The sequence below is a fragment of the Acartia tonsa genome, chromosome 10 (assembly GCF_053477335.1).
Source record: "Acartia tonsa isolate MP-2025a chromosome 10, ASM5347733v1, whole genome shotgun sequence".
Lineage (NCBI taxonomy): Eukaryota > Metazoa > Arthropoda > Copepoda > Calanoida > Acartiidae > Acartia > Acartia tonsa.
In genome coordinates, this window is record NC_137269.1 from 41,954,126 (window position 1) to 42,242,483 (window position 288,358).

Below are 288,358 nucleotides of genomic sequence, written 5' to 3' on the forward strand. Positions count from 1 at the left end.
TTAAAAACGAAAGATCCACCCTTGCTTTTTTATAATTAGTGTCTGATCGTACATCCGTCCGTCCGTCCGTACTAACGGTTAGCTCTTATTGTTAATTTAAACACGTTAGAATTGTCCTATCGCCTCAAATGAAAAAATAAGTTTAAAAAACGTAATTAAAACAGACACATTAGAGTGTAGAACAGAGGATACAGAAGATATATCCACCCCTGCTCAAAGTATTGTAGTAACGAGGTAATAATTGTCCTATTATTTTCAAACTTTTCATGATGAATCCTGTAACAGTTAGGTTGGATTTAGAAAGCGTAGCAACTCTGTAATCGTTACCAGAAAGTCTGTACGTCCATTTAAAACATGCTGATATTTAAAACTTTTTTCATAATATGATTTGTGGAACAACGATACCTAAGATACCTTACCTTACCGGCCTTATTACTCCGCTTAGGTGGAGCTTAGGCCACTGACGATCTTCCTCCATCCACGTCTATCCATAGCTGCGGTTTCAGCATCTGCAAAACCTCCTATCTCCTTCTCGGTCTCTCTTCTCCATGTATTTTTCGGTCTGCCTCTCTTTCGCTGGCCTTGGGGGTTCCATGCATCATCATCATCATTAGGCTTTCAGCTCCGTCAGAGCTCCGCCTCTCTTGCTAGTTGGCAACTATTTTGGTGTCTTGACATATTTGTTAGTGAGAGAATTTTTCTGCAGTATCTACAGGGTCCAAATTTAGGCACATATATTCTGGCCGCTGTGTTTTCTTGTGCTGGCTCTGGTTCGAGTCCCTGTCTTACCCTACATGTTCTTTGGTGTCGTTTAAAATTACTTTTTGTTACAGTTTTATGACACAAAGAACATTTCCTTGTGTCTGATGATTCCGTCCGTGTTCCTTGGCAAATTTTGGTATGGTTGACTAGGTTCGCTTCTTGCGTGAACGTCTCGTTGCACTTATCACAGGTAAAGTTTACTTTCTGACTTGATGCTTCATGTATGCGTTTAATATGAACTGTTAGGCCTCCTTTACTTTTGCATATTTTCCCGCATGCTTCACATCTGTTGACTAGGTCTTGTCTGACAATATTGTTCCTATTTATGGGTTCTGAAGTGTTCTTGTTTCCTTTCTTCTTGTCATATTTGTGTATGTACCTAATTCTTTTCTTGACTGTCTTTCTCCATCCTTTCCTGTCTCTTGTCATGGCTCCGATTTTGGTGTAATCTAGTCCTGCCTCCTTCACTAATTTTTTGTAGAATAATACTGTTTTCCTTTTCTTTCCAGGTACTTTTCCAACTGACTCCAGGTCTTCAAGCCATCCAAAAGTGACTGATTTTACTAGTCTGTCGTCTTCCATCCTCATTAAGTGTCCCAGCCTTTCTAGACACCTTTTCTCTATCTTCAATCTTATTGTTCCTATTCCAAACTCCGTCCTTATGTCTTGCATGTTCACCCCATTTTCTTGCATTTGTATTAATGGGGGTTTTGTTTTACTGCTCCAGACATATCTGTACATTTTATCCACACAGCTCTGGAGCTTTCTTATCTCTCCTACTTGCCACGTTCTAACTTGGCAATCAAATAACATGGCACTCTCTACACAAGCTTGGACAATTTTTGCTTGTGTTCTTTTTGACATTCTTGAGCCTTTCAGTTGGGCTTTAACCTTTACCCAGGCTGCTCCAGCTCTCTTTTTCCTCTGTTTTATGTCTTCCTCTGGTCCAATCCAACTTCCCAACATCCTTATCTTGTTACTGTCAGCTGTTCCAAAAATCACCTCCTCTTCTTTGTCGTCGTTGTTCTTTTCCTCAAACTTACTCATCACCTCCTTGATGGCTCTCAAACCTTGCTCTATCTCCTCTTTTCTTCCTATTACTGAAGTGTCATCGGCAAATAACTCCTTGTCAACTTTAACTCTCTTGGCCTCTGAGTTTCTCTTTTCCCAGGTATTATTTGCTGGAAAAGAGGATCCAGGTACAACTTTGAAGCTGATACCCATCTCAAGCCCTGCCTCTTCGGCCTTTCTCTTTCTCTGTTTTGTCCCCACCCTCATCACCACCTGGTGGAAGACATTAAACAGTACGGGGGATGATGGGTCCCCCTCTCTCAGTCCTCTGGCTGGAACCCATGGCTCGCTCTCGCCTTCTCTGCTCTTTATTCTGTACTCCGTCGCTTCGTGTAAGCCCTTTAAAACTCTCAGTGCTTTCTCCTTCATACCGTATTTCTGCAGGATTCCCCACAGGGCAGGTTTGTTCACCCTGGGGTAGGCCTTTCTCAGATCTAGTAATCTGGCTACTGGTGTCTTTCTGTCCTCTAACGTTTCTCCTCTGGCCTCTAGTCTTTTCTTCAGGTCATTCACATCCTCCTGGATCCGGATCATCACCTGTGTAGCATCAGCAGTTGATCTTTCCTTCCTGAATCCAGCTTGGTCGTCATCAAGTATCTCTAGTTTTTCGGCCCATATCCTTAGTCTGTTTGCCATAATTCTGGCCAGGATTCTACTTCCCATAGCTAGCAAGCATACTCCTCGATAGTTGTCTCGTCTGTTTCTGTCACCCTTTTTGTGTAAAGGAATGACCAGTCCAACCTTCAGGCATCCTTCCCATTTCTCCGGACCGTTGTTAAACATAAATTGTACTAGTGTCACAACTCTCCTTATTATCTCTTCACCTCCTTTTAACAGCATTCCTAATCTTACACCATCTCTTCCTGGAGCCGAGTCTCTCATTTTTTTCATTTCTTTTATAATCTCCTCTCTTTGTGGGGTTTCTTCTAACATCTCATTCCACATCTCCGCCTCCTCAGTGTTATACATTGTCTCGTCAATCTCATTTACAGCTTCCTCAATCTCTTCAGGTAAATTTTCAAATCTGTGTTCTGACACACTCTTGAAATGTTCCCGAAACTCCTCTTTAGTTATTGTTGTCGAGTCTGTGTTTCCTTTCCATCCTCTCCGTCCAAGCTCTTTCATTATTTTGTACATTCTACCATGGTCTCCTCTTCCTTCTGCAATGGTACACTCGCTAATTTTCTCCTCCCACCATTCCTTCTCCCATCTCCTGATTTCTCGTTTCATTTCTCGTCTAGCATCTTTAAGATTTTCTCTGGCTTCATCTATTTCTCCATCCAAATTTTGTTGCAGTGTTCTTGCCCTTTCACTGAGATTGTTTCTCAGAGATACTGCTCCGGATATTCTGCTTTTTAGTCTCTGAATCTCCTCCTCCTTTCCTGTCATCCATGGATTTTCTACTCTCTTTTCCTCTTCACCACAGACTTCCTTGGCTGCTTTGGTGACTAGGTCAATTATTTCTTGATAGTTGGTTGTGTCTGGTGTCTGTTGTTCTATATCTTCTCTGTCATTTTCTTCAATCATGTCATTTATCTTCTGTCTGTATAGCATGGCTGTCTCCGGCTCCTTTAGTTTCTCCCATCTTATTTTAGGTATTCTTTTCCTCTTGACTGTTGGCCAATGCCATTTCTTAATCTGTATCACAAGTTTCTTAGGCTTGTGGTCCGACAGTGTCATTTCTCCTATTGTATTGACCTTTCTCGCATATCTGTGTCTCTCTTCGCTTTTCATCACAAAACCGTCCAGTTCGTACCACCTTCCTATCATTCTATTAAACCACGTTCCTCTATTCTTGTGATTGTAAAAACTGTTTACATATGCAAGGCTGTTTTCCTCACACCATCTTATTAAATCTCGTCCTCTGTTGTTTGACTCTCGTAATCCAAATTTTCCTTTGATTCCATCCATTTCTTCTCCTCCTCCGACATGTGCGTTGAAATCTCCGCCTCCGATAAATATATCCCTTCCTGCCCATTCTTTGTGTTCTGTGAGTATGTCCATTTCCACCTCAATCTCTTCCTCGTTGTTTCCAATGTATACAGGTAGGTATGTAGCTGTTAAAGATAGACCTCTTGTTTTCACAGATACATGTCTCTTACTTATTTTCTTGGCTTGACCTCCTTGACACCATCCGTCTAGTAGTTCTCCTCTGAGTAGGACACCTGCCTTTTCCGAAAAAATTATTGCTGTCAAGTCTTTGCCTTCCCCAATCCATGCTACTCCTTCTTTCTCCGCTCTAACTTCACTTAATAACACTGAGTCCCAATTTTCTTTTCTCGCTTTTTCCGCCACCTGTCCTGCTTTCCGTTTGTTAAAAGTCCCCAGAGACATTCTTTGGACATTCCAGGTTATGATGTTGTATTTGTCCTTTTTCTGTTGTTGTTGTTGTTTCTTCTTCTCCTTTCTCCTTGTTTTTCTCCTTTCTCTTCTGTTGGCCCTTCCCTCCTCTGTCTTATCCCTCCCCGGTCCTGGGTTTGGGTGAATTGTTTGCAGCAATTTCTTCACCCATTGTCCTATCTTTCTCTCATCTTCAACACCAAAATAGTTGCGGCCCAGCTTGAGCCTTCGCCAATATGTTTTTATAGAGAGAGGTGTTGTGGCTGGTAACACCCCCCTCTGCTGCCTAAAAAAGCGCCGTGGGTCGTCCTCCTTTGCAGGTCTCCTCCCGGGCTTGCTCCTCCGGCCTCCTGGATTCTTTGCCGCTGAGTTTCTTCCAAAACCCGTCGTTCCCGCTGGTCCTGCGGGGAAGGGATCCATTTGCACCAGCCAAGAGTATTTCGTGATGTCGTCGTTATCCTTCCTAAGGGTATGTCCCAGCCACCTAAACTACCTAAATACCTAGGATAACATGGTACAATATATTTAGTGGAGCATCTCTATAATCAAGTGCTAAAAATGTAATTAAAGGGTGTTAAAATAAAAACCAATTGCTTCACTTTTTTCAATATAAACCTTACAGTTTTGATCCAAAACCAATAAAAAAAAACAATATAATTCATGCCCAAGCAATAACAATGAGAAAACAATATAGAATTTTGAATCTACTCACCCTTCCAGAGCCCTAGGGATTAAGACCTAGCCCTTGCAGAGAAATGTGCCCTACGCCGAAAGTGCATATTTTATTACAAATTTGTCTTTTTAAAAACCAATCGCTCACAATTTGAACCACCATAAGTACTTAAAATCTTGTAGATAGACCCCATAATGTTTAGAGTTTTGATGGGGCATGTAAAGACCTTTCTTTAGACACCTTAACAAGGTTTCTAACAAAATCTTAGCCAATTTGGCATAAAAAAGAAATACCTGGCAATCATCAAGAACTAGGAATAGACAAAGCCGTCATGCCTCAAAGTTGTATGGGAAAGTCTTTTTTATGTCAAATTGGCATAGATTGAGTTAGAAACCTTGTTAAGGTGTCTAAAGAAAGGTCTTTACATGCCCCATCAAAAACTCTGGACATTATGGGGTCTATCTCCAAGATTTGAAGTACTTATGGTGGTTCAAATTGTGAGTGATCGGTTATTTTTTTAACACCCTTTATGCTTTTAAACATAATCCAATAATGATACAATTTTGTATAAAATTTTTTTTAACTGCTTATTTTCTAAGTTCTGGACACAATTGCAAATGTTCGTTTGTCCCATATTGTCTGATTTAGGAGCTATGCTTTTTGAAAGCGAGGCCTTTCTATAATTAGGGTCGGTCCGTCCGTCCGTAACGGATAGCTTTTTCGTTAATTTAGGCATGTTATAATTGTCCCATCGATTTCAAATTTTGCATGGTGATTCCTGTAGTAGTTAGGTACAATTTAGAAAGCGTAGCAACTCTATAATCATTACCAAAATTTTCGTACGTCCATTTTAAACATTTTTTTTACTTTTTTAACAACAAATTTTTATGTGATCTAATCATCCGATTGATCTGATTTTTGGTATATTGATTCCTGGGACAAAAAGTATAATGTTATAAGCGAAGCAACTCTATAATCAAGTCCTAAATATGTAAGTATGTCCATAAACATTATCCTGTATAAAGCAGTTTTTCAACAAAGTTACTTACAATTTTGCTTCGTCTCTTATACATTTATATTCTGATTATTCAGTTCTGACACTATATAAGTGTTCATGTTCGTTTGTCCTACAGTTTTAGTGCTTCGCTTTTATGGGTGTTGTCATCCTTGTTTAATCCTGCTTGTTTAGATATACAGATGATGGATATAGTGAGAAAGTGCTATCTCAAACAATTGCCTCGAGAATTCAAGAGTTAGAAACAGTTCTGTGATTTTATCATTAGTTTTTTAGTATTGTTTGAAATTCAATTATCGGTACTTTCCAGCAAAGTGACTATCGAGCACTAACACCACTTCCCTTAAGTTTTAAATTGATTTTAAATATTTTTTTGGGGGGGGGGATTTTTATTCCTATGCCTAACCCCTGCGAGGCTATGCAAAAAACTTTGGGAGGAGGGGGGTTTATGTGCTCGACTAGGCACTTTGAGGAAAACTGCCTGATTTTCATATTTCGTTTGGTGATTTACAGTAATAACGGTTAAAAAATTTATTGTTACAAGGTTATAAAAAATTTATTTAAGAATTGTAAAATAAATATATAGTGTGTTATATACAATTTTTAGCAGCTACTCCACTAGAGGCCTCTGTTTTAAATTTATGTTAAGATGAGCTGTTTACCAAAAAATATTTAAAAATATCGTAGAACATGATTTCTCTTGGGAGGGTGGTGGTATCCTACCACAAAATAAATAGTTACGAACCTGCCAATGATCTAAGAGAAACTATAATGTAAAGGAGAACTGTATTGGTTCAGCGGTTAGCGAGATCCTTTGGTACTGACAGACACTTGATTACAGAGATAATAGGTGCAATGATAGAATGAATGACAACAAAATCTGCTATGTGACGTCATAAAAATGAGGGAGATAAGAGGAGAAGTAAGAAAGAAAAACAATAAAAAAAGAGATGGATAATCCCTCATTTTTATGCCGTCACATAGCTGATTTTTCAGACACTTTAGTCTTTGTCTGAGAGAATTATCATTTGATTAGTTTTGATAGTTAAATTAAAGTTGTTTTTTAAATTTCTGTTTCAGATAATGTTTGAAAATTTAAATAAAAAAAACTTATTAATATTGTATTATAGTATAAATTTTATTAATTTTTAAATGCTCAAAAATATTATTAAGTTGTATATTAACATTTTTATTAAATAATGGCTTCGCGCAATATTTAGCTTATAAATAATTTAAGATGTTATAATTATCGAAAATAAAAAATAAAATGTGTATAGTATATTGAATATGTAACAATAAATATTCTATTTTCCTTAATTTTGTGTCTCATCTTAATTTATTTATTGTTGGTAGAGCAAAGCTACTCTGAATTATGGTCTTTCTGTTTATCTGTAAATTTATATGTTTTGTCAATAGAGATAATTTAGAGACACACTCTCAAAATCAGCCAATAGAAAACCAGTAGAAAAACAATACGGCCATATTATTGATTGATATATGTACAGATTTTGGTATGAAAAGGCGTATTTTTTTTACATTTCGTTACTTGAATGGATCGTAATAAAAAAATTTTGTCAGTTAGAATTTCTTTTTTTAAGTTTTACGATTTTGCGGGCAGTTTGATCATCTAGTTGAATTATATCTATGGTTTGGTCTTTCTAAACTTATCTTTTAATCTTGCTTACAGAAAACGACTTAAATTACATTTGTTTACAAAGTACAAATCTCATTTCTCAACTTAATTATTTTTTTTGTTTTTGCTCCGTTATTATTATGTTTATTCTATGTTTGACTTTATAGATGCATTTGATTAATCATTATGTAATAGAAACAATGATACTGTACAGTATTGGACTGTTTTAAAAATTTGTTTCAGAATAGATCTGACAGGCAATAAAATTTATTTACTGAATGCTTTGATAATAAAAAAGTTTCGCAATTTCTACGAAGAAATAAATAAAGATTATAGAATTACCCCTTCAGCCATTTTTATTAAATATAACATTAAATAATCAAGATTCCTTCCAAATATTCTAACATATATAAATCATATAGCAGATTCGCTACTAAAAATAGACGCTGCCTAATGTAATTATTATAAACTTGTTAATAAGAGAGAAATCCCTGTGGGACTTCATTACATTTATACCAATGCATATAGAATATGCGTGGATATATTGACAGGGGAAAATTTGTCCTCAAGTTAGCTTAAAAATATAGACTTCATTACATTTATACCAATGGATATAGGATACCCTTGGATATATTCACAGGGGAAAATTTGTCCTCAAGTTAGCTTGAAAATATAGACTTCATTATCATTACATTTATACCATGCAATGGATATAGCATATGCGTGGATATATTGACAGGGGAAAATTTGTCCTCATGTTAGCTTGAAAATAGGGACTTCATTACATTTATATTAATGATATAGGATAATGGTAATGGGAATGCATGCAGAAACAGAGGGGAAATGGACTGTTTATTACACTAGTCCCCAAAGTTTATACTAATGTTTTCTTATTCGTTGGCCTAACAACATTGCAGACTTTGATTGGTGGATTTATTAAGTTGAGTGTTCGAACGTTTTTAATCACTAATTTTAATCTAAAGAAAGGGGAATTTTGTGTAACATTATTAGGGATGTACATCAATTTATTATTGGCAATTGTCTAATCCCTGGGATGAATGGGAGGTGTCTTTATTTTAGCCAACTGCGAGTATCACTTTATACTGTTTCTAAACTGTTTAAATAGGGTATGTTGGTATTTCTGTATGCCCTACTATTTAAAAATATAAAACAAGGAAGACTAATACTGTAGTATTATATAAGAAAAGTACTCTGCCAAAAACAAAATAAAGAACAAATGATTTGATTCCTAAAAACTTAAATTTGCATAATTTTGTACAATAAATGTATCGATGTATAATCCAGACAATTACCTGTATCCAGTGTTGGGGACCAATTCCGTCTACTTGCAAATGCTTTCTGCTCTTTTGTAACGACTTTGCTGTGTTAATATTTCCCATGCTATTCAAAAGTCGGATCAGGGTCCACGGGGGGTAGGGACATTCAGTTATTTAACCCCTTCCCTCCTATTGTTTTAATTAATCTATAATACAAAGTAGTACGATGTCTGACTGTCTGTCTGTCTGAAGCTTAAGATCTCAGTAACCACTGAATCGATTGGGCTCTACTCTTCAGGGAATATACCTACTGGTCCTGTAATGGTTTTGAGCTATTTTTGGGGGAGGTTGGGACACCCCCAACTCCCCCAAAAGTTGAAAAATAACCCCCCTAAAAAAAAATATTTTTTTAAAAATAAAATTTAACAAGAGGAGTCGACTACCCCCCTCCCCTAAAATAAAATTCCCCCCCCCCATTTTTTTTTTAGTTTTATTTTTAATTTTAAATGGCACAAAAATATGTCAAACCTCTTGGGGCAAAGCCCTTAGAGGCTAGGGGCGAAGCAGCTAGTTTAGGTACAAAGTAAGTAGAGTATATACTTATTTTATTCATTTATTTTTTCCTCTTGAAAGTTTTTTATGTTGCAGAAAAGGGCTGGAGAACGAGGAGGGGAGATACAGAAAGATGTGAGGTAAGGAAGGGGAATGGGAAGATAGGTTAAGAGAAGTTAAGGATAGTAATAAAAATCGCAACCTATTAAATTAAATTAAGGAAACCCTAACTCCGCGGCTAGCCTCGGAAAATTGTATATTGGCCCATTATGACCAATTTTTTAAAACAATTTAATATCTAAGTTTAGGATAAACAGGGAAAATGCTTATTTTTTAATATATATTGTGTTTGTTGTAAGCTAAATAAAGAGAAGGAATAGAGAAAGCAACATAACAACATCCACAGGTAGTAAGGTTTTTTTGCCTGTAACTTAAGATTTCGATGACTGCCCAACTAATATGGTTCTCCTTTACAGTAAAGCTTCTTAAAGTCCAGGGAAGATTATTTTCTATTTTTACTTTTACTTTTAAAAAGCTAAATTGATAATGGGGGGTAGGGTTAAATCCTAAGCCCCCCCCCCCCCCCACACACACACAAACTTAAGTGCCCCTAGAGGCTTTAGTAGTGTATCCGCAAGTAAATATAAAAGTAGGAATAACACTAAATCAAATTATTCAAACAGTTTTTGCTCATTGTGTTTGAAAATCTTTACACGTGAATATATTTTTTTCTTTACCCGAACACAGCAGCATAAAATTCAAACAGAAAGTTGTGAATTAGATGCTTATTAGTCATATGAATCTCCATACAAAATTTCAGCCGACTATCTGTTATAACAGTGAAGAAAAACAGTTTCATATAATCCAGAGCATTGCAGACAGACTTATGCACGAAGTGAATTATAGAGTAGATGATTTATTATTAGTCTGTGAAATCTTTGCAAAAAATCAGACGTCTATCTCTTACTTCAGCTAATAAAAACACTTTTTTCCGTTTATGACGTAGGGACGGACTGACAATGTTAGTTAAAGATATTCACTACTACAAATACTAAACAATGTAAAAATCAGGGATCTCAAGGGATAAGACAATGGTCGATTATTTGATGATAAAATGATAAAATACAAAATTACCTATTATGTAAATTACAAAAAGTGGTTAAAACGTTTGGACACTCAATTAATTAACCAACCAATTGAAATTTTCAAAAGTCCCCAAGGTTGTTAAGCCAACAAATATGAAAAAAATTATCATAAGACTTTGTGGACTAGTGTAATAAACAGCCCAATATCCCCCCCCCCCTTCCTGGTATGAAAATAGAAATAATGAGTCCCTTGACAATTTGTTAACTTTTATCTAAACTTTGGACCTGGAAAGATCTTTGTAAATAAAATTAAAAGCGTGTATGGGGAGGGGGGGGTGGTAATCGTAATTGGAAAGGCCTGCTTTCCCCTTTTTTATCCGATCAAGGTTCCCCACCTCCCGTATGAATCGCTGTGCACGGCACGTGTTAAAACATAGTATATTAAAAATAAAAACTTTTTAATATATCTTTAAATAAAAAGTTACGTCTTCTATCTGTCTGTCAGTCTGCTCTGCTTGTCTGTCATTTTGTCTTTATGTATGAGTGTCTGTCTGTGTATGTAAAAAAGAATCTCTCTTATCGCTAAACCAATATGATTCTCCTTTACAGTGTAACTTCTTACAGGTTTAGGAAAGGTTTAAAACTCCCCTAGGCAAAAATTTAACCCCTTGATAATGTTTATTTACATTTCTTTAAAACTTAAAGGATAAGAAAATGAATTATAAAGTGATGTACACCCTCAATTATTATAAATTAAATTATCCCATAAGTAGACAAAAAAAATTTTAAAAAATCTCTTACAAATTTCTAGTTTATACCAACCAATCGAGAATTTTTATCTAAGAATGAGAAAACGAGTCGGATACTTGAATAATTTACATTCAAATGTCCTCTCCCTACCGGAGAAATAGAAAAATAATTTGCCAACCAAATAAACAGTTTTAAAATTCTAATGAATACAGAAAACAAGAAAGTTTTTGTCCAGAGGTTGCACAACTGACAAGCTGACAATCATATTTGATGTCGAATGTCCTCTCCCTACCTGAGTAATAGAAAAAAAATTTGCCAAAAAATAAACAGTATTTAAAATCCAATGAATACAGAAAACAAGATAGTTGATGTCCAGAGGTTACATAACAAGCTGACAATCAGACGAACCCCAAACTGTCCTACTTTGAGAAAGACGATTCTAGTGACGTCATATACGTTTAGGGAAGGCGGGAAGAAAATCTCTTCCCTTTTCCCCCATATCTTTTGAAGAGATTTTCTTCCCCCCTTCCCTTTTTCTTTCCCGAAACGTATATAACGTCACTGGAATCGTCTTTCTCAAAGTGGGACAGTTTGGGGTTCGTCTGACAATTATATGTGATGACTAAAAAAGCAGCAAATATTGTCAATAAATATCTTATATGGCGTAAGCATTAGTGTGCTCGAGAAACTCAAAGTGTCATGTGTGACGTCATAGAAATACGTCTATAAAGGTGAGATGAGAGGAGAAGTGGGAAAGGACACCCCTAAAAAAGAGAATGATTTTTATGACGTCACACATGACACTATGAGCTTTATCGTGTGCTCACTTCATATAATGACCTCTTAGGGGTAGGTGACGCTTCGAGGACTCTCCATTTGCAATTTAACGCGCTCAATCGCCCATTAAGTAAGGTAACACCCAACAGTCAACCAACCCTTTCATTGCACGACCTTTGTCTTAGAAGTCCTAGCTAACTGTGCATGCTGATGAGTTGCGCATATTTTAACTATCAATGTCGTGCATTTGACATAGCAGCAGTAGGAACCATCTATATTTTTGACACGGTGTTGAGCCGAGACTCGATTTAATCACGTACCCGACAACGAGCGGATGGGCTACGTGTTAAGCCACGGTCTCTTGATTCAGTTATAAATTATCAAATTATAAAGTCTCTAAACAAACAGAAAAGTTATATTAATTTTAGGTCAGTGTCAAACGGACGTAAAGCTATAGGTATAAAGAGTAGCTACGCTAAGAGTATTCGTAGAAATTGTGTCAGAATTCATAGTACAACTAAGAATTCATAAATAAAAAGTAAACGTTAAAATTTTATTTAAACAAGGATGACAACATCCATAAAAGCGAAGCTCTAAAACGGTAGGACGAAAGGGCATTAACTCTTGTAGAGTGTCAGAACTGTATAATCAGAATATAAATGTAATAGAGTCGAAGCAAAATTCCAAGTAAATTTGTTAAAAAATTGCTTGATGCAGGATAATTATTAAGGACATACTTACATTTTTATGACTTGATTATTGAGTTGTTTCGTTTATAATATTGTACTTTGTTGTCACAGGAATCAGTATACCAAAAATCAGATCAATTGGATAATAAGATCATATAGAAATTTGTTGATAAAAAAGTGAAAAAATCAACATGTTAAAAAAGGACGTACGGACATTCTGGTAACGATTTTTGTTCTATAATTTCTAAATTGTAAACAGAGTTGGGTGTTTTCAAACTAATTCCGCGGGTGTTGGGACAATAAAAGCAAAAAGTTAAAGAAAGAGAGATAACAAATACAGCTGGTGCAACCCCTCGAGACTAGGGGCGAAGCTTTTAAATTATTACCAATATCAAGAAAATCTTCGAAAGCAAAACATCTCATAAAAAAATTAAAAATTTTGTCAGTTTTTCATTATAATTTCTTCTAAATTTATTCCGTCTGAGAAATCAGATTTTCCATTTGTAAATTAGATGTATAAATTTAAATCAAACTTCATTCACTTTTAAAAGTGAGCTGTTCTATAATTGGGATCGGTCCGTCCGTTCGGAACAGATTGTTTTTTTTTCTTTAATTTAGGCATGTTAGAATTGTAGATTTTAAATTTTGCATGGTGGTTCATGTTTATGTAAGCGTTTTCACAAATTAATTACAATTTTGTTTCGACTTTTATACATTTATATTTTGATTATTCAGTTCTGACACTCTACAAGTGTTGATGTTCAATAATATTGTCATGTTTGATAAGCTTTAGATTTTCTTAAATTTTGTGTCAGGGAGAGAGTGGAGATTGGGCTGTTTATTACAGAACAAATTCTTAAAGTGGACCCTTCCCCCTCCCCCCCAAAAAAATTCCTTGACCCGCACCCCCATCCCCGTATAAAATTCACAACATCCTGAAAATACTCATTATCAGAATAGCTGATTATTTTTTATCTTTCTGGGTTTGATTTGTACACTTATTGACAAATTATATTTATTTACCTAAATAATTACATAAACAATAATTATGTAAATTATATAAAATGATAACTTTTTAGTAGCAAAGCTACTCTATAATTCGCTTTGTCTGCAGTGAAGTCTGTAACGCTGTGGGGGGAAATACTATTTTCTCGGCTGCTATTTAAAATAGACGACTGAAATTTTTTATGCAGATTTCCTATGACACTGGGCATCAAGGATATAATTTACCAGCCTTGACCGTCAGACTTCGTTCATGAACAAAATAATTAAAATATTTCTTTATTATTTTTTTTCAGAAAGATTTCTTGATTTCTATTAATTATTTCATATCTATCAACTGAACATCTTCAATATAATTCATTTTGTCTGTTTGTCCTTCCAAAAATATTTTTTTGCCTTGCTACTTATAGATAAGAAAATAAAAGATAAGAAAACAAAATGAAAACAGTGCAGTATAGTTTTCATTCACAATGAGGGTTATTCTTTATTTACTTGTTATATTTAAATTTACAGGTATTTCAATGAATTTAATAATGGTAGCTTTAAAATTTATGTTTAATGGCGTGAAATCCCAACGTTTTTGATATTTTAAGTGAATTACTAATCAACATACAAACATAAATATGTAATACTTAAAATAAAACTATATATGAATGCGACTGCAAATTTTTCAAAGTTTGACCCGACTGCTGAAAAGAAAGTGGCAGGTTTATAAAACTTAAAACCTGTTAAAACAGTAAAATTTTCTTCTTTTAGTTTGAACTTGATTTTTAGTACAGTTTTCGCCATGTGGGGGGGGGTGAAGAGGTATTTACCTCCCTCAAACGTTGAAAGCCATTTTTAACCCTCCTCAAAAAGTTTTGACGTCATTGTGTGTGTACATATACTTATTAAATATATGTATTTATGTATTTTCAAATGCATATTACGGATTGGTTTTTACTCGAAAATGCTCAAAAGAAAATTTTCCATTGTGATTACAAAATGATACAAGAAACATAAATTCAGGGGCCGTGTTTCATCAATTTAATTCCATTTCAAATTGCAAAAAAATTGGAATATTTTTATGGGATAATTTTGATGTAAAACTTGTTTTGTGCTTTGAAACCCGCGACCGTGGCTTAACACTTAGCTAATTGGCTCGTTTTCGGGAAGGTGATAGGTTCGAATTTCGGTTCAACACGGCGTCATAACTAAAGACATTAAAATTGTTCCTACTGCTTCTATGTTAGATGCGCGAGATAAATAGTAGGGTGAATGCATTGGCCCAAAACAGGCGCAACTCTTTACCATGCACAGTTAGGACTTCCAGACAAAGGTCGTAAAATCAAAGGGCTGGTTGTCTGATGGGTTTAGCGCGTTACAAGGTAACGGGGAGAGAACTTGTACGCGAATCAACTAAAGAAAGGGGGTGCGTAGGGGGGAAGGATGAATTGGGTGGTGGGGAAATTTTCATTGTCAGAATTGTTTGTCAGAATCCTGGTCCCTTGTCCCTGCACATAAATGCAATTCAAAAGCAGTGTATTTTCTTGTATATATATTCGTATACAGTAAGTAGATCTGCTAATACAGAAATAGTTATTTATCGCATCGTATTATTGACAGCTTTCCGCTGATATTAAGATTCAAAATTATTAGATTAAAACCAGTTTTGTTAGCCCCGAGGAACCAAAGAACAGAGCTAACAAAACTGGTTAATTAGTGCAAAATCGTCTGTAATAGGATGTTATACATAATTTTCAAGTATGGCTGAGAACCGATTCTTATCCACTGGATATTAATCGGTTTCGAAACCTTACTGGAAAAATAATTTAGACCCTGTTGTGAGCTATGAAACAGAGACCGTTTCAACCCCTTTGGGTGAAGTAATAGGAAGTTTGAGGGCTACAGCGGCTGGCACACACTATCTATCTGTTCAGGGAATTGATATATTATTACTTGGATATTAAACAAGATTTTTATGTTCTCTTATGAAGTAAAACTCGCAGTGGGTTAAACTAAGAATATCCCAAATCCACCCCCTTTACCCCATCACATCCCCTCCTACTGGATGAACGAACTGACCAATAAATGATTTTTCATTTTAGCAACTTAAATTGACGACTATTTTTCCGTGATAATATCCATGTATAATATATTCTATATCCATTGTACAGGGGCTGCCATTCGCACAACCACCAGTTAACAATCTAAGGTATTTTTGATACATAATTACAATCAAAGATATTCCAAAATATAGGGTTTGTCTGTCCGTACGTAACTGATAGTTCTGTTTGATAATGAGGCATGTTAAAATGGTTCAATTGATTTTAAACTTGGAATGAAAATAACTGAAAAAATGACATCATACTGGCCAACCATTGGTCAAATAAAATGTATACTGGCCTGCCATTGGAAATTTAGTCTGTGTATTGGCATGACATTGGTCATTTGTACTGTATGTCATTTTTATAACTTTAAAGAGCTTCTCATCTAGGTTTTAATCTCCGCAACCTGTAGAGGGATGGACAGAATTATAGGTACTATAATGAGCTTCTGATCTAGGTTTCAATCTCCGCAACCTATAGAGGGATGGACAGAGACATATGTACTATAAAGAGCTTCTCATCTAGGTTTCAATCTCCGCAACCTATAGAGCCAAAGCCATAGGTACTATAAAGAGCTTCTTGTTTCAATCTCCTCAACCTATAGAGGGATGGACAGAGCTATAGGTACTATAAAAAGCTTCTCATCTAGGTTTCAATCTCCGCAACCTATAGAGGGATGGATAGAGCCACTATAAAGACCTTCTCATCTAGGTTTTAATCTCCTCAACCTATAGAGGGATGGACAGAGCCATAGGCACTATAAAGAGCTTCTCATCTAGGTTTCAATCTCCGCAACCCGTAGAGCCAAAGCCATAGGTACTATAAAGAGATTCTCATCTAGGTTTCAATCCCCGCAACCTATAGAGGGATGGACAGAGCCACTGGATTTATCCCAGGATCTTCTCATTGCTTGCCCCCAGGTAGCTAGTCATTAAAGAAGTCAAATGAAAAAAAAAATTGCCACCAAATATTCCCCTGTAAAACTTTTTGCTCAAGTGTAAAATTCTTTTTAAATTTCTCTTCTTATACAGATCAAGATGATGGGGGGAAAACCTTTTGCTGACAAAATTGTTAATATTCTTTGTCTTTTTTTTCATTAAACTTGGTTTCCTGTTCCGTTGAAAACAGTCTATAGTACCTCACATTTTTATTTATTTTTTTTGTCATTACCCTTAAAGTGTCTAATCGAGTACAGATCACCCACCCAAAATAAATTGAAATTAAAGAGATCATTTTGTGGTGTTCATATATTTTACTAAAAGTTAGGTTAGGTTTTATTATAGGGTTGGGTCGGATATCCGGCCGGATATCCGGTCATTTTTAATATCCGGCCGGATACCGGATATTAAAACTATCCGGTAATATGGTATCCGGCTGATTTTTGACGCCGGATATCCGGTCATTTCCCGGATATCGAACGTTGGCCAGATATCCGGCCGAAACCGGATATCCGGCATTATAAATCTGCCGGATATTCGGTATCCAGCCAAAAAAGTATCCGGCCCAACCCTATTTTATTCGAATAGAAACAACTCACCCCCCCAACTTTATCTTCAATTTATTTTTAAAATAAGACGAGGGTTCTGTGCATATAGGCACTTTGAGGGAGAGCACCTCTTTTATTAACAGAAACTACGTGGTGAATTGATTGGCGAAGAAGACTGCCTATACATGAATATCTATGTTCCTCAGAATGTTTCAACACCAATTCCAGGTGAGTAACCCAGGGAGGGACAGGTCATTGGACTGTTTATTAAACTAGTCCCCAAAGTTTTACAGTAATGTTTTTTTTTTTTATTTGTTGGTCTTAAAACTTTTGGGACTTTTTTTGAATTTTGATTTGTTGGTTCATTAAGATCAGTGTCCAAACATTTCAACAATTAATTGTAATTATGTGCATAATTACTGGGGATGTACATCAATTGATCGGCCATTGTCTTATCCTTTTAGATCCCTAAGGGTGGCTCCTCTTATAGTAAGTTAAGATAGCCAGATTGTAGATAAAACACAATTATGTTCAAAAGTTTTATATTGCCTGCAGATATTGTTTCTTAAAATAGGGATCCTAAAGGATGAGAATATAAATAGATGTACACCTCCAGTGATACAAAACAAAATTACCCATTTTCTAGATTAAAATTTTAGGTGGAAAAGTTTGGGTATTTTACAAACAAATCATTTTTACTAAACAGTTTTTTAGCCAATGATGAGAGGCGTGTGTCTAAAACTTTGGGTACTATTTTATCTAGCAGTGCAGTGTCCCCATCCTAACTTGTTAAAATTATTTAAGGCATTGAATAATTAGTCAATTGTAATCTTAAAAGCTCAAATTATAACGAATCTGTCAAAATAATCTGTCAATATAAAAAGGGTTCTTATGTGTACATATACAATAACAAGGATGACAACAACCATAAAAGCGAAGCTCTGGATGGAAGGACAAACGAATGTTAACACTTGTAGAATGTCAGAACTGAATAAACTGAATATTAATGCATATGTCTATACAATACTGTAATTAAATTTGTTGTAAAACTGATTAAATACAAGTTACTGTTTAAGGACGTTTTTAGGACATGATTATAGTGATCCTTCGCTTATAACACTATACCTGGTTGTAATAGGAATCAGTATTAAAAAAAATCAGATGAATAGGATAATTTTAACATTCAAAATTTGTTGTCAAAAAAATAAAAATCAGCTTGTTTTAAATGGACGTTAGGACTTTCTGGTAATGATTATAGAGTTACTGTTGAACACAGTAATAGTGTCTGACTGATTATGACGTAACAAAAAAAAATTAGCCAATGAGAGGCCGTTATTGACCAATGGTAAAATTTATAGTGGCCTCTCATTGGCTAATTTTTTTGTTACGTCATAATCAGTCAGACACTATTACCCAGCCAGAAAGTAGCGTCACTATTGCGCTACTATAGCGCACGATATCGTGTAGCAATCGAGCATGAGTTCTTACGATATCGCTAAATAGTCGTCCAATGCACATTGACGATATGTTACGATAAATGGTCGAAAAGGTACTTAGAGCTGCGCGATACACCCACGAAATCGTAAGCGATATCGTGCCAAAAAAGTTCATTTAAAAAATATTTAACATCATGTAGTTTTTTTTTGTAAATATTGTATGTAAGTAAGAGGTTGCATAAAGAATCCATTTCATACTGTGCATGCAGAGAGAGAAAGAGAGAGTGAGAGACAGAGAGAGACATGGTGTAAAGAGAAACCATTCTCTGTGCCCTTCTACTTAATGTGTACTCTCAAAAGTTTTCAATGAACTTTGATAGAGTATTTTTATGTTTATCATACTGAATGGCAATGATTTAAGGAATATTAAGACACACATTTAAAAATGTTGCCATTTAGAAAAAAAAACTTTTTAAAAATACTTTTATTTGTAATATTAAACATAAACACATTATGACAATTTTAGTTATCAGTTTTATATTTATTTTGTTTGACAACAGAAAAAATACAATATTTTTTTAAAAATAATGTGAACTTCTAGCGGCCAATTTATAAACTATATTTCTCACAGAATGATGTTGATTATATGTTGGTTGTGTGTCTGTTTGTAAGTGTGTGTTGACACACATAAAATGCTATTGTTTACGATTTCTTAGGGAAATCGTGGTTGCCGCGATTTTTACTACAAAATCGAATTAATCCCAAGCGATTTTTTAAAATTTTGGCTATAAAATCTTAAATAAGATTTTGGCGATAATATACTACATATCGGATGCGAGTTTCCTTACGACGTTTCTAGCTGGGTACTGTGTTCTTACTGTTCTTTCTAAGTTGTACCTAACAGCATGCAAACCTATTTGAAACGAGCAGTAATGTATATTGACACATTGTTTTCATACAGGCCCTAACTGAATATTTGTTTTAGTGTTTGTGTATCTGTACGGGGGTGGATTTATCAATGGCAACAATATGATTACTGAGTATGGACCTGACTATTATATTGATCAAGGAGTCATAGTTGTTATTCCAAATTATAGGTAATAGTATATCATATCATCAAATTTAGTATTTGTCATCCATAAAAACATCATTGTTAAAAAAAATCAAAAGCTTTTATTGAAATCTTCTTCTAAGATCTGTTAAGACATTTTAATACTACTCTTGGAAGTTTTTTTTTGTCAGAGCTCAAAGGGGTATAAAAATGACCGATAAATTGATGTACATCCCCAATGATGACACTCAAATTCACCCAATCTATGATTCAATTAGTGGTTAAAAAGGTTGAACTCAACTTCATGATCCAAAATTAAAAAAATGTCCCAAAAGTTAACAATTGAATTATGCACATAAATAGCGAAGCCATCATAATCAGGGATCTAAGGGGATAAGACAATGGCCGATAAATTGATGTACAACTCCCATGATGATACAAAAATACCCCTTCTGTAGATTACTAGCAGTGGTTAAAACGTTTGGACACTTCATGAACCAACCAATCAAAGTTTTAAAAAATCCCAAAAGTTAAGCCAGCGAATAATCAAACGATATGATATAAAACTAGGGACTAGTTAATAAACAGTTCAATGCCCTAAATCCATCCCCACTATCGATGTTTAGCAATTGGAAGGTTTGTGTCATTTTATTATAAAGACTAAATATTAATAATGTAATTCTAAAATGGATGTATGATATGATGACAGGGGAAATTTGGTCGTCAATTTAGCTTGCTAATATGGACCTCAGTTATTCATATCGTTTATCCAGTATAAGGAAATTGGGTAAATAGGTGGTTGTTGGGTATCGTTAATTTAGCCACCCGCGACCGTGGCTCAACACGTAGCGCATCTGCTAGTCGTAGGGAAGGTGATAGGTTCGAATCTCGGTCCGACACCGCGTCATAACTAAAGACGTTAAAAATGGTTCCCACTGCTACTATGTCAGATGCGCGACGTAAATAGTTCGAGTGGGGGGAATGCCTTGTCCCAAAACAGGCGCAACTCGTTACCATGCACAGTTGGGACTTTTCAGACAAAGGTCGTGCATTTTAGAGAATTGGTTGTCTGATGGGCGATTGGACGCTTTACACCGCATTCATAAGCGGAGTATGTTTCAAGGTGCGTGGAGTGATGTCTAGTTACCTAGTACCCGAAGCGTCACCAAGCCCCCTAGAGTCTTAACATATTAACATCGTTAATTTAGCCAGCTGCGAGCATCACTTTATCAGAGCACATGAAAATCAGGTGCAAGTCATAATATATTGATACTGTACTTTGAGAACTTTGAGAAAAAATAACAAAATCTTGTCGCGTATTTCAAAATTTAAAAGGATTCGAATACAACTTGAAATCTAATTTATTTTTTGTATCTCCTTTCTATTTGAACTCTTTACAAAAACATCTTTTCAGTTTCTGTTAAAACGAAGAACTATTTTGCTGAAACAAGGACGATTTATTCAATGGCTCGGCAGCCTTATCGTTCAGCCCCGCGGCCACCTTTAAGTTTTGACCGTTAAAAAAATTATACAAAGCCACAGCCTAAGTCTAAAAACAAAATTACTAAAACCATCCCAGGTCCTTCTCTTTAAAGTAGAACTCAATCAGAACTGAGTTAGTTATTGAAATCTTAAGCTTCAGGCAAAAAACCTTGGCCCTTTTTTATAATAGTAATATATTTAAAAATGCTTAAACAATTCTAACATTTTTAGATCTATATATCTCAGAACGTCCGATTGTCGTTTAATCCATTAGATATATTTATTTATATATTTATTTACTTATAAGGCTAAAGAAACCCTAACGCCTAGGCTTACAGAGAAAATATTACAATGAACAAAATTTACAGTAAAAATAATGCTCAATGATTATAAGTATATTTTCTAGCTACTGACTATGTTGATATTCCCGACGCTATTGGTTGATTTTCAAAGACCCAATTGAAAGTCGGCACAGAGTCTACGGGGCGAGGACATACAGTTACTTAACCCCTTCCCCCTATATTTTTAACTCTAATATTTTTTTCTAAATTTAAGGACTGGAATTTTTGGAAACTTTCATTTAGTTCCTGATGTAACACCAGGTGAGTTTTTAAAAGCAAAGCTATTCTTTAATTAGGGTCGGTTACAGTTAGCTTTTTTTGTTAATTTAAACATGTTCGTACGTCCATTTAAAACAAGCTAATTTTTTACTTTTTTGACAACAAATTTTTGTATGCTAAAATTATATTATTCATCTGATTCTTTAAATACTGATTTATGTTACAACAAGGTACAAATTGATAAGCGAAGCCTCTCTATAATCAAGTCCTAAAACATCAGTATGCCCTTTAACAGTATCATGTATTTAATCAATTTTGCAACAAATTTACTTACAATTTTTTACATATAAACTTATTCATTAATATTCAGCCTATTCAGTTCTGACACTCTACTAGTGTTAATGTTTGTTTGTCCTTGCAATGGTATAAAAATTATACTGATAACCAAAGCTTTATAAACACATTCTGTCAATAGTTGGATTAAAAACTTTGGGTTGTTCAATGGGGGAGGGTCCAACATTCCCAACAATAATTCTAATCAATAGAACGGGTGATTGTGATGTGTGAATTTTTCAATTGGATTAAAAAGGTTTCGTGAATTTTTATCTTAAATTCAGTATTTGTATTTATAATCAATAGTGGCAAATTAAAGTTTGAGGTGGGGGGGGGGGGGGGGGGGGAATATTTTTCTTTGAGGGGGAACGGTGCTTTTTTTCTTTGGGATATTTCTCCTAGGAGTGGATACAAATCATTACTTTAAAGAAGATCCATATCGGTCCAGTGATTTTCAAGATCTTTCAATTCTCAAAGACAGAGATACATAATTCACCAAAACATATTTCTAAATAAAATTAATCTAAAGTGCGAGACTTTTTATAATTCAATATTTTGGCGCAGGTAACCAGGGTTTGTTAGATCAAGTAGAAGCTCTGATTGTCACCAACAACATTATTCAATCTTTTGGAGGGGATGGCAATAGGTAAAAATGTATATTTTTTATTAGTTGACCGCGGATACTTATTTAAAAGGTTCCAGGACAAACGCAGGAGTGCCAAACGTCGGAGAGGACAAACGGAGGAGTGTTAAAATATTGATTTACTTAAGTATTTCTATACAGGTAAGGTTAGGTTAAGATATGAAATATACAAATAAGACCCCTGCAGGGGTTAGCTATTTAATAACCTGTAAGTTAGTTTAAAATAGGTTAGGTTATTTTTCAACTCCGACGATTGGGACCTAGTCCCATTTAAAAATGTAGTCCTCTTTTATTTTTGTAACCATGGAACATTTTTTTAAAACTGAAGCCTTTTATTTACTATTGTATCAAGCAGATTCTGTGAAAAAAAATGTTTATTTAAGAAGCATAATTAAAGGAAAAAAAACGCCATACTTATTTTTTTAAAATTTTAAAACTAGGGGGATCTTTTTTTCAAATCAACCCCTACAGGGCTACTCTGTACAAAAAAAACACAAGAAAACTACACCCCTCCCCCCTTTAATATAAATGTATCAAAAAATTAGTTTGTATTTACTTTAAGGGAAACCCATTAATTAGATAATTCTATTAATTAATTTCCAAATATTTATGAGACCTACAAACAGAATTGCTGTTTTGATTACAGAGTATATAGATTTACCATTAAAAGTTATGTTGAGTTTTTTTTTTATTTTAGGATAACATTGGGTGGACAGAGCGCTGGGAGTGGTTCTGTTCTATATCATCTTATGTCACCAAGATCTACAGGTAAGGTTTTTAATCTGAGGTGGATTCTTTAAAAAATTAGGGTCACTTAGTGAGGCAAAATTATTTTTGTGAAAAATCCTCTAAAATCGTATAAAAAATCTACAAAAATAAAATAAAATCATAAAAGGGTTAATAACATAAGATTTTGTTTGATTTTGGTAGATTTTTATGTGATTTTGGAGGATTTTTTACAAAAACATTTGTGCCTCTCTAAGTGACCCTAATTTTTTTGATGATCCACCTCGGGGCTTTGCAGCAGCCACGCGCCAACCGCGTTTTGGTCTCAACTTTAATGACGTTTGGATGCTTTTAAATTATTTTTTTGAAAGAGGAATTGCAATATTTAGGTCATTTTAAAAACTGATTTTTAAAATTGTTAAAAGTTGATTTCCCTGACGCGCGGCTGCCGAGCCCTGGTTGTCATCAACGGAAAACTATTATATCCTAAAGTAGCGAATCAATTTGAATTTCCCTGAGCAACATGCAGTTTCAACATTTATTGTCAACTAAGTAGCCATGAGTGATACATTATCGTCATGACTTGTTTAAATGGTATTAAAGTTAGAATAGTTATTTAACGTATTGTAGATAGTAGGGATGGCAATCCGTCTAATTTTTGGACCGGATTCGGATTCTTACAAGAATCCGTCCAAAAAATGGCGGATTTCCGTTGATTCCGGATTCTTATTTTTGGCGGATTCCGTATTCGGATTCCGGATTCTAGCAATATTTTAAATGGCTTTTTTATCTAAAAATTTAAGTGCTACATATGTCCTCAAAAGTAATGTTCTTGGTGTTCTCTATAATTCACTTCCAAGAATTGAACCAGATTTTAAAAGATTTTATATATAATGATGATAATCTTTGCCTTCAAAAAGGGGGAGTTGAAAGAAAAACTCAAGACGCCAATTTTAGCCTACCAATTAAGAATCCGAATCCGCTATTAAAAAACGGGGTCCGGATTGCCAACCCTAGTAAAGGGTGTGCAAAAAAATGCGGACATTTTTAAAATTGAAATTGCGCGGCTTGTGTTAATAGTAGAAAATTCTTATGCATATCGTTAGAACCGTTATAGTTTTTGGAAATATAAGAACGGATCCTGTGCTACGTATAGTTAGGGAGCTACGTTGTGAAATGTTCCTATTGCCTTAAAACTTGAATTGCGAGTAAACCAGAAAATTAAAAAAAATATTGAGAAAAAAAAAACCTATTTTTAAAGCTTTTTAATTATTTGTATTTATTTGTCATACAAATCTTCTAATTGAATATAAAAAAATCTATGAATATTTGTACTGAAATCATTCTTTTACAATGGATCCTTCAACAAGGTATCAAATAAAAGTTGAGATTAAAACTTTTATGAATAAGTACCCTGGAGCAAGCATAAGAGAGGTTAGACAATTTTTGAAAAGTGGATATGCATCCCAGGTATGGAATAATCTTACAAGACAAACAAGATCTTCATTCCTGGTGAAAAATTACACTTAATGCCAAGAAACAGGTTCGTCGTTAAAGCATAGAGGATTTAATGGGCGGAAGAAAACACCAGAAAGTGTACAGAAAAGAGTGAAAAAAATGTTATTGAATAAAAAAACACCTGGATTAAGAAAAGTTGCTGCCACTACAGGTGTTTGTGTTTCTACTGCTAGAAATATTCTAAAATCATCAAAGGCTAAACCGTACCACAAATATAGAACACAAAAAATAAATGATGCCCAAAAAGAACAGAGGGTTAAGTTTTCTAAATATTTACTTCAACGTTTTGGTTCTTGTCCCAGAATTGGAGGGAGGTGATATTTGATAATTTACTCGCAAGTTAAGTTTTAAGGCAATAGGAACATTTCACCACGTAGCTCCCTAACTATACGTATCACAGAATTCGTTCTTATATTTTCAAAAACTAGAGTTCATAACGGTTCTAACGCACAAGGACTCTGGCAGGAAATTGACAACTTATTCATACGTACTGTACTAAATCAATCTTTACGTGGACTAATTTAACCAAATTAGGTTTTTTTTAGGTTTTTTATAATTCATACAACCCCCTTAAGTTATTCATTACAATAGAATACAATTTTAAAATTTATTTACTGTGTAAATATGCATAAATATGACGTTTTTACTGACAATTAGGTTGATTTTTACTCAAAGCATTTTTCTTGTAGACAATAAAATGATTATAACTTTCGTTCTATTTAAGATAAATTGATGAAATAAAAAGTATTTTCAATTTTATTATGCTGAGAAGTCACCTATTGGTTTTAAGAAATAATAAACCCCTTTGAGTTGGGGAGGGGGGGGGGCGTTGAGTATCGAAATAATGAAACTAATGTAAATTTCTTTTTATGGTGGGTTTTAATGATTCATATAGCAGCCAATTTGTTTTTAGGCAATACCCCTTTGTCTGTCTGTCCCTCTGTCTGTCTTTTTTTTGTCTGTCTGTCACTCCACTTGTCAGTCTATCTGTCTAACTGCCTCTTTTTCGGATTTCAATGAATCATCTAGCATAGCCTAATTCTAATTTGTTAATGCCTCAAAAACTGTCTGTCTGTCTATCCCTCCATCTGTCTGATCATTCACAGGTTCTCTATTGGATTTTATTTAATGAATTGTCTATTATGGTCAAACTGTAATTTGATCATTCTTCTTGCCTGTCTGTCTGTCTCGTCTATCTGCTGAGTTTCTACCATTGGTCTAACAGACTGATTCACTTAATTAACCCCTTACGGTCGGGCCCCTTACCGCACCTTAATCAGTCGGGGGGGGGGGGGGGGGGGGGTCACCCTATAAATGAACCTAACCTTATTTTTCTCAGACACCATTTGACCAATAGGGATGATTTCTTAAACTTAAGCTTTTATGATTATAAACTAACTCCTAGATTATAAGTCACCCCCTGCCGCCAACCCCTAGCCCTCCAGGGCTCCAAAAACCCTAAAAATGAACCTACCTTTATTTTTCTCAGAAACCATTTGACCAATAGGGATGATTTCTTAAACTTAAGCTTTTATGGTTATAAACTAACTTTTAGATTTTAAGTCACCCCCTGCCGCCAACCCCTAGCCCTCCGGGGCTCCAAAAAATCCTAAAAATGAACCTAACCTTAATTTTCTCAGAAACCATTTGACTAATAGGGATGATTTCTTAAACTTAAGCTTTTATGATTATAAGCTAACTCCTAGATTATAAGTCACCCCCTTGAAAATAAAGGTTAGGTTCATTTTTATGGGTTTTTTTGATCCCCGGAGGACTAGGGGTTAGCAGCAGGGGGGTGACTTCTATACCAAAAGCTAGTTTATAACCATAAAGGCTTAAGTTTAAGAATTCATCTCTATTGGTCAAATGGTTTCTGAGAAAATTAAGGTTAGGTTCATTTTTAGGGTTTTTTTGAGCCCCGGAGGGCTAGGAGTAGGCGGCAGGGGGGTGACTTCTAAACTAGAAGTTAGTTTATAACCATAAAAGCTTAAGTTTAAGAAATCATCCCTATTGGTCAAATGGTTTCTGAGAAAATTAAGGTTATGTTCATTTTTAGGGGGGTTTTGAGCCCCAGGGGGCTAGGGGATGGGGGTAGGGGGTTGACTTTGAAACCATAAGATGTTCATACCCCTAAAAGCTTAAGTCCAAAAAATTTGCATGGTTCATCAAGTGGTTCCGGAGAACCCCCCCCCCCCCCCCCAGCATCAAAAAAGCTTCAGTTACGTCCCCCTTTTAAACGTAAGCTTTTCTTATATGTCAACATAACATATCTAAATTTCATAGAGATCCGCAGCCGTTTTCCCTGCTGACCGCCTGCTGCGGCCGCTGAAATTTATATTTGATATTTCTAATACAAAATTTACTTAAAGATAAACATTTTCTGTAAAAAAATTGTTCTTCTAGCTTCAAAAATAAGAAAATTACAGCCGTTTAAAATTTTTAAGTAAAAAAGGTTGTTAAATAAAAAGGTGAACTAAGCAAAAATTGACTTTGACTTATAAAAGGTCGGAAATTTATTATCAAACAGGGGACTTGCACAAAAAAGATTTAGCCCTCTAGGTCTAATAGGAACTGAGATAATAGGGGGGGAGCGTTGAACGCCCACCCCATCACCAACCGATTAAGGTGCGGCAAGGGGCCCGACTGTTAAGGGTTAATAATACATATTTAATAATTCATATTAAAATCGATAATACTGTAAAAATGGTTGAATGCTTGTTTCAATAGAAAATTAGATTTAACTAATAATAATGTTGAATCTTGTACCAGGAGATAAACAAATAACCTTGTGTTGCAATAAAAAATAAAAAAAATTATCCAATTTACTTATGAAAAAAAGTGTAATACTGTATCTATAATCTTTTTGTACATAAATGATAATAATATCAGGTTATATTCCATTAATTTATAACCACCTAAATTTTTTGACACTTACAACTTTTAACAGCTCCCTTTAACCAAAATCAAGGATAGTTTATTTAAGTATGTCACCAAAACTTCATTACATAAGTAATACATTTTTACAAACTTTAAAAAGAGGATTGGGAAATATCTCCCTCCCCAACATTAACTTTAATCACTATTGTAAACAATATTAAAAGTTATAAATATATATCAATCAAGATCTTTAGAGGTATTAACTGTGGTTTAATTACATATGTATGAGAGCTCCTTCTTGTGTCAATCACTTTTATTTACTGATTAAAATTTGTACAGTTGTACAGAATATTGCAAGATTTTTTTAGTTAAGTCTGGAAATTAATGATTAATTTATCTAAAAATAGATAGCATAGAATTATCTTAATCAGTGGCTTAATTTTATACACCCGCCTTAAACACCCCCCCCCCCCTCACTCTTTATTTTAAGGGGTGTAAATTTATTTCCTTTACACCCCCTTGGAATTTATAGAGGGGTGTATCTGAGGGTGTAGGCTCTTGTCAAGAGGGTGGACATGGGTGGACACCTAGGGAGGTGTATCCATCCCCCTTAATTTTACAAGGGTGGTGTAAACAACCCCTACACCAACCTTTTGCACGCCTTTGATCTTAACTATACTTTTAGTGTACATAAAGTTGTAAATTCAGTAACTATTCTACAAAAATTACCTTCCTAAATTGATATATGATTTTCAGGGTAATCTCCGGTGGACTAAACATTAAAATTTTATGGAAAAAAAGATATCTTTGGAACATGCATGACTTGAAATTATCCCCCCTTTGTACTCAATACGCATTTTTTATTCTAAGTGCGTCAATTTTGCGTTTAAAGATACCCTTAGTTTAAGCATTAATTTCTCCAAAAAATGATGAAAAAAGATAAATTTTTTTTTGATAAAATGATAAAAGTATATGTAAAATGAAATAACCAGCAAAAAAAATTACAAAATTACGTTAAATAGAACGAAAATTAGAGCGTTTTGTAAGCCTTATAAAATGCGTATTTCTCATGAAAATTGTAACGATTTAGTGTCTTGAGTAAAATATTTACAAACTTCCCGCTTTTATAAGAAGCTAGAGTCTTTGTGTTAACGATATGCATCTAAGAATTTTCTACTATTAACACAAGGCGCGCAATTTCAATTTTAAAAATGTCCGCATTTTTTTGCACACCCTTTAGATAGCTACCCGCGGTTAGTAAATAGAAAAATTATATGACTAATTCCAGTTTTGTTGGCCCCGAGGGTAATAGTATTATTATTTTTCATGGTACGATACATGATTTGTTATAATCCAGCAAATATTAATTAGTTTCGAAGTCATAATGGAATATAACTTATATTGACTACGTGGTATTCATTAAAAAGTCATCCTTATAAACCAAAACTTATTTTATTCGATTCAGATTAGAAAAGACATTATATAATCCAGCGAATATTAATCAGTTTCGAAGTCATACTGGAATAAACTTTATTATGACTACGTGGTCATGGTTGACATATTATCAACATAAATATGCTCTTATAATAAGAACATTAAAAAAAAGCTGATTCACTTTTTGAGAAGTTGGATGAAATTATTTATCTTAAATAGAAGTTTTTTTGTGGGGGGGAGGGAATGTCCCTCTAACCCAAACCTCTTTCATTCTATGCAATTCAGAAAAGACATCAAAAATTTAAAATCTGTTCCAACAAATATTTTGCAAGATTTTCTAATGAGTTCTTACTGAGATTATTTTTGTCCTTGTAAACAATGCCAGCTTTGATATATTACATATTAACTTGTGATTACTTAGTTAATTTGTTTGTTAACATATTGGATCTAATATTGAAGAAGTAGGTCTTATGAATTACATATTAATCTATGATTACTTATTTTATTTGTATAAGATATGGGTTTTAAAATTAATAAAGTAAATATTATAAGTTACATATTAACTTATCATTGCTTAGTTTATTTGTTATAAGTTTTTGTTTTTAAAATCAATGGAGTAGATCTTATAATTTATATATTAACTTATGATTACTTAGTTTATTTGTTTGTTAACATATTGGTTCTAATATTGATGGAGTAGGTCTTATGAATTACATTTTAACTTATGATCACTTAATTTATTTGTTGTAAGATATTGGATTTGATATTAAAGGAGTAGGTCTTATGATTTACATATTAGCTTTTAATTACTTAGTTTATGACCTGATTAAGATATTGGATATAATATTAAAGGAGTAGGATAAAATATTAGATTGAATAATCATGGAAATATGCAACATAAACTTGTAAATCAGCATATTAACCTACTCCATTAATGCATTATCCATTGTAAAGATGTTTATTATTATATGATTAGGTACTTTTCTAAGTATTGTCAATATTTATTTTCTTAAAATATAGCCACCAAAAATAAGTATACTTGACAAATGAAATTAATAAATAACAAGGATGACAACATCCATAAGTAGCGAAGCACAAAAAATCGTGGATGGAAATACGTAAAAGTAGATTTAAAGTGTATTTATCCCAAAAAAGTTTGAAAATTGGACCAAAAACACCAAATATATGGGGAAATATTTAAAACATATAAAAATAGCCAAAAACCTGATAAAAGGCAGTCTGACCGCCATGGTTGTTTTCTTTAAACGACGGGAAATTTAATTTTGATATCTATAACTGAAAAATTTTTGAAAATCGGACCATAAACACTGAAGATATGGAGAATAATGTGATAAATACAAAAATAGCCTAAAACCTGCAAAAAGGCAGGCTGGCCGTCGTGGATGTTTTCTTTAAACGACGGGAAATTTAATTCTCATATCTATAACTGAAAAAATTTTGAAAATTGGACCATAAACACTGAAGATATGGTGGAAATGTGAAAAATACAAAAATAGCCTAAAACCTGCAAAAAGGCAGTCTGGCCATCATGGATGTTTTCTTTAAACGACGGGAAATTTAATTCTCATATCTATAACTGAAAAAATTTTGAAAATCGGACCATAAACACTGAAGATATGGAGAAAAATGTGAAACATACAAAAATAGCCTAAAACCTGCTAAAAGGGGTCCGACCGCCCTTGATGTTTTATAGTTAATTGTGCTCCTTAATAATGGGAATATTGTCAAAAAATTTCAGCTGTCTATCTTTAATAGGAGCCGAGAAAATCACGTTTCCCCTATTCTGTCTTACACGGACGGACAGACGGACAGACGGACGGACGGACGGGCGGACGGACGGACGGACGGACATTTCGAATTATAGAGTAGCTTCGCTACTAAAAATAACAATATAGGGGCAGTCAGCCTTTTGAGGACGAACAACTGATCAGATATGGTTATCCTTTTAGTGCAGATTCTTAAAGATCGTAGAAATATTTTTAGCTTTTAAGGGAGGGTACCAACACCCTCCCAAGAAAAATCACTCCTAGAGTAAAACCACACATATCTCTTGTGCCTGTTGAGGCCTCTAGGGTCGTTGTTGGTTGTTTAGAAGATGCTATAATTGTAACCTGACTTAATCCAACACATACACATAACAAATCAAGCACAGTTGCACGAGAATAATATTCATAACCACTAAAACCTGAAAACCTTCAAATTGCAGGACTATTCCAGCAAGTAATAGCACAGAGTGGCTCCAACTTCAGCCCTAGCTTACACTCAGTGACAGCTGCTGAAATAAGACAGTATAGCGAACTATCAGCTGATTTGTATGGCTGCCTTTGGCCTGATGACCAGGTAAGAAATCAGCTGATTTGTATTGCTGCCTCTGGCCAAATGACCAGGTAAGAATCAGCTGATTTGTATGGCAGCCTCTGGCATAATGACCAGGTAGGAAATCAGCTGTTTTTCAATTTATATCAGATGATCTTTATACCTGTTGATGGTCATGACACTAGCCATTGATTGTTTTTACACTGATCAAAATAGAAATAATCTAGAGACACACTCAAAATCAGCCAGTAGGATGACAGTAGAAGAAGAACAGACTAACCTTGTTTTTGGTTTAAATATGTACAGATTTTTGTAATGCAAGGGCAATTTTTTTAATTTTTTTGCATAACAAGTCAGCTAAAAACTTTCTAGAAATCTTTCCTTTGTTATTGAAAAATTTCATTACTTGTATTACTTGAATTGATTGTAATCAAGAAAAATAAACAAATGTGTTGCTTGCTAGAATTTCTTTTTTTGAGTATTCTTATCTGCAAGTATAAATAGCATTAATGTACCTAATAATTATAGTCAGGCACCTGCTTCATGTAGAAGATTGTCTCATTTGTTAGTATACCTGTATGTTAAAAGCATTATACTTATTTTTAGATTTTTCTCAGATAAAAATATTGAAATTATCTTTTATTTAGGCTAAGCTTGACTGTATGTTGGAAGTGTCTACTGATAGTTTAGCAAATATAAATGATGCTATTCTGGTTAATCTTAAGCCAAATGAAGATTTTGAAACTAACTCTAACCCTTTTATGCCAATGTCTGCTATGGATGCTTTACTCTCAGGTAAAAACTTCTTTTCAACTTATAAGTCAGTCAAACTGTGCTACTTTTAAATCCTTATATAAAAGTAACATGAGGTCTATTTGTTTGTACCGCTCTAACCAATGAACCAATATGGTTCTATCTTAGTGTTTCTCTTAGGTCTAGGGAAGGCATATGACTATTTAGGGGGATGGTATCACCACCCTTTTTCCTGAAATGAAAATGGGAAAGGTTCAAATTTCCCTCTCAAGTACCCCTAGAGGCAAAGTCACTAAAAAAAATTAAATAACATAAACAAAAGTTAATAATTTTTAGGCTATGTTCGGAATTTTCACTAAAGGTCGTGCATTTTGTTTATCTGAAATGGTTCTTTCAAAAATATATGCTATTACACCTACAGTATAAGATATAACTATTACATACTGACATCTATATTATGTTCAGGAAACTATAATCAAGATGTAAATGTAATGGCTGGCTCAACAAGAGATGACGGCATTATTCTCACCTCAATTCTTGTTAGCAATCCTATCATGTACTTTGTGTACAAAAATTTCTGGACATCAATTGCACCAGGTTAGTCTTTTCCAGTATATCTTCAAAACCGATTAATATTCGCTAGATTAGAACCAGTTCTCAGCCATATTGAAAAATCATGTACAGCATCATATTACTTACAATTTTTCATGAATATTTTAATAAAAATCTTAAAATTAATACCAGTTTTAATTTTAAAATATTTTTATATTTGCGGAAAACTGTCTATAATATGCTGCGGAAAATAACTATTATCATTAAATGGAAAAGTTGATAATTTTCATCACCGGATATATGTCCAATTTCTTTCTTAAAATACATACATTTTACATAAGAATTTATTGAAATGCATCTAAATTTGATAACATTTTAATTTTTTGTATTCTTAATTGATTGATTAGTTTTCTTTAAGTGGATTAACTTAGTTCAATACACAAAATATAATTGTATAACTTTTATTTCTACAGGTATCCTGTTCCATATTCCAATTGATGCAACAACTACAGCTGATGGAGATAAAGCTATGGAGCTTGCCCAGTTCTACCTGGATGGACTCCAGAATATGAATGAGGAGCATTTCACAAACATCACTCAGATGTTTACTGATGCCTTCGCTACTTACCCTACTGAATGCTTTGTTAGGTAAAATAATTATATTTCATTAGTCACAGAACTATGAAACAGTGGCAATGTTACTTGTATAATTATCAAAATTTTTATTAGTGTATTTTCTATCTTTAAACGTATTTTGAATGATCTCCAACTATATAGGTGAACACCTAAGTAATAAGACATGTGTTTAATTCTTATTTTAAATCAGGTTAAGTTTAGTAAGGGGAACTGTGGGTGAGATATTCCTGCAGAAAAAGTTAACGTAGTGGGTCATTTTTGCAAAGGTTTATCATATTCAACTTTTTCAATGGACCAAAATATATTTTAATAGTTATTTTGTTACACATATCAAAAGTAAAGCAAATGAAATTATGTTTGATATAAATTTTGATGGAAATTAAAAGATAAAATTGAATTATTTAGCCATGCCAAGACAACCCAGAAGGTGTATCAGTATGTCTACAATTATAATGGGGAGTATGGTTTGACTCAGGACGAAGGTAATCATATTTTAACAGGATATAGAAGAGGTGGGCAACTGCAGGGAAAACTAGTTTTAATGAAATTACAATCATAATAATTATGCCATTTAAATAAATTTAAAAGGTTATGACCTATTTGTGAAAATTCAATAAAAAAGATGTATATAACAAATCAGGTAAAATGTCCTAGGATTATTGCAAGGTTCCTAGATCTAGCATTATGAAAAATTATCCTGAAAACACCAGCTGGTACCAGCAACTATTTTACAATCCTGGGAACAGCCAAAAAGATCGGGTTCCTTTGAGGCATTTTTGACCTAATGTAAATTTTTTTACTGGAAACTGCTATATATTCTGCGACTTATTTTAGGAAGTATAGAATGCCCTTGTTAGAATTAAACCTTTTTAGGTCTGCCAAACTTAGGAGTAGATCATGCAGATGAATTATACCTCCAGTGGGCAAATGTCTTTGGACAGGAGCGCCCTCTAAATCAGGTAAAAATTCCAACAAGGATGATTATTTGAAGAGATGATATGTCATGGCTTTTGCAAATTAGTTATATTTGTAACATATTAATATTCCTAAAATATATACATTCCTTGTATAAAAGTACCAGGATCTGTATCTGTCTGTACCAAAAACCTCGCTAACTGCATGGTTATCCTTTTCAGGTCCTGGGAAGGTTTATAACTATTTTGAGGGAGGGTTGCGTCATCCACCTAAGAGAAGTACCACTAAAGGTCTCTATGAGCTTAGCTGCTAATTGCTAATAATGTGAAAGATGGTGTTCAATCTAAATTGGTTCTTATATCTTTTGTTAATATATAGAGAGCAAAATATCATACACGCAAAGTTCAAATGGGATAAAAAAAAGAAAATATAAAAAAATAAATTTAATACATAATATTAAACATAAATCAATTTATCATGCCTTTTTCTCACAATTATGATCTAGATAATTTTGTTTAGGATGATCAGGGAATGAGCCTTGTACTGATGGAGATGTGGACAAACTTTATCAAAATTGGAAACCCTGGAGATTTCTGGCAGACCCTGGATACTGCTGGACAATATCTCAGGTATGATATATATTCAGGTCTAGGTAGATTGATAATTACAGAATGCCCTGTTTAAAAAAAGTTAAGATATTAAACTGTTTTTAACCTATTTTTTTATCATATATCAAAAATATACTATGACACCAGTAGAATCAGACTGCAGAGCCCAAATTTGAATTAAGTCCCCAATAAACTTTTTTTGGGGGATTTAAAAATCAATTTTATATGTTGCTGTGATCATTTTGATGGAAGCAAAAGCATTTTTTAGTTTGGGGTTAAATTGTTTCTTACAGAACAATTTGATGTGATTCAGATTATATCAATACAATAATAAAAACTCTACTTTGTTCGATGCAAATATTTTTTTTCTAAAACAATAATTTATATAGAAGAAATTTAACATTAAAATAAAACATATTATTCTGAAGTCTGAACCAATTAGAAGTCTCGTTTCATTTCAGTTTTTTACAATTCAAAAAAGAGTGTTTTCACAAAGTGACTTATTTCCAATGTAGTTAAATAATTTTTATTTAATTAAAATGAATAGAATGAAAACTATACACATAAAAGATACATGCTTTTTAAAAATATTTAAAAAAATAAGTTTGAATAATCTTATATTTTATCATATTTGTATATGTGACAAAAAATTTTTGTTGTATTGCGTAAACGTTTGTTGTCATCTTTCACTATTTAACCCTTTACAGCCAATTTTTTTTGTGTTTTAAATAAGTGATGGAAAACAAGCACGATAAAGTTAATTCATTGATATATTGTAAAGAATTAAGTTTTTAATGAATTAATTTAGATGAAATCAAAAGGCCTAATTTTACTCTATACCAGAATACTATATATATGAAGCAAAACACTCTCAAAGCTACGAATTTTACCCAAATAAAAAAAGACCTTTTGCTCTGATCAAAAAAGACCACAGCAACAGTAAAATTAATTTTTAAATCCCCTCAAAAAAGTTTATTGGGGACTTAATTCAAATTTAGGCTCTGCAGTTTAATTCTACTGGTGTCATAGTATATTTTTTATATATGTTTTAAAAATAGGTTAAAAACAGTTTAAGATTTACAACTTAATGATTATTTTGTCAAAAAGCAGATATAGATGACTAAAATTTCAAAATAAGATTATAATTGACTGATCTTAAGGTGAAGCATTCTCTTTTTTCACTTGGCCAATTGTACCCTTTGAATAAAAATAAAAAAAAAAACAATTCATAAACTAGATATTTTTCAGCATAAGTGGACCAGACAGCCTAATAATGGAAAGATCTGAACATTATACAAAAAGAATGAAATTCTGGAAATATTTATTTCCTTGTTAGTCAATTGTTTGTCAAGGATGAAGGGAAAGGAAATTCAAATATAAATAAATTTTTCACTAATTTGCATGTATTATTTATTGTCTTTTCTCTCTCCTATTTTCAAATTAAATAAATTTTGTTTTTGAAACATTTATTAAAATACACACATTATATACATAAATACAAATAAATTTTATCATTAAGATCATTCATAAAATATTACTAATTCATATAAAAGGATAGGTTCATAATAGTAGACTTAATATTAATCAAAATTCATGTCATGGTCACTTCTATAAAATCTTAAAGTCAACATTTAATTATTAACACAATGATTTATTTTGTCTTTGTTTAAACAAACTGAACAATTCTCAATAATTTGTTTGTTTTTGTTTTGATGTAAAGAATCACTTTCTCATCCACACACATCCAAACAACTAGAAATAAAAAAGTCAAGGATTTTAAGGGATGGGCCATTGGATGATAAATAAATCTTTTCCACCATAGTCTATCTTTAAAATTTTGCCTTTAGAAGCTAATAAACTTGGTGAGGGGGGGGGATGAAGAGGAATTGTAAATTAATCAAAGCAGCATTATCCCTCTCCTCTCTAAATAAAGCAAAGGAATTAAATAATGGAGCTTAAAAACATCTCCAACCTACACATAAATATTAAGAAGAGGATTAGCTGCCTATATCTTCTTCTCTACATTAATTAACATTAAAAATAACATTGAGAGAAAAAGATTAAGTCATTTAAAGAGGGTTTTAAAAATCATTAAACATAATCCTAGATTTAAAAAATCAATAATTAAAATTTCTTTATTTTCTACTACTTACAATTCAATAATTAATTTGATTGGAATAAACTACCTTGCCTATATTATAAAACAGTACCTGGAAAGAAGAAAGCTTCAAGCCTGATAAAAATCCTCAAAAATTGTAATGTTTTCTCATTGGGGCCAAGAGCAATGACCAACACTAAAACCAGAACCAGGATAATAAAACTAAATTTCTTGATGATAAGAGTCTTTATAAACTCAACAAGAGAAGTTGCAATTATTCTGAATCCATTTGTTAATATCACTCTTGTTGCTGTATATCCATTCAACCTGAAAAATAAACAGGCTTCTTTAGATTAAAAGGTCTTATATCTTGCTTTCTCTTTCCCCAAAAAGCATGCCTTCATAATCATAAATGTATAGTAAAGTAAGTTCAAAAACTGAAAATTACTTATATTTTTTTTTTTATTAAAGTTGTAAAAACTGCTTCAATTAAAGAAATTACACTTGTTCAAATCTTTTAAGTTTTATAAGTAATGTTTTTTATTGTATCAATATAAAGTAGATTATATAAAATTGTTCTGTAAGCAACAATATTACCCCAAATAAAGAAAAAGACCTTTTGCTCTGGACAAAATGTCCCAAGCAACAGTAAATATTAATTTTTAAATTCCCCCAAAAAAGTAAATCAGGGGCTTGATTAAAATTTAGGCTCTGCAGTCTTATTCTACAGGTGACCTAGTATAGTTTTGACCCCCCATTCAAGTTTTCTACAATAAACATACCTTATACTATCTTGGACAATTTCTTTATTAGTTGCAATATCTGTCACAGTTTCAGATGGTTTTTCATCAATTTCATCATTAGATGTAGCACATGATATAACTTGGATTTTTGTTGGTTCAGGATTTGGTTTCATTTCCTCTGGATTTTCTTCTCTTTTATCAGTATTGGCTTCTAGATCAGATTGAGCTTTGACTGTTTTAAGATCATCTATTTTATTCACATCTTCTTTAATATCATTATCATTGGTACAATTTGAATTGATAATCTTTAACTTTTTTGATATAATGATTATAATCTTGATAAAAGCCACAATAAATTTAACTGACTCAAGAACAAGAATGATTATGATCATAACTGATATGACAGGATAAGAAGGACATGATGGTTCTTTATCAATTATAGATATATTTGTAATTGTATTGGTGTGATTATGAGCATCAAAAGGTCCACAAAGATCTTTTCTAAATATCTCATACAGCAAACCATCAAATTCACAATTATCAATTAAATAAAGTTTTAGTCTTAGGGAACAATCAATGAAAGTAACTAAAATGATGAATATAGTTGCAAAGTTTACAGTTAATACTGAGTTTAATGCAATGTACACATCTGGTCTGAGCACCACTAAAATCTTAGTCAAGGACATGCAGGTAAAGGCAGATAGCTCAACTACTCCAGCACATCTAAGTGATATCAGAAAGACAAGGTACAGGCCGAAGTTTGGAGTATCGTTGCAGTCGGTGAACAGAGAAAACATTGTTTGTACATAGGTTACTCCAGTAAATAATATCTTGCCAATAAAGTTCAATAAGATAACTCTGGTAAATTTTATTGGTTAGCTTTGATGAAACTTAAAGCAAAACATTTAAAACAATGGAAAAGTGATCAAAAGGAGCTTGAGGTTCCATGAAAATATCCATAAGGAAAGGATAAATAAAACTGAGATAAGGAAACTGCAAACAATTAGTATAATTCAAAACTATGTTTTTTAACTTTTTTAAATTGATTTTTATGGGCTCAAATTTCAAGACAAAATAATAAAGATATTAAAAGTTTATAATAGTTTGTCAATTTATCAAAAGAATCAACATTGGGAAAAGAAAAACTAGATCATTTTTTGAATTTAATAAAATAAACTTTTGTTTAAAAACAAAGCTAACTAAACCTATCCAAAAGAGTCACTTCAAACACACTCCTTGTCTTGAGATATATTATATAAAATATTGATACAGCCCAGGAATTTAAAAAGAAAACACCATCCAACATCCAAGAAAAATTATCAGTATAGATAATACAACAGGCATATAGAAAGAGAAAAATATCAATCAAAATTGATTCATACAATTTCATCTCTTTTTGATTAAGTAGTGCTAGATTATAAAATAGTGTTTTAGATGTTTTAAATCTTCTTATCAACTGGTTAAATTATACTGTTTTTTTTAGTTTTATAATCTTTTTAGATACTTCAAGTAGTCGGAGAGAAACTCTATAATTCTAAGGATAGAGAAAATGAAAATAATTCTCATTTGTATTTTTTATTGATATATATCCAAATGACATGTGTTGTAGGGCAAGCAATTGTACATATTTAAAAAGATTTTAGTCTTTCTTGTGACTGCAAGTTTAATTGCTTTCAAGTCATAGTAGCATGATTCTACGTGAGTCTGTAGGGTTATGTTAAAAGTTAAACAATTGAGGGAAAAAGAAAATATTTGATAACATAATTTCCAAATATGAATTTTAAATTCTTAATCCATGCTATACATGTATGTAGATGTTTTTTGATTAGAGATAAAAAACTAATCCTTCTTAACTTTAAATAAAAAACAAATCTAGCTCTTACTAAAATGAAACCATATTTAGCAGTTAATCTACAAATATGTGTCTCATGTATGTCTGACTGACTGTACCTCATGCCTCATATAGGCATGGATGCTGTCCATGACACTCTAATGTCAGGTCCAACAATCCATGATAACTAAGGGATCCAAATCTCTCCTTTTCTGTCCAAACTCCCAGGGTATTGGATTGCACGACCTTTGTCTTAGAAGCCCCAATAATGTGATGAGTTGCACCTTTTTGGGCCAAGGCATTCCCCCTAATCTAACTATTGATGTTGTGCACCTGACATAGCAGCAGTAGGTTCTGTTTTTAATGCGTTAAGCTGCTATTCAAAACTGTTCCCTCCCCGACAACAATCAGCTGGTGCAGCATGCTGGTGTGTCAAGCTTAATACCTTACCCTAATTCAAATTGATAGGTTTAGTTGTAATTGTTCTCAATTACTATGTCAAGCGAAATTAGGTAATTAATGTAGCTTAGACTATATTAAAGTGTTCAACATACACAAAAAATATGGTGTTAGTTTTTTTATGTTGGTCAAATAGTCAACGTAAATATCAGAATAAATAGATCCTGAGACAGCGTGTCATTTGTAAGTCAGTAATAAACGACTAATTTTATTCAATCGACAAAATAACATCCAAAACTTTTGTCAACAAAATACATCCAGGTTGACAGTAAAAAATATCTCCTTTAATTTTAATTCACAGCCATAAAAGATTTCTTAATAGTTATTTCTCGCATCGTATTATAAACGGCTTTCCTCGGATATAGAATGTACAATTATGGTTTTAATCTTATGATTGTACATTTTTATATTCGTAGAAAGCTGGATATAATACGATGCTAGACATATTTTTTTTTGTATAGATGAGAACCGGTTCCTATCCACCGGATTCGAATGAATACAAGAAATTAAATTATTATTTTTAAAGATATTCTGATACTGCACATATTCGTTCTAGTATAAATTATATAACATATAATCTCCCCAAATTTTATTATTTTTACCTTCTAAAATAATATTTTTAAAAGCCAGGCTTTTCTATAATTATTAATTAAGGTCAGTCCGACCGCACGTCCGTCCGTCCGGGACGGATAGCTTTTTTAGTTAATTTAGGCATGTTAGAATTGTCCTATCGATTTAAAACTTTGCATGGGATTCCTGTAGTAGTTAGGTACGATTTAGAAAGCGTAACAACTCTACAATCTTTACCAGAATGTCCGTACGTCCATTTTAAACATGACGTTTGTTTGTCCTACTGTTTCAGAGCTCCGCTTTTATGGATGTTGTCATCCTTGTTACTTTGTATATACAACTAATATTTATTTAGTTTAGAATATACGCAAAAAAAATTTAAATAATATTCTTATACAAAAGTAACAATATGTCTGTATCAAAAGATCTAATCACATTCAAAGTAACAAATAGAACGCGAAAACCAAATCTTTATAGAAGATGCTTTGCAGTTTTAAAAACAATTAGATAATTAGGAGATTTAAAATAGATAATCTTAGGAATCTAAAGAAATGTATTAAAGATAAATATAACTTAAAAATAACAAACACGCACACTTACCAGGGATCTAAAGGGATAAGACAATTGCCGATAAATTGATGTACTGTACATCCCCTGTGATGATACACAAAATTATCACTTCTGTATATCACAATTAGTGGTTGAAACGTTTTAACACTTAACTTAAAGAACCAAGCAATCAAAATTATAAAAAAAGTCCCCAAATATGTTAAGCCCAAGAAAAAGAAAACATTATAAACTTTTGGGACTAGTTTAAAAATATCCCCATGTCCCCTTCCTCCCTGCTTACTAACCTTGCTACAATCACAACTGTAATAGAAAGATACCAGAGAGACAGGGATAGAACAATGGACCATAAATTGATCTTTCACATTAGGGTACTTCATCTGCATTGGAGGTAAGATTCATTATTTATCGCATTGTATTGTAAACAGCATTCCGCAGATATTATAATAAAAGATTTATTAGAATTATATCAGTTTTGTTGATCAGAGGCTAACAAAACTGGTGTTAATTTTATATTTTTAATCTTACTACTCGTGGAAAATTGTCAGTAATACAATACAATACATGATTTTTCAGGTTGTAATACACAGGATATTAATCGGTTTTGAGGCTATATTGAAAGAGTTTTCCCTTCCATCAAATATATCGGCCAAACATATTTGATATCTTAGTTCAGTTTAACTGCAAGAACTTAGGGGTAAATATACATACAGGGTGTGCCACATAAATCCGGACTTTTTCTTATTTTTAAACAAATAAACATAAAATCGTCAATTTTAAAGATTTTATTGAATTTTAAAAACTGGTAAGCAAACTAGGTATATGACTATTAGATTATTCAATAAAATCGACGCCAGCCTCAATCACCGCCTCTACCTGCCCCCTGAACCGCACGCCGACCCTGGTCACCAAGTCCCTCTCCAAGCAGGCAAAGTTCTCCTAAATAGGAGCAATGAGAGAAGTCTTTTTGTTATGGGCGCGTCTATTAGTTCATGCTTTAATGGCGCTCCATGCCCAAAAGTCCAGTGGATTAAGATTGGGGCTGCTGGGAGGCCACATCTCCTTAAGGACGTGAGTAACCGCAGGATCCAAATTAACCTATCTTCCAAGCTACCCTTTGACACGGCGGCTTTCATTTGAGCCACAGTTGAGCTAGAATAACGTTTTATACATTTTTAAAAATGGCATGAAGATTAAGATAGGGTTGTCAGCGCAACACATAGTCTAAAACGTGTTTCAAGGTTCCATATGGACCCCTGAAGTCAAGAACCGAGAAATTTTCAAGATTTTTGACGTATTGGACATCTTAAAATCTACCACGATTCACTTTGTCGGAGTATTACAGCTAAGTCAGCTGGGATAGAGAGCTCTAGTCTTTTCTAGTGTTTTCACTAGGTATCTGATAGTATCTCCAGCAAGTTTCATAATTATATCTCACCTACAGATGGGCTGAGGTCAGATTTAGTAGGCCCAAGTAATCCACGGTAAACTCTGCGCGCTTCGAATCTGCCTTGTTGAACATATGCGCGTCCAGCTCGGCGTACACGTCCTCCATCGTCCAAAGATTTTCATGGGCAAAAAGGTCATTACCTAAGCTTTTTATAGTGGGGTCAAATGTCCTGATAGGTCAAGTAGTTTTGGCGCTATGGCCGTTTAAAAAAAGTCCGGATTTATGTGGCGCACCCTGCATTAGCCACCCTAGAAAATTTGACATTTTAATATTAACAGTTTGTTTCTAGATAAAGTTGGATTTAATTACCTTCAGAAAATCTAATGACATTTGGTTTTATTAGCCTTTAAAATAGAATTCAAAAAAAATTTAATCAGGATAAATAACGGAAATACTTTTTATAGTTAAAACTATAAAATACAAAGATAAATAATTATTTTTAACCTTTTTTAATACCAAAGATATTCTATTTTTTAGTAATCCCTTCTTTGGACGTTGTCATCCTTGTTGATTATTCATTTCTTTTGTATTCTTTTGAATGACTTTTCAATTGAAGAATAGATTCGCACCAACAAAAAATCTTTTCATAATCTCTAAAATAAAGTTTTGGTTAATTAAAAAAGTTAAGAGTCTTATTTTAAAACATTTGTAATTTTGTAATTGTAAGAATCAATTCAAAATTTTTTTGTTGTTTTATCTCAAATAAAATCTGGTTAAGTCTACTAAGTTACTTGTTTACAGAAAAACATTTTTTAACCAGCTATTTTACAGGGACAAATGGGGTGTTTATTACACAAGCCTTAACAGTTATATAATAACGTTTTCTTATATATTACCTTAACAACTTTAGAGACTTTTATTTAATTCTAATTGGTTGGTTTAATAAGTTGAGTCTCCAAACGTCTCAACCCCTTGTTGTAATCTACTAATTTTGTGTATCATCATTAGAGATGTACATTAATTTATCGGCCATGTCTTATCCCTTTAGCTCCCTGAGTTATATTATAGCAGCGCTTTTAAATAAAAACGAATTATTATAAGTAAGTTGCATCAATAAGAACACAATGTAAGCATGCATTTATCTACCTTTTTACTCTTTTCTTAGTTTTATTAACAGATCTTTAGTATAGATGTATATACAGACAACTACCTCCCTTTCTTTTTCAATGACCCAATAGAAAGGTTGCACAAGTTATTTGACCCTTTCTCCCTCTAGTGTTTTACTCTAATGTTTTATCCTTCAGTACGATGTTGGTCAACAATGTAAAACCATTTTATAAATGTTTACTTATACTATTAGCTTAAACAGTTGGGGATAATAACACTAGGAAAATAATCTTTAAGGCCTCAATCTTTAAATAAATCCTCTTTTTGGGTGTGCTATATTTTCAGATATTTTACAATGATAGGAAAAAATGTTAATTATTATTTTCTTAATCATTATAAAAAAGCCTCTGCTAATAATATAATCTTTTTAAGACATCCATGTTAAAGTATAATGTTGGTTTTAAGCAATTGAATATGGGTGAGAAAAGGCACATTTTGTTCAAAATAAACGTTCAGTTTTGGATAAGCTTTCATCCTGTGTTTTATTTTGCCTGAGAGTTTAATAAAAGGAGTTATTTTTGTTAATATCTCTATCTATACAAAGTAGCTTGATGTCTGTCCGTCTGAAGCTTAAGATCTCGGTAACCACTGAACCAATCGGATTCTACTCTTCAGGGAAAACAAAAAAATCCCCCCCTATTTTTTTTTTTTTTTTTGTAGGAGATATCCTTGGTCCTTTTTTTGTAGAAGATTTCCTTGGTCCTTCTTATTTTTTTTAACGAATTTCACCTTAACTTTTTTTATCATCTCTTGGGGCAAAGCCCCTAGAGGCTAGGGGCGAAGCCGCTAGTATTCTATATAGAAGGGGGACTCCCCATTACCTCTTGGGGTGAAACCCCTAGAAGGTAAGAGCGACGCCACAAGTTATGTTAATAGCTGGTAGATGTACAAATGGTCAAAGTGAGTTATACATTTTTCTACATGAATGACAGACCAACAGAAAGAGTAAATTATATATTGGATGCTTATTGGTATAGGAAATCTTCACAAAAAATAATCAATCTTATAAAGCAGCGTTACGTCTGACAAAGTGAATTTTATAGTAAAAAAACCCAGAAAATCTTACTTCATTTACCCAACTGAATAAATGTTTACTTATATGATGTAGGCAAATATTAACATTTTCTTTACATTATACCTTTCACACTTTTTAGTTGTGAAGCTTCTCTACATCACAACACTATTATTGGTCTGTATGTCCTTTAATTTTGTATGATTTTATATTTTAACCCTTAATTTACTTAAAGATTATACATTTTATAATGAAAAAAAAGAATTGCAATTAAATTATTGGGATGTATTGTTAGTTATGTGTATTCCAGTATGGCTTCAATACTGATTAACATTAATGGATTGGAAACAGTTCTAAGCAATACTGAAAAATCATGTATAGAATTGTATTACAGCTAATTTTCCATGAATTTAAAAATAAAAAACATAAAACTAATACCAGTTTTGTTTTCTTAGTCATATGGCCACTCAGGGTTAGCAAAATTGAAATTAATCTCATATTTTTTCCGGGAAAACTGTCTATAATACGATGCAAAAAATAACTATTCTTTAGACAGTTTAAATGAAGGGATAATACTAAATGTGAGGGCTAAGAAGGTCTTTAAGTTTCTTTTCAGAAAATAATGAAAACACCCTTTTTATTATTATTTTCATCCTCAATGATTTATTTGAAGCTTGATATTTCCTATATGTTAGAAGTTGCATGTTATGTGACAAAATTAACTGAAATATTATAGAATTCACGAAATATTTGTTAATGCCTAAAACCATCCTAAATCCTTAAACATACATAAACAATTGATACTCTGTCAAAAAAAATTAATTTAGTCATTAAATAATAAAAAATTAATTTTTTTCGTTTTGACTTTAGCAACGCCATCAACTTTAACACATTGAAGAGGAGTTACTAAAGGAAAAGTTTAAGGTATAAAACTCATGTCAACTCTGGAATTGTTCAAATGAGAACAAAAACACGGTTTTAACATTTTTTTGTGTTGGCAGCCATGGCTTCATCTAAGATGATAAAAAAAAATTAAAATTTTCTTTATATTTATAAAAAAGGTTTGTTAAAACAGAATATCAATTGTTAATGTATTTTTAACAATTTAGGATAACTTTAAGACCTTTTCCTTTGATGCGTGATTTTTCTGTATTAACATGTATTTTCCTCTCTTTATATAAGAAGTGTAAAGTTTTATCAGGATTGAAGTAATATGGCAATTAAATTAATCTACATACCTTTCTCCATCTAAAAATTGTATGGGCTTTATAGGCATAATATGAAAAGAAATTAATTAATTATCATTTGACCTATCTCCGCATCCCTGAAAGTTTTTGGTTTATAATTTATGGTTCTTAACTTTGATCAGTTAGGCTATTCATATTTATGCTCCTTCCTAATCCTTCTCTCTCTCTCTCCATATTTCTCCCTTACTCTCTCTCTTTTTTTACTCTCTTACTCTCTCTCTCTCTCTCTAAGACACAAAGAAAACACTTCACAGGCGAAGCTTCTATATAAGTACTGGTCCCCAAAGTTTTATAAACACATTATCTCAATTGTTGGCCTAAATACTTTGATTTTTATTGGTAAAAACAAGCAGTGTCCAAACTTTTCCATTATTCATTTAACATACATAAATAGGAGTGATTTTAATACCTTATTGGGGGTGTACAATTCACATCATTTTATCATTTATTATCTCGTCCCTTAAGATAACATATCTTCATGGAACACCCAATAATAAATCAATTTTCATAGAAATTTTAAAATTTAACAATCAATATTTGGTAGCCTATAACTGTTTGGAAAAAGAAAGAGGTGTAGATTAATTTTGGCGCCAATACCTTCAAACTTTTAAACAGTAAAGAAATATTACCAATTACTTTATTTGCTTAGAAAAGCAGAGCACCTTTTTGAAAAAAAGTTGTTCTTGTTTTTTTTCGTACAAAGTTTACTAATAAATCATGGTATAGTGAGAGGGAGAAAACAACAACATCAAAATAACAAAATATCATGTTTACATAAACTGCTTAAGATATGCAAAATATTTCTTAAGATTTATTGAAAATTATACTTCAAGTGTATTATATGAAACAAGATTGACAACAACCAAAAGTAGCAAAGCACAAAAAATTATGGATAAGAATACGTACAAGTAGAGAAAATAAACACGAAACCTTGTTTTATTTTGTATGATGAAGACGGTAAAAGTAAATTACATACTAGATGCACACAACAAGGGGAAAAAATATTTTGAAACTGTTAATGCTAAAAAAGTTTTAAAATTGGACACAAATGCCAAAAATATGGGGAAATATGTCAAACATATAAAAATAGCCAAAAACCTGCTAAAAGGCAGTCTGGCCGCCTTTGTTTCTTTTCTTAAAACGCCAGAAATTTAATTTTAATATCTTATAGGAGCCGAGAAAATCACGTTTCCCCCAATTTATTAATTACAGACATACGGACAATTATAGAGTAGCTTCGCTACTAACAAGAATGACAACAACCATAAGTAGTGATGCACAAAAAAAATCATGGATGGAATCAAATTAGGATGACAACATGTAAAATATTAATGCATTAACAAAAATTTTGGAGGGACAAACCAACAGTACCAATAATAAAAACAGAGTAAGAAGGATTTGATAAATATTTGGGCGTTTCTTCGTATTTTCTCACTAGCTTTTCTCCTATTTCTAGCCCCTGCAGAGGGCTCTAACCCTGCGGGGCAATCACCTAACCAAATATAACCTAACCTAACCTAAAGCCAATTTTTAAATACGACGAATCGCCCCTTAAGGGGCGTTGCCACGAAAGGGACTATTACCAATATTTGTAGAAAATTGCAAAACCTTTATATCATGAGAGACAGACCAGCGGACAAAGTGCATTGTATCTTTGATGCTCTTTGTAAAAGGGGATCTTCAACAAAAATCACATTTCCCTATAGCATTACCGACTGACAGACATACTAAATCATAGAAAAGAAATTTAAGACCAATTTAAGTTTCGCTTTTTAACAAACAAATATTTTAGATTGAAGCTTTTACAAAAAATATTGACTACTGCGGGGGGGGGGGAGTTTCATATTGTTGTTGAGGGTCCGCCATTCCCCTTATCAGTTTTGTTTAGAAGTAATAAAAATTTGGGGGTTAGGGTGTCCCTGTAGAGTAAAGCCCAATCGTTACCGAGATCTTAAGCTTCAGACGGACAGACAGACATATTTTTACTTTGTATTACAGAAACTATAACTTGTAAGTATGCACCAGCAGCTAGTAATTTGTTGTCCAATTCAGTCTGTTGTTAGAACTACAATTGTTATTCTAAAGCTGCAATTCAAATTAGGGGAAAACAGCATTACTTTAAATATCAAAGTTTTGATGTATCCACTCTAAAACTTTATATTTTTTTTAATGAAATAAAATATTTGAAGCAAAACATAACATTTTACTGTACTATAATTCATAGTTTTATTTTGAAATAATAAATTAAATATGCAAATTTACAAATTATCAATATAATACTGGTATAAATGGCAATGAACAAAATAGATAATAAATAAAATTAGTATTAAACCAAAAATTAAAGAGGGTAACAGCACAATATTATTTTACAAGATTACTTTGTTAATTCCTTGCAAATTTGACATGCAAAATATTCATGTCACTCCGATTTTACTCTGTTATGAGTATTCATGTGTTCTCGCAGATTTTCTTTTCTTGAAAAAAATTTCTCACATAATTCACATTGATATGGCCGGACTCCTGTGTGGACTCGTATGTGCCTGGATTTGTTTATTTATGTATACTATAATAAAATTTAAACATTTATTAAATTTATAATAAAAACAAGAATAACAACATCCATGAAAGGAAGCTCTAAAATTAGACATTGTGACAAACAAACATTAACACTTGTAGAGTGTCAGAACTAAATAAGCAGAATATTAATTTTGAGTTTAAACAAAATAGTAATACAAATTAATGCTTAAATACAGGATACTGTTTAAGGATAAACTTATATTTTTAAGACTTTATTGAGATTCTTTGCTTTTTTGTCCTAGGAATCATTAATCCAAAAATCAGTTAAGAATAAAAATAGCATACATAAAAATTTTGTCATAAAGTGAAAAAAAAGCTTGTTTTAAATTTACAAACAGACATTCTGGTGACGATTATAGAATTGCTATGTTTCTTAAATTATATCTGACTGTAACAATAGTAATTCATCATGGAAATTTTAAAATGGATATGATAACAACCATTATCTGTGGACTGACGGACATACCCTAATTATAGAAAGCTTTTTATTAAGTCGATACAAGTCAGAGAGAAATAGTATCTTCCTCATGGTGTGTTTCTGTCATTTGTTATGCTCAAAATATTGGATTTGTAACAAGTGTTCAAACTTTTTAACAACTAATTCAAAGTAATATAAAATTTGTTATAATTGGCTCTAATTTCAAATATTTTTCAAAAGTGTTATTAAAAGTTTGTCTAACAGTATACATTCCTGCCCAAATGACCAGATCTTCTAAAGGCTTTCTGGCAAAATTTACACTTGTATGGTTTGTCTCCTGTATGTATTCTATAATGGTCTTTCAACCCACCTAAAAATGAAAAAAAAACATTACTTCATGTTAGGTCAAATGGATCTAGAATATACATGGATATTATGACAGGAGAAAAATTGTCATAAATTTAGGTTGCTTACATTGAACTCATTTATTGATCAGTTTGTTCATCCAGTAGGAGGGAAGTGGGGGAGGCTGCGATTTTCACTTTTTATAAGAGAACATGAAAATCTTGTGTAATATATCCATTTTATGGTTATCACATTAGTTTGGCATGGAATTTTGAAGTGACAAGGAACATTGAAAAAAATGGCAGAGGTACCACCGCGGAAAATGGCGGCGGGACCGCCGCTCCCGCCGTTTTCCGCCGCCACCGCCGTTTTCCGCCGCTACCAAAAAGAATTTTTTTATTGCATTTCTCGCCGAATTAGGCAATTTAAAATCATTTGGGACCATGTTATTTTTTTCAAAAATTTTTCTCCTTACAAGCAACCCTGCGGGGGGACTTAGTCATTTTTTCAAGGTATATCTTAAAATCAGTGGTACTCCTGTGCTTTAAAAGATATTTAAACAAAATATTTTTAGGTAGGTTAGTTACAAATGGCAGAGGTACGGCCGCGGAAAACGGCGGCGGGACCGCCGCTCCCGCCGTTCGCCGCCGTTTCCCGCCGCCACCCAAAATTGTTTTATTGTATTTCTCGCCGAATTAGGCGATTTAGAATCATTTGAGACCATGTTTTTTTTCAAAATTTTTCCCCTTATAACTAACCCTGCGGGGGGACTTTTTTTCAAATTCTCGTTTATCATGGCATATCTTAAAATAATATTAACATAAAAAAACAGCCACCTCCACCTTTCACCGCCGTTTTCCGCCGCTGCCCAAAATTTTTCCTTCAAATCTATGTAATTTTTTTCTAAATTTTTAGGCCTTATATATAACCTGTCATCAATCATCATGTTTTAAAATTCTTGTTTTTTTTAGGTAAATCTTTTTTCAGTGCTTCCACTGTGCTTTTGAAGATATTGGAACAAAATCTTTTGTAGGTGGATCAGTAAAATAGATTAACCTAAGAACGGCAGTTAGACCGCCGCTCCCATTTAAAAATAACATGGTCTCAAATGATTCTAAATTGCCTAATTCGGCGAGAAATGCAAAAAAAAAATTTTTTTGTTGGCGGCGGAAATCGGCGGCGGACAGCGGGAGCGGCGGTTCCGCCGGTCCCGCCGCCGTTTTCTTAATTCAAATATTTTTTACTTACCAACCTAAAAAGATTTTGTTTCAATATCTTCAAAATCACAGGAGAATTACTGTATTTAAGATATACCTTGATAAACGATAATTTGAAAAAAATGACTAAGTTGCTTGAAAGGGGAAAAATTTTTGAAAAAAATAACATGGTCTCAAATGATTCCAAATTGCCTAATTCGGCGAGAAATGCAATAAAAATTTTTTTTTGGTGGTGGCGGAAAACGGCGGCGGACGGCGGGAGCGGCGGTCCCGCCGCCGTTTTCTTAATTCAAATATTTTAAACTTACCAACCTAAAAAGATTTTGTTTCAATATTTTCAAAATCACAGGAGAATTACTGTATTTAAGATATACCTTGATAAACGATAATTTGAAAAAAAGTCCCCCCGCAGGGTTGCTTGTAAGGGGAAAAATTTTTGAAAAAAATAACATGGTCTCAAATGATTCCAAATTGCCTAATTCGGCGAGAAATGCAATAAAAAATTTTTTTTGGTGGCGGCGGAAAACGGCGGCGGACGGCGGGAGCGGCGGTCCCGCCGCCGTTTTTTTTTAAAGATACCACTAGTTGGGGTAATTAGTGACCCAGCCCAAAAGATTTCATCCAATTATCTCTAAAACTAAGGGAGTAGCATCCAAAATAAAATTGCTGGTATGTCGTGTGACGAGTCACCACATTTCCCCCCCCCCCCCCTTTAGTGCTTTTGATTTTTGGCCAAATCCTTGGCTATTTAGAATACTAACGGCTGCGCCCCTTGGCATCTAGGGGCTCTGTATTTCAAGAGCTAGGAAATGGCAAAAATGGCCTAAAACCATTCCAAGACATAAATACAGAAATAAAATAGCCTAAAGCCATCCTGGGACATAATTGAAGATTCCTTGAAAAGGATAACTAAATCGGTGATCCTTCGTTACGGACAAAAAAGCTTATCATTTTATATAATACTTTGTATTGTAGAGGATATTTACATTTTACACTCTTAAAAGAAATTAATTTTATCATAAAAGCTTTTCTTTATGAGAGGTAACTTGATTTACCTGAAGAAATAAATGCTTTCTGGCAAACATCACAGCTGAATGGTTTCTCCCCTGTATGTGATCTCACGTGCTTAATAAGGTTAGAGCTAGTTGTGAAATCCATCGCACAAAACTCACACTAAAATAAACATGAAATTTAGAAATTAAAAATAGGTAGTTGCACGAAATGCATTTAAACTTAAATTTAGCTAACTGCATAATTTTTTATTTAAATTTAAATTTTCTACCATGTAGTTCAGAAAATTTCAAGACTGCATGTACAGACTTTCAGGTAGCGAATTTAGAATTACTAGGCTTTCTAAATTATACCTAACAGTTGAAGTAATCATCATCCAAAGTTTGAAATCAATAGAGCAATTATGAATAAAATTTACAAAAAAAGCTAGCTTGTAAAATTGTAGAAAAGCATAACTTTTAACAATGTACCTTAAAAGGTTTTTCGCCGCTGTGAATCAACTTATGTCTGTCCAGATCTGTTTTTCTGTAGAAACTTCGGGGACAAAGATGACAGGTGAATGGTTTATCCCCCTCGTGAACCATTTCCACATGAGCCTTTAGGGTTCCTTTAGTTGTGAAGGCTTTCACACATTGATCACACTGAATTAAAATTGAATTTTAGAATTAAAAAAAAATTTGGTTGGATTTATTAACAAGGATGTTAGCATGCGAAGAAAAACAGTTAAATATTAGGTATATAGAAGACTAGCGGCTACGCCCCCTAGAGGCCTCTAGGGGCACTTGAGGAGGGGGAAGTTAAATCCAACACATATTACTTTTACTTTAGATTTTTTAAAAGTAAAAATTAAAAAAAATGAATGTTTAATTTTTTTCCAGGGGCGAATTCTCTTTGTGTGGTGGTGGTACCATCTATATACCCCATACCCCAAAAATAGTTATAAACCTCCGGGACCTATGAGAAGCTACCCTGTTAAGGAGAACCTGAAGGGTTCAGAGGTTAGCGAAATCCTTCGGTACAAACATACATCCTGTTACTTTAGTATACCTCAGGATACCTCATAAAATAATAAATTTTAATATTTAATGAATCTTACAAATCGCAGAACCTTTTTTAAAAAAGTAATAAAAATTTTAATGTCTATTTATGCATGGCCAGCAAACTGACAGTTCAAGTAAATTATATACTTGATACTCATTGATACAGGGAATCATTACCTTAAATTCAGATGCCTATCTTCAATAGCAGTTGAGATAATCACATTACTTCTATACCATTACAGGCTTATGGTCAGACTGACTGACAGACAAAATTAATATTAGAGTAGCTTCGCGTACTAATAAGATGGTGCAATAAAATTTAGGCCCTAATGAACAATTAAATTACAGTAAAAGAGTTCCCACCTTGAATGGACGCTCGCCCGAATGTCGTCTTACATGTTCTACATAAAGAGAGCGGCAGGTGAACTGTCGGTCACAGTGCTCACAAGGTATTGTAACACCTTTCTTTCGATTTCTTTTTCTCTTACTCTAAAGCAAAAATGTTATAGAGTTTTGTGAAACAAAATAATTTAATTTATGTGGTTTAGACCTCAGAAAAGTGTTATCACGCAAATTATTTGATTTTTAAAATAAAGTGATTACCTATCTAATCTTGTCAAACTTAAAGATAAAGAGGGGGGGGGGGGAGGGATATCAGAATAATCTGAAATTCATATGAACTAGTTTCTGCTTTTGTGGCCAAATTTTGTTTGGGAAAAAGAACAGGAAGGGGCCACTAGTGCATTCATAAAATATATATTATTATTCAAGTGTCTCTTCTCCAATGATTTTTTACCAAAGAAAGAATATTTTTTATCAAAATAAAGGGGGAAGATTAATGTCTTATCCCTGTATCCAGGTGATAGGTTCGAATCTCGGTCCGACACGGCGTCATAACTTAAGACATTAAAAATGGTTCCCACTGCTACTATGTCAGATGCGCAACGTAAATAGTTAGAGTGGGGGGAATGCCTTGGCCCAAAACAGGCGCAACTCGCTACCATGCACAAATGGGACTTCTCAGACAAAGGTCGTGCAACTCAGAAAGTTGGTTGTCTGATGGGTGAATGGACGCTTTACAACGCATTCATAAGTATTGCATGTATGTTTCAAGGTGCGTGGAGAAAGATCTAGTACCCGAAGCGACACCTAGAGTCTTAACTCTTATCCCTGTATCCATAATCAATCAGTTTGAATATTTTGTGACAAAACAATATAATCTAAACCGCACCTTTCCTGTTTTATCATTTTCAGGATTAACATCATTATCCTCTTCCTCAATCTCTTCTTTAGTGATAGTTGAGCATTTCTTGTCGACAGAAGAAATTTCAGCATTTTCATCAGGATCAACTATTTCTGAATTTTCAAGCTTAATGTCAAGTACTTCATTTTTGACAGAGTCTGGATAAGTTTCATTGTCATGAGATTCGTCATATTTTTTATCTTCATTCAAAATGTCTTCATTGTCATTGAGATTAAACTTGGCAGTTTCTGTTATATCTTTGGATTCTGTGAATTCTTGTTTTAACAAATTGACTGGGTCTGAACTATCATCAGTTGACAATAAAAATTCCTAATAAAAAATATTTATGAAAAATAAGATATTATTATGTTAGAATTTGCCCAGGCCAAAAATAACTTTTTTCATGTTTAAGGCCCAAATGCTTTGCACTTGAGGGCTTCAATAAAGGGGGCATTTTTCCAGTTAACTAGCCAAAAACCACACACATACATACTAGAAATTCTTATCAAAAGAACCTGTTAGAACCAACTAAATAAAAGATAATTTGCTCCTTGCAAATTAAATGATACTTGATATGATAAAACTAGTGGCAAATAGTTAAAAACGTCCAGTGAGCTATAAAAAAAGTTTCTCTTTAAATCAATTCAGTTTTTTATTAATGGACAAAAAAATATTATGCATTAAATTAGGGTTCAGCCAGATACTTTTTTTTCTCGGATACTGGATATCCGGCTGATTTCTTATGTCATTTATCCGGTTCCAGCCGGATATCTGGCCAATGTTTGATATCCGGCATTAAAAATCAGCCAGTTATCCGGTGTCCAGATAGTTTCAATGTCCAGTATCCAGCTGGATATTGAAAATGGCCGGATATCCGGCCCAGCCCTACATATAATATATTAAGGGTAGGTAGACAGGTTGCTTATTTTAAATTAAACCCCACGGCATTACTTAAAAGGCTTTATCAAAAACCATTTGTTTTGTAAACTTTATCAGAAAAATTCATTACCTGAAGATTTATATTAATTTTCAATCCTTTAAGTAGACTGATTGTGGCTTGTTTAATTAAATGTATGATTGGCGAAGAAGCATCAGCAGGCACATTTTTCAACAATTGTATCCCCTCTTCAGATAATTCTTTTATTTCCTGAAATATCAAAATAATGATAGAACAAGAACGTCCAATCTTTTTTTGAGGCTTGTAAATTGTGGGGGAGGGTGTTCAAAGGTTTGAGGGGGAGGGGTTAAACACCTTTTTAACCCCCCCCCCCTCTGGACATCAATGTTATAGGGAGATATCTAAGAAAAATTACAATTCATTATCTTACTTTTTAAAGTGTAGAATAGCACATAAATTATTAGATTAAGTTTATTGGATTTAACGTGAAAGACCAAAATTCTTACAAACAATTATATGCGAAAATTTCCCCACAACCCATTACCTTCTCCTTCCTCACTCATACCTTCTTCCCTAGTAACAACAAAAAAAAAGTTTTATGCCAACATTAGGATACAAAAATTCAAATTTTCATCAATTTTAAGTAGAATAAATTTTCTGAATCCTGATTGAATTGTTTTGTAATAGAATTATCAATGAAAATATCTTCTCTTTTTGAAAATGCAATTAATGGATGATAAATTTATGTACATCCAAACTTTACTTTTATGCAGATTAAAATTATGGGATGAATTGTTTAGACCAACCCCTCAAAATTAAAAAAAGAATCAAACTATAAATAGTGTGATATAAGACCATAATAATTTACAGTTTAGTATCCGCCTCTCTTCCTGTAAAAACCTGGACAACCCAATCGAAAATTTTACAACAAGACAAGAACATAAGTCACCTGTAAAAACCTGGACAACCCAATCGAAAATTTTACAACCAGACAAGAACATGAGTCACCTGAAGTTTTTCTAAAACGTTGATTACCGGGACCAGCCTGTCAGGATGCACTTGATTAAGCCTCTTCCTGGTTGTCTGATGGCCAGCCTCTAGAGAGCTGCAGGACAGCCAGAGGTACTCCAGATTTTCTTCCCCCAAATCATCTTCCATTCTTATATATGAAATTAAGAGTATATTTCATCACAGGACTTTGTACGTAAATTATTCAGGCAAATAACACTAGATAACAAATAAAGCTTAGGAGCAAACCTATTCTGATAAAGATGTTTATTTTTGGCAAGTGAAAACATTTTACAAAATAATAAAAGATAAACTTTTTGTTAATATTTGAAAAAAACACTTGTTGCTGTATTCGCATTAGTCAGCTGATCTTTTAGTTTGTTTTAAATTTCTTAAACATGACCAACAAAAAGGTTAAAGTAGAGCATTAGATATATTATAGCAGAAGTGCCGTCAAATAACTATGAAAAAAATATGATAAATATTCATTATTCTACTATATGACGCATGTATTTAATGAAACATTTGATAGGTACCTTAAATTGATGAAAATAATACCGTAGTTACTTATTTTTTTTACATTTAAAAACAAAGATGACAACATTCATAAGTAGCATAGCAGAATAAAATCAAACAATGACAAACGGACAATAGGGTAGAAATAAGTGATCATCAATAAGAGAGGGGTAGGTTTCTGCTAGAATCCGTAAAGGTGTGTGTTTTAAGTCTTAAAAATAGTAGTACAATTATAATATTCACTAAATATGTGTAATTCTTATTGAAAAGAACTATAGACAAAAAATCTTCTTAAAAAGTTAACATAAATTTTTATCGTTCTACTAGGTACTATTTAAAACTTATAACACATAACCTCTATCATGACAGAAAAACTAAAGTGCAAAGGAAATTATATACTGGGTGCTCTTAGTATAAGGAATCTATCTTCAAACAAAAAAACTGCCATCTATCTTTAATAACAACCTAAACAAACATTTCCTACTTAGCTTTTCGGACTGACAATTTAGATTATAGAGTAGCTTCGGTCATAATACAAAATATCAAATATTGTACAATTGATTAACTAAAACAATCTTGATGTAAATTAATTGTGAAATTTCATTCAGCTTTAACTCTATTGTGAGTATTCATATGACCTTTCAAGTTCTCTTTTCGTGTGAAAGATTTCTCACATATTTCACATTGAAATGGCTTAACGCCAGTGTGTATCTGCATGTGTCTCTGTAAGTGTTTTGTTCTAGAGAATGCTTTTTGACAAATATCACATGAATATGGTTTGTCGCCGGTATGTCCTCGTTTATGCTCTACCATACCAACTAAAATAAACAAATTAATAAATAGCACAGCTTCCTTAAATCTTAGAAACATAAAAAGTTTCATGTACTTGTTAATATTTAACTGAATTTTACATTTACATTAATCTAATGCAACAATACTTTCCAAACTTACTAAAATCAATAATACCTACCATTTTTCTTTGCATAATTATAAATTAAAAATGAATCAGTTAATAACATTGAAATGTTACCTTTCGATGAAAATGCTTTCTGGCAAATATTGCAAGAGTAAGGTTTCTCCCCTGTATGAGTTCTCACATGTTTTACCATGTTGCTGTTTGTAGTAAACTCCATAAAGCAGTGTTCACATTTGAATGGTTTCTCGCCTGTGTGTGTCATTATGTGGCGCTCTAAGTCCAATTTTCTGACACATTTTTTAGTGCAAAAGTTGCACTGGAATGATTTCTCGCCTGTATGGATCTTCATGTGTTCCTTTAGGTTGCCTTTTGTTAAGAAATCTTTGAAGCACTGGTCACATTTAAATGGTTTCTCGCCTAAATGCCTGCGTAGGTGTTCCTTAATAAAAAGGAAACTATCAAAAACACATCAAAAAAATTAAACATGTTTACTTTAATGAAAACTTTGCATTGAATAATGCTGACTGTTAACTTATTGATATGTTTTCCTGTAGGACAGGCAAAATGTAGGGACAACTTTAAAAATCTTTAGCTTTGTGTGCATTACCAACAAACAAAATGATGACCTCAACCAAAGAAAAATTAAGGGAGGGGGCGGAAGTGACACTTTTGAAACTAAAAGTTGAAGGAACTCAACTAAATAAAGAGTTACAGCTCTGAGATTTGACATGGCAGTTGCTTTAAAAATGTACAATATGGAACTGTGAAGAAAAGGCGGCGGAACCGCCTCTCCCGCAGAAAACCGAAAATTTTCAATCACATAAGATGATATTTTTTTGTCATAATTTTCCTTATGTATATTTTCACTTCACACTTTTTTGGGTAAAGTTTGAATATTCCGAACATATAAATTTTCTTAAAAATCTAAAGTGTCAAGTGCAAATATAAGGGAAATTTTATGAAAAAAAGTTTATCTCTGATGATTGAAAATTGTCTAATTTGGCGAGAAAAGGCAAAACAGATATCGACAGGAAATGGCAGTTTTCGGCGGGAGCGGCAAATCTGCCACAACTTTTTTTCACAGTTCCATTTTGTACCTCTTTAAAGCAACTGCCATGCCAACTCTTTATTTAGTTGAGTTCATTTGCCTTTTAGTTTTGGTTTCAAAAAGTGTCACTTCCGCCTCCTCCCTTTATTCTAACCTGAAAAATAGATTGAGCGCTGAACTTTCTATCACAATGTGGACAAGGTAGTAGGGGTCCTTTCTTACGTTTTCGCTTCTTTTTTCCCTTTTCAGAGGCAAGATTTGAATCTAAATAGTCGTCCACTTCCTCTTTTGTCTTCTTCTCTGGCAATTCTAAATAATGATTAACTAATATAAGAAACATAGCAATGAGAATCCAACAATCTTTACATTTAAACAAAGCTTTGCTTAGGTCTTGGGAAGGTTCTAGTATTTCGTTTTGCCTTTTTCTGTCCTTTCAATGATATGGACACAACTGCTAGTATTTAAAATAAAATAATGAGAACAATATTGAATACCTTTTATTTTATAATATTAAAAATATAAAAAAATAATACTTAATGAACTTTTTCCAGCTAAAATTTGAGTTCTTATTCAATAAAATGGAATCATAAATAGTGTGGTCATATTAAAATTATTACGAGTAAATGGATGTCATTCTAACCTGTTTCAAGTTTTATATCAGAATCAGGAATACAGTTATTGTCAATATCAACAAAATTATCATCATCTAAAAAAACAGTAAAATCTTTACAGTATACACAAAAAATGTAACAAATTAAAATTTTTCTTATTTTAATTTGATGATCATATTGACAGATTAATTTGAAAACCTATTCCTGTATGTGCTTTATTTCAAACATATGTTACATAATTTTTTTTTCATCTATGAGAAAATGTATCAATACATTATTACTTTTTAGTAGCGATTCTACTCTATAATTCACTTTGTCCGTCAGTCCGTCCGTCCGTCAGTCCATAATGCTATGGGGGAAATGGGATTTACTCAGCTCCTATAAAAGATAGAATGCTGAAATTTTTTGACAACATTCCCATCACTAAGGAGCACAATTAAGTGTAAAACCATCGATGGCGGTAGGATCGCTTTTTAGCAGGTTTTAGGCTATTTTTGTATTTTTCACATTTTTCTCCATATCTTCAGTGTTTATGGTGCAATTTTCAAAATTTTTTCAGTTATAGATATCAAAATTAGATTTTCAGTCGTTTTAAGAAAACAACTATGACAGTCATACTGCATTTAAGCAGGTTTTAGGCTATTTTTGTATTTTTCACATTTTTCTCCATATAATCAGTGTTTATAGTGCGATTTTCAAAATTTTTTCAGTTATAAATATCAAAATTAGATTTCCAGTCATTTTAAGAAAACAACTTTGACGGTCAGACTGCCTTTAAGCAGGTTTTAGGCTATTTTTGTATTTTTCACATTTTCTCCATATCTTTGTTGTTTATGGTCCGATTTCCAAATTTTTCTTAGTTATACATATCAAAATTAAATTTCCTGTTGTTTAAAGAAAACAACCATGACGGTCAGACTTACTCTGCAGGTTTTTGGCTATTTTTAAATTTTTCCATATCTCTGATGTATATAGTCCGATTTTCCAATTTTTTTTAAGTTAAGGATTTAAAAATCAAAGGGATAGTTTCACGAAGTGCATTTAAAAAAATAGTGAACTGTAAGTTTTTTCTATTTTAAATAACGTAGTAGTGCATAATATAAAGTTATTGATTAAAATTAAGAGATTTTACCAGGGATTTTCCTTAAAAAATGAGTTTTTCATTTTTATTTTCAACTTCGTTGCGTGTTATATATGGCAAAAACTTTTTTGTCATAAATACAACTTTAGATAGCATTTACTAGTTAATAGAACTTTTAAACTTTTTATACAACAAAATACACATAACAACAAAGAATGACCAATAAAATATTCAGTATGGTACTTAGAGTAGTGATCTTTTTATATGTCTTAGTAGAATATATTAGGCATTTGATGATTGTGATAAAGAATTTTAACATTGACCTGACCAAACTTGTTTTATTTGACAATATCTAAAAGAGGTAGTGATTTGCAACATAAATTACATGAGAATGGTCATTTTAGTAGCGAAGCTACTCTATAATTTGAAATGTCCGTCTGTCTGTATGTCCGTCTGTCTTAGTTTGGGGGAAACGTGATTTTCTCGGCTCCTATAAAAGATAAAAGGCTGAAATTTTTTTGACAACATTCCCATTATTAAGGAGCCCAATTTACTATAAAACAATAATGGCGGTTGGACCGCTTTTTAACAGGTTTTAGGCTATTTTTGTATTTTTCACATTTTTCTCCATATATTTGGTGTTTATGGTCCAATTTCCAAATTTTTTTCAGTTTTTGATATCAAAATAAAATTTCCTGTCTTTTCATAAAAAAATGACGGTTAGACTGCCTTTAAGCAGGTTTTAGGCTATTTTTGTATTATTCACATTTTTATCCATACTTTTGGTGTTTATGGTCCGATTTCCAAAATTTTGTCAGTTATAGATATCAAAATTAAATTTCCTGTCTTTTCAAGGAAACATCAATGGCGGTCAGACTGCCTTTAAGCAGGTTTTAGGCTATTTTTGTATTTTTCACATTTTTATCCATACTTTTGGTGTTTATGGTCCAATTTCAAATTTTTTTAGATAAAAATATCAAAATTAAATTTCCCGTTGTTTTGATCATCCAATTTACTTTGACCGTCAGTCTGTTAGTCATATATATAAGTATTAAAAAATTAAAAGCAAATATTGAAAAGGTTTCGTGATTTTTCCCTAATATACATGTTTTTGACAACTAATCTTTAAAATCTTATACATAATTTTTGTGCTTCGCTACTTATGGATGTTGTCATCCTTGTTATATATATATATGTTGTATGGTTAGTTGGTATTTCCGCTTGAGATAATGTGTATATTGTAAGGAAACCGGACAGTTTTCTTTATTTTTTAAAAAGAATCTATAGAAAACCTGTCCTATAGTGAACCAGACGTTATTTTTTATGTTTTTTAAGTAACTTGTCCCAAGGGGAACCCCTGTTCAATTTTTTTATAACTCTTGTGAAATATGTGGAAAAAGATTATCTAAAATTGGTGTTTTGGCTATACACATTTGGAAAAAAATAGACCATTCTCATGTAATTTATGTGGCAAATCTCTTTAACTTTTTTTGATATTTTCAAATAAAAAAAGTTTGGTCTGGTCAATGTTAAAAATTCTTTAACATATAATCATATCTATCCAATGCCTAATATATTCTACTAAGACATATAAAAGTTCACTACTCTAAGTACCTTAACTCTTTAAATACACTTCATAGAACTATCCCTTTCCTGTCGTTTTAAGAAAACAAGCATGGCAGTCAGACTGCCCTTTACCCAGCGAAACTTTAGAAAAAAAAGGTAGCATGCTACCTTTTTCGATTTCTATAAGAGTAGCATTTTGGTGAACTTTTTTGAGCTCGTATGATGGTAGCCAGCTAGTATTTGCGAGCTCCTACACTAGTAGCTTAATACCTCATAATTTATTAGCATTTCTGCTAACATTGGCGATCTCGTAAATACTAGCTGAAGAAAAAAATGTAGCATTTTATATAGTTAACAAACATTTACAAACAAACACATAATCAACCAATGATCAAAATTGAGTAACTTGCATAAAATGTAAAGAGTTTTAAATGGGTGACGATTCACGAAGGAAAGACAATTCTGGTATACTCTCTCTATATATCTCTATTCCCCTCTCTCTGTCTCCTACCCCCTTCTCTCTCTATATCTCTATTCCCCTCTCTCTTTCTCTCCCTCCCCCTCTCTATATCTCTCTTCCCCTCTCTCACTCCACAAACAATATTATGAAAACATTAATTTCTCCGCTTAACTTGCCCCTTCCTATATGTGCTTTGATTCAAGCATTTAAGAATTCGTATAAGAAATGTTTCGAGTCGCCGTCGATATCTCCTTTGACGCATTTTAATTTGTGCTACTATTGTGCGACTTCGCTTCATACTCTGCTACGATATCGATGGCGAACTCGCATGCTACCTTTTGCTTGAAAGGACGATTTTCCAACGTTGTTCGCCAAAAAATTAGGTGTTAATTCATGGCGAATGGGTTTGAGGTAGCATAGTACTACGTACATATATTGCACGAGCTCGTAGGCGACTCTACGGAGAAATGTCTCGCTGGGTAGCAGGTTTTTGGCTATTTTCAAATTTTTAAGAAAACAACAATGACCGTCAGCCCCATTCACCAATTTCTGTGCTTTGCTACTTATGGATGTTGTCATCCTTGTTAATTATACATTATCGTTTAAAAAACAAAAATCGTCCTAAAAGTTACCTTTAATAGCACTGACAAAGTCTGTAATAATATAATCATTTTCATCCTTCAATTTGATGCTAGTTGTATTTGTATTTGTTTGCTGATTTTCAGATGATTCCAACAGCTCTTGCTTTAGAATACTAGAAGGTTCCACTGGATTTGTTTTATTTTCTGTTAACTCAAAAAGTCTTTCCTGAAGAAAAAAATATTATGCATATTTTTAATGTTTAATAGATTATCAGGTAAATGTTTAGTAAGAATTAAGAAGTTCTTAAGTTTGAAAATATTAGGAATTGGATAATTGAAATCAATTATTTAGACCGACCAACATTTGTTAGAACTTTTATAATAAACCCCCTTGGATCCTTTGGAAGAATAAAAAAACTAACTGTATGTAAATTTTATCATATGTGCATTCATCTTAATTACCTACTAAATGATATGTTTATTAAAAAGCTTACTTGTAAAGACGCTTGGCTTGCGAGGCCTTTTAATAGTATTTCAATACTCCTCTGTACAATAGCAATAATTTGTGCAGGACTGTTCATCTCTACATCAAGACTGGTGGATGTTGCTATGGAGTTTAATAAAAGGATTCCATCCTCTAACATTTCTTTCACGTTGTTTAAATCTGTTAATATACTGCCAGCAGGTATATTCTGAATTAAAAATTTTCTTTTAGATACAATATTGGGAATGACTTATACATAGGCAGATGTGCCTATTGAGTAGTTTTACTATCTTGTTAATTACCTCAATGGGTGAGAGGGCCAAAAATAAGAAATGTCTCCTTTTTTGACAAAAATCCGTGATATCAAAGGAAGGACTTACTGTTCTTAGCATTGAAATAGGCCGAGGCATTCCCAACTACTTATACTATTAATGTCTAAGAAACTCAACTAAATAAAGAGTTACAGCTTTGAGATTTGACATGGCAGTTGCTTTAAAGAGGTACAATATGGAACTGTGAAGAAACGCGCTCCCGCCGAAAACTGCCGTTTCCCGCCAAATTTTTTTTGCCCTTTCTCGCCAAATTAGACAATTTTTAAACATCTGAGATAAACTATTTTTTCATAAAAATTTCCCATATATTTTCACTTGACACTTGTATTATTTCAAATATTTCAATGTTTAAAAAAATCAAGTGTCAAGAGCAAATATATTGAACGGCATCATAATTATAGTGAAACCATACTTCTCTTCTCCTGCATTAGCAGCCTTCAACTTTCCTGTCGTTTCTTATATTTGAATTTGGCGAGAAAAGGCAAAATAAAAATCGACGGGAAACGGCGGTTCCAACGCCATTTCTTTAGAGTTCCACATTGCACCTCTTAAAACCAACTGCCATGCCAAATCTTAGAGCTGTGACTCTTTATTTAGTTAAGTTCCTTTGACTTTTAGTTTGGTTTTAAAAAGTGTCACTTTCGCCTCCCCCCTTTATTAATTTTTTTTTATAAAAAAAATTACTGATCTTTATACAAACAAAAAAATGAGTAAAACCTTACCTTTATATTTTGACATCCTACAGAATCAACTTGATATTTTCTTCTTATTCGAAGATGTTTTAATTCATCAGAGGAAATAATAAGGAATTTTGTATGTCTTGATTCAGTTTCCATTTTGATTTAGAAAAAGTAATCTAAGGTAACGCTACTAAATGTTTCACATTTTTAAACATAGTGACATTAAGATCTGAAATAAATAAAATAGGATTTTAAAAAAAACTTTATTAAACAGACAACTAGTCAGTATATTTACCAAAAAAAACCTACACAACATTACTGCTGGAAGGTGCCAAGCATGCTTTCTCATGTTCGTGCATTTTAAAAGTCCACTTTGTTTTAATTTTGATGTTTGATATGTGATCTTGTATGTACTTTCATTGTACTTGAATCTCTGAATCCTTTGGAGCATACTGTACATTTGTACGGTCGTTCACCTAAACAAATATTAATTTAATAACAAGTATCAGTAACATTAATCCTTATATAATAGTAACAGGATCTGTGTGTGTGTCTGTCTGTCTGTACCAAAGAGTCTTGTTAACTGATGAACCGATAAGGTTCTATTTACAATGTAGCTTATCATAGGTCCAAAAAAAAGTTTTTGGGAGCGTATCACCACGCTCTCACGAGAAATTGTCCCACAAAATTACCTCCCCCCCCACAAATTTTAAAATTTTCTTTTTAAAACTTAATTTAAAAATGGGGGTGTGGTCGATTAACCCACCCACCAACTCAAGTGCTACTTGAGGCCTTGAGGGGGCGTAGCAGATAGTATATTAAAAACATAAAAAAATATAAAACTAAAAAAAAAACCTGTATGTTGTCTCATGTGATAGATTAGTTGTCCACTTTGTGCAAATTCTTTATCACATTGATCACATTTGTATGGTTTCTCTCCTGTTTTAGGACATTTATAACAACTTTTTGGGGAAAAAAACTTTGTGATTGTTTTTAGTATTTGGAACGTCTTTGATTTTATTTAGTGATTGAAAAATAGTATAGGTACCTAGCTCAATCCTACACCAAGCACGTGTGTAACTCTGCTTTCGAGTTTGCTTCCAAACTGCTAACTAGCAAAGATATGACCAAGGGTGTATACCTATTCTGCACAAGATTCATTTTTCCCCATCTGCAAAATTTTTTCTTTTTTTTGCTAGTCAAAATAAATTTCCAATCATTCGAATGAATTTTTTTGTCTGTAGATGAGAGGACAAGTAGCTTTATGGTGATTTTTAAATATTTACACATATCTTTGATGTGTCTGTTTTGATCTAAAATAAATAATATTATTAGCTTCCCCCATCTTCCATCATTTCCCCCCCCCCCGCCCCTTTGCAGAGGATCCCATGCAGAATATAATACACCTCTAGATTTGACTTGTTCAGACACAATATACAATTCTATAAAAAAAATTATTGATAGTTATTAATATTTGCCTGTGTGTATTCTTTTATGATGGATCATTCCAGCTCTGTGTGCAAACTCCTTTTAGTATAACATTCAAATTATCAATTATTTGCATGCATTGTCAATGGATCAATCAAATTGCTAAAAAAAATATGGTGGTTTAACAGTATGATACTATTTATTTCGCCCCTAGAAGTTGTGTCCCATGAAGTGGGTGGACATACCAATTCGTCTCAATCAAATTTTTACATTTCTCTTATTATTTTCAAATAAGTTCTTGGAGGGAAGGACCATTCTTTTATAGGACTAGAGCGTTTTCGATATCTTGATGGTTTCTTGTAAAAAGCTAATTTAAGATATTTTTTACTTTTTCCCTTGTATGCATGTTTTAAAATTAAAATTTTGAATGAATTCCTTATTGCAGAAATCACATTTATATGGTTTTTCTCCGGTATGGGTTCTTAGATGAGATTTTAATGTATTTTCATGTGCAAAAGCCTAAAAGAATATGTTTGTTATTAAATATTCAAAATTGTTTTTTTTTCATCCAACTGCAAAATTTTATATTTTCTTAGTAGAATACAAGCTCATTTCCATATCATTCTTAACAATTGCAGGCCATTTAATGTTTGAAAGAAAAATCTTATTTTGTAACTGATATTTGGTCAAAGACACCACTCCTTCCTATTGTATTGTAATAACAGTGAAATTATAAATGATATCCTACCTTAAAACATTGATCACATTTGAAAGGTTTCACTCCAGAATGTGTCTTCAAATGATCTGTTAAACTTGACTAAAATAATATCTTTATTCATTTAAATTGAAACATTAAAATTGAAAAGCTTTTAAAGAAAAATTACTCAATATATAAAAGCAATAGGATTTTTGTGTGTCCGTCTGTCTTTACTAAAACATCTTATATAGTTTTCCTTTACAATTAAGCTTCTTGTAGGTTAAGGAAATAACTAATTTAGGGGAGCATTTTTGGTGACTCAATTTTGAAATTTGATTTGTTGCAAGAGAAAAATATTTTAAAAAATTTTATCCCAGAGGCAAATTAATGGTACCAAGATATTCGCAAATGTCTTATATACAGTTTAATACACTTTTAAGTCCATTATTTTATGTCTTTGAGTGAACGTCTAATAAGATTGGATTCATCTCTAATGTTTTTTACTTTTTCTTTGTAGACTAAAATTAAAATGTAAACATGCTCCCCCCCTACGCTCAAGTGACCCCAGAGGCCGCTTGTTTGGATTAAAATGTACACATTAAGAAGCTTTTAAATTATCATATTATGCATCATAAAAAAAAATAATCTATTTACCTGTTGTGTAAAAGTTTTGGTACATTGGTGACAGCTGTATGGTTTTTCTCCTAAAATGAAATTCAATTCTCAGATATTATGTAAGGGGGGGGGGGGGGGAAGTTTTGCCACTTTCGCGTAAACAGTGTGCTGTGGACTAGGTATTGATTTTAGATTATAGGTTATTTAGGATAAAAGTCTACTTTTGGGTATTAGTTCACGTATATTTAATCATTTTTTGAATAGGTCTCCAGGTTCAGGTGCTGCAGGCTGGAAGGTCGTTTCTGGACAGGTAAAAAAATTAAAATTTTTTTTGTTTGAAGAGTTAGAGAGCAACTTATAAAACAAAATATGCTTCTTTTTGAATGTTATTAACATATCTGCAGAAAAAATTAAATTCGGCCTCCAAATTAAAATTTCTTATTTGAAGAGTTTGATGTACACTTATAAAACAAAGTATGCATCTTTTTGGATGTTATTACCATATTTGAAGAAAAAATGACAATCGGCCTCCAGATTCAGGTGCTGCAGGCCTCCAGGTACACTCTGGACAGGTAAAAATTAAAAAAATTTATTTGAAGAGTTAGAGGTACACTTATTAAACCAAATATGCATCTTTTTGGATGTTATTACCATATTAGAAGAAAATATGACAATCGGCCTCCAGGTTCAGGTGCTGCAGGCCTCCAGGTACACTCTGGACAGGTAAAAATTAAGTTTTCTTATTTGAAGAGTTAGAGGTACACTTATTTAACCAAATATGCATCTTTATGGATGTCACATCATATTTGCAGAAAAATTTAAAATCGGCCTCCAGGTTCAGGTGCTGCAGGCCTCCAGGTACACTCTGGACAGGTAAAAATTAAAATTTCTTATTTGAAGAGTTAGATGTACACTTATAAAACAAAATATGCATCTTTTTGGATGTTATTACCACATTTGAAGAAAAAATGACAATCGGCCTCCAGGTTCAGGTGCTGCAGGCCTCCAGGTACACTCTAGACAGGTAAAAATTAAAATTTCTTATTTGAAGAGTTAGAGGTACACTTATAAAACAAAATATGCATCTTTTTGGATGTTATTACCATATTTGAAGGTAAATTGACAATCGGCCTCCAGGTTCAGGTGCTGCAGGCCTCCAGGTACATTCTGGACAGGTAAAAATTTTAAAAAATTTATTTAAAGAGTTAGAGGTAAACTAATTAAACCAAATATGCGTATTTTTGGATGTTATTATCATATTTGAAGGTAAATTGATATTCGGCCTCCAGGTACAGGTGCTGCAGGCCTCCAGATCCATTCTAGACAGGTAAAAATTAAAAAAAATTATTTAAAGGGTTACAGGTACACTTATAAAACCAAATATGCATCTTTCTGGATGTTATTATCATATTTACAGAAAAAATTCAAATTGGACTCTAGTTTCAGGTGCTGCATGCCTCCAGGTACACTCTGGACAGGTAAAAATTAAAATTTCTTATTTGAAGAGTTAGAGGTACACTTATTAATCCAAATATGCGTGTTTTTGGATGTTATTATCATATTTGAAGATAAATTGACAATCAGCCTCCAGGTTCAGGTACTGGAGGCCTCCAGGTCAACTCTGGACAGGCAGTTAAAATATCTTTAAATACTTTTTGATTTGGACACCTTACCTGGATCCTGTTGACTGCTGGTTGTTGGTAGCCAGTTAAAAAATCCTAAATGGTTATTTTTGAATTTATAGGAATGGTTTCTAAAAAGAAAATGGCTAAATTATGATAATTTAGTATAATATAGCATTTAAGGCTCAAGACAGGCTGTAGGCGGCCTCCATGAGCCTGCTGGACAGGTAAATTAAATGTGTAATCTTTTATTTAAAAGGAAGGTATACTATGTAGAAATAGAAAAGAAACTTTATATAAAAAATTAGAGCATAAAATTTGCAATGTTATCCTAAATAATATTAACATAACTTTCGTCATATACTTATTTCCAGTGAACAATAAATTTTTCTTCATTTTAGAACTCTGGAGGCTACCAAGAGCCTGCCTGGAACAAAAATAGAAGACTTACTTAATAAATTTTGTCATATTATTATATTTTAATAATTTTCTATTTAGAAAAATTTCCTCTAATATCAAATATTACCTGTATTGGAATTTATTTTGCCAGCGGCCACAAGCAGTCACCAGTGGTCACCAGGATCCAGGTAAGGTGTACAAATCAAAAAGTATCAAAAAATATTATAACTGCCTGTCCAGAGTGTACCTGGAGGCCTGCAGCACCTGAACCTGGAGGCCGATTGTCAATTTACCTTCAAATATGGTAATAACATCCAAAAAGTTGCATATTTGGTTTAATAAGTGTATCTCTAACTCTTCAAATAAGAAATTTAAATTTTTACCTGTCCAGAGTGTACCTGGAGGCCTGCAGCACCTGAACCTGGAGGCTGATTGTCAATTTACCTTCAAATATGGTAATAACATCCAAAAAGATGCATATTTTGTTTTATAAGTGTACCTCTAACTCTTCAAATAAGAAATTTTAATTTTTACCTGTCCAGAGTGTACCTGGAGGCCTGCAGCACCTGAACCTGGAGGCCGATTGTCAATTTACCTTCAAATATGGTAATAACATCCAAAAAGATGCATATTTTGTTTTATAAGTGTACCTCTAACTCTTCAAATAAGAAATTTTAATTTCTACCTGTCCAGAGTGTACCTGGAGGCCTGCAGCACCTGAACCAGGAGGCCGATTGTCATTTTTTCTTCAAATATGGTAATAACATCCAAAAAGATGCATATTTGGTTAAATAAGTGTACATCAAACTCTTCAAATAAGAAATTTTAATTTTTACCTGTCCAGAGTGTACCTGGAGGCCTGCAGCACCTGAACCTGGAGGCCGATTGTCATTTTTTCTTCAAATATGGTAATAACATCCAAAAAGATGTATATTTGGTTAAATAAGTGTACCTCTAACTCTTCAAATAAATGTTTTTAATTTTTACCTGTCCAGAGTGGACCTGGAGGCCTGCAGCACCTGAACCTGGAGGCCGAATTAAATTTTTTCTGCAGATATGTTAATAACATTCAAAAAGAAGCATATTTTGTTTTATAAGTTGCTCTCTAACTCTTCAAACAAAAAAATTTTGATTTTTTTACCTGTCCAGAAACGACCTTCCAGCCTGCAGCACCTGAACCTGGAGACCTATTCAAAAAATGATTAAATATACATGAACTAATACCCAAAATTAAACTTTTATCCTAAATAACCTATAATCTAAAATCAATACCTAGTCCACAGCACACTGTTTACGCGAAAGTGGCAAAACTTCCCCCCCCCCCCCTCCCCCCCTTAAATCCAAGTTAAATTGGTGGGAAAAGGAAAGTTTAACAAAGTGCGTTAGATAATAATAAACAATTATCTCTACAATATTTGATTTGAGAAACCTGTATATGTGTATATTCTGCATAAGATTATGTTTTTCCCCAACCCCCCCCTTGATCAGGATATCCGATACAGAAAATAAACCCCTGGTTTATGTTCACTTTCTAGTAATAAGCTTTAAGATATAGTCACTTTTGTGGCAACACCCCTTAAGGGGCGATTCTTTGTATTTTCACAGTAACTTTTCTCCTGCGGGGGCTCTAACCCTAAGGGGCAATCACCTAACCTATTAAAATTTATTTTTAAAAATAGGACGAATCGCCCCTTAAGGGACTTTGCCAGGAAAGGGACTATTCCCAAACTTTGTGTTTTAAAGGAAAACTTTAAACCTGTATGCTTTCTCATGTGTACACGTAGAACATGCAATGCTACAAATCCATTCCCACAAACATCGCATTTAAATGGCTTGTCCTAAAAAAAAATTTTTGATCATAATAAAATAAAACTTTAAAAATATTTCTTGTAACAGCTGCTTAAAATACAGAACGACTGGTAGAAGCTATAAGATGCCAAGAGTTGAATCCTATGTAATTACTGCTTTATTTGCCCTGAAAATAGCCAAAAACCGGCTAAATGGCTGAGCCGCCAGCTAATACTTTTAAAACTTTTTATTTGATTTAGGGAAGATAGACTTACCATGGATTACTCATACCAAATGTCATCCTGAAATTCGGATTCTAAGTACCATTTGCACATTGATTACGAGATGGTTGCATTACCCCCCCCCCCCTCCTTTAATTATGAAATTGTCTGAAATATTTCTTTTAAAAGAATTTAAAACCAACTTTTTTACTAAAAACACAACACCATGATAAGAATGTTGGTCATATTTATAAAAAATCAAACTTTTTAATAGGTAGGTACCAACCTTTGAATGAGACTTCATGTGATTTTTCAGAGTGTTCTTAACTCCAAAAGTTTTGTTGCACAAATCACATGAATATGGCTTGTCATTTGTATGCGTTGTTTCATAGCATTTTTTGGAAAAGAGTCGGGAAAATTTTTTGTCACAAAAACTGCAAGAATATTCTTTGGATTCGCTGTGTGTTAACATGTGATCATTGAGATGACTTTTCGCAAAGAATGCTTTATCGCATTCCTCACATTGGAATGACTTCTTATTTGCATTGTTAACAGTGTCATTTTCTATTACAGTGTAAATAATGTCTTTTTCTTCTTTATAAAATTCTAAAGTATTGACTGGTGATATTTCTCTATTTGCCTGTAAGAAAGGAATAAATTATGTGTAAAAAATGATATTTTTATCAAATAATCTTAAGTAGAATGATATTAGTTCATGTTCTATTTGTCCTACCTTTTAAAGAAGATATCTACAAATTTAAGGAAGTTTTGTTATGATCCTGTAAAGGAATTTAGTAATTCTATATATCATTGAGGGGGGGGGGGGGGGGTTGCAGGGATATGCACTACTTCTGTATTAAATTTACATATGTGATAAAAAGACACATATTTGTTTATTAGAGTAAAACACTAGAGGGAGAAATGTTAAATATCTGTATCTTCTCATCGCAAACGCATTGTGCAATTTTTATATTGGGTCATTAAAAATCAACCAATGGTGTTACTTATATTAATACAGCCATGTAGCAGAAAATAATTTAGAAGTAGACGAAAGAGGTTTTTGAAAAAGGAAGGGAGGTAGTTGTCTGTATATACAATATACATCTATACTATAGATCTGTTATTTGTTTATATAAAAAAAGTTGCCATAAAAAAAAATTTCTTCTCTTTATTATAGTCTATTGTAATACTTTCAGCATTTTATTCCCTTCCTCTTTGAAAGCAGTTGACTCATCACAAACTGACACCAAATCTTCATCTTTAATATAAACGTTATCTTTAAATTCTACTATATTCTCTAATACTTTCCAACCTTTATCTTGATTAGTTTGAATGGTTTCATTAATGTTGATCTCATTTAATAATTTCTCTAAATTATAACTTTCTTCTTGTGCAGTAGATAAGTGCTTCACACACCTAAAACAAATAAATGTTTGATTGAGCTCTGGTGAGCGACATGAAAATCTGATAATGCTTAAATGATTAATTGCAAATAAAAATTTGGCAAAATGTGGTGATTTCTTTTTTTTCACTTAAATAACTCAAATTTGACATGACAAGATTAATTTTGATTAAAACGTACATGTTTGGAGAAAAAACAATATCAGTCAAGTCATTACATTACTTTTAGTTATCATACAGGGTGTTTTTTTAGTAGAACAAAATATTTTATAAATAAATAATTTAACCCACTTGCCATTGACAGAAGTTAAAAATCTACATCTTAATTTCTTCATTGGTTTTTGGGGAGTTTTGTACAAAAAAATTAGCGCTTTTCAAAAAATTATGCCTTAAAAAAGTTTCCGGTTTTTCCAAAGTTCCTATAAAATGAAGATGTTTGGATCATGACCAATTTAAAGAGTGTGCAAAAATGCATACATTTTTAAAATTCAAATTGCACAGCTTGTGTTAATAGTAGAAAAATGTTATGCATACTGTTAGAATCGTCATAAACTCTAGTTTGTGGACATATAAGAATAATTCCTGTGCTACATACAGTTTAGGAGCTATGTGTTAAAATCTCTCAACTTCTCAAACTTTTCAACCATTCTTACATTTTCCAACGTAGCTACTAGAGGCTAGGGATGAAGCCACTAGTAATTTATAAAATTAAAGTATGTGTTAGTGTGTTAAATTCAATTTTATTTGTCAATAGTAATATGTAAGATTTTAACTCTGTTTTTATAAAACATCAGACTTTTACAAAAAGCTAAATAAGTCTGACCTTTGTACCACTCTGTTGTTTGTATAGTCTGACCTTTGTACCACTCTGTTGTTTGTATAGTCTGACGTTTGTCTCTCTGACGTTTGTCGCTCTGACGTTTGTCGCTCTGACGTTTGTTGCTATGATGTTTGTCCTTCTGACGTTTGTACTAGTACCTTGTTAGTTTATCTTTGACTAGCAGCTACGCCCCCTAGAGGCCTCTAGGGGCACTTGAGGAGGGTTTAATCCCAAGACTTAATTTTTAGACTTATATAAAAGTAAAAAAATTTGGGGGGGGAAGTAATTTTTTTTCTAGGGGCGATTTCTCTTCGTAGGGTGGTGGTACCCTCCCCCAAAATAGTTATAAACCTTCCCGGGACCTATGAGAAGCTACGCTGTTAAGGAGAACCCGATCGGTTCAGCGGTTAGCAAGATCCTTCGCTACAGACAAAAAAAGCTTACTACTTTATATAATAGGATTTCTATCCTAACTTAATGATTGTAGGATGTTTCTTAACATAGTGTTACGGTTGAACAGACAGAAGGACAGACCAAAAGAGGGTAATATGCAGATATTCATTAGTCAAAAAATATCAGCATTCTATCTGTAATAGCGGCAGACTAAATTACAGGTTTGCACTGATATACCGATCCATTATTTAGAAATTAATCCTTGTGTGTAAGAGTGTATATGAGGGAGGGGGGGTAGTTTAAAGTTTGTTTGTTTATTACTTCATGTCAGGTTATGTTAGGTTAAATTGGGTACTGGGTAGCCCTGCTTGGCTCAGGTATAGGACTACCAGTGATCAACTTAATCGGGCACTTTGTTTGAAGGCACCAAATTACATTCTCCACGTAGCATTACAGACACTGACCAAAGAGGTTATAAATATTGGTTTCAAAAATTTAAGCCGTCATGAAATCTAAAAAAACTATATTTATCTATCCCATTTCTTAATACCACTGAAATCTGTAATCATAGAGGAGCTGCTTATACATACCTTATGCATATGTCACCTTAAATGGATCAAACAAGACAGTTTGTTAGTATATATCTACAGTTGACAATGTCAGGAAATCTTCCAACTGTGAAAAAACTGGCTGCTATTACAGTTGTGGACATCATATGATACTATGTGTTATTGTCCAAACATTATATATTTTTGAACTTGATCTTGCCTTTGGCGTTTTAATCAACGGTTTGCATCTATTTCCAATATGCATAAGGAATGGTGGTTTTCAATATATAAAAAATATGGAAAACTGTATTTTATGTTTTATATAGTTATGTTTTTTGCTTCACAATTTCTATCTTATTTCAACGGACGGAAAGTAATCAGATTCAAAGCCGTGATTGAAAAATGTCCACAAAAGTTAAGACTTAAAATGTAGCACAAATATGTACTGGACAATATTACATAATTCCTTTACTAGTGATGGGAATCCGGATCCGGAATCCGGAATCCGCCCAATTTTCGGCCAATTTTGGAATCCGAATCCGGATCCGGAATCCGTTTTTTATAGCGGATTCCGGATTCTAAATTGGTAGGCTAAATTTAATTTAAATAGGTTAGAAAATACCAAGCACATTTTTAGGACATACGTAGCACTTAAATTTTTAAATTTACTAATGTGATGTAAATGTTTTAGTTATGCTGGAAGTCACTTTAAACAAATCAAGGCTTCAACCAAATAACATAGTGATAAATTAACGAAAAAAGCTATCCCTCTGTGACGGACGGCCTTTTAAAATACTGCTAGAATCCGGAATCCGCCAAAAATAAGAATCCGGAATCCGCAAGAATCCGTCACTTTTTTTGACGGATTCCTTCAGAATCCGGAATCCGAATCCGGCCCAAAAATTCGACGGATTCCCATCCCTATCCTTTACACAATGTTCTACAAGTTGCATAATCTCTCACTTTTTATATATATGTCTGTCTGTCTCTCTGTATGCTTTGTTTTATTAGAATTTATCTATTTTAAGATTAAAGTAATAATATACACCAAATGAAAAGCTTTGACGGATAAATATAAATATAATCATCGTAAGAAAAATCTTTTTGAAATTTATGTGCCGTACAACTTTATGGCAAAAGAAATTTAAGTATAAAGATTTTTACAATTCTTTTTGCTAATTGATTTTAATAATAGTTACTTTATTCTGTGGATATTAAAATAAAAAAAATCATAAGACTTAAACCAGTTCTATTAACCTTGAAGGGCTCGAAGGGCTGGAAGGTAGGGCAAACCAAACTGGTGTTAATTTTATTTTTTTATTTATTATTTGTGGAAAATTGTACCTTGAAGTTAAAGATATGAGATTTACCAAAATGAAAGCCTTTGAACATAATTATAATTCAATTCTAAATACCTTACATTAATAAAATGATTCTCATTTGTAAACCACCATTAATCAAAGGCCGACACCAAATATGTGTCTTTGGTTGCCTGTAACAGGTTTGTTATTAACAGTATGCCTCATAATTGTGCCTGTCAGTTTTGATAGACAATTAATGCTCAACTTCATTACTTATAGGGTCAACATATTATTGAGCTTAATTTTTGGATTGAGTTTTGTAAGTATATTTTTGCAAAGAAAAACTAATATTTACCAACTTTTCTCCCACCCTGTTAAAAATTGAGATTGTGTTAATTATTCCTAGAGGATAATACCAAAGTGACGTTTAGCACCTTCCAGTGGTGATGTAAAACATTTATTAGGTGAATATATTTGGTTTCTCCAGATTAACATTAAGCTGGAATGTGCTAAACTTCACTCGTGCATAGTCCCCTTTTTTTTACAATTAATAGAATAAAAATAAGGATGACAACATCCATAAAAGCAAATCTATGAGACGCTAGGACAAATGCACATTAACACTTGTAAAGTGTCAGAACTGAATAATCAGAACATGAACATAAAAAAGCATAAATGTATAAAGGTCGAAACAAAATTGTTGAAAAACTGCTGAAATACAGGATAATGTTTAAGAACATACTTACATTTTTAGGACTTAATCATAAAAATTTGATAAAAATCAACATGTTTAAAATGGACATACAGGCATTCTGGTAACAATTATAGAGTTGCTACCCTTTCTAAATCATACCTAAATATTATAGGAATCATCATGCAATGGTTGAACAAATCTAACATGTCTGAATTAACAAATAAAGCTATCCATTCCAGACAGACATGCTGACGGACTGACCCTAATTATGGAAAAGCTTCAGTTTAAAAATGGATTTTGGTCATCACACATTCTATATTCTAGCAATATTCTAGCAACCTTAGCACTAATAATATCTTTATATTAAGTGTGTTCTAAGTGTGTCTATATTTAGCTATAATATCATTTTTTATAGGTTTTTTAGAGAAAGATAGTTAAACCTTAAATGCGTTTGGAATTTCGCTTTTAGAGACTAAAGTGACATTTTATTATTTGTAATCAAATCTTCCAAAAATAGGTACTTTAGAAAAACCGGTTTTTAAGGCATAATTTGTTGCAAATCGCTAAAAATGTTTTCCTTATACAAAACTCCCCAACCCAATGAAGAAATTGAGATATATATTATTAACTTCTGGCAATGGCAAGTGGGTTAAATTAAGTAATATCTATGAAAAAAAAATACCCTGTATAAATAAATGGTGAGCGGCAGATAAGACACTTTTTGTAATCATAACTAAAACACAAATGTAATCAACTAAAAAAGAAGAGTTTCAACACTGAAATTTGGCATGGCAGATACTTTAAGGAGGTACATTGTGGAACTGTGAAGAAATGGCGGAAACAGCAGCTCCTTCTGAAAACGCAGTTTTCCGCTGACTTTATTTATGGCTCACCAAATTTGACAATTTTTAATCATACAAGGTAAAAATTCCTTTATTTGCATTTGCAGCCGAAAAAAAATTCAGAGGATATTTTGTAATAAAAATAAGTTTGACAACTGAAAGATTCAAATTGTCAAATGTGTCGAGAAAAAGCTTAAAAAACTCAATGGTTTCCGTTGGCAGCGGCGGTTCCGCTGCTGTTTCTTCACATTGTACCCTTTCAGTACCCTTTCAGAATAATGCAACAATCATGCCAAATTTTAGTGCTGTAACTCTTTATTTAGTTGAGTTCCTTGTAGTTTGGTTACAAAAACTGCCTCATCCGTCCCCAACCCCTTTAAATTGTACCTTTTTATTTGCAGGTCAAATTCATTTGTGACAAGATTTTTTAAATCATGTAATCCCGCCTCTAGTTCTGTTTGTATAGCATGCACTGTCTTTAAGATCTGAAAATAATAAGAAAATTGTTATATTAATGCAAGAAACTGTATTGTATAAAGTAGTATGATCTTTTTTGTCTGTAGCTTATGATTTCCATAACTATTTAACCATTTAGTTCTCCATTTAAGGAGAGCTTAATTCATGTCCTAGGATGGTTTTAGGCTATTTTTCTGTCTTTCTCATTTATAAAGTATTAAAAGTAATAAGTCTATATTTGTTTGAAGTCTAAGATTTCAAAAACTACTGAACTGATTGAGTACTCGATTTAAGGAAAGCTTTACTAAGGTCCTAGGATGGTTTTAAACTATTTTGTTCTTTTGATTTAAGGCCTAGGATGGTTTCAAGCTATTTGTATTTAAACCGCTTTCACTGGGTATAGTCCTTTCCACGACATCCCTCCATAAGGAGCGATTCTTCGTATTTTTAAAATGGCTATTTATAGGTTATTTTAGGTTAGGTTAGGTTATATTGTGTTAGGTGATTGCCCCCACAGGGTTAGATAATTGGCCCCGCAGGGTTAGAGCTCCCCGCAGGGGCTAGAAATAGGAGAAAAGCTACTGTGAAAAATACGAAGAATCGCTCCTTATAGAGGGATGTCGTGGAAAGGACCATACCCCTTCCACTTCAAATAAAGAGAGTCTCTAGATGCTAAGGGCGCAGCTAATAGAATAAGAATAAATAAATTTACCATTAAAAATAACTGTTCTACTGTCAAACTCATTTTAAAACTCAAACTTAAATTATTATTTGAGCAACATTTGATCAACTCATTCGTTTTAATCTAAACATTCTTAGTTTCTGAAATACAACAATTTTCAACAGAGTCAATAGGTATACAACAAAGAGAACTATTTTATGTTTTGTTTTTATAATATTTTTGTAACATATTTCACAGTAAACAGTCAAAGGTAAACATTATTTGAGTAAAAATGCAGTGTGATTTTTTTATTAAATACTCAACCTATTTTAATATTTAAGGTGTATTTTTTTTCATTCCGTTGAAGAGTTTTAGAATCCGGAGTTCAAATAAACAAAGACCCTTAAGTTTTTTCCTCGTTTGCTCATTATTTAAAAAATTATTTTTTGCCTTTTAGATGGATAATTTAATAATTTTGTTTTCAAAGCTTTCAAACCTTTAGAGGCGGAACCTGTGTTACTTTATACTTATGTATTTAATTATAATAATTCATGATAATAAAACACACAGTATATTTCAAATAGAAATAGTGGGCTCTATATTTAGTTTTGGTGTGTTTTTTTAAATTTTCATATACAACGTCAAAATGAACACAGGACAAAGATAGTTCACCTAAAGAATGTTATCATGTCCCCAAATATTCATAATTTAAACAATCTTGTATTAAAACAAAGAAAAATTTCTAGACAAAACAACATTTCTTCAAGTAATATATCCCTGTCCAACAAAATAACTGCTTTTAACATCAAAGGTAACGAATAACACGAAAAAGAATATTTTCTTTAAAATTGAGTATAATATTTTGGTTTAAGATATGTTAAAGGTTTATATATATTATATATAAAGATGTAATAGTTTAAATTAATAAATGCTATTTTTTATCATATCACATTTTTAAAAGCTTAGGTTTTGGGGTTTGTGTAGGGTATAGTTTTGATGTGCATTTACTTTCGCTTATTTATAACATCTTAAAATCATCAAAACTCAGGGATCTAAAGGGATAAGACATAAGACAATGGCTAATAAATTGATGTACATCCCCAATGATTATACACAAAATTATCCCTTCTGTAAATTATTACAATTAGTAGTTGAAACATTTGAACAAACCAATCAAAATTCAAGTCCCAAAGGTTGTTAAGCCAATGAATGAGAAAATTATAATACTTTTAAGACTATGGTGTAATAAACAGCCCAATGTCCCCTCCCTTCCTGTGATTTCATGTAAAGTGAATGCACATCATAGCTTTATAAGAAACATTAACTAGTGTATTAAGTAATATGCAATTGCACTATTTCAAAAACTGGATCAGGTGCAGTTCATGTATTCAGGTATCGATTATCACCAAAAGTCATTTAGATCTAAAGGCTGCTAACGGCCAAACAGCTAAACTTCTATATTATTTTAGCACAAAAAATAAACCAACAAAGGGAGACCTTTAAATAATTGAGAATAGTCATTATTAAATAATGCAGTTATCTCGCAATGCACATAAATGCACAAAAAATACTTATTTTATCTTCAGACAAGCTTTCTCTATCTATGCATCATTGGATCGTGGATATTCCAGATCATGATTCCTATGCCGCGCATTACGATGCGCGAGCATAACATTACATTCAGCCGTTTGGGAGCTAGCTAGGGACTAAGGTTTTTCAAGATAATCGCTCCCAGAAACATTTTACCATGAAGTGCACCAGATCCTAAAAATTACACCATTAAAGACAAATAAACTTTTGAGTGCTAACATTTTTCATCACCCTATTATTTGACTAGAACAATATCTTAGTTTTAGGAAGCTCAATGTCCTCGCCATCCCCTGCAGGGTTGGCCGCCATCAAGGTTAGGCATATCTCCTCACCCTCGTTCACGCCCCCCTTCTTGACAAGGTGGCTGATGGGGGTGGACAACTTATCTGCCTTGTTGAATGGAAACATGGGCATATACATGATCTTGGATTTGTGGAATACTGAAGTTACCTTCACCTAAATTGATATTTTTGGTTAACAGCGAATAATCTCTAAGTTAGGGCCATTTGATTTATATATAACTAGCGGCTGTGCCCCTAGCATCTATTGGTTCTATATTCGAAGAGGAAAGGGCAGAAAAATACCCTAAAACCATACCCAGACTTATTTATAAACTTTCAGGACCTATGAAAAGCTTCACTGTAAATGAAAACTATATCCGTTCAGCAAAAAAAAGATTACTACTTTATATAAAAGGGTAGATGCATATATTATTCAATTTATAGTTAAGGGTTAAGTAATAATTAGAGTATAGTTATTCATCGCATCGTATTATAAACAGCTCAATGCGGATATAAAATGTACAATTATAAGATTCAAACAAGTTTGTTTAGCCTCATATGGCTGATAACCGGTTCTAATCCAACGGATATTAATTAGTTTCGAAGCAATACTAAAAATTACTTTACCTTGTAGTTTTTGAGGATATAATCTAGAAGGTCCTGTAATGTCATACCGGAATCCGCCTTCAGGTTCCAGGCATCCCAGATGCTAGTACGTAGGCCATCTGGACCAGGTATCAACTATTCAGGACAATTACATTTTAAGTGAAACATTCTTTTCCAAAACAACCATTTTATCTTTACTTTAAAAAGAGCTTGCTTTTCGCCACTGCATTAATAAATCATTAAGGGGAATATTTTTTTGCGGATTTTCCATCACGGTATGTGTTGTAAGATTTGAGTAAGTCTATAAAACTTGGCATGGTAGTTGATTTAATGGGATATAAATTGGATTTGTGAAGAAAAAAAAACGTCGGCCGAACCGCCACTCCCGCCAAAATTTCTTTGCTTTTTCTCATTAGAATTTAATAATTTAAAATAAATTATTTTTTTTTTATATTTTTGCTGTACACGGTTGGTTTTTTATTAAATGAATAAGTTAGGGTATAATGTTTGGCACTTTCAATATAAGTAAATGATAATAAAAAAACCATAGAATGCGATAATAACTTCAGAAAAATCGAAGAAAATAGTTTTCATACTTAATTAACGTTTTTAAGTTTTTCTTCAAAAAGTTTAGATAAGATGCCTTTAAAAGTCGTCTATGATTTTGTCAGGGATAAAAATATAACTTTAAAATAAGAATTATAACATATTTTTTCAATTAGTACAAAGTAAAATTTTGAACATTTTATTGATCAGTATATTTTTTAAAATGTGAAGTAGAAACCTGAATATTTTATCATGAAAATTGTGTTATGATTTGATTGTCTGCTAGATTACAAGAAAAAAGATACTGACAGTACTTGTTGGTTCTTTAAAAAAAATTAGGTAGATTACTTTCAGAACCCCTCTTTTTGCAACGTTATTTCAATAGAACAGAGCCGTAGTCTTAGTGTACTCAATATCTAGACAGCCAACCATTGTTTTAGAATTGTTCAATTTTTTTAACTTCTGATAAAAACAGAATTAATGGTATTTTTGTAAATATTATACCTCCAAGAAATGGCTATACTTCCCAATCATATGTTGTGTGATATTTAAGAGGAATTATTTTGATATAATGTCATTAAAATATTCGTTGAAAAAAGTGCTATTCTAGCTTATACTTTACATTTTAATGTGTATGATAATTCAAATAAAAGATAATGAAGATTTATATTATATTTAATTGTTATAATTATAAAGAAAAACCTGGAAACAGTAAAAAACTGACTTTATTTTATTGACGTAGGGAAAATTTTGTCAAATATTTGAATAAAAAAACAATATAAAACAAAATAAATTATTTTTAATATAGTCACAAAAAGGCTTAATGAGTTTAGGAAATATTTCATTCACTAATCATGTCATTTAAACTCTATTACACAGAATACAGTGTAAAAAGATGTTCTCGTTTTAATTTTAAGTAGTTTCAAATGCATTTTAATACCTTTTAATGATTTATTTTTTGAAACATCTTTTTATAAAATGTTATTGATTTTTGAAGTAATATGTTAAAATGTTTTTAGATTTTGTTAACATTTTGTTTTAAATGTAGAAAATTGGTAATTCTAAACATTCAAAAAATGATTTTATTAAATTTTCATCACTTAAATTGTATGTTTGATGAAATTTTCAACTGATAATTCAAGAAAAATCGTTTAAGTTTTATTATATTTAACTTTGAAATGTTAAAAAAATATAATTATTGTCAAAAATGTGGAAGTTATACTTTCTTCAAAAAAAGATCTAAAACATGCAAATTAACACGTGTAATGAGATTTTTTTTCTTTCAGGTTTAATTTTAAGTAATTATTGATATTTTTTGTAAAAAGGATTTTATATAAAAAGTTTTAAAACTCGAGTTATGTAGTGGTTCTAAAAAAGGTTGCGAATTTATGCAATTTTCTTGCAAAAAAATTTTTCTAGGATTTTAAAAATAGCAAAGGGTGTTATTAGACGTACTTACAGATACAATTGCTAAGGCATTTTGGCCAAACACTAAAATAAAGTTTTGACATCTGAGGGTCCAACCGTGTGTAGAGGTGGGAGTTAGTATTCCGCGAGAAAGAAAAAGAAAAATTTTTTGTAGGATATACCGTTCTTCGGCGGCAGTGGCGGTTTTGCCACCATTTCTTCACAGTTTCACATTGTACAATATTTCAGCAACTGCAATGTAATTTTTTAGCATTCTGTTTTTGTCTTACAACACACACTATGGAAATCCGCGGAAAATGTCTTCCTTTGTCACATATCCAATATAATTATGCCTGAGTGTAAAGAGGTGCAGGATTCTCAGCCACAGTGAGGTGTCCATCTCTGGAAATCCAAGCACTCCAGCCTCCACCTCCAGAAACAATATCACCAAGCAACTAGCAAGTGTGTTTCAAAGGGGGTCATTTTTTTCACGTATTTTCCATAAAATTGAGTGTAGCCCTTTAGGTCAAGAAATGCTCTTAAGAACAGTTTGACTTAATAAGGGCATTTGACTAAATGTTACACCCTATTTTACGGAAAATACGCGAAAAATGAACCCCTTTATCATGACAAATAACATGATCAGTTTTTATAAGAAAAAAATTATCCAAGAATTTGAAAATTTTCGAATAAAAATATTTTGATATTTATTGCTAACTAGCCGCTATGCAACTAGAGGCCTCTGAAGGCACTGTAAGTATGGGGAAGGGGAAGTCAACCCCCCACTTCAAATTTTAGTTTTAAAATGAAAATAGAAGAAAAAAACTAGCACTATTCCTATTTATGAGAAGCTACATTGTAAAGGAGAACCAAATCATTGCAGCAGTTAGCATGATCCTTTGGCACACACGGACATTCTGCTATTTTTATTTAAGGATAGAAAAAAAATGAGGATTTTACCTGTTTAGTTAGACTAGCCAGCTGTAAACTAACAGCAGGATTGCAGGCTGGAGATCCTTAAATTAACCTTACAGTATAACAACAAGGATGACAACGTCCATAAGTGGTGAAGCACAAAGAAATCATGGATGGGATCATGGATAAGAAGAGCATTTGTTGAAATCAATGATGGATTTATTTGTTATGATCAAGAATCACGAAACCTTTCTCACATATTTTTAGATAATTGCATTTTGAAGCCTTACTGGCAGACCAACAGACAAAGTAAATTACATAATCGATGCTCCTTGTTCATTGGAGACTCTTCACGATAAAAACAGCCCTCTATCTTGAGTAATCACATTTCCCCCATAGCGTTACGGACTGACTCACGAACGGACAGACGACAGACAAAGTTAATTAAGTGTAACTTTACCACTAAAAAAGTCAAGAATGACAGCATTTATAAGTAATTAATAACAAAATATTAGCAACAGCAAAAGAGTAGTGGGTAGCTAAGCAACAATTTGGAACAAGATTAGTTTTCATGAAATCTCAGGCCTTTCTTAAAATGAAAAAAAGCTTTCTCACCGCCAAACTCTTTAGAGACTGGTGTTTTAGAGGTTCCTTCTTAATTGGTGGAAGAAGTAAAATCTATATGCTATCATTACAAAAGGCATAAACAACCTATTTCAACCACAGTGTTATAAATGATGGACTATACATACCAAAAATATCTCAATGAGCACTAACCTGTGATCATGCTAACAGCCTTCTCCCGTAGGGGTCTTGGTATACCATACATATCACACCGAAGATTGCCTAACCCAATACACAGCTCATTGTATAGAGATTCATCAACTAATCCAAAGGATTCATCAGTATTTGAAGCTTTACTAACATAATCACACAGGCCAGTTAGGTCCAGATTACCTAAATTATTGACAAAAACATAATATTATTCAAAAGTCTCAAAAAATTTGCCAAAAAAAATTAAGTTGCATACTTTCTGTCTAAGTATATAAACTGATAGCTAAGTACCTTTGTCTGCTTTGGTTTCTTCTTTGGTAACAGATTCATCGGTAACTATGTCCTTATTCTGCTTTGGCTCAAATTTTGACACTTCTATTAATGATACATCAATAGTTTCATTAGATTCTAACAATTTGGAGATTTCTTTTGGCCGTTCAATTCCTGTTTCAAAGAGATATAAATATTATTGAATTCTTAACAGTTAAAAGGGTTTAAAGATTTTTCTCTTATGCTTTGAGTTGAGTAGCTGATACATATTTGGGGTAAGGAAGAATGTTCATCAATTAAATTGTTCTTGAAAATTAGTTTAAAAATTAGGGCAAAAAGGGAACCTGTGATATTTTAGCAAATATTTATATCCCTCCCTATTAGATCAGCAAACATAGCAGCCAAAAGGAGCACTACTTTTGTATGCTGTGAGTCAGTGGACCAATCCCAGGCCACAGGGGAGGGTGACAGTTTAGGCCAGGACCAGAACTTTGTTCCATCACTATTCAGTGCTGTCTTGCTGTCTGTTTCATCACCTACGTACATTTGTATAAAAAATTATAATGTAATGAACTATAATTACCTATAACATTTTTTGGACAAATTTTATACCTATAAAAGAAAACCTTCAGTCAGGAAATTAAAACATAAAAAGTAACAAAATTATTAATTTACGCTATTAACAATAAAGGGACATAACCCTACTATTTCAGTGAAAATCAGTAAGAAAAATGTTATTTTTGAAAATGAATAGGTATTTCTATTCCAGCTACTAACAGATCTAAGTGTAGAAATTTTAGATTATTTTTTAAGGGGGGGGGGGGGGAAGTTCTGACACTTTTGCGTAAACAGTGATTATTGGCTTTGTCTTTGGACTGAGAGGATAGGCTATTAGGGATAAAATCATTCTTATATGATGAATTTCCCCCAGTTTTAAGATTTTTTGGATAGGCCTCCAGGTTCCGGAGCTCCAGGCCTCCAGGTGGTCTCTGTACAGGTAAAAATTAAAAATAAGATTTTTTTTTTGAAGAGTTAGAAGTTAACTTATAAAACAAATTATACTTCTTTTTGATTGTTATTCACATATTTGAAGAAAAAACATACATATTTTGTCTCATAAGCTGACATCTAACTCTTAAAAAAAATTTTTTTTTTTCATTTTTACCTGTAGAGAGACAACCTGGAGGCCTGGAGCTCCGGAACCTGGAGGCCTATCCAAAAAATCTTAAATCTGGGGGAAATTCATCATATAAGAATGATTTTATCCCTAATAACCTATCCTCTCAGTCCAAAGACAAAGCCTATAATCACCGTTTACGCAAAAGTGTCAGAACTTCCCCCCCCCCTTAATCAGGGGTGTATATACTGAAAAATATTAATTCTTTTCCCCCTGCTCCAAATACACCCCCCCCCTCTCCCCTGATGTAAAAATCAATGAAATAGCTAAGACTCTCCCCTAAATGAATTCATATAATACAAGTTTTCTTCATAATTTGATTATAAACATTAAAAAATATTGCTCAATGAAAACATCAGCCTGTCTACTGGATGTTTTCAGTACTTAACTTTTTTTATTTATATCCCCCCCCCCCTATCAAAATATTTTCATCCCCCCCCCCAAAAAAAAAACTTGACAGGGGATCCAATGTAGAATATACACCCCTGATATTAATCTACCTGGCGGGAATACAGTGGTCAATTGTAGTGCCTTGTGAACAAAATATTTCTCCATCTTACACCTGTATGTGCAGTACAGTGGGATTCACGGAATTTTAAAATATCTTAATTGCAGGATAATTTATCATAATGGCAAAAGTGTCTATATATAAAGCTCAAATCTTGCCAACATTTTTACATATTCTTTATACTAGCATCAAGGGACTACATATTCGAAGAGGTTGAGAATTGGCTAGAAAACAGCCAAAAACCATTCCAAGACTTTTATACTGGAAAACTCAATCAGTTCAGTAGTTATCAAAATCTGATAATACAGACAAATAACCCTTGTTAGCATATTATAGGATAAGAGAAATTTTTTTTCTTTTTTAGCATTAAAAATCTGCAAATAATCCACTGTAACCTGGCAACTCTAACACAATCACCCCAAGAAGGTGAAAAGCCGCCAAAGTTTAGATTGAAAAACTGGGTAGCTTTGGCCCCATCAGGAATAGAACCCGCGGCAAGCAGACTCCCCAACTCTGACAGATTGTCTTTATGTTCCTTAACAAAACACATTAGGTATATGATTATTTATCAATTTAGAAAAGCTACCCATTATTTTTACACAGTTTGAAGAAAAAAATATACAAAAATATCTTTTACCTGAACAAACTCATTTCTAGCTCTCCATTTGTCCTGGAATGACTGGAGCTTGTTGACCGCCCAGAGAGTGGCCTGGTGTGGGGTGTGAGGGAATGATTTCATTACACAGTGTGGATATTCCTTGTCCGCAGGATCAGGTAGACAGGTATAGGATATACTCAGGTCAGGTATATAACTTTCCAAGCACCCTACACAAAATAAAGATGAGTCAATTTTAAATTGATGACTGAATTATAAAGAAGCTTAAAATTTTGTACCTTTTAGTACTAGGAATATATGATTAAAAAAACAGATGAATACGATAAATATATTACATAAAACGATTTTATTAAAAAAGATAAAAATCAGTATGTTTCAAATTGACCTGCGGAACTTCTGGTAAAGATTACAAAGTTGTTATTCTTTCTAAATCGTATCTAGTTGTTATAGGAATCATCAGGTAAAATTGTAAATCAATAAGACAATTCTAACATGCCTAAATTTACAAAAAGAGCTAAATGTGATGTACAGAATACTGACGGACGTACATACCCTAGTTATAGAAAAGCTTCACATTAATACCTGTCAATCCTTCTTGTGATATAACTACTAGCGACTTTCTATTGGCACGACATTGGCTGCCTAATTTTTGTCTATATTCAAAAGAACTCCCAATACAGACAATACAATTGTAGGCCTTGTAATCCAATTCATTTTCATCCTAAAGTAACAATATTATAAATATAATTTTAATGCCTTTAAATGGTTTTAAACTGGTTTAAAAATTCTAATAAATTTTTTTTATGCCTTTGCCTGTGTAAAAAGGAATTAATTTAGTTTGTAAAAAAATATGGACTTATTTTTACTCTTTTTATTCAACTAATTAATTGTCTAAATTACCTTCTGACTAAAACAATCAAAATGACAATTGATTTCTTGTTTAATATACTGTGCTAAGTTGCTTGAGATGTCTCCACATAAAGCTACCTTAGTCGTATCTATAAAAAAACACAATTTAAACATAGAAAAGAAATAATTCTGACAAAATTTAAAAATGTGTCATATAGAAAAGAACACAATTATGAAGAGAAGTACATAACATATTTTTTATTTTTTTTACCGAACCCCCCCCTCATCCAGATCAAATTTGCAGAATATACACCCCTGATCCATTTTAAAAGGAAAATTACAGTTAAGATTGTGTCAATGGTTTCAATGTATAGTGCTGTAACTATTTTTAATGAGTTCATTTGTATTTAGGTGTGGTTACAAAAAATGTTTCATCCACCTCCCCCCTTTATTACAATTCTGTAAAATACTTACCTTCTATTTTAACAACTGATTTAATGACTCTTCTATTTTCTTGACTACTTAACAAACCAGGATTTTTGAGTATGGTTAATATTTGTTGAGCTAGCATTCCACAAAACTCCACACTCTCATAATCTGTTTTTGATAACTTGTTCAAACCTTAATTGATAAAAAAATCTAAGATTTCAATATTTTAAAGAGTTGCTAGGTATGCTTTCTAAATTGTTGATAATTGTTAGGAATACCTAATCAAGCATTAAACATAAAAAAAAATTAGCACAATTTGCTTGGGAATTTTACTTAAAGTGTCAGTAAATATTAGGTATAAATATCTTTTAACAAAATGCTTTGCTTTCTTTTATTGCACAATGAAAATTAGAAAGAATTTAATACCTGAAAGATCAATCTTCTGGTGTTCCAGAGGCCAGGACGGTTTCCTCAGTAACAGGACTTCAGAACCTACAGGGGACAGTATACAAAGGAGAGCAAGTGATTTTAAGCAACTTCCAGCAGTGATGTCAAGGTTTTTTTGTTAAATAAATAATATAAGTTTGAGTTTAGTATACAAAATTAACAAAACAAATAAAGTTTTACCTACCATGTCCTATGAATCTTTTTTAAATGTAGAAATAAATGACATGTGACTTTATATCATAAAATGCTGAGTCTCAAAAGAAACTTAAGCATCATATATTGATCAAATAGGATGGTAATTCTAAGATTTGGAGTAATAAGGCTTTTTCTCTGAAGCTAAAGATCTCGGAAAATACTAGTCTGAATTTGTTGTACTTTTCAAGGAAGCTTTAAAAATGTGATGGGTTGGTTTTAAACTATTTTTTAACGCCTGTCCCACTTTTCCCTAGAGGGTAATATAACAGTGTAATTAATATACTTTTCCCTTTTATAGCACTCTATAATATATTTTGTGATTTTTACACAACAAAACATTTGATACCCAGTTTACTATCCTTGGATATACAATATTTGACCTTGTGGTATCAGCTTAGTTGATTGAATGGTAAAAACATGATCAGAAAGTACACTCAGAACATCAAACTGGGTAGAGTCCATAATAACTTGACATTCTGACTCTAGATTATGTACGCCATCTGTTGTTACTGAAAACAAAGAAAATTTATTAAGTATGTACGTAGTGTTAGGTAAGTTAGTAAGTATCTATATGACTGTCTGTCCGTCTTTCTGAGTATAAGATCTCATGCACTGCTGGTTTACCATGGAGGGTAAATACATAGAAAAAAAATTTAGCATTATTTTTTCTATAAAAATTACTTTGTTAAAGACTAAACAACAAGAGTCAGTTGGTATTTCTTTATCTTTTTAAAGGTGTCTTGAGGTGTTTTGACAGGCTCTTTTCTTAAGTTGCATTATCTTGTTAATTTTCAAATTGATAGTAATTTTTTGTGGTTACTTTCAGTTATAATAAAACATAGCTACAAAACAAAGACATTACATTACCCATAACAGATCCTAAAAATGAAAGTCCCCTCAGGCCAGCAGATTTTTACCTGTACAGAGCTGTCCAGATAGTACAGAGGAGCCAACATGAACAGGACATTCATCTAAAGAAAGTTCTCCACAGTTTCAGGGTGGCCACAGACTTTTTTTCAAAATAGTATAAAATAGTATGCAAAAAAAAAGTAAATAGTATGCAATAGTATGTAAAATTTTTAAAAATAGTATGCAAATTTTTAAAAAATAGTATGAAATAGTATGCATTTTAAACAAAATAGTATGAAATAGCAGGCATTTAAAACACTATAGGGCCTTAAAATGTTGGTTAGCTATCAGTAATTTGAAATGTACGTCTGTCCGTATGTCTTAGTTTGGGGGAAACGTGATTTTCTCGGCTCCTATAAAAGATAAAAGGCTGAAATTTTTAGACAACATTCCCATTATTAAGGAGCACAATTAACTATACAACATCAATGGTGGTAGGACCGCTTTTTAGCAGGTTTTAGGCTATTTTTGTATTTTTCACATTTTTCTCCATATCTTTGGTGTTTATGGTCCGATTTCCAAAAATTTTTCAGTTATAGTATCAAAATTAAATTTCCTGTCGTTTCAAGAAAACAACTATGACGGTCAGACTGCCTTTAAGCAGGTTGTAGGCTATTTTTGTATTTTTCACATTTTTCTCCATACCTTTGGTGTTTATGGCCCGATTTCCGAAGTTTTTCAGTTATATATATCAAAATTAAATTTCCTGTCGTTTCAAGAAAACATCAATAGCGGTCAGACTGCCTTTTTGAAGGTTTTTGGCTATTTTTATATTTTTCCTCCTATCTTTGGTGTTTATGGTCCGCTTTTAAAAATTTTTGTAGTTAAATATATCAAAATTAAATTTCCCGTTGGTTTAAGCATCCAGTGTGTAATTTACTTTGACCGTCAGTCTGTTAGTCATAGTACTGAAATATAAATATTAAGAAATTAAAAACATATGTTGAAAAGGTTTCGTGATTTTTTCCTAATATACATGCTTTAAACAACTAATATCTAAATTCTTATTTATTTGTTTGTGCTTCGCTACTTATGGATGTTGTCATCCTTGTTGTTCATATATAGGACAATCCGGTCCAAAAGTATGTAGCGCAGCGATAACACTAAATACTGAAAAAAAACTGATATACTAGATATGGCATATTTATTTAAAGTAGATCGACACATTCCAATAGTATACAATTGTTTCTAAATTCTTAAAACCAGCCTATCTATGATTAGAAAGTACGTAGCATTTTTAACATTTTTCATATAGACAGTAGCTGCGCTATTTCAAGTTGTGTATGTTCAATTTATACATTTTACGTCAATATATTGTCGCGACAGGTTATGTTCAGTATATTGTTTACCTTTACTACAGCTGGGAGTTTTTTTAAGTGCTGCTTTTCTATAAATAGGTTCTCATGTATGTCCGTCTGTACGTAACGGATAGCTCTTGACGATAATTTAGGTATGTTAAAGTTGTCCTATTGTTTTCAAACTGCATTATATGATGTCCGAAACCGTTAGATACTTTATAATTATTGTCAGTATGATTTAATTATGATTCAAAGGAAGATTAGCCACAATTTTATGAACGATTATTTTTAGTTTAATTTTTATCCTATAATATAAGTAGTAGGTAAGTTTGTTTTTCTAAAGCCAAAAGTATGTTGGTCCTAATCGGTTATATTTTTCAGCTAAGCTCATAAAAAATTTGGTTGGTTTTAAGCTATTTTCCTGAGGCGAGGGGCGAAGCAACAAGTGTTATGTAATTGATAAATCAATCCTATCATCTAATTGCAAAAGGGGGGGGGGGGAGAAATGTGGTGACTCGTCACACGTGACACGACATACCAGCAATTTTATTTTGGGTGCTACTCCCTTAGTTTTAGAGATAATTGGGTGAAATCTTTTTGGTTGTGTCACTAACTACCCCAAGTTTTGGTATCTTTCAAAAAAAAATCTTTACATTGAATGTAGAAATACCAATAACTTTCAATAAAGGTACAACAATCTGAACTGAAAGACTACTTTCTTCTGGAAACATTTCTAAAAAAAAATAAAGAAGCGATTTTGCCGTATTTTCACAGTAGCATTTGATAGATTATTTTAGGTTAGGTAAGTGTTAATGATTGCCCCGCAGGGTTAGAGCCCCCCGCAGGGACTAGAAATAGGAGAAAAGATACTGTGAAAATGCGATAAAACCTGCTACTTGGCTTTCTTTTCATGATCAAAAAAATCAGTTTGTTTTAGTTACCTAAAAATTGAAGATTTATCTGAAATCCAAAGAAATAGTGGAAATAGTATGCAATTTTGGACAATAGTGGAAATAGCATATTTTTTTGGAATAGTTTGCATAGTATGCAAAAATAGTGGAAATAGTGGATATAGTGGAAATAGTATGTTTGTGGCCAGCCTGCAGTTTATTCCTTCATAGTTTAATTTTCCTATGTTTGTTCTCATTATCCATTCAGTTTCATTCTTACCTAAACATTTTTTTATCTGTATACAAAATTTCAAAAATAAAAATATTTTTAGTTTGCTTAAAAATCAATGCCATGCCGTAGGGCAGGGCACACACAAAGAAAATAAAAAATATTTGGGGAAACATTGAATTATTATAAAGAATAAAAGGGTTGTTATGTAATATATACACTGATATACTCTAATACCATGACTTTATGACACTCTAGTAGTTTATACTCTAATAGAGTCTACAAATTTACTGTTGAATTGAGTCAGTAAGTGAGGAAAGCAGAAATACATACATCTAACAAAAAAAGACTTACCACATACAATGAGAGGAACATTTTCTTTTTGAGTAAAATCTTGTATTGCTCTAAAATCATTAATGTCAATATCAACCTCATCCCCAAGAATGGCAAGAATAACTGATTCTCTAATTATTTTCTGTGCAGTCTCTGGCACTTGATGATTAACTATCAACTCTTCTATTTTCTTTTCATCATAATCTATTCCAAAGTGTGGAATAATATTGGAGAGCTTAATTAGTTGAGAATTACAAAGAACCAAGACACCTCTCCTCTTTGCTTGGCCTTAAAAAGAGTATCAAGATTTTTTCAACTGATTTATAATTAGAAAGCATCTCAGATTCTTATCTAGCAGGATTTTTATTGCTTATATCAAAGGAAAAAAATATTAGACTCAAAAATTTAAATCTATAAACAGTTAATGTTTGCATATAAATTGAAATAAAAATATATAATTTATAAAAATGACTTCTTCTCTTTTGAGAAGCTTTTAACAATTGACAACAACATTGTAATATTTTTTCTTTAATACCTTAAGTTCAAGTTGCATGATTTAGCATTTAAATAATAGATTATTACTTTTTAATCCACTACGCCATTAGTATTCTCTTTTAACTAGAGAAATAGACTTACAAAGGTGTCCCTATATAATTTCAATAAAATATGACAAATTGACTTCTTTTTACTATCTATTAAAAGTAGAGCTCTTCTACATTTAAATCTTAATATCTTTTAACCTGAAAGTGACTCCATTTTCATTTAAATCATTTTATACATTCTGAAATAATCACAATTAGTTTTCATACATGGTCTAATTTTCCAACTTTATATTGCATGGAATAACAATTTACTAAGCTCATAATCTACTAATAATAAAATACTGTGGTATAGAAAAACTTTACTGGTTATTTTTCAATTTACTCAAGAAACTAGAATACAGTGGTGTATATTTTCCATGAGAAAATCAAAATAAGGAAATTCCCTGTATTTTTCCTAAATAAATAGAGGGAAGAATTTCAACTAGGTTGGAAAACATACACTTCTGACTTTAAAAATAGTAGACATTTTTTATAGGAAAGGACTATTTTGTTTTTTTCTGAGCTAAATTCATCAAACACAGTGAACATAATATACTATCCGAAATAGGCTAGAATAATAAAATAAGAGACTTGCTAGCTTTATGTCAAGTATTTACTATATACATACCTAGTAGGATTACTAAACATTTATATTTCCTATAATTTTTTAAAAACGACTGAAGGCCTAATCTGATTTGTTAACAGTAGTAAAATTTTTATTAGAGTTGATTGTACAAAAATACAAAAATAAAGATTTCCAGGTAAATAGTAGTCACAATCTCAATAGGACAAAATAAAAGATTATTTAAGTATCTAAGTAAGTATTTTAACATTTCTTGCTAGAAAAATTACAAAATATAAAAAATAAACTTTAAATTTTCAAACTTTTTAATAAAGGTAAAATAAAACCTTAACAAAAATATTTCTCAACTCTTTCAAAGTAAGCAAATGTTTATAATTTTAATCATTCTTATCTCAAACAAAATTAATGCAAGTTGTCAAAATAAAAGTAAATTTTATACCTACTTTTATTCCAAAATAGTACTTTGTCAGAATTTTGCTTAAGCTATTAATATTTTGTTATTTTTTATAGAAAAAAAATAAATTAGATCTTTATTACCTAACCAATATTTAGTCAAACATTATTCTAAAGTCAAGTAAGAAAGAAATGCGCATATTTTAATCCTAATGGTAGCTGTGACGAGGCGAGCGGCTCCTCTCCCCAGACCTCCTTCTTGAAGAGTAGCTATAATGAGGTGATCCACTCCTTCTTTCTCCTGACCTCCTGCTGGAAGAGTCACCATAAGAAGATCCACTCCTTTCTCCTGACCTCCTGCTGGAAGAGTCACCATAAGAAGATCCACTCCTTTCTCCTGACCTCCTGCTGGTAGAGCCACCATAAGGAGATCCACTCCTTTCTCCTGACCATCTGCTGGAAGAGCCACCATGAGGAGATTCACTCCTTCTTTCTCCTGACCTCCTGCTAGAAGAGTATCTATCTGATGAGTCTCTGTATTCTCTGTGTCTACTCTGCCCAGGTGATCTTCTCTCCTCTGAAACTCTGTTGCTAAAATTTAAATGATAATTTACTTTCAGGCCTAATTTTTTTTTGAAGATGAGAAACATTTTCCTACAATTACCCCAAACCTGGGTAACTTGAACAAAAAAAACTATGCAAATACCTAGGTACAAGTTATACATAAACGAATATTTTTTTTAAATGACAATTTCACTAGCTAAAAGTTAAAAAATAGTATTTACCATCCAACTGTTTTCACCAGATTTGAAGGAACAAATTAAATAATTTTACACCTTAGGTAATCTGTTCCCAAAAATTTTCGAGCAACAAAAAAAAAGAATTTTTTGCAATAACTATAAATCATCATTCCTGTAGCTGTGCCTGGAATAGGATCTTTCATGTTGTGGTGACCGACTTCTAGTTGAGGAATATCTTCTCTCAGGAGAATACCTACAAAAATCAATGGAGGTAAAATGATGAAAGGGATAGTTGGCTGAAGTGCATTTAACAAGTTTGGGTACTTGGAGAAGTGAAACTTTAAATGTTTTTGTACAATATAAATTAGGGTTGGAAATCTGCCTAATTTTTGGGTCAGATTTGGATTCTTACAAAAATCCTCAAAAATTGTGGATTAATCCGTGGATTGCCAATTCTTGTTTTATTGGCGGATTAGGTATGGGTTTTCAAATTGTAAATTGCGTATTCTCGCAATATTTTAAAAGATATGTTTGTACCTATATAAAAGAAAATTCTAGCCCTACAGCAGCAAGTGCTAAAAATGTCAAAAAATTAACAATCCGAATCTGCAATTGAAATTACAGATTTGGGGTCCTAAAAACATCTATAAATTAAGTGGATTGCACATTTCGGATTAGGATTGTCAACCCTAAAACCCTAATATAAATTAAGGTTAACTATGAAGATGAGTAGTTATTGTTTTACGTCTAAAAATGTCTAATTTGTGCTGAGAAAAGTTACATTTTCAGAAAACTTTTTGCAAGCATAAGTTGCATGAATAACATCTAACATATATCATTTTGTATTACAATACATACAAACAAATTAGTCACCAATAAAATAGCTGTCATGCTGTTTTTGTTAGAATAAGACTTCTACTAAGATGCAATTATCACAAGAGCATGAATGTCTTGATATTATTATTTATAAAACTACAAGGTTGTAAAATTTAAATGTTTTCAAATATATGCTCTAATGATGTAGTTTAAACCATTCAACAATAATAAATATGCAGTTCACTTACTTTAATTTTAAATGCATTTTTGTAAAACTACCCCTTTAGAGTCATATGTAAGACAATACAATTAAACTTAATTTCACATTAATAAGATAAATTTTCCATGTTCAATTCCACCTTGCGGGTTGCTCAGATAAGTATTACCTTGCTCTCTGGCCTCCTGTGTCTCCTGGTGACCTGGACCTAGGTCTCTTCTGGGATACACGTGGCTCTTCATACCTGTAAATTTTTTTTTTAAAGAACAGACAGGAAACATGGGCAAGTCTGCTAAAAAGTTTGAGTCTGTAAAATCCTTTTAATAAAATATTTCTTCAAATACTAACGCTAGGTATTTAAACTAATATCTTTTATTTAGACTTGCAAGTAATGTAAAGTGATAGAAACTTAATTAGTAGGTATAAGATTTGGCATATTTTAAAATACTAAAATTAAATGAATCAAAAACAATAAAAGATTGCGTCAACATAAAAATATAAGTCAAATTATAAAAAAAAATATCAAACCTACACATGTAAATTAAAATAAACAACAAAACCAGCCATTTATCTTATACAGCAGCTAAGAAAATCAATGGGGTAGTTGCACAAAGTGCATTTAAACTTAAATTTATTGAACTGAGTATTTATTTCAGTTTAATATTCTAAACTATATCTATAGGACATATATTTGAAATCATTTCAATTTTCCACCAGGTATTTTAAAATATCAGGACTTGAAAGTCATATTTTTTTTGATATATGCAACATAAATGGCTGTCCTGTTTCACAAAAACAGCATTATGACTATTTTGGTGGGGCCAAATTGAATGCTATTTATTATAATACAAAATTATATATGTTAGATGGTATTCTCCTAACTTATGCTTGCAATCCAACTTGTTAAATGTACTTCATGCAACTATCCCTTTCCTTGAGAGCAATACAGAAGAACTGACTAACAGATGAACAGACAAAGTAAATTATAGAGTAGATTTGCTACTAATGGTGGTTTAAAGTTTGATACCTGCCAGTATGTTTATTAAATACTCTAGTATCTCCTGAAGGTCTTCTAGTGGCATCCCTGAAATATTTGGCAAAATATTAGACTAAGATTTTAAAAATAACTATTTAATAAAACACAAAGCTTTTCTATAATTAGGGTCTGTGCATCCATTCGTCTCGCCATCTATCCATCTGTGTGTCAATTAGCCTTTTTTTTGTTAATTTAGACCTATCAGAATTGTCTTTTCAATTTCAAACTATGGTTGATGATTCCTCTAACAATAAGCCACAACTTAGAAAACTAGATAACTCTATATTCATCACCAATAAGTCTGTACATCCATTTAACACGTGTTAAATCAGATTTTTATATCATATGATATAATTATCTTATTTATCTAATTTTTAGAACAATAAAGGTACAATATTTTAGCAAATCATCTCTGTAATCAAGTTCTAAAAATGTATGTATGTCCTGATACAGAATCCTGCATTTAAGCAATTTTGTAACAAGTTTATATACAACTTTTAAAGCTTATAAAGTAATAGTCTGCTTTTCAAGTTCTGACACTCTGACTACTGTTCATATTGTAAAAATTTAAATTTTGATTTCAGAGATCGGTTTTTCTGGGTGTTGTCATCTTTGTTTTAATTTAATTTCTATTTTCTTGGCATGTACAATACATTGACTAGAGCAAATATGAAAAAATAGAGCAAAGTAAATGTTATACAAAAAAACTGTTTTCATCAACAACAAATATATTAAAACATACCTATCATAGTCTTCTCTCTCTCTTTTAATTGATCTATTACCGCTCCTGTCAGGACTGTTGGACATTGATCTAAATTACATAAAATGCCAAGATTAGTTTAATGAAAACTGATGCCCTTTTTGAAGTTTTTTGCCATATGATTTAGCATAAATAAATATATATTCCAGTATGGCCTTAAAGCCGATTAAATCCGCTGGTTTAGAACCAGTTCTAAGCCACACTGAATAATCATATCATATTTTAGCCAGTTTTCTACAAGCAATGACATAAAAATCATTAACCTTTTTTGTTAACCAAGCCTTAAGGCTCTCTGAGCTAACAAAACGGTTTTTATTCTTTTTCATTTTAATATCCGTAGAAAGCTGTCTATAACACAAAGCTATAAATAACTACTATACATGATAAAGAGAGGAGAGAGAGAGAGATATTGACTTAATTTTCGTTGTCCTCGCCCTACTGGCAAATTTTAAGAAATTAAAAATGTTTTTGTGTACTAGGTATTCTATAAAAGTACAAATAGTTATTTATTCTGTCTGAACCAAAATAGGAATTTTAAAATATTGACCAAAAAAAAACTTATACTCCAATATACTTAAAATATACTTAATTCTAAATACTTTAATAGCTGTATAGAACTTTACTGTTAGAAGCAGTGAGTCATTCAGTGGGGAAACGGATACTTATAGAGATACTACATATCAAAATATATGATTGGTAAATCAAACAAACTGACATTAATGAACATAGAAAAAAACCTAAGCAAAAATTATCAGAGAGTGAGGAGCTTAAAATGGACTTATTAACATTTCAAAAATAGAAGCAATGTGTATTACCTACACAATTCCTTATACCTCTAGAAATAATTTCAATATTCAAAAACTTGTCTTTAAACAATTAGAAGAAAGAACCCTAAATGTCAAAAACTGCTTTTGAAAATAAAAGGACAATAATTATAATTTTTAATTTGACCTGGAGGAACGATTAAACTTTTGGCTGTCTTCCTTTCTATAGTTCTGGAACGGGTTCCTGCCACTTCCTCGGATTATTCCAGATGGTCCAGGTCTGGGATCTTGTGATGCTCTTGGAGGACTTATAGGTTTCCTGAAGAGAAAAATTTTTTTTTTAAATCTTATATTGGAAGATAAAAGCTTCTTTGAAAGTGTCTCTTGACAAGATTAGATTTAATGAAATCTGATGCCTTTTTGAAATGAAAAAAGATTAATGCCCATTTTTGTACAGATATACCAGCCCACTAGAACATAAAGAAATTTTTCTAAAAATAAATTGGAAATCATAATGAAAAAAAGGAGAAAATACGCAAAATTTCAATTATTCAGTCACTTAAATACATCCATATGCATATAAGAAAAAGAAGTTATTTTAAGAAAATATATTTGTTTAAGAATTTAAAAAGCACACAGAAACAGAGGATCATAAACACAGACTAACTTTTTGTAAATATCTTTGCTTTGAACTTATTTTTTTTAAACTGGAGAGTAGATTAATTTTTGCCTTCCATTTCCCTATCCCTTCTAAGTCAAAACAAAGCCTGATTCTCTCTAAAAATTTGGTATCATTCTTACTTTAGTTACCCTATTATCCAGGGAGGGAGTGGACATTTAGCTGTTTTATACTAGTCCCGAATGTCTCTTAATAATGTTTTCTAATTCATTAGCTATACAACTTTGGGGACTTTCATTTAATTTTGAATGGTTAGTTCATTAAGTTGAGAGTCCAAATGTTTAAACCTTTAATTGTAATCTACATAAGAACTAATTTTGTACATCAATTTATCAGGCATTGTATTATCCCTTTAGATCCCGGCAATTATCAGATTAAGTTTTCTAAATAAATTTTGGCACTAAAGGATCATAAAAAATTTTACCTTTTTTTAGCCTCCAAAATAGCCAAATTTGCTCTTCTAGCAGTTCTGGCATTTTCGCCTAAATAAAATATTATTAGATAAAATTAATTTCTAGTTTCTTTTTCATACTGTAAATCATTCACCTAAGCCTAAAATACAACAAATTCTGTATTGTATTTTTATAGTCTTTAACATACAGGAATAGGTTTACAATATTTTGCGGAAAACGGCGGTTTTTGACGAGATAGTTCTTGGTTTCTAAAAGTGTCACACCCCCCTCTCTAGAATATTTTTCGCATCTACCAAAAAATAATCAAAATAAAATTGAGTATTTTTGGGGTTGCCAGGCAAAACCGCTCAAGTAACTTGACAATTTCTAAGTCTATCTGAAAAATCTGTGTATTATTTAATTACCTAACAAATTCATGATTTCCATAGCTAGTGCAATGTATCTTGATGCTTCTTCATCACATTTGATATCAGCTATCTCACCAGGATTGGGAATAATCTCTAAAGCAAGATGATCAATAAATAAAAATGCCAACATCCTTAAAAGCAAAGCTCTATAATGAGAAGGAAAGACAAATTCACAATAACTCTTGTAGAGTGCCAGAACATAATTTGTAACTCTATACAAAATTGTACTTAAATTTGTTACAAAATTGTTCAAATACAAAAGAGAGATAAAAGACATACTTAAATTTTTAGGATTTAATAATAGAGATGTCTCGCTTATAATATTAGAACTTGTTGATCTTATCAGTTGAATAGGATGATTTCATATGCTTTAGGATGCTATGCTTCCTAAATCGAACCTAACTTTTATAGGAATCATCAATTCTAGCAAGTTCAATTAACAAGCACTGTTATGGACCAACCCTAACTATAGAGATGCTTTGCTTTTAAAAATTACAAAATTTGATAGAAAAAAAAGTCAGTTGTACCTAACCAAAGGAACGACAGGAATTCTATTCGGCCAAAAAGGTAGATAAAAATACCAAGATATGCTATATTTTATACATATGGACAAACCATGGATATAAGGGAGGAAACTTCATTTTTTTTACTGTCTTGGGCCCTAACAACCTTTCTTGTCTGAAATTATTGTACCATTAAGTATTGTGGGTTAAGATTTCATCATAATCCATTGTTATATCCCTGGAAACTATAAATTACTCACCTCTGTTTGTGTTTAACTTTGATATGGCAGGTTTACTTTCAGTTTTTATTTTTGGGGTGGCTCCGACAGTTGAGGGGTGTATTCCTGTTCCACCTCGCTCCAAGGACCACGGAGCTTGACCTGGCGGCCACGGGTATTTTAAATCATCTCTTACTGTCCTGAAAATAAAAGATATATATGTTAAATTTTTAGGGTTGGCAATCCGAATCCAAATCTGGAATCCAATATCCGTCCAAATTTGGACAATTTTTAAATCCAGAATCCGAATCCGCAATTCGTTATTTTAATAGCGGATTCGGATTGTTAATTGTTAGGCTAAAATTAGCTTCTTGAGTTTTCTTATTGCCCTGAAAATAAAATATATGTATGTCATATATTTTTCATGGGAGAAGTTAAACTAAAATAGGATTGTGATATCTAATAATTTAAAATATACATAGATTCAGATTAGGATTCTCCAAGTTGGTCCAGAAATAAGCGGATTAATCGGTACACCGACAAACCTCCTAAAGGGACAAACGTCCTAAAACGCCTAAAGGGACAAACCTCGTAATGCGACAAACGTCCTAAAGGACAAACCTCCTAAAGGGACAAACATCCTAATGCGACAAACCTCCTAATGTGACATATCTTAAGTAAAACCTCCTAAAAAAATTAATTTTTAAATCTTCCAAAATAAAAAGAAAAAAATCTTCCAAAAATTATGTACTAACTGTGAAACAATGTAAAAATCCAATCCATTGGTCCAATATAGCGATAAAACACACAGGGACGAAATTCAAAACCGAAATTTCTTTCTTGAATAACTTTGTGCACATGGGTAAATTTAAAAATCCGTCCGACAGTTTTCCCAGAGTCTGTGTTGGCTATCAAGCAGCATGGTTTCGAACCCGACACAACCTTGCATTACAAAAATCGACCCATACCTCACACCTAATAAATGTGATATCACTTGAAAAGTTTTTAGGAGGTTTTACTTAAGAGATGTTGCATTAGGAGGTTTGTCGTTTAGGACGTCTGTCGCATTAGGACGTTTGTCGCATTAGGACGTTTGTCGCATTAGGACGTTTGTCGTAGTAGGACGTTTGTCGGTGTACAGATTAATCTGAATGCAGATATCTAGATTACAAACTCAACATTTATGTCTTCATTTAAATTTTCCAGATCCCAACAAAAAAAAAGATAACATGTGTAATTTTTTATGCATTTTATGTGCTTTTGGAGATGACTGTGTGTGCATTATTGAGATTTTACTATCCCAGATTATCTGTAAGCATTTTATTTTCGACATTTTCGACATCAGCATAAAAAACTAAAGGAAAAATAGACAGACGTGATATCTTGTAAAGTAGTTTCACCTCCATGGCGCTCACCAGGAGACAAGGGGCGCAGCTACAATAATAAAATAACTTACCTTATTGCCTTTTCTAAGTCATCATGGTTTTCAGCACGTTCTTTAGCATATTTGTTAGCATCTGCTGATAGTCACAAGGCTCATTTTATGCCACTTTTTAAAAGCAAAGCTTTTCTCTTATTAATCAAAGTCTGTCCATAACTCATAGCTCTTTTTGTTAATTTAGCTATGTTAGAATTGTTCTTTTGATTTCAAACTTTTCATGATGATTTCAAGGCAATTTAAAACCTGTTGGTCTTTAACTTTTCGGACAACAATTTTTAATATGTTATTATTACCTATCCTATTCATTAATATTAAAAATCATTATTTTACTAGTAAATTGGTATAAAATAAGCCTCCCTCCATGGCGCAAATGTCCTCTCATCTTCATAACATTGTGCCTGTGTTGCTGGCCCGTCAAATGAGAGAAAATACCGTTGGCATTGCTCCCCTGTAAAAGATAAGGTTTGAAAGTAAATAAAAAAAACTTCTATTTCTTTACTTTATTAAAAAATTTAATTGAATACATGAGATTTGCAGTGTACTATACACCCTTATCCCTTTTTTTCACAGAACTTAATAATTAATCAAGAAAAAATACCGGAGAAATAAAGCCCAAACAGAGAGAGAGAGAGGGGAACAATGAGCTGTTTGGTACACTAGTCTACAAAGTTTTATAATAACGTTTTCTTATTTGTTTGCTTTACAACTTTGGGGAATTTAGTGAATTTTGATTGGTTTATTCATTAAGGTTAGTATTCAAACGTTTCAACCAATAATTTAATTATAGTCAACAGAAGGGGTAATTTTGTGTATCATCATTAGGGGTGTACATTAATTTATTGGCCACTGTCTTTTCCCTTTAGATCCCTGTATTCTGAGCCTATAAAATGATTACCCTATTTCCACATACAGTACATTCATACATAGGCTCCTGCTCTGGGTCTGATGTTGGCAGAGTTTCTATCACACAATCTAAACAAAATAAAGTTAAAGGAATAAAATCTGTGAACAAAAACAAGGCAACTTTTATTTAACACATAAACTAAGTTTCTGTAAATATTGTGATATGAACAGAAAACTTCAGTTCTACCCAGGGTTGTCATTTTGGGCAGTTTTGGACACCCCAAGGATTTCACTAACTGCTGAACCGATATGGTTCTCCTTTCCAGTGGAGCTTTTATAGGTCCTGAGATGGTTTTAGGCTATTTTATTTCTAATAATAAGTCTCGGTATGGTTTTAGGCTATATCCTTTTTATATGCTTTTTACGATATTTGCCCAAAAAGGGTGCCCAAAACCACTTTTGGGCGCCCCAAACCCTTTTTGGCAATTGAGCCGCCCAATATAAAAAAAAGTGCTCAATATGATACCTTTATTGTGCTTAAGACAGCTATCTGCGGATATTAAAATAAAAAATTTAAAGATTAAAACAGTTTTTTTTAATATTCATGAAGTATTATCTGTAATGCGATGGTAAATATGATTTTTCAGTATGGCTGCGAACCAATTTTATTCCTTCAAATATTAATCAGTTTAAAATCCATACTGTAAAGAATTTTTTATTTGTTCAAGATTTTTTCATAGTTCAATGTTTTGCAAGGATGAAATGCAATCATGACAAAGGATTATTAATGTTGTGACAAATCACTACCACTTTTATTAAAAACATTTATTGTAACATATAAATAAAGTATCAAGCATTTTTTTATTTACAGTATCAAAACTTGTTTAAGAATTGTTAAAAAATAATAATCATTAGGTAGCAGTATAACTTTTCCAAAAAAAATCTGTAATAGCATTCTAAAATGAATAATGGAAAGAGAGAAAACCCTAAAAAATATGCTTCAAATATGATTTTACCCAGATTTTCTCTATACCTTATCTTGTCTAAGTCTAATAGTTTTTAAATTTGATGAACTAAATGTGGAAACAAAAAGAGATTAGATATTTTCTTAATGTAATAATAATTACCTAACCCAATGACTGGCACCTCAGATTCTCGAATTTTTGTGTGTACTCTGACTGGAATTTTCTTCTTTGCAGGGGGTGGGTTGGCAACAGGATGTATCCAAACTCTGTCTACATCTAAAAAAAAACAATTAGAATTTTAGTGAGTTCATTAAGTGAATGATTGGGGCATTCATAAAAAATGGGAAGGGTAGAAATTTAATTCTACACCCAGCATAAAAGGTAAACTTATGAGACAAAAACAACAGTAGAGTATCTATGCTTCTAAGTTTTTCAGCTTTCAAAGCTTTACAATACCTTTGTTTCTCTTTCTATTTTCAAACTCTCTAAAAGTGAGGGGGGGGGGGAAGTAGGAATACTAAATAGCTTAAAAACTGTCTTCAGACTTATGAATAACCTATTCAAACCTGGTTTGGGTCCAGACACAAAAGCCAATCACGTGAAATTATTACTTTTTCCCAATATAATCAAATAATATGATCATCTGATTTCTTAAGAGTGTTTTTGCGTACCTCTCCAGAGCACCACAGCTCAAGAAGACAATGTCCTTATAGAGAATTTTGCTCTACACAGGGAGTGCATGTTTTAATACAAATATGCAAAAATCAATGTTCAATGTAAAAAAGAATTATGATATAAATAAATGTTGCAAAAATACATTTTTTAAAATCTAGTTAATATGTAATATTTAGGTTTTTGATTGTATAAAGAAATAGAATATTTGGTGAAAAAAAATACCTAAATTGATTTTAAACAATGAAATTCAGAAAATCTTCCAAATGCCAATTTCGTCATGATTGCTATTTTTCATACTTAACAGTTTTGCTTATTAAAGTCAAAATATCTGCATATTTTAACTACCTCATTTATTAAACTGCAGGTAGATATTAAAGTTTCTTTTTAAATTACAGCTTATACCTTTAATACATTAGCTAAAGCATTGATCTAAGGGGGGGGGGGGGATATGCAACCATTTCATAATCAATGTATAAATGGCTCTTAGAATTCGAATTCCGAGCTGAAATTTTGCATTAGTAATTTATTTTCCCTAAATCAGACAAAAAGTTGGAAAAGTAACGACTAACGGCTCAGTCGTTTAGCCGTTTTTTAGCTATATTTAGGGCAAATCTGTCATAAATTACGTAGAAATCAACTTTTTAAAACATATTTTTGCTTTAAATAATGTGAAATGATACAAAAAACATTTTTGAAAAATTTCTAGTACCAGCAACTACCGGCTAGAATCGTTTGAAAACGTTTTGGAGCAGAAAAGACTATTATGTGGAGATAGATTTCGTGATGGATTTGCATTGAGAATACCAAAAAAATGGCTAAACGGCTGAGCCGCCAGCCATTAGCCGTTACTTTTCCAACTTTTTGTTTGATTTAGGGAATAAAGACCTACCAAGGATTACTCATGCAAAATGTCAGATCGAAAATCGAATTCTAAGTGCCATTTATACATTGATTACGAGATGGTTGCATTAACCCCCCCCCCCCCCCCCCCCCTTAATATATTAATTAATTTTTTTTTTGTTTGTTGAGCATCTTTTTAAGCTTTTGGGACTTGAGCTGTAGTGCCCAGTAGTAGTAAATAAATTCATTAGTTAATTTTTATAAAACACCTTTTGATAAGAAATTTTTAGCTATTGATAAGGAAACTTACCTTGAGGATAATCTAAGATATGATTTTGCCTCTTCTGGATATGTTTTGTTCCTAAAATGTAAAGTGTGTTACCTTTTTTTATGTTTTATTATTATTTGGCCACAACTTGGTCAAAAATGCTCACAAATCAGATCTTTTTCGACCGAAGATGCTCAAATGGTTCTTTTACAAGCCCAATCAATCAGTTTTAAGATATCTTTATATTTCAAGGAAAATTGATGAAAATACTAAAAAACAGCAAATTTGGGTGTTACCTTTTATATGCACAGATACCATAAAATCAACAGAAAAAATACTTACATTTACTTTTCTAGCATTTTTAAAGTTTGATTCTGTTAAATTGGCTTTTCTTGAAGGGATTTATGCATTAATTATACTATACATAATATTGGACAGAAATTAATGTATTTCAAAGAAAGAAATTTTGGAACATAAGAAATTCGACCTCCATCACTTCAGAGGACAGCTGCCAACCTCCAGTTGACAGGATATAGTTAAATTCTTGTTAGCAATAATAATTAGCCCAAAAAGTAAAACAAAAAGTTTTTTAATATGGTAAAAAAATGATAATCTAAATCTTAATTTTGGGGATAATGATCTGAAGGACGCTCTTACTGGTGGTGATGATGACCCAGATCGTATCCAAGTACATGAGCATTATGACAACTCATCTATTGAACTATGGTCCAATTTTTGTATTTGTAGCAGACTCTAATTAAAAGTTGTAACAAGAAATATAACCATCTTTTAAAAACTACTATATTTACCTTATGAATTGGAGAATTTAAAAACCATGATTGTATGTTTTGGGATTTCTCTTGATTGGAGAATGCTACAAATACAAAAATCGGACCATAGTTTAAGAGATAAGTTGTCATAATGCTCATGTATTTGGATACCATCTGGATCATCATCACCAACAGCAAGAGCGTCTTTAAGATCATCATCCCCAAAATCAAGATTTAGATTATCATTTTTTTACCATATTAAAAAAATGTTTCTTTTACTTTTTTGGCTAATTATTAAACAAGTATTTAACTATATCCTGTCAACTGGAGGTTGGCAGCTGTCTTCTGAAGTGATAGAGGTCGAATTTCTTATTTTTAAAATTTTCTTTCTTTGAAATACATTAATTTCTGCCCAATATTATGTTTCAGTATATTTCAATGCATAAATCCCTTCAAGAATAGCCAATTTAATAGAATTAAACTTTAAAAATGAGAGAAAAGTAAAAATAAGTATTTTTTCTGTTGATTTTATGGTATTTGTGCATATAAAACACGGTTGGACCCTCAGATGTCAAAACTTTATTTTAGTGTTTGGCCAAAATGACTTTGCAATTGTATCTGTAAGTACGTCTAATAACACCCTTTGCTATTTTTAAAATCCTAGAAAATTTTTTTTGCAAGAAAATTGCATAAATTCGCAACCTTTTTTAGAACCACTACATAACTCGAGTTTTAAAACTTTTTATATAAAATCCTTTTTACAAAAAATATCAATAATTACTTAAAATTAAACCTGAAAGAAAAAAAATCTCATTACACGTGTTAATTTGCATGTTTTAGGTCTTTTTTTGAGGAAAGTATAACTTCCACATTTTTGACAATAATTATATTTTTTTAACATTTCAAAGTAAAATATAATAAAACTTAAACGATTTTTCTTGAATTATCAGTTGAAAATTTCATCAAACATGCAATTTAAGTGATGAAAATTTAATAAAATCATTTTTTGAATGTTTAGAATTACCAATTTTCTACATTTAAAACAAAATGTTAACAAAATTTAAAAACATTTTAACATATAACTTCAAAAATCAATAACATTTTATAAAAAGATGTTTCAAAAAATAAATCATTAAAAGGTATTAAAATGCATTTCAAATTACTTAAAATTAAAACGAGAACATCTTTTTACAATGTATTCTGTGTAATAGAGTTTAAATGACATGATTAGTGAATGAAATATTTCCTAAACTCATTAAGCCTTTTTGTGACTATATTAAAAATAATTTATTTTGTTTTATAGTGTTTTTTTATTCAAATATTTGACAAAATTTTCCCTACGTCAATAAAATAAAGTCAGTTTTTTACTGTTTCCAGGTTTTTCTTTATAATTATAACAATTAAATATAATATAAATCTTCATTATCTTTTATTTGAATTATCATACACATTAAAATGTAAAGTATAAGCTAGAATAGCACTTTTTTTAACGAATATTTTAATGACATTATATCAAAATAATTCCTCTTAAATATCACACAACATATGATTGGGAAGTATAGCCATTTCTTGGAGGTATAATATTTACAAAAATACCATTAATTCTGTTTTTATCAGAAGTTAAAAAAATTGAACAATTCTAAAACAATGGTTGGCTGTCTAGATATTGAGTACACTAAGACTACGGCTCTGTTCTATTGAAATAACGTTGCAAAAAGAGGGGTTCTGAAAGTAATCTACCTAATTATTTTTAAAGAACCAACAAGTACTGTCAGTATCTTTTTTCTTGTAATCTAGCAGACAATCAAATCATAACACAATTTTCATGATAAAATATTCAGGTTTCTACTTCACATTTTAAAAAATATACTGATCAATAAAATGTTCAAAATTTTACTTTGTACTAATTGAAAAAATATGTTGTAATTCTTATTTTAAAGTTACATTTTTATCCCTGACAAAATCATAGACGACTTTTAAAGGCATCTTATCTAAACTTTTTGAAGAAAAACTTAAAAACGTTAATTAAGTATTAAAACTATTTTCTTCGATTTTTCTGAAGTTATTATCGCATTCTATGGGTTTTTTATTATCATTTACTTATATCGAAAGTGCCAAACATTGTACCCTAACTTATTCATTTAATAAAAAACCAAGCGTGAAAAGGTAACACCCAAATTTGCTGTTTTTTAGTATTTTCATAAATTTTTCTTAAAATATAAAGATATCTTAAAACTGATTGATTGGGCTGGTAAAGGAACCATTTAAGTATCTTTGGTCGAAAAAGGTCTTATTTGTGAGCATTTTTGACCAAGTTGTGGCCAAATAATAATAAAACATAAAATAAAGTAACACACTTTATATAAAACTTAAAAATTTGTTTCTTAAGCAAAGGAAAGCTTTTCTATAATTAAGGTCAGTCTGCCTGTCGTCAGTCCGCAAATAATGTATAGCACTTGCAATTGGGCATCTTAGAGTTGTCCTATTGATTTCAAACTTAGGCATGGTGATTACTGCAGTAGTTAGGTACAATTTAAAAAGCACAGCAAATCTATAATTATTATCAGAATGTCCATACATCCATTTAAAACACTATGATTTTTAACTGTTTTGACAACAATTTTTTAAGTGATCTAATTATCCTTTTCATCTGATTTTCAAATTACTGATTACTAGGATAAGTATAATGTTAAAAGTGAAGCATCTGTACAATAAAGTTCTAAAGATGTAAGTAAGTCCTTAAAAAGTATCCTGCATTTAAGCAGTTTTACAACAATTTTTGTTTAGACTTATACATTCATATTCTGTTCAGACATTCTAAAAGTGTTTATGTATGATTGTTCTACTGTTTCAAAGCTTTGTTTTTATGTGGGTTGTCATCCTTGTTTTAAAGCGAATAGCTGTTATTGATAATTAAGGCATATAGTCCAATCAATTCCAATTGTCTATTAAAAAGACAAAACAAACCATAGGATAAATGAAATCCCAGTATTGTTGTACTATCAATATATTACTGATCTTAAACTTACCATTTTGATGTGAAGCCTTTGTTGGTTCAGAACTGAGGTCAACCTTACAAAGCTCACACCAGTATGTTCTTCTATCTCCTGTTAACATATACTATACTTATTTACCTAACAACTCTAACGGATAGGCAACTGAAATAGATGACCAAATTATCTAGCTGCAATACTTACATACATCAGTTCATTATAAGTGTTCTTTGCCAAGATAAAAACAAAGAAGGAGGTAGGTTGTGTTGAAAATCTGTAAAAGTGTGAGTAAGCTTTCAGTCAAAAGGGATAATTAAGTCTAACTGTTGTTAATATTGACAAAACTCATATTTAATAACAGTTAATAATCGCTTTTGATGGAAGCTTACTCACACTTTTACGGTTTTTTAACACAACCTACCTACCACTTTATACCAATATTTCTGAAAAAAATTTGCTGCACAGTATGAATTATTAAAAATATTTAAAAAGACTGTATTGTTGTAGAGTTGTTTGGACAACTTATCTGAAGTCACTTATAAGGAAAGTGGGTGGGGGGAGCCAATGTACCAATGTTTTAAAATGAACTAAAAACATGATTGAGTATTGGCCTGTCTAAAACATTGTAGGATTTTTGGGGAAAAGAACCCAATATACTGTGCAACTGTAAAATTTCAGATGTGTAACTCAATTTTGGGTTAAGTTCCTTGGTGTTTAGGGTTTGGTAACAAAAAAAACATTCACCCTACCCCCCCTTTAATTATTTCACTGAGTGACTGAAGGTCGTCTTGTTATTTCTTAGTTATAAACATTAGAAGAATAAAAATACTCTATGATCTGTTAGGTAATTAATTTAACAATAGTATTCCTTTGATGATTATGGGTTGTGTAGCAGTACTAGAACTAAATGTGATCATGATTTTTAAACAATTTAAAGTTTATCAGATCTCTCATACTTGTAACCAAGGAGGGAGGGGACAACAGGCTGTTTATTACAGAGAATTTTATAATAACACTTTATTATTTGTTGACTTAACAACTTTAGGGAATTTTATTAAATTTTGATTTATTAAATCATTATGATGAGTGTCCAATCTTTTCTACCACGTTTTGTAACTACAGAAGGGGCAATTTTGTGTATCATCATTGGGTATGTACATCAATTTATTGGCCATTGTCTTATCCCTTTAGATCCCTGCTTAAAACATTTTACTTTTTAGTCTCAATTTTATCTATTATTGGACAAGGATAACTGTGTGTATAGAAATACAGTAAACAAGCTATATAAATAAGAGAAAAAATAGTTTATTTAAATTAAGGGGGGGGGGCACATCTGACACTTTTGCGTAAACAGGGATTATAGGCTTTGTCTTAGGAGTTATAGGATAGGTTATTTGGGGAAAAAGTTTAGTTTTTGGGTGTATTTTTCTTATATTTAAAAAAAATTTTGATAGGTCTCCAGGTTCAGGTGCTGCAGGCTGGAAGGTCACTTCTGGACAGGTATAAATGAAAAAAAAATTTTGTTTGAAGAGTTAGAGATCAACTTATTAAACCAAATATGCATCTTTTGGGATGTTATGAGCATATATGAAGAAAAAATAAAAATCAGCCTCCAGGTTCAGGTCCTGCAGGCCTCCAGGTGAATTCTGGACAGGTAAAAACTGAAAATTTTAAATTTTATAGTTAGAACAAAACTTATTTTACAAAAGTTGCTACTTTATGGATGGTATGAACTAATTTCAAGAAAAATTTGAAATCGGGCTCCAGGTACAGGTATTGCAGGCCTCCAGGTAAATTCTGGACAGGTAAAAACTAAAATTTTTTACTTTTGAAGTTAGAACAAAACTTATTTAACAAAAGTTGCTAATTTATGAATGGTATTAACATATTTGAAGAAAAATTTGAAATCGGGCTCCAGGATCAGGTACTGCAGGCTTCCAGGTAAATTCTGGACAGATAAAAATTGAAAAATTTCAATTTTATAGTTAGAACAAAACTTATTTTACAAAAGTTGCTACTTTATGTATAGTATGAACTAATTTGAAGAAAAAATTGAAATCGGGCTTCAGGATCAGGTACTGCAGGCCTCCAGGTAAATTCTGGACAGGTAAAAACTGAAATTTTTTACTTTTGAAGTTAGAACAAAACTTATTTAACAAAAGTTGCTACTTTATGGATGGTATTAACATATTTAAAGAAAAATTTGAAATCGGGCTCCAGGATCAGGTACTGCAGGCCTCCAAGTGGATCATGGACAGGTAAGAACTAAAAATTTTTTACTTTTTAAAATAGAGCATAACTTCTATAGCAAAAGTTGCTACTTTATGGATAGTATGAACTCATTTAAAGATAAATTTGAAATCAGGCTCCAGGTTCAGGTACTGCAGGCCTCCAGGTGGATCCTGGACAGGTAAAAACTAAAAATTTTTACTTTTTAAAATAGAGCATAACTTCTTTAGCAAAAGTTGCTACTTTATGGATAGTATGAACTCATTTAAAGAAAAATCTGAAATCGGGCTCCAGCTTCAGGTACTGCAGGCCTCCAGGTGGATCCTGGATAGGTAAAAACTAAAAATTTTCACTTTTAAAGTTAGAGCATAACTTATTTAACAAAAGTTGCTACTTTTTGGATAGTATTGACCAATTTGAAGATAAATTTGAAATTGGGCTCCAGGATCAGGTACTGCAGGTCTCCAGGGGAATTCTGGACATGTAAAAATTAAAATATTTAACTTAAGAGTTAGAACTATATCTATTTAACTAATACAAAGAAAAATTTGAAATCGGGCTCAAGGTTCAAGTTAAATCCAAACATTTTGTTAAATTTTGATTTATTAAAAAAAATATTAAGCATTGACTAGAATATATATAAAAAAAAACGTACTGTCAACAGGTCAGTCACTAAAGGAAGCCTGCAGGAAATGCACTGCTCTAACTGCGGTAAAAATCCAACCAAAATCCAACACAATACCCTCAATTTGATACAAAAAAGTTATTGAAGCTGCAGGCTTCAAATTTGGGGTATTAAGCCTTATTGTGGCAGTCTTTCAGCAATTAGAGCGGCATATTTCCTGCAGGCTTTCTTCAACTATCAAGTATAAAAAAGGGATATGAAAACTTTCTGACAAAATTAACTTAAAAGTAACAAACAAACCAAACAAATTTTGTTAAAATAGACAATTAGAACTAAGATACCAAGTTAGACATCATCTATTTACCTGGAGGCCTGCAGTACCTGTACCTGGAGCCCAATTTCAAATTTATCTTCAAATTGGCCAATACTATCCAAAAAGTAGCAACTTTTGTTAAATAAGTTATGCTCTAACTTTAAAAGTAAAAATTTTTAGTTTTTACCTATCTAGGATCCACCTGGAGGCCTGCAGTACCTGAAGCTGGAGCCCGATTTCAAATTTTTCTTTAAATGAGTTAATACTATCCATAAAGTAGCAACTTTTGCTAAAGAAGTTATGCCCTATTTTAAAAAGTAAAAATTTTTAGTTTTTACCTGTCCAGGATCCACCTGGAGGCCTGCAGTACCTGAACCTGGAGCCCGATTTCAAATTTATCTTCAAATGAGTTAATACTATCCAAAAAGTAGCAACTTTTGCTAAATAAGTTTTGTTCCAACTATAAAAGTAAAATTTTTTTGTTTTTACCTGTCCAGGATCCACCTGGAGGCCTGCAGTACCTGATCCTGGAGCCCGATTTCAAATTTTTCTTCAAATATGTTAATACCAATCATAAAGTAGCAACTTTTGTTAAATAAGTTTTGTTCTAACTTCAAAAGTAAAAAAATTCAGTTTTTACCTGTCCAGAATTTACCTGGAGGCCTGCAGTACCTGTACCTGGAGCCCGATTTCAAATTTTTCTTCAAATTAGTTCATACTATACATAAAGTAGCAACTTTTGTAAAATAAGTTTTGTTCTAACTATAAAATTGAAATTTTTCAATTTTTACCTGTCTAGAATTTACCTGGAAGCCTGCAGTACCTGATCCTGGAGCCCGATTTCAAATTTTTCTTCAAATATGTTAATACCATCCATAAAGTAGCAACTTTTGTTAAATAAGTTTTGTTCTAACTTCAAAAGTAAAAAATTTTAGTTTTAACCTGTCCAGAATTTACCTGGAGGCCTGCAGTACCTGTACCTGGAGCCCGATTTCAAATTTTTCTTCAAATTAGTTCATACCATCCATAAAGTAGCAACTTTTGTAAAATAAGTTTTGTTCTAACTATAAAATTTAAAATTTTCAGTTTTTACCTGTCCAGAATTCACCTGGAGGCCTGCAGGACCTGAACCTGGAGGCTGATTTTTATTTTTTCTTCATATATGCTCATAACATCCCAAAAGATGCATATTTGGTTTAATAAGTTGATCTCTAACTCTTCAAACAAATTTTTTTTTTCATTTATACCTGTCCAGAAGTGACCTTCCAGCCTGCAGCACCTGAACCTGGAGACCTATCAAAATTTTTTTTAAATATAAGGAAAATACACCCAAAAACTAAACTTTTTCCCCAAATAACCTATCCTATAACTCCTAAGACAAAGCCTATAATCCCTGTTTACGCAAAAGTGTCAGATGTGCCCCCCCCTTGATGTTAAGCAGTTTCAATAAATAACTAATTGTGATATTTTGTTGATTTTTCTTTTTATGATTAAAACAATTTTAACAGGGAAGTTGGCATTAATTTAATTTTGCTAACCAAAAAGAAGTAAAAATACATATTATCAGCGAATTGAGAAAAGATTCATGATTCCTTGGAATGACTTGTTCTGGTTGTCCTGAAAAAAAATAACATTAGGTAGTGAATGATAGTTTTAATATAATTTCAATTAATAGACATAGACACAAAATAAAAAATATTTAAAGTGCCACTAGAGGCCCCTAGGGGCGTAGCCACCAGTTATGTATATTTGAATTTAAACAAATTTTTTGTAACACTAAACCACATTTTTTTATTAAAACACTTACTGGCCATCTGTTCTGTAATAACTCTTTCTTCCTCCTCTGTGGCGGCAATATCATCAATTTCACTGGCGGCAGCAGCAACAGGGGCGCTGCCATTTAAGAAACCAGCTCTGGCAGCAGCTAACAGCATATCTCCAGCATCATCTAAGTTTAATATAATAGCTAAAACCATAAGAATTATCAGGGATCTAAAGAAATGAGACATTAGCTGATAAATTGATGTACATCCCCAATAATTATACTCAAAATTACCCCTTCTGTGGCCTAAAATTATTGGTTGAAGCATTTGAACACTCAACTTAATTAACCAACCAATCAAAATTCACTAATTTCCCAATGCTGTCAAAGCCAATGAATAAAAAATGTTATTATAAAATTTCAGGGACTAGTGTAATAAATAGCCTATTGTCCCCTCTCTCTCTCTCTCTCTGAGAATTAAAGTAGGAGTATTGAGAAATAAAAAGAAAATTACTGTGAAGTTATCAAAGAAACACAGTTAAAAAATAAAAAAAAATAAAAATCCTCTTTGAATGAACAGATGACAATTAAAGACATATACAGGGCAGTTACAGAAATATATTAGAAGAAAACTTTAATGATAAAGCATAATTTGTTCATAGGCAGCAGAGCAGTAGAAGCATTGAAAAAAATATTCTTGTTAGCCAAATAATTTAAACTGCTCTCTTACCAATTCCATTGCTGTGAGGAAGACCGTTAACAACTCCATTTTCAGCTTTTACTTCAGACTTTGGGTCACCCCGCAGAGTACCTAAAACAAGGTATTTTTCTAATTTTATACTCTTTGGAGTTTCTTAATAGTAATCAGTTGTGGAGGTAAAAGTTTTAAAAATATGACTCATAGAAGAGCTAACTGTTAAATTAGGGTTTTTATAAACATGATAATTAACACTTACTCAGTAACCCTAATTTAAAAACCGCGGCATTAATATAGATGATAGCATTCCTCCTTGCTGCCTGAAAGGTAAATGGTTCGAGTTTGAACCACACCACGTCATACTATAGACGTTAAAAATGTTACATACTCCTGCTATGTCTGGCATGTGTTACTTATAGTAAGAGAATGCCTTGACCTGTAAACAAGCACAACTCATTACCATACACAATTAAATTAGGACTTCCAGACAAAGAACTTGCAATCCAAGGGTTAGTTGTATGTTACTTAATATCATACAGACGGCGTCAGAGAATTGCATCCCATTACAAGCATTAACTAGGTAATAAACATAATTTGTTATTATTGTTCTTTTTATTCAAACTACATACCCCAAACTTGCAGTCAAACCCTGAGTTGTCTCAGCTCAATAAACGTTCCTTTACTTAAAATTCCTTAAATTAGGATCATGAAATGAAAAATTAAATATATTCAATAAAGAGGGGGTGGTATATTAATACTTCAATGGTGATTCTAAAGAAACCTACCTCTATCAACAGTAGGCTCTGGCGGTTCGTACATCTCAATATCACTGTCGTCTGATTCCTAAAAAAAAATTACAATTATACACAAAACAAGGATGACAAAATCCATAAGTAGCAAAGCACAAAAGCATAAAAAAGTGCAGAGAGAGATGGGACAATGGGCTGTTTATTACACTAGAACCCAAAGTTTTATAAAACCGTTTTTATATTTGTTTGATTGAAAGCTCTGGGGACTTTTTTGTATTTTGATTGGTTGGTATAAGTGTTCAAATAATTTACCCACTAATTCTAATCTACAGAAGAGGTAAGTTTGTGTATCATCATTGGGGATTTACATCCATTCATCGGAAATTACCTTATTCCTTTAGATCCCTGAATAAATGCCTTTATGGTGCTTCCACCATTGATTTCAAATAAAAAATATATTTATTTGAACAAGTTATTTTATATAGGTATATATTGACTAAAACAAAACATGAATAAATACATAAACATCAGAGCAAAATGCCCCCCCCCCCGCATTCACCTGTTCATCTTCTCCATTTTCATGAGCTGAAACTTCTTGATCTTTATTGGCAAAAGATGCTATTTTTAACATTTTATAAATCTAAAAAAGTTTATGTGAAATGTTCTAGGTAGGTGTTAAATAAAGCAATCTTATGTCTATTAAAACCAGGAAAATGCTAAAAGATTATAATGTATTTTAACTGCTCTTCAAGTAATGGACTTCTTAGTGCCTCTTGCTGGTGGCATGTAGCACACTTTACTGAATAAGTCTTTGATCATATGTACAGTCTTGTTGGTCGCTGCTGATGATGAATTATGTACCCCTTCCCTCTCCTATCGGACCAACAACTCCCCTCCTTCCTACCTTATGTATGTTCTCTCTCCTATAAGTGGGCATCATTTTCCCACCTGTATACGTGTATAGTTTTCCCGCCACATGCAATTTTACCGACAGAATTTGCGTCCATTGTTATTCCGGCAAAAGTTCCCCGCCAGATTTTACATATTTTTTGTTTTGCAATCAGAAGAGGTTTAGTACTTTATTAGCAGGATGTAGAACCTCTTTTAAATGACCATTTCATGCCCATTGAGCCAGGTACATTTTTTAAATAACAAGGCATCCTTTAGACTTCATAACAATTAAAAACGCTGACAGTAGTAAACCACGTTGCGTATCCGAAAAGATAATTTTTTTTAATCTCTGCTAACATCGCGTCATAATTAAGGGGGGGGGGGGGAGTTTTGACACATTTGCGTAAACAGGGAGTATAGGCTTTATCTTTGGACTGAGAGTATAGGTTATTAGGGATAAAATCATTCTTATATGATGAATTTTCCCAAGTTTTAAGATATTTTGGATAGGCCTCCAGGTTCCGGAGCTCCAGGCCTCCAGGTCCTCTCTGTACAGGTAAAAATGAAAAAAAAAATTTTTTTTTGAAGAGTTAGAAGTCAACTTATGAAACATAATATGCGTTTTTTTCTTCAAATATGTGAATAACATTAAAAAATATGCATATTTTGTTTCATAGGTTGACTTCTAACTCTTCAAAAAAAAATTATTTTTTTAATTTTTACCTGTACAGAGAGGACCTGGAGGCCTGGAGCTCCGGAACCTGGAGGCCTATCCAAAACATCTTAAAACTTGGGAAAATTCATCATATAAGAATGATTTTATCCCTAATAACCTATCCTCTCAGTCCAAAGATAAAGCCTATACTCCCTGTTTACGCAAATGTGTCAAAACTTCCCCCCCCCTTACATAAAAAAAAGTTCCTACAGCTGCTATGTCAGGCAAAAGACAAAAATAGTTAGAGTATGGGGAACTACATGATCAACAGCAGGCGCAACTTATTACCATGCACATTTAGGCCTTCCAGAGGAACGTTGTGCAATTAAGGGGTTGGTTGTCTGAAGAAAGTGGAGCTGAAAATAATGCACACCATTACTTCACTTCTAAAATATACTTAAGTCGTCTTAGAAGATCTTATCAAAACCTTTCTACCATTTTAATATGCATTGTAATCTAAAATTAGAAAAATAACAATCAACACTGAGAACATATAATTTTGTCTAGTTCTGTCTTAATATTTTTTATCATAACGATTTCTCGGTTAAATCTCTCGAACCAGTGAAGTGGACGTGTGGACAACATACAACCCCCCCCCCCTTTCTTAGCTTTTAAACAAGTTTTTCTAGTCTAATCATGGAATTCAAACCCAGCTGGGCACTAGCCTTGCAATACTCTTCCCTTAATAAAACAGAATAAGGATTAAAAGTTAGTTCTGGTCAACAGTGTATGTTTATGGTCCATTTTCTGTTCAAGGAAAATTACTGATTTCGCATGAAGATTTAAAGGGAAGGTTTCATGAACCTGAAGCTGAAGAATATCCAACCTTACATTTTTATTTTAAAATGATACTCTTGTGATGTATGGGGAAAGTCTTTTGAATCAAAAGTTCTAAAGATTTGCAAATGTAAGCATTATTTAAAAAAATTAAAATTGTTTGGCTGGTGTTAAAATCTTCACTTTGTGATCATGAAAACTTCTTTTTGAATTAAATTTGAACAACCTATAAAGTATCATAAAACACAATAAATTATAGGAACAAAAACAGAGAATATTAAAAGGGAACACGGCACTTTCGAGAGCAAGTGATGTTTAGCACTATTTACGGTGTTATATAGCAATATATAAAGTTTTTCCATGTTTTTTTTTGAGAAAAAAATAAAAACGCTTAGTGATTCTTGTATTGATAGTATCTAATGTTTTGTTGAGTTCAAAGTGTATTTAAAAGAACACGACAAAAATATCTTTGAAAACTATTAAGGCAGAAGAACATTTATCACACTTCTTAATTACAAATTTTCATCCATGCCATGAAGTGATTTTTAATCAAGAGGCTTATTATACTCCTTTACATTTTTAATATTTAAAAAAATTCATGGTACACCTTAGTTTTTATTGTTTTTAGCTCAATTTAACAGAAACCTAATTACCAAACATCATTTCTTGTAGTAATCAGATCTTAATTTAGAATCTGTTGATATGAACCAGCCAGATGATGATACCTGGAGGGATAGACCACCCAAGATTATATCAACCATAAAGAGGAAACATGCAAGATCAAAGCTTGAAGATTGTTTCCAAACTATGAAGTTAAAGTGGATGCTCCTTCAAAGAAGAAGGCTGCTATTATAATATGTGACTTAATTTATGTTCATTTGCTTGGATCTGTGCCAATTTAGTGAGCAGTTTATGCATTTAATTAGCAGCTAAAGTTCAAAGCTATATTTGAGTGAAAGGTCTTTATTGAGATATTTTAAAGTGGATTAAAGGCCTATCTTATCCAAACCATTATTGTACAGATTTTATACACCTATTTTATACTATTTATGTAAGGCCAGATGTGGTCATAACACCTTTTTATATAATTCATGATTATTAATGTTGGCATTTTATTTCCAGATCCTAATAGTAAATGACCTAAAATTAACTTGCACCATTGTAATAAGCAGTTAATTAGAGGTACGTTGTTTATTTATTTAAAAAGATATGTCTTGAATATAAATGTCTTACTATTAATATGAAATTAATGAAACTTTCTCCCTGGTTGTCTCTGGTCAAGTAAAGGAGGGGAAGCTAAACATATACAAGTTAAATATGAACAATACCTTTCTTTTAGTTAATGAGTAAGAGACGAGCTGACCATTCCCCCAGGAGGCGATACTCTGGTGATGAGATCCCAGATGTGCAGGCAGCCCACCTTGGTGAGGTAGGGAACCGAGATGCCCCTGGGGAAGATGATGAAGTTATCTATGAGGGAGAGAGGAGAGTTGTAGAGAGAAGTGTGGATAGTTCTGCTGATAATGATGATGCTGACAGCGAGGTACAAGTTGTTGATGCGTCTGATGTAGAAGGAGATCCTACTCCTGCTCAGTTGTCAGCTTCTGTTGAGAAAATCAACAGGAAAGTCAACGGACAGACAGCGGAGAAAGGGAGACTGACTGCTGAGAGACAGCGTTTAGAGGCTGAGCTGAGAGTGTTGCCAGGTGTCCTCAGGGAACAGGAGGAAGCTGCTGTGGAGGCTAGAGTTGCCAGAAAGCAGAGGTTTAATGTTGAACGCGGGAAGACTGAGACCTGGTGGAAACGGCGGTGTGAAGTATTAGCACGCCATTATTTTGCCCAGTATAAGGTGGCTGAAACCCTGGGTAAAGATCTGCAGGCTGCTCAGGAGCTTTTGACTGGTCACAAGAATACATTGCTGTTCGGGTTGAGTGACAAGTTTTTCTCCGAGAGGTTCAAGAATCTGCATGAGTGCCGGGAGCGCTTATTGACCTGCAGCACGGAGGAAAGGAGAGTGGGTGACTGTTTGATCCACTTTGAGTTGTTACGTGCAGAGGTTAGAACTCTGGCCAACTGTATTGAGTCCCTGCAGGTTCGAATCCTGGAGTTGAAGGTGGCCAGCCTGTCCAAGAGGCGTGATACTGAGTTGAGTGAGGCTCAGAGGCTCAAGTCCAGGTTAGACGCTTTGGGTCCATTCCCTAACCCTGATGATACTGGTTCAGACATATTTGAGGTGTCTGTTGATACTTCTGTAGACTCTGAAGAAGATGCTTCTGAAGGGACAGAGTGTGAGGATGAGCGTGATTACTCAAGCGATAACCATGGTGGACTAGTCCCTGGTGACCATCCAGATATTCCCTCTACAAGCAGAGGAAGTCCTTAGGCCAAATATTCTGCCTAGGAGCAAAATGTAAGTAGTTTAATCATATAATTATTATTTGTATTGATATAAGCCAATTTGTCTAAATAATGATTATTGTAAAGGATCTGGGAATTAAATTTTGTACTTTGCTACTTATGGATGTTGTCATCCTTGTTTTGAGAAAATACTTTGAGACCATTTTTAATTTAAAATCTTTATTTAAATTAATAGCTATTTTTTGTAGGTTTTAACCTGTAATTCAAGCCACAAATAAGAAACCTAAGAAATAGTAAAATCTCAAGTCATAAATCAATGCCAAATATATATAAAGAAATATTTATGAAACTAAGAGCTTAATTTTGTGCTTATTACCGAGTAAAAAATATGTTTCAGAAGAATAGTGAAAAAGTCAAAATGCGAGTTGACTAGGCCAAAGAAATTTTAAGGCTTCCTTGAAAGGTAAAAATTTATAGACTCGCACAGTTAAAACATTATTGCAAAGACAATCAAAGTGCATGGGCCGCAAAAGAATTAGATCACCCAGCACTTCGCCTTTAGTGGGCTACAAAAGATCCAAGTCACAATCTTATGAAGCTGTCACCAGAAAAGGCAAAGCTACAACAAGATCGGCGAGTTTATCCGCCGATAGACAAACAGTGAGAGTATCTGTTGAAGATACTTTAACAAGTGAGGAAACGTTGTCCTATGACAACACATTAGAACCATTAATCGGTCTAAGAAGTTATATTAGTGACTTAGAAAGATATATAAACAGTGACAAAGTGTTATTTGGTGAACTTACAGATTATAGTTGTGTCACAACCGGTGCAGGGAAACCATTACTTAGCAGCACCAGAGAGTCCTTGATCGATGAATTTGATGATTGTGACGAGCATATTGAAGATACTACAGCCATCAAAATAATTGTGAATAGTGCATCTGAATCTGAGAGTAGTGAGGTATTTAGCCAAGCCCTTGATGATACTATATTTGCCAGCAGAACCAGCAGTCCCCTTTGTCCAGTAAACGGTCCGCCGCCGCCAACCGCCGCAAGCCAGCCGGGACCGCCAACCGCCGCCGCCATTTTGTTGCCGCCGCTTGTTGAACCGAACCCGTTGTGCCCGGCAGCCGCCGCCGCGTTACCACCGCCGCTGTCTGCCATTGCCGCCGTTTTGGTGTGCCCGCCGCCCGCCGACTCTGAACTGCCGCCGCCGCGAGATAACACTGTGCCATCCGTAAAGCCTAGGACAATCTTCACACCCACACCCAGCCCCCGCCCTGCAAGTTCGCAGACAGATAATAGCCTGGATAAAAGTGTTGAGATTGTGTTACCCCCTTCGTCAGAAAATAGCCTGTGGGAACCAGTTGCAGCCACGGACAACGTCATGATGGAAGCTGTTGACACATTTCTGCGGGCTGAGATGGCCTGGGCCGACGACTACGACCAAGTTGACCTATCTCAGGTACCACTCAACGGAATTAATCAGTTGGTGGAGAAAGCTATACAGTATAAAGATGAGTTATCAGAGGCTTACATTAAACTTAGAAAGGCAACACCTGAACAGTTAAGTGAAGTTGGATCCCTGGAAAGTGTGCTGGAGTTAAAAAATAAGTTCGTTAGTTTCAAGAAGCAGGGATGGGCCAAGTCCTCCCAAATGTCTGGAAATGTTCGAACAGAGCAGTCACGCCCGGGCACGGCTACTTCACAGATGTCTGCCGCCACCGAGGAAATAGTTACAGCTAGAGTCACCAGCCGAAAACCAAAGCTGCTGGCCCAAGCAGCTGGGATACAAAATGACCTGACTGAGTTCATTGGACAGAGGCCAGCAAACAATCAGGCGCTAATAGAGTTGGAAAATGACTTGGACACGACAAAAGCTGAGGCCAAGGAATGCATTGAGGGTTTGAAAGAACTTGGAGCTCTGGCAACGACCGTTGGTTTGGCTGACCCCGCCAAGGAGTTGATTGAAGCTGCTGACAGGATCGGAGAACTTAGAACGCAGGCTGTTACAAGTGTTCGTGAGGCTAGGGCTGACCTAGGTATACCAGCTGGCCCCATAAACAGGCATATTGCACTCAGCTTGAAGCCACCAGTATTCAAAGGTGAGTTCAAGGATCAGATAGACTTTTTTACCTTTGAAAAGAGATTCAGAGAATATGTTGAATCAATTGGCATGAGTTCCCATTCAGATAAGCTGTTAAAATTGAGAGCAGAATGTGTTACTGGCGCAGCCAAGGACTCAATTGTTTCGGCCAAGACATACCAAGAGGCAATGGACATTCTTAGAGATCTCTATGCCAAGCCAGAGGTACTTATAGCTGTCAAGTCCCAGGAGTTGCTAAATATGGGAAGATGCCCAGACAACATGATAGCCAAGAGGTCATGGTGTATTAACGTAGCAAACAAGTATACATATCTGAGAGAACTTGCTATAGAACACGAGATTGATGACTTCATTCATACCAGTGACCTGCCCCATAAAGTAGTTGAGCTGATGGTCAAACATGATCAAGATAAGTTTGAGAATAAGATAACTAAGTCACATAGAGCTGACCCGTCACAGAGGATCACCAAGCAAAGGGTTGGCGACAAGATGCTGTCATTTCTGAAGGATATGGTTCAGGATATCAGCTGCAAGTTGGACTACAGGATAGCCAAAGGATTCGGCAACACAGAGGAGATGATGAAAAGTTTGGATTTAGATGGAAAACGAGCTAACAAAGTTCAGAACCAGACAACAAATCAACCAGGTAAACGCCAGTCCTACCATACCAACGAAGCCAGTAATAATATGGAAACCCAGCAGCCAAGTGATAACACATCTGATGCAAAGTCTAAACGCCAGAAACGACGGGAAAGACAGGCTGGTAGCCAATCAGAAAGGGCCGCTAGGCAAGCCATCACACCTGACCTGAATATTAGTGAGCAAACAGTCATGACAAATAAATCAGCCAAGCCCCAACAAGTCAAGTGCTGTCTATGTGAGGGAATGCATGAGTCTATGGTGTACTGTCCAGCTTTTAAGAAAGCTAGAGTTAAAGATAGATGGATTCTCATTCTGAAGACAAAGGCATGTTTCAGGTGCCTCCGTTCCGACGCAAACTTCACCTTGGACAACAGGGAGAACTGGTTTAAGGAACACAAGCCATATTGTTCTGACAGGAATATATGCAAGCACGGGCCATGCCCGACAAAGGACCAGTGGTTCCAGAACCACATACTAGTCTGTGGCCGACATTACAAGCAGAATTCTGAGGATTATTCTGATTTTTTGTCAACGATTGATACCAGCAGGCTACAGGGCTCAAGGAAGTTTTTCTACACTTCCCCGCAGATCCTGAATGTACAGCCCCTAACACACACACAAGATACAGACATGCACCAAGTGAAGCACCTGGCTAAGTCTCCAGTGTATATGTTACAGCTGACACCTGCACCTGACGGAACCCCACTTCTAGTTTTCTACGATTCTGGCTGTATGGAAGCTGCTATTTCAGACCGAGCTATGTCTGTCCTAGAAACCACCTGCGCCAGACCGGGCCCAACCATTCTAGATGTCGCCGGGGGACAGTCGTACCAAATACCATACGGATACGAGAGATTCTACCTGCAAACAGATGGAAATGGCCAAGTGGAGATAGTTGGATTAAGGATGCCAGAAATAACGTCAGAGTTCCCTACCTGGAGATTAAAGGAAGCATGGGAAGACCTCAAGGTAGAGTATATCAAAACTGGAGGCAAATTGGAGGATCTGCCAACTTGTCCTGATGAGATTGGTGGCGCTAGTGTGGATGTTATGTTAGGTATTGAGTATTTGTCACATTTCCCCAAACCTGTATTTGAGCTGGAATCAGGATTAACACTTTTTAAAACAAAGTTCAAATCCTTCAATGGAAACTACGGAATCTTGGGTGGACCACACAGCAGCTGGACAAATACATCAACAAACACACACATAATGAATCCAAGAATGTACTTCACGGATGGGATCAAGTCAATCAATTCACAACACATGGTTGCCAGAACACAGCTAAAATTGGAAACACCCTGTATTTCTGAGGATTTTTTAGCTACGGAGAATCCGAATAATACAATATACCAGTCAACAGGATGTGAGTTAAATGGTGAATGTGATTGGATGGATGATATAGATACTGTAGAAAATCCCACCGTTATGTACTGCTACCAGGCTGTTGCTAGAGACCTGAAAAGATTTGAGGAAGCTGATAATATTGGAAGCGAGATTACATATAGATGCCCAGGCTGCAGGATATGCTCAGGTTGCAAAAAAGGTGAGCTAATAGAGGCACAAAGCTTAATTGAGGAAGCGGAACAAGCTTTAATTGATACATGCGTCACATTGGACAAAGATCAGAGGAAATTATTCACCAAACTCCCCTTCATTAAAGATCCGGAAGTCAAGCTAACGAATAATAGAAGAATAGCTGAGAAAGTCCTCCAGACGCAAATAAAGCTTATTGAGAAGAACCCTGGAATGAAAGCTGAAGTTGACAAAGCCCACCAGAAGCTACAAAGTAAAGGCTACGTCGTACCTTTAACTAGTCTACCTGAACAAGTCCAGAAAGATGTACTCACAAACCAATATTATATCCCATGGAGAACAGTATTCAAATCAGGTTCATTATCCACCCCCTGCAGGTTAGTTTATGATGCTTCATCCAGGTCACCAGGTGGCGAGTCATTAAATGAAGTGTTGGCGAAGGGAGAAAATAAGTTGGCAAGACTTTTGCATCTGCTTATAAGGTTCAGATATGGATGTGAGGCGTTTTCCAGTGATGTATCAATGGCATATAATCAGATTTGGTTGGAGACTTCAGAATACAAGTATCAGAAATATCTGTGGCGAGAAAATCTGACCGCTGAGGAAGCTACAATTGTGATGGTAATTATAACGATTATATACGGGGTCCGCCCGTCAGGCAATCTAACAATAGCTGGCTTCGCTGAAATTGTCAAACACGCTAGAACCATTGGAGGTAAACTCCTATCTGGAGCACGCGCCTTGGAGGACAGCAGTTACATGGACGATATATTTTCTGCCTTTCCAAGCTTGCGGGAGAGAAATGACGCTGCTGCTAGCTTAGTTGAAGTCTTAAAGTTTGGAAATATGTGTGTGAAGGCTATTACAAGAAGTGGAGAACCACCTCCGGCAGAAGTATCAGTGGATGGTGTCCATGTTGGTCTGGTTGGATATCTATGGGACAGTAGAGCAGACACTATAAAGTTAGACATTAAGCCGTTAACTTTTGGCAAAAGTAAACGAGGCAAACCTGCAGACCCGGTTGACGGAGACATCAGAGAAGCTCTGGAAGGTAAATTCACGAAGCGTGTATTGGCAGGTCGGGTAGCTTCTGTGTACGACCCTTTATGTGCCAGCTGTCCTATTATGTCACAGGTTAAGATTGATATGTCTGAAGTTTGTAAGTTGAAGGTTCAATGGGACGACAAACTGCCGCCGACAATGATGGATACATGGGTCACCAACATTGAAAGAATGCAGCTGTTACACACAATAGAGATACCCAGAGACATTGGTAACAAGTTGGAAGGTAATAACAAGTTTGATATGATAGTCTGTAGCGATGCTTCCCAGTCAATAGCAGCCGCAGTTGTGTATGCCAGATTTGAAGTTTCACCAGGCAAGTACCAATGTAACTTTGTTATTGCTAAAAGTAAAATTGTAACGAAGTCCACCATCCCCAAGAATGAACTTCGAGCAGCTACAATGGCAGCAGCTTTATCACACGTAGTCAGATTGAATCTGGGTCAGTGGATAGGCAGAGAAATATTCGTCACAGATTCTACCATCACTCTATTCTGGATGATACAAGATTCCCGTCCATTACAAGTTGGTGTGAGAAACGCAGTTCTTGAAATAAGGCGTCATACAAGCATGGAGAACTGGTTTCACATACCTGGAGAGCTGAATCCTGCAGATATACCTACCCGGCCAGTGGAGGTCAAAGATATAGTTGGTGATTCTGAGTGGTTTAGAGGAAAAGAGTGGATGTCCGGACCTGTGGATGAGATGCCGTTAAAATCAGCCGCTGATATAAAGCTGTCAGGTGAGGAGAAGGTTTTAGCCGCTAAAGAAATTAGAAAGAATGACGCTAGAGGTATGGTCCTGCACAATGTCATTAAAACTATATCTGAGAATTACGAAGATAAGAGAGGCATAGTATTGAATAATATTGTAGCCCAGATGGCAGCCAGGTACAAGTTTTCTGATTATCTTATTGATCCAGGTATGATGTCTTGGCCGAAATATTTAAGACACTTGGCTTTGGTAATAAAGTGTCTGAAGATATGGAGACATAAAAAGGACAAGTTCAAAGTGTTGGCGGGTAAACCTATTGTAATGATTGAGCTAGATGATCTACAAGCAGCTGAAAGATACACATTCTTGAAAACAACAGAGGAATTGGTAGAATTCAACGATGTTAAATCTTACAAAGAGCTGGGAAAAATGAAAGATGATGTGTTCACCTACACAGACAGAATTCTAGAGGTAGAAAAAGCTAACAAAGTTGCCGGCGCCATGTTAGACTTGGGCCCCGTTAGTTTTTGTAAACCAGTTGTCGACAGATTCTCACCAGTAGCTTACTCTATAATGATTCATGTACACGAGGAACTTACCCATCATGCCAGCGCAACTGCAGCTTTACGAAGAAGCAGAGATATTGTTTTCATATTGAGAGGCAAAAGTTTGGCTGAAGAGATTAGAAAATCCTGTGTATATTGTCGCAGATACAAGGCAAAGTTGGAGCAAGCAGTCATGAGTAAGTTACACAGTAACAGGTTGACCCCCGCCCCCCCATTTTATTTTACACAATGTGACCTGTTTGGACCATATACAGCAAGATGCGAACATAGAAGTCATCGAGCAGATGTTAAAATATGGGGAGCGGCGTTTAAGTGTATGACAACCTTAGGAGTGTGGATTGAAGTTATGACAGCTTATGATGCCAGCTCGTTTACCTGCGCCTACAGAAGATTCAGCTACAGATTTGGACATCCAGGTAAAATCCACATTGATAGTGGATCCAATCTGATGAGTGCCTGTGCTAAAATGGAAATTTCTCATGAAGATTTGACCAAAGGAATCAATGGGAGGTATGGTGTCCCAATAGAGTATCATGTTTGTGCAGTGGGATCTCACGAAGGTCAAGGACAGGTGGAGAGGTCAATAAGAGAAATCAAGAAAATTTTCAACGCAGTTTTCAAGCCATTTTCTCTGACCATCATGCAGTACAGTACAGCCTTTTACTTTATCAGTAACGAGCTGAATTCAATTCCAATTTGTTTGGGTAGCAAGTACACAAATTGTGATAATTTGGATCTGATTTCCCCTTCAAGGCTACTTTTGGGCAGAAATAACCATAGGTCACCGGTTGGAGTAGTTGTGGCAGACTTACCTTCAAAGTGGATGGAGACAATGGAGGGAGTGGCAGAAAACTGGTGGAAAGTTTGGGAGCAAGAGTGGCTGCTAAACTTGGTTCCAAAGTCTAAAAAGTGGGCAACTGGAGAGCCGGATTTGGAGGTAGGAAATGTGGTTGTGTTCCTGAAGGAGGGCAAGGAGGCTGATATTGGCCAAACACCATGGAGGATTGGATTTGTCCATGAATTACATTTGTCTCAGGATGGAGTTGTCAGGGAAGCTACATTGGCATACAAGGTTGGAGATGAAAAGGTTTATCGATATACCAAAAGATCTGTCAGAACCTTGGCTGTTATCCATAGAGAGCATGATGTTGAGCTGTTTAGTCAGATTGGTAAAGCCGCCCAAGAAGCAATGGTTCATATTGCTATGAATATGCCACCAAACAGCTGGGAGTTGCCAGGAGAGCCAGCGGGAGAGACTGGGCCAACAAAACTGGCCGTCTTCTGCATCTGTGGGCTAGGGCTCGAACCAGCGCCCCCAGTGGAGGTAAACTTTAATTGAAATTATTAAACATTTAGCAAGTAGTGATAGCTCTAAAATAATTTCAAATTTTAATAGACCCAAAGTTTATATTGTAAAGAAAAGACTAGCATGTAGTGATAGCTAGAGTAATTCATATAAATAACCTTAGGACTAGCATGTAGTGATAGCTAAAAGGTTTAATTTAAGTAAAAGTTAAAATTATAAAAAAAAGAAAAAGTGAGTTGTAAATCTTTAAAGTTTAAATATTATTTTTAAGTTAAGTTGTAAATCTTTAAAGTTATAAGAATTAGAATAGTTGAATAGTTGTGCAAAACAACTAACTTTTGTTTCAGTTAAATACAATCATAAGCTTGATTGTAGCTCTGGCTTAGGCTTGATTAGCCGCGTTGCCATGAGAAAGGCTCTGGCTTAGGCTTGATTAGCCGCGTTGCCATGAGAAGCTCTGGCGTAGGCTTAAATAGCCGCGTTGCCATGAGAAAGGCTCTGGCTTAGGCTTGATTGGCCGCGTTGCCATGAGAAGTTCTGGCTTAGGCTTAAATAGCCGCGTGCCATGAGAAAGGCTCTGGCTTAGGCTTGATTAGCCGCGTTGCCATGAGAAGCTCTGGCTTAGGCATAAATAGCCGCGTTGCCATGAGAAAAGCTCTGGCTTAGGCTTAAATAGCCGCGTTGCCATGAGAAAGCTCTGGCTTAGGCTAAATTGCCGCGTTGCCAAATACTATGTTGCCAGTGGTCCAATACCCACAGATTCTTCTTTCCTGGCCGGAGTGTAGTAATCAGATCTTAATTTAGAATCTGTTGATATGAACCAGCCAGATGATGATACCTGGAGGGATAGACCACCCAAGATTATATCAACCATAAAGAGGAAACATGCAAGATCAAAGCTTGAAGATTGTTTCCAAACTATGAAGTTAAAGTGGATGCTCCTTCAAAGAAGAAGGCTGCTATTATAATATGTGACTTAATTTATGTTCATTTGCTTGGATCTGTGCCAATTTAGTGAGCAGTTTATGCATTTAATTAGCAGCTAAAGTTCAAAGCTATATTTGAGTGAAAGGTCTTTATTGAGATATTTTAAAGTGGATTAAAGGCCTATCTTATCCAAACCATTATTGTACAGATTTTATACACCTATTTTATACTATTTATGTAAGGCCAGATGTGGTCATAACACCTTTTTATATAATTCATGATTATTAATGTTGGCATTTTATTTCCAGATCCTAATAGTAAATGACCTAAAATTAACTTGCACCATTGTAATAAGCAGTTAATTAGAGGTACGTTGTTTATTTATTTAAAAAGATATGTCTTGAATATAAATGTCTTACTATTAATATGAAATTAATGAAACTTTCTCCCTGGTTGTCTCTGGTCAAGTAAAGGAGGGGAAGCTAAACATATACAAGTTAAATATGAACAATACCTTTCTTTTAGTTAATGAGTAAGAGACGAGCTGACCATTCCCCCAGGAGGCGATACTCTGGTGATGAGATCCCAGATGTGCAGGCAGCCCACCTTGGTGAGGTAGGGAACCGAGATGCCCCTGGGGAAGATGATGAAGTTATCTATGAGGGAGAGAGGAGAGTTGTAGAGAGAAGTGTGGATAGTTCTGCTGATAATGATGATGCTGACAGCGAGGTACAAGTTGTTGATGCGTCTGATGTAGAAGGAGATCCTACTCCTGCTCAGTTGTCAGCTTCTGTTGAGAAAATCAACAGGAAAGTCAACGGACAGACAGCGGAGAAAGGGAGACTGACTGCTGAGAGACAGCGTTTAGAGGCTGAGCTGAGAGTGTTGCCAGGTGTCCTCAGGGAACAGGAGGAAGCTGCTGTGGAGGCTAGAGTTGCCAGAAAGCAGAGGTTTAATGTTGAACGCGGGAAGACTGAGACCTGGTGGAAACGGCGGTGTGAAGTATTAGCACGCCATTATTTTGCCCAGTATAAGGTGGCTGAAACCCTGGGTAAAGATCTGCAGGCTGCTCAGGAGCTTTTGACTGGTCACAAGAATACATTGCTGTTCGGGTTGAGTGACAAGTTTTTCTCCGAGAGGTTCAAGAATCTGCATGAGTGCCGGGAGCGCTTATTGACCTGCAGCACGGAGGAAAGGAGAGTGGGTGACTGTTTGATCCACTTTGAGTTGTTACGTGCAGAGGTTAGAACTCTGGCCAACTGTATTGAGTCCCTGCAGGTTCGAATCCTGGAGTTGAAGGTGGCCAGCCTGTCCAAGAGGCGTGATACTGAGTTGAGTGAGGCTCAGAGGCTCAAGTCCAGGTTAGACGCTTTGGGTCCATTCCCTAACCCTGATGATACTGGTTCAGACATATTTGAGGTGTCTGTTGATACTTCTGTAGACTCTGAAGAAGATGCTTCTGAAGGGACAGAGTGTGAGGATGAGCGTGATTACTCAAGCGATAACCATGGTGGACTAGTCCCTGGTGACCATCCAGATATTCCCTCTACAAGCAGAGGAAGTCCTTAGGCCAAATATTCTGCCTAGGAGCAAAATGTAAGTAGTTTAATCATATAATTATTATTTGTATTGATATAAGCCAATTTGTCTAAATAATGATTATTGTAAAGGATCTGGGAATTAAATTTTGTACTTTGCTACTTATGGATGTTGTCATCCTTGTTTTGAGAAAATACTTTGAGACCATTTTTAATTTAAAATCTTTATTTAAATTAATAGCTATTTTTTGTAGGTTTTAACCTGTAATTCAAGCCACAAATAAGAAACCTAAGAAATAGTAAAATCTCAAGTCATAAATCAATGCCAAATATATATAAAGAAATATTTATGAAACTAAGAGCTTAATTTTGTGCTTATTACCGAGTAAAAAATATGTTTCAGAAGAATAGTGAAAAAGTCAAAATGCGAGTTGACTAGGCCAAAGAAATTTTAAGGCTTCCTTGAAAGGTAAAAATTTATAGACTCGCACATTTCTGTAAGGTGCTCAACATCACTTGCTCTCATTCGTACATAGTTCCTTTAGTAATGTTAATGGACAATACAAATATATAATAAATAACTGCTTAAATGTAATTAAATTATGAAAAATAAAATAAACTTAAGCCAAACAAGACAAATATAATATTAATAAAATCATTGGTAAATCATAAAAATTAATCACATTAAAACATGTATCACAAATATAAAGACAACATTGAATAAGAAATTTCTGAAACATCAATTCCACACCTTGATATAAATTTTGATAGATAAAATTGTTGTTGAGAAAAAGTACCTAAACATAATTTTATTTAAAAATTGCAAATTTCCATAAAATAAATGCAAAATTAGCCTAAATACTCAGAGTAAAAATTCCTACCAAATAATCTTTTCTAGTTCAAATCCAACTTTGGACAAACAAGGAGATTAATACGTGATATGACAATTGTAAAAGATATATAAAATGCTTGGATAAATCCTACAAACATTTTGTCTAGATATTGACCCAGGGAATTAAAAATTAAAACTAGTGTTTATTATGAATTAAAGCCCTTAACTTTGTATCTTGTAGGTAATAAATTCTTAAACATGATAAAATTAAATAATTTCTAATATTGATTACAATTCTTGGGGAAAATTAATAAATTTATTTTCCAGTATGGCTTCAAAACCAATTAATATCTGGTGGATAAGAACCGGTTCTCAACTACACTGAAAAATCATGTATCGTATCATAATGTATCCAGTTTTCGACAAAAATGAAACTAGACAATCATAATTTTAAAACCAGTTTTGTTAAACCGTGCCTTCGGCTTATCGGGACTAGCAAAACTGGTTTTAATCTTATAATTGTACTTTTTTATTCCCGCGGAAAGCTGTTTATAATACGATGAAATAAATAACTATTATCAAACACCCTGAATTGGAGGATTTTTAAGATCGAACTAAAGGTTCATAGCAGGTAGGATCTTGACTGCTGGTGGAAGCAACAATTGCAGATTGGCCGACAGCTGCTCTCTGGCCGCCAGCAGCTGCTGGGTACTGCTGCTACATTTTCAAGTCTTTGATAGCCTAGAATAAGATATTAATTTAGTTTAAAAAGTGATATTTAATAGAAAATAATTTTCTTTTTTCTGTTAAATTGTTTAATATCATTGGACAAAAACATAATTCGTGTGCCTTGATTATTTACAATTTAGAAATAGGTAAAAAAAACTACATACTACCTACTGGGTATAGTTGTGCAGACATATTAAATTAAATTATAACAATTTATATCCTTTTAATAAAGTAAAATGATATTTCATTTCTCTGTTTGTACAGAAGCATCTCGATAACCGCTGTACCGAAATGGTTCTTTAATACACGGTAACTTCTTGCCGGTACTAAATACTATACCTGGGGTAGGTCGGGGAGCTTCATGTCCTTGATCTGCTGCGGGATGTTCATGTTCTTGATGGAGGAGATGGCTCTGGTTGGGGCAGCACTGAACCCAGCCTATTAATAATAGATTCAGATAAAAAAAAATCCGCAGAAAATCCACAATTGGCCGAATACTTAGGACTACTGCCATTCATATCCAAATAAATAAAAAATAAAAATAAACTTTAAAAATTGTTAGAGACAGGCAAGAAAGATATTGATACATAGTCAAGCACTTTAATAAAGTCAAATATGCACAAAATTAAAGCATCCTTCTATACTTTACACACCTAAAACACACAAAGTTTACCTTATAATTACACAATCTTTAAAAGGGGGGAGGCGGATGTGCCACTTTCTGAAACCAAAAGTAAAACGTGAATGATCTCAGCCCATAAAAGAGTTACAGCTCTAAAATTCTGCACAGCAGTTGCTTCTGTGGTGAACAATATGGAACTGTGAAGAAACGGCAGCGGAACCGCCGCTACCGCCGAAAACCGCCGTTTCCCGCCAAAAAATTTTTCCATAAAAATTTCGCCTATATTTTCACTTGACACTTGTAAGATTTTGTTACGTGAAAATATAAGGGAAATTTTTATGAGAAAAAAAAGTTTATCTCAGATGATTGAGAACTGTCTAATTTGGCGAAAAAAAGGCAAAAAAAATTCGGCGGGAAACGGCGGTTTTCGGCGGTTCCGCCGCCGTTTCTTTACAGTTCCATATTGTTCTCCACAAAAGCAACTGCTGTGCAGAATTTTAGAGTTATAACTCTTTTATGGGCTGAGATCATGCACGTTTTACTTTTGGTTTCAAAAAGTGGCACATCCGCCTCCCCCCTTTCTTCATAATATATATTGGATAATTACATTGAAAAATGGATATAAGACATAAGAGATTGCGTGGATAAAACATACCTCTTCCTTTTCAATCTTGTTTTGTTCCTCAATCCTAGTCATGATTTCAGTCATGTTTGTCTCTAACACCATTCCTCCCATCACCAGCTCGTTCAGGATATAGTGCACCTAATATAGAACAGAAAAAATGGAGGGGGTTGGGGCCAGGAATCTAAAGGGAAAAGACAATGTCCGATAAAATTGATGTACATCCCCAATGTTGATTACCGCTTAGTAGATAACAATCAGTGGTTTAAATGTTTGGACACTCAACTTCATGCACAAACAAACCCATCAGAATTCAGTAAGAGTGCCAAAAGTTTAAGTTTTCACATCTTGAAGTCTCTTATAAAATCCACAACTTTTTGATAAAACTCTTAGTGCTTTAGAATTTACCTGTACCTTTCAATTCTAAATTATTATTCTCCACGTTTATGAAACTTGAAGAAAACATAATTTGCAAACTTGCAGCAATTTCTAATCAGATAATAGTTTTTTAGTTTATATACCGAACTTTTAGTTAGGGAAAGTCGGCCAGGCACATCGATTTACCATAATTATAGAAAAGCTGCGCTTCCTAAACAAAAATTACCTTTTCCATGTGAAAAATTAAATCTAACTCGCACACATTCTCAAAGCATTTATCTAAGGTCTCGACAAAAACCTAAATTGTGAAAACGTTACCTATTCATATCTATTATTAAGTACCTACATAAATATATTCTATTATTTGAAAATATTTAATTAAAAAATAAGAAGGTATAATTTGATCATAAAGAATTTTTTTGTCGCTTTTTGACTACAAGCCATTTGTAAAAATGTGCCTTTTTACTTTTAAGAAAAACTAGTTAAATTTAATTTAAGTTTATAAATTGTTAAAAGGTTAGGTAGTTTCAATGAAATCTTATGCCTTTTTTTTACACTGAGAGACAATTAAAAGATTTTTTTAGTAAAAAATCAGTATTTCAATGTGACATTTTAGAAACATCACAGAATTACATATAAAATATGATTTCAATGAAGTAGTTTTGCCTGTTTCTAGAATGTTAAAATATGAAGTTTTATCCTCTATACCTTGATTACGAGATATCTAAAAACAAATGCGCCCAGCCCCACCCTTGCCTGTATATATACTAGGGGGTACGCCCGTAGAGGCCAATAGGGTCAATTAACGAGGGAGGTAGTTAAATTCGACAACCCAATTTTTAATTATAGATTTTTTGGTGGAGGGTAATTTTTTCTAGGGGCGATTTCTCTTGGGACGGTGGTGGTACCCTCCCCCAAAATAGTTATAATTATTACCAGGACCTATGAGAAGCTACTCTGTAAAGGAGAAACATATCTTTTCAGCGGTTAGTAAGATCCTTTGGTAGAGACAGACAGACAAAGATCCTATTACTTTAATATATTTACTAGTGGCTACGCCCCTAGAGGCCTCTAGTGGCCTTTAAATGTTTTTTTTTTATTTTAAATATCTAATTTGAGAAATAACTTGTCTATGTTATCAATTGTTAATTTCATGCGTCTACGCAGCGCGACTACGTAGCGCGACTATGCTAGCGACACTATGCGGCGGAAATATTTAATATTTTTGATTTTATTGTGATTTCTCTTGGGAGGGTGGTGGTACCCTCCACCAAAATAGTTATAAACCTTCCCGGGCCCTATGAGAAGCTACCCTGTTACGGAGAACCCGATCGGTTCAGCGGTTAGCGAGATCCTTCGGTACAGACACACAGATACACAGACAAACAAACATCCTGTTACTTTAGTATAAGGATTACCTGAATTAGGTCAAGAATTCCCAGCTCAGATTCAGATGAGTCGACACAGAATACAAAGTACAGGGTTGCGTAGTGGCGATATATCAACTAAAACAAACAATAGCGGTAAAAGTCAGGGATCTTTAGGGATAAGACAATGGCCAATAAATTTATGAAAATCCCCCATGATGATTAACAAAATTACCAATTCTATAGATTACAATTACTGGTTGATAAGTTTGGACACTCAACTTAATGAACAACAACAAAAAATAAAATAAGAGGCCCCGAAGTTGTTAAGCCAATGAATAAGATAACATTACTATCAAACTTTAGGGACTTTTGTGTAAAACAGCCCCATGTCCCCTCCCTTCCTGTGTAATTGTGCACTTCTTTGAATTTTACAAACTTTATTGAAACCATACCTTTTCAATAGACAATAAACTAATCTTTTCTTTGATTTTCATCTGTCAATATCTGCCTTTAATAGCCAGTAACTAATAGATGTAGATTAATTTATCAACCATTATCTTAACTCTCTTATATTATTTTAATTGTTAGGGAAGTGGAAAAAACTTGTAACCTTATAATCAGATCCACCAATGAGAGATCCCCCTTCGAGGAAATTGCAAACATTGTCATCCCTCTTGGAGACAAGTTGGAAGGTCTCCTTGATTATCTGCTGCTGTTGGCTTTCATTCTAAATAAATAAAAGAATTGTTCTGTATGAAGAACTAGCGGCTTCACCCATAGCATCTAGAAGCTCTAAATTCGAAGTGACAGAAAAATAGCTGAAAACTATCCAGAGAACTTAATATGAAAATAAAATAGCCTAAAATCATCACATGACCTGTGTGTAACCTACCAAAAGTAGTTCAGTAATTATCGAGATCTTGAGCTTCAGACAAAAAACTATCTACTACAAGAGGATGATTAATTTTTAGATTTATAAACTTACATATCTTGAAATTGAATTTATCATGTAATAGCAAATATTTTAACACAGGAATAGTTGTTTTGTGAACACGCTATTTGCTAGATATGCTTTTTGTAAACTTTTTTTCATAGTGCATGGTGGCGAAACAAAAAAGCTACCTAACAATTTTAATGAAAAAAAAAACAATAAACCGCAAAATAAAACATGGAACCTCATATTTTCACTATAAATAATCTTTTTTCAATTATGTGCATCATTTTTTCTCTAAGAGGTTATTCTCAGGGATCAAAAGGGATAAGACAATGGCCGATAAATTGATGTACATTCCCAATGATGATACACAAAATTATCCCTTCTGTAGACCACAATTGATAGTAGAAACATTGCAACACCAATCAAAATGCACTAAAAGTCCCCAAAGTTGTTAAGCCAACAAACAAGAAAACGTAAAAATAAAACTTTAGGGACTAGTGTAATGAACAGCCCATTGTCCCTTTTCTCCCTGGATTGTTCTGTTATCTATCTAACTACTGAGTAGCTGTGTTAATGAAAAACTTACATAATACTGATAAAACTTGTTGAGCCTTGGTCTCCCATGGTTATTGAATATCAATATTGCCTTAATCATTCTGAAATTACATAGGCAGGTTACAAACTTAATTAAAATTTAGTTATAAGCTCTTTAAAGTACACAATTTAATATGTATATCAAAAAAATCATTCTGTTACATTGTAAAAAAGTTGAACTTTTTTTCAAATATCATGAAACTTATTCATAATGTAACTTAAAAGTTTAGAGTCAGGAAGTGCTATTTTTAATATACTTTTAAAATAAGAGGGGGGCGGGGGAGAGGGGTTATCAGTGCTTAAACGGCACCTTGTTGGAATACACAAGAGAACTTAATATCAATTTAATAACGAAATTAATTCTTAAGCAAGTAGAACCAAATTTGAAAATGGGGGATTTGTTTGTCTTTTATTAATATTTCTTTGTATTCTTGTTAAAATTAACGAGGGTGAAAATTACTAAAATAATTCTTAAGTCTGCTAACTAAAGATAAAGATGGTTGATTTGATGATTGTTGCCAAATTCCACGTTTCATTCGCTGGGCAGACAACTGTGACTTCTGTAGGCTGTTCAGGTAAGACTTGGATAATGACTGACAGTTGCCTGATACGTGACCATATCCCTAAACATAAACAATCTATAGACATTCATATCAGGGATTTAAAGGTATAAGATAATGACCGTAAATTGATGTACATCCCCAATGATGATACACAAAATTACCCCTTCTGTAGATTATACCTAGTGATTAAAAAGTTGGGACATTAAACTAAACAAATCAACCATATCAACTCTATGGAAGTCCCCAAAGTTCGTAAGCAAACGAATAAGAAAACGTTATAACAAAACTTTAGGGACTTTTCATAAAGAAGGTGTCTTAACTTTATTGATTTTTATTTAAAGTAGCTACTCGGTGTTTTTAGTAAGTAGTAGATGTAAAATGGTACATAGAATTTCAATATGCAATCTTTTTTTTGTAGACCTCTTATTTTTGAAGTAATTTAAGGGCTTTTTTTAAAATTAAGTCGGATTTAAGGTACTAAAACGCAACAAAAAAAGAACTGCCATTATGAACAAAAATAGTAATATTTTTAATTTGACACCTTACTTTTTTAATTCTGTTCAGCAATTATTAAAAAAATCTTTTTTTTAACCTCAGTGAAAGAAAACTTTGAACTTAAATAATTATATATCCTAACACAGGCATAAAAAATATGTGTTTATATGTACCTTTAGAATGAAAAAAATATTACGAATCCATTGTAAGCAAAATTTAAAAAGTGTACAAATAATTACTCAACAGAATTCAAAAAGTAAAGTGTCAAATTAAAGACCTTACTCTTTTTGTTGATAATAGCAATTTTCTTCTTTTTTTGTTGTGTTTTAGTAGGGTAAAGCGGGGCGAACTCGGTCTTTTTTTCGGTTTTTTGAACCTGCAAATCGTAAAAATTATTTTTTTAAATTGGACCAGAACCAGTAGAAAGATCTCGGAAAAGTCGATCAGGTCCTAAAAGGACGTAAACCTAGGACATTGGGAAGTTTGTCAAAATTGATCTCTAAAACGGCACCGACTTCGCCCCGCCTTGAGGCGAAGTCGGTAGGGGATTTTCAAGCTTCGAAAAATCGATGACGTATTGATTTTATTACAGCATGCCCAAAAGGTAAAAGTTGCTAAATGTAATAAAGAGTATGCACAAAAGTTTTTATTAAGTTAGGTCAATTTTTTCTACCAAAAAAAATAATTTTTCCGAAGTACGCGAAATTTGACTTTTTTTTTCGAAAATTTTTTTGATAAAAAACATAAAAATACTACTAGAAAAAATAACTTTTTATGACTTTAAAGGTCTGATCCTTAAAATTCAGGCAATTTTGAATAGATTTGGCCAAAAAAAAAATTAGTTCTATTAGCAAAATTTCTTTAAAAAATCAAGTTGAAAAAAAGAGATAAGTTTGGCAAAATCTGTGGTCGATTTTCCAGCTTCAAAAAACCTATGACATATTGATTTAATTACAGCATGCCCAAAAGGTTAAAGTTGCTAAATGTAATAAAGAGCATTGACAAAAAAAATTATGAAGATCGGACAATTTTTTCTACAAAAAAAAAAAAAAATTTCTAAGTACGAGAAATTTGACTTTTTTCTCTCGAAAATTTCACATTTTTATATAAAATTGAAAAAGTTAGTATAAAAAGTGAAAAAACCGAATTCGCCCCGCTTCACTTTTAGTCGATTTAAGAAAAAACTATACAAGCTTTTTTAAAGTTTTAAACGGAAATGGATAGCCTATTAGATTCTTAATAAGTCCCCTGAAGACGTCTAAGCTCTAGCTCTTACCAGTTTTTCGCCAACTTACCGTTTTTCCGACCGAAGCAAAAAATCGAAAAAAAAATTTTTGTCGTCCGACTTTAAGACCCAAAAAGTACCCTAAAAATTCATCTCACAAAAATACTTTTTTGTAGGCAATTTAATAAGGAACAAATTTGATTTTATGTTTTTTTCTGTCAGTCGATTAGAACATGGAGAAAAATGTCATTTAATGAAGGTGGTAAAAAAAATACCGACTTCACCTCAAAACCGAGATCGCCCCGCTTTACCCTACCTTAAAACTGAATTAATTTAAAAAAAAAACTTAAATTAATTTTAAGGGAACGTACCTCTACACTCCCCAGAGAAATTATTCTTGGAAAACATACGCCCCCCCCCCCAAAAAAAAAAAATAATATTTTATTTTCTCTTTTTTAATTCAAAATCATTCCCAAAATCTAACCTGAAAACACACCCTCTTTCCCTTTAGTCAGCCTAGAGGCCTCAAGGGGTGTAGCCGCTGTTACCTGATACACCAATTGCTGGCCGACCCATTTATTCCTTGCAGGCCACCATGACACCTCCCTTGCCTCTCCTATGGCACATTCATCCTGGTACCTTTCCAACAGTAGAACCTTCAGCTTTTTGTCTTGGTAATCCTTCTGCAGAATGTCTTTGCATTTATCTATAATATATTGTTTGACTTTACTAATTTTCACATAAAAGTAACATAATGTATATCTGTCTGTACCAAAGGATCTCAATAATTGCTGGACCAATATGATTTTCCTTAACAATGTAGACTCTCCTAGGCCCATGGAAGGTTTTTAACTATTTTGGGGTAGGGTACCACCTTACAGAACAAGGTTAATACCACAACCTGTATTTTTATTCCCTAAAGAGTTGAGCCTAGTTAGATTAATGGTTACCGAGATCTTAAGCTTTCGACAGACAGACGGACAGACAGAGTTCTACTTTGTATTTTAGATTATTGATTACAAGCTCAAAATGAAATTAATTTAATTATTTAATGTTGTTAATTATTGGTAACTTAATTAGCTAGATACCTACCTATATAATCTGAATCTATATGTAAACCAGGCACAAGAAGGCTAATGTTAGACTCTGCAAATATTTATTCTTGTCATTGGAATTCCTTACATTCTTGCAATCACATTTCAAATAAAAGAAGGAAATTGCTTAATTCTATATCCGTTTACCAGCAGTTGCGTCCCTAGCATCAAGGGTCTCTGAAAGGGAGCATGAAAATAGCCTAAAGTCATCTCAAGGCTTAATCTGACAATAAAATAGCCTAAAACAATCCCCAGGACCTGTGTGAAGATACACCAAAAAGGAGAATTAAATCAGTTTAGTAGTTGTTGAGATTTTAAGCTTTAGACAAAAAATTACTGCTTTAAATTATAGGATGAAATGTGTCATGTCAAATTTACTTTAAAATCTCCTGCATATATCACACTGCTTTTATATATATCACATTATATAAAGTAGGAAGGTTTTTTGTCCAGCTTTAGATTGTGATAACTACTGAATAGAAGGAGTTCTCTATTTTATGGAGATTCTTTTAGGTCCCTGGATGGTTTTAAGCTATTTAATTTTTATATCCAAGTTTAGTTTTAGGCTGTTTTCATACTTTACAGCCGCTAGTCTAATATTTAAAATATCTAAATAACAAGATTCCTGATTGTTTGTTGAATGGCGTTTGGAAAATTGGAATATGAGATGCGACCAATTTTGGCAATTTCTCTGCAGTAAGAGTCAATAATCAATATGTCAGTCTAAAGTATAAATAAAACATGTATGGTCACCCCCCACCCCCCAAAAAATAGTGGTGTTAACCTCTCTCCTACAAAACTGTCTGAAAACTCTAAATAATACTTACTACCTAGGTACCTATGGAAAATTTAACTTCATTTGTTACCTAATCCTCATTAATTGCAGGGATCTAAAAAGATAAGACAATGGTCGGATAATTGATGTACATCCTCATGTTAATACACAAAATTACCCCTTCAGAAGATTACAATTAGTGGTTGAAACGTAAGGACACTCAATTTAATAAACCAACCAATGAAAAGTCATTTAAAGTCCCCTAAGTTGTTAAGCCAACGAATGAGAAAATGTGTAATAAACAGCCCAGTGTCCCCTTCCTTTTCTGATTTATTGACCCTTGCCTGATTTATAAGCAGCCACATCTGTTGATTTAACTCTGACATACAGCTGAACATTTTCTTTGAAGAACTGTTCAGGGATTTTCGAGGCCGAAGAAAATCGTGTAAATGCTCGTACAGTATGTCCTAAACTTTAATTGTATTCTTAAATGGATATATAAATTTTTAGATCTTACACCAGATATTCAAATTTATTAATAAAGTGAAACTTGCAGCAAGCTAAAATAACGATTCGCACCCCCTTCCGAACCCTCTCCACTCCTAATAGATGAACTAACACACGATTAATCTATAATTATCTATTATTATACAAGGTCAAATCAAAGAATACTTCAAAATAAAAGCTTTACTTCCATTATTTTTAACTAGTCTTGTTTTTTTAGGAGATATTTTGGATATTTTATCAATACATTTTACAAACTGAATTGCATTACCTATCTTAATAACTCCAAAGAACGCAATGACGTAGAGTCCATTTTGAATGAATTGCTTATTTTCATCCACAAACAAAGAAATTGAGTTTATTAAGGAGTCTTTGGTTGGGTCATCTTTGGCTACGACAAATTTTGGACCTTTCTTGGGAGTGTCATTTACCACTGTTTTATTATCAGATTGTGTTCCTTCATTCATTTTTCCAACCTTATCAATGTTGTTTTTTTCTTCAATTCCTTCTTTATCACAAGAACTTACAGATTCATTTTTGGTCGCCATATTTTCTAATTTTTTTTCATTTTGTATGTATCTGTAACAATATTTTAACAAGATTGCTTTACATGAAAACTAATACCTTTTTGAAATGTAAACAAATTACTGTTTTTTTGAGTGAAAACATATTAACTTGAAAAATCTATAATTTTCTGAAACATACAAGCTAGGTAAATACTAGGTATAAACAAAGAAATGTAAAAGATAATACAAATGGACAGACAGACAAATTTTTTGTAGACCATCATTTTGGATGTCCAAAAGGCCGTACAAATGACGAAACAGCAATAAAATTCTCTTTGAATTGGTGGAAGAAGTGAAAACTATATGATTTTTTTCAAAAAGGCTTAAAATAAATACCAATGTATTAAGTATATAAAACAATAAATATATGGAAGAGTATATCATATTTTTGACTAGAATTCTTGAACTTAAACATATAAATATAAATATAAAATATAATTTGAAACAGTAAAATCACAGATTTGAGCATGTGGTATTTTTTGTTTTGTCACTGTTTAGGCTCTTGTATGTTTTGTACATTCCAATACTATCTTATTCTTGGCATCTGAAATAATAGAATAAATAAGTAATATTCCAGTATGGCTTCCAAACCTATGAATTGAACAGTTGCTGGATTAAAACCTGTTTGCAGCCATACTAAAAAATCATGTATAGAATTAATATACAGAGAATTTTCCAAGAATAATAAAGTGAAAATCATAAATTTAATACCAGTTTTGTTACCTGGGTCTTCGGCCCCTTGAGGTTTTTCAATTAATATCTGTGGAGAGCTGTCTATAATATGAGCTGCCAGCAGTTAGCCGTTACTTATTAAACTTTTGTTCGATTTAGGGAAAATAGACATACCAAGACTTATACTAATATACATGCCAAGTTTCATAACAAAATTCGAATTCTAAGTGACATTTGTGCACTGATTACGAGAATGTAAGATTACTCCCCCGCCCCCCTTAGTGTGAAAGGGTTACAATCTGTGCATATAATATATTTCATTAAATTAAGCATGTCTTACTTTGGCTTTATACAATTAAAATCAAATACATACCTAAGAATACAATTTCCAGTTATCTGTCTATTCCACTTTGCAACTAAGGCCTCTCTATAATCAATCAATCAATTTCGTTCATCATGTTATAAACAAATTTGTTTGTGTAATCTAATTTTCATGGCAGTAACCTCTTTGATTTTTTCATCACAACCCCAACCCCAACAAATATTTTTTTTCTATATATGCATAAAGAATGTTGAAACTGTTACTATTTATTGGAATGGTCAAAGTCAAAACCAATTTAAATCACCCAAATATCATGACACATTAAACGAAAATGAAATCCTTTGAAAATTAAATAGATAATTCTCAGGTTCTTTAAACTATGAATTTCTTTAGGAGTTACATAAAAATAAGGGGTATTTGATTGATATGTTCCTGAATTGATTAAAAGGGTATACATGTGAAGTAAAAGGTTTGATCAAGTCCTGTGAAACCCAATCATCTAGGGCCTGCAGACAACAAACATACATAATCATGCCACAATAGAATATCTAACTTCTATTGACTGTCAATAAGATTAAAGTGGGTCATTTTTTTCGAGTATTTTCCGTAGAAGTGGGTGCTTTAGCTTTAAAACAGAGGTGAAAAACTTTTTAGCTCACTGCCCCACTAAATTTAGTGAGGCTCGCTAAAAATTTATAGAGGATAATTTTGCCTCACTAATTTAGTGAGGCAGTGAGCCAAAAAAATTTTTAAGAATTCACCTCAGAACTCTAAAATTTGGCATAACAGTTGAGTACACAAATTTGAATAAGGGGGGGGGGGGTTTAATGCAACCATCTCGTAATCAGTGAGCAAATGACACTTAGAATTCGAATTTCGATCTGATCTTTTGCATGAGTAATTCTTGGTAGGTCTATTTTCCCTAAATCGAACAAAAAGTTGGAAAAGTAACGGCTAGCGGCTCAGCCGTTCAGCCGTTTTTAGCCTATTTTCAGGGTAAATCCATCATCAATTACGTAGGAATCAACTTTTTAAAACATATATTTGGTTTAATTCATATTAAATGATAGCAATAACCATTTTTAAAACTTCTAGCACCAACATATACCGTGTAGAACCGTTTGATAGCGTTTTGGAGTAGAAAAGAGTATTATGTTGAGAGAGGTTTCGTGACTAATTTGCAATATAGATATCAAAAAAATAACAAAACAGCTGAGCCGTTAGCCGTTACTTTTCCAACTTTTTGTTCGATTTAGGGAAAATAGACCTACCAAGGATTACTCATGGAAAATTTCAGATGGAAATTCGAATTCTAAGTGCCATTTGCTCACTGATTACGAGATGGTTGCATTAAACCCCCCCCCCCCCCCTTTTAGAAAACTTAGTATTTTCTAATAAAGTTATACTTGTATTTGCTCTGGACATTTGTGAATTTAATATTGAAAACATTTCCAAACTCTACCAAAATAAATCACCACGTGAAAATATGATTAAAAATGTCTAATCTGGCTAGAAAATTGGTTTTATCATAAAATCACATTATGTTTCATAAAGGCAACTGCAATGCCAAATTTTATAGTTCTACTCCTATTTTAAAGCCTAAAAATACCCACTTTTACGGGAAGTACCCGAAAAAAATGACCCCCTTTATATTAGTAGCGCATCAACTCCTTTACTTTTTTTTCTGTCTTTCTACAATCAGGTCACTGAAAACTTATAAATATCCAATAAGTACAATTCAGTCATTTAAACTGAAGAACAGACCGTCATACACTAGCCTTAGAGTAGCACTAGCCAGGATACTAAAATAATAATTGATAAAAGGTGAAAAAGCAAATGTTGTTTTCCTGGAGTCTTTGAATTCTGATTGATGGATCAAGTCTCGTGTGAATTGCTACTGGACACCCAATAACCTACAATTAGAGAAAAGTTTCATTTCAAATTGCTTTGAGTATGCCAGTTTTGAAATGATTTAGCATATTTGGAAATATTGCAAAAATTGAGGTTAAATGAAACAGCAAAATAGAAAAAAGGCTAATAGAAAAACTGATGTAATTATTGTCTGCCGAGCAATGATAAAATGGAAAAAATATATTTCTATCTATGCATCTTGTTATCCTTAAATAAAAGTAACAGGATGGTTATCTGTGTGTCTGTTTGTTTTGAAGAATCTTGCTAACTGCTGAACCAATATGCTTCTCCTTTGAATTGTAGCTTTTAATGTAAAGGTTTATAACTATTTTGGGGAGGGTACCACTATCCTCACAGGAAAAACCGCCCATAGAAATAAGGCTTCCCTCCCTCCCTTCCCAAAAAATGAAGTTAGTTTTCATTTTCTTTTTTTACCTGTCTTCTATTATAATGTTTGCCCCAAGAGGTGATCAAAAAAAAATTAAGGTGAAATTCGTAAAAGGACCAAGGAAATCTTCTGCAAAAAAAAAGGACCAAGGAAATCTTCTGCAAAAAAAAATAAAGGACCCTAAAAATCTTCTGCAAAAAAAAAAAAAAATAAGGGGGGGATTTTTTTTTTTTTTTTTAGGGGGGGGGGGGTGTCCCACCCCCCAAGAAAATAGCCTAAAACCACCACAGGACCAGTAGGTATATACCCTAAAGAGTAGAATCCAATCGGTTCAGTGGTTACCGAGATCTTAAGCTTCAGACGGACGGACGGACAGACATCATTTTACTTTGTATTATAGATAATTATTTCTCGCATCATATTATAAACAGCTATCCGCTGATATAAAAAGTAAAATTATTTGGCATCTTAGGGCTAAAAAAACTTGTTTTGATCTTATGATTGTGCATTTTTATATTCATAGAAAACAGGATATAATACAATGCTAGACATATCTTTTTCGTATGGATGAAAACCAGTTCTAATCCATTGGATAATGATATTAATAGGTTTCAAATGAATAAGAGAAATTACCTTTGCTCCTTTCATCATGATAAGATTAGTTGGTACAGAGTTAGCGGTATTATGATCAGCACCCGCTCCTCGCCCTCCACCCGCCAGCGGGGTACTTGTCCACCCAATTACTAGGTATCTGCCACCAAATCTAGAATAGTTATTTATCGCATTGTATTATAGACAGCTTTCCACAAATCTTAATTATGGCACAAATTTCAAATTGTAATTCTATATTTTTGTTCAGTTTAAACCACTTTGTTTACCAAATAGTTATTATCTACAACCACAGAGAGAATTTTATACATCAGTATTGGTCAGAAAATTGGTTTGTCCCTTGTCCTATCCCTGTTTTCTTACAATAACTATTTTTTTCTAAACTTAAACTTACTTCAATATTCTGAGAAGGTCCTTTGAATTTTTATTACCACCAACTGTATCATAAACTGCATGAACTCCCTTAAAAATAATCTAATTGTTAATATTGTTATTGAATGGATGCAGAAAATACGTGGATATTATAACATGGAAAAATTTGTTGTTAATTTTGGTTGCTATTTCCCCTGTCATTTATTTGTCAGTTCTTTATCCAGTAGGTAAAGATGAGATGGGGTAAATGAGGGTAAACTTTAAAATGTACTTTCAAAATTGTACCTAGTTGATACAAGAAACATCATACCATATTTTAAATCTGTAGGACAATTCTAACATGCCTATCCATTACGGACCTACCCTAAATGTATAAATTTATTTTTTACAAAAAGTTTACCTTTATTCCTAGAGATTTAACAAACTCTGGAAGACTTACTCCATCTTCTTTACCTATATACAAATTTTTATTTTTCTATAAATTCAGACAAAAATATAATAAATACCTATTGATGTATAACTTAGACGACTACCTGGATCCAGTGTTGGGGACCTTTTATGTCAGCTAGCAAATTGCTTTCAGATCTTTTGTAGCAACTTAACTGTGTTAATATTTGCAACGCTATTGGCTGATATTCTAAGACCCAATTGAGAGTCGACACAGGGTCCACAGGGTGGGAACATAGAGTTATTTAACCCCATCCCCCTCTATCGTTATACTATAATTTACAGACATATTCTTTCTTGCCTATCAAAACAAATCTTCATCCAATTTTATTTTGGGTTATTTGAATGGATTTATTATTAATTGGATCTTAATAGTTATTTCTCGTATTGTATTATAAACGGCTTTCCGCGGATATAGAATGTACAATTATAAGATTAAAACTAGTTTTTTTAGCCCCGTGGTGCCGAAGGCACCGGCTAAAAAAACTAGTTTTAATCTTATGATTGTACATTTCTATATTCGTAGAAAACTGGATATAATACGATGCTAGACATAGTTTTTTCGTATTCATGAGAACCGGTTCCTATCCACCGGATTCAAATGAATACGAGAAACCATATTATCATTTACTCTAATAAAGTGAAACTTGTAGCTGGCTGAAATGAAGATGTCCCCGTCTTCTAGCCTCCTACTGGATGAACGAATGACCAATAAATGATTGCTTAAAATAAAAGTTTGAAAGTTATTTTATTACCTGAGTTATAATTGTAAACTCCAAGTACTTTTCCTTCGCCCCTAGCTTGTTCACTGGCAATCTGTTTCAATGCAGTAAGAAATCTCATAATTATAAAAATCATTCAAAAAATGAAGCTTTTCTATAATTAGGGTTGGTCTGTCCGTAACGTTTAGCTTTTTTCGTTTATTTAAACATGTTAGAGTTGTGTTAATGAATTCATACTTTGCAAGATGATCCCTAATACAGTTGTTTGGTACGATTTAGAAAGCGTAGTAACTCTGTAATTGTTACCAGATAGTCTGTACGTTTATTTGAAACATACTGATTTTTTACTTTTTTGACATAAACTTTTTGTATAATTTTTGGAATGATGATTCGTAGGACAACAATGTACAAATATAAGCAAATCTGTTTAGGTTTATTAAGTTTGACTGACACTGTACAAGAGTAATTGTTCATTTTCTAATTTTAGAGCTTTGCTTTTATGGATATTGTCATCCTTGTTTTGTTGTATTTTATTGAGAACAAATTGAACACTTCAGATAAACAAAAAAAAAGCAGGAAAGAATTGATTTCATCCAACTTGAAATGGGTATTTAAATTTATGAGAATTGAATGCCTTAAGTTTTTCTTGAGAACCACCAGTAAGAATCATATTGGCACCCACGGCAGAAGCTATCTTAACAAAAGAAAAAATCGTTCTTGTTTTTGGTTGCTTCGGGAGACACCCTCATTAGTTGTCATTCGTCTATAGCAACATTTATATTTAGACTAGACATCACATGCACCAGGGAGGAAAATTGCAAGGATATAAAGGGATAAGACAATGGACGATAAGTTGATGTACATCCACAATGACGATAAACAAAATTACCACTTCTGTAGATTACAATTAGTGGTTGAAACGTTTGGACACTCAACTAAATGAATCAAACAATCAAAATTCTATAAAGGTCTCCAAAGTTGCTAAGCCAATGAATAACAAAACGTTTATATAAAACTTTGGGGACTAGTTGTTTATATTGACGTTTTCTTATTTGTTGGCTTCAAAACTTTTGGAACTTTTATTGGAAGTTTGATTGGTTGGACCATTAAGAAAATTAAGTGTCAAAACGTTTTTACCACTAATTGTAGTCTACAGAATCATGAATGGTTATTTTGTGCATCATCTTTAGGAATGTACATTAATTTATCGTCCATTGTCTTATCCCTGCTTATTAGTCCTTATTCGTCCTTAGCGACATTTATATTCAAGGCACTTAAGATACTTAAATAGACGATGAGATTTACAGAGAGAAGCTTTGATGAGATACTTACAAGATAGGTAATTTTTTACATTCAAGATTCTATCCAAAAAAAAATCTAAAAAGTTTGTCTTCTTCAGTTCTATATTAGCGGGTGCGCCCCTAACTTCTAAAAGATCTTAATAATGATATCATAGGGAATGATCCATTCACCTGTACAGCTGCTAAACCAGAAGAACCTGTTGCCCCTTGAATCAAAACTGTTTCCCCTAAAATAAAATAAAAACTGCTGTTATTATTCTTGGAAGATGAAACTAAAAATTTCCATTATGGCTTCGGAACCGATTAATATAAGCTGGATTAGAACCATTTCTTAGCCTTAGGCCACTTGAGGCTCACAAAACTATTTTTAATATTATAAATTTTCATTTTAATATCCGCGGAAAGCTGTCTTTAATACAATGCAATAAATAATTATTTCAAAATTCGTTGTCATTTTTTATGATTATATTTTATACTCCGTTGCTAGTATTAACAATCAACAATTTGCCAGCTGGCAATAAATTTTTCAACTGTCTAAGTGACCAGCGACAACAGAAATCTCCAATACTTTGAACAAATTGAAAAAAATAAGGTGGGGCAAGTTTTTCAAGTGTTTACCTTTTCTCAAGTTACCACAATGAATGAGGCCGTGATAAGCTGTCTCACAGGCACCATTTAAACCAGCGGCCTCATCCATGGTCAGGTTTATAGGAAGCTTCCTGAAAAAGTACAACTTTATTATCGCAAAACGCATTCAAACCATCATAAGGTGTTAAATCATAAATAATTTGTGATTTTGTTATATTAAACTTAAATTGTTGAGGTATTTTCAATATATGAATACTAGCGGCTTGAGGGGAATTTTAAATTTTTTAGGGGAGGTTGGAGTTTTAACACATCCCAAAAAAATCAACACATGACCAGTAGGTAGGTATATTCCCTGAAGAGTAGAATCCAATCGGTTAAGTGGTTACCAAGATCTTAAGGGACAGAAAGACATCAAGCTACTTTTTATTATAGACTAGCGGCTTCGCGGGGCTTTGCCCCCAAGAGGTAATTTTAAAAAGTATCTCTGGTGCTGCAGGGGGGTTGGGGTGTGACACATCCCAAGAAAATAGCTTAAAACCACCACAGGACCAGTAGGTATAATACCTGAAGAGTAGAATCCAATTGGTTCAGTGGTCACCGAGATCTTAAGGGACAGACAGACGGACGGACAGACATCAAGCTACTTTGTATTATAGACTAGCGGCTTCGCGGGGCTTTGCCTCCAAGAGGTAATTTTAAAAAGTATCTCTGGTGCTGCAGGGGGGTTGGGGTGTGACACATCCCAAGAAAATAGCTTAAAACCACCACAGGACCAGTAGGTATAATACCTGAAGAGTAGAATCCAATTGGTTCAGTGGTCACCGAGATCTTAAGGGACAGACAGACGGACGGACAGACATCAAGCTACTTTGTATTATAGACTAGCGGCTTCGCGGGGCTTTGCCTCCAAGAGGTAATTTTAAAAAGTATCTCTGGTGCTGCAGGGGGGTTGGGGTGTGACACATCCCAAGAAAATAGCTTAAAACCACCACAGGACCAGTAGGTATAATACCTGAAGAGTAGAATCCAATTGGTTCAGTGGTCACCGAGATCTTAAGGGACAGACAGACGGACGGACAGACATCAAGCTACTTTGTATTATAGACTAGCGGCTTCGCGGGGCTTTGCCTCCAAGAGGTAATTTTAAAAAGTATCTCTGGTGCTGCAGGGGGGTTGGGGTGTGACACATCCCAAGAAAATAGCTTAAAACCACCACAGGACCAGTAGGTATAATACCTGAAGAGTAGAATCCAATTGGTTCAGTGGTCACCGAGATCTTAAGGGACAGACAGACGGACGGACAGACATCAAGCTACTTTGTATTATAGACTAGCGGCTTCGCGGGGCTTTGCCTCCAAGAGGTAATTTTAAAAAGTATCTCTGGTGCTGCAGGGGGGTTGGGGTGTGACACATCCCAAGAAAATAGCTTAAAACCACCACAGGACCAGTAGGTATAATACCTGAAGAGTAGAATCCAATTGGTTCAGTGGTCACCGAGATCTTAAGGGACAGACAGACGGACGGACAGACATCAAGCTACTTTGTATTATAGAGATAGCATGATCAACTAACAACTTCCATGGATTTATATTAAATGCATGTATTCAACGAGAAATATTTTTCTTCAACAGAAATTTCCAAGTTTAATATTTGTGTGTATAAAAATCTATAATCTATAATCTTATCGGAAAACAAACAGAACCGAATATTTAGTTTTACAAAGAAGCGCAGCTACATATTTTACAAGACTATAATTCTTAATTAGTGGTGGGGGGGATGAGTAAGATTGCCTGATTGACTGTTTATTCTCTAACAAAATAATATAACCTAAATTATTACCAAAGGATGAAAAACCTTTGCTGAAAAATTGTAGGTAAGAGGGAGATCTCTGTTACAATTTGCAACTTTGATATTTAGGATATAAAAACAGCTTTTTATTATGTTATTATGTTTTTATGAAGAAAAACTAGTAGGTTTCTATATATAATTCCTTTCTCTATATTAGGGTAGAAAAGTTTTAAATCTTTGTATAATACAAACACACTACAAAGAATTCATAGTTTTACTTATCCACTCAAAACTTTTTAGCTTTTCAGCTTTGTCATAGCAGAAGGTTTGTGGTATTGGTAAGGCAGTGTGTCTGTCTTTTTGTTCCAAATAATCTCGCTTACTTCTGAACCAATATGGTTCTCAATTAATTGAAACTTTACCTACTTATTTCCTGGGGAAGTTTTTAACTTTTTTTTTGGAAGGTTGCTACAACCCTAAAAATAGTACCCATTCACCAAAAAATACGTCATTTTTTTAAACAAAACTGAAATGTGAAATAAAGGGTCAGCAAATCACCACCATTTCCCTCAAGTACCCCTAAAGGCCTCTAGTGGCGTAGCCGCAAGATTAAATTAAAGAATAGAGCTATATATAACTCTACCCACGGGGTGGGGACCCTATGCCGACTTTTCATTGGGTCAACCAATACCATAGGAAATATAAGAACAGCCAAGTCGCTACAAAAGAAAAGAAAGCAATTTGCTAGCAGACGAAAAAGGGTCCCCGCCACTTGAGTCAGGTAGTTGTCTTGGGTATACATCTATAATAATACATTTATTGCCGCAAGTATGATATTTAAATTTCTTACTGAACAGAAGTCTCCGGAGCCACAGAATATGTCGACATTCCTCCCCAAGCCGCGTAATTACCATAACTCCTGAAACAAATACGAATTAACGTTAAGCCAGGGATCCTAAGGGATAAGACATCGAGGATAAATTGATGAACGTTACCTATAGAAAATGCTAGATTTAACCAACCAATCATGATTTAATAATTGTACCCAATATTTTTTGGCCCATGAATGAGAAATAATGATAAAAAGACTTTGGGTTACCAATTATAATTTACAGATGTAAATTGGTGAGAAAATGTTAAAAAAATAAAATGTACATCAACTACAATTGTATTAAATCATTTTAATTTATTAATGAATTAACTACTTGCCTTGGACCTGTATTGAAAATATCACCTACAAATACTTTGTCCCCTGCCTTCAGTCTACTTTCTGAACCTATAATGAAAATATATTGTAATAAAAAGGTTTTTTTAAAGACTAGGTATTTATTATAAAACACGTGACCACTATATTCCATGCCAAGTGTGTAGGGAAGGGGTGGAGCTAATTACCTGTATGTACAACGTGACCACTGTATTCCATGCCAGGTGTGTAGGGAAGGGGTGGAGCTAATTACCTGTATGTACCACGTGACCACTGTATTCCATGCCAGATGTGTAGGGAAGGGTTGGATCTAATTACCTGTATGTACCACATGACCACTGTTTTCCATGCCATGTGTGTAGGGAAGGGTTTGATCTAATTACCTGTATGTACCACATGACCACTGTATTCCATGCCAGGTGTGTAGGAAAGGGTTTGATCTAATTACCTGTATGTACCATGTAATCACTGAATGCCATGCCAGGTGTGTTGGGAAGGGGTGGAGCTAATTACCTGTATGTACCACGTGACCACTGTATTCCATGCCAGATGTGTAGGGAAGGGTTGGATCTAATTACCTGTATGTACCACATGACCACTGTTTTCCATGCCATGTGTGTAGGGAAGGGTTTGATCTAATTACCTGTATGTACCACATGACCACTGTATTCCATGCCAGGTGTGTAGGAAAGGGTTTGATCTAATTACCTGTATGTACCATGTAATCACTGAATGCCATGCCAGGTGTGTAGGGAAGGGGTGGAGCTAATTACCTGTATATACCACGTGACCACTGTATTCCATGCCAGGTGTGTAGGGAAGGGGTGGAGCTTGCTGATACTGTCCTTAACAGTATGATTTCATTACTATATATTTTTTAAATATCAAAAATCAATTAAACTGAGGATAAAAAAATCAAGAGCATTAAAAATTAGTACCTATCTTACTTATGATTTCCAAACGTAATGAGTTATTTTTTCTTCGTAATCTTTAAAAAAAATTAGGGTAATGTTCCTTTCGTGACAACGCCTCTTAAGGGGCGTTTCGTCGTATTTTCACAATAGCTTTTACTATTTCTAGCCCTGCAGGGCAATTGCCTAACTCTGCGGGACAATCACCTAACCTAACCTAAAATAGCCTATAAAAAGCTACTTTGAAAATATGACGAAACACCCTTTAAAAGGCGTTGTCACGAAAGGGACTGAACCCAAATTGTTTTTTTAAAAATTATTCAACATACCTGCTATCATAAGAACATCAACCCAATGAACGGCACAGCTTTCAACTTTAACTAAAAAAAGTACCTTTATGGTTATTTTTTTTGTGAGATAAATGATTAATATCAGAGATTTCTCTAATATCAAAGGAGTACAGGGGGAGATAAGATTATGCTTTTGTCTTAATATATATTAATATTATTTACTAAGTATATTTGCAATAACTTTTATTTAATGAAATCTTCCAATTTTTAACATGAACAAAACGGCCTGCTTAATTGCTTCAAGATCCATGTCAGATCTATATAGGAAATAAATGTCTATAATCGAGCTCAAATTTTCCAAGGAATATAATTTGGAAACTCATAGTGCTCCAATAATCCATAATTAACTCTCATTGCCCAGAACGATAAGACCCATTATTTTACTTTATTAAAAATAAATAAATTTTTTTCATTTCATGTTGCTATTTACATTATACTGAAGTATTTAATTTCTAATCATAAAAAAGAAAATTTAAATTTATAATATAATAAATTTAAGAAAACTCTGTTTTAAAAGAATTCGATAGTGGCGACACTTTGTGTGTTCAAATATTAAACTAAAATTGTAATCATATTAACCCTTTGGCGATGGTAATGTAAAGAAATATGATTTAAAAAATCTTTTTTAAAATCATTTAAATTATTAAACATTTACTTTCTTTTAGATAGTAATGCCGGGTGATAAAAATAGATTTATTGAGAAATAGATATGCATATAGAAAACTAGCCAATTGGGAGATATATATCGAGCCAATTCTAGTATTCATATACTACCAGCTACGCCCCCTAGAGGCCTCTAAGGGCACTTGAGGTGGTGGGGGGTTGAATTCATCCCCCCTTCATTATTTTTTTAGTTTAAAAAAAAATAAAATAGTTTGGGAGTTGTCATTTTTGTATGGGAGGGTTGAAATAAACTCTCACTCTTGACCTGTAAAGGAGAATCATATTGGCTCAGCAATTAGCGAGATCATTTTCTACAAACAAAAAAAAGCTTACTTTTTCATGTTATAAGATAAGATATCATATTTACTTTTAAAACTTCCTACCTATAACAGCATCTGTAGGTATTTTGGATTCATCAATAACCTGAAAAGGCAATGTAAAATTAAATATTTCCATGCTTTCTGCAGATGCTTACAAAAATAAATACTTGTGAATTAGGAGTTTTATTTATGAAAATATATAAAATTAATTTGATATTTATTACTAAAAATTTATACAAGAAAAAGTAACTTTTTCTGTCGGTTAGATGCAAACTGAGGAAATATATATATTTTTGCAGTCATAAGAAAGAGATACTTTATTCAAGCCTGTAAAAGGAAAACAAGTACAATTCTGTCTTAGAGGAAGGCAGCAATAAAATGCTGACAATAATATAAATTATTACTTTGATCTTACATTATATTACTCTAATAAAGTAAAGCAGGCTAAAATAACGACACCTTTACCACATCCCCTCTCCTCCTACTAGATGAACGAACTGACCAATTAATGTTAGGGTAAATAGCTACCAAAATTAACGAAAATTTGTAGTTGTAATATAAAACATTAACTTCTTTTATTAATATAAATGACTTTATTTATTATTTTTTTAAATATATGTATGAATAAACTTCCCAATTAGGACTAGAAAATGCATTAGTTTTTTTTAAAGAGAAGAATTTCTACAGTTTGAGTTTGTACGTTTGCATGTCGCAACATAAGTAAGACTAAGGGTGGGTCAAGTTTTTTGTTGTTTTTTATTAGAAATATAGTTAAGAATCAGGGAGGAGGGAGGGGACATTAGGCTGTTTATTACACTAGTTCCCAATGTTTTATATTAACATTTTTATTTGTTAACTTCACAACTTTGGACACTTTTATTGAATTTTTATTGGTTGGTTCATTGAGTTGAGTGTATTTACGTGTCAACAACTAATTGTAATCTACAAAAGGGCTTATTTTGTGTACCATCATTGTGGATGTATATTAGTTTATAGGCCATTTTCTTATCCCTTTGGATCCATAAGAAAGAATAGTCTGATCGTATTAAAACAAGTATTTCAACTCCCGAACATTTTATATAAGGGAATTCCGCCGCCATTTCTTCACATTTCCACATTATACACCTAATAGCTACCACAATGCCAAATTTCAGTTTTGTACTTTACTCGTTTTTTTAGTTGAGTTCCTTTGACTTTTAAATCTTGTCATATTAGAAGGAAAATAATGTAATAGTTATTTCTCGCATCGTATTATAAACGGCTTTCCGCGGATATAGAATGTACAATTATGAGATTAAAACTAGTTTTTTTAGCCCCGAGGTGCCGAAGGCACGGGCTAAAAAAACTAGTTTTAATCTTATGATTGTACATTCCTATATTCGTAGAAAACTGGGTATAATACGATGCTAGACATAGTTTTTTCGTATTGATGAGAACCGGTTCCTATCCACCGGATTCGATTGAATACGAGAAAAATAATTAAATTGTACAATATGCATTTGAGAAAGTATTTGTTTGATTGTAAGTGATTGCTTAAATATTTAATGAAAATTAAGTATTTATGCTTTGCAGCTGGAAGTTAGTTATGGATATTATGATAAGTAACTCTGTTTTAAAATTAATAATTTTACTGTTTTTGCATCTACTCTATATTTAGGTCAATTTTGTACATCAGTCTGCATATACGTCTACGATTGGTAAAAACACAATGTCTACGCAGTCTCTAAAACTATTGCGTTATCATAACTTTGTTGTATCGAAGTCTTTTTAGTGGCGTCTATGCTACTTATCGACAAATAGTTTTAATTCTACAAATAAGGGAGGTCCAAGATTTTTATTTTTAGGAGGCTCAAAAAAGAGGTTTCAAAGGTTTGAGGGGGGTAATATAATCTAATTTTTAAAATTTTGAGGAGGTTTACCAAAGTTTCGGATGGGGGCTATTGACCCCTTTACCCCCACCCTTGGACGTCTATAGCATTGACTTTCATGGCTAAAATTGTTCTAGTAAATAAAATCAACTTAATTACTTTTTCTTTAATTACAGCCAATTTTGAAAGTTTTGTTCGTTTACGATACACCTTGAACTTTATTCTATATGACCATGAAAGTTTGGTAGGAAAAGGGGGAAATATTGATCATCAGTAGCGAAGCTACTCTTAACTATGTATGCATGGAATGTCCAGTCCGTACATTCATTTGGCCATAAATGAAGTAATTTTTTCTAGTGGATATTTAGAAAATAATAATTGTCTTCTATTTAATTATGTAATTACGAAAATATCATAATAAGTGACTTGTTGAAAATAGCTACCAAAAAAATGAACTTTTTTGACTCATATACCTAGCTATTTTAGCAAAGATCTAAAGGATAAGACAATAGCCGATAAATTGATTTACATCCGAAATGAAATTACCCCTTATGTAGATTACAATTGGGTCACTCAACTTAACGAACTAACCAATCCAATTCAAATTCAATAAAAGTCCCCAAAGTTGTCAAGCCCACGAATAAGAAAAATTAGGGTACTAGTGTTATAAACAATGAACACCTTGGCCTTCCTCCCTGTATTTTAGTTTTGGACATATCAGTTCTTGTATTACAATACTTTAATGAATAAGACCAAAATAATTACACGTGTAAGTCTGGGGAAAAAGCAGGGGTGTATAATTATATTCTGCACAAGATTCATTTTTTTCCCCTGCTGCAAGTTTTTTTTATTTTTTTCCCTTCCTAGTTTTTTCCAGCAAGTAAGGGGATAAAATGGAAATATATTTTCAGAGCTCTATTTTATTCATATTTTGCACCCTTCCACATATTTTTTATTTTTTTTTTCACCAAAGAGGGGAGAACAATAGAAAAAAATGCTTTCAGACCTCCTAATTTTTGTATTTTTTCATCCAACCACACATTTTTTTTTAATAGTAAAATTTTTAAAATTTAGACAAATTCCAGTTTTATTGGCCCACGGTATTATTTAGATTTTAATATCCGTAAAAAATTGGCTGTATTACGATATATGATTTTTCATTTTGAATCAGCATCGGCACTTGTCCAGCGGATATTGATCGGTTTCGATGCCATACCTACTGGAAAACTAAATTACTTTAATATAAAATTGTTGGTACCTAGTTATTGCTGCACTACTTATGAACACGATAATCCCAGTTAGGTTAGGTTGTACTTACTTGTTCTTGAATTGTAAGGTTGGATATGCCCTCAACTGGATCTTTACTTGAAATAAAATAATTGCAATTATTTATCTACGAAACTTAAAAACATTAAAACCTACTTAGTTAAAATAAAAAAAAGTCGTCGCTTTTTTAAGTTTATATAATTTCCCTTGATCAGTCCTTCTAATTTAAAGGCACTTCCAAGCTGGACCCGTCTACCCTAGCCTTCAGAGCTATTCTTTCTCCCAAAGTTACAGAACCATTTAGCCAACTTCCCTTACCTACATTATTCTATTGGTCAGAAGTTATTAACCTTAGAGTCCATGCAAATACCTACCTACTACATTAAACCATTATTTGTTTGTGTTACCGGGAGGGAAGGGACATTGCAATGTAAATCACATTGGTACCCAATGTTTTATCATCACGTAATCTTATTCGTATGCTTTAAGACTCGTGTACTTTTATTTATTTTGATTGATTTTTTCTAAACTAGTAGTAGGCTAAACTTTTCTTACCATATATTTATCTACATAAGGATTTCAGCAAATATTGGTTTCAAATTTTAAAAAGAGAGGGGTAGGTTTCTGGTAGAATCCGTAAAGGTGTGTGTTTTAAGGCTTAAAAATAGTAGTAGAGCGATAATATTCACTAAACATGTGTATTTCTTATTGAAAAGAACTATAGACAATTTTTTTTGTTCTACTACTGTTTTTTACTTATAACACACAACTTTTACGGATTTTACCAGAAACCTACCCCTCTCTTTATTAGCATTAAAGTTGCTGATGAATATCCTTAAATAGTAAACTTACCCAAAATTCTCGTCTCCAATGACAAAAAGCCAAAATTCAAAATTTACTTTTTATATTTATATGTATTAACTAACGGATATCAAATAACTTTGTAAGTAGTTTTAACTGCATGTTAGATTAAAGATATTTTACTTTCAGTGGCAATGTTTGGTCTCTCAATTTTTTTAAAAGGCAAATTACAAAAAAAAGTTCCCTACCTACCCAAAAAATCAGCATTTTTGGTGAATTAACAAGTAAATCCACAAAGGAATATAAATCAAATAATATTTTTTTGCATTATGAATAATTAAACACAAACTTGAACTACAAGCAAGAAAAAGTGGACGGGTAAGGGGTCAATTAATTTGTTGCCTTGAAAGTCTGAGTACCATCATTAGTGAATTATTTATTAATAATAGAGCCAATACCTTTAACTCTTTCTAATATGTACAAGAAGCAGGCTTCAAATATTTATTTAATTGAATTTTAATTCAAGCTTTTGTACTTTGTAATTGGTCTTTAATTAAAGACCAATGTAAAAATAAGCTTTACATTACAACGACGTTTTTAAGCTGTAATGGGATTAGAAAAAAGACGATAATATTAATGTACCCCAAATTGAGGCTTTTGTAACTAACGAAATCAAATCAACCCTAATGTAAAATTAAATGGTACAGTTCAGACTTACTTACATTGTATAAACCAATTGTGATTCAACCATATCCTACAGTGTTATGGGATGCGATACTTAACACCCAAGGATTTCAGGTTTTGATTGCATGACCTTTGTCTTAAAGTCTTAACCTTGCATGGGAATAAAATGTGCCTGTTTAAGGGTAAAGACAATGCCTCTAGTTTCATTATTAGTGTCACGTGCCAGATATAGCAGGAATAGTACCATTTTCTAAGTCTCTAGTATGACGCGGTGCAGTCCAGAAAGACTCGAACCCGACAACTCCTATACATCAAGCAGGCACGCTATCATTTACACTTATGCCGATGCAAATAACTAAATGAACGAACTGGTCATTAAATGTGGTCTATATTATCAAGCTTAATAGACAAAAAAAAAATTCCTTTTAATATATCCACGTATATATATATATATAAGTTTGCACCTTACACCGCTCACACAAACTCGCTGTCCGTGAAACAAGCCGCGGCTTTGTTGGCTAACCGGCATTGAAAACGGCGACCCCCTCATCATTTTCACCACAGCCGCCGAAAACGGTCGCCAACACTTGGTCGGCAGGATGACAACGGCTGACATTTTATATTGTTTTTATCTGTAAGAAACACTACTGAATAGGTAAAATGTATGGAATAATGTTTTTGGTCAATAATCCTTTAATAATACTGGCTAAAATTGCACATTGACTATACTGTAAAATAACTTGTTATTTTATTAATACAATCGTTGTTCAAAAACACGATTTTATTGTTCACTTAAATTCCCATAATTTTCTTTAACCAAGTAAACCAAACTTTCCTTTAATAAATAACATTTTCCATACAAACATTATAAGGTACATTATTAATGAAATGGTAATTTATATATGTATATATACACAACTTTTAATAAAACTATTAAAATACTAGATAGAATGAATAACACACAGCAGGTTTAGGTTTAAAAGAACTTTTTTTGTTTATAATAACATAGATAATAAAAATAATATATAGATGCATTGCATAGAGTTTTTAGCGAGAGCAAGGACATATATCATATTATTAACACCGTCCGGCGAAGCTATCAAAACATTTTCATATGTCACTATAAGAGAACAAAATAGCATTAAACAAGACTTACTTAAAAGTTTAGAGTCTCTACAAATGCTAAAATAAAGTTATCACCCACCAAGAGAAATGACACTTTTAAATTTAATCAGTTTTGCTTTCAAATAAAGCTGTTTTATAGAAGCACTTATTCAAAGTACACAACTTAAGTACTTAATATCCATAAGAAACAATTTAAAGTGAGTCTTATAAAACGACTAATAAGCCAGTTATTGTGACAAATTGAAATGTATTGTATTGCATAGACGGACAGACAAGGTGTATTGTATAACAATGTTCAACAACATTCATTCACTATATTGTTATACTTATAATAATTATTGGAAAGTTTAGGATTTTTATTATATCAGAGTTCATTTTTGTTTTTAAAAATTAGTACCATAAAGAGAATTCTTATATTATTGTAAAATTTAAGTTTTTCTGCAAATATTTGCTTAACTTTACCATTATATATTTATTTTTAAGAATGCATGTAATAGGAGCAATTAAAAGGTTATTTGAGTAATTTATGTTTGCAATAGAAAGAGCTTAACATTTATGTATCAAAGAATGTTGAATTTTAAATATAATATATGTTTATATATCATAATAATACAGCCTTCAAAGTATAGAAAAATACTTATTTGTTATCTTTTATTTGCTAAGGAAAATAGTTTTAAATTTTATAAGAATTTACAATGTTAAATTAACATTTCTTTAAAAAATAAGTTCATTACAGTTTGTAAAGCTAATTCTATAATTAAAATCTTGAAAATAAAATTACTGTCATGAAAAGAAAGTAATATATGTCTAATAATATATGTACAACATATTATTGATATAACTTATGACTCAGTCATTTTGAATTTTCAAAAAGACTTTAAAAATATCACAACTTATTTCAATTCTAAATTATAATAAACAACAAATATAAATGTTGTTTTACAAACATTTGAGTTTAATAATTCATAAAGTACTAAAAATAAGTACATTTCAATATAATTAATAATTCTACATGGACGAAATCAGATAGTTTTTTTAAAAGTTTGTTGTTACACTAACAGGACAAAAAAATGAATTTATTCACATGAATTAAAACAATTGAATCTCTTATCTTCAGTTTAAAATCTAGCCGAGTTTTATTTATACAAATTCAAAGAATCAAATATCACACAACTACTGCATATCTAAATTCATCAGAAAAATATTACATATTCTGAATTTTTAATTTGTGTATTTTTTAAACTTTTACATTTAGTGTCATGTTCTTTTATAATTAAAAATGAATATTTGTTACTTTTATCTTTTTTTTATTTTCATTATCAAATATTGCAGAGCTCGACAGCCGCTTGTAAGCCTCAAGGAAATAAACCGTTAACAATTAAAAAAAATCAGCTGGAAGTCTATATTTGACTCAAAGGCATTCTCCATATTCAAAATTGTCAAAGCAGCCAATCGGGTTTTAATTTGAGGCTGCCGAGCCCTGATGTATGATTGCAAAGACAATTTATTTTAAAGATATGATTTAAAGAAAATATTTTATTTTAAAAATCTTCTAAATTGAAAGTCTTTGCGTGGATGTTTGAAATTAAATATCTTATTTTGTAGATATGCATAAAATCAGCTGACAAAAATATAAGAGAGAGAAGAAAAAACGTCAGACTGCAAACACACATCTCGTGACGTAAATTGAGATAAAAAGAAATTGTAACATATATCCTTTTTTTGATTATAATTTTGTGCATTACGTACATTAATCTAAAAGTATATTTAAACTAATTTAAAGCTGCATAAAGAACACTTTTCTTGGTATTTATTAAAAAAACATTAAAGCATTTTTTTAAGAACATGATATGGAAAATGAAAATTTTAATTAATATTTGATGGGGTAAAAAAGCGGTAAGTATACTATTTTTAATAATTCTAATATACCCTTAATAATTTGAAGATCTTAAGTTCGTAGGTAAAGTTTCAAGAACAGAATTTGTCAGCAAAAAAGTAAATAAAATATACTTGTACATAAATTGCTAACTATATAGGTTGTATCATATGTTGATTTTCTTTCAAAGCCATTGCTTGTCAAAGGAAGATTAAGGACAATTTTGTTCTTTCTTTTGTTGCAAATGTAGAAGAGTTATTTATCGCATCGTATTATAGACAGCTTTCCACGGATATAAAAATAAGATTAAAACGAGTTTTGTTACACCAGAGAGGCCAAGGGTAACAAAACTGGTATTTCTTAATGTTTTTTATTTTAATATTCATGGAAAATTGTCTGCAATAAAATGCTATACATGACTTTTCAATAAACCGGTAAGAACCGGTTCTAATCAAGCGGATTTGAATCGGTTTCGAAGCTGTGCTGGAAATTATATTGTTTATCCAATGAAGCATTAAGAATACTGGTGAGAACCAGACCTTTGCTAAAAACCAGACATTTAGTGAAATCTTCGGTTGCACTTCATATATTTTTATTATGGTTTGAATTAACTTTAATCAACAAAAATGACATTTTCCACGAAAAAAAAAGTGTACAGAAAGTCAAAAAGAATGACGTTTTACAGCAGACAAACAATCTACACGTTTCTTTAAGCGAATTGATAGCCGCTTTAAAAAAAATGGCGGCTACAAGACAGCTGCCTAGCCATTTAAAAAAAACTCTACATTTGCAATGAAGAAAGAACGACAACTATTACATGCAATTGTACAACAAATATAATTATTAGGTTTACATTATTAATAATTATCAAAGTCTATTTCTATATTCATGTTTAGGACTATAAAGAAAAAGACAACGAGAGGACGATAAAATATATTTTATTTTATGTTTAATCAAAATGATAAAGTCTTTAAAAAGTTTTTTTTTTGTCTTAGTTAAAATCTTTCTTGGAGAATCTTGAATACTGAATGTTTGGACAGCTAATATTGCAAGGTCTCGAAACCGATACTTTTCAGGTTGTTAATTAAAAATTAATGCCAACAATTTAAGTCTTTAGTCTTAACTTAAAATCAAGGTAACAATAATTTATATTTAAGTATATCTTAATGTACATAAAAATCTCATAAATTATCACTTTCTGATGATTCGTAACAAATAATAATAAAATCCATCTCTGATTATAAAACTAAATATTCGTTTTCATTAATTTACACAAATACAAATTTACAACCCATCCTTTGATAAAAATATAATTAACAACAAACAAATAAATGTATTATATATATATCTGTCCTTTTTTTAAAAAATAATCAACAATTAAAATGAAACCAGAACTGCAAGGAATGTCTACGACTACACTTGCTACGCGGGGCAAGGGGGAAGGCATCTATCAAGGGGACAATTTGGCTTTTATAAGCTCAAAACAAAATCAAGTGACAAAGCCCATGAAAAAAAAAACTATGTATGAACTGTAAATTTTCATACTTGGTGATGTAATGTATAATAAGATGAGATAAAGGTACTGGATAACTATATATGTATGGATGTATTACTCTATACAGTTTATTACATTATCAAATATGTTACAATTGCTAGTTTTATTGGGTAGACTTGGTTATGATTTGATGAATGTAGATAAAATGATCATTTTAGGGCTTTGAGTACAATACCTTCCTTGCCAGTAAAACAAAAATAATAAATTCTCTTTAATATTTAGGTCAAATACAGTTTCATGATAAAATCAAAACATGTATCTATCTAGCTTTCTTTCTTCTTATTATTTCTCTTTGACATTTCTTTGTTTTAATATGCAACTGAAGAATTACAACCCGCCGTTTACGGCATCAAAATCGCCGGCCAATTCACCGCTGCCTCCACCGTTTGCAGACCTACGTTTTTAAAAGATATGAGAATAAGTAAATATGCTAATGGACATAAGACAATTCTTATGGAAAAAAAAACCTTTTTCTGTCTTTAAGGTCATGGATTTTTTGTGTTGGGGGGTGGGGGGGGGGAATATCCGGATCATGGAAAGTAGCGGGTTTTGTCGTATTTTCACCCCCTTTCTCCTATTTCTAGATCCTAGAAGGGGGCTCTTACCATGCGACGCCTATTTCCTAACCCTGTGGGTCAAACATTAACATTTACCTAACATAAAATAACCCATCAAAAGCTTCTGTAATAATACGACGAAATTAGCTACTTCGTTTTCTTTCCAAGAACCAAATATATATTCTTTTTACTTATCCGCATATCCTTGCCTTTGTTGAAGCCGCCGATCCCTCCAGTTGCGGTACAGCCGTCGGAGACAGCGTTTAGCAGGAGATGGTAACGGGAAGGAGTAGCGACGTGGTAGGGGTCCAGGAATGTTTTTCTCAAACCATCTGAAGAAAAAATAATATTAGTTCTCGTGAAAACCTGTGTAATTTATAAACCCCCCTTTATGAAAATAAAATATTCCGAGAAACAAATCTTTAAAGTCCTGATTAAAACAGTTTATATCATCCAAATTGACGAAAGGACACGACAAAAAAAAAACATTGAAGTTTCAGATCTCTTAAAATTTCCGATAAAACATTAAAATCATTTAATTAGTATAATAATCTAGAAACAGTAAAGTACTTTTACTTAATCTTTCAAGAATACTTATCTATTAATATTTTTAATATATAAACAAGAATGACAAAATCCATAAAAGCAATGTTATAAAATAAGAAGGAATGACAAACGAACAATAATTCTTGTCGAGTCAGAAATTGTCAGAACTTAATAAGCAGGACACAATTATAGACGGACTGACACTAATTATAGAAAAGCTTCGCCTTAAAAAAAAAGTAGTAATTTAATATATCTAGAGTAGCAAATTGATAGTGAATATACTATATGGCTTTACCACAGAAAAAGAAGTCGTAGTAAAATATTTGCTAACAAGAATTAAAATTTTTATAGGTATTCAGATTCCACATTAGTCTTAACATTAATTGAGCGAAGCTTTTCTATTATTAGGGTTGGTCCGTGTGTCCGTCCGTAAAGATAAATCTTATTTTAACATGAATTTGGGCATGTTAGAGCTGCTCTTTCGTTGTAAAACTCTAGGCATGATTATTCCTATATCTGATAGGTATGATTTAGAAAGCGAAGCAACTCTTTGATCGTTACAAAAAACGTCCGTATGTACATATTTCATATGATTAATCATTTAATTCACTCGATTTTTGGAAATATAGATTCCTAGGACATTAATGTTAATTTACCTGAAAATTAGCCACCACCACATTTGATCGAGGAAATTGTGTCTGCCCCGCTGTTTCAGGCTTGATGTGTTTGCCATGGTGTGGTAGATGTACCACATTCGAGTAGTAATATAGTAACCTAAAAATGGAATAAAATTAGTTTTCATAAAATATAAATGAAAAAACTACCCCACATATATACACATACAAAATGACTCTTTAGTCCAACTTTTAGTAGTTTTATTGAAACCGATTAATAACCGGTGAATCAGATCCGGTTCTTAGCCGTACTAAAAAAAGGTATAGCATCGTATTACAGACAATTTTCTACGAATTTAAATTGAAAATCATAATGTTAATAACAGCTTTGTTAGCCAGACATTTCGGCCCCTCGGGGCTAACAAGACTGGTTATCATCATACATTTTATTCATTTTTATATCCACGGAAAGCTGTATATAATACGATGCGATAGACAAATATTCCCTTATTTTAACTATACTTACTACCTAACTAATACTTTTACATACGATAATTGTTTTGGCTTTTAATAGCATAATAATAATAATGAGCCCAATACAAAATCTAAAATAGTGGTAAACTACGAAAACATTACACCATTCTTTACAAACATTTACAATAGATAAAGAGACAAGAGCATTACCGAATGACCTGTGAAAATTACGTATAGAGTAGCTTCACTACTACTTACTATCATATAATATAAAGTAGTAAGTTTTTGTCTGAAGCTAAATATCTCGAAAACTGCTGGTCCGAATTGGTTCTTCTTTAAAGGATATCTCTATAAATGTCTTCGATTGTTTTTTTTGCTATTTTTCTGAATACAACACCCCCCCCCCCCCCCACCCTAGAGACTAGGGGCGAAGCAACTAGTAATTAGAAAAGAAACTTACCAATAAGGCAGTCAATACTATAGTGGCCTCTAGCGATCAGAAGCATAATTACTCCTCCCACACTTGTAAAGAAGGATATCCAGTGCAGCAAGAAAAATCTCCGTGGCGAATATTCCTGTTTTTTTATTTAATGTTGATAATATTGTTAAAAGCGAAGATTTTCTGTAATTGAGGTCGGTCCAAACGTATTTTTGTGCTGGGATCTAAAGGAATAAGACAGTAGACGATAAATTGATGTACAGTCCTAATGATGATACAAAAATTACCCTCCTGTATATTATAATTAGTGGTTGAAACGTTAGGACACTCAATTTGTTGAACCAACCAATATTGTTCTCCATTAAAATCCAAGAAATAGAAATCGCTTATTCAACGGTTCAACCCTATGATTCAGAAACCAACTTCCTTTTAACGAAGACAAAATTAATTATTTCTACAAATGACTAATTAAGCAAATAGAGCACGTACTTTTTGTTATAAAACATCATCAAATATTTATACTATTTAATTTTTTTGTTGACATATCAACATATTGTCAAAGTAAATAATATTAACAAGCTGACGAATCAATAAGAAGCTAACAATAACTTTTTTATGTAATTTTCGTTAGAACAGGCTTTGTTAAAATAAGCTCGTGACAACCCCCCCCCCCCCCCTTTCAGTTAATTGCCGAACGTAAAGTCAATCATTTATTTAAAAATGAGAAATTCTTACTCCTAAATTAAATAACGTAAAAAAGCTACTTACAAAACACGCTTTTCCAAAAAAAAAAAATTTATGGTGCACTTACAGTTTGAGTTATATTAGGACAAAGGAAAGTGTCATGTGTGACGTCATAAAAAATAAGTCTATAATATATCTTTTTTAGGGATTCACTTTCATCTCTCCCTTTTAGATATATTTTTATGACGTCACACGTGACACTTTTTGCTGTCCCGTTTATTTGGCGATATGTATTATAGTATTATCTGCACATTCCTTGATGACCAGGTATCCCATGGTTAGAACCATAGTGTGTCCAGAAAATATATAATCTCCACAGTAAATGTGTTTTCCGTTGATGGATAGCCCCATGCCTGAAAAATAAAATTAATATTACGGTTTCAGATCCAAACTATCTATGTATTTCTGCGGGATTCAACCCGGTTTTAAGTCGTTTACATAAATACTAGGTACATAAAGAAAAAGTATTTTAAAAAGGTTATTTATATTAATGGTAAATGTTGAAACTATATGCCAATTTTTCAATAGGCATTAAAATACAGCTATCTATAGAAATAAGACAATGGCCGATAAATTGATGTACATTAGCCTATCCCGGATTTGAAAAATTTTGTTAAAATTTTTGCCCCCAGCCATAATATAGTTGATTTATGCAAAATATTGACCCATGCAAAATATTTTTTCTGTAATGCAAAAATTGCATGGTACAAGCACTGCAAAGTTTTTAAAATTTGCAAAAAAGACCTGTTTTTAAAGCTCTTGTACCATCTCAATTTTAAAGATTTTTAAAAAATTTCAATTCTAGTGTGTCTATATAAACCTGAAATTTACCAAAAAAAATGGGGGCAGTCTCAATTCTAACATATAATGGATGAAGGTGTAGCAAGTAATTTTCCAAAGTAAAAATTGCCAGATTTCATACATAAATAATGGGGTTGGGCTGGAATCGATAGATACAGATATCCGGCTGATTCATAATTCTGGATATCAAGTATTTAGGGTTATATTGACACACTAGAATTGAAATTTCATAAAAATCTTTAAAATTGAGATGAAACAAAAGCTTTAAAAACGGTATTTTTGGAGATTTTAAAGATTTTTATGAAATTTCAATTCTAGTGTGTCAATATAACCCTAAATACTTGATATCCAGAATTATAGATCAGCCGGATATCTGTATCCATCCAATCCGGCCTAACCCTATTATTTGTGTATGAAATCTGGCAATTTTTACTTTGAAAGATTACTTGCTACACCTTTGTCCTTCAAATACAAACTTTTTAAAATCTCCAAAAATACCGTTTTTAAAGCTTTTGTTTCATCTCAATTTTAAAGATTTTTATGAAATTTCAATTCTAGTGTGTCAATATAAACCTAAATACTTGATATCCAGAATTATAGATCAGCCGGATATCTGTATCCATCCAATCCGGCCTAACCCTATTATTTGTGTATGAAATCTGGCAATTTTTACTTTGAAAGATTACTTGCTACACCTTTGTCCTTCATATGTTAGAATTGAGACTGCCCCCATTTTTTTTGGTAAATTTCAGGTTTATTTTGACACACTAGAATTGAAATTTTTTAAAAATCTTTAAAATTGAGATGGTACAAGAGCTTTAAAAACAGGTCTTTTTGCAAATTTGAAAAATTTTGCAGTGTTTTGTACCATCGCAATTTTTGCATTACAGAAAAAATATTTTGCATGGGTCATTATTTTGCATAAATCAACCATATTATGGCTGGGGGCAAAAATTTTAACAAAATTTTTCTAAAACGGGACAGGGTAATGTATATCCCCGATCATAATACGCAAGAAATAGCCCCTTTTGTATTACAATTATTGGTTGAAAAGTTTCGATCAATCAATCAAATTTCAGCAAAATCACCGAAGTTGTTACGAATAATTTTGGGGACTATGTTATAAATGGTCCAATGTCTCCTCCCTCCCTGATTAAAAGTACTAGAAAAAATGCCCTATACCTGACATCAATATGAAGACCCGTTTCACAATGACCCAGGCCGGCAGCGCCGTCGTGTTGTCCAGCTTGGGGTGGCAGGTGTACTTGGGATCCGCCTTGGGTAACACTGTGATGAACATGGTGATGGCGCGGTAGTAGTACAGACAACCAAGCAGGAACCAGATGCGACGCAGAATTATTAATCTGTACGGGATTAAACAATTTTTTTTATAGTGAAAACTGTAATTAAGTTAATTTACCATCCATTTTGAATTTTAAAGATCAAAATTAGTGGTTGAACCGTTGGAACACTTAACTTAATTAACCAATCAAAATTCAATGAAGTCCCCAAAGTTGTTAAGTAAACGAATAAGAAAACGTTATTATAAAACTTTGGGGACTAGTAAAATAAACAGCCCATTGTACTTTATGACATGGTATTTGTATTTTTTTAAATTTTGTATAAAATATTAATCCTTGATCTCAAATAGGATTATCTCTGTAAGTACTTAATAAAAATGATGTAACCAGTAAATTCTAGTAGATAATTTAGTTTCGTTTTTACACATATGGAAAATTTTTATCCTTTCGCTTTCAGTTTGTATTAGTGAGGCTAAGCTACTCTATACTTACGTCTAAAAGTACGCCTATCAGTAGAAATATGAATGTGATATAAATCTAAATATATAACCATGCTTAATTATATTAGGGAGAAAGAGGATGTTTTAAAATCTGTATGCAATATAATGAGATTAATTTACACTGCCCCCCCCCCCCCCACACCCCTAATATTTATTAGTTAATAGTTACCAAAGGCGAAACTTTGAACATAGTAAATGTGGGAAGAATCTTTACTGATTTATATTTTTATTTTCCACTTTATTTATATTTTATGAAGCAATATATTTGCACCAGATTTTCATGTACTCTCATAAAGTGATGCTCGCAGATGGCTAAAAAAACGATATTCCCCATTCACCCCCATTACCAGATCCCCTTCCACTCCTACTGGATTAACGAACTGAAAAATAAATGAGGTCCATATTAGCAAGCTAGAATTGATGACAAATTTTTCTCTGTCAATATATGCACGTATCATATATAATATATCCATTATTGAATGACAGGTCTATGGTATGATGATAAAATATTTCAATTCAGGTACAAATTGTTTAATCTTTTCCTGTGGCTATGCAGCATAACAACAATGACGGCTGTCATAGTTGAAATCATGATTAAGATCTCAGAAACGTCGAGTCCCCATTCTGATAACACAACAAATACACACGTTAAGGAGATTAGTTCTAGGGGCAAAAAGTTGAGATATTTTAATGGATTTTTTGTTTATCATAAAACAGATTATTTTACAAGCTTTTCTTGGGTATTAGCAAGCAATAAAAATTTCAACAAAAAGGCATATTTTTAAGTATTTTACCTCCCTCTCCTCCCTTAAAATCATCCCCTCCCCTCCTTAACTCACTTTCATTGTCTTTGAAAACATAAAAGAAAATATTTTCTAGTATGGCTTCGAAACCGACTAATTTCCGCTGAGTTAGAAACGGTTCACAGCCATACTAAAAAAATCATGTATACCATCGTATTACAAACAATTTTCCACGAATATTATAATTAAAATCATAATATTAATATCCACGAAAAGTTATCAATAATACGATGCGACAAAACATCATTAGGTAAAGTATATTTTTCAATTTTTCAGGGATATACCAATGGAACATACAAAAATAATTTATCTATCTATCCCTTTATCAATGTAGTTATCTTATATCCTTCCTCTTATCATTATTCAAAACATTTGATCATTAAGACATTTGATAATTTTTACTAGCGAAGTAACTCCAAAATATGCTTTTATAAAAACCTTTTGTTTTTCAATACACCGAGAGAAAGTGGGAAAAGGTGACTTCCAGTATGGCTTCAATACCGAATAATATCCGCTGAAATTTTACCGGCTCTCATCCATGCAGAAAAATCATTAGCATCGTATTAAAGACAATTTTTCACGAATATTAAAATAAAAATCATAAAAATAATACCACTTTTGTTATTCCAGGCCTTCGGGTCTGACAAAACTGGATTTAATCTTATTATTTTTCATTTTAATATCAGGGGAAAGCTGTCTTTAATACAATGCTATAAATAACTATTAGAAAATCTTCTCTGTTGTTAAACATTTATATGTCTGTCTTTCTGTCTACTCGACAATCTTTAAACTTGTAGCAACTTGTAGATGTTGCTATCCTTGTTGTAGTCATAATTGAATCATTCGTATTTTCATATGCACAAAAAATAATACTAGTATTGCTTAATAATGTTCAGGGATCTAAAGGGATAAGACAATGGCCGATAAATTGACGTACAACCCCATTATGTAGATTACAAATAGTGGTTGAAATGTTAAGACACTTAACTTCATGAAGCAACCAATCAAAATTTAATAATGTCCCCAGAGTTATATGTTATTCTAAAGCTTTGGGAACTAGTGTAATAAACAGCCCAATGTCCCCTCCCTCCCTGGTAATATTACTAAATAAATCAAGTACATATCAGTAGTTTTAACTAGCTTAAACTTGGCCTTTATATTTTCCTTTGTAAACTTGATTAAAATATTATCAAACTTGTAATCTTTAATTGCGGTTATTATTAAAAAAATTCTTATTATGTCAAGTGAAAGCAAGTTTCTTCTAAAAATTAACATATAGCTGCTATTTTTGACAATATAGCACAATTTAATTTAAAGTCCCTGGCATTAGAAATGAGACTATAAAGATTATAAAAATAAAAAAAGTCTTTTTATTCGGCGCTTGAGCTTAAGATCTTATCTAAATGTACAGTTTTGATGACAGATTATATAAAATACAACCATAAAAAAATATATTCCAAAAAAAAAGAAAACACTCCTTAAATACAGTTTTAAAACAGGTTATTGTATACAGTGCTTTTGACTTAAAAACTTGTAGTGGACACAATAACCCATAAATTTAATGTAACCATTAAAAAAGGACAATTATATATAAAAGAAGACCAGCATAAGTATAACACTTCTAGTAAATTGTTACAAAGTGATCAATCGTGTAATAATTAGTGATGGCAATCCGGTGAATTTTTGGGCCGGATTCGGATTCCGGATTCTTAAAAGAATCCGGAAAAAAAAGTACCGGATTCCTTGCGGATTCCGGATTCTCATTTTTGGCGGATTCCGGATTTGGATTCCGGATTCTTGCAGTATTTTAAAAGGCTTTTAAAAAAATAAATGAAGCATGAAAAGCTGTGAAATGAAAATAAATACTTACAAAAAAACGCAACTTTGGATGCTAGCTACAATTATACCTGTGGTTAAGAAGAAACAATAAAACAATTTTTAGGTATATGTCTGCCACATTTTAAATAAGTTTTGTTGAAAGAAAAAACTCAAGACGCTAATTTTAGCCTAAAATTAAGAATCCGGAATCCGCTATTAAAAAACGGATTCCGGATCCGGATTCGGATTCCAAAATTGGCCCAAAAATTGTGCGGATTCCGGATTCCGGATCCCGGATCCGGATTCCGGATTGCCAACCCTAGTAATAATATTTTTAAGACAAGATCAGTTTTAATGAAAAATATTTTTTGGGGAAATGAAAAAAAATACTACATGTATAGAGTATATACTATCCTTCCATTTAAAGACATACTATCCTTTTATATAAAGTAGAACGCTGTCTGTAGCGAAGGATCTCGCTAACCACTGAACCGATATGGTTTTCCTTTGCAAAGAAGCTTCTTATAGGTCCAGGAAAGGTTTTTAACTATTTTGGTGGATGGTATCTCCACGCTCCCAATAAAAATAACCTCCCACCAAAAAAAGGATTTCTAGAAACTTTTTAAAAACTCTCTTCCCCCTCCAATCTTCAGTGTCCCTAGAGGCTTCTGGGTGCGTTTCTGCTAGTCTAATATAATATATTTTTTTTTCAAAAACTGACAAACTGACATATCCTAGTTGTATAGAAGCTAGGTAAGATACTAAAAATGTGCTGTATTAAAGAAAACATTCCTAAAGCAAAGGCTTCAAACAATAAAGGAGTGCCAAAGTCCATTTTGTAACAATTCAAAGATTTTTAAAATCTTTCATTTCATTTTAAATAGAAGGGTCAAGAAAACGCAACAATTACAGGCCTTTTGTTAAAATTCACAAAAAAATATTTTGTGTGAATGTATTTAATAATAAATAAAAAGTATAGGTATATCAATAATACAAAGTAGTACGATGTCTGTCTGTCCGTCCGTCCGTCTGAAGCTTAAGATCTCGGTAACTACTGAACCGGTTGGATTCTACTCTTCAGGGTATATTTCTATTGGTCCTGTGGTAGTTTTAAGCTATTTTCTTGGGGGGTAGGTTTTGTAGAAGATTTCCTAGGTTCTTTAGGTTTTGTAGAAGATTTCCTTGGTCCTTTAACGAATTTCGCCTTATTTTTTTAATCACCTCTTGGGGAAGAGCCCCTAGAGGCTAGGGGCGAAGTCGCTAGTAAACTATAATATATCCGGGATCTAAAGGGATAAGACAATGGCCAATAAATTGATGTATTTTACTACTCTAATTACCCCTTCTGTAGATGGTTGAAACGTTTGGAAACTCAACTTAATGAACCAATCAAACAAAATTCAATAAAGGTCCCCATAGTTGTTAAGCCAACGAATAGGAAAACATTAATATAACACTTTGAGGGGGTTAGTGTAATAAACAGCCCAGTGTCTCCTCCCTCCCTGATGTTATATATATATATACTCGGGTATACCTAATAAGTTTAATGCATATATTACATGTTTGTAGAAATATTAATTTCCTTGAGTGTCCTACTAGAGTCAACAAAACTATATGTATTATCAGGGAAGATAAGGACATTAACGATTAAGTACACAATCCTTTCATCTCCCAATTTTACCTGCGATCAAAGGTTGACAATTGTGTAATTATCAAAATTACAGAATAGACTAAATTATCTTACATAGCCCTATATCTGCATATTATAACATACAACTTTTCTATTCTCAATATAATTGGTCTGATTTTTGTAATCATTAAAAATTACTTTATGTTTTCCCTTTTTTGGTGACTGTACTTTCAACATTTGTTTTCCATTACTTGACAAATGATTGCATAAAAAAGTGACAAATGAAAAACATTCAAATTGACACATTATAATGATACAAAGAAGTGTAAATGATGTCATTTCTAGATAATCTAGATATCATTCTAAATAAAACGGCAAAATGTAAAATCTTGTTCTATAAATTTGGAAAATTCCTATTCTAAAATAGTTAGGTGGTAACTGGTATAGTTTTAAATGGATGTATGGACTTTCTGGCAACAATAATAGAGTTGCTACGCTTTCTAAATCGGTCCTAACTATTACGGGAATCATCATGCAAAGTATGAAATCGATAGGAAAATTCTAAAATTAATGAGAAGGGCTATCTGTTATGTACCTACTGACCGAACCTAATTGCAGAAAACCATCACATTAACTTAACACAGAATAAAATAAAACGTGTGTATTTTTGCCTGAGTATGTCACATTGTCGAGTATGACATCGGGTAGAGGATCTATCTCGGGGACATGCTCGTGAGTGATCGCCAGTGAGGTCGTGGTCGCCACAAATCCTGTGGCCAGAAAGAAAGCTGCTAGCAAAGTTTTTAGAGGTTCATGGGGAATGTGTTCATTGTTAAAGCCGCCCCCATTTTCATCATCTGTGGATAAAATATCCGATGTTGAGGGAAGGTCAATTTTAACGGGGTCTCCTCTCCCGCCGCCACGGCGGCTACGTTTACCACCGCCAAGACTCGAACCCGAGCCCTTGCCGCCGCCGGAAATGTCATCGCCGTTATGATCGACATCGTCTTCGAGATCTGACAACAGTGGCGCATTTTGATAGCCATCTACCGGTTGGCCCCCACTGTTACCGCTGTTTACGTCCCGCCGGCTACCGGCAAGGGCTGTTCTATTATTGGCGCCAATCACCCGCTCTTCAGGGGTTGCGCAAAAGCTGCCATAATCACTATTGCTGCTGCCGTTCTTAGATTCGTCCGCCACGGGAATGTTCACACCGTCAGCAGTGGAATTTAGCCTACTGCCACCGCCGCCGTTATTACACATATTATTACTATATACAGGAATCACAGTATCACAGCTGTCACGGAACCGAGAGCTCAGGGTGCTGCTACAACCGGTGTGCTCGCCGACAGAGCTACTCAGTGTGCTCCGTCGCTCGCTGTACAACGAGCTGGTGTCACCCATCACGGTCGGGGCGTCAATATACATTACATCACTTGGTATCTTATTAAAGTGTTCATTGCCCAAAATAATATTAGAAGGATCATCACTGCGACCTGCCCCGCTGGTAAACCGGTAATTTGAGGAGCAGCTCGGCGACTTACTACCGTTAACGTTATTATTATTGATATGATGCATATTTAGATGGCTGGTTGATATTTCTGAAGGAATATTTTTCACATTATTACTGCAGTTGGAGCCCCTACTACCACGCCTATTCAAGGAGAAAGTAGGAATAGCAAGAGAATCACTGGCACTTGGTATGTTATTAGAACTGCCACTGGTAGCGGCCGCTAAATTGTCTCTAGAACTGGCGGCTGACAGCATCTCATCGCGAAAATCCTCGAGGCGATTTTCTTCGTCCATTTCTCTGTAGGTGGGGCTCAGGTGGCCCCCGCCCCCAGAATCCACAGAAAGTGTTGTGGTACAAGAAGCCTCGCTGAGAGTATTAGATTCCTATTTCATTCATAGAAATTAAAATGTTTTATAATTTTAAATTGACTTTTATCGTAATAGTATTTTGCAATATACTTGAAAATTGTCATGAACAGTTAATCAACAATGGATATATATATTAATACTTGGATTTTTCACCAGATTACCATTTTCTTTAGTATCTACCAAAGCAAAAAATAAGCAGAGGGCTAAAATAACTATATCCCCCCCCCCCCCATCCCTAAACACACACTAATATATGAACGAACTGACCAATAAGTGATATGCATATTAGCAACCTAAATAGACGACAATTTTTCTCCTATCATAAAATCAACGTATATTCTATATCCATAAAGCCAACTAATGTAATATATTTAATTTGTTGGTTATATAATCTTAAAATAGCACACAAAAATAAAACAATTACAACCTTATATTTAAAGATTACTTTTTAGAATGATCAAAGATTAATTTAAAATATATAAAACATTTTAATTAAAAATTCCTGTGATGGGGTAGGTTTATGCCCCCTTCTGATTGGAGTGTACATGTAGCCGCGAGTATGCTGCATCATTAATTCATCCGTCTGGCCCATTTTTAAAACTAAATGGTAGAAACTGCTGCTTGTTAGCAGCTATCTGGTTTAATATTCCTACTTTTATTTATCAAGTAAGAAGTATATTTATCGTTTTGTTATCACTAATTAAACCAGATTTGTTGGGTTTATTTTTAACATTTTTATCAGGTTTTCATTTTCACTTCATTTTTAATCTAAAATATTTTTATTTAAGATTATAATACTTCAAGACTACAAAATGGAATAACATAGAATTAAGATTATACCTATCAAAACGATTTCAATAAAAAAATATAATACGTTTAAATTCAATATAATTGTTGTATTTTACCATAAAAAAAATCAAAATAAACCATCAATTTTCAAAAGAATTGTGGGTGAAGTTTCACAAAAAAAAAGTTGTTGAACTTTCTAATTACAAAACTTGTTTAAAAACTCCATTTATAAATGAAAATGTCTCTTTAAATAAAGGGTTACTTTACTTTAAACATTAAAATTATAATCTTAAAATTAATTAATTCCTTGTTTATCATCTGTAATCACCAAAACATTTGTTTTCTTACTCATAGTCAAGAAATTAGAAAACATGAAATAAAACTGTTGTGTGTTTAAGAATGAATAACTTGTGCTGATGTTTGTGCGTCAACTGAAAAGTGTGTGTTTGTGAATTAGGGATTGGTTTCATAACAGATGGGCCGCATTAAAAAGACGATTAAAAAAAATTGTTTTGTTAAACTTTATTAAAGATTAACAAATTTAGAATTTACACGTAGAATAAAATATTAATTTTTTTACAAATATTATTTTAATTTAAAAATTTGAAAATGCGGCACCTCTGTTTAAGAAGTCTGTACACTAGCGCACACACAATTACAGAGTCCGTGACAGAGTTGCCGCATTTTTGACGAATTAAAATTACTGATTTTCAAATTTTCTCACGTAAAATTAAAGTATTGATTTAAATAAGTTTGATTATTTGTAAATTAAGCAGTTTTCTAGTAAGAAAATTATGTTTTATAAATTTGAAGAAATTATGTGACTGCTCTGTTTTCCCTTGGTTGCCTAATGCACTTGTGTGTGTGTGTGTGTGTATGAGTGAGTGTGTTTGTGCGCAAGAGAGCAACGGACATGTTTCGAATTTTAGGCCTTCAAAATTCAAAATTTTTTGTTTTAACTTTTAAGTATCATAATTTTACTAAAGGATTAGCTTATGTTGAATTAAACTCTTTATCAGGTTTTTGTCAGGAAAATTGATAAGAATTCAAGTGACACACCTCCAAATTTTCTTATGAATATCAGAATAAAATACATGAATCATGGTGGTGTGTGTGTGTTGAACAGGTTTTTGTATGTTGCCGTCATCAATTTTCCCTCCCCTCTGTCATAGACTACATTTCAAGATACCCCTCCTCCGCTCTACTTGTCCAGAGGACAGCGGATGGGTGGGGAAATGGATAGGGGTTGAATGAAAGGGGTCAGAATTTGATACAAGGCCTAAAAGTCAAAGGATTATCTCTCACCCTCTCTCTTTTGAAATCTCCTCTCTCGATAAGATATCATACATGTGAATGAAAGCCGATTTTCAACATACATATACGCGAGATTATTCATACTGGGGTGTGGGTATCAGAAAATTCTAAGAACAAGGATAATTCAATACAACAGAATGCGAAGCTATATCGAAAGAAACAAAACATTTTCACAAGAAGGGAGGAAGGGAACATTGGGCTGTTTCGTTGCAGTAGTCCCCAAAGTTTTATAATAAGGAATTATATTATTCGTTAGCCTAACAAATTAAGAACTTTTATTAAAATTTGATTGGTTAGTTCAGTAAGTTGAGTGTCCAAACGCCAAGCTACTATACTTGTAATCTACAGATGGGGTAATTTTGTGTATTATCATTGGGGATGTAAACAATTTATCGGCCATTGTCTTATCCCTTTAGATTACTAAGAGAATCCTCATTAAAATTCAGATCCTTGGCCCAAGAAAATTACATTTCAGAAATACGGCAGATTCAATAGACGGCCACATGTATAATTTCAAATGTAGCTTCGCTAAAAATAAAGATTTATTAGACAGAAACAGTCATGCTGAAAATTTCATTGCATGAAATTTTGCAATTTTTAAGAATTTTAGACTATTGAGAATTCAAAATATTTTATCTCTACATCTAAGGTACGTTCGACTGTTACCATATCAAATTTGGTTAGAGTAGTTTAATGTTAGCGAAGCATCTCCTTGATTATGTTTTCAAATGTAAGTATGTCCATTTTAAGCTTCCTGTATTTATTTTTTTCGGGGGGGATTAAGATAAATAAAGTTGGATGTAAATGTGTTGATTCTCTATATTTGTTTATGTTCGTTTGTCTGTCCTTCCTATTAATATGTTAAGAATTTACCTTTGTGGATGTTGTCATCCTTGTTTTAACAAGAAAGAAATATCCTTTAAATTTCATCAAATAAAAATATAATAAAAACCAATCCTATAAAATGTTTAACCATAACACCACTATTGGTGAAATTAACATTCAACTTAAATTCCAAAGAATATTCTTAGTCATTTTGATATCTAATACATTTTAAATTTTATTATAAGATTGAAAAAAATGAATGTCTATATAATGCCTAATTTTTCAGGGATCTAAAGGGATAAGACCATGGCCGACAAAATTGATAATGCACAAAATTACCCCTTCTTTGGATTACAATTGTAGTTGAAACGTTAATGAATAAACCAATGAAAACTCAATAAAAGTCCCCAAAGTTGTTAAGCATTAACAAGAAAACGTTATTATAAAACTATGGGGACTAGTCAATGTCCCTTTCCTCTCTGCTAATAATTACATAAGCGTCAAATATAAACCTGCGGCTTTAATGGGCTTGGGGCATTTTTTTATCTTGTTGAAAATGTTTACAATTCTACCCAAAATGTTTACTCTCCATCCATGCCTTTCTCTTTTTAGCCGGCGGCGTCCACAATGTTATGTAGCAAAAAGGACCTGTATTCTTTGGGCAACAATTATGAACCACCTGCAACGCAAAAAGCTTGAAGAAATTTAAATGGAAAGCATAGTGGCGTGGGGCGTCTTGTGGGGGGGGGAGGATAATGAATTATCAAGAATTTTATACTAGAAATTTGCAGGAAGGAAAGGGACAAAGGAATGTTTATTCCACTAGTCCTCAAAGTTTTATAATAACATTTTCATATTTGTTGGCTCACCATACCAACTTTGGGGACTTTATTGAATTTTGATTGGTTGGTTTGTAATGTTGAGTGTCCAAACATTTCAACTGCTTATTTTAATCTACAGAAGGGGTAATTTTATGTATCATCATTGAAGATACACATCAATTTATCGGCAATTGTCTTATCCCCTTAGATCCCTGAGAAATTTAGATGGTTGAATTTTGCTCACTTTAGAAGCGCAGCTACTTTATAACTTAAGAATGTCTGGTCCGTAAAGAGATGATGAGGAAATACTACTTATCAAACTAAATTATTGGCGAAATAAAAACATTTAAACCTATATGGCTTTAAATTCTAACAAATTATTCAATTCTATGCCATGCACTGATATAGCAGAAAGCAATCAAAAACTATAAACACACCTAAAAACCAAATTTCATGATAGGTAACGTTTTCTTGTCTGTTGGCTTAACAACTTTGGGGACTTTATTGAATTTTGATTGATTGGTTCATCAAGTCAAGTGTCAAAATGTTTCAACCACTAATTTAAATCTACAAAAGGGGTAATTTTGTGTATCTTCATTGTGGATGTACATAAATTTATCGGCCATTGTCTTATCACTGTAGAATTAGATCCCTAATAATAATAAACATATAATTGAAATCTACATTTAATCTTTCTTAATTTGAACATATTATATTTCTTGACCAATTAATTTCTACCTTTAATTCCAACCACTTTCCCTTTAAGGCTAAACTACATTCCACTTAAAATTCCATTTCAATGCTTAAATAAACATAAATTATTATTGATTGGAAGCGAAACTAATCTACAACTCTTGCCTAAATTTCTGTTTACTGTTGTCTCACAAAATTATGAGATTTATATAGAACTAGCGGATGTGCCCCTAGCATCTGGGGGATCTGTAATGTATTGGGAATTATGGATAGCTCTTTTCGTCAATCTATGTATGTTAGAATTGTCCTTTAGATTTAAAGTCAGAACGACCCTTAAAAACATGCTGATTTTTTACTTTTTTGACAAGAACTTTTTGTATGAAATAATAATCCCATAATTTGTTTCCTTAAATGATGAGATGACTCCTAGGACAACAAGGTCCAATATTATAAGCAAAGGATCCCTATAAATAAATCCTATAATACAGTCCTATAATAATCATTAATTTGGAAATTTAGCAACAAATTTATGTTCAATTTTGTTTAGACTTGTAAATTATTGTTTTGCTTATAAAGTTCTTACAAGCTCTGACACTCTACCAGATTTATCCTTCGTTTGACCTTCCTTCTTGTTTTAAGCTTCTCTTTTATGTAAGTGTCAACCTTGCTCTACAAGTGCAATTATAACACTGAATGAAATCATAAAATAAAAAGATTTTTCTTCCTCAAATACGTTTTAGTTGGATAAACCCGTCAGTCTAAAAAGCAAGGAAAACCAGATTTTTAAATTTGCATTAATTTTCTCCATGCCTATATCAGGGAGGGAGGGGACATTTGGGCTGTTTATTAAATTAGTCCTCAAAGTTTTATAACAACGTTTTATTATTCGTTGGCTTAATAACATTGGGGATATTTATAGGATTTTTGTTTGTTTGTTCAATGAGTGGCACTGTCCAAACGTTTCAACCACTAATTGTAGTCTACAGAAATTTTTGGGGATGTACATCAATTTCCTGGCCATTGTCTTATCCCTTTAGATCCCTGATGCTTTTAGTAAAAGGTTGCAGGGAAATGACAGTGGATGAAATATCAGTCTAATTTATCTTTAAGATATGTGTAAAATTCTGCCTTTTGTATCTTGTATTATGAAGAAAGGGGTGTGGATTATTTTGAGCACTTTGTCTCTCCTGAACTATCCCATTATAAAAAGTAGTAAGGTTTTTTTTGTCCGTTAATATCTCACTAACCATTGCATTGTGAAGCTTTACATTGGTCCCGTAATAGCTAAAGGTTATTTCATTTTAAATTTAAGTCCTAGGATGGTTTTAGGCTATTTTAATACCGTTTTCTTCTTAGATGCAAGGGGCGCAACCGAAAGTGTTTTATAGAGCAGAATAATTCATGCAATTTTGAAATTGACTTTTGCCTACCACATGTTTAACTACTAATTTATGTCTAGATTAATGCAAAATTTTTAGAAAAAAAGACAAGGGTGATAATTTTTATGAAAGCGAAGCTCTAAAATCAGAAGGAAGGATAAACGAACAATAACTCTTGTAGAGTGTTTGAACTGAATAAGCAAAAGCTAAATTTCTAAGTCTAAACGAAATTGTACATAAATTTGTTGCAAATTGCGTTAATATAGGATACAATGAAAGGACATACTTTCATTTTTAGGATTTGAATAAAGAGTTGCCTCGCTAACCAACATTAACAAAAATGGAGTGCAAAGGCGCAAGTAATATTGAAGAAAAATTAGAGTGTAAACAAATTTCTGAAAATCAGCTTGCATAATAATATGAACGTTCTTACATTAAACTGTAAAATAGAGAAGTTATGCTTATTTATAATTATATGCATCTATAAGTTGTAGAAAAATCGATATATAATTACTTGGATTGGATATATTAACAAGGGAAAATTTGTCGTCAATTTAGGTTAATAATATGGGCATCATTTCTTGGTCATTTCATTCCTCCAGTAGGAGGGGAGGGGAGAGGATGGAATTGTATCGTTATTTTAGCCAGCTGAAAGTGCATGAAAATCTTGTACAACATCCAGGTAATTTCTAGAAATCACATATCCTTTTGTGGTTGCGCTACTTATGGATGTCATATTAGTTATTTATCGCATAGTATTATAAACAGCTTTCCGCGGATATAAAAATGTACAATTATAAGATTAAAACCAGTTTTGTTAGCCCCGAGAAACCAAAGGTACGGGCTGAGAAAACTGGTTTTAATCTTATAATTGTACATTTTTATTTTAATCAAAAACTGGATATAATACGATGCTATAGAGAATTTTTCAGTATGGCTGAGAATCGGTTCTAATTCAGCGGATATTAATCTGGGTTTGAAGCCATACTGAAATTAAATATCCTTGTTTAATGTTTAGTTTCATCTTGTCGTGTGACCTTACTAAACTACATGTCTGCCAGGGAGGGAGGGGACATTGGGCTGTTTATTACTCTAGTCCCCAAAGTTTTATAATAACATTTCTCGTGTTCATACGAATCCGGTGGATAGGAACCGGTTCTCATGAATACGAAAAAACTATGTCTAGCATCGTATTATATCCAGTTTTCTACGAATATAGAAATGTACAATCATAAGATTAAAACTAGTTTTTTTTAGCCGGTGCCTTCGGCACCACGGGGCTAAAAAAACTAGTTTTAATCTTATAATTGTACATTCTATATCCGCGGAAAGCCGTTTATAATACGATACGAGAAATAACTATTCCTTATTCGTTGGCTTGACAACTATGGGGACTTTTGTTGAATTTATTTAGTTATTTCATTAGGTTGACTGTCAATAAGTTTCAACCACTAATTGTAATATACAGAAAGGGTAATTGTGTGTATCATCATTGGGGATTTACATTAATTTATCGGCCATTGTCTTATCCCATTAAAACTCTGTATGTCGGCCGTGAAGTTTTAAATATTTTAATAAGAAAATTGTCGCCTAAAAACTTATGTATAACAAGGAAATAATATTCATAGTAGCTAAGCAAAAACAAGGTATTTACATTATTATGGAAAAATAACTATGTATACTAAACATATCATTAAAAAGTTATAAATTAATCATGGAAAACAAAATGACCCTTCTCTTATATTATTATTGGAGGAAAAGTTTATACACTTCTATGTATCAACCATTAAATATCTTTAAAATGCCCCAAAAGTCTTACCTCCGAAGATAAAAGAACTTGGTTTTAAAATTTTGGGTACCAGTATAATTTACAGTTCAATGTCCCCTCCCTTATACTGACTTTAGTAGCGTTCTTGGATTGAAAAAGAATGTGTATATGCTAGATATAGAGTAGCTTCGCTACAAATGAGATTTACTGTAGTCTATGTGTGTTGTGTGTGTCACAGGGAGGGAGGGGACATTGTGCTCTTTATTACACTAGTCCCCAAAGTTTTATAATAATGTTTTCTTTTAGTTAGCTTAACATCTTTGGGAACTTTAATTGAATTTTGATTGGTCGGTTCTTTAAGTTTAGTGTCCAAATGATTCAACGATTAATTGTAATCTACAGAAGGGATAATTGTGTGTATTATCATTGGGAATGTACAACAAATTATTGGTCATTATCTTATCCCTTTAAAACCCTAGTTGTGTCACCTCTTTTTAAAGATGCATAGCATCTCTATATAAAGTATATGCTTCACTCCCTAATTCATTGATAAAAATGTTGTACACGCTATTAGAGTAAATGCTATTAAGAAAGTCCTTAGAGTAGAATAGAGTATATGTTAGACAACACCCCTTTTATTTTTCTTATTATTCCCTCTTTATGTGGAGCGGGTACGCCCCTAGAGGCCTCTTAGGACACATTAGGTGGGGGAGGTTGGTTTTGAATTCGACCTGTCCAATTCTACCATAGTTATTTATCATTTGAGGGGGAAGGTGGTAATATCCTACCTCAAAATAGTAAAAAACCTTTCCAGGACCCATGAGAAGCTTCATAGTAAAGGAAAACCATACCAGCGGTTACCGAGATCCTTCAGAACAGAGAACCCCAGATCCTGTGATTTTCAAATAAGGATTACACATCTTTGGCCCAGTCAAACATGCGTCATCTCTCCAAAAAAATTAAATGACAATTTCAAATTCATAGAAATGATAGGAATCTTTTTTTCATTGAAAATGAAAAATAAATGACCAGCATTTTTTTTCATTTTTGTAATTTTCCCCCAAATGCCAGAAAGATGAAAAGAATGTTTTTTTCATTGAAAATGAAAAGTGAATGACCAGCATTTATTTTTCATTTTTGTAATTTTCCGAAAAATGACCTGGCATTAAATTTTCATGTTTGACTTTTTCCAAATTATGCCAAGAATCTTCATATCATTAAGAGATGAAAAATAAATGCTGGTCATTTACTTTTCATTTTTTTCATGAAAAAAACATTCCTGTCATCTTTTTTTTGAATTACAATTTCAATTAGCCATATAAACGACCAAATTCAGTGTCAACTACAACACATTATTTATTTTAGTAATATCTCTGGCCATCATACTTAGGTACATGTGGCAAGTCCTTGGATGCTGCTTTATATTATATATTATTTCCGTAAAAAGATGACCTGGCATGTAAATTTCATTTCTCTACAAACATGACTGTCATTTAAAAGTCAGGTCTCCACAAAAATGATTGTCATTTAAAATTCATTTCTATAATCATCAAAATCGGTGCCATTTTAGAATGGAGTTGATTCTGAAATATCCCTGATTTTCATTTTTCTGGCATGATGATTTTAAATGAATAGATGTAAGCGAAAAAGATGAAAATTAAATGAATTTTAATGAAAATGTTAGCTGGGGGCTGTTTTTGTTCTTATTTTTTTAAGATTCTAACTATTACGTCAAGGATAAATGCGGTTCTGAGAGTTCACTTAAACTTTTTATATCACAGAAAAATTACAGGGTAAACATTCAGAGATCTAAAGTAATAAGACAATGGCCTATAGATTGATTTATATCCGTCCCTAATGAGGATACATAAAATTACCCCAGCTGTAGATTACAACTAGTGGTTGAAACGTTTAGACACTAACTAACCAAAATTCAATGAAAGTCCCCAAATTTGTTAAGCCAACGAGTAAGAAATTGTTACTATAAAACTTTGGGGACTAGTGTAATAAATAGCCCAATGACCCCTCCCTCCTCCCTGGTAAACATGAGTTTTTATTAAGTTTGTAAATAAGTTGAGTTAAGTATATTTCTTGATGTTTTGCAGAATTATAGTTAAAACTAAATTCGCCTCAGTAATTTGTCTAAGAAATGAGAAGTGGGTCTTGAATGTTCATGTTGTCTTGTCTATGTTGAGTCGACAAACATTAAGAATTATGCTGTAAAAAGGGTTTAATTCTAAATATAAGATACGCCCCTAGAGGCCTCAACTTAAATTCTCTGTGTCCTTTAAGTTAATTTTGTGAAATACTGTCTTAGGTTGCTGGAAAATTTTGGGTAGAATTGCACATTAATTTTGTTGCCATTGTCCTATCCCTTGTAAGGGACGAACCCAAAACTGTCCCACTTTGAGAAAGACGATTCCAGTGACGTCATATACGTTTCGGGAAAGAAAAAGAGATGGGAGAAAAGGGAAGAGATTTTCTCCCCCCTTCCCTAAACGTATAGGACGTCACTGGAATCGTCTTTCTCAAAGTGGGACAGTTTGGGGTTCGTCCTTGTAAGGTCCTGACATGTCAAGTTAATAAAGATGTAAAATTATGCAATGCTCTGATCTTGTGATAACCACAGGGATATAGGGGATAAGACAATGGACTGTAAATTAGATGCAAACACCCAATTATGGTTAACAAAATAAATCTTTATGTATATTAAAATCTTGTGTGGAAAAGTTTTTATTTTGCTATAGTTGCACCAACAAATCAAGATTTAATAAAAGTCTCCAAAGTTTTGAAATGGACGTTAGAGCTTTCTGGAAACGATTATAGCATAGATACGCTTTCTATATCGTACCTAATTGTTACAGGAATCATCACACAAAGTTTTAAATCGATAGAAAAATTAACAAATACCTAACAGAGCTAACCGGTAAGTACAGACATATATATGAAAATGATAAAAAATGAATCTTAAATTTTGATAGTTATTAGTATGAAAAAACCCATTCTTTTAATTATTAGCTTACAAAAGACATAATATTTAATACCCAAAAAATAATCATATCAATAATTTATCATAAATCGTCCTATATCTTTATCCATTTAAAATTCAACTTAGGAAAGGGGGGAGGGGGCGTTACTGCGGCGTCATACGCAATTATTCCAGATATGAGATAGTGTATCAATAATCATGGAGGGAGGGGACATTGGGCTGATTATTACACTAGTCCTCAAAGTTTTATCAAAATTTCCCATTCATTGGCTTTACAACTTTGAGGACTTTAATTAAATTTTGATTGGTTGGTTCATTAAGTTGTCTAAACGTTTCAACCACTAGTTGTTACCTACAGAAGGGGTAATTTTGAGTATCATGATTGGAGATGTATATCAATGTGTCGGCCATTGTCATATCCCTTTAGATCCCTGGTATCAATAGTTAAGTCAATAAAATCAATAAAAGGCCGACAAATATCTACATTATAAAAGGGTTTAAGTCAGGGATCTAAAGTGATAAGACAATGGCCAATAAATTGATGGACACTGAAAAATGAACCAAACAATAAAAGTTCAATAAAAAAAACTTTGGGGACTATTGTAATCAACACCCCAATGTCCCATCCTTCCCAGGTTTAAATGCTTTACATTAGTGGCGTGCACAGGGGTTGTGAACCTGGAGGGGGGGGGGGACATTTCTTTCTCATTTTAATCTAAAGGGGGTGTGGACTTTGGGGGATAAAACAGTATGCAGCCCTTTACAAATTAAATCTTACAGGGGGAAGTTATACCCCTATAACAAAATAACTTTTATCAAAATTATTGACATTGCTGCGCTTCTTATTGACAAAATCATCCTTGTTTTCTGAAGAACCAATATTATCCAGTATAAAAAAAACTTTTGTTCTAAAAAATGTATTTGTCTTGTTGTTGAGAAAAGTTATTTCTTTGTGATGAGTCATAACATTGGATATATAATTACTTGGATGGTGCACCAGATTCTTATCTATAATTCAAAGTAGAACGATGTCCGTCTGTCTGTCTGAAGCTTAAGATCTCAGTAAACACTGAACCGATTGGAATCTACTCTTCATGAAATATACCTACTAATCCTGTGATGGTTTTAAGCTATTCTCTTGGGAAGTGGGAAACCCCCAACCCCACAAAAACGAAAAATGGCACACACAATAAATTTTTTTTTTAAATTTCTTTTTAAAACTAAAATTAAAAATGGGGTTGGTCGACTCTCCAACTACCCAAATTTTTTTTTTCTAAAATACAAAATCAACCCACTTCCCTCCCTTCATGTGCCCCTAGAGGCATCTGGCTGCGTACGCGCTAGTGTACTTTATTAAAGTGATATTTTCCAGCTGGCAAAAATAACCACCCTTCCCCTCCTTCTGGATGAACGAACTGGCCAATAAAAGATGTCCATATTAGTAACCTTAATTGCCGATTAAGTCTCCACTTGTCAATATATCCACTGAAATATATCCATTGTTACAACTATTCAAGTAACAAGTGGTTAACAAATATAAGAATATATATTCTTAGCTAATTAAATCAAGGAATCTAGTTAAATCCCCAATTATGATTCACAAAATTACCCTTCTTTAGATTATAATTAGTGGTTGAAACGTTTGGATACTCAACTTAGTTAACAAACCAATCACAATTTAATAAAAGTCCTCAAAGTTGGTTACTTATAACGAATAAGAAATCAGTCTTATAAAAGTTTGGGGCCCAGTGTAATAAAAAATGTCCTCTCTCTCTCTCGCTCTCTCTCTCTCTCTCCATCTCTCTCTCTCTCTCTCTCTCTCTCTCTCTCTCTCTTTCTCTCTCTCTATCTCTCTCTCTCTTTCTCTCTCTCTCTGTAATCAAATAATAACAAACATCTTTTCTACAAAACGCAGGGATCTTAAGGGACAAGACAATGGACAAGAAATAGATATACATACCCAATGACGATAGACAAAATCACCCTTTCTGGAGATTATAATTGTTTGGTGAAAAAGTATTACCCTTATTTTTATTTTTGTAATTTTCTTCATAGTACATTAAATTGTACATTACATTTAATATTGTTGAATAATAAGTAATTTATTTAATTAAAGCAAAGCTTTTTCTACATTTAGGTTCAGTCCGTAAGTCTGATATTTCAGGTATGTTAAAATCGTAAAATTATTTATTTCATACTCTGCATAATGATTCATGTAACAATATGGTACAATTTATAAAGCGTAGAAACTCTATAATAATTACTAGAAAGTCCGTCTACCCATTTTTAACTATTCTTATTTTGTTTAAATGATATGTATTTTTTGATTTGTGTATTCTAGGGCGACTTGACACAATATTACAAGTGTGTCATTTCTACAATCATAAAATTAAGATTTAAGTAAGTATGTCTTATGTTATTAATCACATCGTATTATAGACAGCTTTCTGCTGATATTAAAATGAAAAGTTAAAAGATTGAAACCGGTTTTGTTAGCTCCTAGATGCTGAAAGCAAGGTCTAATAAAACTGGTTTTAATATTATGATTGTACATTTTTATATTCGCAGAAAACTGGATATAATACATGGTTTTTCAGTTTTGCTTACGACCGGTTCTAATCTACCGGATAGTAATCGGTTTCTAAGCGATGCTGGAAATAATATTCCCAAACTTTAAGTGCTGACACAACAATATTAAATACTCGATTTGGATGTTGTCATCCTTGTTTTAATTTACAATTAAGCCCATTTAATTTAGTCTATTGAATAATATATTTACTTTGTTTGAATTGAATAATTGTCATGTTTCCAGTGAACTTAAGGGATAAGACGTTAAATTAATGCCAATCCCAGTTACGGAAAACATAATTAACCCTTCTGAATTAGAATTATTGGTGGAAATGTTTGGACACAGAAAGTTAAATGTACAACTCAGTCAAGATTTTTTCAAAGTTTTATGTTTAAACAATAAAAAATATTTTTTTTTATTAGACTTTGGAAACCAGTATAATTTGCAGTCGAATGTCCTCTCCCTCCCTGAAATATTGTATTCTATTAATAAAGGCTTATTTTTCTTTTTATTCAAGTTTATCGACCCCTTCTTTCACTTTAATAAAGTTTTTGATAAATAAACTTTTCTAAAGTACATCAAATTTTCTTGAAATATTTGAGTAGTTATTTATCGCAGACAGTTTTCCGCGGATATTGAAATGAAAAAAAAATTAAACCAGTTTTGTTAGCCCCGAGTGATTGAAGGCCCGGGCTAACTAAACTGATATTAATTTTATTTTATTATGCATGGGAAGTTGTCTACAATACGATACGATTCATGATTTTACAGTATGGCTGATAACTGGTTATAATCCAGCAGAAATTAATGTTTTAGTAGCCATACTGGAAAATAGATTCTTTGGTTGAGTTAACAAGGATGGCAACATCCATAAAAGCGAAGCTCTGAAACGGAAGGACAAACGAACATTAAAACTTGTAGAGTGTCAAAAATTTATAATCAAAATATAAATGTACAAGTATAATTTGTTGCAAAAATCCTTAAATTTTTAAGGACATACTTACATTTTTAGAACTTGATTATAGTGATGCTTCGTTTATTAAATTGTACTTTGTTGTTCTAGGAATCACTATACCAAAAATCAGATCAACCGGATAATTATATCACATTAATTTTTGTTGTTAAAAATTTAAAAATCAACATCTTTTATATGGACGTACGGACTTTCTTGTAACGGTTATAGAGTTAATACGCTTTCAAAATCGGACCTTACTACTACAGGAATCAGCGTGCAAAGTTTAAAATCGATAAGACAATTATAACATGCATAAATTAACGAAAAAGATATCCGTTTCAGACGGACGTACAAACGGACCGGCCCTAATTATATAAAAGCTTCGCTTTTAAAAGGTGGCATTTTATGTCGAACATTTATAAGGAAAGGATACCGTCACATACAATTGTTTAGCTACTTTGTATTTGCTATGCTACATATTGGCATAATTTTTCTTGTACATAAAAATTACGCAAAAGAATCATTAAAATGTAATAAGTTTAAGGAAAATTTACATTTGGAAGAACCTAATTAAATTTCACGTGTTTACTGTTTATATGGAATATTTTATTAATAAACAATTTTAATTTGTTTATGTTTTTGTAAATTATTTACTTCGCTGTTAGTTTATGGTCACTTAAGAAGGATGACAACATCCATAAAAGCAAAGCTCTGAAACGGTAGAACAAACGAACAATAACGCGTTTAGAGTATCATAGCTGAAAAAGCAAAATATAAATCTATAAGTCTAAAAAAATTATAAGTAAATTTGTGCAAAAGTTCCCAAATACAGGATATTGTTTCAGGATATAATTTCATTTTTATGACTTGATTATAGAGATGCCTTGTTTATAACATTGTACCTTGTTGTAATAGGAATCAGTATTTCAAAAATCAGATAAATAGGGTAATTTTATATATAACAACATTGTTGTCAAAAAGCAACATGTTTTTAAATAGACAATTATAGAGTTGCTACACTTTCTAAATCGTACGTAACTTATTATCTCTAGTGGCACTTTGAATGTTTTTTTTATTTAAAATATCTAATTAGAGAAATAATTGGTTTATGTTTCGTTCAAGTCTCTTTTTCGGGAGGGGTAATTTTTTTCTAGGGTCGATTTCTCTTGGAAGTGTGGTGGTACCCTCCCCCAAAATAGTTATAAACCTTCCCGGGACCTATGAGAAGCTACCCTGTTAAGGAGAACCCGATCGGTTCAGCGATTAGCGAGATCCTTCGTTACAAACACAAAGACATCCTGTTACTTTAGTATAAGGATAGAAATCATCATGCATGTTTGAAATTGATAGGACAATTCTATTCTAACAAGTCTAAATAAAATAAACTACTCCACTCAAAAAGCTAACCATTACGGACCGGATAATAAAGTGAAACTTGCAGTGGGCTAAAATGACGATTAGCCCCGTCTAACCCTTTTGACCCATCCCCTCTCCTTCTAATGGATGAACGACTGACCAAAAAATGCGTTCCGTGTTATTCACCTAAATTAACGACAATTTTCCCCATGTCATAATATCCACGTATATTCTACATCCATTGCTATGTCAGGTTAAGGGCTATTCATGTAGAAGAGCAGCACAATATTACATAGTACTAATATGAAGAAAGGTATATGACGTTAATTAAGGCAGGTATTGTAAATAAACCCTATCCATCTTAGGATAACTGACATAATTCTAAGCTATGATTGTTTTAAAACAATAATATATAAAATAAAATTTGCGAGAACTACCTGCCTCAAGTTGCAGAGACCATTTTCGTCTGCCAGCAAACTGTTTTTTGCAATTTGTTTGGAACTTGACTGTGTCTATATTTCCCTGACCTGATACAAAATCATATAGGGTTCCTGCCGTGAGGGGAGAGTTACATATAGCTCACGCCCCCTCTATTATTTTACTTCAATTTAAAAACCCGTCTTTAAATAAGTAAATTATAGATGTAACATGCATATAACCTTAACAAATCAATTAATCGATGTATAATATTCACCAAATTTTTGCATACTCTAATAAAATGTTGCTTCGAGTTGGCTAATAATGATACCACCCTCCACGGCCCCTTTACCCCATACACTCCCCTCATACTTGAGGAAAGTATCGATCAACAAATGAAGACTAAAGTAGCAACATAAACTGACGGAGAAATTTTCCTTGTCATAATATCCACGTATATTATACCCATTAATCAATATAAATATACAATTTAAAGGGTTAAAACTTAATTTCCTGACATCTGTCAGTTAACTTATTGACAGCCGGATGAGGCTAATTATTGAGTCGCGGAGTTTCACTTGACACGAACCAAAAGCCAAGCTAACTGGGAGGGAGAGGACATTTGGCTGTTTATTACTTTGGTCCCCAAAGTTTTATAATAACATTTCTTATTCGTTGGCTTAACAACTTTTGGGACCTTTATCGAATTTTGCTTGTTTGGTTAAATAAGATGAGTGTCCTAACGTTTAAACCACTAATTGTAATCTACAAAAGGGGTAATTTTGTGTATCTTCATTGGGGATTAATATTTAATTTATTGACCATTGTCTTATCCCTTTAGATCCCTGCCTATTTCTACTTCCTTTCTCAGACCATTGTAATTGACCACTTTAGGATGACAAAATTATTCGGATGGGGGGGGGGGGGGGGGGTAGGAAGAAGATACCTGTATTTAGGGTTTGATTCCAGGGAGGAAGGGGACATTGGACTGTAAATTACAGTGGTACCAAAGTTATATAAGTACGTTGACTCAAAAACTTTGAGTACTTTTATATTGAAATTTTATTGGCTTGTTCAAGGCTTGAAGTCTTCTAACGTTTTCACCAATAATTGTAATCTACAGAAGGGGTAATTTTGTTTATCATTATTGGGGATGTACATAAATTTATCGGCCGTTGTCTTATCTTTAAGATCTTTGGTTTGATTCCGAGAGAAGGGAACTAAATCAACTTCCTGTAATATAATATAGAAACACTAGCTTCTACGCCCCCCAGAAGCCTCTAGTGGCACTTCAGGTAGGAGGGGGAAAAGTTGACCTCATCTCATTTTAAATTTGAGTTTCAAAAGAGTAAAAAAAATATTTTTTTTTGGGAGGGGGTGAAGACACCCTCCCAATAAATAGTTTTAAACCTTCCCAGGTCCTATAAGAAGCTTCATTGTAAGAGAGAACCATATCGGTTCAGCGGTTAGCGAGATCCTTCGGAACAGACAAAAAACGCTTACTACTTTATATAATAGGATTGAATATATGAGTGCTATTTACATATTAGAGTAAAACAATAGAGGGGGAAGGGGTTCAATAACTGTAGGTTTCCTTCCCGAGGACCCTGTGCCGACTTTCTATTGGGTCCTTGAAAATCAACCAATAGGGTTGGGAATAATAACACAGCCAATTGACACTACAAAAGAGCAAAAAGCAATTTGCTATCAGACGAAAAAGGTCCCCAACAGGGGGATCCAGATAGTTGTCAGGTTATGCATCTAAATTTATAGATTTATTATTTACACATATTATTAAAATATATATTTACTATCGGCTTCGCCCCTAGCCTCTAGGGGCTTTGCCCCAAGAGATGACAAAAAAATAAGAAGAACTAAAGAAATCTTCTACAAAAGAAATTTTCTACAAAAGAAATCTTCTACAAAAGAATTCTTCTACAAAAGAAAATTTCTACAAAAGAATTCTTCTACCAAAAAAAAAAAAAAAAAAAAAGGTGGGGATTTTTTTTGTTTTATGGGGGGTTAGGGGTGTCCCACCCCCCGAGAAAATAGCTTAAAACCACCACAGGACCAATAGGTATATACCCTGAAGAGTAGAATCCGATCGGTTAATTGATTACCGAGATCTTAAGCTTCAGACGGACGGACAGACATCATTCTACTTTGTATTATAGATTGACGCAATAGTTCTTGTTTAATTCCGTGCCCTTATATTTTTATTTTTATCAATTCTAAGCAACTTTACAATATAATAATGTCTGTCTGTTCATTCAGTACGTCTGGTTATCCACTGAACCAATTTGGTTGGATGTTTTTAAGCAATTTTCCGGGAAGCAGGACGGGAGTGCATCTATAATCTATATCCATAAAAGTAAGCCCCTCCCTAAAATATCTCTAAGATTTTTTCAGCAACTGTTGATTGGTAAGTAGTTGTTAGGTTTTATTTATTCAAGTCAACTTTATGTAATTAAAGCTTTATAAAATGAACTAGTTGCTTCGCCCCCTAGGCGCTATCGGGGAGAGAGGGGCGAGAGCAGGAAAATAGTCTAAAACCACCAAAGAATTAAAACCTTTTCTGACCAGTAATTTCAAAGATATTAAGCGTCAGACAAAAAAAACCTTACTACTTTATGCTACAGGATATGTAAGTTCTAATGTTATAGTCGCGCACTAATGGTCATAAATATACTTGTTTTATTTCCTTACCCCTATTAAAGCTGAGCTGGATCTTTAAATCATTTTAGTGGTGAGCCAGATCGGGGTGAGCCGAATTTCAGCAAATCACAGCGCGGCATTTCATAAAATGCTGTGCTCTCATTGGTGAAAAGTTGGCTCACCCCGATCTGGCTCACCACTAAAATGATTTAAAGAACCAGCTCTGTATTAACTTCCTATAACATCAAGGATATAGAATGCGTGGATATATTGACAGGGAAAAATTTATGTTGCTAACATGGACCTCATTTAATAGTCAGTTTATAGGAGAGGAGGGGATGGGGTAAAGAGGGTAAGGAGGTACCGTTATTTTAGCCAGCTGTAAGTATCACTTTTTCAGAGTACATGAAAATCTGGTGCAATATCCATTATATGAAATATATTGATTTATGTATAAATTGTATACAAGGTAGTAATTGTTATTTAACTTTTTAATCGAAAAATCAATATTTTCGACACATGTACTAAATATATGCTGGTAAAAACATTATACACTTAATTATAACAAGGATAAAATACAATCTAGCGGCTACGCCTCTAGAGGCCTTTTAAGAGAAACAGACAGTAGCGAATCTATTCTTTAATTTGAAATGTTCATCTGTCGGTCTGAAACATTTTAGGGAAAACGAAATTTTCTCGGTTCTTAGATGACGAAAAGACATCAGCTATATTTGTGATCTCTTACATATTTTTGTTTTTCTTGGCTGCTACATAAGATAGACAGCTGAATTTTTTGGGATGATTTCTTGTGCCAGTAAGAAACCAGTTTATGATTTACTTAGTCTGTCAGTCTGTCGGTTATAAACATTTATTTTTTATAAGGTTACGTGATTTTTTGATAATTTATAACTTTATAAAAAAAATACAAATGACAAAACCTATATCATAACATCGTATTATTGACAGCTTTCCGCTGATATTAAAATAAAAAACTGTAAAATTAAAACCAGGCCAGAGGACCGTACTAACAAAACTGGTATTTATTTTTTATTTTGATTTTAGTTAGTAGCGTGGAAAATTTCTGTCATACGATTATTCAGTATGGCTGAGAACCGGTTTCGAAGCCATACTGGAAAGGCTCTTCATTCTATACCAATATGAGCGATTACTTTTTCTGTTTTTTACCTTATGAATTATTTTCGACAGATTTTTTATAAAATGGCTTGCTTTATTGCATCAAGATCCATGACAGATCTATATAGGAAATAAACGTCTATATATGAGCTCGAGTCTTCCAATAGTAGAGTGTTTAATACTCATAGTGCTCCAAAAATCCATAATAAACTCTCACTGACCAGAACTATAAGACCCATTATTTTACTCTATAAGAATAAATTCTTTTTTTTTAATTTCATGTTGCTATTTGAATTATACTAAAGTATTACATTTCTATTCATAAAATAGAAAATTTAAATTTATAAAATAGCAAATCAAAGAAAACTTATGTAAAACCTGGCAAAAGATGTTCATATTTACTTTTATCTTCTTCACATCCAAAGCACATTACTGAGAACATCCCTTATTCACTTGCTCTTAGATTAAAAAGAATATGTAGTTTAAACGTAGATTTTGTACAACAATTAGATTTTTTGAAATGTAAATTATTATCTCGTGGTTATAAACTTAATTATATATTAAAAGCATTTGAACGTGTATCTTTAATCAGCAGAACAACAGCACTTCAAAAAGTTGAGAAAAAAGTTGTAAACAGGCCAATTTTGAGTTTACAATATGATCCCCGTCTTCCCCATATTTCAAATATTTTATTTCGATTCTGGAAGGTTATGATACAAAATCCCCAAATGAAAAAAGTTTTCCCAGAACCGCCGATGGTGTGCTGGTCTCGGCCAAAAAATTTAAGAGAATTTTTGATTCGAGCACAATTACCTAAAGACAATAGACCTTCCAGAAATAAACTAGGGTTTAAACAATGTGGTTTCAATTGTATGTTATGTAAATTTTCGCCTAAATTTGTTAATAATATTGTATCATCTGTAACACATGAAACTATTCCAATTTTATCTTATTTGACTTGTGACTCAGAGAATGTAATTTATTGTATAACATGTACCAAAGACAATGGAAACTGTAAAACACACCCACAATATATTGGACAGACTGGCCGCAAAGCAGTCAAAAGATTTTCTGAGCATAAAAATTCAATTTCACCTAATGCAATCACAGCAGTTGGCCAACATTTTTCAGAAAGTGGCCATAATTTCAGTCATTTACAATTTATTCCTTTTGAACAAATTAAAAGCAATAATCCTTGGGTAAGATTAGCCAGAGAAAAATTTTATATTAGAAAACTTGAACCTTTGTTAAATCGCAGAATGTAAATTTGTTAGTCAAAATGCAGTTGCAATTTTTTTAAAAAATCACCAGTTTAAATGTTTTACCCTTAAAGAATGTTTTATCATATACTTATTTTGTTGTTTTTTTTCCAGATGCGATTGATAATGAGTATTTTTTACTTGAAATATATTTCGGAATGATGAAGTAGACTTTTTTCCTTTTAAATTGGGTTGAGAAAGATTTATAACTGAATAGTTTTTTAAAGAAAACTTAGTTTTTGAATAATTTGATACTAGCGCTACGCTGTAATGTGTTCAGATATTAAACTAAAATTTAACATTTAACTAAATATTTTAACCCTTTGAGGACGATAATTTGAAACAAAAAAATAATAGGATCCTAAAATATTTTAAAGAAAGAGAGACAAAATTATAAATACGGTTTTAAATAAAAAATAATGAAATTTAAAAAAGATGGAAGGAAAGGGAAGTGAGAGAGAGGGACATATAATCTCTAAAAAATGATGAAAAAACGAAACTAAAGTCGTAGTATCTTTAAAAAATCTTTAAGTGTAGTAACTTTTTTGTAGTTGGGTTGATATTCAGTGATTGGACAATGGAAGAAAAAGATTAATATTCAGAGATAGGCCAATGGAAAAAAGATTCAATCTAGCCAATAGCGTGATAATTTTAGAACGCCACCTCTAGTATATATTATATTATCACTTTTATTATTAAGTTTATTATTTTTATCTTGGATAAAATTATCTTTTTTTTCACAACGAATTAAATCAAAACTAAAAATATTTATTCACCGAATGAATACTTACAGCTCAGGGAGAGAAAGGATATTGGGCTGTTTATTTATTACACTAGTCTCCAAAGTATTTCAATAACGTTTCCTATTCGTTAGCTAAACAACTTTGTGAAGTTTTATTGAGTTTTGATTGGTCGATACAGAAGAAATAATTTCCTGTATCATCAACTTTTAGGCCATTGTCTTATCCCTTTAGAACCCTGCATAGAGCAAGAGATAAGAGATAATTTAACGGGCTTTAAAAAAATTCTATTTTTTACTTTGTATTATTGAAGAGATACAGTTCAAGGTCCAATACAATTATATTTATTCATTAAAATTAAGTCCTTGTACTCATTTCTTATAATAAAGTAACAGGATGTTTATCTGTCTGTACCGAAGGATCTCCCTAACCGTTGAACTGTTAAGGTTCTTCTTTACAGGGTAGCTTATAGGTTCAGGAAATTTTTTAAGATTTCCAGGAAGCGTTTGATTTTGGTGCGGCTCCAGTTCCGGCTCCTCGGAGCCGTCTGTGATGATAGCGGCTCTGGCTCCGGCTCCAGCTCCGGCTCCGGATTTGGCTCTGGCTACGACCTAAAATCAAGAAAAACTTGACATATTTTTTTCTCACGCCTATTTTTGACTTTTGAAGGTTTTAAAAGTTCAATTTTTGATAAAATTGGACTTGAAAAACTCCGAAGCGGGAGCCGTTTTTAACCAAAATTACGGCTCCAGGAAAATATGTTTGCTCCACGGCTCCCGGCTCTGCAACACTGCAGGGAAGGGATCTCCACCCTACCCCTTAAAAAATTTAAAACTTAAATTAAAAATGTGGATAAGGGGCAACTTTCCACCTTCCCTATATAGAGGCTTCTAGTGGCGCATCCGCTAGTTGATTCATTAAAAAATAGTCTGTGTCCTCAGATTTAAGAATAAAATAAATGGTTATAGAATACAATGGTTATAGAATATGTGATTAAATTGAAATTTTTTTTGTTAATTTAGGTTTGACAATGGTCCTCATTATTGGTCAGTTTGTTGACACAGTAGGAGGGAAGGGTGGGGTAAAGAGTTATTTTAGAACTTTTATATAAGGATATATTTATAAGAGTTCATTGTAGGATAGGCAATGGGCATGCTGCAGCCTTGAATTGGATTACTCGTATTCTACCCTGTAAGTTCTATCTTAGCCGAAAAACTGTTCAGCTCTTAGATGTCTGTTTTTTTATGATATTACCTTTCTAGGGTTGAAGTTGTTTTATTTGCTGTTAAACCTTATTTTGTTTAGAAAAACTTAGTTTAAAAAAAACACAAAACCTTTGGTTGAAAATTCTTTAATGTGCAAGGTTTTGTGATTTTTCCAGAGAGAGAGAGAAACATATCTTACTTTTTATTAAATTAAGCCGGGAATGGTATGATCTCTCTCTCTCTCGCTCTTTTAATTTATGCTACTATTGTGCTACTTCGCCACATTCTCTGCTACGATATCGATGGCGAACTCGCATGCTACCTTTTGCTTTAGAGTGTGGTAAGCCGAACGTTTCAGCTCACGGGTTGCGAGTTCGAGTCCAACGAGCCTTAGCCTTGAATTATTCTACCAAAAACAAACTAGCAGGATTTAGTCATACAGAAATTATATATTTAACTGAATAATATTTACAATGAATGTTTACTATATATATACAACAGATTATAACAATGGTTAGGTTTGAAGGGGGTGTGGGACACAAGGGCTTAGCCCACGGCGGTAGACAGGCTGCGGGGGCAGCTGTGGTAAAAGGGGAGGCAGCGCCTCCCGGTTGTATAATTGCGTGAGGGGCGCGTGATAGCTGCGTGTCCGTGCCCCTCCCCATATTTAGGCAGGCCAGTTTGACCGCTGGATAGCGGGGTCACCGTCGGTCATGAGGTAAATGGTGATATAATGGGATTAGTGCAGAGGGCTTGTTATGATAAGTCACTGCGTAGCAATTCTGTAAACTGCCCGTCCGTCTGTTTGCCGTATTACCACAACCTCCCCTTCAAGGGCTGCGGGGCTCTCGGGCCACCAGGCCTTGAACCTGGGGATACGGCAACCTATGTCTGCGCAGGACGGGCTCTTCCTGGGGCACAGCTCGGTGGAGGACAGCTCTGGCTATACAGGCTCCGCGGGACACGCGCTGCTCTGTCTGGCTGTGGTTGGATATCAGCATTGTCAACTCCCGGTTGGCTTCCAGCCGTGGGTTAGCGACGGCCAGGCCCCGTCGTTGGAAGTTTTGCCTGGTCTGCAGAACTAATTCTGTCTCGGCGGGTAGCTGGACACGGAGGCCTAGGCTAACTCTGGAGGCTCCCAAGGGGGGAATGACGATGGATGTAGGCGCATAAAATTCCATGGGGGCGCCTGCCTGGTCCAGGTTACTTGGCCTCCTAGCTCCCACTCGGATGGGGACGGCTGTCATCAACAGGGGGCACATCGCTTCAGCTTCGTCCTCTGGGGCCGCCTCTTCCATCTCAGTGGCCGCCTCTCCTCCTGCAGGCTTGCTGCTGGCCGGCAGGTTCTCCATGTCAGTATCAGGGTTCCAGATGGCATCCCTAGGTGGCTCTGGAGCTGGCGGCGGCGGCGGTGGTTCGTTGGGTTGGTGCTGCAGGTTCTCTTCTACCGGGTCACGATCCTGGCCGCTAGGCTGTGGGGCGGCGGCGGCTGGCTGGTACACTGGGAACTGTCCTGGGTCACTAGCTGGCGGCGTCGCAGCTCCGGCAGGCAGCTCGGTGGCATCCTCGTCGCCGTCCAGGTCGCCTTGAATGTCTGTTGGAATCTGATGGGCAGTTACATCTCCAGTGTATTTGCGCAGTCGGCCTACATGCGCGGTGACCTCCGAGATCCTGGCTGTTGGAGAGGCAGGTTTGATGACATAATGGACGTCTGTGGCTTGTCGCACTATCTTCCAAGGGCCAGTCCATCTCTTGGTAATCTTGGCTGCCTTCCCTGGCACCAGGCGGGGGGCCAGATACCAGACCAGGTCTCCAACCTCGTACTTGTCCGTGCCTTCGTAGGCGGCCGCGCTCCTCCGGATGGTTCCCTCCTCTCGCTGCTGGATGGCGTCGTACACGGCATGGTAGCGTTGCAGGAGAGCTTGGACGTTGGCTGGAACCGAGGCATACTCTGTGTCTGGCAGCCGGAGCACCATGTCCACCGGCAGTTTGGCCTCTCTCCCAAAGTAGGCCAGGAACGGGGTCACGCCCGTGGATCTGCAGGCCTTGGTGTTGTAGGCGAAGGCAATGGCAGGCAAGTGTGGCTCCCAGTTGTTGTCGTCTCTGTCTAGGAACAGCCGCATGCCTGTGTTGAGCGTCCGATGGAACCTCTCCACCCGGTTGGACTGCGGGTTGTAGGGCGGTGGATGTGTCAGGCCAATCTCAAGCTTGGAGGCCAGCTCCTTGAATACCTGGCCTGTAAACTCCATCCCATTGTCGGAGTGAATCTTCAGGGGACATCCGAACGTGGCCAGGTGGCGGTGCAGAAGGGCTTCAGCCACCGTAAGGGTGCGCTTGTTGGGGATGGCGTAGAGGCTGACAAACCGGCTGAACCCATCCTGACAGGTGAGGATATAGCGGTTTCCAGTTGGGGTCTCTGGCAGCGGCCCCACCAGGTCAATAAACAGGACTTGCTGTGGATACCCCTGGCGGGAGGGCACATGTATCCCTAACTTCAACCTTTCCTTGGTAACCTTCTGTACACACTCAGGGCAAGTCTGAACCATCAGGCGGACGTCACGGGACAGGTTGGGCCACCAGAAATGCATGGCGACGCGGGCAATAGTAGCGTCCATTCCAAAGTGCCCGGCCATGGGGGTCCCATGGGCTAAAAAGAATGCGTCCTGCTGGAGGGCCGAAGGCAGCAGGTATCTTGTTCTTTCTCCTGTCAGGGTCTGGTCAGTGGTGGTGAGGCAGCCATGCTCGTCGAGTCCCAGGGCGGCAAAGCGGCTGGCGTACTGCTGCTCGTCTTGTTCCTTGCCGCGCAGCTCAGCCTTAGTTGGGGCTTTGCCATCGGCCACCCACTGGCGGACACGGAGCAGGAGAGGGTCCTGTGTCTGTGCCTCTAACACTCTAGCCAGGTCCAGTCGTGCGGCAGAGGGCCGGCCAGCTGCGGACTCCCCTAGCTGGCAGAGGGTGTGAATGTACTCAGCTTGCTCTGCTAATTCTTCAGCGGAAGCTGTCGGCATATTATCGTCCTCCCGGCGGCTGAGGGCGTCGGCATTGGTGTTCTGGGTGCCAGGACGGTGGCAGACAGTGAAATCTAGGGCCGCTAGCTCCTCCTGCCAGCGAGCCACCATCCCTGTGGATGTGTTCAGCGACTTCATCTGTAGCAAGGCTGAAGAATCAGTGTTGATCTGGAAGCTGCGGTAGGACAGTATGCCGTGAAATTTCCGAATTCCATACATAATGGCGGCCATCTCTCCCTTCCAGGACGGGTAGCGCGTCTCGGGGTCGGTTGTCTTGCGCCCCACGGCGGCAATCAGCCTCTCCTTGCCGTCCTGGCATTGACTAAGGATGGCAGAGATGGCGCGGCTGCTGAAGTCTGTGGTGAGCTGGAACACCGCCGGCAAGTCAAACCTAGGCGGCGCTCGGATGGGGGCTTGGCGGAACTTGTCCTTGAGCTGTAGCAGCTGGGCTTCCATCTCAGGCGTCCAGGTCAGTGTCTTGGCCGTTTTCTGCCGATTCATCTCGTAGGTGAGGTCGGCATACTCTGGGATGAACAGGCGGTAGTATCCAAAGAACCCCAGGAGCGCCAGCAAATCCTTGGGGGTGATGGGGGCCGGCCAGTCCAGGATACGGTCAATATAATCCTCTTGCATGGCTATCCCCTCACGGCTGAGGGTGTGGCCCAGATAATCCACCTTGGCTCAAAACAGCTTGGTCTTGGCTGGCTTGAGGCGGATTCCTCCCCTGCGGTGGGCTTCCAAGACTTCCCGGAGCCTAGCCAGGTGGGCCCAGGTATCCTGGTGAAAGGTCAGGACGTCATCAAGATATGACTGGAGGTTGGCCGTGCCTAATGGGTTCAGGACCCCTGCAATAAATCTGGAGTAGACAGACGGTGCCGTAGCGAGGCCAAAGGGCATCCTTTTCCATTGGTACAAGCCCCTGGGGGTGGTGAAGGCGGTGCAGGGCCGGCTGTCCTCGGACACACAGATGGTGTAGTACGCGGCCACCGCGTCTAAGGCACTGTAGACGCGGTGTCCTCCCGCTCGTTCTACCAGCTGCTGGATCCTGGGCAAAGGGTAGCTGTCCAGTTCTAGGCACTTGTTGAGGGCCCTGTAGTCGACGGCCCAGCGGGTGCTCCCGTCCTTCTTCTTGATGGGCACCAGGGTCTGCTCCAGGCGGAGTCTGAAGGCTCTATGACTCCCTCTTGCAGCCAGGTGTCCAGTTGCTTCTCCAGCTCGGCCTCCTGCCGCGGGTTCAGATCCCTAAACCTCTGGCGGATCGGCTGGGTCCCTGGTTTGAGGCGCAGCTGTAACTCTACTACGTCAGTGCAGCCGGGGGTAGAGTTGGAGAAGACGTCCCTATACTCTGATAACATGGTCCAGACCTCCTTCTTGAGCAGGGGGTCCTTGCGCAGGAATTCAGAAACCTCCAAAATGTCAGGCTTGACCAGCTCCCCAGCCACGGGGAGGCCGGCGTCCAGCAGGAGGGGCGTCTCCCCTTCATTTACCACCAGCACTCGAAACACGCTGGCGGAGCCAGGCCTGTGGGCATACAGGCCTTCTGGGATGACAAGATCCTCCCCAAATCTCTGTTCTGGGGCAGCTAGTTGGATGGCATCCTTAGTACGGTGCCCCACTAATTCAACAGGGACAGCCATGACACCGTGGCCAGGTAGGACCACCCTCTTGGCCGTGCGGAGTTGGGGTGGCTGGCCATCAGTTGGAGTGACAGCGCTTAGCCTGTACGTGGCTGGCACGGGGTCAGCTTCGGCTCCGGGACCCACCGGCCGCGACTTGACGGGCTCGGCCTCGGGAGGGGCTGAGGTGTCGGAGCCAGGCGTGGCTCCGAGGGCGTCCGGCCATGATTTGACAGGCTCGGCGCTGGGCGAGGCCGGGGCACTGGGACCAGCCTGGGCTCCGTGGGCGTTCGGCCGCGACTTGACGGGCTCGACGCTAGGAGAGGCTGAGGCATCGGAGCCATGCGTGGCTCCGGAGGCGGCCGGCCACGACTTGACGGGCACGGTGCTGGGAGAGGCTGATTCCTGGGAGTTGAGCGTGGCTCCGGGTGCGTCAGACCGCGACTTGACGGGCCTGGACTCGGGCTTGGCCGGTTGAATGGCTGGGGGTCCCAGGTAGAGGGGGCCAGGTGGACACGGCTGGCCGTTGACGAAGGTGTCGGCGGAGAAGATCGGTTCTGGAGGGCTGGCAATCTCTGGAAACGTCGTTGGCAGGTTCTCCAGAGGCACCTTGGGCACTGGGGGCAACCCCATGGCTAGCAGGTTGGTCCCCCTATGGGCATTTAGCGCAGTACCACCCAGTGCGTGCCTTTCTCAACCACACGCGTCTGCTCTGGCAGTGGGCCTGGCAGAGGCCCCTCATAACTCAACTCTCTCTCGGCTGTCTCCCGGTCGATGGGGACGCCACGGAGTGGGATGAACTCCCCACGCACCCACAAGCAGGGGGGTTGCATGTCGAAACAGAGCCTAGTTCCGAACTCCTTGAGAAAATACCCTCCTAGGTTCAGAGGGTGTGAGAGATTCCGTACCACAGTCACGTGGTACAGATGGAGTATAAGAGTGTGTGAAACTGCCATATATAATTCTTTTAATTTTCCGATTACCTGGAGGGGCTGGCCTTCCTCGTTAGCAGTCAGGATTTGGGTGTTGTCTGGAACCAACATGCGTTGCACGCCCATTGCGTGCATGAGGTGTTCAGAAATTACGGCAGACCCTGGTACACGGTTGCCAGAATCGACCATGGCATCAACCTGTACATGCTGGGCAGGGTCAGGAGTGGGAAACCTCACCCTGATATGGCAGGGGAAGTGGAGGTCCTGCCCTTGAGACAAGGGGGCCTCCCGTTCGGCTGGGGTTGGCAGAAACTTCGGTGGCGGCCGAACCGCAGCTATGGTAGTATCGCTTACCATGGTGGCTTAGACTGTAGCTTCGAATCACTAGAGCTTATCAATTATCACTGGGTCAACAATTTTATATTTCTTTTTATCACTTGGTTGACATTTATACACACTTATGTGTCGTTATCACTAGGAGCTCTAGGTGTGATTCTGGAAGCACTGGCAGCAGGGAATGTCCGTCCTGCAAGGTTCAGAGGGATGGCGGCGGCAGGGAATGTCCCGTCCTGCAGCGCCGCTGGTTCGAATTCCGAAAGATGGCGGCAGGGAATGGCCCGTCCTGCAGCGCCTCGGGTTCGAATCCTGGGAGGCAGCGGCAGGGAATGTCCCGTCCTGCCGTGCCTTCGGCTCAGATTCTGCTATCCGTCGCAGTGGTAGGCCTTACTTGTGTGCTGAAGCTTCGCAGCCACACATTGCCTTCTCAGGGAGACCAGCACCTAGCTGTCCGTCTCGTAGGTTTGGCCTGGGTGTCCTGGGGCTTGTCCCAGCTACACTTGCCAATTTAGACTCAGTTTTGTAGCCGTTTGAGCTAAATTATCCGATTACCGTGGCTGCGCACCTAGCGCTACTCCTACACGGTACGGAAAAAGCGCCGTAACTGGCGCTTTTAGCAGGCTAAATCTGCTTGCCGTAGGCCAAAGGCCCACACATTGCGTTCAAAATGATGGAAATTCGACCTAAAAAGGCCGTCTCACGGGTCAGTTGGCTTCTCAGTTGGCGGCTGACTGTCCCCTTACTTGCCAAAGGGTCCAATCAGAGGTAGAATAGGCTAATTTCTGTAAGGCTCGATTGAAACACGCTGACACCAAGATGTGGTAAGCCGAACGTTTCAGCTCACGGGTTGCGAGTTCGAGTCCAACGAGCCTTAGCCTTGAATTATTCTACCAAAAACAAACTAGCAGGATTTAGTCATACAGAAATTATATATTTAACTGAATAATATTTACAATGAATGTTTACTATATATATACAACAGATTATAACAATGGTTAGGTTTGAAGGGGGTGTGGGACACAAGGGCTTAGCCCACGGCGGTAGACAGGCTGCAGGGGCAGCTGTGGTAAAAGGGGAGGCAGCGCCTCCCGGTTGTATAATTGCGTGAGGGGCGCGTGATAGCTGCGTGTCCGTGCCCCTCCCCATTTTTAGGCAGGCCAGTTTGACCGCTGGATAGCGGGGTCACCGTCGGTCATGAGGTAAATGGTGATATAATGGGATTAGTGCAGAGGGCTTATTATGATAAGTCACTGCGTAGCAATTCTGTAAACTGCCCGTCCGTCTGTTTGCCGTATTACCACAAGAGAACGATTTTCCAACGTTTATCACCAAAAAATTAGGTGGTAAATCATAAGCTACCATTTGAGATATCGAACAACGTAGCATGCTACCTTTTTTTTAAAGTTTCGCTGGGTAAGCATACAGTATATATTACAGTAAAATAATAGAGGTGGAAGGGATTATATAACTGTATGTCCCCATCCCAAGCACTTTGTACCAACCCTCAATTGGGTCTTTGAAAATCAACCAATATTGTCGGGAACAATAACACAGCCAAGTAACAGAAAACAATTTACAAGCAGACGTAAAAGGTCATTGGAAAAGGAGGCAGGTACTTATCTGTATATACATATATACTATAGACCTGTTCAGCATATAATAATTGTCTGTTTGTTGTCGGTAATGCTATGACGGACAACAGATTTCTATGAACAATTTGGATGCCATTTTACCTAAGAGAAGGACCCATAAACATTTAGCTAAAGAACGTGTCCTAACTTTTTGGAATTTTCTTTAACCCATTTGTGAAGAGCTCCTAAAGTTCAAAGTTTTGATTCAGCGAGGTTCAACAAAATAGATTTTTTCAATAATTAATCAAAAGAATTAAAAAGGAAGGTGTCAAATTAAAGATCTTACTATTTTGTTCAAATTGGCAAATTTCTTCTTTTTTTGTTGCGTTTTAGTATCTTAAAACTCACTTCATTTTTTAAAAACAATTAAATTACTTCAAAAAAAAAAAGAGGTCTACAAACAAAAACCGATTGTATATCTAAATTCTATGGATCATTTCACATCTTCTGCTCACTATATAAAAGCACTGACTAGCTAATTTTAAAAAATCACAAATGTTAGGACACGTTCTTTACCCAATAAACAAAATCCTAATAAAAAATTATGTGGGTTATTATTCTTTACTCTGCAGTATAATTCTACAGGTGTCATAGTATAATTTTGATACTCCTTTCAAAAATGCTTCAAAACTTCTAAAATACAACAAAAGTAAAAAAAACATTAAATTAATGTAAATATAACATTTATTATGAATATCATAATCTAAAAAACTATACAATACATACATACATAACATAATTAATTAAGTACTTTTTTGACATTTTTTTGAGAATTGGCTTAATTTTCTACGATTTTGACTTATTTGGTAATATATAACTGACTAATTTTTATACTACTCAAATTTTTTAATGAAATTATTTTAATAAATAAATTAAAATCGTAGATTTTTACAAATTATTTTGATAAGAAACATAGGGCAAGTAGATTAATTGACATTTTGTATTGTACGTTCAAGAGGGGGGTGGGGGGTTGTAGGGAAGAGGGGTGTTTAACCCCCCCAAATTTTTAAGCTCATTATTTTACCCCCACAAAAAAAATACTTAAGATTATCCCCTTCAAACTTTTGAAACCGTAATTTTGATCCCCTCAAAGAAGCTTGGACGTCCTTCCACTTTTTTTTATGCCCATTCTAATATCTGTTTGCTGATAACTATATTCCAGTATGGCTTTTAAACCGATTAATATCCACTGGATTAGAACCGGTTCTCAGCCATACTGAAAAATTATGTATAGCATCGTATTACAGACAACATTCCACCAATATTAAAATAAAAATCATAAAATTAATACTTTCGGCCCCTCGAGTCTAACAAAACTGGTTTTAACCTTATAATTTTTCATCTTAACATCTGCGGAAAGCTGTCTACAATACGATGTGATTGATAACTATTAAATTTTATAATCTAGAATAACTTGTTGAATGCTAATGAGAGGGCACATGTAATCAGTACGGAGCTATAAACTTGAGAGGCACCGGAGACTGATTCAATACTGAAAATAAACAACAATAAGTTAGTACAATCGATCTAAATGGATAAGAAAATGGCAGATAAATTGATGTACATCCCCAATAATGATACACAAAATTACCCCTTCTGTAGATTACAATTAAAGGGGTTGGATTATAAACTTTTCAAACCTTTCAAAATTCAATTAAAGTCCCCAAAGTCAATAAGAAAAAATTATTATAAAACTCTGGGGACTAATGTAATAAACAGCCCAATGTCGCCTCCCTCCCTGATATTATTGTTGCATCAGATTTGCATGAAAACTGATAAAGTGATGCTCGCAGCTGGCTAAATTTTCAAAGGAGAACCATATCGGATGTACAAACAGACATACAGACATCCTATTACTTTTATAAATTAAGCACTAGCACCGAATTATATCATATATAATTATAAAACTTACTTGTAAGTAGAGACATTGAGAATTTTTCTTCCATTGATTGGTTGCACTGGTCGGTAATTATCAACTAAAAGGTAAACAATTTTGTTAATATGTACAACATAATATATCTATAATACAAAGTAGAATGATGTCTGTCCGTCCGTCCGTCCGTCTGTCCTTTAAGATCTCGGTAACCACTGAACCGATTGGATTCTACTCTTCAGGGCATAGACGTCCAAGGGGGGGGGGGTAATGGGGCGATTACCCCCCCCCCCAAACGAATTTGGCACCCCCAATTTTGTTTTCATTTTATCCCCCTCATTTAAAATTTACCCCTACCCTGGGGGTGCCGTAGGCACCCCCAACCATTTAGGAGGGAGTATTTGCCCCCCCCCAAACAATTTTGGGGGGGGTATCCCCAAAATAGAAAATCTCTAACAAAAAAAATTTTTGCGCGCTTCGCGCGCCTTTTTAATACTAACTTTTTGATAAAATTTAAATTACCCCACCGAAAATTTTACCCCGGGGGTAAATTTTGGGGGGGGTAAACAAATTTTACCCCTGCCAACAGATTTCAGGGGGGTAATTACTCCCCCCAAGCAAATTTTACCCCCGGGGTAAAAATTTGGGGGGGGGGGGGGGTAAAAAAAATTTGCGGGCCATTTTACCCCCCCCAAAACCGAATTACCCACCCCTTAAAAAAATTTTACCCCCCCCACAATAAAAAGCTTGGACGCCCCTGCTTCAGGGTATATATCTATTGGTCCTGTGGTGGTTTTAAGCTAATTTCTTGGGGGATGGAACACCCCCAACCCCCCCCCAAAATGAAAATCCCCCCCCAAAAAAAAAAAATTACATATATTTTTCTAATTTTAATGTTTTTTTATGTTTCTCTTCTTGGGGGGTAGGACACCCCCAACCAACCCAAAAATGAAAATTTCCCCCCCAAAATTTTTTTTATCAAAAATCAAATGAACCTTTAGGAAAAAAAGGCCCTAGAGGCTAGGGGCGAAGCCGCTAGTATTATTATAATAATATACCCAAGGAAAATAATTAATTTTGTTTAATGGCCTGCCCCGCCCCCAAGTGGCAGAAACCCTTTACGTCTGTTAGCAATTTGCTTTTTGTTCTTTTGTAGTGACCCGGCAGTGTTTATATTTCCAGGGATCTCAAAGGGACAAATAGACGATTAAATAGTTCACATCAACAATGACGAGACTTCTGTATATTATACTTATTAGTTAAAAATATATCCCAACTAAAACAAACGAAAAATGTAGCCACCCCCTCCATTCTTCTTCTTTTCAAATTAATTTTAAAAATAAGGGGGGCACTTTAAAGGTAAACTTCAGCCCTCATTTTTTTCAAGTTATTTCAACAATAAGGGGGGGGGGCCGGGGGGGTTCAGTGATCCACAAGCACTATGAGTGTAAACATACCTAGAGCATCGCCATGTTCCTCACGAAGAGATCTGAGGGCGATAATGAGAGGGGGGGGGGGGGTCAGTGCTCAACAAGCACTATAAGTGTAAACATACCTAGTGCATCGCCATGTTCCTCACAAAGAGATCTGAGGACATTAATGAGGAGGGGGGGGGGGGGGTTCAGTGTTCCACAAGCACTATGAGTGTAAACATACCTAGAGCATCGCCATGTTCCTCACGAAGAGATCTGAGGGCGATAATGAGAGGGGGGGGGGGGTCAGTGCTCAACAAGCACTATAAGTGTAAACATACCTAGTGCATCGCCATGTTCCTCACAAAGAGATCTGAGGACATTAATGAGGAGGGGGGGGGGGGGGGGGTTCAGTGTTCCACAAGCACTATGAGTGTAAACATACCTGGAGCATCGCCGTGTTTCTCACGAAGATATCTGAGGGCATTAATAAGGGGGGGGGGGGCAGTGTTCCACAAGCACTATGAGTGTAAACATACCTGGAGCATCGCCGTGTTTCTCACGAAGATATCTGAGGGCATTAATAAGGGGGGGGGGGGCAGTGTTCCACAAGCACTATGAGTGTAAATATACCTAGAGCATCGCCATGTTCCTCACGAAGAGATCTAAGGGCGTCCAACTGAGATTCTGAGATGGGGATAGCTTTCTGGGCCACGGTCCACTAAACAAAAATAATGGATATAGAAAATACGTGGATATATTGACAGCGGAAAAATTGTCAGTTTTGGTTGCTAATAAATATCCCATTTATTGGCCAATTCGTTCAACCAGTAGATGGGGCAGTTTTATAATTTTCTATATTTATTAATATTTTTTTTAATGCAATTTGCTGGATTTATATTTTGTAGAATAGTTATAAATCGCATTGTATTATAGACAGCTTTCTACGGAATAATTTGTTTTATTTTTTGCAGAAATTTTTTTAGAATCAATATGAAACATGATTTTTAAGTATGGCTCAAAACCGGCTTTAATGCAGTGGATATTAATCAGAAACCATACTTAGAAAGGCCTAAAAATGATTCTTACCATGACAATTTCATTGCAAGCTGGGGTGGTCAAGCTACCTTCATACCGGTAAAATCTATAAAAGAAAAAAAATTGTTATATTTAAATTTTTTCTGAATTTACAATTTATTTGTAAAAATAAAAGAGTATAATAGAATCACATATGCCTACAAGATTAGCTGAAAACTATAACATTAAAACTTGTAAAGCGTCAAACTTAAAAATCAGAGTTTAAATTTATAGGTCTAAACTAAATTATATGTAATTTTGTTGCAAAATTGATTAAATGCAGGGTTCTTATTTAGGACACACTTAAAATTTTGGGCCTTCATTATTAAGATGCTTTGCTTATAACATTGCTTCCTGTTGTTTTAGGAATCATTATTCCAAAAATCAGACTAATAGGATAATCATATCATATAAAAACATTGTTGTCAAAAAAGTAAAAAATCTACATATTTTAAATGGACGGGCGTATTTTTTGGTAACGATTATAGAGTTTCTACGCTTTCTAAATCGTAACTGACTTTTACCCCCACAGGAAGTTTTAAATTAATAGGACAATTCTATCATGCCTGAATAAGCGTTACAGACATACGGACGGAACGACCCTAACTATAGAGAAGCTTCGCGTTAAAAAATAAAAAGATATATATACCTTGACAAATCTTTTGGGAAAAAGTTTGATGCAGGGAAAGGCTTGATCTAAAAAGAATAATAACATTTAAAATAACAATATTTATTTATTGCATTGTATTATAGACAGCTTTCCGCAGATATTAAAATGAAAGTTTAAAATCAGTTTAGTTAAAGCCGAATGCCTGGACTAACAAAACTGGCAATAATTTTATTGTAATTAAAGGAAAAATCAAAATATTCAGGGGTCTAAAGGGATAAGACAATGGCAGATAAATTCATGTATTTCCCAATTGATGATACACAAAATAACCCCCTCTGTAGATTATAATAATTGGTTAAAACGTTTAGCAACTCAACTTAATTGAGCAACCAATAAAGGTCCCCAAAGTTGTTAAGAAAACGTTGTTTTAAAACTTTGGGGTCTAGTGTAATAAACAGCCCAATGTCCCCCTCCTCTCTGGCGAAATTTATCTTCCACTTACCAATCCCTAAATTCCCAACTTCCGGTTTTATGCTATTTTGAGAATGATTACTACTCAATAAAATCTTATCACCAAAATATTTATGTTTTTAATCATTGCTACATTATTTTATTGATGTTTTACTTGTAAAAAAAACAATTAAAACATTTTACATAAGTAGCGCAGCAATAAATAGCTTAAATAATTTTTAAATATTTTTTAGGACCAGTAAAGTATTATACAGTAATTTTAGGACGGTATCGTAATATTCCAAACATGACATTTTTTAGACTCATCACTTGATTTAAGTAAATTTGTGTTTTTCGGGGCCTTGGGTTATTAACACCCCCCTTTGAATGAATGTTCTTCTCCTTTTTTTACCCCTTCAAGAATTTAAACCTTCCATGTGTAGCTGCTTTACAAAAAAATATTGCAAGTTATTTATGTGATAACATAAACGTGAACAAAAGTAGGCGAAACAAAGTATATTTTTGCTAAAAAAAAACTTCTCACAATTCTTATAAAATTTTATGGAATGGGTTAGGAAAAAAGTAAAAAGTCCCGCAGGGTTTAAGAATGATATATCAGGGATCTTAAGGGATAAGACAATGGTAAATAAATTGATGTACATCACAATTATGATACAACAAATAACCCTGCTGGTTGAAACATTTGGACACTCAATTTAATGAACCAACCAATCAAAATTCAATAAAAGTCCCCAAGGTTGTTAGGCCAATGTATGAGAAAACGTTATAATAAAAACTTTGGGGACTAATTAACAGTCTTGCTTGACTTCATGCTGATTCCCGAAAAAAGCGTCTTAACATACAGCTATTTGCTATCATAATAAAGGAATATTAAATTTCTGAAACTTGATAGCTAAGTTCAAATTTAATCATTGTTATGAAAGAATTCGCGAATAGTCCTTTTCGTAACATCGCCCCATATGGGGCGATTCGTTGTATTTTTAAATTGGCTTTTCTATTAAATTTGAAAATTGTAATAAGTAGGGATATTTACCTTGAGATTAGTTCCAACTTTGTTCTTGACCTGTTCCAAACTGTTGATCATGGGGGCAAGCTTCATGTTATCATCTTTGGATAACTACAAAAAAAAATTATATCTGTCTGTACTGATAAGGTTCTCTCTTACAGTAAAGCTTCTTATAAATCCAAGGGAGTTATTTAAAGCGAAGCGAATTAGGGTAGGTCCGTATTAAAAGCGAAGCTTTTCTATAATTAGGGTCGGTCCGCACGTCCTTCACAGATTCCTTTAGTAGTTAGGTACGAATTAGAAAGCGTAGCAACACTTTAATCATTACAAGAATGTCCATACGTCCATTTTAAACATGTTGATTTTTTAACTTTTTTAACAACAAATTTTTATGTTTTCTAATCATCCGATTTATCTGATTTTTGATATGTTGATTTCTGGGACAACAAATTGTAATGTTATAAGCGAAGCAACTCTATAATAAAGTCCTAAAAATGTAATATGTCCATAAACATTATTCTGTATCAAGCAGTTTTTCAACAAATTTACTTATAATTTTGCTTTGACTCTAATACATTTATATTCTGATTATTTAGTTCTGACACTTTATAAGTGTTAATGGCCGTTTGTCCTAACGTTTCAGTGCTTCGCTTTTATGGATGTTGTCATCCTTGTTTAAAAACTTATTTGGGGGAGAAATCGGACTTGAAAAAAATAACACTCTCTCCTAAAAGAACCAAAAATTGAAGGTAGAGGATCAACTTTAATCTTCTCCTCCTATGGGCCTCTAGGGACTTAGCCTTAAGTAGAATCTAACAAGAACTCTTATGTCCAAAAGATGTAAAGCTGCCTACTTGAGAGCTCTTTGCAGAGATAAGAGAAAGACAGAAAGAGAGGGAATGAGAGAAAAAGTGTGTGTGTGAGAGCGAGAATGAAAGACAGAAAAATAGGGCAAAAAAGAAGGTTAGAGATGAAAAAGATATGTTAGAAAATATCTATTCTCGTGTTCATTCGAAACCGGTTCTCATCCATAAGAAAAAAGCCATGTCTAGCATCGTATTATATCCAGCTTTCTACGAATATAAAAATGTACAATCATAAGAATCTATATCCGCGGAATGCTGTTTATAATACGATGCGAGAAATAACTATTACTCTGTGTGAATGTATGTATGCTTTTTTTGAGACTTCTACATAAAAAAATAATGCTTACCTCTCCAAAAACTCCGAGTACGGCCAGGGTATCGGGTTCAGGGTCTGCCAAAGCAGCAGTGAGATCAGTAAATCTGGCCTAAAAAAGCAAAAAATTATGTCAATAATTTTTGTAAAGATCATTAAATTTTTATGTTTTTGAAAAGTAAAATTAAATGAGTTAATGATGGAGATGTTCATTAACTTTATATTCTTATATATGAGTAACAGGATGTCATTGTGTCTGTCTGTCTGTACTGAAGGTTCTCGCTAACCTCTAAACCGATATGATTCTTCTTTACAATGTAGCTTCTAATAGGTCCTAGGAAATTTTATCTATATTATTTGGGAGAGCATTCCATTACCCCCCAAAGGTAAAACACCCATAGAAAAAATGCCCCACCCCCCCAAAAAAAGGGTTTTCAAACTTTTAATTTATAAGAATTAAATTAGTAGTCGAATTCAACCCCCCTCTCTCTCCTCAAGTGCCACTAGAGGCATAATTGACCAATTTTTTACAATAATGAAAATCAAAATTATACCTAAAAATAATAATTTGTGTTATAAATACCTTGAAATGAACGAAATGAATTTCTACAGGGTATGTTTTGCCATTTACGGTGTGTTCGGATCCTAAAAATTAAAATTAAAAATAATGTCATCTTAAAAAACCTGGTAAGCATTTTTAAAAATATTTAGAATAGCTTATATTTTTAATTTTTTTCTAAATTGACGTGTACTTAAAAAATGTGTTTTTTAACAGCCGCCAATAAAAATTGGATTCAGCAGCTAAATGATTTTTTATATATAAATACTGCTTTATGGCGGCTATGTGCAGCTTATTCGCGGCTGCTGCGTGCCCAAAAATTCTTGATAAAACACGAATAAGAACTATAAGACCGTACTTTCAATTGTTTATTTGTGACAATGGAATTATTTCTACATAAGTACGTTCAATTTTGACATTAATTTTTTTGTACTATACACCACCAAAAGCCGGACCCCCCCCCCCCCCCCCCCCCCCAACTTTTATTTTTTTAGTTTGAATGAGGTTAAGTAAGGTACTGGAGTGCATGGATCTCAAGGGATAAGACAATAACCGATAAATTGATGTACGTCCCCAATGATAATAAACAAAATTACCCTTTCTGTAAATCATAATTAGTGTTTGAAAAATTTGGACACTCAACTTGATAAATTAACCAATTAAAATTGTACAGAAGTCCCCAAAGTTGTTATGCCAACGAATAAGAAAATGTTATGAAAAAACGTTGCATACTAGTTTAATAAACAGCCCAATATTTCCTCTCTCCCTGAGTTGAGTCCCTACTAGGGTGTTAGCTCCCCTCGGCCCAGGGACTAGAAACAAATTGTAAACATTCAAATAAAAATCAAGGGGTGCGGGAGGCGGGTAGGGCTTATTGCGGTCCACAATTAATTGGAGAGTAAGTACCCAAATTGTATATGCTTTAAATAGTTCTAATTTGAAGCAGTTTTAGTCTGTAAACTGTATAAGACACGGAGGTATGGGACAATAGTTGACAAATTAATATACAATGCACACACCCCTTGTAGTCTACCAAAGGCAGAATCAAACAAAAAAAGAATTAGAGCAAGCGCATCTATTATATAAAGAACAAAGTTGGGCGGTGTCAATTCTTTAATTAGTAAAAGTACAGATACTGAATTTTTGACAAAAAAAGTTTATGTGTTTTTGCCAATTTTCATATTAGTTGTATAATTGGCAATATTACACCTTCAATACTGGCATAAAACAGTTTTATATTCATAGACTGTCAAATTCCCAGTTTTTATGACAAAAATAGTGATAGTTTTTTTAAAGTGTCATTTAGCCAACACAGTTTAGGTCTCCAGGGATCCAAAGAGATAAGATAATGGCCGATAGATTGATGTACATCCCCAATTATTATACACAAAATTACACCTTTTGTAGATTACAAATAGTGATTGCAATGTTGAATACTCACTCAAATTTCAATACTTGTCCCCAAAGTTGTTACGCCAGCAAATAAGAAACCAATATTATATAACTTTGGGGACTAGCGTAATAAACAGGCGAATGTTCCCTTCCTCCCCCTTGGCATGACTCACCTGAAGAATCATCATGTCCCCAATGAAGATGAATTTGAGCAAGTTTGTAGGCTGTCCACAATCCACCTCCATACATGTACAGTGGCTGAGACACACTAAATAATAATAATAATAAGTTTGTAGGCTGTCCATAATCCACCTCCATACATGTACAGAGGCTGAGACACACTAAATAATAATAAGTTTGTAGGCTGTGTACAATCCACCTCCATACATGTACAGTGGCTGAGACACACTAAATAATAATAATATTAAGTTTGTAGGCTGTGTACAATCCACCTCCATACATGTACAGTGGCTGAGACACACTAAATAATAATAATAATAATAAGTTTGTAGGCTGTCCATAATCCACCTCCATACATGTACAGTGGCTGAGACACACTAAATAATAATAATAATAAGTTTGTAGGCTGTGTACAATCCACCTCCGTACATGTACAGTGGCTGAGACACACTAAATAATAATAATAATAAGTTTATAGGCTGTCCACAATCCACTTCCATACATGTACAGTGGCTGAGACACACTAAATAATAATAATAATAAGTTTATAGGCTGTACACAATCCACTTCCATACATGTACAGTGGCTGAGACACACTAAATAATAATAATAAGTTTGTAGGCTGTGCACAATCCAACTCCATACATGTACAATGGCTAAGACACACTAAATAATAATAATAAGTTTATAGGCTGTCCATAATCCACCTCCATACATGTACAGTGGCTGAGACACACTAAATAATAATAATAATAATAAGTTTGTAGGCTGTCCACAATCCACCTCAATACATGTATAGTGGCTGAGACACACTAAATAATAATAATAAGTTTATAGGCTGTCCATAATCCACCTCCATACATGTACAGTGGCTGAGACACACTAAATAATAATAATAATAAGTTTGTAGGCTGTCCATAATCCACCTCCGTACATGTACAGTGGCTGAGACACACTAAATAATAATAATAAGTTTGTAGGCTGTCCATAATCCACCTCCATACATGTACAGTGGCTGAGACACACTAAATAATAATAATAATAATAAGTTTGTAGGCTGTCCATAATCCACCTCCATACATGTACAGTGGCTGAGACACACTAAATAATAATAATAATAATAAGTTTGTAGGCTGTACACAATCCACCTCCGTACATGTACAGTGGCTGAGACACACTAAATAATAATAATATTTGTACAAAAGTTTTGCTGTTTTGTTGAACTTTTTTATATGGTTTGGAGAAATACCCCAGCAAATTTCAGTTTGTCTATACAAAAATTACGGTTCCATTGGAATTCAGTCCACACGGGATTCAACCCACGGAATTCAGCCCAGCGGGATTCAACCCAACGGTATTCAGCCCACACGGGATTCAACCCACAGGATTCAGCCCACCCGGAATTCAGCCCACATGGGACTCAACCCACGGAATTCAGTCCATACGGGACTCAACCCACGGAATTCAGTCCATACGGGACTCAACCCACGGAATTCAGTCCATACTGGACTCAACCCACGGAATTCAGTCCATACGGGACTCAACCCACGGAATTCAGTCCATACGGGACTCAACCCACGGAATTCAGTCCATACGGGACTCAACCCATTATATATCTAAAATTACCAGTTTGCAAAAATATTTTTTTTTTTAAATTTGAGAACTAAATTTTTAGAAAATTGAAAAAAAAAGTTTGAAGTTTATGTAAATTTTTTTTACTGTAGAAATTATTTTATAAAATATGCTTTAAAAAAAAATTTGAGGAAAAAAAAATTATTTTCTAAAAATTTGTTTCTTAAATTTGAAAAAAAAATTATTTGTTTTTAAAACTGAGAATTCAGTCCACATGAAATTCAACCCAATATATATATGAAATTATCAGTTTTAAAAACAAATAATTTTTTTTTTCAAATTTGAGAAACAAATTTTTAGAATATAATTCTTTTTTCTCAAATTTTTTTATAAAGCATATTTTATAAAATAATTTCTAAAAATAAAAAAAATTTACATAAACTTTTTTTAAAAAAATTCTAAAAATTTTGTTCTCTTTAAAAAAAATATTTTTTTTCAAACTGGTAATTTTACATATATAATGGGTTGAATCCCGTGTGGACTGAATTCCGTGGGTTGAGTCCCATATGGACTGAATTCCGTGGGTTGAGTCCCATTTGGACTGAATTCCGTGGGTTGAGTCCCGTATGGACTGAATTCCGTGGGTTGAGTCCCGTATGGACTGAATACCGTGGGTTGAATCCCGTGTGGGCTGAATACCGTGGGTTGAATCCCGTGTGGGCTGAATACTGTTGGGTTGAATCCCGCTGGGCTGAATTCCGTGGGTTGAATCCCGTGTGGGCTGAATTCCAATGGAACCAAAAATTACGTCATATTGGCCAACAATTCGTCAAATAAAATGTATACTGGCCTGCCATTGGTAATTTAGTCTGTGTATCTGTCATAAATATTGTATGACTTCATTTTTGTATAGGCATTATAAAGATCTTAACAAGATTTAATTTGAGAACATAATTACATTTGTATGACTTTATTGTAGATATGATTCACTTAAACTAATGTACCTGGTTATCTCAGGAATCATTTGCATACATTAACAAAATTACTGCTGTACGGACATACAGACTCTGGTTATAGATAAGCTTCGCTTTCAAAAACTTACTTGAATTCTAATTTAACTGTATGGCCGTTGTTGAGAATTTTGACATCATTAGGTATTTGGTTATAGTTTAGGAATCGTAATGCCACCTCGTCCTTGGGAATCATTTCTAGAAAGAAAAAAATAGATAAATATACAATTGATTACCCATTTTTTCCCTAATTTCCGAAGTTGTACGACCTATTGCAAAAGCTTATACATTCAAAACTTCAATTTTTCAAATTTTGATTTTTTTTGAAGTTTGAAGCTTTTTTAGCTAGTAGTAAAAATTGACATAGGACGAGGGTGATACGTACAAAATCGGAAACTAAGATTCAGCTGACCCCAAAAAAATAACTTCAATAGAAGTTAAATATATTTTAAAATGACGTCAAACTGTTGAAGAATTAAATTTAAATACTTATGATTATAAAGAATATGATAAAATTGCAAAAAGAATAAGTACCCGAAGTTTTTCCAGCTAAAAACTTTGGTTACTTTCATCAAATCCTGATTGGTTGGTTAATACTTGGAGTGTCCAAACTTTTTAAACAATAACTGAAGAGGCAATTATGTTTATTTTCATTTAGAGTGCTCATCAATTTATTTTTCATTGTCTCCCATAAGATCCTTAGGATAGACAAATACTCAATGTAATCGGCAACTTAAAAAGTCCTACTTCTGAGTAAAAAAAAAACATTTTCATCTACTATCAAACTTTTAGTATTCCAGGGATCTAAAGGGATAAGAAAATGGCCGATAAATTGATCATGCATAAAATTACCCCATCTGTAGATTACAATTAGTGGTTGGAACGTTTGGACAATCAACTTAATGAACCAACCAATCAAAAGTTTCCAAAGTTTTGAACAAACGTGATTATAAAACTTTGGGGACTAGTGTAATTAACAGCCCATTGTCCTCTCTCTCTCTCTCTGATTTTCAACTATGATCAAACTTTACAAATTTACCATCTCAATTGAAATCAATGAGGCTTTGTCTTTGTTGAAAATATGTGAGGTCTTGTTTAAAAACCTTTGGGTACCAGCGTAAACGACAATATTTGAAAATTCACCTTCTGAATTGAAATCAATGGGGCTTTGTCTTTGATGGGAGCATTCTTCATACTCCTCACCCCAGTGGTCAACTCCGTGTTCCTTCTAAAAAATAATTCATTTTGTTAAAATAATGATTATTTCTGACATTCGGCTAAAGGGTTTTTATTCTTTTTCATTTAATATAAATCTAGACATACATTTTTGAAATTGTTAAATTGTTTTAAAACATAGAGAAAAAAATAAAAGAGAGGAATCGAAGCAACTAGAAGACGAAAATAGGCAGTGGGCCTAGAGACCTACTCAGCGCTGTTGCCGCGCTAAATTTTATTGCTATTCCACCACTTTTCAAATGGAAGGATTAAAAATTATCAAAAAAAAATATTTTTTTACTTTTTACTATTTCCATATTTCGGGCAAGACTATTAGATTAGATATTTTCGTTTTAATGTTTTAATCAAAAATTACACAGAATTTTATTTTTATTTTAAAAAATTTGTGCATGAAAGATGAATCCTTCCATTTCTAAAAAGGGGAAAATTTTTTTCATAATAAACATTCAGCTGATTCTGACCACCCACGGCTGTTTGTTAAATATCGCTTTTCTTTTTATTCACATTATTATTTATGATTGACATACAAAAAGCCCTGGACGGCTTTTGATTTTCGTCTGCTAAATTTTCTTTACAAATTTAGGGATGGGGAAGTAGTATTTTACCATGAAAAGGGGGTGGGTTTTTAAAGTTTTTATTTGATAAAGAAGTAAGCTTTTTTTGTCTGCAGCGCAAGATCTCGGTAACCGCTAAACCGATCGGGTTCTCCTTAACAGGGTAACTTCTCATAGGTCCCAGGAAGGTTTATAAATATTTGGGGGAGGGTACCACCACCCTCCCAAGAGAAATCACAAATAAATCGAATTTTTTTTTTGCTAAGAGACTACAAAGCAACATAAAGAGGTATCGTAGAGACTTGAACCAAAAAAAGGCCTCTAGGGGCGTATCCGCTAGTTTTTCATAAAGTAGTAAGCTTTTTTTTGTCTGCAGCGAAGAATTTCGGAAATCGCTAAACTAATATGGTTCACCTTTACAGTAAAGCTTCTTATAGGAAGGTTTATAACTATTTTAGAGGTTAAAGAGAAATTGGCCCTAGAAGAAAAATTTCTTTTGATTATTTTATCATAATGTTTAGATAAATTTGCAGTAAAACTTATAAGAATTATCCCTTAATGGGAACTTTTAACATTTGAATTGCCTTAGTACAAGATTACTTGATTATTTCGAATTTTAAAAGAAGAATTTAGATAAGTCAAGACAAGTTTTAACTGTAATCATAAAATCAAAGTTACGTTGTTTAATTTAATTATCTTAAAGTAGGGATAATGGGAGAAGTAAAAGAAGGATAAACTAATTTCATAAATCCAGCAATAGCTGGATTAGAAATCATGTATTGCATCTTACTACAAACTATTTTCCATGATTAATTCCGGGCCCGGACTAACAAAACTGGTTAATATATAATAATTTTTCATTTCACTACTCGTACATAATTGTCTATAACAAAATATGATACATGATTTTTTAGTATGTATGAGAAAAAGTTCTAATCCAGCGGATATTGATCGGTTTCAAAGCCATACTGGAAAAATGTTTACAATGAATGAATTTTAACATCTAAAAAAAGATTAATTTATCTTCCCTTGTCCTATTCCTTCATCCCTGACTTAAGACTAAATAGGTGATGATTTTTAATAGATTATGATTTGAAAAATGTATTTTTCCATGAAAAAGTATCAAATTATTGTTTACAATAGTTTAATGACAGGAAAAACATGTTAATTTTATCAAGATTTAATTGTGTTTGAAAATAGAAATGGTTATGTCGTAACATTAGACTTTTGGTAATAAATTGAATTGATATCTATCGCATCGTATTGTAGACAGTTTTCCACGGATATTATAATAAAAAATTATTATGTTATAACTAGTTTTCATATCCTCGAGGGGCCAAATGCACGGTCTAACAAAACTGGTATTGATATTATATTTTTTATTTTAATATTCGTGGAAAATTGTCTGCAACTCTGTGATATATATTATTTTTCATAATGGCATAGAACCGGTTCTAATCCAGCGGATATTAATCGGTTTTGAAGCCATAATGGAGAAAAGGTAATGCTATAACATTTGACTTTGGTGATAAATTTAAGAGATTATTATTAAATTATGTGAAATCATGATTTTATACAGCTGTAGGAGGTCTAATTTCTTTTTCATATTGGCTTCAAAACTGATTGATATCCGTCGGTTTAGAACCGTTTCTCAGCCATAATGAAAATCCTGTATAGCATCGTATTACAGACAATTTGCGGCGATATGATAAAATAAAAATCCTAAAATTAATACCAGATTTGTAAGCCCTGACTTTTGGTCCCTTGTGGCTTACAAAACTTAAAAGTTTAGTTTTCATATCCGCGGAAAGCTGTCTATAATACGTCCGTCTTTTTCGTTACGATTTATCTTGGTTACCCCAAACTTGATTTTTTCTAAAGAATGCGATATTTTTTTAATAGTTTATTGATTTGCAGAGCTACAAAATCCGTAGTAGATAAGTTTTTTTTAGAACTTTTAAAGCTTTATAAATATTTTGGGGTGGTTTTAGGCTGTTTTCCTGACCTTCCCCGCTCTATATTCGAGGAGCGAAGCAACTAGTTTTAATTAAAGAATGGTCTATTAGCTACTTATACGAAAATAGAAGTATATTTTATTAATGGCAACTCTCGGTCATTAAAAAATCAACTTGAGTGGAATACAGGGATAAGACAATGGCCGATTAATGGATATACTACCTCAATGATGATACACAAAATTACCCCTTATGTGAAACGCTTCAACAATCAACTTAATGAATCAACCAATCAAAATTAACTAAACTCCCCAAAGTTATTAAGCGGATAAGAAAACGATAGAAGAAAACTTTGGGGACTTGTGCAATAAACAACCCATTGTCCCCTCTCTCTCTCTGGTGGAATAGTACAATGTACTATAGTACTGGTTGTATGACACTAGTTTAGGACTGGTTGTTCCACAACTTTTTAATAATCTTAAGTCAAATCTGTTGGGGACATAAAACATAAAACATAAAAAACATTTATTCAGTGACAGATTACGCCCCGTCTTACGAAGCAGTACATACAATAGTACACCAAGCTACTGCTTAGTACCAGGTGTACTTTACAATTTTTCATAATATTTATAAATTTAAATTGCATGACTAACACTAGATGTTATGTGTGGCACTGATTAGGCTTCCCTAAAAGTAGGAATATGCGTATCCGAGATGTTTGCATTGCCTTTTTTAGGTTGGCATTAAAATAATAAGAAAAATAAGAAATAACAATGTCAAAATAAATGTAGGTAAAATTAAATGGACAGGGGAAAGAGAGAAGGAAAGAAGGGTTACAACAAATTTTAAGGCTAGTTTTTCTTAAATTTTAAAACCATTTCTGTAATTAATAATGTAAGGTTTTTAATAAATCCAGGCAAATCAATATATTTTAAGTACATTCATTACATTCTTCAATATTACATATAGATTTAAAAAGTTCATCTTTAAGATTTAATGCAAATGTTTTTTTAGGAATATTCTCATTTAAAAGATCTTTTTCATGACAAAAATTATTCCATAGTCTTTGAAATGAAAATAATGGAAACCTTTCAATTTTTTTAAATTTGGCTATTGGAATATAAAACTCACTAGAATTTCTTAGTTGTCTCTGATTTCTTAGATTATTTCTAATCCATACACCATCAAAAGAATTTGGTAGCCTCCAGCGAATAAAATCATAAAAAAATAGTAGTTTTGTATAAATAGATAGCTCCTTAATAGGCAAAACATTAATTTTCCTAAACAAAGGTGGCGTATGGCTGTTATAAGCGGATTTGTGTATAATTCTAATAGCTTTTTTTTGTAGAACTACTAAAGGCTTAATAGATGATTCTAAGCCACAGCTCCATGCTGGCAAGCAATACAATAAATGGCTATTTATAAAAGAGTGGAATAGTGTTACTAAGGATTTTTCACATAATATATGCTTAACTCTATTGATTAAAAACAAACTTCTAGATATTTTTTTCCTTAAATATTCAATATGGTATTTAAAGTTAAGTTGAGAATCAATAAACACACCCAAAAATTTAATTGCAGGAATTTCACTCTGTTGGTTGATATAACCCAAATATCTAATTTTATCTGTATCATTCTCATTTTCATTATTAAAATCTAATTTAATTTTAATTTGGTCCCAAGTTATGGAATCCTCCCTTTTATTAAAGATCATAAATTTAGTTTTAGTTGGATTAAGAGACATTTCATTGCAACGAAACCAATCACAGATATTTTTAAGTTCAATGTTGAGTATTTCAATTATCTCATTCAAATCTTTTCCTGATATCAAAAAATTACTGTCATCTGCAAAGAGTAGTGTCATTAAGCTAGTACAATTTTTAATATCATTGATATAAACTAGAAACAAAATTGGGCCCAAAATACTTCCCTGTGGGACACCCTTGCTGATTCCTAATAAATCACTTTTTTCGCCATTTGTATAAACAAACTGATTTCTATTACTTAAATAGTTTTTAAACCATTCTAATTCTAATCCATGTATACCAATTTTTTTAAGTTTTTTTAATAAAATTGTATGCGAAATTGTATCAAAACATTTAGCAAGATCACAGAATACCCCTATAGGACATTCCCTCTAAACAACCATTGGACCGCAATCAACACCCCAACCATTCTCCTTATCCTATTATATAAGTACGTTTTTTTTGTCTGAAGCTTGAGATTTCAATAACTTCTGAACCGATTGAGTTCTCCATTTTAGGAAACCTTTACGTAGGTCTTGGGATGATTTACACTATTTCATTATTAAGATTTAAGTCTTGAGATGGTTTAGTTTTCTTTTCATTGCTTCCCCTTCGAATACAGAGCCCCTAAATGCTAGGGGTGCAACCGCAAGTTTTTATTATAATTTTGTTTCCAGTTTCCGGGGGGGGGGGGACTTTAAACCCTGCGGGGCGTTCGTATTCCTCATTCACACCCAAACTTGTCAAAAAGGTTCATAATTCAGGTATGGAGGGACATAGGGCTATTAATTATATTAGATCCCAAAGTTTTATAATTTTCTTATTCGCTGACTTAACAACTTTGGAAACTTTTAATTTTTTGTAATCTGTAGAAATGGTAATTTTGAGTATCAACATTGGGGATATACATCAATTCATCGGCAATTGTCTTATCCCTTTAGGTCCCTGATCACAAATACATTAATAATCAAAATTAATGGGTTGAGGGAGGGGGGGGGGGGGTTGCTTTTGTCGACTAAATGGGAAGTATCAATTAATATCATTAGTTTTTACACGTTTTTTTATTCAATACAAGAATGACAATTCTTGTACTTTTAGTTGAGTTATTTATTCTAGATGTTACATAACAAATTTTCTCTATAAGATTATGAAAGAAATAAATATAAATGGTGCTAAAATCTCAGAGAGGGAGGAGACATTTATTACACTAGTCCCAATGTTTTATTATTAGTTGGCTTAACAACTTTGGGGACTTTTATACAATTTGTTGAAAAACTGCTCTAATACAGGATAACATTTGAGAGCATTACATTTTTTGGACTTGATCATAGTGATGCTTCGCTTATAACATTGTACTTTGTTGTCCTAGGAATCATTATTCCAAAAATGGTTGAAAATGTGCTCACCCTGCCATATGTCCATCCGGAGGAATAGGCCATCCCAATCTCCAACATCAAGCATAACAGCAGAAACATTTTCTTGTACATTTTCTGAAAAAAAACAACAGTAGGATTAAATACAGAAAATATTAAAATCATTTATTAAATAATTGTAAATGTCTTAATGAAGTGTTGAAAAAATACTAATCTAATCCATTGAATATGATATAATTCTGACTGATTAAAATTTTTTTGTTTTGATAAATATTTTAAGATAACATTTTATAGTTATACATTATCATACTTTTTCCGGGTTTTGCAATTTTGTTATCGAATGCTTAACAAAACTTTAGGTGATTACCCTCTCTTTGAAGTGAAGCTACTCTATATTTAGGCAGGGATCTACAGGGATAAGACAATAGCCGATAAATTGATGTACATCCCCAATGCTGATTCACCAGATTACCCCTTCTGTAGATTAAAATTAGTGGTTGAAACGTTTGAAAACTCAACTTAATTAACCAACCAATCAAAATTAACTAAAGTCCCCAAAGTTGTTAAGTCAACGAACAAGAATAGTTATTTCTTTAATCGTATTATAAACGGCTTTCCGCGGATATAGAATGTACAATTATAAGATTAAAACCAGTTTTTTCTAGCCCCGAGGTGCCGAAGGTACGGGCTAAAAAACTGGTTTTAATCTTATGATTGTACATTTCTATATTCGTAGAAAGCTGGATATAATACGATGCTAGACATAGTTTTTTCGTATGAATGAGAACCGGTTCCTATCCACCGGATTCGAATAAATACGAGAATAGTTATTTCTCGCATCGTATTATAAACGGCTTTCCGCGGATAAAGAATGTACAATTATGAGATTAAAACTAGTTTTTTTAGCCCCGAGGTGACGAAGTCACCGGCTAAAAAAACTAGTTTTAATCTTATGATTGTACATTTCTATATTCGTAGAAAGCTGGATATAATACGATGCTAGATATAGTTTTTTCGTATGGATGAGAACCGGTTCCTATCCACCGGATTCGAATGAATACGAGAAAATGTATTATAAAACTTAGTAAATTAGTGTAATAAACAGCCTATTGTCCTCCTCCTTCCTGCATGAAAAAGATAGTCCATATATATGAACAAAATTGTCCTTGTTTCAATATTATTAAAAGAGTTAAAAGTGGCTACAAAAAGCTTATTTGTATATAAAAAAAATAAACAATCATTATACACACTTATCCTAAAAATGTCTTTCATCGTGCAAATGAGTTTTTTTTATATTGAATCTATATTTAAAAATGTCAAAATATTCATATTATTCTCGTTCATCATACACTTTTTAGGGAAGAGACAATTTTTAGGAGAAAAAGAAAATTATTTTATTTAATTTGGAATATTTTTTTATCGCATCGTATTAAAGAAAATCCCGCGGATATAAATATAGAAAATTATAACAAAATTGGTATTGAATTTATGACTTTTTATTTTAATATTAGTGGAAAATTGTGCATGTTATAAGATGCTATACATGATTTATTTTTCTGTATGGCTGAAAATCGGGTCTAATCCAGCAGTTTCGAAGCCTCACTGGAAAATTTAAATCTTTATATTTGCTATACCATTAACATTTGGTTCAAAGGTTGAATATTAAAAAGTTGATTTTAAATTTGACCTTTATACAAAAAATTGTACAATTATAAAAGATTAAAATCTCTGAATTTTTGTCCCCACTTCTAGAAAAATGTGTTTAAATGTATGAAATCTATGATTTATAAGATGTCAAATTAATGGGTGACATTAAGACATAAATAATTTATTGACTTTTTTTAAATCTATTTTTTTTCTTTGTCGGAGGGGTGGAGGTGTAGGACCTAAAAATACTATAAAATAAGTTTTAGATAGTAAGAAGAGTTAAAATGCCTTTAAATGCAGGGATCTAAAGGGATAAGACAATGGTTAATAAATTGATGTACACCTTCAATGATCATACACAAAATTACAACTTCTATAGATTAAAATTAGTGGTTGAACCATTTGGACACTTAACTTAATTGAACAACCAATCTAAATTCAAAATAGTCCCCAAAGTTTTTGAGGCAACGAATGAGAAAACGTTAAAATAAAACTTTGGGAACTAGTGTAATAAACAGCCCAATGTCCCCTCCCTCCCTGCTTTGGACGAATTCCAAATTATGCAACAAAAAGATGCTTTAGTTGATAAGTTTTGGCCCAAAATAAAACTGTTTTGCCTCTAAATCATTCTTTAATCTTTTTTTTCAATTATATTACAGGCTATATGACAAAAATAATGTGAAAATAAGTTGTCTATATAAGCCCTAACTGTAAATTTCAGCAAGGAAGAAGACTTTATGGTGATTATTACAATAGTCCCCAAAGTTTTATAATGACGTTGTTTTATTCGTTGGGAATTTTATTGAACTTTTAATTGTTGGTTCAATTAGTCCAGTGATTCAACCACTAAATGTAATCTTCCAAAGGGATAATTTTGTGTATCATTAATCGGGATGTACAATAATATAACTGTCATTGTCTTATCCCTTTCGATCCCTGGGTAGATGTACTGTTTAGACCTCATATGATATTAGATAACCAACAGGAAAGGAGTTTTATAAATATTTTCTTATTGATTTGTTATTATATGTTTTTTATCAATTCATTTGATTTCACACATTTTTTTTTATTGGAACATATGCTTTTTAGGAGCGTAGCTGTTTTATAGATAGATTTGCCGTACGTCAGCCATAGATCAGAGTTTGGAATACTTGACTCAAATTGTTTTATATTTCCTTTGTTTAAATTTTTATATAAAATGATTTTCAGTTAGCAGCTTCGCCTCCCCCGAAAAAGTTATAAAACTTTCTTGGCCTATAATTAAGAAGCTTTACTGAGAAGAAGAAATATAAAGATCTAGCAATTTGCGAGATCCTTCGCTACAGACAGAAGGACATCCTGTTACTTTTATATAAGGACAAAACATCTTTCTCTTTTCTTAATAATATTCCTATCACACTCCTCCTGTTTTATTTCCTACTAGCTGCCACGCCCCCTTAGAAGCTTCTAGGGGCAATTATGTGGGATGAGGAAAAGTCGACCCCCTCCCCAAAATTCAATTTGAGTTTATAAAGAAAAAGTTAAAAAAAATATTTATTTTTGGGGGTGGAGGTCATTTTTATCAGGAGGGTAGAGATATCCTTCCCAAAATAGTTAAAAGCTTTCCTTTCACAGAAGCTTTACTGTAAATGAGAACTACATTGGTTCAGCGGTTAGCGAGATCTTTCGTCACAGACAAAAAAGGCTTACTACTTAAATAGGATGAAGCACCATAAATATTTCATTACTGCAGCGCTACTAAAGGATATAATTGTCCTTATTTAATTGTGTTTGATTAATGTATAGAGGGTCTGTTTTCAAAGATAACAGACAAGGATGAATTGTATAAAAATTGCACAAACATTTTGATAGAAAAAATATAATAATTACAAAATATCTCGAAAAGGATTTCAATTATTAACATTGTTTTCCAAATCTAATAAAACATATATCAGTGTAAAAATGGGATCATGTATAGAAAACGAAGTAGCTGGTTTCGGCGTATTTTCACAGTAGCTTATGATAGGTTATTTCAGGTTAGGTAAATGATAATGATTGCCCCGAAGTGTTAGGAAATTGACCTCGCAGTCATAGAGCCCCTTGTAAAGGCTAGGAATAGGAGAAAAGCTACTGTGAAAATACGACGGAACCTACTAATTCGTTTCCTTTCCATGATTCTAAAAATATTTAATTTTGTTAATTTTCAGATAAATGTTAAAAATGATTATTATGTAAATTTTTTTGTTATAGGAAATTAATGATGTTAAAAAGACAGACGTACAGACGGATTGACCCCAATTAAAGAGTTGCAAAAAAAAGAAAGCATTTTCGCAACCTCAGCAACTGCAAAACTAAGTGTTGAAATTTTTGACAACAGAAAAAACATTCGCAAATTTGTAGTTGTGAAAATAATATGGGATGACAAATGAAAGAAAAGTTTTTTCAAGGATTCAAAAAAGAAAAAAAATATTCTTTGTAAAATCGATAATAAAGTTTACAATAACCTAATTTTAACATGTGATACACAAAATTATATTTACATTCTGTAGATTAATTTTTGTCCTTGAAATATTTTGACACTCAACTTAAAGAACCAATCAATCAAAATTGATAAAAGTCCCTAAAGTTGTTAAGCCAACGAATAAGAAAACGTTATCAAAAACTTTGAGGACCAACATAATACACAGGCCAATGCACTTTACCTCCCTGATATTAACTCATAGATAACAAGAATAATGACTACATCCATAAAAGCGAAGCTCAACAAACAGACAGTCGAACGTACAATTATAATTGTAGAGTGACAGCACTATAAAACAGAAATCAGATTTTAAAATGTCAAAAAATCACTTTTAATCAAAGATGCCTAAATGACTTTATTATAGAGACACTTCATTCAAAACGTAGTGCCTAAACGTTTTAAGAATCACCAAGCTCATTATTAAGATAATGGGATAAAGTGTCAAAAATAACATGTTATTGTTTAACATCAGTTTTTGGAAGTTGCTAAGCTTTCTATATTGTACCATAAAGTTACAAGAATCATCTTGTAAAGTTTGAAATCGATAGAACGATCAAATAAAATTTAAAGTTTTTCTATGATAAGGGACAATCCGTCCGTCCGTAACAGTCAGCTCTTGTCGTGCAATTATGTTTGAACTTATAAATTAATGTTTTGCTTATTATGTTCTGACACTCTACAAGAGTTATTGTTCGTTTGTTCTCAATTTTAATTTTAGAGCTTTACTATTGTGGATGTTGTCATCCTTGTTTTAATAAAAACAAATCAGGAAGAGTTAAAAAGACTAAAAAGGATTATGTCTTATCTTAATGTTGTTCTGAACTTTAAAGTTTTAAAAATGTTCTTAGGGCTGTACAAGAACGAAAATATCCAAAGAAGGAAATCAATATGATTCATTTTATAGTCAAACTTGTTGCAAGTGCCGAAGCTTCTCTTTAATTCACTTTGTTAGTAGCAAATACACTCTATAATTCACTTTGTCTGTCCGTCCGTAACGCAATGTAATTTTCGCAGCTGATTGACTGCTGATTTTTTTATGAGGATTCCTAATACAAATGAGCATCCAGTATGCAATTTACTTTTTACATCGGTCTGTCAGTCAAGGATGCTGTGAGTATTGGTGCAAAAAATATGACGTAACAAAAAAAATTAGCCAATGAGATTCCACTATAAATTTTACCATTGGTCAATAACGGCCTCTCATTGGCTATTTTTTTTGTTACGTCATATTTTTTGCACCAATACTCACAGCATCTCAGTCAAGTTACAAAATATAATTATCAAAAAATATAAAAATACGTGAGAAAGATTTTGTGATTCTTGATTTTAACAAATGCTCTTTAACTTTCCGTGTCCGTATTACCTACCATCCATTATATTTTGTGCATCGCTACTTATAGATGTTGTCATCCTTGTTGAAGTTTAATTTCTAACAAACCTTAAAATTATAAATATATGTATATTGCATTTAAAGATAAATTTATCAATCAAATAAGATACTAAAGTATCATATATCTGCTAAATTAACAATTTTTAAAATCATTAATCGTTTTATTCATTAAAAAAGACTTATAAATTGATTTTTAATGTAAATTGATTTGAATCAGCGTTATTAGAATTACAAAGTTTAAAATGTTTTAATGCTTAAAATTTTAATTAATTTCAAGATTACTAATCAGGCTCGAAAAAAAACTCACTTTTAATTTTTAAATTTTCACTTAAACCCTTTTTGAATAGAAGCGTTGGCATTTAAGATACCGGCTAGTTAAATAATACTCAACTTAAAAGCCAAACAATTTGAATTAAGATAGCGCGCTAAAAAGGCCTAAGGAAATTTAAAGATTAAACTCAACATAGGAAAATTTAAATTTTAATATTAAGGTATTTCTATTTAGAAAATAGGTATAACGTTGCATAAATAAGTTAAAATATAGGAAATTTCTTTTTAATAAAGATTTTAAAAATGACAACATTCTCATTCCAGCTTCCGTAAAAGACTGAATAAAAACATTGGCGACACATTAGTAAATAAACACCAAACAAAATAAAATCTCGTTTTAATTACTTTTTAAAAAATATATAGAAGAATAGAAAAAAAACACTTCTTCAAAGTCAAATGAGAATGTAAAACTGATTTGATTTTGGAAAAAGCCGCAAAATTTATCGGGTGATAGTATGCATACGTGTTTTGCGCCTCCACAACGTCCAAAACAACAAGTAGTAAAAAACAAGAAACGCAATCTTTAAAGATGGCAAATAAGGTGTCGTTGTTTAATTTAAAGAAAAAAAATTAATCAAGCGTAAAGCAATATTGTCTGCATATGTGTATTAAAGATCTCGGCAACCGCTAAACTGATATTTTTTTACAGTGATGCAAAGAATCTCACTAACCACTGGACTGATATGGTTCTCCTTTACAATTTAGCTCAACAAAGGTCCTTGGAAGGTTTATAACTATTTTGGGCAGATTACCTCCACCTTACTAAGAGAAATCGCCCCAAGAAAAGAAGCGGGACAAAGTTTCTTAAAATCAGCCATGTGACGTCATAAAAGTAAGGGAGATGAGAGGAGAAGTGGGAAAGAAACCCCCTAAAAAAGAGATGGATAAGCCCTCATTATTATGACGTCACCTGGCTGATATTTGAGACACTTTGTCCCGCTACCAAGAAAAAATATCCTCCTGTAGGCGCTAGTGTATTGTAAAGTAGCAGGTTGTTGGTGTGTGTGTGGGTGTGCGTGTTTGTGGGTGTGCGTGTGTGTGTGTGTGCGTGTGTGTGTCATGTGTGTTTCTAGTTAAGTATGGTCAATGTGTGCCATGGTTTTAGGCTATTTCTAGTCCAGGGTGAATTTCACATAAAATTTAATTTTTCTTTATTTATAAATTAAAATAAATTGTTGGATAAAAATATCATTTAGTCTACGGGCGAAGTCACCATTATTCATAAAAAAATCTAAAACTTAGAGAAAGAAAAAAAACCTTATCAGTTTTTGGAGAAAATAAACACATAATTTAAAAATGTTAATAAACAATGTACATTATCAAATATTATAAATCTCTAGCTCAATAAACAAGGACAATTTTACATATAAGTAGCATAGCAACAATAATTAAGTAACTAAGCACGGGCATGTGAGACATTTTTGGTATTTGCACCCCTTCCCTACCCCCAAAGGTGTCAAAAATCAAAAGATGGAGGGGGGGGGGGGAAAGAGTAAAGTAGAGTATTGGTTTGTTATACTTTATGAAGCCCCCCATAGACCTCCAAAGGGGGATGGGGGGTCAAGGGGTATTTACCCCCCATAAACTTTGTGAACCTCTCATCATACTCCCATTAAAAATAAGCTTGGACATCCTCCACCCCCCCCCCTGAAAATAATTAATAATATGTATGGGTTAAGGTGTGTTTACCCCCTTGAAACTTTAAAAACTCCTAATTTTACCCCCCTCAAAAAAGAGCTTGGACATCCTCCAACCCCCCCCCCCCTAAAAATAATTAATAATATGTATTTGTTAAGGTGTGTTTACCCCCTTGAAACTTTAAAACCGCTTTTTAAACCCCCCACAAAAAAGAGCTTGGACATCCTCCACCCCCCCCCCCTAATAATAATTAATAATATGTATTGTAGTTCAACATACCCCACCCACCCCCACCCTTAGGGGCACTTTAAGATACTGACAGACCCTAATTATAAAGCAACTTCAAACATAAAAGTGCCTATGATTGAAAAAAGTGCGTCGAAGTTTTGTCTTCCTACTTTTTTGTAGTTAAAGTTTGACCATGTTAATCTAGTTTAAAAAAGAAACAAGATATTATAAAGTACATAGTGAGCGGAGTCCCCTGCTAAACTGGAAGCCCCTGTGTTGACACGCATGTTAGTTATGTCGACATTTTTGAAATTTAAATAATTTTCACATGGATGATATTTTATCATTACCCCAAATCTGATTTAAATATTTGTGAATATTATGAAATGTCGATATAACAAGGAGACCTAGGCTTAACAGGGACGACAGGGATCTTAGTTAGTGTGGAAGCGGATAAAACCAACGTAATTATCAATTGAAGGATCTCTCAGATTGGTTTTCTACTCTGACCAGGGAGGGAGGGAACTTTGGGTACAGTAGTCCCCAAAGTTTTATAAAAAATGTTAGCTTAATAACTTTGGGGACTTTTATTGAATTTTGATTAAGTAGAGTTTCCAAACACTTTAACCACTAATTGTAATCTACAGAAGGGGTAAATGTGTGTAGCATAATTGGGGATGTACATAAATTTATCGGCCATTGTCTTATCCCTTAAAATCCCTTACTCTGACTGATTCCAGAGCTAAAACCAGAGTTCGCACCATTCAAAGAAGCGAAGCTCAAAAAGAAATTAAAATTTTTTAAGAAGTTCTTTATAGTGCCCATAAAAAATTTACGTCATACAATACGAATAACTAGGTCAGTATGGCGTCATTTTTTATAGACACTATAAAAATCGTCCTATTTGTGTAATACCTAATATCTAAAGGAATCATCATATTAATGTGAGATTTAATAAATCTGGGACTATTATAAAAGGGGTAGTTTCTTGAAATGCATTTGAACTTAATTTAGTGAACCGCATATTTTTTCCTAGTTAATGAGTTAAACTACATTTATATAGCATATATTTGAAATAAATTCAATTTTCTACCACGTAGTTTTTAACATATCAAGACTTAAAAATTGTCTTTTTGTGATATATGCAATTTAAAAAGACGATTTTCATGTCTTGATATTTTATAAACTACTTGGCAGAAAATTTAAATTATTTCAAATGTATGCCATATAAATGTAGTTTAACCATTTAATCAGGATAAAATATGCCGTTCACTAAATTAAGTTCAAATGCATTTCGTGAAACTACCCCTTTCAAAGTTTGTACTATCTGCTATATGGATTAAAGGACCTAACCTAAATGTATAACAGCTGCGCTACTAAGAAAGACGTGACTCCTCGGGGACAGGGGCAAATTTTCTGAAATTTTTATCAAGTATATTTTTTGTGGTCAAACCTATTTTAATATTTACGTTTTTATGGATTTAACATGGAAATTTTTCTTTTTTAAAACATACATTTAAGAAAAAACAACAGTTAAATGTTTTACTTAAAATATATCCAATTTTTATTTTTTTTTGTTTGGGGGGGGGGGGGAGAAGTTATTTTTGGGTTTGAATGGAGTGAGAAATCTAATTCATTTCCATGAAATTGTGCCCCATTTTTTTTCAAGGATTGGGGGGAGGGGATATCACCCATTGACAACTGCATAAATATTAAAGATGATTTCTATTACATAAAAAACGAAATATGGGCAAAGGTCATTTACAAAGAAAAGTTGGCATTGGGGGGAAGAACCAAAATTATCATAAATACACACATATATTAATTGATTGTCCCCAGTTAAAATCAGAGAATAGTTATTCATCGAATCGTATTATAGACAGCTTTCTGTGAATATTAAAATTTAAAAAATTAAGATTAAAACTAGCTATGTTAGCCCCGAGGTTTTTATTTCAATATCAATTTAAAATTTCTGTAATACGTTGCTTTACGTAATTTTCAGTATGGTTGAGAACCGGTTCGAATCGGTTTGGAAGCCAAACTGGAAAATGTGTCCCCTGTCCCTGAGATATTTAAAAACAAGAAGAGTGACGCGCCGGGGACAAACTGAGCGGTAGTGCCCTTTCAAACCAACCAAAGAACGTGTCCTAACTTTTGTGATTTTGTTTTAACCCATTCGTGACGAGCTCCCAAAGTTCAAAGTTTTTTATTCACTGGGCTTCAACAAAATTGATTTTTTTCAATAATTACTCAGCTGAATTTAAAAAGTAAGGTTTTAAATTAAAGGTCTTACTTTTTTTTTGTTCAATTTTCTTCACAAAAGTTAGAACACGTTCTTTAAAAATTTGCAGAAGCTCTTTATAAACCCTATAAAAATAGGATAAATCCCGAATGATGTCATATTAGAATAGTGGACTACTCTAATATGACACCATTAGAGATACTTTTTTATAGGCACTATAAAGCTTTATATTTGGAAATTTTATATAGTTCCTCGTTTTATCGTAATTTTAGATTCGGTTAATGACTATATTTTGATTATTTATTATAGATTTCTATTGCAATTAGATACATTGTTTGAAGCAAAGCATCTCTATAGTATAGTCTGAAAATGTAAGTATGTCTAGTTTTAAACATTCAATTGTAGTATATGTAAACAGTTTTTTTTGTTCTGACTTTGTAGGCTTGAATTGTGTTAGGTTACGTTAGATTAGGGTTAGGGTAGCCTTGCAGGAGGGGCTCTATATGATTTATTTAACCTATCTAACCCACTGTGAGATTTGTTACACATTAATGCTGTATTACCTAATTATTTGCTATCTATGTTTGTATTTTGTTAGTTAGTTTTTTCATATTTTTATTATTCTATTATGTATGATTTTTTCCATAAGATGAATAAATCATTTAAACAACAAGTTTGATCCTATATATTAGGCAGAAAGATTTTTTGTCTGAAGCTTCAGATTTCAACTACTGCTGAGTTAATTGAGTTCTTCTTTTAAGAGAAGCTTCCTATGATGGTTTCAGGTTATTTTTCTGCTTACTTTTGAATATAGATACCCTAGATGCTATAGATGCAGCCACTAGTATATTTATAAAAATTATTCTATATAGATTGTTGAATGTTGATAAAAATTTTAGTCGTTTTGAAAAGTGAACTTTTTTTGGTTGAACTGTAAGAAAACCAGAAATTTTGGGGCGCTAATTGGCTAAACTATAAATATAACTTGTTGTTTCCAGAAACGCCATGTTATGTAATATAACATTACAATATTTGCCATAGATGTGGTGTGATTAAACTGTTAAAGTTCCAGTTTTGGAACCAGCTCAAAAATTATTATGAAGAAGATGGGGTTAGAAATTTCTGGATTAATAAAGTCACTCAAAATTTATACTTAGGCGCGTGGTATCGACACCATTTTTTGCCAGGGATCTAACGGGATAAGACAAAGGCTGATATTTTGATGTACATCCCCAATGAGGATACAAAAAATTCTCCCTCTGGAGATTACAATAAGTGGTTGAAACGTTTGGACACTCATCACAATTCAATAAAGGTCCCAAAATTTCTAAGCCAACGAATAAGAAAACGCTATTATAAGACTTCGGGGACCAGTGTAATAAACAGGCCAATGTCCTTTTCCTCCCTGATTTTTTATCACATTTTTTTGGGCACTTATTTTACGTCATCGGAAATAGTCAGGGAAAGGACAACGAAATCGAATTAACCACTCTTCCCCCTCACAATTTGTAAACGTATATGTGTAAGAAATTTTACTTATTGTAGCTTATAAGTGTTAACATCTTTTTGAGGTCAATGAAATTTAGTTTTGTACTATGTAAAATGATTTTTAAGGCCTATTTACATAAAATTAAAAATGTATACACCATGGCTTATTTATTCTTAAACAAGGATGACAACATCCATAAAAGCGAAGCGCTGAAACGGTAGGACAGACGAACATTAACTTTTGTTGAGTGTCAGAACCAGGGGCGTCCAAGCTTTTTTTTTGGGGGGGGGGTAAAAAATTTTAGGGGGGGGGTAATTCGTGTTTGGGGGGGGTAAAATGGCGCGCGAAGCGCGCCGAAATTTTTTTTCACCCCCCTCCCAAAATTTTTACCCCGGGGGTAAAATTTGATTGGGGGGGGTAATTACCCCCCCTAAAGTCTGTTGGGGGGGTAAATACTCCCCCCAAATCTGTTGGGGGGGGGGGGTAATTACCCCCCCAAAACTAATTTACCCCGGGGGTAAAATTTTTGGGGGGGGGTAATTTAATTATGTAAAAAAAGCACCTACCTAATCTATTAAGTTAATAAGTACTATCCTATAACATAAAGTAGTAAGTAAGGTTTATTTGACTATAGCTAAAGATTTCATTACTTTTAATACTGAGTTCTCCTTTTTAGGAAAGCTTCACATAGATCCTATGATGGTTCCACACTATTATAGGTCAATCCTTTGAGTGGTTTTAGGCTATTTTTCTCCTCCCTTTTTACCCTTTAGAAAACACGAGTTCTTAGATGCTAAGGGCGCCACTACTATTCAAATATATAGTAGTATCTCATTCTTTAGAACATAAAAATACAATAATTAACTCACTAACCAATGAACCAATATGATTATACTTTAAAATGAAGCGTCTTATAGGTCCTGGTAAGTTTTATAACTAGTTTTGAGACACCCTGACATCCTCCCAAAAGAAATCGCCTATAGAAATTCTTTTTCATTATTTAATGAAATATTTAATTTAGTTAGGTATCTATTTTATGGAATCTTCAGTGCTTTACAATTACATCATAGATCCCCGGGATGGTTTTAGCCCTTATAAAGGCCCAAGCAAATAAAACATGATCAAACTATTAAATTTTTTGTTATCATGGTTATCATAGGAGACCAAACGAGGAACATAAAATATATTTCACCTCAAGGCTCGAGTCACACTATGACTTTTTTTAGGGGGGAGGGGGGGGGGGCGGGGATTACTCCCTCCCCCCCAAAAAAAAAATTTTCAGTAAAATTTTTTTTTAAGAACATTCAATTTGGGGGGGGGGGGGGTAAATACCCCCCCAAAATTTTTTTTTAAAGAACATTTATTTTGGGGGAGGTAATTACCCACCCCAAAATGGTTTGGGGGGGGTAAATACCCCCCCTAAAATCGTTAGGGGTGCCTACGGCACCCCCAAGGTAGGGGTAATTTTTTTTGGGGGGGGGGTATTGTTCACAAAATTTTGGGGGTCCTACGGCACCCCCAAAATCGTTTCGGGGTGCCAAATGGCCCATTACCCCCCCCCCCCCCCCCCCCCTTGGACGCCTATGGTCAGAACTGAATATATAAAATAAGAAAATATTAGGTTTGACAAAATTATACGTAAATTTGTTGCAAAACTTCTTAAATACAGAATTCTGTTTAAAGACATACTGACATTTTAATACTTGATTATAGAGATGCTTTGCTCATAATATTGTACCTTATTGTAATAGGAATTAGTAATCAAAAAATCAGATCAATCGGATGATTTTATTACATAAAAAAATTGTTATAAAAAAAGTAAAAAAAATCAACATGTTTAAAATGGACGTACGGACATTCTGGTAACGATTATATAGTTGCTACGCTTTCTAAATCGTACCTAACTACTACAGGAATCACCATGCAAAGTTTGAAATCGATAAAACAATTCTAACATTCTAATTATAGAAAAGCTTCGCTTTTAAAAATACAGAAAACAACGTACTCTTATTAATTGGATTAAAAACTTTGGGGACTTTGATTAAATCTTATTTTTTTTTATACAAATTAGCAGTTAACAACATTTGAAACCAATCATTTTAGCTACATAAAAAGTAATTTTGTATATCATCATTTAAGATAGGTATACTCATATTTATCGTCCCTTACCTAATCCCTTAAGATTTTAACTTGTGAGTGTAAGTATAAGAATAGTTATTTCTCGCATCGTATTATAAACAGCTTTCCGCGGATATAGAATGTACAATGTTAAGATTAAAACCAGTTTTATTTTCGTAGAAAGCTGGATATAATACGATGCTAGACATAGTTTTTTCGTATGGATGAGAACCGGTTCCTATCCACCGGATTCTAATGAATACGAGAAAGAAAGTAATTTCATAGAAATGCTGCACATCAAAATCTCTCTATATTTTCATATGTTATTGAATTGTTTTATCAGTGCATTCACACAAAAGGCAAACCCCCTTCTTATTTTTTAATAAATTGAAAAAAAGTTAGGGGGGGGGGGGGGTTGCCTAACCATAATTCTGTGGGACCTATATTGCGGGGCACTAACCTTGCTGAGCTACCCATTAAACAATATAACATAATCTTATGTGGCCCAAGTAATAAACTAACAAACGAAATAATGTGCCCCCTACCTCCTTTTATCTAAAAAATAAGGGGAGGGGTTAAGGGCTCGGCAAGGAACTTTGTGTTATCTTTACTACAATTGTTGGAACATGGAGAAAAAAAAACCTTTCTCTTATTTATAGCCCCTACGAGGCAATCATTAACATTTACCTAACCTAAAAAAGTTATCAAAAGCTGCTGTGAAAATTTGACGAAACCCGCTACTCCCAATTAGTTTTATTTTCTATTAATAAGAGTTATCAATAATCAATATGATTACATTATATCAAAACCACATTTCAATAATCATAAAAAAAAGTCTATACTGTTATATTAAATACTAGATTATGATGTATGTATGTAATAAAGTGGAACTTGACTTTTAGCGGGCTAAAATAATGACCCCATTCACCCCCTTTATCCCATCCACTCTCTTCCTTCTGGATGAACGAACTGTTAACACTGATTACACTGTTTACTTTACTTCGCCCCTAGAAGTTCATTTTAAGAGAATGGGGGAGGCTAACCCCAGCATTTTCTTTTTTATTTATACAATTTATAAGATGTAGGGTGGGGGGGGGGATGGTTACTTTAAAAACAAAATTAAATTACTTCAAAGAATCAAAACTTATTCATATTATATTTTAGATTGGAGATTTAATAATGATTAAAAAATATGAAAATTTTATTTAAATAAAAGAAATTTAAATTTAAGATCATTAACAGGTCTAAAAGACGCGTTATTTTAGGAATTTAAAAGATAAGAGTTTAAAGATAACTTTGATAAAATAAAGTTTTACTGTGGTGTTAATGTCCCTTAAGTGACACTAAAAATATGATAAAAGAATTAAGAAAAAGTTTTTTTTTATTCAATTGTAATTATTTATTGAGGCGAAGACTACCAACATAAGCAACATCAAAACTAACAACACTTTGAAAAAGCAGCTAAGGCTTTCCAACAAGTGATTAGTCGAGCAATATAACACCCCACTCTATTTTTCAAATTAATTTTAAAAAGATGGGGAACGGGAGGGGATTTTTCCTTGTGCCTAAATCTTTCAGGAATCCTAAACTTGCAGAGCCTATATCTGCGGTGCCCTAATCCTGCACTATTACCCACAGCCTAATATAACCTAACCTAGTTGTCTATATTCGCAAATCTATTAGGAATTTGAGTAATTTATGTTGAAAATAAAGTGGGAAAAGAGTTTTATCAGAAGCTTATAAAGCTTTTTACGTCTTACAGTTTGGCTAATAAAACTATAAACATAATTACAGGTAGAATTTTTTTTTAAATCTTAAGCCATTATAAAAGGTCTGTGCTTTTCCTCAAAGTGCCTAGCGAGCTCAAAAGCAGAACCCCTCTCCCTTCCTTATGATACAAAGAAACTAAAAATATTTTGCTTAACCCTGTAGGGAAGGGTTATACTTGGGGCTGTCTAACCCTGCAGGGAAGGGTAATACTTGGGGCTGTCTAACCCTGCAGAGCTACTCTGTACCCAATATAATCCTAACCTAAAGTAAAAAAAATACACGAAAAACTCCCACTCTCTTATTTTCAAATTATTTCAAAATAAGGGGAGGGAGTTCTGGGCTCGGTGGGCTCATGGAAACCGCCTTAAAAATTATATTTAAAGAAGTAAGGATTTTGTCTGAATAAAGTATCTTGAAAATGACTGATTTATTTACATCATGTGAATTTATTTAAAGCTAATTCACATTTTGAATAAAGATTATTCGCCCTCCTTTTATTATAACCTTTTCATGGCGGGATTCTCCATCGATTTCAAGTGAGTATCTAGCGAACCCAAGGGCATCATCTTCTTGTAACGCCCATTGATTGCACGACATTTGTCTGAGAAGTCTTAACTGTCCATGTTAGTAAGTTGTGCAGATTTAAGTGCCAAGGCATTCCTCATACTTTAACTATTCGCGCACCTGACATAGCAGTACTAGTAGGAACAATTTTGAACGTCTTTAGTTATGATGCGGTGTCAGGCCGAGTTTCGAACCTATCCCCTCCCTGAAGACGAGAGAATGCGTTATGTGTTTGGCCACGGTCGCTGCTATTCGCCCTTCTTACAACACTAAAGTTTCATGGTCCAAACTGTCTGACTTCAATAGTCATGACATTAAATGTAATTGCCTAAGAAAGCCAAAATAGAAAATATGTTAAAAAAAAACAAGAATGACAACAGCCATAAATTTGAAATAAGTATACGGGTGGGTGGGGGGCGGGGGGGGGGTAGCTGTTTATGGTGCCTATAAAAAAATGACGTCATACAATGAGAATGATAGGCTAATATAATAACAAAGACTAAATTACCAATGACAGGCCAGAATACATTTTAATTGAACAATAGTAGGCCAGTATGACATCATTTTTTATAGGCTCTATAAAAAGCTTCGGAGAAATGGGAGGTTATGGGGGAAGAATGCCAAGAAAAAAAAATACATTTCACTTTTACAATGATTTAAACTAATATTAAAAGTATTTAAAAAATCATTTGTATTTCAACACTTTTAAAAGTTAAATATCTTTTTGACAAGTAAGTTTTTCAACAAGGAGGTACAGTATCGTTTTGTAGAGAATACTTCACGATAAATAAAATTAAAATTATAATGGTAATCCACTGGGGGTCAACAAAACTGAAATTAATCATATATTTTAAAATTTTTCTACCCTCGGAAAACTGTCCTTAGGGAATAAGGGGACTAGTGTATAAATAAGCAGCCCATTGTCCATTCCCTCTGAAGATAGAAATGAATGAAAAGAAACAAAATTGGGCGTTTTTCTATTTTGAATATTTTTTCTTTTGAAATTTTTTATACCCAAATAAACAAATAAATGAATTTAATAGTACATACATAAATTAAGAAAAGTTGAATTAAACCGCAAGTAAAAAAAATAATAATATGTTAGTAAAACTGCCTAATTCTTGTTCTTAATTATTGAAATGTTACAAGGTAAAATGCATCATAAAGTGGACCAATCATTAACTCCCCTCCCCCCCCCCCACAAAAAAACCCGCAAATATAAACAGCTAAAAATCAGTTCAAGAGCCTAAATTTTAGAGGAATCTACACTAAAAAATCAGACCTCTATCTTTTATATAGCCTATGAGAAAGTCAAAACTTTGTTACCTAGGACAGATGGACTGACGTACAGACTGACCTTAGTTATAGAGAAGCTTGCTCTCAAAAAAAAAAAACTAAAGAGGTAATTCTTAAGGCAAGGAAATCAGCCACTATAAGGGCGGGAGGGGACTTTGGATGGTAAAATACACTAGTACCCAAGGTCTAACAACCACAAAACCCTTTGCTGAAGCACTTTGGGTACTTTGCTTGAATATCTAGAATATTATAGGTTGCTACTTTCAAATTATCCTTGCTTTTATGATATCTCAAGAAGGAAGGGGGGGGGGAGGTTGGTGGTTCTTGCAAAATAGAAAATTTTTCCAGTTTTAATATAATAGTACGTTTCTTTTGTGACAATTGCATAATTAAACTGTGAAAATGGATCTATTATTAAATGGATTTTAAACCAGATTTTTATGTTCATTAATAAACTTGCAATAAACTTGAACAAACGATCAATAAACGAGTTCCATGCTAGCAAGCTAAATTGACTAAAATTTTTCCCCTGTCATAATATCCATGTATATAACATCCCTAACTGTGAAATAACAACAACTAATTGAACAGTAAGAAGTATAAAAACCTTCAAATTGAAATACTCACTTCCAATCATGTTTAAAATTTTCAGGTAAGGTCCCTTTCGTGGCAACGCCTTTTAAGGGGCGATTCGTCGTATTTTTACAGTACCTTTTTACAGATTATAGTAGGTTAAGTTAGGTTAGGTGATTGCCCTGCAGTGTTAGGCAATTGGCCCCGCAAAGTTAAAGCCTCCCGCAGGGACTAGAAATAGGAAAAAAGCAACTGTGAAAATACGACGAATCGCACCTTATTAGGCGTTGCCACGAAAGGGATTATACCCAAACTTTCTAGGGTGGTAAAGGAGTTAATAAGCACCCACTCCCCTAAAATTTTTGTTGAGGGGGGAAACCACCATGCATGCATATTAAGATATATAAGTTGGAAAGAATTTAATGTTAGAGGGAGATTTGAAATCTGCATAAAATTTTAAGGATTTTTTGTATAAATCTTTATCTAAAAGCGGAAATACTAACTACTATACTAACCCATACTTAAGCAATCTAGTAGTATTATCATCTATTAGAATAATATTGGTCGAGAAATCAAGGAAGAAAATAACTATTATACTAACCCATAATTGAGCAATCTAGTAGTATTATCATCTATTAGAATAATATTGGTCGAGAAATCAAGGAGAAACAAGAAATCTTTCCTAAGTATAACTACTATACTAACCCTGACTTGAGCAATCTAGTAGTATTATCATCTATTAGAATAATATTGGTCGAGAAATTAAGGAAGAAACAAGAAATCTTTACTTAGTATAACTACTTATCTGCAGAAATCAAAGATATAAGACATTGGCCGAGAAATTGATTTACATCTCCAATGATGATACACATAATTACCCCTTCTGTATTTTACAATTATTGGTTGAAACATTTGGACATTCAAGTTAATAAACCTCAATAAAGTCTCAAAGTTGTTAAGCCAACGAATAAGAAAACATTATTATCAAACTTTGGGGACTAGTGTCATAAACAGCCCAATGTCCCCTCCCTCTCTGATAACTACTTAGTATAGCTACTTATTGGTGTGTTTACAAATCCGAATATTATCTTTTTAAAAGCTAAGCTTCTCTTTAATTAGGGTATTACGTCCGTACGTCACTATTAGCTCATTTAGTTATTTTAGGCTTGTTACAATTGTCCTATCGATTTTAAACTTTGGATTAATATTCCTGTAACAGTAAGTTACGATTTAGCAACTCTATGATCGTTACCAGAAAGTCTGTATGTCCATTTAAAACAAGTTGATTTTCAACTTTTTGATAATTTTTTTTTTGATGATATAATTATCCTATTAATCTGATTTTTAGAACAATTTAATCAGAATTCTGTATGTACCAATGCTGGGATCGCCATAAATTGTAAATCGATTGTTTGATTATCGACCACATTTATGGCACACGGAAAAATTATGAGGAAATAAGTTACTTGAGGTATGGGGACCGAAAAGAAAATAGTAAGTAACCGTTAAAAGAATTGACAGCATATCTACCCCAAGGCGTCAGCCTGTTGCAGAGCGAAATGTGAGTGAATGGATCCAAAAAGTATAATTCATATTTACAAAGTAATAATTGCTAGGAATTAATAATTAGTATTCAGATTTACAAAGTAATGCTTATTAAGATATTAATTTTAATTATGATTACAAAGTAATACTTGCTAGAGATAGTAATAATCAGTATTCAAATTTAAATTTACATAGTAATAATAGTTAATTAGAATTTATATTTAAAAAGTAATAGTCATTAGACATCAATTAGATAATAAAATGATTATTATAAGATTAAAGATTACGATTACAATGTAATTTACAATTAATGTTATTTAATATAAATTATAATAATAAAATGATATTAGTAAGTAATAATAATAAGTAATACGAGTAATTATTGATTGATTTGATTAATAATATAATGATATAATAATTAATAATTATAATAATAAAACTGATGAATAATAATGATAAGATAATTATTATTATTATGTGTAATTATTGATAGATTTTAATGGGTAAGATATTATAATTGTGAATTATAGTAATTAATAATTGACAACAAGATGATAATAATTAACATGAGTAATTATTGATTGATTTGTAAAGGGTAAGACAATATAATTGATAATTATAGTATTATAATTAATAGGTAATAAAATAATTATAATTATTATGTGTAATTAATTATTGATTATGATAATTGGTAAAAAACTATTATAGTAATTACAAGATAATTAAAGTTATTATGTTTGATAATTGATTGGTTTGTATTAGGTTAGATATTATGATTATAATTAATACGAGCAATTATATATTGATTTGTGAAGGATAAGAAAATATAATTGTTATTCATAGTATTTTGATTAATAAGTCATAATAAGATAATTATAATTATTATGTGTAATAATTGATTGATTTGTAATAGTTAAGATATGATAATTATACTTAATATGAAAGCTTATATATTGATTTGTAATGGTTAAGATAATATAATTGTTATTCATAATATATTGATTAATAAGTAATAATAAGATAATTATGAATTATAGTATTCTGATTAATAAATGATAATAAGAAAATAAAAATTAATGTGAGTAATTATTGATTGGTTTGTAAAGGGTAAAATACTATAATTGATAATTATAGTATTTTAAGTAATAAGTAATAATAAATAATTATAATAATTATGTTTAATTGTTAATGATAATTGGTAAGAAAATATAATCTTTAATTAGTAAGTAATAATTAGATAATTATAATTACTATGTGTAATTTTTGAATGATTGTAAGAGGTTAGATAATATCATTGGTATAATTATTATATTATAATTGATAAGTAATAGTAAGATAATTGTAATTAATATGAGTAAAAACTGATTTATAGTAGGTTGTATAGTATAATTAATAAGTAATAATAAGATAATGATAATTAGCATGAGTAATTATGAATTTATTAGCAGTAGGTTAGATGATATAGTTGTTGTAGTGTTTATAATAAGATAATTATAAGATAAGTACAATAATAAGATAAAAATAATTTATATGAATGAAATAGTAAAGAAAATTTTAATTATTATGTGAAATTATTGAATTAGTTGTTATAGGGAAGATACTATAATTATAAAATTATGATTAATAATAAGATAACAATATTCAGTTTGAATAATTATTGATTGATATGTAATAGGTTAGATGTTATAATTCATAATTATAATAGTATAATTAGTAGGAGGTTAAATAATTATAAGTGTGTAGTTTATAGAATTGTTTGAGATTTAATGTAATAAGATTATTTGTTTCATAAGTAATAGGTTAGATATTATAATAGATAATCATAATTTTGTTAATACATATAATAATAATTATTTAATATAATTAATTAATATTATATAATAATTAAGAAGATAATGATAATGATAAGCATTTAATTTAGAGTTTTAGGTGGTGGTAGATTACTTATTGGTTAGATAATTCAATTAATAACTGTAGTAATAATACCTAGTCATTGAGAGATAGAGATAGAATGTATCAAAATTGAAGTTACCTCTGATCCTAAATACCCCCCTGCAAGAAACAAGTTTGGATGAAATAATTTTTTTGGAGCCTTCGGCTTAAAAAATTATTTCATCCAAACTTGTTTCTTGCAGGGGGGTAAATACATTTCGGGGGGTGGTGTAATAATAACAGTAGTTGTTATCTTTTTTAAATTTCAACTGGAACCAAACCGGTTGGATGTACAAAAAAATTTACTTTACATGAAATGTTGCAAATTCAATTTGCAAAAGAAAAGTATTTCAGAGTCATTTTGATTGGAGGACCCCTTTGCCTCCAAAATGGCCATTAAAATCTCGCAAACAGCAAAATCGCCGAAAATCGCGATTTCGGCGGCGAATAACGGCCAAACGGTCCGCCGGAGGTGAATGATGCATAAGTAAAGAAATGTCCGCCTTAAAAAGTTCTACAAAATTGAAGAAAAGGTAAATGTCGCTAAAACGACTCCGTCACCCCCTAAAGGGACAAAAACCGAGATTTTTCGAAAAAAACGTCAAAAATCGCGCCTTCGGCGGCGCCTAACGGCCAAACGGTCCGCCTGAGGCGGATAATGCAAAAGTATTGAAATGTCCGCCTCAAAAAGTTGGACAAACTTGCTTTTGTATGTCAATCCCAAAAAACGACTCCTTGCACCAGTTTTGGCCGAAAAACCGAAAATCGCTACGTTTAACGGTCAATAACGGTCAAAACGGTCATTGGCGGGTCCAAAAATTTTTTCAGATTCTAACATGTCTCAATGGACTTGTTTTATGGGCCTGATGTTCAGACCCCGCCAAAATGACTCTTTACCGTCCTAAATGGACCCAACAGGTTTTTGTGAAAATCACCAAATTGCAAAACTTTGGGGGCCCATATCCCCCCCTTCGGGGGGGATAGGGGTGTCCAAAATAAAAGTTTCGGGATTGGATAACGGTGATTTAGTGCCCTGAAAAAACCATTCGTCTCTATCTATCACAGTCTTGGCGGTATTAATGTTGTCCCATCGAAGGTTTTGAAAAATGGCTTTTTTTTCACATGAGTATGAATTTGATGGAAATGGACATTGCTAACTTTTTAGGTGTTTTTTGGGCGCTTACGCGCCCGCCACGCGCGGACCGTTGGTCCGATCAGCCCAAACTTTTTTTTGCTATCTGCGTATGGTAAATACGCAACTTTTGACACCTTTCCCATTTCCCTAGCCCACCCCCTTCCCCCTCAAAACTGACAGGCAATGTCGCCAACCCCCCCTGATTTCCGGTATATAAATTTTTTCTCATGATCAGGGTATTGGAAAAATTGAAAATTTTTACATATAATTAAAATTATATGTAAATTTCCTTAATTTTTCCTGGGTGTACCAATGCTGGGATCGCCATAAATTGTAAATCGATTGTTTGGTTATCGACCACATTTATGGCACACGGAAAAATTATGAGAAAATAAGTTACTTAACTTTAGTGGGACCGCGTAAAAAGAGTAGTGATATCAAAAGCAATATAGTGAGGGGTCCAAGGCATTAGCCTGTTTGCAGAGCAGAATGTGGGGTAATTGTTGCAAAAAAAAGTACTAAATAATAATTATAAGAATTTACAATTACAAAGTAATAATCATTAAAATTTACAAAGTAATAATCATTAGAATAAAAAAATTTACAAAGTAATAATCTTTATAATTTATATGTACAAAGTAATAATCCTTAGAATCTACAAAGTAATAATCATTAGAATTTATATTTACTAAGAAATAATTTCTTGAGTTTAATTGGAACATGCAATATGCATTATATAATTATAATTATAAAATAATAATTGAAACTAGTTATAATTGGGATAGTATAAGAACTGATGATTATAGTATTGTAGAAAAAGATAATTATAATTACAATGTAATAATAAATAGTATTATGTGTGTAATAGGTTAGGTAATTTGATTGATAATTGAAATTTGAAATGAATAAGAATTAGTGATTGATAATTAAAATAATGAATGAGATAATTATTAATGATATAAATAGTTGTTGATTGATTAGTAAAAAGTTAGATAATAATATAATTAATAAGCAATAATAATACAATTAAATTTAATATGAGTAATTATTGAATTGATTCTAATTGGTTAGATATTATAATTGATAATTATAATATTATGAAATAGAATTGATGTTAATAAGATGTTGATGATTATTATGAGTAATTATTGATTGATTTGGAATAGGTTAGATAATTAAAATTGATAATTATAATTATTACTAATATGTAATAATGAGATAATTGTAATAAAATGAGTAATGATTAAATTATTTTTAATAGGTAGTTATAAGATAATGATATTATTTATTGAAATAGTAAAGATAATTTTAATTATTATGAGTAATTTTTTATTTAGGTGTTATAGGTAATATAATATAATTGATAATTATAAAATTATAATTAACGATTATATACAATATGAGTAATTATTGATTGATTTGTAATAGGTTAGATAATAAAATTGATAATTATAACCAATATTAGTAATTATTTATTGATTTGTTTGGTATTGGATAGATAATATTATTGGTAATTATGAGTAATATGTGTAATTATTGATTGTTTTGTAATAGGTTAGATAATATTATTGATAATTATAAATACAATGTGTAATTATTGATTGATCAAAATAGGTAAGATTGTAATATTGATAATTATAATTATAAATGTGTAATTATTGAATGATTGTAAGAGGTTAGATATTATAATTGATAATTATTATATTATAATTGATAAGTAATAGTAAGATAATTGTAATTAATATGAGTAAAAACTGATTTATAGTAGGTTATATTATACAATTAATAAGTAATAATAAGATAATGATAATTAGCATGAGTAATTATGAATTTATTTGCAGTAGGTTAGATGATATGATTGTTGTAGTGTTTATAATAAGGTAAGTACAATAATAAGATAAAGATAATTGATATGAATAAAATAGTAAAGATAATTATAATTATTATGTGAAATTATTGAATTAGTTGTTATAGGGAAGATAATAATCATAAAATTATGATTAATAATTCGATAACAATATTTAGTTTGAATAATTATTGATTGATATGTAATAGGTTAGATGTTATAATTCATAATTATAATAGTATAATTAGTGGGAGGTTAAATAATTTTAAGTGTGTAGTTTATAAGATTGTTAGAGATTTAATGTAATAAGAGTATTTAATTCATTAGTAATAGGTTAGATATTATAATAGATAATTATAATTTTGTTAAGACATATAATAATAATTTATGATAATAATTAAGAAGATAATGGTAATGAAAAGTGTTTGATTCGGAGTTTTAGGTGGTGGTGGATTACTTATTGGTAAGATAATATAATTAATAACTGTAGTAATTATAACTAGTCAATGAGAGATAGAGAGAGAATGTATCAAAATTGAAGTTACTGCTGATCCTAAATACCCCCCTGCAAGAAACAAGTTTGGATGAAATAATTTTTTTGGAGCCTTCGGCTTAAAAAATTATTTCATCCAAACTTGTTTCTTGCGGGGGGTAAATACATTTCGGGGGGTGGTGTATATAATAATAGTAGTTGTTATATTTAGAGAGGGAATGTACTAAGAAATGAAGTTACCTCTGATCCTAAATACCCCCCTGCAAGAAACAAGTTTGGATGAAATAATTTTTTTGGAGCCTTCGGCTTAAAAAATTATTTCATCCAAACTTGTTTCTTGCGGGGGGTAAATACATTTCGGTGGGTGGTGTAATAATAACAGTAGTTGTTATTTTTAATTTCAACTGGAACAAAACCGGTTGTATGTACAAAAAAATTTGCTTCACATGAAATGTTGCAAATTTAATTTGCAAAAGAAAAGCATTTCAGAGTTGTTTGTTTTGATTGGAGGACTCTTTTGCCTCCTAAATGGCCGTTGAAACCTCGCAAACAGCAAAATCGCCAAAAATCGCGATTTCGGCGGCAAATAACGGCCAAACGGTCCGCCGGAGGTGAATGATGCATAAGTAAAGAAATGTCAGCCTTGAAAAGTTCTACAAAAGTAAAGAAATGGTCAATGTCGCTAAAACGACTCCGTCACCCACTTTAGGGACAAAAACTGAGATTTTTCGAAAAAACGTCAAAAATCGCGCCTTCGGCGGCGCGTAACGGCCAAACGGTCCGCCCGAGGCGGTTCATGCATAAGTAATAAAATATCCGCCTCAAAAAGTTGGACAAACTTGCATTTGTATGTCAATCCCGAAAAACGACTACTTGCACCAGTTTTGGTCGAAAAACCGAAAATCGCTACGTTTAACGGTCAATAACGGTCAAAACGGTCATTGGCGGGTCCAAATTTTTTTTCAGTTTCTAACACCTCTCAATGGACTTGTTTTATGGGCCTGATGTTCAGACCCCGCCAAAATGACTCTTTCCTGTCCAAAATGGTCCCAACAGGTTTTTGTGAAAAACACCAAATTGCAAAACTTTGGGTACCCATATCCCCCCCTTCGGGGGGGATGGGGGTCACCAAAATAAAAGTTTCGGAATGCTCTGACGGAGATTTAGTGCCATGAAAAAACCATTTGTCTCTATCTATCACGGTCTTGGCGGTATTAACGTTGCCCCATCGAAGGTTTTGCATTTTCACTTTTTTTTCACATGAGTCAGGATTTATGGAAACTCAGTTTCGCAACTTTTTAGGCGTTTTTTGGGCGCTTACGCGCCCGCCACGCGCGGACCGTTGGTCCGATCACCCCAAACTTTTTTTTGCTTGCTGCGTATGGTAAATACGCAACTTTTGACACCTTTCCCATTTTCCTAGGTCATCCCCTTACCCCCTAAATATTTGAGGCATTACCTCCAACCCCCCCCGTAAACCGGTATATAAAATTTTTCTCATGATCAGGGTGTACCAATGCTGGGATCGCCATAAATTGTAAATCGATTGTTTGATTATCGACCACATTTATGGCACACGGAAAAATTATGAGGAAATAAGTTACTTTAAGGTATGGGGACCAAAAAGAAATTGTAATTAAAAAATATGTACCCAAAGCATCAGCCAATAGCAGAGCAGAATATGGGTTGAAGGTTAAAAAAAACTTCAATAAATGTATTTACAAAGTAATAATTGTTAGAATAAATAATTAGTTATAACATTTACAAAGTAATAATTATTAAGAAATTAATAAAACAAAGATTTACAAAGTAATAAGCGCTAGAGATAATAATTAGTATTCAGATTTATAAAGTAATAACAGTTGATTATAATTACAAAACATTAACTTTAAGTGTTTGGTTAGTTTTCAATTGAAATATAATTAATGATTATTTTATTGTATAAAAAATGATAAATATAATTACAATTTATAATAATTAGTATTAGATTCGTAAGTGGTTAGGTAATTTAATGGATAATTAACAAAAAAGAGTTTAAAAATGTTTAAAGTTATAGTGTGATAATATGATATTATAATAAAGAGATAATTATAACAATATGAATAATTATTGATTGATTTGTAATAGATTAGATGTAATAATTGATACTTATAATACTATAACTGAATGATAATTATAAGATAATTATAATTATTATGTGTAATTATTGATTGATTTCTAAAGTGCAAGATTATCTAATTGATAATTAAAATAGTATAATTACTAAGTCATAATAAGATAACAAGAAATAATATGAATAATTAAATTCATTATGTGTAATTATTCATAGATTGTAAAGGGTAAGATAATATAATTAATAATTATAACAGTATAATTACTAAGTAATATTCAGATAACAAGAAATAATATGAATAATTATAATTATAATTAATATGTGTAATTATTGGTTGATTGTATCATTTTAGATAATGTTATTGTTATAAGTAAAGTTGTAAAGGGTAAAGATTATGGAAAGAATAAGATAATATAATTAAAAATTATGATAGTATAATTACTAAGTAATAATAAGATAACAAGAAATAATATGAATAAATATAATTATAATTATTATGTGTAATTATTAATAGATTGTAAAGGGTATAATAATATAATTAATAATAATGATAGTATAATTACTAAGTAATAATAAGATAACAAGAAATAATATGAATAATTATAATTATAATTAATATGTGTAATTATTGGTTGATTGTATCATTTTAGATAATGTTATTGTTATAAGTAAAGTTGTAAAGGGTAAAGATTATGGAAAGAGTAAGATAATATAATTAAAAATATGATAGTATAATTACTAAGTAATAATAAGATAACAAGAAATAATATGAATAAATATAATTATAATTATTATGTGTAATTATTAAGAGATTGTAAAGGGTAGGATTATATAATTAATAATTATGATAGTATAATTACTAAGTCATAATAAGATAACAAGAAATAATATGAATAATTATAATTATTATGTGTAATTATTAATAGATTGTAAAGGGTAGAATAATATAATTAATAATTATAATAGTATAATTACTGAGTAATATTATGATAACAAGAAATAATATGAATTATTAAAATTATAATTATTATGTGTAATTATTGATAGATTGTAAAGGGTAGGATTATATAATTAATAATTATGATAGTATAATTTCTAAGTCATAATAAGATAACAAGAAATAATATGAATTATTATTATTATGTGTAATTATTAATAGATTGTAAAGGGTATGATAATATAATTAATAATAATGATAGTATAATTACTGAGTAAAAATATGATAACAAGAAAAAATATGAATAATTAAAATTATAACTATTATGTCTAATTATTGATATATTGAAAAGGGTATGATAATATAATTATTAATAATGATAGTATAATTACTAAGAAATAATAAGATAACAAGAAATAATATGAATAGTTATAATTATAATTAATATGTGTAATTATTGATTGATTGTATTATTTTAGATAATGTTATTGTTATAAGTAAAATTATTGATTGATTGTAATAGGTTTGATATTATAATTGATAATTATAATTAATAAGTAAAAATAAGATAATTTTAATTAATGTGAGTAATAATTGATTGAATGTAATAGGTTAGATATTATAATTGATAATTCTATTAATGTAATCAATAAGTAATAATAAGTTAATGATAATTGACTAATAATATTTATTTGATATACTTAATAACTGTAATATAATAATTAAGCAGATAATGGTAATAATTTGATTTAGAGTTTTAGGAGGCGTATTAGTATTTGATAAGAAAATATTATTGTTTAATGTAGTAATTATACCTAGTAAGAGAGAGAGAGAAAATGTATCAAAATTGAAGTTACCGCTGATCCTAAATACCCCCCTGCAAGAAACAAGTTTGGATGAAATAATTTTTTTGGAGCCTTCGGCTTAAAAAATTATTTCATCCAAACTTGTTTCTTGCGGGGGGTAAATACATTTCGGGGGGTGGTGTTATAATAATAGTAGTTGTTATATTTAGAGAGGGAATGTACTAAAAAACTGAAGTCACCTCTGATCCTAAATACCCCCCTGCAAGAAACAAGTTTGGATGAAATAATTTTTTTGGAGCCTTCGGCTTAAAAAATTATTTCATCCAAACTTGTTTCTTGCAGGGGGGTAAATACATTTCGGGGGGTGGTGTAATAATAACAGTAGTTGTTATCTTTTTTAAAATTCCAACTGTAACAAAACCGGTTGGACGTACAAAAAAATGAACTTCACATGAAATGTTGCAAATTTAATTTGCAAAAGAAAAGTATTTCAGAGTTATTTTGATTGGAGGACTCTTTTGCCTTCAAAATGGCCGTTAAAATCTCGCAAACGGCAAAATCGCCGAAAATCGCAATTTCGGCGGCGAATAACGGCCAAACGGTCCGCCGGAGGTGAATGATGCATAAGTAAAGAAATGTTTGCCTTGAAAAGTTCTACAACAGTGAAGAAAAGGCCAACGTCGCTAAAACGACTCCGTCACCCCCTAAAGGGTAAAAAACCGAGATTTTTCGGAAAAACGTCAAAAATCGCGCCTTCGGCGGCGCGTAACGGCGAAACGGTCCGCCCGAGGCGGATAACGCATAAGTAATGAAATGTCCGCCTCAAAAAGTTGGACAAACTTGCTTCTGTATGTCAATCCCGAAAAACGACTCCTTGCACCAGTTTTGGCCGAAAGACCGAAAATCGCTACGTTTAACGGTCAATAACGGTCAAAACGGTCATTGGCGGGTCCAAATTTTTTTTTAGTTTCTAACACGTCTCAATGGGCTAATTTTATGGGCCTGATGTTCAGACCCCGCCAAAATGACTCTTTCCTGTCCAAAATGGACCCAACAGGTTTTTGTGAAAAACACCAAATTGCAAAACTTTGGGGGCCCCTATCCCCCCCTTCGGGGGGGATGGGGGTCACCAAAATAAAAGTTTCGGAATGCTCTGACGGAGATTAAGTGCCGTGAAAAGACCATTTGTCTCTATCTATCACGGTCTTGGCGGTATTAACGTTGCCCCATCGAAGGTTTTGAAAAATGGCTTTTTTTTCACATGAGTCAGGATTTATGGAAACTCAGTTTCGCAACTTTTTAGGCGTTTTTTGGGCGCTTGCGCGCCCGCCACGCGCGGACCGTTGGTCCGATCACCCCAAACTTTTTTTTGCTAGCTGCGTATGGTAAATACGCAACTTTTGGCACCTTTCCCATTTTCCTAGGTCATCCCCTTACCCCCTAAATATTTGAGGCATTACCTCCAACCCCCCCCGTAAACCGGTATATAAAATTTTTCTCATGATCAGGGTATATGGAAAAATTGAAAATTTTTCGACAATTGTAATAAATTACAATTGTCTCCAATTTCCTTAATTTTTCCTGAGTGTACCAATGCTGGGATCGCCATAAATTGTAAATCGATTTTTCTGTTATCGACCACATTTATGGCACACGGAAAAATTATGAGGAAATAAGTTACTTGAGGTATGGGGCCCGAAAAGAAATTGTAAGTAATTGTATGAAAGAAATTGTAAGTAATCATATGAAAGAAATTGTAAGTAATCATATATACCCAAGGTATCAGCCTGTTGCAGAGCAAAATGTGTGTAAGAGGTTATTAAAACTTGAATACATATATTTACAAAGTAATAATTGCTTAGGATTAATAATTAGTAGTTAGATTTTCAAAGTAATAATTGCAAGAGATAATAATAATTAGTATTCAAATTTACAAGGTAATAATAGTTAATTGCAATTTATATTTACAAAGTAATAATCATTAGAGATATATTAGAAAATATAAGGATAATTACAAATTACAATTACCATCACAAAGTAATCAATTTCAGTGATTGATTAGATTTATAATTACAAAAAAAGATAATTATATTATAAAGTAATAATAATTAGTATTAGATTTGTAATGGGATATGTATGTTAATTTATAATTTAAAAGATGTAATTTAGAAATGGCTTTAATTATAATATGATTATTATAATACTAAAATAAAAGATAAAAGACAAATATAATAAATATTATTGATTGATTTGTAATAAGTTGGATAATAGTTTAATTAAATAAATAATAAGATAATTAAGATAATTAATATTAGTAATAATTGATATATTTTTAATGATAAATACTATGAGTAAATAATAATTTATTTGTAATAGGTTAGATAAAATTATTGATAATTATAATTAATATGTGTAGAGTTATTGATTGATTGGTGATAGATTAGATTATATTATTGATAATTATAATTAATTGTGTAAATATTGATTGATTGAAGTAGGTTAGATAATATAATTGATAATTTAAATATGATAATTGATAAGTAATAGTAAGATAATTGTAATCAATAAGAGTAAAAAATTTTTAATAGGTTAGATAATATAATTAATTAGTAATAATAAGATAGTGATAATAAGCAAGAGTAATCATGAATTTAGTTGCTTATTATTATAGTGTTTATAATAGGATAATTATTAGATAAGTACAATAATAAGATAAATATTATTATAATTATTATATGAAATTATTGATTGAGTTGTTATAGGTAGGATAATATAATTTACAAGTTACTTGCAAGGGTAAATATATTTTGGGGGGTGGTGTTATAATAATAGTAGTTGTTATATTTAGAGAGAGAATGTACTAAAAACTGAAGTCACCTCTGATCCTAAATACCCCCCTGCAAGAAACAAGTTTGGATGAAATAATTTTTTTGGAGCCTTCGGCTTAAAAAATTATTTCATCCAAACTTGTTTCTTGCAGGGGGGTAAATACATTTCAGGGGGTGGTGTAATAATAACAGTAGTTGTTAGCTTTTTTTAAAATTTCAACTGGAACAAAACCGGTTAGATGTACAAAAAAACTCAATTCACATGAAATGTTGCAAATTAAATTTGCAAAAGAAAAGTATTTCAGAGTCGTTTTGATTGGAGGACTCCTTTGCCTCCAAAATGGCCTTTAAAACCTCGCGAACGGCGAAAACGCCGAAAATCGCAATTTCGGCGGCGAATAACGGCCAAACGGACCGCCGGAGGTGAATGATGCATGAGTAAAGAAATGTCCGCCTTGAAAAGTTCTACAAAAGTGAAGAAAAGGCCAACGTCGCTAAAACGACTCCGTCACCCTCTTAAGGGGCAAAAACCGAGATTTTTCGAAAAAACGTCAAAAATCGCGCCTTTGGCGGCGCGTAACGGCCAAACGGTCCGCCCGAGGCGGATCATGCATAAGTAATGAAATGTCCGCCTCAAAAAGTTGGACAAACTTGATTTTGTATGTCAATCCCGAAAAACGACTACTTGCACCAGTTTTGGTCGAAAAACCGAAAATCGCTACGTTTAACGGTCAATAACGGTCAAAACGGTCATTGGCGGGTCCAAATTTTTTTTTAGTTTCTAACACGTCTCAATGGGCTAGTTTTATGGGCCTGATGTTCAGACCCCGCTAAAATGACTCTTTCCTGTCCAAAATGGTCCCAACAGGTTTTTGTGAAAAACACCAAATTGCAAAACTTTGGGTACCCATATCCCCCCCTTCGGGGGGGATGGGGGTGTCCAAAATAAAAGTTTCGGAATGCTCTGACGGAGATTTAGTGCCATGAAAAAACCATTCGTCTCTATCTATCACGGTCTTGGCGGTATTAACGTTGCCCCATCGAAGGTTTTGAAAAATGGTTGAAATTTCACATAAGTCACTATTTGCCGGAAAATTGCCGCGGTCACTTTTGAGGTGTTTTTTCGGCGCTTACGCGCCCGCCACGCGCGGACCGTTGGTCCGATCACCCCAAACTTTTTTTTGCTATCTGCGTATGGTAAATACGCAACTTTTGACACCTTTCCCATTTTCCTAGGTCATCCCCTTACCCCCTAAATATTTGAGGCATTACCTCCAACCCCCCCCGTAAACCGGTATATAAAATTTTTCTCATGATCAGGGTATATGGAAAAATTGAAAATTTTTCGACAATTGTAATAAATTACAATTGTCTCCAATTTCCTTAATTTTTCCTGAGTATATGGAAAAATTGAAAATTTTTCGACAATTGTAATAAATTACAATTGTCTCCAATTTCCTTAATTTTTCCTGAGTGTACCAATGCTGGGATCGCCATAAATTGTAAATCGATTGTTTGATTATCGACCACATTTATGGCACACGGAAAAATTATGAGGAAATAAGTTACTAGGGTATATGCCACATGTATTTACAAAGTAATAATCGCTTGAGATAAATAATTAGTTATGATATTTAAAAAAGTATTAATTATTAAGTAATAAATTGTAACAAAGATTTACAAAGCAATAAGCGCTAAGGATAATAATAATTAGTATTCAGATTTACAAGGTAATAATAGTTAATTATAATTACCAATAAATGAGATTTCATATTAACAATTTAATCATAGCCATGTATTAATTAGAAATAAGAATTTAATAATCAATCATCTCAAAAGGTATTTACATATGATCTAGGTAAACAAACAAGTACCTCAACCAAACTGTACCTAAGGTTAAACTACCCAATGTAAAATAGAAAAAAAACAGTTACAGGTAGGTACCTACTAAGAAAATATATATTTAAATAACCTGACCATAACATTTCTAATTATATAGAGTAGCTTCAGTGTTGAAATTAGTAAAAAAAATCTTAACCTGAGGCAAAGAAAGAATGTCATATCCCCAGGGCTTAACTCATCACACAGGCTGGCATCCTCCCAGGGATCAGTGGGGGGTGGGAGGGTGTAGACCCTGTGGGCTGGCTCTCCACTGGCAACTGTTCACAACCAGGATGGTTTGGGGTTTCAACAACTATTGAAAAATAGTCACCCCAGAATCTCGAATAGAATTAATCTCGAATGGAAATTAGTTTGTTGATTCTAAAAAGAATCACAAGGAGTGTGGGTAGAGAAGGAATAAGGTTGGTGCAAAAGTAAAGGGGGGGGGGAGTGGTTCCATCATCATACTTCCTGGGGGGCCAAAATTCAAAGACAATAGTAGTTGCCCGCCCCAACTGTATGGCCCCCCAGGGGACAGGGATTTGGACTGTCCTTCAGACCAGCAGCAAACACCCCCACCCAAATAAAAAAGAAAGCCTATTTCTGGGTGTTTAGCTCTGGCCCGCCGATTTCCACCACATCAAGCTCCATGCCATGTAATAAATTTAAATTTGCAACTAGTGATCTCTTTTGAAAAAAAGAAAAGAAAAATACCTCTCCCAGGGTATGGTACTGGTTTTTTAGATTGCACTTTGAATTTGCTAGAACACAAAAATTTCAGACCTTTAGGAGTGTATGTGGGGTGAAAAAAAAGACGAGATCTTGAAAAAAAAGGGAAATGGCATTAGAAAATAAAGAGGGAGAATGGGAACAAATTACAATAAATAACAATAAATAATACCTGTGTCTGTACACACCTAAATATAAATTTTTCCTAAGCAACCAGATGGATAATTACAATGTAATTAACCAACAGGCTGCGGCTCAAGCTAGAAGCAAAAAACCCACTCCTACCTAAAGGCCTGAGGCCTTCTTAACCATGGCTATCAATGTCTCTTCCCCCATGGACAGGCCACAGTGGTTGAAAGGAAAACACATTGATGGCTAGGTAGTGCGAAATGTACTACTTTTTTTAAAGATTATTGCAAAACAAGTTTCTCATTTGAAACATGTTTTGCTTTAGATTTATATTTATATCTCTTTATTTACTACCCAGTCTCACAGAGCATAAAATTTGTCATCACTAGGTACTGTCTGTGTGTCCATCACAATTTGTGTGTCTGTCCAATGAAAACGCAGCCCTACCCACTACCCCCAAGCTGGCCCTAATTTGCCTAACCTAAATGAAATTGGTCCACTGTGGCGCCTTAAATTTTTGGCTTTCAGGAATTGGTTTATAAAATAAGGGTGTACATACAGGAAAAAACAACAACAATTTAAAGTTAGCCACCTACCATATGGTTACAAAACATTAAAAATTAAATGATACCTTGCAAATCTGTACCTACCTAAATGAAAAAAAAAGAAGAAAAGTATATTAATACATTAGTAATTAGAGAGAGAGAGAGAGAGAGAGAAACTAATAGTATATGTCTTTAGCTAATGGATGCAGTTGTGAGCTTTAAATCCAACTATTATTGGTGATAACTAACTATTTCTAAGACTACAGTTATTTACAATGTCTACAACAGTTAAGAGTGACAACTACTATCTATTAAAGCGGTGATCTAATTATAAATATCTTCTAAATACATTTTTTTTTCCTTTTAAAACCTTAACTACCAACTGTGCTACTGCTGATAATGACAATCTACTGACAAATGCTACAAGACATACAAACTACAGACACCCTGTTACAATCTATACCTTTCAATAGTCGCTAGACTGGCAGCCAACTTTGTGCTGTCATCGTGTCTGACACGCTCAAAGTGGGCTGCTAGTTTACCTCTATTACCGCTGTGGTGGTACTTGAGCAGCCTATCCGCTGATGGGGGTATTGCACCCCTAAACATCAATTTTTCGAGTCGCCGAACCCTTGACAGCGCTGTGTAGGTCAGTCCTCCGCTGTGCTCGGTCGGACCTAAATCTAAAACGGCCGTTTCTTTTGTTAACCCTTGGGACTTATGGATTGAGATGGCATAGGCTGGAACCAGTGGTAACTGGGTCCGGTGGCATTCGGTGTTTTTTGTGTACCATGTGCGCATTATGGCCGAAACAGGGTACACATTGTCGATATCCTGGAGGACACTTTTGTCCCCCTTGTACCCATCAAACTTGACCAACACAGTGGGAATGTCTGCCCGGTCGGTTTCACGCGACAAGTAGACAATCCCAACCACTGTGCCGACAGAGCCATTTGTGAGGCCCACCTCCAAGTTGAGGTTGGTGGTGAGCATCACTTGCATGCCTTTGCACAGCACAAGTTGGTTGGCCAAGCTACCCGCAACGTCGGCACTTGCCTGGAACGCCCAATCAGGCTCATTGACAGCATGCACAGCCACCCTAGGACTGTTGAGTTCAGCCAATTTGGCCCGATTGAACTGTTCATAGTCTGCTTTACGTGCGCACAAGAGAGTTGATTGTGCAAATTGAGCACAATTGTCGGCACGGACTTCCGACCTGTCCTGAAGTTGTTCAATTTGCTCAGGCGACAGTTCCCCGACACGCATTGACTTTAGTATCTCCGCCAGGGAATCGTTGTTGTCCTGACGGACCGATGCACCAAGGACAAGGACGTCTGTAAAGGTTTTATAGACTTTAAGCCCTTCCGCCTCCTTTGGCGTACCCTTAAACACAGTGTTGGGCTGACAGACAAGCGACCTACCCAGTACAGGGACTAATTGGCCAAAATCACCCATTAGGACAACCGACCGCCCCCCCATTGGCCTGTTGTCAGCAAATATTTGCTGAAGCCTGACATTTATTTCATGCATCCGATAGGCACTGATCATAGACTTTTCGTCTATGATCAGTACCTTCAGATGCTTTAATTTTTCCTGAACGTTGCGTAGTGCTGTATCAGACAATGGCTCCACATCCTTGCTGTTGGTGGAGTGGAGTTTGAGGTTCAAAAGACTGTGGAGGGTGGAGGTGGGCCGCGGCAAACACTTGGCGGCACAGCCCGTTGGGGCTGTGAACCGCACCACATCGGCAGCAGCATACGGTGACCCAACCTGCTCTAAATGTAAAGAAAGAGACTGGAAAAACGTTTTCATAACTGTTGTTTTCCCAGCCCCAGCAACCCCGCATACCTCCAGTCTGAAGGGATCAGGGTTGCCGTCAACATGGTCTCTGCCAAACACAGCCCTTGCCTTGGTCATCAGATATGTGACAACCCGCTGTTGACCTTGATTCAGCTGGTCAAAGGGCACAACATCCGCCAGATTGTCCTGCTCTACGGGCGTGACACTCGCACGAAACAGGTGCGGCGACTCCTTGGTCCAGTCAGGCACGTAGAGCAGACGATCAGCATCATAGTCGTACCCTTCGTCAGTCAAATCAACATCATCAACAAGGTTGTCGGGCGTGGCAACATCTGGCACATCTTCGTCATACCCGACCGAGTCATTGTCCCCAACCCTCCCGTCCCTGACAACCTCTTCATCAGGTGTGCCCATCGCGGGGAACATGTCACCCTCGGCCTGTTCAAAGTGGGCCTCGCGTGCCAACCTGTCAGTCTCATCGTGGAACCACAAGTCTGAGACAAATGTGGGCACATTGCCAGCATTTGGCTCAAAGTAGGTGTCCCCCATCTCCATGAGCTCACTGTCAGACTTGGCATGCAATGCCTCACTCATTCCAGACCCCGGGTGGTAGGCAATGAGCATGGATAGGAGGAAATTTCTTAAATATTTTCCCCCGGCCGACGGACGCGCACTATAAAAGGGGAGCAGGTGGGGAATGACATACGATTCGCGGGGGGACCAGTCATGCTTGAAACCGGCCACAAAATCCCACAAGGACAGGGTGGTTGGGTCCTTGGGGAACGGTTTTTGGTGGTCTGGTGCAGCATCCCATTCCTGACAAAGCGCAACAAAGGTTTCATTATCATACCGGGTCTGATACTGGTTGACCCAGTCTTTTTGGGACACTCGGAACCTACCCCACCTCCCATTGTTGTTTTCCCCGTCATCGTCATCACGGTTGTTGTCCGTCAGTGGCAGGTCACCTAGGACATTTACAAATTCAAATGTCCGAGAGTACTGGAACAATTTTTGGTTGGCCAGATGGAACGCCACCTCTGACAGTGGATAGTCCCGGTTAACGTACACCTTTCGTATGATGGTTTGGGCAAATTGGACAACACTGTTTTCGGCGCTGCGCTTGAAGCTTTCATACACAACATTGCGAGATGCTTCAGAAACGGTTTCTGCTTTTGAGACATACTTACTGAGATACAATGACACACTGTCATTGTTCCAGCAGTACTGTAGCTCAATGCTCCCCCCCCAGCCTAGCAACAAATCAAAACTTGTAGAGTAGGTGTGCAAGTGGTTTCTAGACCACAATATTGTTTTATACTTACGGCCTGAGACTGACTTGACTGAGTGCACCTCACCCATGATCTTTTTGTCATCGCGAACAACATCAGGCCGTCCAGTATCATTATTTAAAAATTGATACCCGACAAGTTGGCGGGGAAAGTGGTAGCGACAACCAGTGTGTACCTCTCCGTCCATGACAACGGACCGTTGGCAATTGCCGCGGGCACAGTTGTGGGTGCCCACCTTGTTGACAAGGTTGACAAGACTCTGTCGGTAGTGGTCAGGCGCGATGCGCGTTTCATACGGCTCCCTAAGACAAGCAGTGGAGGGCGCCGCCAACAGGTGGCCCCCATTGTTGAGGTACCGGTCGTCCAGACTGTTGGACGGGTGGGCCTCGGTCAGTCCCCACTTTTCATACACGGCCCTGACAATTTTGTCCTGAAGCTCAATGACTTCTAGGGCCTGGCCGAGGGCCTCAGCAGACAACGGACTACGCAGTTCCTGTGCTAGAGTAGCATACCCGGGACACGCCATCATGTCAAGCACGGTGCTGTGTGGATTTTGTCTTACACACTGTCGCACAAATTTATGGATTTTGTCAACGCACGGCGATGTGGGATGGAATGCACGACCACGCTCCTCCCTGCTGATGCCCAGAGGCAGGCAGAGGAGAAGGTGGGCGTGAATTCCACCCCGGCTTTGAAATTCAAAGCGGCACAGGTGTTCGCGCACCCCAAACACTGGCTTCAGAACAAGGTCAATAAACTGTTTAACCTTGTTCTCAAACCACTTGGAGTGCTCGATTGCATGCTCTTTGAGAATCCTGTTTCGCTGAAAGTAATCCTCCGCCTTGGTGATGTATTCAGCACCGGGCGGGGGATTGGCCGGAATCAAGAGTGGGTTGTCTACGACAATTTTTTGCAAATGCAATCTGCCCGCAGGGATGCTTTGCAAGAACTCGGTGTCATGCAGCTCCTTGGCAGTGAGGGTGAGGAAAAAATTAAATGTTTCCTTGCCCCCCGACAGGGCTTCCAGGAAACGGATCATGGACGTGCCCTTGTACCCCTCGCTGCGGCAGTGGGCCTTGGAGCCGGGGACTTTGCGGGCCGACCGCTGGATTTGACTAATCAAGCCGTCGGCCTCTGACCTGTCATTGCTGTTCAAAATGGCTAATAGTTGTTCATGCGTCAAGTGACTGAGAGATCTTGCAACATACAAACGTCCCTCCCGCCACGCATCCAACTTCATCCTTGTCTGGTGGCAGAACATTAGGAAATGGGGGTCCTTGGTGAACCGCCCATCGTGCCAATTCAGGCAATGTTCAAGCCACTCATGGAAAGTAAGTGGTGTGCGTCTTTCCATGTGGGACGAGAACACACCCATGTTCTGGGCAAACAGGTGGGGAAACGCACGCGCCCAAAAATGTCTGTCAAATTCGTTGGCAACGTTGCCACGCTGGGGCAAGTCAAGGGGATTGGCCTCGGTGCCGCGGTGCTGGTTCACCAGCTGATCCCTGACCAGCTGGGCCTCAACACCGGCCCGCTGCAGCTCACCAACATGGTGGGAATCCATGAGTGGTGGGTCAACACCGGGAATGACACCCCCCTCGTCATCCTCATCCTCACTGTCGTCCCCCCCATCCTCAAACCCGGGTCCGGGATCCGGCCCAACAACATCCCCCCCCTCGGCTTCGGGTGTTAGGTTGCGAATACCCACCACTGCCTCGTCTAACGACTCAGGGTAAGCTTGTAGGTTAGCTTCGCTTATAATGATATCAGAATATCCTGAATTATTTTCTTTGAGGTAGACCAATGCCTGTTGGATAATGTGGCGGCGGGCACGGAGGTGTGGACCGCCCCGGTTGGACCGGAAATAGATTATTTCCAGGTCCTGGGGCAGCCTGGGCAGCTGGTTGGCAACGGGCCCAATGTCGGCCTCAAAGCAAATGTTGTTTCCAGCTTTCTTAAAGGGGCGCTGCCCCACGCTCACAATTTTGACAAGGGGACAGACCCTCTTGATGGCAAGAAGCTCAATGTAAGTCATGCCTTGCATGAAGGGTGGGACAGAGCCCAAGTTTGTCATGTTGTCGGGGTGGAAAGTGTCCCGACGCTTGGAACTCTTTTGACACAGTTCGCACATACCGTTAGTTATAGAGCAACCGTAGCGCTTTTCATGGCACACGGTACACATGTCATCGGGCAACTTGAAATCACTTACCTTATTATACATCTCTTTGCACGCCCCCTCAATCGGATTGCCATCAACATGTTGGGGCTCACCAGTCTCCGACTCCAACCGGTCCCTGAATATTTTAGCAATTATTTCTTGATTTTTATTAATTGTCTCGTCATTGCTCCACAAAGCATAGAAACGAGAGTTTCTATGCAATGCTTCACTTTGAAGGACATGGGACAGACGGGGATCTTCAAAATATTCTATAAGAAGGTTTTTACACTGTGTGCGGACAGACACTTGGACATCCCTATTAGCTGCATTTAAGTTCAAGGCATTCAAGATTTTACTGTACAAAAGCTTGATTTCATATTGTGAAAGATGAATCAAAACTTTTGCAGCTACTTGCTCCTTAGTGAGCTGATTTTTTTTACAAGAGTCATAGCAGTAGTTTAGCTCTTGTCTAAAATTTTCAGGGGACAATAATTTTAATTTTTGAAAAAATTCCATAAGAATGCGACTATTGGACCAATTGGAGTTAATGCCCCAATCATATTTTTGATTAAGGATAAGAACTGAATCTTTTATATTAAAAAATTTAAAAGAAGGATGATTCTTAAATCTTAACATTAGTTCATCCTTTGCTTGAGTGGTGTGAACATTATTTGCACTAGTTTCAATTAAATTAAACAAGTCCTGTGAAGAAATCTGCAGCCAATTGGTAGTGTCATCAACAACAATGTCATCATTTTCAAAAACTACGGGTGGCTGGAGAACAGGGGCTGGAGGTGGGGTGGGAAGGTATGTGTACACAAGTGTGTTACACGTTTTAGACCCCAACTCCACACTGCACCGCTTGGGTCCAGATTTCTTCACATTGTTGGACACACAATATGTATTATTGTCCCTGTTTAGGGTAATTACACTGAGAGGCTTAGAATGGGAATCAAAGGCTGTGGCCAAAACATAGACACCACTGGTATTTTCAAATAACAAGCTGGCTTTAAACTGTTCAAGGGGCTGTATGTTGTAAGACTTTTGATTGTTGAAATTGATTAATAAAGCATTTTGAAGGGGAAGAATTTTGTGTTTTGAAATTTGATTTAAGTCACAAATGTTACATTTATCTGATTCCTCATTCTGTACAAATTTTTCTACTAAATTTCTAAACATAAAACGTTTTACATGGTTAATGGTAAGGTGGCTAACACTATCACTGGACACAGTTTCATGATTGTTGGAGCAAGTTATGGTAGTTTGCACAGTGAACTCTGTGAAAAGGTGGGACACTTGGCCCAACTCACCAACTACCTGTTCAAACAGTTGTTGAAAATTGGCGGCAGTGCAAAATTGTTGGGGGGGTGGGTCGACACGGATCACTCCGGTGCAGCGGGCAACGTTGGCCAAGTATTTGGTGAGCTGGGTTGTTTGCTCAGTTGCAAGCAGATTCTGCTTAAACGTGGGAAAGGAGAAGAGGGTGTACAATAACTTGATCCAATCATTGCTACAAGAATTATGCTTTTTTAAAAATAATTGAAATGATTTACAATTGACTGTTGCCCACTGATTTGAATCAGGATCTTGATGTCCAGCAAGATCTAAATTTTGTATATTGGAAAGATCTATGAACTCATGTCTTACTCTATTTAACGTCAGTATGGTCTGGGCTAGAGTCTGTTTGGGGTTGCGCGAGCTTTGAGGGGGAATTGCAAAAATTTTATACACATCTTGGAGATGTGTAACAGCAAATTGGACAATCTGCCTGATTTTGGGGAGTTTGCTGTTGTGTGACCGACTAGGCAAACCAAGCGCCGCAAGAATTGTAGAGAGCACACGATTAGTTTGAGCAATCAGGGTGTTGATGGTGGGAAAGTCGCGGGTGGTGTTGTGCACCTGCTCCAACAACTCTTTCACCACCGCGGCTTCGCCACCACCAACAGCCGGATCCTCAATGTCAGGCTGGGAGGGATCAGTGGGCAGAGATGGGGAACCTAGGCTAAAATTTGGCTGGGAAGGGTTAACAACAGGGGGAGTGGTGGACATGTTGTTGCGGCCTCTATAAAGGCTACGCCTGGAAGCTGGAGCCTCAGCTCTGGCTCCAGGCGCAGTTTTCCGCCGAGAAGCCTGGGGTCTAGAAGATGGTCTGCTCTCATCTCTGACACGCTTAGACGACTGCGGGGTTGAGACAGCCGGAGTGTCGGGCAGAGATGGTGTGAGTAAACTGAGGCAGGAAAATCTATTCTCAGTCTCCGGAATTGGAGATGCCAATGTGGATGCAATGCTAACATGTGCTAAACTGTCACTTGTTACCAATGCATCATCCTGCCACATGAGACATACTTAAAAATGAAATGATTTATATAATGAAATAATGGAGTAATTTAATTATTGCTTGTAATTTTTATTGTGACATTAGATTTGTAAAAATTTTAAGTTAAATGTTTAATGTGTTTTATCAGCTACAAAGATTAAGTATCATTCCTGACGAGCTTCCTTGGCGCGTTGGGCAGCTCTGAAAGAGTTATATCTGGCCAGCTGATTGGCCGCTGTTTCCTCCTTCTTGGGGCACTTGAACTCCTTCTTCTTGTTGGTCAACATCCCCAACACGCCAACGATAGTCCACCTGAATTGTTTTTTGGATTTTCTAGGGACAGCAGGCTTAGAACAACCAACAGCTATGCAAGCAGCAGTCAAGAGATCTTCAAGCTGTTTGATGGTCCTCTGCTGGTCAGAGAGTTCTTCATATTGAATGTTCTCTCCAGAAGACACCCTGTTATTTTTGTTGACAATATGAATAATACTCTGACAATGGAAAGAAATAGGTGGGGAGGGGGATAACAGATGAAATTTAACATTTTTATTTACAACTGCAACTGTAATGAATTTACAAAAGGATATTCAAGTTATGTTTGTATTGATAGTTAATGTTTTTTATATTTCATTCATATTATTCCTTGACTTAAGATTTTGAAAGCCAGCAAAATCTTGGGGTGCAGGAAGACCAGGAATTGCAGCAGTAGGAGCTGGTTCTTGAGTAGCTGCAACTACTATCTTTGGCGTGCTTGCAAATAGGGGTTGGGGGGGCAGAGACTTGGGGGAGACAGACAGGGGGAGACGAGATTTGGGGGAAGTTGCCGGGGACAGGGGGGGGAACTCTTCATCATCAGAGGAAGAAAAATCCATGGGCTGTGGCTGATCACTGGGAGGGGGGGGTGCAAGAGTAGGGCGTGGTGCTCCTTCGGGGCCCCACGCCCCTGAAACAGGGGGCTGCTGTGCAATGTAATCAAAGAGTCTGGTTGTCTGGACACGAGATCCATTACCACGACGCGCAAGCCTTGGACGGGGAGTGCTTGGGGTGGTATTGCCGGTTTCCATGGGTGTTGGGGAGGGTTGAATGGGCCAGTTTCTGGAAGTGCTGGGCACTAGGTCAGAAGCCTGGACAAGAGACGAGACCTTGCGGCGGATACCACCCCGAACACTCAAGACAACTGTGTCAAGAAAGTTGACAAGGGTTGAAGTGTTGCCTGATGGTCTGGCAAAAATGGGATCAAGATCCTCATTGTCACTGTCAATGTCTTTGTCAATCAAAGACTTGAACGCCGTGGTAAGAAAGTCTTGTTCCGCTTGCTTGTCTGGGAATCTTGGGGAAGAATTGGGAATGGGAACAAAAGGTTTGAATTCCTTGAGCTGCTGGTAGAAACCAACAGCATCAAGCTTGAAGCCGACAAGGACTTGGGAGAGGATGGGAATGAGGACCTCAATGGAGAATTGGTTGGGAAGAATCATCCCCTTACTGTTAAGGGGGAGAGGCACATATTTGTGCAAAATAAAGGCCAAAGCCTGAAGTTGGTTGTTGGCAACATCATTGTCACGGTTCAACAACACAACCTAGAGAAGATACGTTTTAGAGTGTAATAATGATGACAAAGCATTGATGATGATGATTAGGGTTACAGAGTGTGAGAGAGATTGGCCAACATAAAAGCTAACCTTAAGGTGCTGGGAAGCCTTATCCAGTAGGCTCACCAGTGCATCGCGGGAAATAATATCTGAGGCAGACATTGTTTAAGCTAATAATTCTGAAATGGTTTAGAACATTAATATGACATGATTTATTTTTGGTAGGAGGGTAGGGTCAGTAGTCCTACACAAAAGGGTGACTGGTAAGGGGAGGGACGTCAATCCCCCAGTGCTTTGAAAAGCACCTCCTGCCCTGCATAGAATGTAACAAACTGGGATTCCATAGCGCTGGTAAGGATGGAAACTCCTCCCCCAGGAGGAAAATGGAGCCAATATTGACCTGGAGATGGTGTGCATTGATTTTGAAAAGCTAGATTGGGAATAGGCTGAGACCAATGCCAACTGCAAGAAGACACTAGTTGTGAAATTATCTTAACTGCGTAGGGAAATGGAGAAACAACCTTCATGATGATTATTATTTTTTTATACAAAAGAATAAATCAGAATTCCATAGCAATGGTAAAGATGGGAACCCCCTCCCCCAGGAGGAAAATTGACCTTGAGATTGTGTGCACTGAAGTGGACAAGCTAGAATGGGAAGAGGCTGAGACCTATGCCAAATGCAAGAAGAAACTAGCTGTGAAAATATCTGGATTTCATAGGGAAATGGAGAAACAACAATAATGCTGATAATGATTATGATTATCTCATATTATAAACTTGATATTTTTTTTTTATTTTTCAGTTATTTGGGTATGTAGCCCATATTAATACTTAATACTTAGTGCTTAGTTTATAGGCTTTCTATTTCATATCTATCCAAATTCATGTCTATCTATCCTATTTGGAAGAAATGTTTAGAAACCTTCCACTAAGTTTCAAAACACTTCTTCCTGTTGGAAAATAAACACTTAACTTTGGTTTTAGTAGAGTCCATTTTCCATCAAACAAAGAGCACCACACTGACAGGGTTGAAGGCAGTGAACCTAAATAAACAAAAATCCTATTATTGGGGGTAGCAATGTTTTAGATATCTAGCCCAAAACTTGCAATTGTCATTCTATAAAATGATTTTTACAACAATGCTATTTTTCCAACTAAATCCCAAATTACACCCCATGGAAAGAAAAAACATAAACTTCAGGTGGACCAGAAATTTTGTAAGATTCTATTTTTGTGGGTAAAGAAATATTTGTAAATTTGTAGCTACCAATACTTGAAATTGTCAACCTATTAAATGAGTTTTACAACATTTCTATTTGTCCCATTATATCCCAACTTAAACCCCATAGGTAAACAACAACATGATTCTTTATCATCTGAAGTGTCCATTTGTTGGAAGATACCCAAGTAAGTGTTGTATGTGGGCTGACACCTGAAATAATATTTGGAAATGCCCCCTAAGCTGGGCATTTTATTTGATATTTAGGACACCTGTACTATCCAAATTCATGTCTATCTATCCTATTTGGAAGAAATGTTTGGAAACCTTCCACTGAGTTTCAAAACACTTCTTCCTGTTGGAAAATAAACACTTAACTTTGGTTTTAGTAGAGTCCATTTTCCATCAAACAAAGAGCACCACACTGACAGGGTTGAAGGCAGTGAACCTAAATAAACAAAAATCCTATTATTGGGGGTAGAGCAATGTTTTTAGATATCTAGCCCAAAACTTGCAATTGTCATTCTATAAAATGATTTTTACAACAATGCTATTTTTCCAACTAAATCCCAAATTACACCCCATGGAAAGAAAAAACATAAACTATTAGGTGGAGCAGAATTTTTTTAAAAATTCTATTTTTGTGGGTAAAGCAATATTTGTAGATTTGTAGCTCCCAATACTTGAAATTGTCAACCTATGAAATGAGTTTTACAACATTTCTAATTGTCAAACTATATCCCAAACCTATCAATCACAGAAAATATTTCCTACAAAAAGTGGTTGCACAATCAATCTGCCATTATTTGGTAGATATTTCAATAAGAGGGAATAATAACAAACACCATAGTAAAAAAAATAGAAGCTAGACAAAGATGAATAGATGGGACAGATGCCATTAAAGTATGAAATAGGTTTGGTAGAACCCCTTAATATTTATGCTTTGCAAGGCTCTGTTTAATGTAGGACACCTGTCATAATAATGAATTAAGCTTTTTATATAAATGCACCTTTGCCCTCCTAGGTATTGTAAATAATGACAACCCCTTAATATTTATGCTTTGTAAGGCCTCCGTTTATTGTAGGACACCTGTCATAATAACTCCAACTGTATAAAGTGCATCCAGCTGTATACAGTGAATTAAGTTTTTTATATAAATGCACCTTTACCATCCTTGGTATTGTAAATAATGACAACCCCTTAATATTTATGCTTTGCAAGTTCTTCCTATTTAAAGAAAAACTGGTTAGATGTAGAAAAAAATTTACTTAATATGAAATGTAGCAAATTTAATTTGCTAAAGAAAAGTACCTCATAGTCATTTTGATTAGACCACTCCCCCCCCCCCCCAAACTGGCCGTTAAAAACATTGCGATCAGCAAAATCGTAATTTCGGCGGCAATTAACGGCCAAACGGTCGGCCTGAGGCTGATAGTGTATAAATAATGAAATATTCAGATTAAAAAGTTGTACAAACTTGCTTTTGTATGTCAATCCCGAAAAACGACTGTTTGCATGAGTTTTGGCCAAAAAAACGAAAATTGATACTATTAACCATAAAAAGAACGAAGTTTTCATATTAGGTACCTACCCACCTACTTGTAATGAAAAAAATCCCTCAATATTTTTTTCATTGCAAGTCTCCCTTCAATGTGGTATATTTGTTAGTCATTATGTTGTAGGACACCTGTCCTAATCTTTCACATTTCTATCCAACTACATGTCTATCTAACCTTACTGGAAGAAATATTTTCAAACTTCCCACTCAGTTTCAAAATATCTCTCCCTTCTTGGCAAAAAAAAACTTAACTTTAGTTTAGTTGAGGCCATTTTCTATCCACAGGGAGAAACATGTTGTCTATTTCCTAAATAAAAAAAAACTATATTTATTTTGGTAAAACAGGAATTGTAGCTCAAAACTTGCAACACCTAGCGCCCCTGTACTATGTATGGTTGTTATACTAAACCCCTAATTAAAGCATGACTTTTTATTAAGGAAATGGATAGGTGGAACACCTGCCATAACAAACGAAAATTTAAATTACAACAAAACTGGTTGGTCGTAGAAAAAAATTTACTTAATATGAAATGTAGCAAATTCAATTTGCTAAAGAAAAGTACTTCATAGTCATTTTGATTGGACGACTCTTTCCCCCCCAAACTGGCCGTTAAAAACATCGCGATCAGCGAAATCTTAATTTCGGCGGCAATTAACGGCCAAACGGTCGGCCTGAGGCTGATAGTGTATAAATAATGAAATATTCGGATTAAAAAGTTGTACAAACTTGCTTTTGTATGTCAATCCCGAAAAACGACTGTTTGCATGAGTTTTGGCCAAAAAAACGAAAATCAATACTATTAACCATAAAAAGAACTAAGTTTTCATATTAGGTACCTACCCACCTACTTTTAATGAAAAAAATCCCTCAATACTTTTTTCATTGGAAGTAAATTTTGGTATTTTTTTGTTTTTTTTTGAGAAAAAAATGGGGTAAATATTAATATTTTCAAATGAAACCAAGGTTTTATAAAGTTTTTTTTATAGAAAGCACCTAGGTATTATGATTGAAAACATTCCTTAATTTAATTCATTAAGAAAATAACATATATTGCTAAGTTATGTAGGACGCCTGACATACAACACTGACTAAGCAAACTATTTCTAAATTCCTGTAAAAAAAAAACATCTACTTTAATGGAAAAGGGTGACTTAACCTACATCCCCTGAAATTGTGGTACAAACTTATGTACAAAAATAAAGTTTTGATGTTAGGTACCTACCCACCTATGTACACTGAATGAAGACATCCCTTAATACTTTTACTACTGCAAATGTGGAAGGTATATTTGGTAGACATTGTGTGGGAAATCTGACTTAATCTTTCACACTTCTATCAAACTACTTGTCTATCTAACTTGTTAAGAAGAAATATTTTCAAACTTTTTACAAAAGTTTAAAAATATCTCTTCCTTCATAAAACAGTACTTAACTTGATTTATTCAGATGAGAAAACACCCAACATCAATAGGCCTGTTATCTGTTCCTAAAAAAACAAAAAATTATATTTTTTTGGGTAAAACAAGAACAAACTGGCTGTTAAAAACATCGCGATCAGCGAAATCGTTATTTTGGCGGCAATTAACGGCCAAACGGGTCGCCGGAGACAAATAATGTATAAGTAAAGAAATGTCCGTCCTTAAAAGTACTACAACAATGTATAAAAGGATAAAGTCGCTAAAATGACTCCGTCATGCCCTAAAGGGACAAAAATCGAAATTGTTCAAAATAATTGCACTTTCGGCAGCGCGTAACGGCCAACCTGTTGGACGTACAAAAAAAATTACTTCATATGAAATGTTGCAAATTTAATTTGCTAAAGAAAAGTACTTCATAGTCATTTTGATTGGATGACTCTATCCCCCCTAAACTGGACGTAAAAAACATCGCGATCAGCGAAATCGTAATTTCGGCGGCAATTAACGGCCAAACGGGTCGCCGGAGACGAATAATGTATAAGTAAAAAAATGTCCGTCCTTAAAAGTTCTAGAAAAATGGATAAAAGCTTAAAGTTGCTAAAACAACTCCTTGCACAAGTTTTGGGCGAAAAACCGAAAATCGATACATTTAATGGTTGTTAACATTAAAAAAATGAATTAGGGATCTAAATTTTATTACAAAAATTCTTTAGTCCTAACTAACAAACTTTTCAAAATTTTGGGTAACTATATCTCCCCCCCCCCCCCTTGGGGGGTGGGGGTATGTGGGATCTTAAAAGTTATTTAAAAAACATATTTCCCCTCAAAATAGTTATGAACCTTCCCACAGCCTATATAAAGATTCACTGAAAATAAGAATCACATATCAGTTCAGTGGTTAACAAAATCCTTTAGTACCCACAGACAGACACACAGAGATCCTTTTACCTTTTTTATGGGATATCTTACTTTATTTAAAAATTGCCGACGACCAAAAAAAATTAAGTGAAATAAATTTGAATACGATACGAGTAAATACTGACTTTCAATAATAATAATTTAACTTAATAACTATTAAAAACAATTAACTTAAACAATTAACTTAAACTTACCTTTTATATTGTTTGATTGCTGCAATGATTTTGGGTTGTCGACATTTGTTATCACTTTTCATGTTAAAGTTGTCTGAAAATGGGTCAATTCAAAATATATAAACATAGATAATTACTTAAACTAATTAATAAATGTACTATTTTATAACTAGAACATATTAAATTGTCAATTTTAAGCTACAAATTAGATAAGTTAATAAACTTTGGTTTATTTTGTTTTGGTTTATCAAATTCTCTGTCTGCTAATTTATATTTTCCCCGCCAATAATTGGGGATAAAAAGTTGCCAAATTTTAGGGCTTGGAATCCCCTATTTTTATAATTAATTAAATAAACGTTGTCAGGGCTTGTATATTAAATTGTATGTTTATTTATACTTTTAATATTGCTAAAAATAATTTAGATTACCAGTGTAATACTGTAACCATTATCAAAGCTGAATTTGCCAATGATTTTTTATTTTATGGGGAAATTTGAAAGTTTGAAATGTGCCTAGCCTGTTATAAAGAGTAAGGTTTGGTTGGGGGAGAGGGAGAGAAGAAAGGGAAATGAAAGGTTAACTTGAATTTGAAAGCGATGGGGGGGGGGGTTAAAGAATGTGAAATTTCATATTATAACACCTTAAAAAATACCTTTTTTGCCCTCGAAAATCGCCTATTTGAACGTAACGGCGCGTTTTAGCCAAACGATGGTAAAAACCTTTTTTTGTTAGGCTCTTCAAGTTCGCAAATTTGTATGTTTGTGTGTGTGTGTGTGCGTGTGTGTATATGTGTGTGTGTGTGGTAAGAGACTTTAATTGGTGAGGAAAGATTGAGAGAGAGGGGGATTGGGGAAAGGGGTAGAGAGAAATTGGGATACTATAATACTATTACTAAGTTTCAATTTTGCGAGCGATTGTTATATATTTCTTATATTAGTCATCAGCGGGTGTAAATTAAAATGTTGATATAAAATGTATAAGAAAAGAATGAGGGAGAGAGAGAAAGAGATAGGGGTATGATGGAGGGGATTAAAAGAAGGGAAATTTAATAATATGAAACCATAGTTTTGTTAAAGAAATACTTTATCGCCGTCGAAAATCGCCGTTTTCTACGTACCGGCGCGTTTTAGGCAAAAAATAGTAAAAATCTTTTTTGTTAAGCACTTCAAATTATACAAACTTGTTTTTATGGGTCATGTCTGAAAAATAACTTCCAATACAACTTTTGCTTTAAAAACCGAAAATCGCGAAGTTTATCTGTTATTGGTCAGGAGTGGGGGGGGGGGGGGGGAGGAGATGTAGAAAACCAAAAAAAACATCCCTTATCTGTAAAATAAAAAAAGTACTAGAAATGTGTTTTTAACCCAACAAACAAATAATTAAATTTTATTAACTTTCAGTCCATAGCAGTGTAAATCAATAGATAGATAGATAAATAAGACTCGACAAAATTTAAAAATGTGTGTGTGTGTATGTTTGTGGGTGTGTGTGCAAGTGACCTTATATGGTTGGGAAAGATTATGAAAGGGGGTGGAGGGGAAAGGATAAGCAGTTGTTTAATCAAGTTGTCTTTGAAATACTTTTTTTTCGACAATTTTATTTGGTAAATTTCATATTAAGTAAATTGTTGTGTAAGTTCAACGAATTTTTGTCCAGCTAAGTTTCAATTTAGCACGCGATTTTTATATTATCCTTATGACAGTAAATTATTGGCAAACGTAAATTAAAATCTTGAAATAAACTAGGTGGAAAGGAGTAAAATAGAGAGAGAGAGAGATAGAGGTGTTATGGGGAAGAGAGAAAAAAAAAAGAAAGGAGAGAGAGGTATGTTGTAGAATAGATATTGAAATATTTTGTTATAATACTAGAAATTAATACGATATTATTGAAGAAAAAAAAAGAGAAGCTATTAGTTAAATTTGAAATGTACCTACTGCTTCTAGTTTAGGACTGAGGCACAGAAATTTTTTGTTAATTCATTTTTAATTATAGGTTAATATAATTAATTATTGTAATATATTTATAAATAAGAAGATAATGGTTTTAGGTGGTTGTGGATTTGTAATTGTTTAGATTAGATAATCGACAACTGTTGTAATTATACTTACCTAGTCTGAGAGAAATATTAAAACTGAAGTTACCTCAGATCCCTAAATAACCCCCCTGCAAGAAACAAGTTTGGATAAAATGTTTTTTTAAGCCGCACACTCCAAAGAAAACTTGCTTTTTTTAAGGTGGTAAATACATTTCAGGGGTGGTGTAATATAATAATAGTAGTTGTTGTATTAACTAATTGGTTAGTTAATAAATTAATAACTGTAGTAGTAATACCTAGTCATTGAGAGATAGAGATAAAATGTATCAAAATTGAAGTTACCTCTGATCCTAAATACCCCCCTGCAAGAAACAAGTTTGGATGAAATAATTTTTTTGGAGCCTTCGGCTTAAAAAATTATTTCATCCAAACTTGTTTCTTGCAGGGGGGTAAATACATTTCGGGGGGGGGGGGGGGGGTGTAATAATAACAGTAGTTGTTATATTTAGAGAGAGAATGTACTAAAAACTGAAGTCACCTCTGATCCTAAATACCCCCCTGCAAGAAACAAGTTTGGATGAAATAATTTTTTTGGAGCCTTCGGCTTAAAAAATTATTTCATCCAAACTTGTTTCTTGCAGGGGGGGTAAATACATTTCAGGGGGTGGTGTAATAATAACAGTAGTTGTTAGCTTTTTTTAAAATTTCAACTGGAACAAAACTGGTTAGATGTACAAAAAAACTCAATTCACATGAAATGTTGCAAATTAAATTTGCAAAAGAAAAGTATTTCAGAGTCGTTTTGATTGGAGGACTCCTTTGCCTCCAAAATGGCCTTTAAAACCTCGCGAACGGCGAAAACGCCGAAAATCGCAATTTCGGTGGCGAATTACGGCCAAACGGTTCGCCGGAGGTGAATGATGCATAAGTAAAGAAATGTTCGCCTTGAAAAGTTCTACAAAAGTGAAGAAAAGGCCAACGTCGCTAAAACGACTCCGTCACCCTCTTAAGGGGCAAAAACCGAGATTTTTCGAAAAAACGTCAAAAACGCGCCTTTGGCGGCGCGTAACGGCCAAACGGTCCGCCCGAGGCGGATCATGCATAAGTAATGAAATGTCCGCCTCAAAAAGTTGGACAAACTTGCATTTGTATGTCAATCCCGAAAAACGACTACTTGCACCAGTTTTGGTCGAAAAACCGAAAATCGCTACGTTTAACGGTTGATAACGGTCAAAACGGTCATTGGCGGGTCCAAATTTTTTTTTAGTTTCTAACACGTCTCAATGGGCTAATTTTATGGGCCTGATGTTCAGACCCCGCTAAAATGACTCTTTCCTGTCCAAAATGGTCCCAACAGGTTTTTGTGAAAAACACCAAATTGCAAAACTTTGGGGGCCCCTATCCCCCCCTTCGGGGGGGATGGGGGTCACCAAAATAAAAGTTTCGGAATGCTCTGACGGAGATTTAGTGCCGTGAAAAGACCATTTGTCTCTATCTGTCACGGTCTTGGCGGTATTAACGTTGCCCCATCGAAGGTTTTGAAAAATGGTTGAAATTTCACATAAGTCACTATTTGATGGAAAATTGCCGCGGTCACTTTTTCGACGTTTTTTCGGCGCTCAAATGACCGCCACGGACAAACGGTTCAACTTTTTCTTGCAAACTTTTTTTTGCTATCTGCGTATGGTAAATACGCAACTTTTGGCACCTTTCCCTTTTTCCTACCCCACCCCCTTCCCCCCTAAATATTTGAGGCATTACCTCCAACCCCCCCCGTAAACCGGTATATAAAATTTTTCTCATGATCAGGGTATATGGAAAAATTGAAAATTTTTCGACAATTGTAATAAATTACAATTGTCTCCAATTTCCTTAATTTTTCCTGAGTGTACCAATGCTGGGATCGCCATAAATTGTAAATCGATTGTTTGATTATCGACCACATTTATGGCACACGGAAAAATTATGAGGAAATAAGTTACTAGGGTATATGCCACATGTATTTACAAAGTAATAATCGCTTGAGATAAATAATTAGTTATGATATTTAAAAAAGTATTAATTATTAAGTAATAAATTGTAACAAAGATTTACAAAGTAATAAGCGCTAACGATAATAATAATTAGTATTCAGATTTACAAGGTAATAATAGTTAATTATAATTACCAATAAATGAGATTTCATATTAACAATTTAATCATAGCCATGTATTAATTAGAAATAAGAATTTAATAATCAATCATCTCAAAAGGTATTTACATATGATCTAGGTAAACAAACAAGTACCTCAACCAAACTGTACCTAAGGTTAAACTACCCAATGTAAAATAAAAAAAAAACAGTTACAGGTAGGTACCTACTAAGAAAATATATTCAAATAACCTGACCATAACATTTCTAATTATATAGAGTAGCTTCAGTGTTGAAATTAGTAAAAAAAAAATCTTAACCTGAGGCAAAGAAAGAATGTCATATCCCCAGGGCTTAACTCATCACACAGGCTGGCATCCTCCCAGGGATCAGTGGGGGGTGGGAGGGTGTAGACCCTGTGGGCTGGCTCTCCACTGGCAACTGTTCACAACCAGGATGGTTTGGGGTTTCAACAACTATTGAAAAATAGTCACCCCAGAATCTCGAATAGAATTAATCTCGAATGGAAATTAGTTTGTTGATTCTAAAAAGAATCACAAGGAGTGTGGGTAGAGAGGTAGAGAAGGTTGGTGCAAAAGTAAAGGGGGGGGGAGTGGTTCCATCATCATACTTCCTGGGGGGCCAAAATTCAAAGACAATAGTAGTTGCCCGCCCCAACTGTATGGCCCCCCAGGGGACAGGGATTTGGACTGTCCTTCAGACCAGCAGCAAACACCCCCACCCAAATAAAAAAGAAAGCCTATTTCTGGGTGTTTAGCTCTGGCCCGCCGATTTCCACCACATCAAGCTCCATGCCATGTAATAAATTTAAATTTGCAACTAGTGATCTCTTTTGAAAAAAAGAAAAGAAAAATACCTCTCCCAGGGTATGGTACTGGTTTTTTTAGATTGCACTTTGAATTTGCTAGAACACAAAAATTTCGGACCTTTAGGAGTGTATGTGGGGTGAAAAAAAAGACAAGATCTTGAAAAAAAAAGGGAAATGGCATTAGAAAATAAAGAGGGAGAATGGGAACAAATTACAATAAATAACAATAAATAATACCTGTGTCTGTACACACCTAAATATAAATTTTTCCTAAGCAACCAGATGGATAATTACAATGTAAGTAACCAACAGGCTGCGGCTCAAGCTAAAAGCAAAAACCCCACTCCTACCTAAAGGCCTGAGGCCTTCTTAACCATGGCTATCAATGTCTCTTCCCCCATGGACAGGCCACAGTGGTTGAAAGGAAAACACATTGATGGCTAGGTAGTGCGAAATGTACTACTTTTTTTAAAGATTATTGCAAAACAAGTTTCTCATTTGAAACATGTTTTGCTTTAGATTTATATTTATATCTCTTTATTTACTACCCAGTCTCACAGAGCATAAAATTTGTCATCACTAGGTACTGTCTGTGTGTCCATCACAATTTGTGTGTCTGTCCAATGAAAACGCAGCCCTACCCACTACCCCCAAGCTGGCCCTAAATTGCCTAACCTAAATGAAATTGGTCCACTGTGGCGCCTTAAATTTTTGGCTTTCAGGAATTGGTTTATAAAATAAGGGTGTACATACAGGAATAAACAACAACAATTTAAAGTTAGCCACCTACCATATGGTTACAAAACATAAATAAATTAAATGATACCTTGCAAATCTGTACCTACCTAAATGAAAAAAAAAGAAGAAAAGTATATTAAAACATTAGTAATCAAGATTAGAGAGAGAGAGAGAGAGAAACTAATAGTATATGTCTTTAGCTAATGGATGCAGTTGTGAGCTTTAAATCCAACTATTATTGGTGATAACTAACTATTTCTAAGACTACAGTTATTTACAACGTCTACAACAGTTAAGAGTGACAACTACTATCTATTAAAGCGGTGATCTAATTATAAAGTATCTTCTAAATACATTTTTTTTTCCTTTTAAAACCTTAACTACCAACTGTGCTACTGCTGATAATGACAATCTACTGACAAATGCTACAAGACATACAAACTACAGACACCCTGTTACAATCTATACCTTTCAATAGTCGCTAGACTGGCAGCCAACTTTGTGCTGTCATCGTGTCTGACACGCTCAAAGTGGGCTGCTAGTTTACCTCTATTACCGCTGTGGTGGTACTTGAGCAGCCTATCCGCTGATGGGGGTATTGCACCCCTAAACATCAATTTTTCGAGTCGCCGAACCCTTGACAGCGCTGTGTAGGTCAGTCCTCCGCTGTGCTCGGTCGGACCTAAATCTAAAACGGCCGTTTCTTTTGTTAACCCTTGGGACTTATGGATTGAGATGGCATAGGCTGGAACCAGTGGTAACTGGGTCCGGTGGCATTCGGTGTTTTTTGTGTACCATGTGCGCGTTATGGCCGAAACAGGGTACACATTGTCGATATCCTGGAGGACACTCTTGTCCCCCTTGTACCCATCAAACTTGACCAACACAGTGGGAATGTCTGCCCGGTCGGTTTCACGCGACAAGTAGACAATCCCAACCACTGTGCCGACAGAGCCATTTGTGAGGCCCACCTCCAAGTTGAGGTTGGTGGTGAGCATCACTTGCATGCCTTTGCACAGCACAAGTTGGTTGGCCAAGCTACCCGCAACGTCGGCACTTGCCTGGAACGCCCAATCAGGCTCATTGACAGCATGCACAGCCACCCTAGGACTGTTGAGTTCAGCCAATTTGGCCCGATTGAACTGTTCATAGTCTGCTTTACGTGCGCACAAGAGAGTTGATTGTGCAAATTGAGCACAATTGTCGGCACGGACTTCCGACCTGTCCTGAAGTTGTTCAATTTGCTCAGGCGACAGTTCCCCGACACGCATTGACTTAAGTATCTCCGCCAGGGAATCGTTGTTGTCCTGACGGACCGATGCACCAAGGACGAGGACGTCTGTAAAGGTTTTATAGACTTTAAGCCCTTCCGCCTCCTTTGGTGTACCCTTAAACACAGTGTTGGGCTTACAGACAAGCGACCTACCCAGTACAGGGACTAATTGGCCAAAATCACCCATTAGGACAACCGACCGCCCCCCCATTGGCCTGTTGTCAGCAAATATTTGCTGAAGCCTGACGTTTATTTCATGCATCCGATAGGCACTGATCATAGACTTTTCGTCTATGATCAGTACCTTCAGATGCTTTAATTTTTCCTGAACGTTGCGTAGTGCTGTATCAGACAATGGCTCCACATCCTTGCTGTTGGTGGAGTGGAGTTTGAGGTTCAAAAGACTGTGGAGGGTGGAGGTGGGCCGCGGCAAACACTTGGCGGCACAGCCCGTTGGGGCTGTGAACCGCACCACATCGGCAGCAGCATACGGTGACCCAACCTGCTCTAAATGTAAAGAAAGAGACTGGAAAAACGTTTTCATAACTGTTGTTTTCCCAGCCCCAGCAACCCCGCATACCTCCAGTCTGAAGGGATCAGGGTTGCCGTCAACATGGTCTCTGCCAAACACAGCCCTTGCCTTGGTCATCAGATATGTGACAACCCGCTGTTGACCTTGATTCAGCTGGTCAAAGGGCACAACATCCGCCAGATTGTCCTGCTCTACGGGCGTGACACTCGCACGAAACAGGTGCGGCGACTCCTTGGTCCAGTCAGGCACGTAGAGCAGACGATCAGCATCATAGTCGTACCCTTCGTCAGTCAAATCAACATCATCAACAGGGTTGTCGGGCGTGGCAACATCTGGCACATCTTCGTCATACCCGACCAAGTCATTGTCCCCAACCCTCCCATCCATGACAACCTCTTCATCAGGTGTGCCCATCGCGGGGAACATGTCACCCTCGGCCTGTTCAAAGTGGGCCTCGCGTGCCAACCTGTCAGTCTCGTCGTGGAACCACAAGTCTGAGACAAATGTGGGCACATTGCCAGCATTTGGCTCAAAGTAGGTGTCCCCCATCTCCATGAGCTCACTGTCAGACTTGGCATGCAATGCCTCACTCATTCCAGACCCCGGGTGGTAGGCAATGAGCATGGATAGGAGGAAATTTCTTAAATATTTTCCCCCGGCCGACGGACGCGCGCTATAAAAGGGGAGCAGGTGGGGAATGACATACGATTCGCGGGGGGACCAGTCATGCTTGAAACCGGCCACAAAATCCCACAAGGACAGGGTGGTTGGGTCCTTGGGGAACGGTTTTTGGTGGTCTGGTGCAGCATCCCATTCCTGACAAAGCGCGACAAAGGTTTCATTATCATACCGGGTCTGATACTGGTTGACCCAGTCTTTTTGGGACACTCGGAACCTACCCCACCTCCCATTGTTGTTTTCCCCTTCTTCGTCATCACCGCGGTTGTTGTCCGTCAGTGGCAGGTCACCTAGGACATTAACAAATTCAAATGTCCGAGAGTACTGGAACAATTTTTGGTTGGCCAGATGGAACGCCACCTCTGACAGAGGATAGTCCCGGTTAACGTACACCTTTCGTATGATGGTTTGGGCAAATTGGACAACACTGTTTTCGGCGCTGCGCTTGAAGCTTTCATACACAACATTGCGAGATGCTTCAGAAACGGTTTCTGCTTTTGAGACATACTTACTGAGATACAATGACACACTGTCATTGTTCCAGCAGTACTGTAGCTCAATGCTCCCCCCCCAGCCTAGCAACAAATCAAAACTTGTAGAGTAGGTGTGCAAGTGGTTTCTAGACCACAATATAGTTTTATACTTACGGCCTGAGACTGACTTGACTGAGTGCACCTCACCCATGATCTTTTTGTCATTGCGAACAACATCAGGCCGTCCAGTATCATTATTTAAAAATTCATACCCGACAAGTTGGCGGGGAAAGTGGTAGCGACAACCAGTGTGTACCTCTCCGTCCATGACAACGGACCGTTGGCAATTGCCGCGGGCACAGTTGTGGGTGCCCACCTTGTTGACAAGGTTGACAAGACTCTGTTGGTAGTGGTCAGGCGCGATGCGCGCTTCATACGGCTCCCTAAGACAAGCAGTGGAGGGCGCCGCCAACAGGTGGCCCCCATTGTTGAGGTACCGGTCGTCCAGACTGTTGGACGGGTGGGCCTCGGTCAGTCCCCACTTTTCATACACGGCCCTGACAATTTTGTCCTGAAGCTCAATGACTTCTAGGGCCTGGCCGAGGGCCTCAGCAGACAACGGACTACGCAGTTCCTGTGCTAGAGTAGCATACCCGGGACACGCCATCATGTCGAGCACAGTGCTGTGCGGGTTTAGTAACAGACATTCTTTGACAAACTTTTGAATTTTTTCGACGCACGGCGATGTGGGATGGAATGCACGACCACGCTCCTCCCTGCTGATGCCCAGAGGCAGGCAGAGGAGAAGGTGGGCGTGAATTCCACCCCGGCTTTGAAATTCAAAGCGGCACAGGTGTTCGCGCACCCCAAACACTGGCTTCAGAACAAGGTCAATAAACTGTTTAACCTTGTTCTCAAACCACTTGGAGTGCTCGATCGCATGCTCTTTGAGAATCCTGTTTCGCTGAAAGTAATCCTCCGCCTTGGTGATGTATTCAGCACCGGGCGGGGGATTGGCCGGAATCAAGAGTGGGTTGTCTACGACAATTTTTTGCAAATGCAATCTGCCCGCAGGGATGCTTTGCAAGAACTCGGTGTCATGCAGCTCCTTGGCAGTGAGGGTGAGGAAAAAATTAAATGTTTCCTTGCCCCCCGACAGGGCTTCCAGGAAACGGATCATGGACGTGCCCTTGTACCCCTCGCTGCGGCAGTGGGCCTTGGAGCCGGGGACTTTGCGGGCCGACCGCTGGATTTGACTAATCAAGCCGTCGGCCTCTGACCTGTCATTGCTGTTCAAAATGGCTAATAGTTGTTCATGCGTCAAGTGACTGAGAGATCTTGCAACATACAAACGTCCCTCCCGCCACGCATCCAACTTCATCCTTGTCTGGTGGCAGAACATTAGGAAATGGGGGTCCTTGGTGAACCGCCCATCGTGCCAATTCAGGCAATGTTCAAGCCACTCATGGAAAGTAAGTGGTGTGCGTCTTTCCATGTGGGACGAGAACACACCCATGTTCTGGGCAAACAAGTGTGGAAACGCACGCGCCCAAAAATGTCTGTCAAATTCATTGGCAACGTTGCCACGCTGGGGAAAGTCAAGGGGATTGGCCTCAGTGCCGCGGTGCTGGTTCACCAGCTGATCCCTGACCAGCTGGGCCTCAACACCGGCCCGCTGCAGCTCACCAACATGGTGGGAATCCATGAGTGGTGGGTCAACACCGGGAATGACACCCCCCTCGTCATCCTCATCCTCACTGTCGTCCCCCCCATCCTCAAACCCGGGTCCGGGATCCGGCCCAACAACATCCCCCCCCTCGGCTTCAGGTGTTAGATTGCGAATACCCACCACTGCCTCGTCTAACGACTCGGGGTAAGCTTGTAGGTTAGCTTCGCTTATAATAACGTCGCTGTAAGCTGTGTTATTTGCTTTGAGGTAGACCAATGCCTGTTGGATAATGTGGCGGCGGGCACGGAGGTGTGGACCGCCCCGGTTGGACCGGAAATAGATTATTTCCAGGTCCTGGGGCAGCCTGGGCAGCTGGTTGGCAACGGGCCCAATGTCAGCCTCAAAGCAAATGTTGTTTCCAGCTTTCTTAAAGGGGCGCTGCCCCACGCTCACAATTTTGACAAGGGGACAGACCCTCTTGATGGCAAGAAGCTCAATGTAAGTCATGCCTTGCATGACGGGTGGGACAGAACCCAAGTTTGTCATGTTGTCGGGGTGGAAAGTGTCCCGACGCTTGGAACTCTTTTGACACAGTTCGCACATACCGTTAGTTATAGAGCAGCCGTAGCGCTTTTCATGGCACACGGTACACATGTCATCGGGCAACTTGAAATCACTTACCTTATCATACATCTCTTTGAACTTCTCCTCAATCGGATTGCCATCAACATGTTGGGGCTCACCAGTCTCCGACTCCAACCGGTCCCTGAATATTTTTGCTATTATTTCTTGATTTCTTTCAATTGAATGTATATTTTGCCATAAGGCATAATTTCTTGATCCCCGCTGCAACGATTCGCTTCTCAAAACATGAGACAGACGGGGATCTTCATAATAGGTCTCTAACAAAATTTTACAATGAGTGCGGACAGACATTTCAGGAGGTCTTTCTGTGCGATTTAAATCTAAAGCATGCATAATTTTCCTGTACAAAAGATCTATTTCATAATTGGTGAGATGAATTAAAATCTTTGCGGCTATTTGCTCTTTTGAAACCTGCCTAATTTTACATTCATCATAACATTTGTTTAATTCAGATTGAAATCTTTCTGGTGAAAGATTCTTAAACTGCCTAAAGAAATTGGTTTTCATTTGTAAGTCAGACCAACCTTCATTCAGGTCCCAATTATATTTAAGAGCTAAGGCAGAAAATACATTTCTAAGGGGGAAGAATTTAAACCTGTCATGGTTCAAGAACCTACTAATTAGCTCCTCCCTAGCTTGCTGAGTGTGGACAGCATCACTATTGATAATTTTAAACAAGTCCTGTGAAGAAATCTGCAGCCAATTGGTAGTGTCATCAACAACAATGTCATCATTTTCAAAAACTACAGGGGGCTGGAGAACAGGGGCTGGAGGTGGGGTGGGAAGGTATGTGTACACAAGTGTGTTACACGTTTTAGACCCCAACTCCACACTGCACCGCTTGGGTCCAGATTTCTTCACATTGTTGGACACACAATATGTATTATTGTCCCTGTTTAGGGTAATTACACTGAGAGGCTTAGAATGGGAATCAAAGGCTGTGGCCAAAACATAGACACCACTGGTATTTTCAAATAACAAGCTGGCTTTAAACTGTTCAAGGGGCTGTATGTTGTAAGACTTTTGATTGTTGAAATTGATTAATAAGGCATTTTGAAGGGGAAGAATTTTGTGTTTTGAAATTTGATTTAAGTCACAAATGTTACATTTATCTGATTCCTCATTCTGTACAAATTTTTCTACTAAATTTCTAAACATAAAACGTTTTACATGGTTAATGGTAAGGTGGCTAACACTATCACTGGACACAGTTTCATGATTGTTGGAGCAAGTTATGGTAGTTTGCACAGTGAACTCTGTGAAAAGGTGGGACACTTGGCCCAACTCACCAACTACCTGTTCAAACAGTTGTTGAAAATTGGCAGCAGTGCGAAATTGTTTGGGGGGTGGGTCGACACGGATCACTCCGGTGCAGCGGGCAACATTGGCCAAGTATTTGGTGAGCTGGGTTGTTTGCTCAGTTGCAAGCAAATTCTGCTTAAAGGTGGGAAAGGAGAAGAGGGTGTACAATAACTTGATCCAATCATTGCTACATGAAGAATTTTTTTTTAGAAATAATTGAAATGATTTACAATTGACTGTTGCCCACTGATTTGAATCAGGATCTTGATGTCCAGCAAGATCTAAATTTTGTATATTGGAAAGATCTATGAACTCATGTCTTACTCTGTTTAACGTCAGTATGGTCTGGGCTAGAGTCTGTTTGGGGTTGCGCGAGCTTTGAGGGGGAATTGCAAAAATTTTATACACATCTTGGAGATGTGTAACAGCAAATTGGACAATCTGCCTGATTTTGGGGAGTTTGCTGTTGTGTGACCGACTAGGCAAACCAAGCGCCGCAAGAATTGTAGAGAGCACACGATTAGTTTGAGCAATCAGGGTGTTGATGGTGGGAAAGTCGCGGGTGGTGTTGTGCACCTGCTCCAACAACTCTTTCACCACCGCGGCTTCGCCACCACCAACAGCCGGATCCTCAATATCAGGCTGGGAGGGATCAGTGGGCAGAGATGGGGAACCTAGGCTAAAATTTGGCTGGGAAGGGTTAACAACAGGGGGAGTGGTGGACATATTGTTGCGGCCTCTATAAAGGCTACGCCTGGAAGCTGGAGCCTCAGGTCTGGCTCCAGGCGCAGTTTTCCGCCGAGAAGCCTGGGGTCTAGAAGATGGTCTGCTCTCATCTCTGACACGCTTAGACGACTGCGGGGTTGAGACAGCCGGAGTGTCGGGCAGAGATGGTGTGAGTAAACTGAGGCAGGAAAACCTATTCTCAGTCTCCGGAATTGGAGATGCCAATGTGGATGCAATGCTAACATGTGCTAAACTGTCACTTGTTACCAATGCATCATCCTGCCACATGAGACATACTTAAAAATGAAATGATTTATATAATGAAATAATGGAGTAATTTAATTATTGCTTGTAATTTTTATTGTGACATTAGATTTGTAAAAATTTTAAGTTAAATGTTTAATGTGTTTTATCAGCTACAAAGATTAAGTATCATTCCTGATGAGCTTCCTTGGCGCGTTGGGCAGCTCTGAAAGAGTTATATCTGGCCAGCTGATTGGCCGCTGTTTCCTCCTTCTTGGGGCACTTGAACTCCTTCTTCTTGTTGGTCAACATCCCCAACACGCCAACGATAGTCCACCTGAATTGTTTTTTGGATTTTCTAGGGACAGCAGGCTGAGAACAACCAACAGCTATGCAAGCAGCAGTCAAGAGATCTTCAAGCTGTTTGATGGTC

At 34.2% G+C, this 288,358-nt stretch overlaps 13 protein-coding genes across 47 annotated transcripts; 3 read left to right on the forward strand and 10 right to left on the reverse strand.

Moving 5' to 3' along the window:
- Window positions 1-14,053: 14,053 nt before the first annotated feature.
- On the forward strand, window positions 14,054-36,523 carry LOC145330070 (juvenile hormone esterase-like). The gene is made up of 17 exons (XM_080174617.1): window positions 14,054-14,139; window positions 15,442-15,542; window positions 15,780-15,820; window positions 16,555-16,633; window positions 17,343-17,427; window positions 19,621-19,732; window positions 21,724-21,770; window positions 22,626-22,707; window positions 23,402-23,472; window positions 31,487-31,620; window positions 32,244-32,391; window positions 32,815-32,946; window positions 33,375-33,549; window positions 33,943-34,019; window positions 34,411-34,496; window positions 34,972-35,081; window positions 36,309-36,523. The coding sequence occupies exons 1-17, from the start codon at window positions 14,097-14,099 to the stop codon at window positions 36,394-36,396; spliced, it is 1,611 nt and encodes a 536-aa protein (XP_080030743.1). The 5' UTR covers window positions 14,054-14,096; the 3' UTR covers window positions 36,397-36,523.
- Window positions 36,524-48,541: 12,018 nt separating this feature from the next.
- LOC145330072 (uncharacterized) lies at window positions 48,542-56,051 on the reverse strand. Its single transcript, XM_080174629.1, has 8 exons — window positions 55,902-56,051; window positions 55,005-55,142; window positions 53,984-54,325; window positions 53,116-53,241; window positions 52,183-52,353; window positions 51,757-51,874; window positions 49,412-49,509; window positions 48,542-48,683 (listed from the first exon to the last, which is right to left on the reverse strand). The coding sequence occupies exons 1-8, from the start codon at window positions 56,049-56,051 to the stop codon at window positions 48,564-48,566; spliced, it is 1,263 nt and encodes a 420-aa protein (XP_080030755.1). The 3' UTR covers window positions 48,542-48,563.
- Window positions 56,051-64,432, reverse strand: LOC145330074 (uncharacterized). 3 transcript variants are annotated; one of them, XR_013883249.1, is made up of 8 exons: window positions 64,219-64,432; window positions 63,175-63,372; window positions 62,732-62,906; window positions 59,022-59,087; window positions 58,536-58,690; window positions 57,448-57,772; window positions 56,954-57,235; window positions 56,051-56,467 (listed from the first exon to the last, which is right to left on the reverse strand). XR_013883249.1 is itself a non-coding variant. In XM_080174631.1 (8 exons), exons 1-7 carry the CDS (start codon window positions 64,330-64,332, stop codon window positions 57,018-57,020), a joined length of 1,251 nt encoding a protein of 416 aa, XP_080030757.1. In that variant the 5' UTR covers window positions 64,333-64,432; the 3' UTR covers window positions 56,051-56,467; window positions 56,973-57,017. The 3 variants fall into 3 exon arrangements, 2 of the variants coding, with proteins under 2 accessions (XP_080030757.1, XP_080030756.1); XM_080174631.1 differs by having other exon boundaries at window positions 56,973-57,235; XM_080174630.1 differs by lacking the exon at window positions 56,051-56,467 and having other exon boundaries at window positions 56,948-57,235.
- Window positions 64,405-78,226, reverse strand: LOC145330075 (uncharacterized). 3 transcript variants are annotated; one of them, XM_080174634.1, is made up of 10 exons: window positions 78,114-78,226; window positions 77,333-77,430; window positions 72,259-72,362; window positions 70,694-70,775; window positions 66,956-67,005; window positions 66,353-66,421; window positions 66,038-66,123; window positions 65,655-65,701; window positions 65,032-65,115; window positions 64,405-64,652 (listed from the first exon to the last, which is right to left on the reverse strand). In XM_080174634.1, exons 3-10 carry the CDS (start codon window positions 72,301-72,303, stop codon window positions 64,555-64,557), a joined length of 561 nt encoding a protein of 186 aa, XP_080030760.1. In that variant the 5' UTR covers window positions 72,304-72,362; window positions 77,333-77,430; window positions 78,114-78,226; the 3' UTR covers window positions 64,405-64,554. The 3 variants fall into 3 exon arrangements, with proteins under 3 accessions (XP_080030760.1, XP_080030761.1, XP_080030758.1); XM_080174635.1 differs by lacking the exon at window positions 72,259-72,362; XM_080174632.1 differs by lacking the exons at window positions 72,259-72,362; window positions 77,333-77,430; window positions 78,114-78,226 and adding an exon at window positions 71,233-71,611.
- A 14,884-nt stretch (window positions 78,227-93,110) lies between these two features.
- Window positions 93,111-116,300, reverse strand: LOC145330071 (uncharacterized). Of its 11 annotated transcripts, XM_080174627.1 has the most exons (23): window positions 116,171-116,300; window positions 115,648-115,705; window positions 114,896-114,976; window positions 114,211-114,351; window positions 113,996-114,020; window positions 110,103-110,139; window positions 109,273-109,348; window positions 105,516-105,566; window positions 103,853-103,966; window positions 102,778-102,854; window positions 102,240-102,330; window positions 101,898-101,958; window positions 100,484-100,641; window positions 99,718-99,813; window positions 99,325-99,382; window positions 98,409-98,540; window positions 97,440-97,508; window positions 96,689-96,745; window positions 95,831-95,905; window positions 94,801-94,881; window positions 93,935-94,479; window positions 93,541-93,725; window positions 93,111-93,200 (listed from the first exon to the last, which is right to left on the reverse strand). In XM_080174627.1, exons 1-21 carry the CDS (start codon window positions 116,240-116,242, stop codon window positions 94,098-94,100), a joined length of 1,992 nt encoding a protein of 663 aa, XP_080030753.1. In that variant the 5' UTR covers window positions 116,243-116,300; the 3' UTR covers window positions 93,111-93,200; window positions 93,541-93,725; window positions 93,935-94,097. The 11 variants fall into 11 exon arrangements, with proteins under 11 accessions (XP_080030753.1, XP_080030754.1, XP_080030750.1 ...); XM_080174628.1 differs by having other exon boundaries at window positions 93,111-93,725; window positions 94,801-94,863; XM_080174624.1 differs by having other exon boundaries at window positions 93,111-93,725; window positions 94,038-94,479.
- A 1,372-nt stretch (window positions 116,301-117,672) lies between these two features.
- Window positions 117,673-136,968, reverse strand: or (AP-3 complex subunit sigma-2 or). Of its 13 annotated transcripts, XM_080174654.1 has the most exons (10): window positions 136,829-136,968; window positions 135,916-136,032; window positions 135,354-135,440; window positions 134,162-134,233; window positions 133,591-133,698; window positions 132,653-132,751; window positions 131,269-132,325; window positions 118,178-118,289; window positions 117,983-118,027; window positions 117,673-117,756 (listed from the first exon to the last, which is right to left on the reverse strand). In XM_080174654.1, the coding sequence occupies exons 1-7, from the start codon at window positions 136,895-136,897 to the stop codon at window positions 132,302-132,304; spliced, it is 576 nt and encodes a 191-aa protein (XP_080030780.1). In that variant the 5' UTR covers window positions 136,898-136,968; the 3' UTR covers window positions 117,673-117,756; window positions 117,983-118,027; window positions 118,178-118,289; window positions 131,269-132,301. The 13 variants fall into 13 exon arrangements, with proteins under 13 accessions (XP_080030780.1, XP_080030778.1, XP_080030776.1 ...); XM_080174652.1 differs by having other exon boundaries at window positions 117,673-118,289; window positions 131,269-131,503; window positions 131,877-132,325; XM_080174650.1 differs by having other exon boundaries at window positions 117,673-118,289; window positions 131,269-131,549; window positions 131,877-132,325.
- On the forward strand, window positions 118,667-120,751 carry LOC145330080 (uncharacterized). The gene is made up of 3 exons (XM_080174640.1): window positions 118,667-119,176; window positions 119,334-120,404; window positions 120,601-120,751. Exon 2 carries the CDS (start codon window positions 119,337-119,339, stop codon window positions 120,375-120,377), a length of 1,041 nt encoding a protein of 346 aa, XP_080030766.1. The 5' UTR covers window positions 118,667-119,176; window positions 119,334-119,336; the 3' UTR covers window positions 120,378-120,404; window positions 120,601-120,751.
- LOC145330078 (uncharacterized) lies at window positions 129,433-131,335 on the forward strand. Its single transcript, XM_080174639.1, has 3 exons — window positions 129,433-129,582; window positions 129,740-130,810; window positions 131,007-131,335. The coding sequence occupies exon 2, from the start codon at window positions 129,743-129,745 to the stop codon at window positions 130,781-130,783; it is 1,041 nt and encodes a 346-aa protein (XP_080030765.1). The 5' UTR covers window positions 129,433-129,582; window positions 129,740-129,742; the 3' UTR covers window positions 130,784-130,810; window positions 131,007-131,335.
- LOC145330081 (uncharacterized) lies at window positions 136,897-142,045 on the reverse strand. The gene is made up of 6 exons (XM_080174641.1): window positions 141,764-142,045; window positions 141,333-141,455; window positions 140,839-140,904; window positions 140,212-140,265; window positions 139,668-139,825; window positions 136,897-137,459 (listed from the first exon to the last, which is right to left on the reverse strand). Exons 1-6 carry the CDS (start codon window positions 142,038-142,040, stop codon window positions 137,277-137,279), a joined length of 861 nt encoding a protein of 286 aa, XP_080030767.1. The 5' UTR covers window positions 142,041-142,045; the 3' UTR covers window positions 136,897-137,276.
- A 25-nt stretch (window positions 142,046-142,070) lies between these two features.
- Window positions 142,071-159,867, reverse strand: LOC145330077 (protein Cryzl2-like). Of its 2 annotated transcripts, none has more exons than XM_080174637.1 (18): window positions 159,710-159,867; window positions 157,813-157,858; window positions 154,690-154,729; window positions 153,623-153,673; window positions 153,156-153,227; window positions 152,388-152,454; window positions 152,029-152,097; window positions 149,421-149,521; window positions 148,974-149,029; window positions 148,136-148,195; window positions 147,535-147,595; window positions 146,733-146,785; window positions 146,355-146,422; window positions 145,985-146,114; window positions 144,899-144,965; window positions 143,485-143,557; window positions 143,104-143,157; window positions 142,071-142,602 (listed from the first exon to the last, which is right to left on the reverse strand). In XM_080174637.1, exons 1-18 carry the CDS (start codon window positions 159,859-159,861, stop codon window positions 142,590-142,592), a joined length of 1,233 nt encoding a protein of 410 aa, XP_080030763.1. In that variant the 5' UTR covers window positions 159,862-159,867; the 3' UTR covers window positions 142,071-142,589. The 2 variants fall into 2 exon arrangements, with proteins under 2 accessions (XP_080030763.1, XP_080030764.1); XM_080174638.1 differs by having other exon boundaries at window positions 157,813-157,853; window positions 159,710-159,850.
- A 347-nt stretch (window positions 159,868-160,214) lies between these two features.
- LOC145330076 (uncharacterized) lies at window positions 160,215-175,947 on the reverse strand. 6 transcript variants are annotated; one of them, XR_013883251.1, is made up of 9 exons: window positions 174,700-175,947; window positions 170,320-170,401; window positions 169,159-169,340; window positions 167,427-167,528; window positions 166,453-166,563; window positions 165,561-165,678; window positions 164,568-164,690; window positions 163,032-164,195; window positions 160,215-162,478 (listed from the first exon to the last, which is right to left on the reverse strand). XR_013883251.1 is itself a non-coding variant. In XM_080174636.1 (8 exons), the coding sequence occupies exons 1-8, from the start codon at window positions 175,832-175,834 to the stop codon at window positions 164,129-164,131; spliced, it is 1,920 nt and encodes a 639-aa protein (XP_080030762.1). In that variant the 5' UTR covers window positions 175,835-175,947; the 3' UTR covers window positions 160,215-164,128. The 6 variants fall into 6 exon arrangements, 1 of the variants encoding a protein (XP_080030762.1); XR_013883250.1 differs by having other exon boundaries at window positions 160,215-162,125; window positions 162,387-164,195; XR_013883254.1 differs by having other exon boundaries at window positions 160,215-160,341; window positions 160,640-164,195.
- A 31,019-nt stretch (window positions 175,948-206,966) lies between these two features.
- On the reverse strand, window positions 206,967-225,647 carry LOC145330083 (putative carbonic anhydrase 3). Of its 3 annotated transcripts, none has more exons than XM_080174659.1 (13): window positions 225,538-225,647; window positions 219,785-219,869; window positions 218,734-218,839; window positions 216,986-217,014; window positions 216,053-216,118; window positions 214,512-214,573; window positions 213,963-214,040; window positions 212,777-212,860; window positions 211,312-211,358; window positions 210,675-210,729; window positions 210,219-210,306; window positions 208,213-208,276; window positions 206,967-207,792 (listed from the first exon to the last, which is right to left on the reverse strand). In XM_080174659.1, exons 1-13 carry the CDS (start codon window positions 225,616-225,618, stop codon window positions 207,705-207,707), a joined length of 933 nt encoding a protein of 310 aa, XP_080030785.1. In that variant the 5' UTR covers window positions 225,619-225,647; the 3' UTR covers window positions 206,967-207,704. The 3 variants fall into 3 exon arrangements, with proteins under 3 accessions (XP_080030785.1, XP_080030784.1, XP_080030783.1); XM_080174658.1 differs by lacking the exon at window positions 216,986-217,014 and adding an exon at window positions 217,208-217,236; XM_080174657.1 differs by lacking the exon at window positions 216,986-217,014 and having other exon boundaries at window positions 216,053-216,147.
- A 42,289-nt stretch (window positions 225,648-267,936) lies between these two features.
- LOC145330824 (uncharacterized) lies at window positions 267,937-270,801 on the reverse strand. Its single transcript, XM_080175488.1, has 3 exons — window positions 269,452-270,801; window positions 268,421-269,349; window positions 267,937-268,231 (listed from the first exon to the last, which is right to left on the reverse strand). The coding sequence occupies exons 1-3, from the start codon at window positions 269,521-269,523 to the stop codon at window positions 267,937-267,939; spliced, it is 1,296 nt and encodes a 431-aa protein (XP_080031614.1). The 5' UTR covers window positions 269,524-270,801.
- Between the last annotated feature and the right edge of the window lie 17,557 nt (window positions 270,802-288,358).

What these genes read in the sequence shown, in the direction of transcription:
- LOC145330070 (XM_080174617.1), top strand. Translation starts at nt 14,097, where the DNA reads ATGAGGGTTATTCTTTATTTACTTGTTATATTTAAATTTACAG. An exon ending in CCACCAGTTAACAATCTAAG is followed by an intron (nt 15,821 to 16,554) that starts GTATTTTTGATA and finishes ATTCTCATCTAG; the next exon opens with GTTTCAATCCCCGCAACCTA. An exon ending in TGTTTCAACACCAATTCCAG is followed by an intron (nt 17,428 to 19,620) that starts GTGAGTAACCCA and finishes TATTTGTTTTAG; the next exon opens with TGTTTGTGTATCTGTACGGG.
- LOC145330072 (XM_080174629.1), bottom strand. Translation starts at nt 56,051, where the DNA reads ATGGAAGATGATTTGGGGGAAGAAAATCTGGAGTACCTCTGGCTGTCC. An exon ending in CGGGCGAGCGTCCATTCAAG is followed by an intron (nt 52,354 to 53,115) that starts GTGGGAACTCTT and finishes ATTTTAATTCAG; the next exon opens with TGTGATCAATGTGTGAAAGC. An exon ending in GAAAGCATTTATTTCTTCAG is followed by an intron (nt 49,510 to 51,756) that starts GTAAATCAAGTT and finishes TTTCATTTTTAG; the next exon opens with GTGGGTTGAAAGACCATTAT.
- LOC145330074 (XM_080174631.1), bottom strand. Translation starts at nt 64,332, where the DNA reads ATGGAAACTGAATCAAGACATACAAAATTCCTTATTATTTCCTCTGAT. An exon ending in CTTTGTCAGTGCTATTAAAG is followed by an intron (nt 59,088 to 62,731) that starts GTAACTTTTAGG and finishes CTGTTTTTTTAG; the next exon opens with ATGATGATAATTTTGTTGAT. An exon ending in TGATATAAAACTTGAAACAG is followed by an intron (nt 58,691 to 59,021) that starts GTTAGAATGACA and finishes ATCATTATTTAG; the next exon opens with AATTGCCAGAGAAGAAGACA.
- LOC145330075 (XM_080174632.1), bottom strand. Translation starts at nt 71,418, where the DNA reads ATGTTAACACACAGCGAATCCAAAGAATATTCTTGCAGTTTTTGTGAC. An exon ending in AATGTGATCAATGTTTTAAG is followed by an intron (nt 66,124 to 66,352) that starts GTAGGATATCAT and finishes ATATTCTTTTAG; the next exon opens with GCTTTTGCACATGAAAATAC. An exon ending in TGTGATTTCTGCAATAAGGA is followed by an intron (nt 65,702 to 66,037) that starts ATTCATTCAAAA and finishes ATACTAAAAGGA; the next exon opens with GTTTGCACACAGAGCTGGAA.
- LOC145330071 (XM_080174624.1), bottom strand. Translation starts at nt 116,242, where the DNA reads ATGTTAAAAATAGCATCTTTTGCCAATAAAGATCAAGAAGTTTCAGCT. An exon ending in AAAGGCTTCACATCAAAATG is followed by an intron (nt 105,567 to 109,272) that starts GTAAGTTTAAGA and finishes TTTACATTTTAG; the next exon opens with GAACAAAACATATCCAGAAG. An exon ending in GAGAGAGAAGACTATGATAG is followed by an intron (nt 96,746 to 97,439) that starts GTATGTTTTAAT and finishes CAAATATTTCAG; the next exon opens with GGATGCCACTAGAAGACCTT.
- LOC145330080 (XM_080174640.1), top strand. Translation starts at nt 119,337, where the DNA reads ATGAGTAAGAGACGAGCTGACCATTCCCCCAGGAGGCGATACTCTGGT.
- LOC145330078 (XM_080174639.1), top strand. Translation starts at nt 129,743, where the DNA reads ATGAGTAAGAGACGAGCTGACCATTCCCCCAGGAGGCGATACTCTGGT.
- or (XM_080174652.1), bottom strand. Translation starts at nt 136,897, where the DNA reads ATGATTAAGGCAATATTGATATTCAATAACCATGGGAGACCAAGGCTC. An exon ending in ACAAGTTTTATCAGTATTAT is followed by an intron (nt 136,033 to 136,828) that starts GTAAGTTTTTCA and finishes TTATTTATTTAG; the next exon opens with AATGAAAGCCAACAGCAGCA. An exon ending in ACAAGATTGAAAAGGAAGAG is followed by an intron (nt 132,752 to 133,590) that starts GTATGTTTTATC and finishes TATTATTAATAG; the next exon opens with GCTGGGTTCAGTGCTGCCCC.
- LOC145330081 (XM_080174641.1), bottom strand. Translation starts at nt 142,040, where the DNA reads ATGGCGACCAAAAATGAATCTGTAAGTTCTTGTGATAAAGAAGGAATT. An exon ending in CTTTGGAGTTATTAAGATAG is followed by an intron (nt 141,456 to 141,763) that starts GTAATGCAATTC and finishes ATTAAAGTTTAG; the next exon opens with GACATACTGTACGAGCATTT. An exon ending in TGTGGCTGCTTATAAATCAG is followed by an intron (nt 140,905 to 141,332) that starts GCAAGGGTCAAT and finishes CTCTTACTGCAG; the next exon opens with AGAAATTGCCAAAATTGGTC.
- LOC145330077 (XM_080174637.1), bottom strand. Translation starts at nt 159,861, where the DNA reads ATGTCAGCCGTTGTCATCCTGCCGACCAAGTGTTGGCGACCGTTTTCG. An exon ending in AGTTTACAATTATAACTCAG is followed by an intron (nt 146,786 to 147,534) that starts GTAATAAAATAA and finishes ATTTGTATATAG; the next exon opens with GTAAAGAAGATGGAGTAAGT. An exon ending in TTAAATCTCTAGGAATAAAG is followed by an intron (nt 146,423 to 146,732) that starts GTAAACTTTTTG and finishes ATTATTTTTAAG; the next exon opens with GGAGTTCATGCAGTTTATGA.
- LOC145330076 (XM_080174636.1), bottom strand. Translation starts at nt 175,834, where the DNA reads ATGGACGAAGAAAATCGCCTCGAGGATTTTCGCGATGAGATGCTGTCA. An exon ending in CGACAATGTGACATACTCAG is followed by an intron (nt 170,402 to 174,699) that starts GCAAAAATACAC and finishes TTGTGTTATCAG; the next exon opens with AATGGGGACTCGACGTTTCT. An exon ending in GTTATGCTGCATAGCCACAG is followed by an intron (nt 169,341 to 170,319) that starts GAAAAGATTAAA and finishes AATCCCGTACAG; the next exon opens with ATTAATAATTCTGCGTCGCA.
- LOC145330083 (XM_080174657.1), bottom strand. Translation starts at nt 225,618, where the DNA reads ATGTACAAGAAAATGTTTCTGCTGTTATGCTTGATGTTGGAGATTGGG. An exon ending in CCGGATGGACATATGGCAGG is followed by an intron (nt 219,870 to 225,537) that starts GTGAGCACATTT and finishes ATTATTTTTTAG; the next exon opens with AAGGAACACGGAGTTGACCA. An exon ending in GGGACATGATGATTCTTCAG is followed by an intron (nt 214,574 to 216,052) that starts GTGAGTCATGCC and finishes TTTAATTTTTAG; the next exon opens with GATCCGAACACACCGTAAAT.
- LOC145330824 (XM_080175488.1), bottom strand. Translation starts at nt 269,523, where the DNA reads ATGTCTGCCTCAGATATTATTTCCCGCGATGCACTGGTGAGCCTACTG. An exon ending in AGGCTTCCCAGCACCTTAAG is followed by an intron (nt 269,350 to 269,451) that starts GTTAGCTTTTAT and finishes TATCTTCTCTAG; the next exon opens with GTTGTGTTGTTGAACCGTGA. An exon ending in GCTGGCTTTCAAAATCTTAA is followed by an intron (nt 268,232 to 268,420) that starts GTCAAGGAATAA and finishes CAAAAATAACAG; the next exon opens with GGTGTCTTCTGGAGAGAACA.